Below are 249,112 nucleotides of genomic sequence, written 5' to 3' on the forward strand. Positions count from 1 at the left end.
CTTGCTTGTTTGTAGGTGACCAAATACTTATTTTCCACCATAATTTGCAAATAAATTCTTTCCAAATCAGCCAATGTGATTGGATTTTTTTTCTCATTTTGTCTCTCATAGTTGAGGTCTACCTATGATGCCAATTACAGGCCTCTCTCATCTTTTTAAGTGGGAGAACTTGCACAATTGGTGGCTGACTAAATACTTTTTTGCCCCACTGTAAATGTCAAAGAACTGTCAAAGAAATAGCGGAGCTCTCTGCAGGGACACTTTTTTCCGGACTGGAATACTTCTTCTTCACCCTCTTCTTCTTCTTCACCCTCTTCTTCTTCACCCTCTTCTTCTTCTTCACCCTCTTCTTCTTCTTCATCCTCTTCTTCCTCTTCTTCTTCATCCTCTTTTTTTCTTCCTCTTGCAGGTCACTGCTCATGCGCAGATTTTTTTATCGGTAAAAAGATCGTCCGATTTTCCCATAATTGCCGCGAAAATCGGCCGATCTTTTTCCAACTTTACCGATAAAAAAAATCTGCCAAAATACCGAAAAACAGCCCACCAACCATGACAGGGCATATAGCTCTTGCTGCGACATGTGTACAGCTCTGGCTACTACAGCTAATAGGGGTGCAGTTGGGAGCGGGCGGTAAAAGCAAGTCTTAACTATGGGGTTTTACCACCACCCCTTACTGTTCTAAGCCCCCTATAAGGCAACTTTCACACTGATGTGCTGTGGTTTACCTGCCAAGTGCATATGCAATCCTTCTGGGTTAGCTACGCTTTGCCATACACTTCTATTATATTTTGCAGGTGTGGGGCACTTTCTGAAAGACTATCAGTGCGTATGCACCAGTGACGGCACCAGCTGCTTCACATGTAAATATCTTCTAAACAGTGCACATTTAGGAGATATTTACGGTACCTACAGGTAGGCCTGTAGGTACAAAGCAAAAATGGGGGTTTACTCCCACTTTAAAGTGTTACTAAGCCCACAACAGTAAAATCAGTCTGTATATGCAGTAAAGTATGCTTGTTATACTCACCGGGGAACCTAAGGGGTTAATCCTCTGCATTGTGTATAAAGGCTGTCTGATCCTGCTTTCTCTGATCATCCCCTTATTTTACTGTCCCCAATCCATCTCCTGATAGATGCTCAGTTCGGTGTGTATTGCTAGAGAGTTTTTTTCGGAAGGGTGCATGCGATCGGCACAGGCCCAATCAGCACTGTCCAGAGGGTCAGGGGTCAAGCAGGTCAGTCAGAGGACAAAGAAAACTCCTAAAAAGGCTGTTTGATTCTGACTTCTCTGATCCTCCCCTTCTTCTACTGTCCCCAATCCATCTGCTGATAGACCAGAGCTTTGGGGACAGGCTGCACATGCTCAGTTTGGTGTGTATTGCTAGAGAGGTTTTCTTTTTGGGGAGGGTGCATGTAGTCGGTACAAGGCCCATCAACACAGTCCAGACAGAAGGTCAGGGGTCATGCAGCCTCATAGGACTGTCAGAGGAGAATAAAACTCCTCCTAAAAGCTTTAACCAGTGCTCAGCTGGACACTAATAGAAGTCGCAAGACTGCTTATGATTCTGCAGACCTCCATGCTAATCACCAGGCCCTTCAGTTCTCATGTGCAGGTGGACAAAGTCTGCCTAGCACTTAACATGTCAAAATGTACACAAGCATCTAGGCTAGATGGATTAGAGCAGTAAGTCTGCAGTAAGTCTGCCCATCAGGATTAAAGCCTAATGGCGAGGCTTAGGAGATGGCAAGGACAGGGTCAAGCTCTAGGAGGCAAAATTAGCACTGTCCAGAGGGTCAGGGGTTAAGCAGCCTCATAGGACAGTTAGAGTAGAATGAAAACTCCTAAAAAGGCTGTTTGATCCTGACTTCTCTGATTCTCCCCTTCTTCTACTTTCCCCAATCCATCTAATAGACCAGAGCTTTGGGGGAAGGCTGCACATGTTCAGTTTGGTGTGTATTGTTAGAGATTTTTTCTTTTTGGGGAGGTTGCATGTAGTCAGTACAAGGCCAATCAACACTGTCCAGACTGTCAGGGGTCATGCAGCCTCATAGGACTCTCAAAGGAGAGTCCTCCTCCTAGAAGCTTTAACCAGTGCTCAGCTGGACACTGATAGAAGTCACAAAACTGATCTAACTGCCGATGAGCAAAGGTATTTAGCAATTTACATTTACTAATATAACTGCATTTCCATGTTTTTTGTACTGTGGGAGACCAGATATAGTGAATGCAGGGTCCGGAGTTTAGTAACACTTTAAGACGGGTCCTTTACAGATCCCCCTTCCCATGCCCCTGGTCCCGTGTTCTTACCTCTAATGATCCTGAGCTGTCAGATCACCCACAAGTGGCTCCACTGGTCTGGGGATTTGAAATCCCTGCGGCTTTCTCTCTCCATCCAGCGCTGCAAGGATGGATCAGATGGATTCTGATTGGACTGCAATGATTGCACTTTTCTTTGCTCTTTTTCTGCACATTTGTCATGCCTTGAATGGGCTCCCTACACATGACAAGCCCTCCAAAGTGTTCCCACGCCTTTTCTTGGTAGTAGTGAGCCTTGCATGTCTTACACGCAACAAAACGCACGTCTGCTGGCTGCATTGGGGGTGTCATTAAGAAATAATGACACCACAATTGTAGAAACCGACATTTCTGCTCACATTCCCAGAATGTAAAGGTGTGATTGAGTCCCAACATGTTAACATGGTGCAATGCACAAGAACAACAAAGTGTGAATGGGCCCCTGAGGGCCAAAGTGACAGGTGCAGCTCTGCCTATAGAAAGTCATGGGCCAGCTGCAGGTGACCAGGAAAGTTTCTCCCGTTTCTGAGTTCCAATTGATACAATAATAGTCACCATAAAACTTCTGTGCAGACTTCCCCACACCGAGCAGACCCGGTGACACCATTCCCCAGCCCCACCTACCCGGGGTCACCCTTAGAGCTGAGTCCACTAATACTTCCCCTCCGGATCCGCCCCGATCCCTACCTTACTCTGTTATCAGATCCCGGTAACCACCGTGCACAGACACGACCGCACTCGGCCAGGCTTTGCTACATTCTCAGGCCCTGTTACCAAGGAGCCCCGTGTCATAGCAACCGGGAGAGACAGAGCTCATTAACATAACTAAATATTCATTGTCGGCCTGATGCATACCTGCTATAGAGGAAGGGGCGGACTCTGCTGCTTCTACCTGTGTGGGCGGAGCTAAACATTCCCACCCGGGACGGGGTTCTCATGGAGCTCGGCTTCCCCTAGAACTAAGAGAGCTTATATATAGAAATATAGAATGTTTCTGATAAAAACGACCCACGTGTCTATATGATGTTATAGGGCAGTGCACAGCCAGGCAGATCGATCATCACATGTACGAGTATACAGATGAACAAAATACAATCAAGCAGAACCGAGATCTTGGATCTTGGAGATGGAGGGTTGTCACCTGTTCTACCACAGACCTGGAGGGCTATCACCTCTTCTACCCTGAAACTGGGTGGTTGTCACCTTTTGTTGAAAGAAATTGGAACCTTTTGTTTCATGGAACTGGAGGGGTGTTATCTTTTCTACTATGGAATTGGGGGGGCTGTCACCTTTTGTTCCATAGAACTGGAAGCTTGTCACTTTTTGTTATATGGAACTGGAAGGTTATCACATTTTGTACATGGAACTGGAGGGTTGTCATCCTTGTACCATGAAGCTGGGGAGTTGTCACCGCTTGTAGCATGGAACTGGAAGGTTATCACATTTTTTACCATGAAACTGGAAGGTTGTCACCTTGTGTTCCATGGAGTTGGAGGGTTGTTACATTGTGTTCTATTGAACTGGAGTGTTTTAATCGTGTGTAATATGTAACTGGCAGGTTGTTACCTTCCAGTTCTACATGGAACTGGAAGGTCAATACATTGTGTTCCATTGAACTGGAGGGTTATCACCTTGTGTACCATGGAACTGGAAGGTTGTCACCTTTTGTACTATGAAACTGGAGGGTTGTCACCTTTTGTACCAAGGGGTTGGAGGATTGTCATCCTTGCACCATGGAACTGGGGAGTTGTCACCTTTTGTTCCATGGAATTGGAGGATTGTCATCTTTTATGCCATGGAACCGGAAGGTTGTCCCCTTGTGTACCACAGAACTAGAGGGTTGTCATCTTTGGGCTAGGTTGTCACATCGTGTTCCATGGAATTGGAGGATTGTCATCCTTGTACCATGGAATTGGGGGGGGGGGGGGCTCACCTTTTGTTGCATGAAACTGGAAGATTATCACATTTTGTACCTTGGTACTGGAAGGTTGTCACCTTTTTGTTCCATGGAATTGGAGGGTTGTTACATTGTGCTCCATTGAACTAGAGGGTTGTCACCTTGTGTACTATGAAACTGGAAGGTTGTCACCTTGTGTACCATGATACTGGAAGGTTGTTATCTTGTGTACAATGGAACTGGAGGGTTGTCATCTTTTGTGCCATGGAACTGGAGGGTTGTCACCTTTTGTACCATGGAACGGGAAGGTTGTCATCTTGTGTACAATGGAACTAGAAGGTTGTTATCTTGTGTGCAATGGAACGGGAAGGTTGTTATCATGTGTACAATGGAATTGGAGGGTTGTTGCATTGTGTTATATTGAACTGGAGGGTTGTCACCTTGTAAACCATGGAACTGGAAGGTTGTCACCTTGTGTACCTTGGAACTAGAAAGTTGTCACGTTGTGTGTACAATGGAACTGGAAGGTTGCCATTTGATTGAAAGGTTGTCACCTTTTGTTCCATAGAATTGGAGGGTAGTTATCTTGTGTACAATTGAACTGGAGCGTTGTCACCTTTTGTACCATGGAACTTTTAACATTTTGTACCATGGAATTAGAGGATTGTCATCCTTGTACCATGGAATTGGGGGTTGTCACTTTTTGTACCATGGAACTGACAGGTTGTCACATTTTGTACCATGGAACTGGAGGGTTGTCACCTTGTGTACCAAGGAACTGGAGGGTTGTCACCTTGTGTACCAAGGAACTGGAGGGTTGTCACCTTGTGTACCATGGAACTGGAAGGTTGTCATCTTGTGTATCATGGAACTGGAAGGTTGTCATCTTGTGTACCATGGAACTGTAGGGTTGTCACCTTTTGTGCCATGGAACTGGAAGGTTGTCACCTTTTTTACTTTGGAACTGGAGGGTTGTCACATGTTGTACCATGAAACTGGAAGGTTGTTATCTTGTGTACAATGGAACTGGAGTGTTGTAACCTTTTGTACCATGGAACTGGGGTTTTTCACGCTTTGTACCATGGATTGCAATCCTTGTACCATGGAACTGGGGAGTTGCCGCCTTTTGTACCATGGAACTGGAAGGTTGTCACCTTTTGTTCCATGGAATTGGAGGGTTGTCACCTTGTGTACCAAGGAACTGGAGAGTTGTCACCTTATGTGACATGGAATTGGAGGGTTGTCACCTTGTGTGCCATGGAACTGGAAGGTTGTCATCTTGTGTACCATGGAATTGGAGGGCTGTCACCTTGTGTACCATGGAACTGGAAGGTTGTTACCTTGTGTACCATGGAACTGGAGGGTTGTCACCTTTTGTACCATGGAACGAAAAGGTTGTTATCTTGTGTACAATGGAACTGGAAGGTTGTTATCTTGTGTGCAATGGAACAGGAAGGTTGTTATCTTGTGTGCAATGGAACAGGAAGGTTGTTATCTTGTGTACAATGGAACAGGAAGGTTGTTATCTTGTGTACAATGGAACAGGAAGGTTGTTATCTTGTGTACAATGGAACTGGAAGGTTGTTATCTTGTGTGCAATGGAACAGGAAGGTTGTTATCTTGTGTACAATGGAACAGGAAGGTTGTTATCTTGTGTACAATGGAACAGGAAGGTTGTTATCTTGTGTACAGTGGAACAGGAAGGTTGTTATCTTGTGAACAATGGAATTGGAGGGTTGTTACATTGTGCTATATTGAACTGGAGGGTTGTCACCTTGTATACCATGGAACTGGAAGGTTGTCACCTTGTGTACCTTGGAACTAGAAGGTTTTCACCTTGTGCATACAATGGAACTGGAAGGTTGTCACCTTTTGTACTATGGAACTGGAGGGTTGTCACATTTTGTACCATTTGATTGAAAGGTTGTATACCTTTTGTTCCATGGAATTGGAGGGTTGTTATCTTGTGTACAATTGAACTGGAGCGTTGTCACCTTTTGTACCATGGAACTGGGGTTTTTTAACATTTTGTACCATGGAATTGGAGAATTGTCATCCTTGTACCATGGAATTGGGGGTTGTCACTTTTTTTACCATGGAACTGGCAGGTTGTCACATTTTGTACCATGGAGCTGGAGGGTTGTCACCTTGTGTTCCATTGAACTGGAGGGTTGTCACCTTGTGTACCATGGAACTGGAAGGTTGTTACCTTGTGTACCATTTAACTGGAGGGTTGTCACCTTTTGTACCATGGAACTGGAAGGTTGTCATCTTGTGTACCATGGAACTGGAAGGTTGTCATCTTGTGTACAATGGAACTGGAGGGTTGTCACCTTGTGTACCAAGGAACTAGAGGGTTGTCACCTTGTGTGCCATGGAACTGGAGGGTTGTCACCTTGCGTACCATGGAACTGGAGGGTTGTCACCTTTTGAACCATGGAACTGGAGGGTTGTCACCTTGTGTACCATGGAACTGGAGGGTTTTCATCTTGTGTACAATGGAACTGGAGGGTTGTCACCTTGTGTACCATGGAACTGGAAGGTTGTCATCTTGTGTATCATGAAACTGGAAGGTTGTCATCTTGTGTACCTTGGAACTGTAGGGTTGTCACCTTTTGTGCCATAGAACTGGAGGGTTGTCACCTTTTTTACTTTGGAACTGGAGGGTTGTCACATTTTGTACCATGGAACTGAAATGTTGTCACATTTTGTTCCATGGAATTGGAGGGTTTTCACATTGTGTTCCATTGAACTGGAGGGTTATCGCCTTGTGTACCATGGAACTGGAAATTTGTCACTTTGTCTACCATGGAACTGGAAGGTTGTTGTAGAAGAGTGTTTTAACCTTTTGTACCATGGAACTGGGGTTTTTCACGCTTTGTACCATGGATTGTCATCCTTGTACCATGGAACTGGGGAGTTGTCACCTTTTGTACCATGGAACTGGAAGGTTGTCACCTTTTCTTCCATGGAATTGGAGGGTTGTCACCTTGTGTACCATGGAACTGGAAGGTTGTCATCTTGTGTACAATGGAACTGGAGGGTTGTCACCTTGTGTGCCATGGAATTGGAGGGTTGTCACCTTGTGTACCATGGAACTGGAAGGTTGTCATCTTGTGTACAATGGAACTGGAGGGTTGTCACCTTGTGTGCCATGGAATTGGAGGGTTGTCACCTTGTGTACCATGGAACTGGAAGGTTGTTACCTTGTGTACCATGGAACTGGAGGGTTGCCACCTTTTGTATCATGGAATTGGAAGTTTGCCGCTTTGTATACCATGGAACTGGAAGGTTGTAATTATTCTAATCGGTTTGGATGGAAAATTTGATCTTAGGAACGTAGATAGATTGATATGACCAATAAGTGCATGGCACATTGAACAATCTTTTTGATCTTCTGATCATATTTTCTCCCCAGACAGTAAAATGATTGACAAGACAATCATAAATAAAATTGTTCCATGTATGGCTACCATAAACTACAAACTAGATATTATATAATGCTGATTGGTCTGGGCTATTTGCAAATTCATCAATCTGGTTGTCTGCAGTGTGCCATAGAGCAGGGGTCTCCAAACTTTTCATTATGATGGTACATTGTATATTTCACAAATATTTGTAGGCTGAAAAAAATCCCCATCAATGTTCCACCTTACATCAGGGTCCCAATCAGAGCTCCCTTCCTTACAACAGGATCCCCATCAGAGTCCCCCCTTACATAAAAGTCCCCATCAGAGTCCTCCCTTACATCAAAGTCCCCATCAGAGTCCCCCCTTACATCAAAGTCCCCATCAGAGTCCCCTCTTACATCAGAGTCCCCCTTTACATCAGGATCCCTGTAAGAGCCTCCACTTACATCAAAGTCTCTATCAGAGTGCCCCTTACATCAGTGCCCCCATTAAAGTCCCACCTTACATCAGGGTCCTAATCAGAGTCACCCCTTACATCAAAGTCTACATTAGATTTCCTCCTTACATTAGGGTCTCTATCAAAGTCCCCCCTTACAAAGTCTCCATCTGAATCCCTCCTTACATCAGGGTCCCTATCAGTGTCCCCCTTAACATCAGTGGCCCTATGTATACCATAAGCAGCCTCTGCAGACATTAATCATCAATCTGTACACATTGAGGATATACCACTAACTCTAGCTGGGAGGGTTGGAGTAGGCCCTATAAGAGCCCCCCCTTACATCAAAGCCTCCATCAGAGTCCCTCTTATATCAGGGTCTCTATCAGAGTCCCTTCTTACATCAGGGTCCTCATCAAAGTCCCCCCTTACATCAGGGTCCTAATCACAGTTCCTCCTTACATTATGGTCCCCATCAGAGTCCCCCCTTTCATCAAAGTCGCCATTAGAGTCCTCCTTAGATCAAAGTCTCTATCAGGGTCTCTACCAGAGTCCCTCCTTACATTGAGTCCCCATGAAAGTCCACCTTAACATCAGTGGCCCTATGTATACCATAAGCAGCCTCTGCAAATCTTAAGCAGGCAATAATTATCAATCCCATTGGAGTACATCACTAACCCTAGCTGGGAGGGTTGGAGTAGGCCAGATGTGGCCATCAGGCCATATTTTGGAGACCCTTGCCTTGTCTAATTCTCTAGGAATATATACACAGGTGGCAAAAGGTCCTTTTTATGGGCCCCTGAGTTCTGCCTATGTGCTCTACTTGACACCATGTGCTCATACTTCTGGGTTCGCACATAGGAAAAAAAAGATAATTGATCCATTTTTTACAATTGTAAACGTGAATTGGTGTTATTGTAGCCAATAACAGCTCCACATTCCATGGAGAGGCCAAGCATGAAAATTACAATACGGTTACAGTTTTAAACTTGTTTTGATTCTTTCAATACTTTGTAGAGTATTCTATATATCATTGGCCACCTAAGAGAGAAAAAAACAAGATATCCTTAGCAGTCAAAAGGTTTAAAAAAATATATCACTTCTCTACTGCAATAATTCCTGTAAATTAGCTTGCATCAGCATCTATTTATATCCTTTAGATCTGTCACATTCTTATAAACTATGCTTATGCTATTGTGGGTGCATGTGACTGTTAATTGTATTATACTATAACCACTGTTCTCATCAGAGCTGTGCTATCTGAATCTGTTATACTGCCAAATGTTACATATTTTACAGTTTTCACAATCACCAGGAGAGTTTTCAACCCAGACTTGTTTCATGCAAAATAAAGATCAGCCTTTCTCAACCTTTTTTAACATCGAAGAACTCTTGAATGATTTTCCAGTCTCAAGGAACCTCTGCTGATAATGACTGTATTTACAGCTTACAGTACATTAGCATGATGGTTAGTAAGATGAATACTCCTTACATTTGTGGTCATTTGGAAGAATTCACACTTAAAAACAGCTAAAAAGATCATTGGTGTCATTGATTACTTATCTAAAAAAAAAAAACACATTGCTCATTGCTCAAATAACCCCTAGCAACCTTTAGAGAAACCCTAGTTGAGAAAGGCTTGTATAGATTAGGGGTGATCAAAATCTCTAAACAAAAGGGCCCGTTTAGTGTCCTTCAGACTTTAGGGAGGCCAGACTGTGGCCAGTAGGAGTAGAAAATGCTCCAATGTCAGTAAGACTAAAAATTGCCTTAAGGTTAGTGGTCAGTCGGAAAAAAAAATTTCGTAGTGCCTGTGGTCTGTAGGAGGAAAAAACAAGTGTAGCATAATTGGTATTATTGGGAGAAATGGTGCCATATCATTGGTGTCAGTGGGAGGATAGTGCCCCTATCATTGGTGTCAATGGGAGGTTATATCAGTGGGAGAAATTATGTCCCATTGTTGGTGTCACTGGGAGGAATAGTGGTCCATCACTGGGGCAGGTGATAAGAGTTATGCCCTACTGTTGGTGTCAGTGAAAGGAAATAGCACCTCATATCAGTGGGAGGAGTAGTGCCCCAAGGGCTCGATAAGGGCAAGAAAAGTGCCACATTTGGCCTGCAGGCCACAGTTTGAAGACCACTGGTATAGATGAACAGATTCATACAAACCAGGATTCGACCTGAACTGTGCCATTGTGCTGTATGTGGAAATCCACAAAATTCTGGTGTTTTCTATAAAGATGTACAAGGCAAGAAGAGGGTTAAAGTGGGTTATGACTGTTAAAATTTGTTGGATTCTTGAGATCCAGGAAATGGCATCTTTTCTTTGATTGGATATTTATGCCTTAAATTATTATTCTCATCCTCCAATCAAGGCAAATTTCCCATATAGTGATGAACATTTGTCACATCTTATCTCTATCAAAGGAAGAGCTGCCTTCAAAAAGACTCATCCAAACATTTCAGGTATTTATTTGTTATGAGCTGAGGAGGTATACTACGTCAATGAGTTCAATGGCTCCAGCATGGATGCTCACCTAGAAAATAGATCCCCTCCAAAAGGGAGTGACTCATCCCAAATTGAATATTCCAGAAGCATCAACCCAAAGATAAAGTGTCCAAAAAAACTTTTATAGCTTTGAGGCAACATCATTTAAAACAGCCAACAGATTTTGGGGGCCCCATGCATCCCTTTACCAAGGCTTACAAATATGAAAAGCTCACGTGGACTCAAGAACCCTCTTTAACAAAACAGCCTGTATTCAGATGTGTACAAGGATTTCATAATAAACAATCAGAGGTTTTGCCAGTGCTAATGGAGGTGTTACCATCATCATCTTCCAGTGGAGGCTAAGTATCCATTGCAGTGATGATAAATGTTACATCTTTACCTCTAACATAAGGGGAGCTGTGTCATTTCAGCTATTCCAAGACTTTGTAAGAGCAGTTCACTGCTCTGCCTATCCACGTTTTCATTAGACCAGTTGGGTGGGATGCCATCATCAGACACAGCCCCCATACAAAAGCCATTGTAGGAGTATAGCCATCACTATTCTGAGTGCAGTTGTGTCAAAAACATAGTCTATATGCCTGTGTTAAAGAGGATTTGCAAAATGAGCTCCAGAACTGGAATATTGAAGATTGCGATTTGTTGCAGGAACATCAGAGTTTGTTTGCCCTATAAACCGATGTTGTACATTGTAGCACAGATATTAGCTACAGATCTCCACCTGGTCTGACCAGGGGCAAATCTGCACAACAGGCTGACTCTACCTGATAAGCATCTGTACAGATGCTTACCAGGGGGAATCTGCACCAGGAGGAGCTACCTCCTCTCTCTGCTTAGCTGAACAGAGGGGAGGAGTGGGAGAAGGAAGCCACAGGTCTCCTTTAATGACTGGATGGGCACCAGGGCCGGAGCTAGCCTATCTGATCTGGGGGTGCAGTAAAAAAAAGTCAGGGGCATAATGTCAACACTGTGTGTGAGTCACTGACAGTCTGTCACACAGTCTCATGATCTAGGAAACACTAGTATGTATTAGATTGTCATTAGATTACGGTGATTAAACAAAACCTGTGCCCCTTTATATCAGATGTCCTATCAGAGACCCCCTTTACATCAGGAGTACTCAGAGTCCTTCTCTGCATCATGACTAATAATCAGAGTCCCCCTTTACATCAAGTGTACCCATCAGGGTGCCCTTGTACATCGGGTGTCACCATCAGAGTGCCCCCTTACATCAGGTGTTGCCATCGGAGTGTGCCCTTACATCAGTGTCCCTTAATAGAACCCCTCCTTGAATCAACTATCCTCATAAGAGTGAACCTTACATATGATCAATTATCCCTATAAAAGTGCCTCCTTACTTCAGGTGTCCCCATCATAGTGTCCCCCTACATCCCCTTACCCCATCAGAAAGCCCCCTTACATCAGTGTGTCCCCATCGGAGTGCCCCCTTACATCAGTGTGTCCCCATCGGAGTGCCTCCTTACATCAGCTGTCCCCATCGGAGTGCCCCCTTACATCAGGTGCCCCCTTACATGGACTGCTCCCATCAGAGTGCCCCCTTACATCAACCTTCTGCATCAAACTGGCTCATGGATCAGTGGATGCACTCTCAGAAATCTGGGGGGGCACAAGTAAAATCTGGGGGGGCACATCCCACCCCAGCTCCCCCCGAAATCCGTCCCTGATGGACACTTACCAGACAGCAGGCAGCTGCTCTGTACTGCTCTACTGCCTGCACTTCTCCCTGCCCAGTGATCACCGATTGAGGAGGAGAGAAGCAATAGTGAACTGCTATAGCTGCCTGTGTCAAGCTCAGAAAGCCCTGATAAATGTGTGGGAGGGTCTGATCAGAGCTCCCTCTCTCTTGGGGCATATTGCCTCAGGTAGGTGGCCTATGTTACTGAAGAGCTGTTGTTGTCAGACCTCAGCATGTGCATGGCTGAGGGCCTGGAGGAACCTGGACTTAAAGACATTTTCTGAAGCAAGCTACCTTAGGAATCTGGTTGGGAGCTGTTTCTGGACATTGTAAGCAGGACCTTTTGAGTGTTCCCGTGCTTTGAGGGTTAGACATTAGAGGTTGCTACAAGGACTGTAACTGCTCTTACAAAGTCTCGGAATAGCTGGTTGTGTCCTTTTTGCCTCCAGCAATACTTAAGGCTGTTACTGAAGGATTATCCTCATACACCTGTCTGTGATTTTGGAGTATCCTGCACCCTCATCCCTCTACCAGCTTGTGTTCATGTACTGCAATAAATATTCAACAAGACACCCCTAAACCGAGCCTGAGTTTCACTGCTATGCTCCTGGGCTGGCAGCCTTTGAATAGGTAAGGAATGCCTGAGTGATTTACAGCAGCCCCTCCAGGAGTGAGCGCTATAAAAGTATTAAAGTCAATGAATCAATATGACAGTCTCCATGTTCAGAAGGAGCCCAGCATAGCAGTTTCCATATTTCTTTAATACAGATTTCATTTAAGAACAAAATATGCATACGTTTTGGCACTATGGTTACGTTAATTACAGTACATTTGATCATGTGACAGGTTTGCTGTGAACTTTCAAGTTTATACTCTGTATTTCATCTCTGCACTCAAATAGAAAACATGGATTATTGTCTGAGGGGCAAATTGTAATCCTTTGTCTAGCAGAATCAAACCCATCAATTTAACAGTTTCAAATAACAGTTACATTCACAGCACATGCTGGGAATGTAACTGTCACATTAGCTTGTGTTCTCAACCAAACTGCCAAACCATCAAATGGATGGAGTCATAACTGATCACATGTGCAGCACCATGGCAAATGAAGATCAAACAGAGGCCAAGATATCAGCTTCCTTGTCTGAAAACGATAGGAGGGATTAGTTCTGCTGGCCATACATAGAACACATTTCAGCAGGCTCCTGATTAACTGACTGAAATTCAGTGTGTAGCCCTGCCAGCCTATTCACGCTTGATGTTCATCAACTGAAAAATCAAATGAACTGGCCAGTAAATTGACAGCCGAACAGCCGCTGCATCCAATCAGAGGCACTAGTAGGGCCAGCTGTCAAAACACAATAGCTGCAAATGGAGATTCCTCCATCTGTGCTGTGTAGCATGGCTGGAGGAATCTATTTTTTTTTTTTTTTCATTCAGCTTGCATATCCATTTATAACTACATGTCCACAATGATGCTAGGAGATTTCACTGCAAAGAAAACTACAGTCACCCTGTGCTGGCACCCTTTTATAGAAAGTGAAAAAATCCTGGCAGGATCAACAGATAATAACAGTAACCTTAAATTGGAACCATACTCACCTCCATTCCAGCAATGTAGTCTTGTTATTGGCCGCTGACATGTTTGGCTGTCTTCTTTCAGGATCTAACCTATGACCAGTTTGAATTGTCAGGCCAGGATAACTTCTCTCTCTCATGCATCCTGAAATTGTACATTGAGCTGTTGAGTCTACAGAACAAAATGTTAAGGGAACAAAGAACAAAAAAAAAAATTAAATATATATATATATATATATATATATATATATATATATATATATAATGATTGCAGATTTTTCTACCTCCATTTTCCAATCTTTGACCAGTTTGATTGGCCGGGCCAGGATGGCACCTCTCTTGTGCATCTCAATCATAATCTTGGCAGATGCTGAAATTGTATGCTGAGCTGCATTGTACACTGAGCTGTTGAGTCTACAGGACAGAAAGTTAAGGTATTACAGACTTAAAAGTAAAGTTTTTAAAAAAAAATTAGATAAATAAAATTATTGGAGATTTTCCAACTTGTAGCCCAATCTACCTACCTAATTCTTTATTTTTTATTCCAAGCCAAGCAGGCACTAGAGAGAGAATTTACAGCTCTGTACATGTAATAGTATAATAAAAACAGCAAATGAGTAACAATATGAAAGCCATCACCAAAAATGACTTTCATGCAGACTATGCACAATAATAGCTGAAAAGCTGCACTCACTGAAAATGCATTATAATTCCTCTTCAAGCAGTTTATAACTAGCAGAAATGTACTCCTTATGGATTGGAGGAATATTTACATTTGAGCTCTCTTCCTAGTGATTTAGCAGTGACTCAAATGACTTATGATGCTTACAGTGATGCATGTATTTATGTGACAAACAGGAATTTCCCTCAATGGTATTGCCCTTCCTGGATAATTTCATTTTCTATATACAATATTTTAAAGAAATTCTGTGTAAACAAACTAAAACACAATTTCTCTGAAACAGAAGAAGTTGTTAATTTAAGACCCAAAAACAAAAATGTAATTGCAGCTTACATGGATGTATTGGCTGAATTAGTTTTCCTTCTTCAAACTGTTTTTCCTTTATTTTTATTTATTGATCCTGTGAAGAACACACTTCTTGTCCCTGAGTGGCTACATTTATTTTTCCACTGTACCTATGAAGGGGACCAGAGTTGTCACCCTAGGACAAGACTACAAACACACCTTCCCTTCTTCATCCCCAACTGACTTAGAAGAACTGCCTCTTTTTTGGAACACAGTCCCCCTGTTCCTCTAGTCTCCTCATACATCCGTCCTTTGATCTGATGTATATACTGTATATCTACAAAAATATCTGTATGTTTTGTAAAAATCTACTATTATCTATAAAAAAGTGTTTACGGTGGTAAACCTTTCATCCAATTCTTGTTGCGTTTGTAAATGTCAAAAGTCAGTATAAAAGGAATAGTAAGAATAACAATAAAAAAAAATGATAAAAAAAGTACTTGTGGGTTTAACCAATGATTTTTTGTGTACATGTTGTATTAATTCTCCCTGTAATGGCGTGTGACAGAGGAGTGTTTTTTGCTGACATACTTTTTGCTACTAGGTGTCCCTGTTTCTTCCCCATCACAAAAAGTTGTGAGGTATGCGGGTTCTTGGTTTTAGATATCCTTTAATAGTAGCCACACAGTTATTGATTTTCTTATCCAATCACTCTGCGAATCAGTCAAAAGGTCCAATCCACAAACAGTAGAATACCCATAACTTCCCTTCAATTTAGACCCATTTTAAATTGGATTAAATCCAACTTAGTCTAACGATCAGATTGGAATATTATCGATTGTTTTCTGCAGCACTTTATGAATACAATCGTATTTCGATCAATCAGGTTATGAGATTACATGATGGATACACAGATACCATTGATAACTTGTGTTCATAAATTGTAGTTGTATCATAACCATCAATCAAAATCCACCTCCCCGTGTGTGACATATTGATTAAATGGGTTGTCAACTATAGATCGACTATTTCTATTTGAAGAGATTGATCAGTACAGAAATTGATAGTTTATCGAAGTGTGTATGGCCACCATAAGACACTTACAGGAGTGTCAGATGCCTCCCCCCACCCTGTGCTTTGTGGTTCCTCCCTCCAAACCCTGAGTCCAGCAGAGGTATGGGGTTGGAGGATTGAACCACAACACATGTTGGGGGACCACCAATACACTCAAAAGTTTTTATTGATGAAGAGACTGTGGAATTCTGCAGTGCTTGAACAGTCCTGAGCAATGGCAGAAAAGGAGGAGAGCTGAGTGTACAGGCATGAGTATACTACTTCAATTTCAAGGACCTGGTGCTTTTTTTTTAAGAAACCCGATAAGATCTCTTTAAAGGGAAACCATGAAAAAATAACCGTATTCAGGCAAGTTCATGAAGCACCGATGAAGTTTCAAAACTCGTAATACTGTAGATGCACAGTGCCAGCGTATTTCTGCTACTTGTCCTGTTTATCAGAGCACTAAAATAAAGCTGCTGGTATGAAACAAGGGGAAATACATATTTACAAATGAAATACATTTATTGGTCATTGATTATTCTTTATTTTAAAACACTGCAAAAAAAAAATGAATGTTAACCTATAAAGTGATGGCATACCAACCGTAAAACATCCCTGTGATCTGCACAGCCTGTGTAACAAGCGCTGCAACAAAGTAACTTTGTAACTATTTACAAAGTTACTCAGATTGATAGCTGTAGATAGCTGCTTCATGAAAAATGTAGGCAGGAGGCAATCTGGCTGGATCCTGGACATATAGGGAAAATGTAATGTTTTGGGGGTTTATTTTTACTTTTCTCAGTTTAGAACTGATAGTCAAAAAATAATTTATTCCCCATAGCTGAAAGCACATGAAAATAAACCCCAAAAGCAGACATTTATTATATTGCAGCTTACCAATTCTTAGATGTGATGACTGCATTCATTTTCTTTTTTAGGCTTCTTTTCATCTATTTTCATCTGGTGAACCAGCCAGTAAGTCTGTTGGTTTTCAAAAGAACGAGCTCTCTTTCAGATGTATCAATTACAAGGATGAGACAAACCATTTAACAATGACAGCGATGCTTGCACTGATCAGTTTTTATATATTCATGTAAAACCTTTATTGCAAAAATAAAAAAATGTTTGTTGTTACTGAATATAAAGTATTAGCTGGAGTTTGGCTTCAATTTAGTATATTTAAATCCGCTAGTTCATCTAACACTCCCCTCCCCCCAGACTGACAATGCTGTTGTCCAAAGTTGCTCCTTGCCTCCTTCATCCAAAGTGGGTGCAGTGCAGGTTGCCTGGTCCTCATCCTGGTGCCAAACTTCTTCCACAGCAGGGGTTAAAGGTTAGTGGTCTTCAGGCAGAGCTGCATTCAAGCTGGAATGAGGGGGGCCTCACCCCTCCTCCTCTCTTGTTCATTCAGAAATGCCTATGCATTGTTTACACTGCATGTAACATAATCTCTAAATAAAATAATCCTGTCATTCATTCGACTCTCCCCCATTCAGCACCAGGAGGAGTATGAAAAGTATGGGTTAGCCAACATACAGCATAGCAGTATTCAGTCCCAGATTCCCTTACTAAAACATTGATCTGAGCCATCCAATATAGAATGAACTACAGTTACTATAAATAAATTACTTTTTTTTTTAAATGTATGTACATATATCCGAACAATGAGCTTCTCTTATTTTCTTCCTTTCGATCTGTCAAATGATACCATTGAAAGCACTTTGATATATCTGTTTGATAAGGGCAAACAAATACCTGTTAATCATGTCAGAAATGTAGAACTGTCCTCTGTCCTCTGCACACTTCTTCTGTTATCTTCAACAACCTAATTAATCCTAGTTCTTAATTTGGGACTACAGAACAAATAGTTTTTATTTTGTGGAGAATAGGATAAGGGTAGGTTTAGCAAATGACAATTGGTCAGGGATGACACCAGTCAGTCTACAAGAATCTCAATCTATCTATCCATTCAGTCGTATCCAACCCTTGGCAACTGCACGGACCGCCACTTGTAAGCAACTTTTCCCATGAATTCTCTTAGCGAATATTTTACAGGGTAGGTTGCCAGGTCTCTCCCCAACCACTACCATGCAGGAGATCCCACATGGCCAGGGATGAAACTAGGACAATTTAGACAGAAGCCAATTAACCTACCAGCATGTCGTTGGAGTGTGGGATGAAACCAGAGCACCCAGAGGAAACCCATGCAAGCACAGGGAGAACATGCAAACTCCATGCAGGAGGTGCCATGGTTGGGAATTGAACACATGACCCATTTACTGCAAGGCAGACATGCTAACCACTAAGCCACTGTGCCACCCTGTCCACAAGAATACTGTGTGATAAAAGTCTACAACAGGAATTAGGATGTCACCACTAGCTCCACCCAATTTGCTGTGATTGACCAAAGTATTGCTCCTGACCTATGGTTAGGCGCATTGCTTTGGCCAATCACAGTGCACTGTCAGAGCGCAGTGCATTGTGGGGTGCAGCTCTGTTCGTGAGTTCGCTGAATGCGTGAATGGCCAATGTTTGAGTCGAACTTACTCGAGCATCAAGAACACCACTAGTGTCATATAGTATATAGTACCCCATACCCCATTGGACTGAAAATAAGTCACTTTTTTGAAAATATGTATCCTTATCTGGTGTGGTAGCTTAGTGTTTTAGTGCTTAGTGAATTGCTAATCAACACAAGTGTAACAAGCACCACAAATGATATTGAAAGAACATTCTGGCATGAAAAAAGTCTGCATTAATGCTAATTTTAATTGTTATTTATATGCTATTTCTTTAGTTCCTGTAGCTCTAATCAGAGGGGCATCTATTTATCTACAACATACATTGGTGTCTGAAATTTTTTTATACATGAATATTCTTTGGATATCTTTTGTGGTCCCTTTTACATACACGTCAGTGGGTTTTATTTGTGGTTCCACATCTTTCCATGGTAAAGTTTGCTTTGAGCGATTCTGTTGCTACCTGGAAAAAATATTGGAAAAAGGCTTTACTGTAAAAGAATACTTTTAATACATACTGTATCTGTTTGACTGTCCTTGCCTCTGTTTTCACCTTGTTTTTACCTGTTTTACCACTGCTAAAAAAATCATCCAAAGCATCTAACACACATTTGGGTGTGTTGGATGCCTGGTTTTTCCTTTCAATGTTGTTTCCAACTAGATTTCTCCTAGATTGTAAGCTCCAAGGAGCAGGGCCCTCCTATTCCTCTTGTATTGAACTGTATTGTTGCTGTATTGTCTCCCGTTATATTGTAAAGCGCTGAACAAACTGTTGGCGCTATATAAATCCTGTATATTAATAATAATAATAGTACAGTGCTTTGTGTCCCATGAATATGTCCAACCTGAAATCTTGATGTTTAACACTTCCCTTATTCATAGTTTTCCTGGTTTGGAAAAAGAAAAGGTACAACAGTACGCTTAAAGTTAAAGTGTGGGTATTTGTTTAGGCATAACGTTTGGACAGATTTGGGAAGGATTAGAATTCCTGTTAGGTTTATGTTCCCTCTAGATAGATACATCCTCTCAATTTGTCATCATGAGTGGTACTAATCCAACATTTTAGAGTTATCACCAGAATTTTCTTTCGAAAATAGCTACAGCCTAAGTAGAAAAGCTTTTCACCCTGTCTCCATGCTGGCAGGGCCCTTGCTCTTTGTGTGGAAGCAGTGGTCTCTCTGCAGAGGTCCAAAATGCCCCCTGTTGAGCCAGACCTATAGCCCTCCAATCAGCAGACAGCATCTAATTTGCTGATTGAATTGCATCTTTTGCAATAAAATGCCCCTACCTGCCTGCTTGCTGTCTTCTCCGGTGTTGTAAACTCAGCACTTCAGCTTATAGCTGGTCTCTGTGTGCCGGATGACTGGCTTCTGCGCATGCGCAGTAGTGATGTCATCCCATGCCAGCCAATGAAGATAACCAAAAAACAGCACCCAGAAGAAGATGCTGGATAACATTAAACTGAGCATTTATCCATGACTATTACTGAAAGTTGTTTTATTTAAATGTTGTAAATTATATTTCAAGATCCTTCCTATCTCCACACTGGATGCCTTGGTGTGGGTATTGTAATATGGAGACTGGTGCATCCACTGCTAGCTGTCAGCTGTGAACTTTGCTGGGTACAATGAAAGGGGGAACTCTGCTGGGCACTCCTGGATGTAAAGAGAAACTCTGCTGGGCACTCCTGGATGAAAGGGGGAACTCTGCTGGGCACTCCTGGATGTAAAGAGAAACTCTGCTGGGCACTCCTGGATGAAAGGGGGAACTCTGCTTGGCATTCCTGGATGTAAGGGGGCTCTGCTGTGCACCTCTGGATGTAAGGAAGCCCTCCTGGATCCAAGGAGGGACTCTGTCTGGCACTACTGGATGAGAGGGGAGAGAATCTGATGGTCATTCCTGTATATAAAGGGAGGACTCTGCTGGGCACTCCTGTATTTAATATGGACTCTGCTGAGCACTTCTGGACATAAAGGGAGGACTCTGGTGTGCACACCTGTATGTAAGGTGGACCCTGCAGGGCACTCTTGGATGTAAGGGGGAACTCTGCTGGCTACTCTACGATGAAAGGGGGACTCTGCTGGGCACTCCTAGATGTAAGTGGGAACGCTGCTGGCTACTCTTCGATGAAAGGGGGAACTCTGCTGGGCAATCCTGGATGTAAGGGGGAGCTCTACTGGCTACTCTTTGATGAAAGGGGGAACTCTGCTGGGCACTCCTGGATGTAAGGAGGAACGCTGCTGGCTACTCTTCGATGAAAGGGGGATCTCTGCTGGGCACTCCTGGATGTAAGGGGGGACGCTGCATGATACTCTTTGATGCAAAAGAAACTCTGTTGGGCACTCTTTGATACTTGGATGTAAGGGTAAACTCTGCTGGGCACACTTGGATTAAAAGGGGACTCTGCTTGGCACTCCTAAATGTAAGGGGGACTCTGCTTGACATTTCTGGATGTAAGGGGGGCTCTGATAGTCACTTCTGGATGTAAAGAGAGGACTCTAGTGGGCACTTCTGGATATGAAGGGGAGGAGGCTCAGTCTGACACTACTGGATGAGAGGGGAGAATCTGATGGTCATTCCTGTATGTAAAGGAAAGACTCTGCTGGGCACTCCTGTATGCAATATGGACTCTGCTGAGCACTTCTGGACATAAAGGGAGGACTCTGGTGGGCACACCTGTATGTAAGGTGGACCCTGTGGTGGACTCTTGGATGAAGGGGGGGACTCTGGTGGGCACTCCTGGATGTAAGGTGGACCCTGCAGGGCACTCTTGGATGAAGGGGGGGGGGGGACTCTGCTGGGCACTCCTGGATGTAAGGGGGAACTTTGCTGGGTACTCTTCAATGAAAGGGGGACTTTGCTGGGAACTCCTGAATGTAAAGAGAAAATCCACTGGGCACTCCTAGATGAAAGGGGAAACTCTGCTTGGCATTCCTGAATGTAAGGGGTCTCTGCTGGGCACTCCTGGATGCAAGGGGGACTCTGCTTGGCACTCCTGTATGTAGGGGGGGGGACTCTGCTTGGCACTCCTGGATCTAGGGGGGGGGCTTAGCATAGCACTCCTCCTCGATGTAAGGGGGGCTCTGCTGGGCACTCCTGAGTGTAAACAGGGACTCTGCTCACCATACCTGGATATAAAGAAGGACTGCTGGACGTAATGGGGAATGTATTCATTATGTAGAATGTTTTTGTCCTACTAATATTTGTAAACTATACGGTGTGGCCCTCATGCCTCCACACTACAATGATGGCTGCATAGCATTTTTTATGGCGGGAATTTCCTAATAGTGACAGCATTGGACCATACCCGCTCAACATGTGATGAAATGGCTGCTAACGTCCTCCATCCAGGGGCGAACTGACCATTCGAGCACTGCCTGAGGGCCCGGGGTCAGTAGGGGGCCCCAGAAATGCCCCAGGTACCTTTTTTATATGCTTGAGTGTGGGCAAGGACACAGGGGCCCCATGATCTCCTATTGCCCGGGGGCCCCATGAATTGTCAGTCCGCCCCTGCCTCCATCAGATGACTGTGACAAGGTGACAACACAGGAGCACAACTGGGAGACAAGAACAAGGGTTGTCACCCTCTTACAGGAAGTGCCTGTACAAGGTCCATCATGGCAGGAGCAGCAGAGAGAAACTTTTAGGAAAGCAGCAGATTACAGAATATCGAATATGACTTTTGAATGGACATGATCTTTAGATTTTAGTGATTAGGTTGATTGAAATCGTTGGACAAATGTGCTCCTCGCTCACCTACTGCTATGGATTAGTGTGCGGGGTGATGGATGGTGTCGGATGTTGTACAATCGATGAAGCGGCAACAGGATGCTGTGATTGCCTAGTCCTCGGATGGCGAGTTATCAGGCAGTCCTCCGGTCCTGCACCGTCCCATCGGCGTACACTGTCATCCCTCTTATTATTAAACACACTGCAGCTCCCCCCACGCTGCAGCACAGGCTGACTTGAAGAAGCCAATGAGGGGCGGCCTTTCCTTGGAGACCACGCCCCCTGCCCATTCGCCTCTCTCATGCACCTGATGACTGACGCCCACTGGTGGGCGTGGCGGGCAGCAGCTCTCTGGGCGTGGGCTGCACACATTGTTCCAGAGCAGAGAGCAGGCGATGCAGCAGCTGCATAGACAGCTACGCCCTGATCGCCCATTCATCTGAACGCTGCAGACCCCCATCGTATGGGATCACCCGGGGGGACTCCACATCGCACACATTTGGCTGGATCGGGCAGATCTCTCGCATCGTTTAAACTTTTCACTCATCCACTTGTCCGATCTTCAATGCCAAGGACTGAATGTGTCTATAGGGTGGGTGATCGCTTGCTGCTAGCCTCTGGTAAGTGTCTGCTGTCTGTGGGTGGTGAACTGTGGATGCCCCCCCCATCCTTATTTTAAAGCATTGATTCCACATTAGCAGTGATGGATGTGTGGGGGTTGCAGATGTTTCATGATGTCCTATGCAGCATCAGCACATGTCACATTGTTTACCATAATGGCACCATTGGCATTGTATGTATGGGATGGTTAGCCTGCATCCCCCAGACAGGAGATCTGCATGAATGAGCTCATCCAGTCCTGGTGTGACCCCAGGAGCTGTCTCCCATCATCACACTGTATTGGCTGCTTGTGATTGCATTGGGGGTCAGCCAACCCCCCTTCATATCTTCTACCTATACACTTCCCCTATACCAGGTGTGGGTGGGTGATGTCCTGAAGTCACCCAGCTGCCCCCCCCCATGACATGTCTCCTTTATGGGACCTGGGTGCTCATCCAATATCAGCATCTTATTCAAAGTAGTGACATCATACGCCAAATATACCGACCGCTTTTCTGTCCGGGTCTGATTTGTGACAAATGTGTTTATGTCAGGATCACACCCAAGGCAACAGAACAACATGAATGACAAAAATAAAAAAATCTTAGTTTGTAGTTGGGTGGTCCAGTGATCATCTATTTTAGCATCTTATTGAAAATGGTGACATCATACATAAAATATACCGATTGCTTTTCTGTACAGGTCTGATTTGTGACAAGTGTCTTTATATCGCGATCACACCCAAGGCAACGGCACAGTATGAATAGGAAAAATCGTTGTTTGTAGTTGGGTGGTCCAGTGTGTATAAAAAAATAAATAAATATAAATCATTTTTTATATATATCTAACTAGTTGACTGGCCTATATAAATGAAATTGTGTGTGTGTGTATATATATATATATGTATATATATATATATATATATATATATATATATATATATATATATATACACACACACTAGTACTGTAGTACCATAATGCTGTATATTTTTATGGTTCATCCCAGTTGGCTTTTTGTCATAGCTATTATATTATTATTATTATGTTATATAGTGCAAGCAGTTTAGGAAGTGTGTGTTTTTCTTTTTTTTTTTTTTTAAAGGGAGACAATACAGTTGCAAACAATTCAAGACTAGGGTTAGGAGGGCCCAGCACATGAGAGCTTACAATCTAAAGGATAGCACAATCCACCTGTCAATAACAGAGCATTTCTCCAGTATAGGAATGCTTGGGAATCTAGAATTGACAAGCATAAAACAGATGTTAATCCTAACTGAAATGATATTTAGTTTGTTAAAATGCCAGGTGTCATACACAACTGTATTTTTTTTTTTTTTTTAATTTTGAATCATGTTTTCATCCTTCATTGCATCTTGTTGCTGCTGACTCCGACAGCTTTCCTGTCTATAGGCATGCACTCCAGCTGTGACTGCATGTCATTACTCAGGCCAGGCTTCCTGATGGTGTCAGCAGTGGACTTTGCTGGGATAGGGCCTCGTTCACAAGAACGATGATGACCCGTATAGAGTGAATGGACCACCTTTTGCAGCATCCTAACTGCCAGATTCTGTGTGCAGACAGTTCATTGACACAGCAGCAGCTCCTTATGTGACAGGTATGCTGGTTCTGATGATCGGCTCAGTGGGCTGCCTGCACACAGCAGCTGGAAGTTGAGATGCTGCAGAAGACATCCTGATCACACTATATGGGCATCATTGCCCACGGGAACGAGACTTGATGAACAATATTATGGCCACTTGTAATCTCTAACCCAAGTGCATGTGATAGGGTAACAACACAGAGGAGTAATTTTGAAATTACATTAATATGTTCAAAAATTCTAACTTTCCTTCAACTAGTACATTAGGCACTGAACATCTTTTGCTACAACTTCTTTTATGGAGGGAGTACATAGATGATATTAAGTCACTTGTTCTGCACTTCTCCATTCAGAAAACATTTTGCATTCTTTTTACCAAATGTAAGGGATTCTGCGAATGGAGGAATTGCAGATGAATGTCATGGTCCACCCCCCATCCCCAAACCACAGAATTTTTACAGTGCAAATGTCCAAAAATAGTTTTTGGTTGGAGTTCAGCTTTAACCGCTTCCCCTCCGCCCTATAGCAGAACTACTGCTACAGGGCGGCAGGGGTGCTCAAAATCACGTGTCTATATACGCAATTTGCATTTCTGGGTAGGGAGCACACGTACCGCCCTACCTACGCCACCATTGGCGGCTATGCATGACAGTCACCAGGTCCAGGTCGGACATTCCCTGCCGGTATGCGGTGACTGCTGCTTAAAGATGATGGGAAAGACCTGTGTGTAAACAACACAGGTCTCTCTCCTGCCAGCAAGGACATGCTGTTTTGTATTTCTCTGCACAGCAGAGAAATACAAAACTGCATGTGTCCAAAGTAAAACAGCAACACAGCACACATAGCACATAGTAAAACACATGCAGTTAACCCTTTGATCACCCAAAAGTTAACCCCTTCCTGCCCAGTGTCATTAGTACAGTGTCAGTGATTTTTATTAGCACTGATCACTGTATTACTGTCACTGGGGATGTAAGTGTCAGTTAGTCAGCTCCCACCCAGTGTCAGAATGTCTGCTGCAGTCCTGCTATAAGTCGCTGATCGCTGCCATTACTGGTATAAAAAAATTAAAATTCCAGTATATATAAACCAATTAATTTACACATATTGGGATTTTTTTTTTTAGCAAAGACATGTAGCAGAATACATTTTGGCCCAAATGTATGATGAAATTTGATTTTTAATTTTTTTTATTGGTTATGTTTTATAGCAAAAAAATATATATATATATATTTTTTTTTCAGAATTGTCAGTCTTTTTTTGTTTATAGCGCAAAAAATAAAAACCGCAGAGGTGATCAAATACCACCAAAAGAAAGCTCTATTTGTGGGGAAAAAAGGGTCATACATTTCATTTATGTACATCATTGCATGCCCATGCAATTCGCAATTGTCAGTTAAAGAAACGCAGCACTATGTCGCAGAAAATGGCCTGGTCAGGAAGGGGGGTAAAGCCTCTGGAGGGCAAGTAGTTAAAGAAGAATATGAATATTTTTTGCATAGTTACATTGGTCCAGGTTGGACCAATGTAACTATGCATAGCCACATCAATACCAGACATTTTGACTCCCTTCATGCCCAGTCCAATTTTCAGCTCTCAGCACTGTCATACTTTGACAAGTATTCAGTCATGCAACACAAAAATAACAGAATGGAAGAAAAATTCTTAACATTTTACAAATAAAAAATCTTTCTTCATAAATTTATGCCAAACTGTATTCTGCTACTTTTTTGGTTTAAAAATAACCCAAATCAGTGTATATTATTTAGTCTGTAGGAATGTTTTATAGAATCCACAAACTATGGTGTATATTTATATTTGAAAATCGATCAGTCCTGAATGTATTGTCAGCCTACCTCATTTCTTGAGGCCAATAAATGCCAGGACAGTACAAATACTCTCCAAATGACCCCTTTTTGGAAAGTAGATAGTCCAAGGCATTCAGTAAGAGGCATGGCAAGCTGTTTGAAGTTGTAACTTTTTCACAATTTTTTGGAAACTGAAAACATTTAGTAAAATTTGTGTGTTTTTTGTTTTTACAATTTTTTTTAACATACTGTCACCAATGCAGTACTTTGAGTATTTTGAAGTTCTAATTTTTTGTCAGAAGTTTTGGGAAAATGAAGAACGTCATCCTATAACTGTTGTGGGAATCAGGGACTTCTTTTTTTATTAGATTTTGAAAAAACAATTTCACAATTTTCTACATGCTCTGGCCAAGGCAATACAGTGTTATCATAGTAATACTGTACTACTCTGGGGAGGTGATCAGGATTCTTTTTTTACACACTAGGATTGCTTCTAACAGTGATAATCACTGTTATAAGCAACCACTTGTGAATGAATCCATTTATTCAGTGTGTATTGTTGTGATTAGCTGTGATTGGCTTGCAGCTAATCACATGGGCTGCAAATGGCCCTGTCTGTAACATGTGATCACTCACAGTGAGTGGCCGTCATATTACAATAGTCCGGGTGGGAAGCAGATAAACCATACATGTGGAAGCTGTAGATCATTGTAGTAGACACTGCTACTCCACTGATCTGCACTAACATCTGGGCCCCTTACGAATGTCCTGCTGCATTGTGAACACAGGAGGTTGCTTGCTCTGTGCAGATGTTATTAATTTTTCCAATGAATGCAAAGCATTCTGTGATTGGATGAGGTCAAGAGGCGGGACAGTAACATGGAACTGAATTTTGAACTTGATCGTATGTAGCGCTCATTTGTTGATGGCAGTCACAAAGAATGTGATACGTATTATGTATAATAATTTGTAAAACTTAAAGCTGAAACAGCTAAATAAATAGATTAAATTCATATATTATGGGAATTGTTTTACCTGCCAAAGGATTTGAATTTCTGTCCATCCAGTCCTGACATATACCCAGGTCTGCTACACTGCACAATCCAGTAAAATGTTCAGGTCTTGAACCTCCCCAGCTTGTGAGCAGACAGTGAAAGGAGAAGCAGCATGCTGATTAGCTCATCTGCCTGACACTTTGCTGTCTTCCCCTATCAGTTTTCCCCTTGCTAGTGCGTGAACACTGCAGCATAGTTGATTGGCTGTTTGAACTATTTACCCATCACCCAGTCTGAGCTCTACTGTACAAGGGACTGAGGCTGATACCAAGTCAGACTCATACTAACCTGCTTGCAAATAATAAAACACACAGCTGTATTATTTTGTGTCTTTTATATCTGGTTGAAGCTTAGCTCATAGGAAGCCTTTATTAACAGCGATACAAAAGCATCCATTGCTGAATATGTTTAAAAAAGGCTGAAATACTTGCAGCACTGAAATTGACTTACTATGAAGAGCACAGAACCTTTTTTTAATTTATTTATTTATTCCTAAGAGCTCACCTCCCCTCTGGAGTAACAGTGATCTATCTCTAATAAAACCTACCACTGGACTACCCCTTATAATTTTAAATCTGTGAATACTTGGCATTCTCTTATTGTCTGATCGGGTAGGGCAGAGAGGCGGGACAGATGATGTCACGGTCTCCACCTCATCCAATCCAAGAATACTTTGTATTCTTTTTAAAAAAAAAAAAAGACGTTCTCTGAATGGAGAAGGTGCCAAGTGAGCAACTGCCTGTGCTCAGTAAACAGAAGACAAGTCGCTCGAACAGCATCTGGGAGAGACCAGTGCTGACTGTATGTAGCACAGGCTGCTACAGTGAATCTCTGCATCTAACGGAGCCCTATACTGTAGTAGGTACCAGTACTATAGTGAATACTGCTAACTTCTGAGTCAAAAAATTGCAATACCCAAATTCTTGCCGTGACACTGGATCATGGACATGTGAATCATGGCACTCGGTAATAGCCAGTGATCCTGTAATCGCTATGGCCAATCATAGCAATCGTGATTTCAAGGTAAACAAAACAGTCATGAATGGCTTCCATTCATGACTGCTTGCTTATTGTTATGAATCTGTGATTGGCCCACAGCCATCACTTGGTACCTGGCACCCTGTATCTTGTGATTAGCTGTAGCCAATCACAGCATGTAAACAAGCTGTCATGAATGGAAAGCTATTCATACCAGTTAACTATTGCTTATAACAGTGATCATCACTGTAACAAGCAATAACAGTGTAAAAAGGTCCGTGATTCACCTTTCCCGCCAGAGTAGTAAAGTGTCGCTATATTTAATTTTTTCAGTTTCCAAAAAATTGTGAAAAAATTACAACTTCAAACAGCTTGCCATGCCTCTTACTGAATACCTTGGAATGTCTACCTTCCAAAAAGGGGTAATTTGGGGGGTATTTGTACTGACCTGGCATTATAGGGCCTCAAGAAATTATATCGGCCGTCGCTATGTCAGGATTGATCAATTTTCAAATATACAGTATCTCACAGAAGTGAGTACACCCCTCACATTTTTGTAAATATTTCATTATATCTTTTTCATGTGACAACACTGAAGAAATGACACTTTGCTACAATGTAAAGTAGTGAGTGTACAGCTTGTATAACAGTGTAAATTTGCTGTCCCCTCAAATCAACTCAACACACAGCCATTAATGTCTAAACCACTGGCAACAAAAGTGAGTACACCCCTAAGTGAAAATGTCCAAATTGGGCCCAAAGTGTCAATATTTTTGTGGCCACCATTATTTTCCAGCACTGCCTTAACCCTCTTGGGCATGGAGTTCACCGGAGCTTCACAGGTTGCCACTGGAGTCCTCTTCCACTCCTCCATGACGACGTCACAGAGCTGGTGGATGTTTGGGCCCTTGCGCTCCTCCACCTTCTGTTTGAGGATGCCACACAGATGCTCAATAGGGTTTAGGTCTGGAGACATGCTTAGCCAGTCCATCACCTTTACCATCAGCTTCTTTACAAAGGCAGTGGTCGTCTTGGAGGTGTGTTTGGGGTCGTTATCATGTTGGAATACTGCCCTGCGGCCCAGCCTCCCAAGGGAGGGGATCATGCTCTACTTCAGTATGTCACAGTACATATTGGCATTCATGGTTCTCTCAATGAACTGTAGCTCCCCAGTGCCAGCAGCACTCATGCAGCCCCAGACCATGACACTCCCACCACCATGCTTGACTGTAGGCAAGACACACTTGTCTTTGTACTCCTCACATGGTTGCCGCCACACACGCTTGACACCATCTGAATCAAATCAATGTATCTTGGTCTCATCAGAACACAGGACATGGTTCCAGTAATCCATGTCCTTAGTCTGCTTGTCTTCAGCAAACTGTTTGCAGGCTTTCTTGTGCATCATCTTTAGAAGAGGCTTCCTTTTGGGATGACAGCCATGCAGACCAATTTGATGCAGAATGCGGCGTATGGTCTGAACACTGACAGGCTGACCCCCACCCCTTCAACCTCTGCAGCAATGCTGGCAGCCCTCATACTTCTATTTCCAAAAGACAACCTCTGGATATGATGTTCTTTGGTCGACCATGAAGAGGCCTGTTTTGAGTGGAACCTGTCCTGTTAAACCTCTGTAAGGTCCTGGCCACCATGCTGCAGCTCAGTTTCAGGGTCTTGGCAAACTTCTTATAGCCTAGGCCATCTTTATGTAGAGCAACAATTCTTTTTTTCAGATCCTCAGAGAGTTCTTTGCATGAGGTGCCATGTTGAACTTCCAGTGACCAGTATGAAAGAGTGAGTGTTTTACAGTGTAAAGGGAAACAGTACAGTTATAATACAATAAAATACAAGAGGGTTAAGGCCCTGCTCATAAGAGCTTACAATCTTATAGAGTGGGGCAAGTGGTAAAAAAAGGTTATAACTGTGAGGGATGAGCTGACTGAGTGATAAAAGTTCAGCTAGTTGGAGGCAGAATAGGCTTCCCTGAAGAGATGAGTTTTCAGGGAATGCTTAACCACTTGCCCTCCAGAGGATTTACCCCCATTCCTGACCAGGCCATTTTTAGCGATACTTTAACTGACAGTTTCGTGTTCATGCAACGCTGCACCCAAATGAAATGTATGTCTTTTGTTCCACAAATGGAGCTTTCTTTCTGTGGTATTTGATCTCCTCTGCCTTTTTTATTTTTTGTGCTATAAGAAAAAAAAAAGAGACCAATTTTGAAAACCCCCCCAATATTTTTGACTTTTGTTATAGAACATGTCCAGTAAAAAAAATTAAAAAATCAAATATCGTCATAAAATTTAGGCCAAAATGTATTCTGCGACATGTCTTTGCTAAAAAAAAATTCCAATACGTGTAAATTAATTGGTTTACGTGAAAGATATAGCATCTACAAATGGCAGTATATATACTGGAATTTATTTTTATTTTATAATAGTAATGGTGGCGATCAGCGACTTATAGCGGGACTGTGGCAGACATTCTGACACTGGGTGGGAACTGACTAACTGACACTGACATCCCCAGCGACACTAATACAGTGATCAGTGCTAATAAAAAGCACTGACACTGTACTAATGACACTGGGCAGGAAGGGATTAACATTTGGGGCGATCAAAGGGTTAACTGTGTGCTTTATTGTGTGCTGGGTTTTACTAGGGAGGCATGCTGTTTTGTATTGCTCTGCTATGCAGAGCAATACAAAGCAGCATGCTGGAGCTGACAGGGGAAAGATCTGTATTGTTTTCATACAGACCTCTCTCCAGTGATACTCAGTGATCGCTGGGTGCCGGTGGGGAATCTCCAGCCAGAACCCGGTGGTTGACATCTGTAGCCACCAATGGCGTCGCGGGTAGGGAGTGTGCATGCCCCCTACCCGGAAATACAAAGTCACGTGATTTTACGTGATTTTCTGCAGCTCTGCTGCCCTGTAGCAGTAGTTCTGCTATAGGGCGGTCGGGAAGTGGTTAAAGGCAGCCAGAGTAGGAGATAGCCAGACAGACTGAGGAAGAGAGTTCCAGAGAATGGGAGAGGATCTGGAGAAGTGATGGAATTGAGCATGGGAGGAGGAGATAATGAAGCTTGAGAGCAGGAGGTCTTCAGAAGAGCGGAGAAGACAGTCTTACTGTTATAGGATGACAGTGTGTGCGCACGAAATGCATTGGATGGAGCCTACGTGCTGATGTCACGCCCCCGGGTCCATGCTTCGGAACATCAGCCATCTTGGTGTCTGGCATATGTAATGATTTATTGTCTTCCATGTGGAATGCTTTTATGCATAATTATAAAAAAATACTACACTATATACACTGTTTTCCGGGCTCCGTGTGGTGAGCATTTCCTTATAGGATGTAACTAGATCAATAGATGTCAGAGAGTGGACAGCACAGATCTCTTGTTTGCTACCTAACAAGTAGCTCTCTGGTGAGTGCATAGTGGTGGTGGATTGCACACTAACTCCAGAGCACAGTGAGGAACCGAACACAATTTGCCTTGATTACTAGTATCACATTACTGATATACAGATTTATACTGGAATTACATTTTGTTTATTACCATATCGGTTGCACTGATTTATATGTATATCTATACCTTTTTTTGCCATGTTTTCATTTTATGTGTGTGTGTGTGTGTGTGTGTGTATTGAGATTTGTTGTCACTAGATCTGGTGCTAGCTGCTTCTACTTATATAGCGCTCGCCATTTGCATTTTGAGACAATTATTGAATGGACTTGGCTACAATCAGCCTGCCTATAGATGGATTGAATTTTGGCCGATCTCTGCTTAACCAACCAAGATTCAATCCATCTATGGCCAACTTAAATCCTTGGGGGCTGGAGTTAAACTGGTCATACACTGCTCAAATGTCATCAAATTTCTTGTTGAATCGACTTAAATTTGACCCACTCATCGCCCTATCTGCACTACCCAAATCAACAAGAATTGATCTAAAAATCACTAAAGCCAAGTGGAAAGCTATTGTCCTGATAGCATGCAGTCACTGTTCAGGTATTCAGACTGCTGTGTGTGCCTGAATATAATAGCCAGCAGCGGAGATTTCTCCAGCCTCACTATTTAGTGTGAATGGAGGAATCTATTGGTGGTTGTAAGGTAGAAGGCTAGCTTTGGGCGGGTTTCCTAATGGTGACAACAGTTGGCCACACCTGTGTACTATTAAAATAGCCATATGTAATCCCTACTGGAAGTCGAATGTGACAGAATAACAATGCAAGGGCACAACTGGGACAGCGTTGTCACCCTATAACAAGTGCCTACACAGGGAACATGGTAGGAACATGACATATAGCAGGATCACTAGGTGTTCTTTTATTGAAAGTTGTGCTGTTCAAAATATATAATAAATTACATCATCATGTTAAAGCTGATATAAGATTTTAGTTTTTGGATTTACATACAGCATACTTTATATTGCAAAATGGATGCATGTATGGCTAGCCTTAGGACTGAAGTAATGGTACTTAAACATACTGATGTATGAACATTAGATTGCTGGCAGAAAAGTCCTGCATTAAAAAAGAAAAGGATGGCTTTATAATAAATGTGCATATTGTTCTAGCTTTTCTTGGGTTATGGCATGTTTGTGCAACATCAATGTTGTTGTTTTTTTTTTCTTTTTGCAGTGAAAGTTTACATGCCTGTGTGTACAGGCCCAAAAAAAACAACAGGCTGCATTTAGATCTATAAAATATGTGGTGTTTAGAGATCTAAAAACCATTTAATGTATTAATTTTATTATCCATAAAATTAACACTGTAATTGCAGGGCTGTTTTAATTCAGGCTGCATTCACATCTGTTCCTTCCAGGAATACATGCAGAAGCGTATGTTTCTACAACACACAAACAATGCACATTACTCTTGTGGTGCCATTAATTGTTAATGGCATCCCAAATGCAGCCAAAAATTATTAAGGCTCAATACATGAAATAGTACAGGAGGTACTTTTGGTGCATTTGTTGCACGTAGCGCAGCCCATTCCAGTGTATAGGGCTACCCTATGCGTTGCATGTGAAAACACATGGGAAAACATGCATTTCACGTGATGCGCAGATGTCAATGGAGCTTTAACTAGCTCACTGGGCTGTAATTGTTTGTAGGGGTTGGTTTACAAAGAGTGAAATGTCTGATTCTGCTGTCATTCATGGATGGTCCACCATGCATTTGCCTTTGGTTCATTGATTTATAAATTCCTTTCCTGTGATATTCCCCATCCAGCTTTATAAATAGTGGTGAATGTTTGATTTTGTCTGGTGTTTACAAAGAGAACTTTCCGATAAGGAAACACATGAGTTTTCTTTCTGAATGCGCCTCTGATGAAAGGAGATGTTTTGCTCATTTGCACTGAATAAAGCTAAATAAAGATAACGTTGGAAAGCATATTCAGTAAGGAAAGCCTTATTCTATGCAGTTTTCTTTCCTGTAACCACAGGTTGCAAGAAAGAAAATCGCTCAATTGCCCCATCAACACAGTCAATATTGATGGGAGAATCCCTCCCACTGAGTGTTTATGTTCTCCTGGCAGGGAGCCCTCCCTGCCGGCAGAACACAGTGATTACTGCTAGTGGCTGTAGCCGCAGGCAGTAATCACATGCTAAAAATCCAACATGATGGTTGTACCCAAGCTGATCGATGGATTGACTTGGGTGCAGTCAGCCTGCCTATAGATGAATGAAATCTCGGCTGGTCCCTGCTGAACTGGCTGAGATTCTCTCCATCTATGGCCGTCTTAAGTACACTTTAGATTTATATTTGTCAAAACTATACTTTTATTTTACATGCACTGAGCCTTCATTAAGGCTGCATTCACACTTGAACATTTTGTAGCTTGAAGCTCCAAAAATGCTCAAACTTAAAAAATCTATTGTTTTTTATGGTGCCTGTTCATGCGATCATATATGAACAGGCACCATAGAGAACAATCGATTTTTTTAAAGTTTGAGATTTGTTGGAGCGTCGAGCTTCCAGCTACAAAACACTTAAGTGTGAATGCAGCCTAAGTGTTACGAGAAAGAAGAAAGACGCAGAGGCTGCCATTTCTTACTCCCTTTCTGAAAATGCTAATTGCCTAGCTGTCATGCTGACTCTCTTGTTTGAAGTGACCCTGTCACCCAGGGTCCTCTTTTTCTCCATAGCCCACCTGTAAAAGAATATATTTAACTTTCCAGCCACTGCTTCTCCGCTGCGCAGCTGCTGCAAGTTTTCGGCTGTCTAAGCTGAATACGTTGAATGCTGGCGTCTGCTGTAGACTTGTACGTTCTGTAGGAACAACTAGTGATGAGCTCAATCCGAATTCAGGTGTGAGAGCCGACCAGGAATCTGTCACTTGTAAGAGTCAATAATCTGTGGCCGGGGGCACACAGCTGCACATATACAAGGGAAGTGTATATGTGTGGCCATGGGGTGAGGTGACAATTGGTCTGTACTGGTGACAGCTTCCTGGCAGGCTTGCAAATGTGGGTTTGGATCCAAACATGCCTGAACTCATGTGTAGTGACTACGGGCTGGCAGGAGGAACCACAGTGGCTCATGGGGTAGTACAGAAGTACAGCATACAGTACATGCAATGACTACTGCCATACCATGTGATGTGGTGTGTCTTTAAAAGTAGTGCATGCACTGCTTTTTCTGCATTTTGGTGCGATTTGCAGCCCATTTTTGCTCGGGAATGCAGCATGTGATTGAGGTGTGAACCGACCCTTGTAAATGCTATTTTTAAAACACAAACAAACCAGTATATACTTACCTGCTCTGTGCAATTCCATTGCTCAAAGCATCCCTGAACCTCTTCTGTTCATGTTCACTGCTGACGCTCCTGGCTCCTCCTCTCCAGTGAGTGCCCCCATTGAAAGCAGCTTTCTATAGAGGCACTCGTGAGGGCTCGCTCTCAAGCCTTGCTGTCTGTGTCTATAGACACAGACAGCAGGACTTGGTCCCGCCCCCCACTCCCTTGTCACTGGCTTTGATTGACATTATTGGGAGCCAATTGCTCGTGCTGCCTCAGCAAAGCTTGTGAGATTGGGAGTGACGGGAGAGAAGAGCTGCAGACTGGCACAGTGCTGCACTGAATGAGGGCTCAGGGAAGTAAAAGGGGGGTTAGGGGAGATGCTGTTGCCTAAATATTTTTTAGCTTACTGCAAGGACTGAAAAAAGGTAAAAAATGTTTAGGCTTTATAACCACTTTAAACGGGATAAACAAAATGGAAACATTGATAATACCCATATGAAGAAATCTATCTGCCTTTATACTTAAAAAGATAAAATGGCATGACAAACCTTGGGAAACCATCTAATCAAGTTCTGTTGTGCATGCCGTGGTGAGTGGTTGGCATGGCCGGATTGCATCTAACTGTGGGACTGGCTTAAATTGAGATGATTAAACAGAAGCTGTGCTTAGTCGCTGTATTAAGTGCACACATACAGTATGTGTCCTTGTACCCACAAAATACTCAGAATTACTGTGTCAGAAGTGACAGTTTCACAGACACACATATACACACATACACAGACACAAAGGATCAATTTTAAAGCTTACATTCATTACATTTTTGAGCACAAGGGAAGATATTTACTTTGAATGAGAAGCGTCCCTTCTACTTAGTTGAAATCTTCAGTCCTCTGCCCCCTGCATACCCCTGCAGTGGTAATATTGTGCTTTGGTGATTAAAAGTCACTGGACCTGTCACAGGCTCTTGACAAGAGTGCAGACCTTGTACTGTCCTCCATTCATAAAATCTGTGCTATAGCTTTCAGCAATGAAAAGTACAGCACGAATGGAGGAGGTAGACCTTTCATGCATCTGTCCATTCTGCACTGACCAGTCTTATAAAAGCATTTACGTTGTCAGAAGTATTTCTAATATGGAATAGCAATACGTACCCTTTTTATATTGTGTGTTTTGTTTTTTTTTGGGGGGGGGTGTTTAAGATTTTTTTTTTTTTTTTACTATTTCTTGCTTTATTAACTCGGATTATTTTTGATGAAAAATGTTAATTGAACAGCTTAGATCACGAAGCCTACTTTTGACATTCCAACTACCGTAGATGAAGGTTACAAGAAACATAATTCCTTATATTTGTTGGCTATATATAATCTTGTAACCCTAGACATGACATTGTGGTAGGATTGTAAGGAGCACTGTGGCTGATTACAAATTCTGCCATATGATACTCAGCTGCTTGGATAAGATTGAGTCCTGAGCTTCTCTTCTTTTTACCTTTTTCCTTCATATAGAACCCAGCTTCAATACAAAGAGATTTATCATGTATTTTATTATTCGTGCAAATGAGCTCAGACCTAATGCCACATGTAGAAAAGTGTTTTAATTTAATCAGATATGAAAATTCTAAGCCCTACCTTCACTGAGCAGACCTCTTAGGCAACCACGAGGGCAGCACTTTGTCTTTTTTTTTTTTTGTGTTCTGATTGTTGGGACTTAGTGTATTACCACCCTTGGAGAGGATGTGAACTCTGGAAGCTGTTGCCTGTGGTCTCCCTACATCTGATCTTTTCTCCATGCTGACTTACCATATGTTGCTCTGGGTCTCCTGGTAGAGGCAAGACTTTACTTCCCAATGTCAAACCCTCCAGCAAGTAGAACAGTGAGCACCACAGTAGTGACATTCTGACTCCAAATCTCCTAAAACTAGCAGTCAGATGCAGCAGTGCCTTAGGTCTCACAGTGCAGATATGAAGTTGTGGGGCCATAGGTACAAGAGTGCCTAGGCACACTTGTATACCTGGAAGTGTACTTTTGTTTTTCAGGCAGAATTCAAAACAAAAGGTAGATTATTCAGCATAAGGCTAAGGCACAGTTAACATGTCTAGATCAGCGTTTTTCAACCACTGTGCCGCGGCACACTAGTGCAGCGTTTTTCAACCACTGTGCCGCGGCACACTAGTGTGCCGCGGCACACTAGTGTGCCGTGAGATATTGTCTGGTGTGCCGTGGGAAAAATTGCAATTTCATCCGTAACATGTGGCCTCGGCTCACAAATAGACCAATCATTAGAACAGCAATGGGCAAACTACGGCCCGGCGGACCTTTTAATCCGGCCCGCGGAGCGTGATACTGTCAGGATGATCTGTCCCCCTCTACATATCTGCGCATGTGCCGGAGATCGCCGATCGGCTGCTAATGCCTGAAACTGGCACATGCGCAGATACGTCGAGGGGGACAGATCCTCATAGGAGACAGATTTTCATGCTACACCGGAACGGCGAGAGGAACGCGCAGAGCAAAGGTAAGTGAATTGACACAGGGGGGGCTTGGGGACTTAATATGGGGGATGAATTAATATGGGGGATGAATTACTATGGGGGATGAATTACTATATGGGGGATGAATTACTATGGGGGATGAATTACTATGGGGGATGAATTACTATGGGGGATGAATTACTATGGGGGATGAATTACTATAGGGGGGGTGAATTACTATGGGGGATGAATTACTATATGGGGGATGAATTACTATGGGTGATGAATTACTATGGGGGATGAATTACTATATGGGGGATGAATTACTATATGGGGGATGAATTACTATATGGGGGCTGAATTACTATATGGGGGCTGAATTACTATATGGGGGCTGAATTACTATATGGGGGCTGAATTACTATATGGGGGCTGAATTACTATATGGGGGCTGAATTACTATATGGGGGCTGAATTACTATATGGGGGATGAATTACTATAGGGGGGATGAATTACTATAGGGGGGATGAATTACTATGGGGGATGAATTACTATGGGGGATGAATTACTATGGGGGATGAATTACTATATGGGGGATGAATTACTATGGGGGATGAATTACTATGGGGGATGAATTACTATATGGGGGATGAATTACTATATGGGGGATGAATTACTATATGGGGGATGAATTACTATATGGGGGATGAATTACTATGGGGGATGAATTACTATGGGGGATGAATTACTATGGGGGATTAATTACTATGCTTACTATGGGGGAATATTACTATACTTACTATGGATGACACATACACATCGTTCATCTACTCTTGGTCCGGCCCCCGGGTCCAATATATGAACCCATTGCGGCCCTCAAGTCAAAAAGTTTTTAATAAATTTTTTTAACATTTTCTAATGGTGGTGTGCCTCGTGATTTTTTTCATGAAAAAAGTGTGCCTTTGCACAAAAAAGGTTGAAAAACACTGGTCTAGATATTCCCTAGAACATAGCACATCTTCACTTTTTGAGTTCAGTTTCACTTTAAAGGCAAAAGTATATGTAAAAAAAGTCTGATCATTGGAGGAGAGCAGGCTGACTTGGGTAGCTAGAAAACTGGCCACGCTGTGCTCTCATGCCTAGTGTGGTTAGGTTTTAATAGGAAAGCAGAGGAACTGGCAGGAACACCAGGGGTGTCACACAAAGGAAGCAATGCAAAGAGAACAGGGTACTCTTTCATGTAATTACTTGGTATAGGAGGCACATATCAGAAGTACCCCGGTTTACGAATTTAATGCATTCTCCGGGACGTTTCGTATTACAAAAAAATCTGTAATAGTAATGCATTGAAAACCAATTAATCCGTTCTGGAGGTCAGAAAAAAAGTAAAAAAAAAGTCTTATATAAAGTGCACTTTAAAGGCACAGGGCTGGTGCTATAAACCTCCCAGGCGCAATGCATACTGGGGAAACTTGCTTCGTATTGCCAAAAAAATTTGTAAACCGAGGCATTATTTTTAATGGATTTTCATTCAGAAACTGAAAATTACGTTAACCGAGACATTCGTAAACTGGGGTACACCTGTAATGGCTTTACATATTCTTGAGGAAAATTTTTCAATTTTTGCCCCTACTTTCTTGAACAGAACTAGCCCACCTTTTGCTCTAAAGCTCCATACTTGCTAAAATTGCTCCATTGAAGTCCTCAGCAGTAGAATTGCATAGAGTTTTATAGGCCAGGAGATGTGCACGTTTGTCACCCACAAGAGAAGTATGACCAAAAAATCTTTGGCCATACTTGTTTTTCAAACTGTTCATAAATGTGAGATGACTATTGGTAGATGAATCGTTAAAGTCTCCTTCTTCAGGATAAGAATGAGTGGTGTACAAACATAGAACAATACAGACAACATACAGTTGCAAGAAAAAGTATGTGAACCCCTTGGGATTACGTGGAGTTTTGCATGAATTGGGCATAAAATGTGCTCTGAACGTCATCTAAGTCACAACAATAGAAGAACACAGTCTGCTGAACATAATACTACACAAACATTAGATGTTGCCATGGTTTAATTGCACATAACATGTAAACATTCACAGTGCAGGGAGGAAAAAGTATGTGAACCTTTGGACTTAACTGGTTGACCCTCCTTTGGCAGCAATAACCTCAACCAAACGTTTCCTGCAGTTGCAGATCAGACCTGCACAACGATCTGGAGTAATTTTGGACCACTCCTCTTCACAAAACTGTTTCAGTGTAGCAATATTCTTGGGATGTCTGGTGTGAATCGCTCTCTTAAGGTCATGCCACAGCATTTCAATCGGGTTGAGGTCAGGACTCTGACTGGGCCACTCCAGAAGGCGTATTCTGTGCTGTTGCAGCCATTGTTTTGTTGAATTACTTGTATGCTTTGGGTCATTGTCCTGTTGCATCACCCATCCTCTGCGGAGCTTCAGTTGGCGGACAGATGGCCGTACGTTTTCCTGCAAAATGTCTTGATAAACTCTGGAATTCATTTTCCCATCAATGACAACAATCCGTCCAGGCCCTGAGGCAGCAAAGCAGCCCCAAACCGTGATGCTCCCTCCGCCATGTTTTACAGTGGGGATGAGGTTTTGATGTTTGTGTGCTGTGCCTTTTTTTCTCCACACATAGTGTTGTGTGTTCTTCCCAAACAACTCAATCTTGGTTTCATCTGTCCACAGTATATTTTGCCAGTAGTGCTGTGGAACATCCAGGTGCTCTTTTGCAAACTTCAAACGTGCTGCAATATTCTTTTTGAACAGCAATGGCTTCCTCCGTGGTGTCCTCCCATGTTCTCCATTCTTGTTTATTGTTTTCCTTATTGTAGATGTGTCAACAAAAATGTTAGCATGTGCCAGAGATTTCTGTAGGTCTTTAGCTGACACTGTGGGATTCTTCTTTACCCCATGCAGCATTCTGCGCTGTGCTCTTGCAGTCATTTTTACAGGACGACCACGCCTGGGGAGAGTAGCAACAGTGCTAAACTTTCTCCATTTGTAGACAGTCTGTTTTACCGTGGACACATGAACATCAAGGCTTTTGGAGATGCTTTTGTAACCCTTTCCAGCTTCATGCAAGTCACCAATTCTTGATCGTAGGTCTTCTGAGAGCTCTTTTCTGCGAGGCATGGTTCACATCAGACAGTGCTTCTTGAAACCAGTAAACCCAAAACAGGTGTGTGTTTTTTAAGGGCAGGACAGCTGTCAGCAACACATCCAATATCATCACACTGATTGGAGTCAAGGTTGGCTCACTCCTGGCTCCAATTAGCTCTGGGAGAAGTCATTAAGCTAGGGCCTCACATACTTTTTCCTCCCTGCACTGTGTTTACATGTTATGTGCAATTAAACCATGGCAACATCTAATGATGTTTGTGTGGTAATATGTTCAGCAGACTGTGTTCTTCTATTGTTGTGACTTAGATGACGTTCAGAGCACATTTTATGCCCAATTCATGCAAAACTCCACGTAATCCCAAGGGGTTCACATACTTTTTCTTGCAACTGTAGTACAAACAGTAGAAGTCATCTCAATTTTTGTGCTTCTAGTGTGTCTTTTTTTTTTTTTGTTTTGTTTTTTTTTACTTTGATTATATTGGCAATAGGCCCCATTTTACTTCATAGGCAATTTTCTTAAAAAGCTGAACTTGATTTGGCCAGATGCTAGTATATTTTCAGAGGACCGTTCATATGTGCATCCATAGTACTAAAATTCAAAGTAGATTTGATGATTTGACGAATATTGTTCAACATTTACTTTGCTTTTAACATTCAGTTTTGGAATGGGCTTTACTAATTGAACACCACATACACTGTTGGAAATGTGTTCCATCCCAGTCCTTCAAAATTTCTTGTCAATGTGGCCAAAAAAAAATATCTATTTGACCCCACTAACTACTGGAAAATCAAATGACCATTTTTAAAACTACATTTCAAACAAAATGTTTCTAGAATAAGGTCAGCTTTAGGCTTTAAAGTGGTTGTAAAGGCTCAAGGTTTACTACCTTCATAGATTATATGCATGAAGGTAAAAAACCTTGTGTGTGCAGCAGCCCCCATAATACTTACCTGAGTCCCATCGTGGTCCAGCAATGTGTATGAGAGCCTTTGCTCTCCGGGGACTCTCCCTCCTCAGCTGAGCCAGCTATTGCTGTCAATCACAGCAAGTGATTCAATGAGGAAATAGGGGGGGGGCCGAACTGTGTGTGTGAATGGACACACAGAGCAGCGACTCGGTAGCGAGCCTGTGTGGGTACCCCCATAGCAAGCAGCTATGGGGCTAGAAAGAAAATACACTAAATCATTTTTTTTTCTTTTTTTTGCTGCAAGAATAAAAGGCAACAATTCTAAAGAAAAAAAAAATTGATAAATCACCCGAAAAATGAGAAGTACTGTATATCGACTGTGAAAGAGAAGAGCGCAGCTTGACATGGAAGGAGGTCTATGATATACATATGCTGGTTTTTGGTTTGGACTTCTCTGGTTGGAGGGTCAGAACTCTTTGGTAAGCTCATAATTATTCTTGGTGGTGGAGTCACCTCGGTGTCTCCTTGGAGCCATTGGTGTTGCAGCACTTAATGTACTTTATTCACGGTTTTGATTTGGTCTAAAAGGACTTTTCTTTGATGGTGGATTCACATCTGGACTCACATTTATTTGGACTTTGTTTGATTTTTTTTTTTTTTTTTCACTTAAGTTTTTATTCAATGATTGTTTTTTGATATGTATCACTTTATGTGTATTTGATTTAACATTTTGGCACATGTTCGCATACTAGCGCAACAGATATCTAATTTTTGAACTGTGAAGTTAAGTTATATCTAATATATCTTAACAATTTTCACTTTTCACATACATACTTAAAGCGGAGCTTCACCCAAAAGGGAAAGTTCTGCTTTAAGGACTCGTACCCCACTCTCCTTGAGGAATTGGCACCTTTTGATACCTGATTTTGACAGGTACCCGCTCCAACCGCCTAGTCAATTGGAAGTGGAAAGTGCAGCGCTACTTGGGGTGTCAGTAAAGAGAAACTGCACTGCATCTGAGCACCACAAACCAAAAATGCTATTTAATTGCTAATATTGAAAGCAAACTCACCAATCCATTCATGTCTGCATGCTGTATTTTGCTGAAAAATAATAATAATAAAAAAAAGCCCTCTGCCATTTCTGGCTGTGGCTATCTTGAGTAAGGGCAGGTGATTCATGTAGCACTTCTGGGATCCATCTGCCCTTAGCCTAGGCATTGGCTGAGCTGAGAACCCTCCCCTCCTGAAGACTCCTGGGATGTTTGACATCATTTGCCTAGGCACGGAAACCAGGAAGTAACTGAAGAAATGCAAACAAAAGAGTTTAAAACAAGTAAATAATATAAACTTTCCTATCCGTTTACTACAACTGTAATATCAGTCTGTATTTGCAGTAAAGCTTGCTGGTTGTACTCCCTGTGAAACCAAAGAGGTTAATCCTCCGCATTTTGAAAAAAGGATGTTTAATCCTGTCTTTTCTGAACCTCCCCTTCTTCCAGTGCCCCTCTATCTCTTGATAAGACAAATCGTGTGGAGTCACTCTGCACAGGCTCAGTTTGGTGTGTATTGCTAGAGAGGTTTATTTTTATTTTTTTCTTGGGAGAGTGCATGTGATCAGTACAGGGCCAATCAGCACTGTCCAGACAGAGGTCAAGGATACTGCATCCTCCTAGAGCAGAATGAAAACTCCTACAAGCTTAAACAAGTGCCCTGTTGGGCACTGATAGAAGTCACAAGACTGCTCTAACCACTGATGAGAAAAGGTATTTAGCAGTTTATATTTACTAAAATAATTGTACTTCCATGTTATGTGTACTGTGGGAGACCAGATATATTGAATGCAGGGTCCTGGGTTTAGTAACAGTTTAACCTCTTCCCGACCACCTTATAGCAGAACTTCTGTGGCAGGGCTGCACAAAATCACGTGTGTGTGTGTGTATATATGTATATATATGTGTGTGATTTTGTATTTACGGGTAGGGGGGCGCGTACTCCGCCCTACCCGTGACGCCATGGTGGTTACAGCTGTCGATCACTGGGCCCTGGCCGGAGATTCCCCGCCGGCACCCAGCGATCACCAAAGAACACTGACAGGGGACGAGAGGTCTGTGTGTAAACAACACAGATCTCTCCCCTGTCAGCACCAGCATACTGCTTTGTATTGCTCTGCATAGCAGAGCAATCAAAGCAGCATGCTTACACAGTAAAACAGCCCACAGCACACAGTTAACCCTTTGATCGCCCCACGTTAACCCATTCCTGCCTAGTGTCATTAGTACAGTGTCAGTGCTTTTTATCAGCACTGATAACTGTCGTAGTGTCACTGGGGATGTCAGTGACAGTCGGTTCCCACCCAGTGTTAGAAATCCTGCTATAAGTCATTGATTGCCTCCATTACTAGTATAAAAACTACCAGTATATATAGCGCAATTTGTAGATGGTATAACTTTCATGTAAACCAATTCATTTACATGTATTGGAATTTTTTTTCCTTCGCATCGACATGTAGCAGAATACATTTTGGCCTAAATTTATGATGAAATTTAGATTTTTTTTTTTTTTTTAAATTTCTTACTGGACATGTTTCATAGCAAAGACTCAAAAATAAAAAACACAGAGGTGATCAAATACCATGGAAAGAAAGCTCCTTTTGTGGGGGGGGGAACACATACATTTAATTTAGGTGCAGCGTTGCATGACCGCGCAGATGTCAGTTAAAGTAAAGCAGCACCATAATGCAAAAAGTGGCCTGGTCAGGAAAGGGGGGGGGGCTAAATCCTCTGGAGGGCAAGTGGTTAAGTAAACTGACACCTGCTGCAGATCGCAACTGCAGTGCATTTTGAATGTGGTGTGGGAAAGTGCATGAATTGTTCTGGTACGAGTTAACCTTTTATTATGCCGTAATGTGCTGGTATGCAAAACAGTTTAGCACATTATGGCAGACTTGCCTGTCAAACAAAGCCCTCCAGCGCTGCAGTGTCAGTATTCCAGCTGGTCCTAGGCTCTTCCTTTTTTGCCTGGTCTTCCTCCTGGGTGCAATCTGTTCAACAACCGCTTGAATGGCCGGGCCACGATGATGTCAGTCCCAAGCATGCACATGGGAGTCACCATCATGGCACAGGACGGTGCTGTTAATGTACACTGAGCTGTGCACGAGTGTATATTACCGCTGATGGGCAGGGAGAGGCATGTGTGACAGATGAGACCCCTAGGGTCTCTTCTGTTATAACAACCCTGCCTGTCAGTGATTTTTCAACAATTTGAGTTTAATTCCACTTTAAATACAACACTATCATGGAGCATATCACATATACAGCCTCAGATACAACTCTTTATGCCAAGTATCACCTATTTCCACTTACATTTTTATATTGCAGTATCCTAACACAATATGCTGTATTCAAAGTATCTAGTTATAGCAAATGGATAAACAAAAAGTAGTCTGCAGCAGTGTAGATTTTACTCAGACCACTGTCAGCAGTCCCTTTATGCAGGTAAAGATCTCTCATAAACTGGCTGTAGACACATGGATTATTTTGTTTTGCACTCAACAGTGCGTTTGGCGGACTCTCACATGCCAGTTATTGTATCCTGACAGCCAGTGCCCTAGTCTGGTTCAGAATAACAGAACAGTGACTGCATCTGATTGAAGGTGGTAGGGCCACCCATGGATCGAATTGCAGACAATTTAGCAGGATCTGTGTTTGGCCTGTTTTATCCATATATATACTGGATCCACCACTCTATCAGAGTCAGTGGTGGGGGGGGGGGTTGCAGTGATTGTAAGGGTAGAAGTCTTCTAATTCCTGGAGGTTGGATATCCATAGCATTCATTCTTTAGTTTGCGGTAATCCGATTACGGGAAGAGATGAATTCAGACTTCTTGGCATAGTGACTTTACACATGAGGCATTATACAGTATATCAAAGTGTCTTTTACAAGAACTGTCTACATAGGTCTCATGTACACAGGATGTTTGCCATCTCTCCTAGATGCCTTTCCTCCTGCAAGCATTGTGTTAGCAGAAAAAGCGCTTGATACTTGGAAATGTCTTTTAGGTGCGTCAAGTGCTTGGGTGTCAATTTCTTTGGCCAGAATTATTTTTTCTGGCTATTGAAATAAATGAATGCTCAATGCTCGATACTTCTAGCGTTAACACTCGTTTAGATGAGTTTTACATGTGTCAATTGTTTTTTCTGGTAAAACATTGCTGCTCCTGGATACACTGGCAGACGGGTTTTTTTCTGCCTCTAAACGCCTGTAAACCCCTAGGTGTGCATGGGCACAAAAGCTAAAATCCTGTGGAAGGGAAAAAAATGCTTGACTTCCCTAAGAACAGCATTAAAAACATCCAATGTGCACGAGGCCATATCCCACAGTGGCCAATGTTTTTTCATTTCCTGCCATCTTCTAGTGTCGGTTTAAATGTTATTGGTGACTGTGGAGCCACGTATACATTGACCGCTTGCCGACACACTGCAGTACATTTACTGCGACAGGTCAGCTCATACTGGCAAAACTACATACCTGTACATCGTGGCTTTTTTTGTGGGCCCACTTGTGCATGCTTCATTTGCTGCAGCACAAGCCAATCTACGGTCCCGACCAACGATTTATGGCTGGGACCAGTGGAGTTGGTAAACAACACAGGGCTCTCATCAGACAGCAGTGATGTGCTGTTTTTTTTTTTTTTTTACTCTCTGCAAAGCAAGGAGTAAAAACTGGCATATTGCTTAATAAAACTGCACACAGTACACACTAAACAATGTTAGGCACACATTCCACCCTTCAACCACTTGGCAACCACGCAATAGCCGGACACAGCTGATCACGTGATGTGATCACAGCGGCCTTTTACAACGTAAATGCAGTTGCTGGTTATCGGCTGCACTTTCGTAGCATGAGGAAAGTGCTGCCGATAACTGGCAATTGTCGGAGGACGGATCGGCACCGATCATCAGGTCACTAATGATCAGTTCCGGCCATCAGTGTCACCCATTAGTGCCCATCAGTGTCTAGTAGTGCCACCCCCCTGTGCCCAGCAATGGTGCCCATCAGTGCTGCCTATCAGTGCCCATCATTGTTTCATATCAATGCCGCCTATCAGTGCAGCCTCATCAACGCACATCAGTGAAGGAGAAAAATTACTTGTTTGAAAACTTTTATAATGGAAACAGCTTTTTTTCTTCAAATATTTTGCTTTTTTTTTGTTTATAGCGCAAAAAATAAAATGCCCAGCGGCGAGTAAATACCACCAAAAGAAAGCTCTATTTGTGTGAAAAAAAGTATAAATATTTCATATGGGTACAGTGTTGCATGACCGCACAATTGTCATTCAAAGTGTGACAGTGCTGAAAGCTGAAAATTGGCCTGGGCAGGAAGGGGGTGTAAGTGCCCAGTAGGCAAGTGGTTAATTGCCCTAGACGTTAACCCCTTCCCAGCCAGTGTAATTAATACAGTATTAGGGTTTATTATTGGCACTGACCACTGTATTACTGTATTAGTGTCACTGGAGAAATCAATGGCAGTTAGTCTCCCCCCCCCCAGCGTCCGTTAATGTCAGATTGCCCGCCGCAGTATTGCAACCCCACTATAAGTCTCTGATCACCACCATTACTATTAAAAATAAACAAATAAAAATTCCAGTATCTGTACCATAGTTTGCAGATGCTATAACTTTCACGCAAACCAATCAATATACACTTGTTGGGATTTTTTTTTTACCAAAGACATAACAGTAACCGAATACATTTTTGCCAAAATTTATGAAGAAATGTGATACTTTTTTTTTTTTTCTGGATACGTTTTATTGTAGAAAGTAGAAAATATTGGGTTTTTTCTTTCAAAATGTTGGGTCTTTCAAAATAACCCAGTGGTGATCAATTACCACCAAAATAAAGCTCTATTTGTGTGAAAAAAATGATATAAATTTAGTTTGCATTCAGCATTGCACGATCGCACAATTACCAGTTAAAGTAGCGCAGTGCCAAATGGCAAAAAAATGGCCTGGTCGCGAAGGGGGTAAAATCTTCCGGAACTCAAGTGGTTAAAGTAGAACTATAGGCAAAACATTTTTTGTTTTTCATTTTGGATAGAGTGAGGGAGGATTATAACCCCTGTAAGGTTTATTTTTGCCATTGGGAAGATTTCCCTTCATTTCCTTTCCTCTAGCCAAACAGGAATTGAAAGGAATTCCCCGAAAATTAGGAGAATCTCTTGAAGATTCTCCAAAGAGATTGTCCCCTTCTATTACTTTTCTGAGGACAACCCAACATTTGGGATTTTCTTTTGCTTTAAATGATAATAATAAAAATCTGACAGGCGTGCTAATCCATGTCCACTATATCCAAAACAAAAAAAAAAAAGTTGCTTTTAGTTCTACGTTGAGTTTTAAATAAATAATTGTCAGAGTTTCTGCCTGGGGAAATGTTGGGCAATTAGGTATTTCTTTATGATCCCTGTTTCATCTCCAACGACTTTTGACATCAAACGAAAGGAAACCAGCAGAGGAAGTTAAAGCCTCCCACTTGCCTGTCCTCGTGTTTACCAACTGACTAAATATAGAAGTTCTAAAATACCTTCAGGTGTAAAGACAGTTGTTCTATGTACTCCTTATCATTTGTCATTGTCACTTGTTACTTTAATCTCAGCAGAGACCTACTACATTGTGTATGTTTACATTGAAATGGTGAGTAGGGTTACATGTTGTTTCTATTGAATGAATGGCCTCATAGCCATATGGCACGCATAACTCAATTTTTTTTTTTAATCAAACATAGTGTATTGACTCACCACAAATCGTAGAGCAACAGGCTTGATTTACTAAAACTGGAGAGTGCAAAATCTGCTGCGGCTGTGCATGGAAACCAAACAGGTTCCAGGTTTTTTAGCTGAACAAGCTGAAATTAGAAGCTGATTGGCTCCCATGAAGAGCTGCACCAGATTTTATACTCTCCAGTTTTAGTAAATCAACCCCAATGTGTTGTAGTTTGTACCCGCTCAGGCTGGCCATACATTATACAATTTTCTTGAACCATTTTCCTTTTTAGATTTAGCAAAATCATATGATATGAGATCAAACCTAAACACTTCACAATCTGACTCGTCAAGGCAGAGATTCCCTGTATTAGATGGTGTTTGAAATTACTGTGTCACTACAGGATCACGGTTACATGAAAGCTGTAAAAGAAGCGTGGATATGCTTACCCTCCTAGCGGCCCATAGATTAAAAATCATATCCTATCTGTCCTATGAGGCTGCATGACCCCTGACCCTCTGTCTGGGCAGTGCTGATTGGCACTGAATGCAGAGTGCTTCGCAGAGCTCTGTACTGCCAGCAGATGGATTGGGGACAGTAGAAGATGGGGAGGATCAGAGTAGACAGGATCAAACAGCCTTTTTACACAGTGTGGATGATTAACCACTTTAGGTTCCACAGTGAGTATAAAAAGCTTTTTTTTTACTGCATATACAGCATGATTTTACTGTTGTAGGTTTAGTAGTGCTTTATGGACTTGCACTGTTCTACTCCTATGGAGAGTTTTGGAGATGAGTACTCCCTATCACATTTTGCCTGAATCGGTAAGTACATTAAAGCTGGCCATACACTTACAATTTAGACATTTTTAAGTGGATGATCCTGCCAGCTCAGGAAAAGTCAATTACTCAATCGACATTTGTTGAAGGAGCCGGCCTGAAAGGTTTCAGCCGAACAGTGTCTGCAACCAATCACAGGTGCTATTCAGGTATTCTGAAAGAATGGATGAAAGAAATCTATCATTGTATGACGTGCTTTAGCCTGTTTGCCCTCCATCAGGGATTGGCCGAATTTCGATCCATCCGTGGTCGTTCCTGTTACAGAGAAGTCGATCTAAATATTGACTTCTCTTGCATCAGCTTGTTGGCGATAGTCCCCACTGTCAGAATGCAATACCGGAACACCTTGCCTGTGTGGATGGGAAATGCATTCAGTATTTTTTTTTTTTTTGATCAGCCCATTTTGGTTGTGGTGCACCGAGTCTAAAAAGCTGTATGTCTGGTCTTGTGTGGTCCTATATCTTAAAAATAAATGGGCTGCCTTAATTCATCTCACATTAACATGATTATAAACCACCTTTTTGGGGGATCCCCTGCTGCTGCATCTGGCTCCTTGTCTTTGGCGAGTGCCCCCATAGTAGGCCGATTCCTATGTGGGTACTCATGCAGGCTCGATCTGGAGCCGTGCAGCCTGCATCTATAGACACAGCATTGCTTGGTTCCATGCCCCTCTTCCTCTTCACAGGATTCGACTGACCGCAGCAGAAGCCTGCTCTCCCTGCACCCGATGTCACAAGTTGAAAAACAAGGCCATGTGGGGCTTCACCCACCCGGCCGCATCATTCATTCAGAGTTCTGTGAATGGGAGAACTACAAGTATTGACAGCCTTTGCAGCTGTCGGCTTGTAGTTCTCTGTGAACTTCCAGGGCCCTTTTGAGTGCTTTTGGTAGTTCATTGATGCTTCCTGTCATTGTGTAACTGCCTGACTGTACGAGGTGGGAGCAGACAGCTTACACTGACAGTCTGCAGGAGCCTTGCATTGCTCCTGCGTACTGCTGATCATGGATGCAATGCTTTGCAGGCTCCTAGTAATAAATAAATGCACATTTTGTTTGACCTGCACAAATATGTTTTTTTATTTTTTTACAATTTTTTATTATTTAAAGATGAATTCCGGGTAATTAACCCCGCACTGCATGGGTTAATTGCTAATTTTTGTCTAGACTCTAGGGGCTCGGAAAACAGATATACTTGGCTAATCTGCCAAGTGCAAGAACGATCCCTGCCGCTCCTGCACAGCCCCACTGCATAGGAAAATAAGTTTTGACCTGCTTTAAGGTAAAAAAAAAAAACCTTAAAGTGGTTATGAAGGCTGAAGGTTTTTACCTTCGTGCATTCTATGCATAAAGGTAAAAAACCTTCTGTGTACAGCATTGCCCCCAGCCTCCTCAGTACTTACCTGAGCCTCATCGCGATCCAGCGATGTGAATGACAGCCTCGGCTGTCCTGGGTCTCTGCCTCCTCATTGGCTGAGACAGCAAGCGGGAGCCATTGGTTCCCACGCCTGTCAATCACAGCCAGTTAGCCAGTGAGGAGAGGGGGCGGGATCAAGCATCAGCTTCGTGTGTGAATGGACACAGAGCAGCGGGTGCCCCCATAGCAAGGGGAGGATCCAGGCTGCTCTGTGCAAAACCACTGCACATAGTAGGTAAGTATAGACATGTTTGTTGTTTTAAAGGGAAAAAAAAAGAACCTTTTAGAATCGCTTTGAGCCCTGGTTCACACTGATGCCGTATGTAATTTGCAGCGTTTTCTGTGCGAATTCCGCACCGCATCAGAATCGCACCCCATTCTTGAGAACCGCTGCAGGTGTATATGTTAAGTTAACCCTGAAAGTGGTCTGCAAAACGCAGTGCGATGTGCAGAATCGGATCGCATAGGTGTGAATACCCATGCGATCCGGTTCTAGTGCAGACCCAAAAAAGGGTCCTGCATGTTTTTAGTGGGGGTGTGGTGCAAATAGAGCCATACAAAATGTATGGCTCCGATCGCACCGCACACAAATCACGCGTGATTTGCACAGGAATGCGGTGCGGTTCCTGTACGAATCACATGCGATATACCGCATTGCGTATATGTGAACCTGGGCTAAGCCTTTAGAAACACTTTAATGTGCAATACAACGCACATTAAAGCAAAGCACACGGACGCATAAGTGGGAATCCAGCCTAATTATGGGAACTGGATCAGTGGTAAATATGTATAACGTGGTGTTCTTTTAAGGGAACTTGTCAGGACAGAAATAGGAGACGGTGTTAGGAATCTTTCTGAGGGATGTGAAATGATTCACTATGAACAGGCCAGTTCAGTAGATCATTCCCAGTGTCCGATTTAGCAATTTCTAATATGATGATTAGATTCTCTGCATCGATGATGGGAAGTTGCCCACAGCAATTCTCTACATTTCATTTCCTACATTTACAGGGCAGCTTAGAAGCGGATTGGTAAAATGGAACTGATTAGAAGGGTATCGGTGCTAATTTCTTTTTTCTAAGTTTCTATGTCCTTAGCACCACACAACATGCATGTATGATCTGCAATTGTTGTCCATTATTCCTACTTACTATCAAAGCTGCCCACCTCAGGAAACACAAGGAGTCTCCTGGGAATAGCAGGAGGGGCTGGGAGGAAGGAATGGACTTCCCTGCTGGACTTCCCATTACACACTCCAAAGATATTGATACACGTGTACGGCGTACATAGAATGACAGACATTCCTGGAAGGACATCCCACCAAACTGCATTGTCTTTGGGAGCAATGTAGGCCGTGTGCTGGTGAGGGAGACATCAGTTTTCGTATTCAGGAACGAACAATACATACGGCATATTTTCCATGAACTATTTTCAGTCAGTAAACAGTTGAATTTATTCTAGAATGTTATATATACAGGCAGTCCCTGGGTTACAAACAACAAGATAGGCTCTGTACGTTTTTACTAAAAGTGGATCTGCACTCCATTTGAGCACCCCTCCATGTCTCCTTGCTTTATTTTGCTGAGAAATCACTTTGAAAAACACTCTCTGGCATTTCTGCCTGAGGCCATCTTGAGTAAGGGCAGATGATTCATGTAGCATTTACTTCCTAGAATCCATATGCCCTTAGCTCAGGCCTTGGCTGAGCTGAGAACCCTCCCTCCCTTCCTGAAGACTCCTGGGATGTATGACATCATTTGCCTAGGCATGGGAACCAGGAAGTAACAGTAACAGAAAACATGCATTAAAAAAGTAAATATGATATATTTCTAAATTTTCTTTTTTTTTTCTAGTCTTGGATAAAGTGGAGATGGGTCAGAACACCTGTCAATGTTTATTGCTGTCTGTGCCCCTGTTTGTGAGATTCACCCTCTCTATTCATCTTGTTTACCATTATCATTGAAAAGTGAAAGTAAAATCCCAAATTTTGGGTTGTCCCCAGAAAAGTAATACAGGGGGAATCTTCTAATGGGGACACTAGTTCTGGTGATCTGGACATAAAGAATTGCCTTCATTTGTCAGGTATTTCCTCTCACTTCCTGTTTTGGCTATGGAACAGGAAGTGAGGGGGAAATTCTCCTCAATGTGACACAGATGCAAAAAATAAACTGACAAGGATTATAACCCTCCCTTACTCTATCCAAAATGAACAAAAACATTTTGCTTTAGTTCTACTTTAAGTTGGATTTGTTTGTAATTTGGAACAGGTACTTTTTTTTAAGTGGAACAAATATTCCTGATTTCTGCAATAATTTCACATAAAATGGATCTGATGTTCATTTAAGTCAGATGTTTTCAAAACGGTCCTCAAGCTTTACCAACAGTAATTTTGTAGATTCCTTTAAAAAGTGCTGGCACATCTAGCTACTTAGAGCCTAGGTTTTCCATAAGGAGGAACTTCACCCTGGAAAAAAAATTAGAAGTTGCCAGCTACAAATACTGTAACACCTGACTTTTAATAAACATGCACTTACGAGTCCAGGGATCCAGTGCTGTCCTCACCTGGGCCAGTTCTTTACCAGTCTTTGGGTCCCCGGCTTCGCCATCTTGGATGTGGGAGGCCAGTTGTGACTTTCCTGGTGCTTCACAGCCAGCTTCTCACCACGCATGCACGAGTAGCGCTGCACTTTCTCAAAGGATCCGCAGTCTTCTGGTACCTGTGACATGGCCCAGGAGGTTGTGTGGGGGGCAGAGGGGAGGAATGGTGAACGAATTTCCACTCTACTCACCTAGGCGATCTGAGCTAAAGTGGAGTGGATACCTGTCAGAAATGAGTACTCGCTCAAAGGAAAAATAGAGATGTCCAAAAGTTGTTCCTTTTTTAGGTACAGTTCCACTGTAAAGCTTAAAATGGAACTTCACTCTCTTAATCAGCGTTGGCTATTTTTAATCCTTATGCTGATTGCAATAATAAATAGATAGTAAAGTATATCATATTTAATTGTTTTAAACAGTTTTTTTTTTTTTTTTACCTTTTTCTTTACTTCCTAGTTTTAAGACCTAGGCAAATTATATCATACATCACAAGATCCTTCAGGAGGGGTTTTCTTAGCTAAGTACACCCTCCTGCCTGCATGCCTGAGGTAAGGGCAGATTGATTCCAGGAAGTAAATGCTACATGAATCATCTGCTCTTATTCAAGATGGCCATGGCCAGGAATGCTAGGAGTTTTTTTTTCTAAGTGACTTCTCAGCAAATAAAGCATAGAGACATGGATGGATGGGTGAATTTGCTTTGAATATAAAAAAAAATTAAATAGCACTTTTGGTTTGTAGTGTTCAGATGCAGTGTAGTTCCACTTTAGGTTTAGGGTAAGAAAAGAAAAATCTATTCTCTTCTATATTTCAGTTCTCTTCATAATAAGATTGGTTTTATAATAATGACTCAGTTTGTGAAATCTCATCTGATCCTGGGCACATAGAAAGCAATTGTTTTTGTAGTGCTGAAAAACACGTGAGCAAGCCCTTAAAGTGGTTGCAAAGAGGGATGCACCGATGTATTGGTGGCCGAAATATATCACCAAAAATAGTGTTATCTGCATTTTGTGGTGCTGATCTGTGCAGTCGCTACTCATAGACTTTCCTGTAATTATGCCCCCTAGTGACTTCAGTGCAAAACCACGTCTCAGACTTTCAAGCAAAAACGCCCCTTAGTCATTTGAATGCAAAATTGTGCCTCATAGACTTTCACGCAAAGTCGCGTCCCCATTGACTTCAATGCAAAAACGCCCCCTAGTGACTTTAATGCAAAATCCCCAGCCACATTGATTACATTAAAAATTGTAAAAACTGTTTATTTCGGCCCAGTGCATCCTGAATTTGCAGTTTCTGCACCAGAATTTTCATTTCGGTGCACCACTAGTTGTAAACCTCTAAATGACCAGAGCATACCCTTCTATAAAATATATATAAGCTGAAAATACCAACTTATATCCCGCACTTAAATAACGGTGAATAATAAAAACCTGAATTAATACAAAATATAATATAACAAAGCAGTCGTTTTGGATAATAATTAATATATAAATGTATGAGTAATTATGACCGTCCTCATAAACAGTTCTCAGTTATAATGACTGTGACGATCGCAGCATCAGACCCCAGCCCTTCTCACCAAACTCGTGACCGAAGGAATAGCCAATCTAAAACCGCGCTGTCACGTCTTAACAATGCCACGCCCAGCTGCACCCTGCACAAAGATTTTCCAGCTAATGGACCACAACCTGTGTGCCGACAGCCTGGGAGCTATTGTTACTGGGTCAGGCTAATTACGCAATTAACCCTTCACACTGCAACCACCTCCTTTTTGTACAGAGAAAGAGGAAACTCGGCAATATCAGCAATAACACTATGATGTTTGATAAATGTCAGTATACCACTGTCACCGCAGGCAGAGATATACCGAAGTTTAAAACACACACACATTAGCGCTTTTCAGAGGCAGGGATTCTTAGTTTATAATATATATATATATATAGATAGGGGAAAAAAAAAAAAAATATATATATATATACATAGAACAATAGCAAAGAGATAACAGAAAGGAATTTAGATAAAGTACTTGCCGTCAGCCTGGGTTAGGCAGATCAGGTTTCAGAGCAAAAGGGTCATCTCCCAAGTGGGTTCCGATGTTAAAAAGGGAGAATTCTTCAACTCAGCTTAGCTTAGCTTTTTCTAGGAACTCCACAGGGTGTCTCATTTGAATCGCCTCATTTGGGGAGGGGGTTCTGTAGACGGGGAGCTAAGGGTATGACCAAAGCCTTCACAAATTATACTATGGCCAATAACTTTTCCTAGGTACATATAACATTTTATCCATGAGTAGATTAACCACTTGCCCTCCTGAGGATTTACCCCCCTTAATGACCAGGCCTCTTTTTGCTACTCGGCGCTGTACTAATTCAACTGATAATTGCATGGTCATGCAATGCTGCACCCAAACTAAATTTACATCCTTTTTTTCACACAAATAGAGCTTTCTTTCGGTGGTATTTGATCACCTGTGCGCTTTTCATTTTTCACGCTGTAAACAAAAAAAGGCCAAAAATTTTGAAGAAAAACTATACTTTTTACTTTCAGCAATAAAAAATATATGGTAAACTCAAAGTTAGTTATAAATTTAGGCCAAAATATATTCTGCTACATGTTTTTGGTAAAAAAAAATCCAATAAGTGTATATTGATTTGTGTGAAAGTTATAACGTCTACAAACTATGGTATAGATACTGCAATTTACGAAATTTTTTTGCTATACAGCGCTGCGCTAGTTTAACGGACAATTGCGCGGTCATGCAATACGGTACATAAATGAAATTTACATCCTTTTTTTTCCCACAAATTGAGTTTTCTTTCAGTGGTATTTGATCGCCTGTGCGTTTTTTATTTTTTGCGCTATAAAAAAAAAAGGCTGACAATTTTCAGGAAAAAAAACAATATTTTGGACGTTTTTCTATAAAACATGTCCAGTAGAAAAAAATTTTAAAATCAAAGTTAGTCATAAATTTCTGCCAAAATGCATTCTGTGACATGTCTTTTCAAAGGAAAAAAACCCCAATATGTGTAAATTAATTGGTTTACGTGAAAGTTATAGCGTTTACAAATGGCGGGAAAGATACTGGGATTTTTTTTTTTTATACTAATAATGGCGGCGATCAGCGACTTATGGCGGGACTGCGGCGGACATTCTGACACTAGGGGGGAACTGACTTGGGGTCACTGACATCCCCAGTGACACCAATACAGTGATCAGTGCAAAAAAAAAAACCCACTGACACTGTACTAATGGCACTGGGGAGGATGGGGTTAACTTTATTATTCAGTGAAAGGGTTAACTGTGTGAGGGGAGTGTTTTTACTAGGGGGCGGGGACAGGGAAACATTGATCGGGAGAGAGAAACTCTTCTCTCCCGATCAGCCTGTCAGGAGCTGTCAGGGAACTGACAGAGAGCAGAGCTACTGCAGCCCTGCTGTCTGTCAGTGATTGCCACTAATCGCTGGGACACAGCCGGTAACGACTGGCTGTGACCCGGCGACTGACATCCGCGGCCGTGATTGGCGGGACAGGTAGGGCGGTGGCGCACCTTGCACGCGCCCCCTACCTCTTTTGAAAACACACGTTTTAAAACGTGCTTTTGCCCAGCCGTGCCGCCCTGCCAACGTATTTCTACAGTGGCTGGGCGGCATGTGGTTAATATGCAGAATCTTCTGCTGAACATATACATATGAAATATGAGATACCTGCTTGGATGGTTAAGGAGATATAATTTTCTGCTCTCCTGTATATGTCAGATAGGGAGTGTAATATACCAGGCGATTTGTAATAAAGTGAGCCATCCGAATATGTGCTCCATGTTTGTGTAATTATTTCCTATTTGGAGATATAAAATTATATGGAAAACTGGGTTTTAAAATGTAAGTCTGTTTTACGACTCAATGGAATGTCTTTTGAAGCTCAGTGAGGGCTCGGTTTATGGCTTTACGACATCCCAGATTGCGAAGCTAGCAGGCATCTAGGCATCAGCTCAGCTGGGGTTTTATAGCCATGGAGCTCTCCCACTGGGACCTGTTGCCGTTTGAACTCTGCATCAAACAGACCACACGTCACTCAACAGAGAGGGAGGGGGGATGAGGAAAACTGATTTGGGAGAGAGAGATACAAAACGGAGGGGTTTGGAGTAAAATGGATGACCGCGTCCATCTCTGTGTGCATGATTGCTACAATGACATATATCAAATAACCATAAATCATCAAGCACATGAATACATGTTTAGATGGAGAATGAAGAAGAGAGCAAGACTTCCACCATGGTGTATAAATGTGGATAAAGTTCAGTTCGCTTAATCCGTGGACTATTCCAATACACCATCATTATGATCCTGCAGTGACTAACATCCCATCAAAATGAACACTCACCAGATGCTGGTGAGTAACCAGCAGTAAAAAAATAATCCTCCTTAACCCCCCTGCTGTTATTCCCGAGTGTAGCTCGGGGTTAAGTTTCAGTACCAGAAGCGGTAACCCTGAGCTACACTCGGGATTACCCTGCAGCGTTGCTCAGGGATTCCCTCCAGCACTTACCTTGTCCTGCGCTCCCACGATGTCCCCCCTGCAGCGTCCCCGGCCATCTCCAGCCACTGCCGGCATTCCGTCTTTCGGGTTCCGTTCCCTGCGAGTGTCGGGATGTACGGGGGACGGAACCAGCAGGAAATTCAAACATTTTAAAAAGTGACATTCACTCAATACACTAAAATTTGATAGTATAACATTACTGTATCAAACCATTTCATTTTGTCCCTATAGCTTTGTCCTGCGCCCTGCCTGCATTTTTACTGTTCTTTCTGCCTGGAAACTGAGAAATGTCCATGGCGTCCAAAAAGAGTCCCTTTAGGCCAAAAGCGGTTTTAGACCAGCTAGACAACAGCGATAGTAAATTACAACCACTTGCAGAATTGAGTGATAATGATTCGTGGGGAAATTCGTCATCAGACACTGAAAACGATTCTGCGACTTTGCTCAGTGATGTGCGAACTTGGCGCTATATTTCAAATTTCAGTGTTTTTGGTTTGATTACATTATTGAATTAAATTTATTATTATTATATTATTTTTTATGATTTATTATATTTTAATTTATGATTTTGTGTTTCAAATTTTATCATACCCGGGATGTTTACTAGACTCTTGTTCGGACAGATTTCAGTGAGTTAGTTATTCCTAAGAATTAGAGGCCTACAATAAAAAAAAGCAACCTGCAAAAAAATGTACCGCTTTGAGCACAGAAATACTATACTAATAATATACGGTATATACTGAGTAATTATTGAAGGACCAGCAGTAGAATTTTCCTCCTCAATATCAGAAACCAAGATCACCATCCACCAGATAAAGCTACCTGTGTATTCATGTGCTTGATGATTTATGGTTATTTGATATATGTCATTATAACGGAGCGCTGTTTGAGGATGGTCATAATTCCTCATACATTTGCATATCCTTCTATAGTATGTACTTGCCTTAATCCAAAGCACCTATTGTGATTTCTGTCTCCTCTCTCTATCTGCATCAGTGACCTCTGACAGGTTATTCAGACACCACTGAATCTCAGGAGATGCAACCCCACTCCCTCTGGCAAACAGAAGGTGATTGACAGCCTGAGCTGTGCATGTTTCCCTATGAGACTGTGTAGGTGGGGGGTGGTCCTTTCCCTCCAATCAGGTCTCTGATTACACTCAGCTCGTCCTCTCTGTGCTCTGCAGTGTGTAACCTCAGATCCCTACCCCCTGTCTGCTGGAGCTGAGAAAAAAGCCTTTGATTTGTATGTTTTAGAAGGCTATAGATAAACAAGTACAACTTTATGTATTAGGATTTGTTTTGTGTATCATCTGAGCCTAGTCATGTTAGTGGGTATATGTAAGGGTTTATAACCATTTTAGGCCAGTTGCACCCTTATGACTCTGTACTCATTGCTGTATTACTGATCTTCACAAAGTAGTGTGCATTGTTCTATAGATGGCAATGCATCTCTATTCGGATCAGTAAAAATTGTGGCATTTTTTAGTCCCGTGTGTAAGAGACCTTAAAGTTTTATATGTGCTATCTTCAAGTTTTCTGAGCACATGTGGGATGCGATTCAGGGGATGTAAAAAGTCAGAAGCCTGTTCAAGAAATATTGTAGGAAACAATTTTGCTTTTCTTTGGTGGTCAGTATAATTGAAAAGTAGCTGAGAATATGAAGCAGACAGCACAGCATGCTGCCTCCAGTAGTGAATTTGATCCAAATCTTCACATGACCCAAAGGGCAGAGCTTCAGAGAACTGTCATCATTCAGTAGCATATCATAGTAGATCGGGCAGCACAGTGGTAAATGGTTAGCACTTCTGCCTGGCAGTACTAGGGTCATGGGTTCAAATCCCAACCATGGCACCACCTGCCTGGAGTTTGCATGTTCTCCCTGTGCCTGCGTGGGTTTCCTCTGGGTACTCCGGTTTCCTCCCACACTCCAAAGACATGCTGATAGGTTAATTGGCTCCTGTCTAAATTGGCCCTAGTATGTGTATGAATGTGAGTTAGGGACCTTAGATTGTACGCCCCTTGAGGGATAGGGACTGATGTGAATGTACAATATATATATGTGTAAAGTGCTACATAAATGGACGGCGCTATACAAGTACCTGAAATAAATAAATATCATCTAAATAGAGCCCTTAGGACCATGTGCACAGCAGTAGGACGAGATACGATGAGGGAGAGAGTAAGACATACACATACAGAGAGAGAGCCAGATTCAGGTAATGAGAAAGATACAAATAATTCAGGAGAGGCCATTACTAAGTCTGGCACCTTAATTTGCCTTCCTTTTTTTTCTGTATTCATTTATTTTGTGTACCCTTTGTCTGCCCTGTAAATGTGACCCTTGTGTGTTTAAATGCAAGCTGCAGCTACACATCCTATGGAACAATCCTATGGTCACAACCCTTTCCTCTGTGAGTTTATACTATAGAGTGATATGGGATGGCAGCATTGTGCCTGAAGTATAGGATTTTCCTGCTTCTGTTCTGAAACCATTCTAGTCCTGACTCAATCCATCCTCTGTCCCTGGAGACTTTCATAAAGCTGTGGTAGTCAAGTATTTGTTATTGATCTTTGAGACATGACACCAGATACCGGTATAGAAGACAGCGGCAGATTTATTTTCCTTTTGTTTTTTTTGTTTTTTAGGTTTATCCTCATTTGCACTATGCCTGTTAATATTGTACACTACAAGGAAGATCCACCTTATGACAAAACTGATATTGACCTTGAAATGTATAACCTTTCTTCAAGACTTCTTAGCCTTTGTAGGGTACATTGCATCCCATGAAAAAAAAAAAAAAAAGAATTTTCCTTTACCTTTGCCTCAGAGAAGATTTTTACATTGCTGTATGCAAAATGCATGCGAGGATGTATTGGCTTCACTATAGCAAAATCTAAACCTTTTAGGGTGTTATTAGGGTTTTAGGGTGTTATTCCACATATAGCCATGGCATGTCTGAGCAATAGATCATTAAAGTGGCAACTTTGTGTAAAAAATAAATAAATAGTCATATTCAAAAAATTTGTGGCAAAAAATAAAATGTTCCATGGACTCAACATGCCTCTCTGCAAAATCCTTGGGGTGTCTACTTTCCAAAAAGGGGTCATTTTGTGTGTGTGTGTGTGTGTGTGTGTGTGTATGGAGGGGGGGGGTGTTTGTACTGCCCTGGCATTTTAGCACCTTAACCCCTTGACGCCGACAGTACACAAATATGCGGCCCCACGGAACTGGGCTTTTTTCCGTGGAGCCGCATATTTGCGTACTTGTGTTCTTACCGGGATCGTGCCCGATCGCGTGCCCGCAGCGAGGAGAGTGGAGTGTCAATGACAGCTTCAGAACTCGGACTGATGATTGGCAGGCAGGAGAACCCACCCCCAGTCATGTGATCACTGTGACAGCCAATCACAGTGAGCACATGAATGGGAAGCCTGTCAAACAGCTTCCTAGTATGTTCTTACCGGGATCGCGCCCGATCGCGTGCCCGCAGCGAGGAGAGTGGAGTGTCAATGACAGCTTCAGAACTCGGACTGATGATTGGCAGGCAGGAGAACCCACCCCCAGTCATGTGATCACTGTGACAGCCAATCACAGTGAGCACATGAATGGGAAGCCTGTCAAACAGCTTCCTAGTATCTCTTTCTCTTCAGATCGTGAGGAAAAAGTGATACAGTGTGATGTTTCTCAGATCTTTCTCTGAGGAAAAAAAAAAGTAAAAGTAAAATATAATATAATCAGCCCACAGTAGTTCCTAGATTAGGCTCTGATCATTCCTGTTAGTGTAGTGACAGCTTCCCTCCAGTTCACCTGTCACCGTTGTCCCAGCGTTTGTGTTCCTATTGCAACTGGTCCCAGCGTTAACGTCAGCATCCCTGTTGGTCCTAGCGTTAGCGTCAGCATCCCTGTTGGTCCTAGCGTTAGCATCAGCATCCCTGTTGGTCCTAGCGTTAGCGTCAGCATCCCTGTTGGTCCTAGCGTTAGCGTCCCTGTTGGTCCTAGCGTTAGCATCAGCATCCCTGTTGGTCCTAGCGTTAGCGTCAGCATCCCTGTTGGTCTCAGCGTTAGCGTCCCTGTTGGTCTCAGCGTTAGCGTCCCTGTTGGTCTCAGCGTTAGCGTCCCTGTTGGTCTCAGCGTTAGCGTCCCTGTTGGTCTCAGCGTTAGCGTCCCTGTTGGTCCCAGCGTTAGCGATTCACTGGTTGATATCAGTGTTTTATATTAAAAAAAGAATAATTATATATACATACACTTTTAGATTTAGTGTGTGCCCATACTGTCCATTTCTGTATGTTAGTACAACTAAAAAAAATTGTGTTAATTAGTGCTTTGGCCAGTATCAGTGCTCCTGTGAATGCCGTTGATCGTGTCAGTGTTTTAAGAAAAAAGTTTTAGATTTCAGTATTTTACATACTTTTGCATAGTTTGGGGCCTATATTTTTTTTTTAAATGGCAAGAAGGCTGTATACTGCTGAAGAGGCATATGCCCTCCTATGCTCTGACAGTGAAGCTGAGTCAAGCTCAGAAGATGAGGATTTCATCTGTGACAGCAAAAGTGCCACTTCAGGCAGCTCCTCCAACTCTGAAAGTCCGAGTACTAGCAGGCAGCAAGAGGATGCACAGGGGAGCCCCACATCAGTTGCTGCACAACAGTACACCTCTCAGTGGATACCTGCGAGGTCTTTCACCCCTCAAATACCAACATTTACGGCCTCACCAGGCATAAATATCAATGTTGAAAATTTTGACCATGTGGATTTCTTCAAGGTATTCATAAGTGATGAGCTCCTAGAGCATATCATTGATCAAACTAATCTTTATGCCACCCAGTTTATGGCTCAACACCCGACATCTTCTCACAGGAAGAGATGGGTGCCAACACACCTTACAGAATTCAAAATCGTACTGGGTTTGTTACTCAACATGGGCATAGTCCGAAAGCCCACAATTCGGCAGTATTGGACCTCTAGCCCCATCCATGCCACACCATCTTTTCCTGCAGTTATTTCAAGAGACCGCTTTGAAGTATTGCTGCGATTTTTGCATTTTAATGATAATTTGCAGTGTCCCCCAAGCAGTGACGCCAGATATGACCGCCTGTTCAAATTGAGGCCCCTAATTTCTTTTCTTTCTGAAAAATTTTCAGCTGTTTATACCCCAGAAAAGAATATCTCCGTTGATGAATCCTTGCTGAATTTTAAAGGCCGACTGCATTTTAAGCAGTACATGCCATCAAAACGTGCCCGGTATGGCATAAAATTTTACAAATTGTACGAAAGCACAACAGGGTATACATTTGATTTTCTAATGTATGAAGGACGGGACAGACAACTCAACCCCCAGGGCTGCCCAAACAACCTTGGAGTCAATGGGAAACTTGTTTGGCAGCTGATCCAACCTCTGCTCCGCCAAGGCTACCATCTTTACGTTGACAACTACTACAACAGTGTGCCACTTTTTAGAGCTCTGCATGCTGCTGGCACAGGAGCATGTGGTACCATGCGGAAAAACCGCAAAGATTTTCCACAGCAGCTGGTGAAACAACATCTGCAGAGAGGCGCATCTCTCAGTTACCAACAGGAGGAAATGATGGCTGTCAAATTCTCAGACAGAAAAGATGTCTATATGCTGACAACAATCCACCCAGAGGGCACAGTGACTGTAACAGAACGGGGGTCAGCTACACTGAAGGAAAAGCCACTGTGTATTATGGCATACAACAAATACATGGGTGGAGTTGACCTCTCTGACCAGGTCTTGCAGCCCTACCTGGTGCTGAGGAAATCAAACGCCTGGTACAAAAAGGTTGCAATATACCTTATCCAGGTGGCTATGCACAATTCATTTGTCCTTTATTAAAAATCTGGTGGTACTGACACCTTCCTGCAGTACCAGGAAAAAATTATAGAACACCTGATGTTTCAAGAAGAACCCAGACAACCAATAGAATCAGAGGATGTTAAGAGACTAACAGAAAAACATTTTATGTGTCCTATCCCCTTCTCATTAACCAACAAATACCCTAGGAAGAAGTGTCGTGTGTGCAGCAAAAAAGGGAAAAGAAGTGATACTCGTTACCACTGTCCAAGATGCCCTTCCAAACCAGGCCTGTGCATCCACCCTTGTTTTGAAATTTACCACTCTATCCCGCATTATTGAAAACCAGAAATATCAAGAGGGAAGAGGTTAACTATTACCTTATTTCTTCCCTTCTATTAAAATAGCGCCAGTCATTTATGCAGTATTTTATGCATATTTTTAAGTTAGCCCTTAAAGGATAAATTCACCCTCACAAAAAAAAAAAAAAATGCACATTTTTTTGCAGGTAAAAAAATATGCATTAATTTTTTTTCGTTAGGAGCCTGTAAATCATGGCACCCATGGTCAGCAGATCGTGGGTGTAATGGCATGGTCCTACAGGCTTGTCTGTGTTGCTGTCTGCCGAACCTCTGATATGGGCAGTTAGTTACACAATGACAGGAAGCATCAATGAACTATCTAGAGATCTCAACAGTGCCCTGGTAGTCCATTGATGACTACAAGCCGACAGCCACAAAGGCTGCTGGTACTTGTAGTTTTCACATTCGATCACATTAGTTTGGGACAGCGAGTGGGGGATCGTCACCCCCCCACTCACTGTCACAGAAACGGGAGATCGGGGGGGTGTGGGGGCAGATGTAACATGTTACACCCATATTGAGGGTGTAACATGTAACATGTTAAAAAAGGTGAACTTATCCTTCAAAAATAATATCACGCTGCAGAGTGTCTGTAATATATATATTGAAGTGTTGCATTCAGAGAGGGCAATTAATCCAAATCGAATTATCAAACTATTGTTTTTGGATCCCACTATGGTTAAAAAAAACATATATTGCACACATATATAGTATCCCCATGCACGTCAGAAGTAGGAGAATTTATTTTGGGTTGATTTTTGCTGGTAGGTCATAGTAATGGCACAAAATATACAGCTAAATTAAAACACTTGTGAAAACAAATGTAATTTTATTTTTTTTCCCACCAAATCAAAAAGAATTACTTCAAAAACAGAGGGTCAAAACCCAGGCTGCACCCCTAGATAAATATCTTAGGGGGTCTGGATTGCAAAATGAATTGATTTGGGGGTAATTCTGTTATTTGGATATCACAAAATGTCTGCAATAAATGCATGGTGCCTGAAACCTAAACTTGAATTAAATGCCCTCTCAAAGGTAAAATGCACACTCTTGATTCTGAGCCCCACTACAGGTACACAAAATATATAATGCACACATATATAGTATCCCCATGCACGTCAGAAGTAGGAGAATTTATTTTGGGTTGATTTTTGTTGGTAGGTCATAGTAATGCCACAAAATATACAGCTAAATTAAAACATTTGTGAAAAAATTTTTTTTTTTTTTTTTTTTCCCACCAAATCAAAAAGATTTCCTTCAAAAAGAGAGGGTCAAACCCCAGGCTGCACCCCTATATAAATATCTTAGGGGGTCTTGATTGCAAAGTGGAGTGATTTGGGGGGTAATTCTGTTTTTTGGATACCATAAAGTGTCTGCAATAAATGCATGGTGCCTGAAAACTAAACTTGAATTAAATGCCCTCTCAAAGGTAAAATGCACACTATTGATTCTGAGCCCCACTACAGGTACAAAAAATATATAATGCACACATATATAGTATCCCCATGCACATAAAAAGTGGGAGAAATTATTTTGGGTTGATTTTTGGTGGTAGGTTATAGTAAAAGCACAAAATATACAGATAAATTGAAACATTTTTGGAAAAAATTTAGATTTTTGTTTTTCTCTACCAAATTAAAAATCATTCCTACAAAAACAGAGAGGCTAAAAACCCAAGATTTACCCCTAAAAAAATACGACAGGGGGTCATAATTTCAAGATGGAGTGATTTGAGGGGTAATTCCATTATTTGGATACAACAAATTGTCTGTAATGAATGCATGGTACCTGAAAAGTGAACTTGGATTAATTGCCCTCCTAAGGGCAAAATGTGCACTATGGTTTTTGGGCCCAATAATGAGTACAAACAACATATAACACACACATATTTGGCATATTTATTCACAGCAGGAATAGAAGAGTTATTTTGGGTTGTTTTTTGGTGGTGGGTCATAGTAGCAGCAAGAAATCTATAGTTAAAATGGAAAAACTGATTTGTTTTTTACCATTTTGAGCCAGTTTTCCTTTTATAATAAAACAAGATGTATAAATTATCCATTAATATTTACCACCAAAAGAAAGCCCAATGTGTCCTGAAGAAAACGAGGCATAATCCACTTGGATACACTAAGCCGTTGCAAAGATATGTACAGTTTAACTAACACATGTCAAAATTGCAAAACTGCATTCAGGCATTAAGGTTTGTTTTACCCTTAGGCATGAAGGGGTTAAGTAATGTAAAAGCTACATAAATTCCATTATCTATACCATAGTTTGTAGACGCTATAACTTTCACAGATACCAATTAATATACAGGTATTGAGATTTTTTTTTTTTTTACCAAAGACATGTAGCAGAGTACATGTTAGCCTAAATTTATGACTAAGTTAGAGTTTATTGGATATTTTTTTTTATAACCAAAAGTGAAAAATAATAAGTTTTTGTTTTTTCCGAATTTTCAGTATTTTTTTGTTTATAGCACAAAAAATAAAAGCCGCAGAGGTGATCAAATACCACCAAAAAAAAGCTCTATTTGTGGGGAAAAAGGGCATAAATTTCATTGGGTACAGCATTGCACAACCGCGCAATTACCAGCTGAAATAGAGCAATGCCGAAGAGCAAAAAATGGCCTGGTCAGGAAGAGGGGCTAAATCGTCTGGAGGGCAAGTGGTTAAGGAAGTGACACCCACTGGCATCCTAACAATGATGAGTCATCCCTGCTGTCAGCAGAATGTAAACAAAAGAGTTGGCATTGAAAAAAACCAGTGTGGGGGTACCCCCAATCCGTATCAGGCCCTTCAAGGGTCCCCGCAGTAACAAAAAAAAAATGAAAGCGTGGGGCCCCTCCTAAAATTTATGCCAAGCCATCTTCGCATGCAGCCTGGCAGGCCAGGAAAGGGGAGGAATGAGCTAGCCCTCCCTCCCCCTTCCTGAACCATACCAGTCCACAATATGGGGGGTACTTTGTTGATGAGGACAAGGGCCACTTCCCCACAACCCTGGCCTGGTGGTTGTAGGAGTGCTGAAGGTAGCTTCTCAGAATTTTTGCCCCCAGATCCTGCCCCCCCATGTGTTTGTCCTTTATAACAGAAAAAAATATTGAATGTCCTCCATACTCATTCACATGGGGGGGGGGGGAAATTGGGGGCCCCTGTACCTCTACCATCACTGGGACAGGGTTATGGGGAGGAGGCCCTTGTCCTCATCAACATGGGGACAAGGTACTTTGCCAGGGGGGAGGGCATGTGGTCTGGTATGGACCCTTTCCTGGCCTGCAGGGCTCCATGCACAACAATGTCCTTCTTCATCCAAAATAATCCATACACATCGACTGTAATTTATTCTTCATGAAATTGTTTGGTTTTTTTTTGCTGTGTTTTGCTGCCTCCTTGTAACCTCTTCCCTATGTTCCTGAACCGCACTTTTTTTTCCCCTCGTGCTTCCATTTTTTTGTAACAAGTAGTGCATGTTTGTTGCGGTCATGGGCACTGCTCTATGCACGCTACATACATCTTAGTGAAGAATCCCTAATCTATCTCAGGAGCTACCAAGACAAGGTGGCTATGTTTCTACATACAGTAGGACCATGGAGAATGAACATAGCCAACCTCTAACAGGATGTCAGATCACGATTGCAGGGATGTCAAATTGGGAGCCATAGCTTTGTCCCAGTGAGACAGCATTGATACACCTTGTGTGAATAAGGCCTAAGGCCCTCTTCACACCAGAATGCAGTATGGGAAGCCCATGTCCAGTGCATGTTTCCCACACAGCGTTCAAAACGCACTGTAAATGCGATTTGCAGCAGGTGTCAATGTTAACGACACCCCAAATACAGGCTGCAAATGACGTATGCTTGCCTGTCCCAGATAGCACGGTACAGAAATATCATGTGATCCGGTTGCAATTGCATTTTCAAAAGTAGTGCATGCACTACGTTGGGTGTGGTGCAGTGTGATTTGAACCCATTTAAAATGCATGGGCTCAAATCGTGCTGCACTGAACTGAAGGTGAATCGCACAGGACCATACAGTGCATTCCTGTGTGATTCCTAGTGTGAACTGGCCCTAAAATACCTAAAAAATACAGTTATACTTGGAAAGCAATTCTATCAAAAAGCATTATTGCTCCAGAATAAAATGTATCCTGGGTAAATAACCACTAATCTTGAAAGCGGAGTTCCAGCCGTTTTTGTGTTTATTGAAAATCAGCAGCTACAAAAACTGTAACTGCTGACTTCTAATAAACACACACTTACCTGTCCCAGAGTTTCAGCAATGCTCTCACCCATGCTGTCCCTTCTCTCCTCCACAGAGCCGGCATCTCAACTGTGGGCACCCGGCTGTGACAGCTTGCGGCTGCGCATGCGCGACTCCTGCTGCGTCTCCTAATTGGTCTGGCAGTCTTCTAGGACCTGTGAAAGTTCCCAGGAGATTGCAGGAGGGGGCCGAACTTCTGCCTCGCTTAGCCGTGGCAAAAGGTGCCAAATATGGCAGTGGAGGGGGGGGGGGGGGGGGAGAGGCAAACAAGCAAAGCTTCCACTTTCGAGTGGAACTCTGCTTTAAGTGATTACTGCCTTAGAAGAATTTTGTAGCGAAGGGAGTTTGAGGCCCTCAACCTTCATGTATTTTCCAGGTCAATGACCTTGGGGTTGATTTAGTAAAACTGGAGGGTGCATAATCTGATTCAGCTGTGCATGGTAGCCAATCAGCTTTTAGCTTCACTTTGTTCAATTAAAGGGTTACTAAAATCTGATTTTTTTTTTTTTTATTTAAATTGAAATAATAAACATGTTATACTCACCTGCTATATGCAATGGTATTGTACAGAGCATCCTTCTCCTTCTCAGGTTTCCCGCTGGCGATCTTGGCTCCTCCTCCTTTTCTTCATGTGTCCCCATACCAAATGGCTGGATGGGGGCACACAGTGTCCGCACGCTCCCAATCTGTATGTCTATGGAGCCGTGCTCCATAGACTCACACAGCGGGGCATGGCTAATGGCTCCTGCTGTGGCACGAGTGCTGTCTGAAAAGAAAGAGAGGGGAGAATAGATGCATCCATGCACAGCGCAAGGGAAGGGGGAGGACAAAAATAAATAAAAAAGGAATGCATTAAGGTAAAAAAAACATTTTTAGTTTTAATATCACTTTAAGCTTTGATATAAAAAAAAACTGGAAGCTGATTGATTCCTAATCAGATTTCTATGCAGAGCTGCACCAGATCTCGCACTCTCTAGTTTTAGTAAATCAACCCCTGTGTCTAAGTAATGCAGGCCATACATGGGTTGAATTCTGAATGAAATTTCCTTAGAAAATCTGAAATGTTGTGCATTTTGTAATTCGATGGTGCCACCATTGATTTTGAGATTCGACCAATGAAGCCTTTAATTTCACCTCATGTGGCTACAGAAAATAATTTTCTTTTCTTTCTAGGTCGCAGCTCATGCTAGTTTCTTAATCAATTAAATTTCTCACACAATTCTCCCATCACTGATTAGAAATTAGTTCGTTTTTCAAAAAATTTCCAACATGCCCGATCATTCAAATTCAATGGTTGCTTGAAAATTGGCCATAGCTGTGGCCCACTAATGGTACGAAATTCGAATGAAAATTCTTAGAAAAGATTTCGACCCATGTATGGCTGGCTTCAGGAAGATGTGAAGGCTCCAGAGCGTGTTCTGCTTTTTGGCAAAGAGCACTGAAATGTCTGCAGATGTATATGAAAGTAGTACTGTACTATAAAAATCACTTTATATATCATAGCCTTGGAACTTTGCTGTGTACAGATAGGAGGTGAGGTTTATGTTATTGGTCCTGCTGATTGCTGGTTTGTATCTCAATTAACAGTAACATTTTATTTTCTCAGGTCCAAGAACCCTCTGAGATTACTCTTCCTGCATCAGGTATTATACAATCTTTTCTATTGTGTACATTTTTTTAAATTGCAGTGCTGAGATACTGACTAGCTGTACTGTACGTGGATTTCCAATTTTTAGGAAAAATATCACTGTTGGTAGAGTCAATGTTAGAAAATGCAGGGTAGAGGACAAACAGTAGTGTTCTCTGTAAAGATCTTCAATCACTTGTTTTATGCTTAGGAAATGTGCTTTATAGTGAGTCCTAAGAGAAAAGAAATGCTGATATACAGGTTTGAGACACAGCAGCCATTTTGAAGTACAGTGAGTCCTCACTACGTCTGCAGCATCTAAGAGCTATGTAGTAGTGCTATCAAAAGTTGTAAATATGCATGTAATAGCCATAAAACATAAACTGTAAGGTCAACCATTTATAGACACCTGACCAGCACTCCTACGCTCAGACCCCTTTCACGCGGCCAGATTCCACCAGCAGATTGGCCTGCTCAGCGGGGAATCTGTCCTCTGATCCCCAGTGAACAGGCCAGTGACAGGTATGTATTCGCTCCGCTTATGCAGAGTGGACACAGACACAACCTGCTGTTCTCTAACCGCTTTACCGCCGCCCTATAGCAGATATACTGCTACAGGGCAGCACGGGTGTGCAAAATCACGTATATATACGTGATTTCACATTTCCGGGTAGGGGGCAAACAAGCTGCGCCGCTATTCACAGCCTCGGCTGTCAGTCACCGGGTCCCGGCTGGGGATTACTCGCCGGCACCCGGTGATCACCGAGCAATACCAACGGGGGAAGAAAACTGTATGAAAACAGTACAGTTCTCTCCCCTGTCAGCTCCAGAACACTGCTTTATATGGCTATGCAATGCTTACAGTGCTGCACAGACACTGCCCCATAGTAAAGCACACAATTAACCCTTTGATCGCCCCAGATGTTAACCCCTTCCTGCCCAGTGCCATTAGTACAGTGTCAGTGCTTTTATTGTCAGTTCTCCCCCCAGTGTCAGAATGACCGCCGCAGTCCAACAGTCCCACTATAAGTCAGTGATTGCCGCTATCACTAGTAAAAAAAAAAAAAAATTCCAATATATATATACTGTCATTTGTAAACACTATAACTTTCACGTAAACCAATTAATTTATAAGTATTGGGATTTTTTTTTTAGCAAAGACGTAGCAGAATACATTTTGCCCTAAATTTATGATGAAATTTGTTTTTTAAAACTTTTTTTATTGGAAATGTTTAATAGCAAAAAGTAAAAAATTATAGGTTTTTTTCCCTCAAAATTGTCGGTCTTTTTTTATTTATAGCGCAAAAAATAAAAAATGCAGAGGCAATCAAATACCACCGAAAGAAAGCTATATTTGTGGGGAAAAAAAGTGCAAATATTTAATTTGGACGCAGCGTTGCATGACTGCGCAATTGTCAGTTAAAGTAACGTAGCGCCATAACGCAAAAAATGGCCTGGTCAGGAAGATGGGTAAATCCTCTGGAGGAAAAGTGGTTAAAGGCAGTCCGATGTAAAGAGATCGTCTGTCTGTTTACATCCGACTGTCATCTGAACCGATCCGCTAGATGGATAGGGAACGAATCTCTCATCTGTCTGTTTTAATCAGATCAGATCGGATGCAGGCGGGTGCAAACAGACAAATGTTAGTTTACATCTACCACTTCATGGAGGGCAATGGCTGGTCCGATTGAGTCCACCTTAAAAAACGGACAGCTGGGCCCGATTGGTCCATCCATGTGGTAGGTGCCTTAAAGTGGTGTGCACCGTCAGTGACGGTGGGAGCTTGTGAACCCGGAAGGAAGACCATGTGATGATGGAAGCTTCTGCAGCGGTGACAACGCCCTGCTGGAGAGCTTTGTTTTATGGTAAGTCCTTCATAGTGTGCTTTTATCCGATGCATAGTAGCACATTATGACATTTACCTTGCAGGGGATTTTTTTATTTTTAGCTGCGGTTTACTACCGCTTTAAGAGCCAAAAATATGAAGAAATGCTTCCAAATTGAGTTGAGGTGTTTCCAGTAATGGGTATTGTTGATGCTACAGCATACAAGGACAATTTTCCCTTCCAACCTTGTGGCAACACAGTGGGGAAGGTCCTTTTCTGCTCCAGCATGATTGTGCCCAAAGCTGGGTCCATAAAGATCATTTTTGATGAGTTTAATGTGGAGGAACTTGAGAGTCCTGACCGCAACACAACTGAACACCTATGGAAGAAATTGAAACAATGTAGATTATGAAATCAGGTCATCTCATTAAGTATCGTTAAATAACTTTTTGGATAAATAGACACAGATTGCCACATACATGCTCCAAAATCTGAACAGGTCACAAAGGAACCCAAAAATAGCTATTGCTCACATTGCAGTTCTATAGTTCAAGTCCCTTCAGCTTCTTCAATGTATTTTGCTGGTTTAATAATAATAAAAAAAAATTAAAAAATGCCATTTTACCTCCAGAAAAGTTGAGTTTCTCCTGGCAGCAAAGGCTCCCCAATTTCAGAAGGTAACTTCAATGATGGCATTTGAGCTATTTTATCAATTGAGCCTGATGTTTATCAATCCCTGCCCTCCTATCGGTTGCAATTACGACTGCAAATAACTATAGGAAGTATTGCAGTTATAGCAGTTTCTATAGTATAATGACAGCAGTAATTGTAGGGGGTTAGAAATCAATGCACCAGGCTACTTTTTTATGATAGGCAGGCATACCTTCTGGCTCAGACGGGTCAGGGTGACAGTCCTAGAGTATACTGTCCAGAAAGAGGTCAGATCATATTTGTGGCTGTTCATTCACAGTTGTCCATCTCAAGTCTTTTTTGATTTTAGATTTACTACAGCATATAATGCTGCCACCTCCTCTTCACTCCCCCTCTCTGTTGGGGTCCCTCAAGGCTCTGTCCTCGGGCCCCTTCTCTTCTCCATCTAGACCTCCTCCCTTGGCCAATTGATACATTCTCACGGCTTCAACTACCATCTCTATGCCGATGACACGCAAATCTATCTCTCTACCCCTCACCTCACCCCTTCAGTCTCTGCCCGTATCACAAGCCTACTGAGCGACATATCTGATTGGATGTCACTCCACTTCCTTAAACTAAATATTTACAAAACTGAGCTCCTAGTTTCCCCCCCCCCCCGACTTCTCCATCAAGACCAACAACACCACCATCAATCCCTCCCCTAAAGTCAGAGAACTAGGTGTCATCCTAGACTCCAATATGTCCTTCCAGCCCCAGGTCCATTCGCTGACAAACTCATGTAGACTCCACCTGCGCAACATCTCCAAAATACGTCCGTTCCTAACCCCGGAAACTACTAAGCAACTCATTCACTCCCTCATTATATCACGACTCGACTACTGTAACTCCCTCCTCATCGGCTTACCTCACCGCAGGCTATCCCCGCTTCAGTCTATCTTGAATACTGTGGCCAGACTCATCCACCTTACTAACCGCTCCGTATCCGCCACCCCTCTCTGCCAATCCCTCCACTGGCTTCCGATTGCCCAACGGATAAAATTCAAAATACTAACTTTGACGTATAAAGCTGTCCATAACACTGCCCTAAACTACATCACCGATCTGGTATCCAAATACCACCCAAAACATACTCTCTGCTCCTCACAAGATCTCCTACTCTCTAGTTCCCTGGTCTCCTCCACCCGTCTCCAGGACTTCTCCAGGGCTTCCCCCATCCTCTGGAACTCCCTACCCCAATCCATCAGGCTATCACCTACTCTCCTCACCTTTAGGCTCACCCTGAAAACCTATCTCTTCAGGGAAGCCTACCCACAGCTATTTCCGCCTGTACCACTATCCCCTCGCTCCTAGATTGTAAACTCCAAGGAGCAGGGCCCTCGAACCCCTCGTGTATTGTATTGTTACTGTACTGTCTCGTGTACTGTCTCCCATTATAATGTACAGCACTGAGCAAACTGTTGGCGCTATATAAATCCTGTATAATAATTGTGTGTCTAACCGTAATTCCGCACAACAGGAAGTCAAACAGCAAAATGCCAATGTTTCCAGGAAATGCTGCAACAGTGTTATTTCTCCACTGTGCTTAAAGTGGACCCAGCATCAGAAATATTTTTCACGTTAAAGTGGTAATAAATCCAAAAATGGTATATGTTGCAGCTTACCAATAATTTGATGTGGTGGCTGCATTAGTTTTTTGCTTTTTTAGGCCTTTTTCCCCCCTCTGTTTTCACCTGCTAATCTAGCCAGTAACAAACCTCCTGTATTAGAGTGCCCCTGCTCTGGATGAAGGAGCAGAGGGGGCACATATGGACAGCAGCATTGTCAGTCTGGAGGGAGGGTAGTGTTTAAATGTATTAGCATATTTAAATATACTAACAATTTGAAGCCACACTCCAGCTTACACTTTATAAGCAGTTACAGCATTCAGTTTTGTTCCATTTGGGATAACAACCCTGTCAGTAGTTTGTCTCATAACTGTAACTGCTACATCTGCAAGAGACTCTGTTCTTTTGAAAAACAACAAACTTACTGTCCAGATCACCAAGTGAAAATAAAGAAAAGAAAGCCTAAAATAAGAATACTAATGCAGCCTTCACGTATAAGAATTGGTAAGCTGCAGTATAATAAATGTTTGTTCTGGGTTTAACCACTTACCTACTGGGCACTTTTACCCCCTTCCTGCCCAGGCCAATTTTCAGCTTTCAGTGCTGTCACACTTTGAATGACAATTGCGTGGTCATGCAACACTGTACCCATATGAAATTATAATTTTTTTCACACAAATAGCTTTCTTTTGGTGGTATTTAATCACCACTGAGTTTCTTATTTTTTGCACTATAAACGAAAAATACCAAAATTTGCAAAAAAAAAAAAAAGTTTTTCTTTGTAGCTGTTATAAAATTTTGAAAAAAGGTAAATTTTCTCATTCACTGATGTGCATTAATGAAGCTGCACTGATGGGCACTGATAGGCAGCAATGGTGGGCACTGACTGGAGACACAAATTGGCAGCACTGTTGGGCCCTGATGGGTGCTTTTGGGGTTGCACTGATAATCCGTGACCCGATTATCACTGTAGATGTCTGCTTTGGCAGTTGCCGGTTATCGGCATTACTTTCCTCACGCTGTAATAGCATGAAGATAGTACTGCTGATAACCAGCAAGTGTGATCACACGGTAAAAGACCACTGTGATAGGGCTTTTACCATGTCATGTGATCATCTGTGTCCAAAGGACAGAGCGATCAGAGAGCGCCAGATGCTCGCCGCTGGGGGTGCAGGGGGGGGGGGGGGGTGTTCTGGGAGGCCATCATATGACTCCCTCCCAAAACTGGATGACCGCGCTGTAGCCCACATTCAGCTATAGAGCGGTTAAGAAGTGGTTAATACTGCTTTTGTGTTTTTGTTTTATTTGTACAGGTAGCAAGAATCCAAAAAGCTGGTTCATGTCAAATGCCACTGGTGCAATTTCTGTGCAATTTACCTTTATAGTCTATGAGAGTTAAATTACACTGAAGTGGTAAAAAATAGAAATACATTAGGTGCAACGTCAGGTGCGATTTGTGCACCTCATATCGCACCTAAAGTTGCAGCAGTGTGAACCAGGGCTTAAACTACCTGCAAGCATCTTTATTGCTTTTCAAGTGTATGATAAACATGTTCAACAATTTTTGCATTACATAAATTAGAAAGCCTATCTACAGAAATATACCGTTACACATAAAAAAAAATTCCTAAGCTGCACAGCATCAAATTTCCCTGTATATGCACGCTAACGTAGCCGTATGTTTATTCTTCATTACTTCTCAGAGAGATCACAATTTTCCCTCAGATTTACACGTTTGGTGGGGATTGAAGCTCAGGTTTCACAGCTAATTGACACAGTAGTTGTTCAGTGGTTCATATCAGGTTCAGGACTGGATTATCTCAGGATCTTATCCTGTTCACACATATGCGGTTTAGAAACGGTTCCCATAGAAGTCAATAGCCTGTAATCTGCACCTGAACCTAAAGGCGCTGCTCAGAAATCAGACAGGACTCTTTTTTTTTTTTTTTCTTTCAAATCGCACTGAATGTGCACCACACATATGTGAACAGGCACCATAGGAAGCAATGTTTGATCACATGTCATGAGGATTGGATGTGGTTCAAACTTCATCCAATCTGCATATATGTGAACCAGCACTAAATGCTGATTCACACGTGCGGTGCGGATTGAAGCTCAGGTTTCACAGCTAATTGATATAGTAGTTATTTGGCTGTTCAGGTCAGGTTTATGTCAGTTTCAGGACAGGTTTAGATCAGATTCAAGTCAGGATTTTATCCTGTTCACAACTGATGACGTGTGGTTTAGAAACGTTTCCCATAGAAGTCAATAGCTTGTAATCCGCACCTGAACTGCACCGCACTGTTCAGAAATTGGACATGACTGTTTTTTTAATCCGCACTGAATCCACGTTGCTAGTGCACCAGACATATGTGAACAGGCACCATAGGAAGCAATGTTATTTCACATGTCATGCGGATTGGATGCAGTTCAAACCACATCTAATTCAAATGTATGTGAATTGGAACAAAAGTACATTTATGTTCTGTCTGAAGAACATTATGGTCTCTAGAAGGTCAGCACCATCTTTTTCACCTATCATACATGGTCAGCATCTACTCCCTGGGCAGAGATGATGGTGCAGAGAGAAAACATTCATGTAAATACTGGGGCCGGTGCAGTTTTGGATGCATTCAAAAGGTCTGACACAGATCAGCCCCTGTTGCAGCCTCTCACTTTGTGTTTTCCTAAACAGTTAGTGTTGCAGTCTGATCATCGGGGTGAGTACACTTAGGTAATGCTTTCTCCTGCTGGCAGTAGACTGATGGCATCGTCTCCGCTCAGGCAGAATCACTTGAGTGGAGTTCATGGACTGCTTTTTAATTATAGATGAAAGAGCTGTTTTTGAAAAATATACTGACTTTATTCATGCAGACTGATATTTATTCATGCAGTATACTTACTGACAGGTCCACTTTGATAAAAGAGATAAAGGGGCCAACTTGATGTAAATTATCTTCTTGGTGAAACACCGCAGGGAGCATACAGTAGTAGTGCTGACAACAGGACCTTATAAAAAAATGTTACATTGCTGAGTTTTGCTCATGTTGATTGATGTTTTAGTTACACACAGCTGTTTTGCATTTGAACACATTCACCTGCATTCAAATAGAGATTGAAGCGTTTAACAAGAAGACTGCAGTTCCCCCGCTTTGCCAGCAGCTTAAAGGATAAGTTCACCTTTTGTAACATGTTTCATGTTACACTTATATTTGGGGGGGGATCTTATAACATGTTACAATTGTACTGGCTCCCACACCCCCCCAGATCCCCCATTGTGACAGCTAGCGGGGGTCTCCTTCCAAACCCAGCCGTGTATTCATTCACAGTGTTCTGTTCTGGGAAGACTACAAGTCCTGACAGCCTTTGCAGCTGTCGGCTTGTAGTTCTCAATGAATTACCACAGCGCTGTTGAGCATTGTGGCAGCTCATTGATTCTTCCTGTCAGTGTAAAACTCTGTGCTCGGGCAGACAGATTATGCTGACAGTCTGCAGGAGACCTGCATGGCACCATCACTGGTGCAATGCTTTTCAGGCTCCTAAAACCAAAGATAGTAAATGATAATTTTTTTTACCTGCAAAAAAATGTGCATTTATTATTTTTTGTTAAACGGTGAACCTATCCTTTACAGTGATTCTAAAGGCTCAGTTTTTTTTTTCTTTTATTAAACATGGTTTACTTGCCTGCTCTGAACAGTGGTTTTACACAGAGTAGTCCTAAACCTCCTCTTCTGGGATCCCCGTTGGCGCTCCTGGCTCCGGCTGCCCCTATAGCTTGTTGCTTACTATGGGGTCACTCATGCAGGCTTGATCCCAAGCCAGGATGTGTGTATCTATTTACACAGCATGGCTCAACCCCACCCCTATCCCTCCTCACAGGATTTGATTGACAGCAGCAGGAGTCACTGCCTTAATTGCCAGTGAGGAGCGAGAGAAGCACTGCTGTTCTCAGGCACAGGGCTGGATCGAGACTGGGCTCAGATAATTATTTAGGTGGGGCTGATCACAGAAGGTTTTTAATCTTAAAGTGATTCTAAAGTGTTTTTTTTTTTCTTTTTTTTTTTTCTTTTAAGGAAAAATAACAAACATGTCTATACTTACCTGCTGTGTGCAGTGGTTTTGCACAGCACAGCACAGATCCTCCTCTTCTCAGGTCCCCTGTAGGCTCTCCTGGCCCCTCCCTCCTGTCGGATGCCCCCATAGCAAGCAGCTTGGTATGGAGGCACCCGCTGCTCCATGTGTCCATTTACACAAGGAGCCATGGCTTGGACCCACCCCCTCTCTCTTCTCATTGGCCTACTGGCTGTGATTGACAGCAGTGGGAGCCAGTGGCTCCAGCTTCTGTCTCAGCCAATGAGAAAACTGAGTCCCAGGATAGCCAAGATTCCAGTGCATATCGTTGGATCGAGAAGGGGCTCAGGTGAGTATTGGGAGGGCTGTTGCACACAGGAGGTTTTTTCATTAATGCATAGAATGCTTGAAGGAAAAAAACCTTGAGCCTTTAGAACCATATAGAGAGTAGATAACCTTCTGCCTTTTCAACCACTTTAGGGCTTTGTTCATACTTGAGCATTGTGGGAATGTGTGAAAATGTGCACTTTCTCACAATGCACAAAAACATGCAGCCCATAAGCATCTGCACAGCAGGACCAATAATTAATGGCACCCCCAAGCATCTTGCAAATCTGCATGCCAAAACACATGGCAACAAAGTACCGTGCGTTTTGTTGCAATGCATTTAAAAATGTTTAGGGACTTTTCTTTAGGGGCGCATTTCTTGCATATAGGGCAGCTCTTTGTAACTAATTGGTTTCCCCAAATGCTCAAAAATGCACACACGCTCTGTCGCACCTGCTTGGTGTGAACGGAGCCTAAAAGCACCACCATAGGACATTCTGCATTCAAAGGAATACCATACAAAGCAAGTCAAATGCAGCATCTAAATTGCCATGTGCACTGCTCCTTTAAAGTCAATCGGACTTTAGTGTTTAAGCACATATAAAAAGCAAAAAAAACCCATATACAAAATTCATGTCTCAAGAACAGTGCATAACTGTCTTCTGGGAGATTTTAACAGTGGAGGTAGCCTGTTCTGCATCTAGACTTGGGTAACAAAACTATTTCCATGCAGGTAGGGTGTTTTGTGGGGTGAACTGGTGCATGATCTTGCCAGGTACAGTATGTTCTATATGCATTTCAGGTCTTTATCCTCAGTTTTGACTTGAAGATACCTTTAATTGACCTACTGCTGAATCCTGTATTCCTGGTGTGGAGGAGGGAGGGAGTACAACCAGATTACTACTTCCTTGCGGAACCCAATTTAACTGGCATGTGAAAGTGTGCCTTTTACACTTTGGTGTGATATTGAGAATGTGGTTTAGCTGTCCTCACCTGTTGTCACAATCTTGACTTGTTGCCTTGAGTAGCTGTACATTCTCTTAATGGTTTTAACCACCAGCATCAATCAGGAGATTGCATAGCTTGTATTCCCTGGGCAAGCACTCCACAGCATAGAACATGTGTATGATGATTTATAGACCTGATTATTCTAATGGCTTTCTGCATCTTCATGGCAGTCAGTAAATTAATTAAAATAGAGGGCGAACAGTGTTTCTAGTTTCTGAATAGGATGGGCATCTGTGTTGTTCATTTCGCTGTTCTTGGACATGGAGGCAGCACCGTTTAGCAAACAAGTAAAGCACTTTTAACATGGTAACTTCTCTTCTGTTATACTTTGTTAAATTAGGGTGTGTGTGTAAGCATGTATAAGTGTGTATACAGTTAGGTCCATATATATTTGGGCACAGTCACAATTTTCATATTTTTAGTTCTGTATGCCACCAAAATAAATTAAAATGAAACAATCCTAATGAATTTGAAGTGCAGGCTTTCAGCTTTAATTCAAGGGGTTGAACATAAATATCAAGTTCAAATTTTGGGAACTCCAACCATTTTTATACACAGTCCCTCCATTTTCAGAGGCTCAAATGTAATTGGACAAATGAATAATAATCATAAATAAAATGTTCATTTTTAATATTTTGTTGAGAATCCTTTACTGGCAATGACTGCCTGAAGTCTGGAACACATGGGCATTACCAAAGACTGGGTTTCCTTCTTTTTGATGTTTTGCCAGGCTCTAACCGCAGCTGTCTTCAGTTGTTCTTTGTTTGTGGGTCTTTCTGCCTTTAGTTTTGCCTTTAGCAAGTGAAATGCATGCTTAATTGTTTTGAGATCAGGTGATTGACTCAGTCATTGCAGAATATTCCACTTCTTTTCCTTCAAAAACTTCTGGGTTGCTTTTGCAGTGTGTTTTGGATCATTGTCCATCTGTACTGTGAAGCGCCATCCAATCAACTTTGCTGCATTTGGCTGAATCTGGGCTGACAAAATATCTCTAAACACTGCAGAATTCATCCGGCTGCTTCTGTCTTCTGTCACATCATCAGTAAACACCAGTGACCCAGTGTCACTGGAAGCCATGCATGCCCATGCCATCACAATGCCTCCACCATGTTTTACAGATGACATTGTGTGCTTTGGATCATGAGCTGTTCCACACTTTTCTCCACACTTTTTTCTTCCTCTCATTCTGGTACAGATTAATCTTAGTTTTATCCGGTCAAAGAATGCTTTTCCAGAACTGGTCTGGCCTTTTTAGATGTTTTTTGGCAAAGTCGAATCTGCCTTCTCTATTCTTCAGGCTTATGAATGGTTTGCACCTTGTGATGAACCCTCTGTATTTTCTCTCGTAAAGTCTTCTCTTGATTATAGATTTTGATGATGATACGCGCACCTCCTGGAGAGTGTTCTTCACTTGTCTGGATGTTGTGAATGGGTTTTTCAGTATTGGAGGAAGCTGCTGAAGATTTTTCTTCCGTAGACTGCTGTACAATTGAAGAGGTAGCTTCATGTAACAGTCTTGCTAATGTTTAAAAACTCATTGCTGCCACCTGCAATGGCCTTGGCGTTGTTCAGATTAATTCAGCTCCATTTTGCTATGCACTTTTGGGTGCAAAGAGACCTGCAAAATCTTTAGATATTCCCTCTTCTTGACAAATAGAATGTGCAATCTATGAAGATTGGATCACCCCAGAAAAGATTTTCATTCCTCCAATATTCTTTGCTGAACTCTATCCAGTGGAAAAAACAGTTAAATCAAAAAGTGGTCTATTCTTGTAGTTCATCCTGCCATCTTAGCTTTAAACAAGCATCTCTTCTTTCAAAGATTCTGTAGATAGTACATGGTCGATATACAACAAAGCTTACATATCACCCTTACATATTCTTGAATTACTCTTAAAGGCTGTCTCTACACTTGCAGGCCCAGCCCTGCAACCAGCTCTCGCTGGACTTTCAATATGTCAAGCTGCAGCCAACTGGACCAGGACAATGAACATGTCACAAGACAAATTTCCAGAATGGACCTAATCTCCAATCGGAAACTTGTGGCTAAAGCCTGGGCAGCCAGAACCGCCCATTAAAGACGGTTTTTGCCTTTTCAAGGAAAACACCTGTTTGGAGAGGTACTTGACCAATTCATAAGAGATGGCACATCACATGAGGGAAGGTTTTACCTCCACAGCAGAAGATTTCACCCCCCCCCCAACCTTTTCCTCTGCACCTAGTTGCTGTATTCAGGCTTCAGTTTCCAAAATGAAGTTCAGCTCTTCGGCCCAACAAGTCTTCTCCAAAGCCCTCTTTGCAGCGAAGGGGCACTCTCACGCCTAAGAGTAGAGGGTCATCTGCTACAGTTTCCTTTCCTCTGGGTCACAGATGTCCCAGACTTATGGGTTCAATTGGTGGTTTCAAAGGGATAAAAAGTAGAGTTCAAAAACTGCCCAAGGATAGTCAGATTTGCACCTGGACCATCCGTTGGACCAGGGAACACTTGTGCCAGTACATACACAAAACAGGTTTAAGGATTTTTACTCAAACCTGGTTACAGTATGAAAGTCCAGCAGGGACATTCATCCAATTCTGAACTTAAAATCTCTTTAAAAAAGGTATGTTTACATTCCAAAATTTCTCATTAAATCCACAAGGTCAGTTATTGCCTCTCTTTCATACCAGGGGAATACCTAGCATTTGTAAACCATCCAAGATGCCTATCTGCATACCCTTTTTATTTTCCTCTTCAACACTGTCTGTGCTTTGCAGTAGCAGACAGTCATTTCCCATTTGTCACAATGTCTTTTGATCTATCCTCTGCTCCAAGAGTATTCACATAGGTCTTAGCACCTCTTCCTGCCCTTCTCAGAACTCGGCACATTCCGTTAACGGGACTTATCTCCCTTCACGTTGTCTGCAATCGTCCACAGGACAATCAAGATATTCCAGGCCTTCAGTTGAGTGATCAGTTTTTAAAAATCTGTTCTCCTGCCTTCTCTGCATCCGGAATACTTGGGTCTAGTCTGAACACATTCCAAGAAAAGGTTTGCCTTCCAGAGAAGAATATCCTCTCTCTCACAGCCCTTGACAATTGAAGGTCAAAGAGACCTACCACAAAAAAAGATTATCCCTGAGAGTTCTAGGCCTCATGGTAGCCTCGTTCAAGGCTGTACCATTTGCCCAGTTTCATTCAAGACCTCTCCAACAAAACATTTTGTTGAACGGGAACAAGCGTGCTGTTTCTCTCAACCTACTTATGCTCTTATCTAGCAAGGCATTACCTAGCTTGGTGAATCTCCTGCCCAGCCTTGACAATGGGGAAAACCTTGCTTACCTATCACTGAAAAGTGATAACAGATGCCTGTCTTTAAGGCTGGGAAAGAGTTTTTCAGGTGACCATATCCTCTGTACCATGAGGGTCTGGAACACTAAACATCCCCCCATTAACATCTTGGAGTTCAGAGCAATAAAGATTGCTTGGCAACACTAGACCCCTCTTCTGCAAGGAAACCCAATCAGAGTGCAGTCAGACTATGCCTCTGATGTGGCCTACTTTAACCACCAAGGGGGCATATGGAGTCTTACAGCTCTGAAGGAAGCAAGCCAGATATTCTAATGGACAATGATCTGGCAGACTATCTAAACTGGCTCCACTTGGTTAGGGGTAATGGGTCCTTCACCCAGACATAATCAAGCTATTCAGAAGCTGGGTCGCCAGATATAGACATCCTGGCCTTTAGATTCAAATACAAACTACCTCCACACAGGGCCAAGGATTTGTAGCGCTGGCCTCAGATGCTCTGCTCATCTCCTGGTATTGCTTCAGGCTAATCAATGCTTTCCCTCTAGTGCAGTGATTCTCAACCTTTCTAATGCCGCGACCCCTTAATACAGTTCCTCATGTTGTGGTGACCCCCAACCATAAAATTATTTTCGTTGCTACTTCAGAACTGTAATTTTGCAGTGGGAGGACTAGCGCCCCATCACTGATGTCAGTGGAAGGAATAGTGTCCCATCGTTGGTATCAGTGGGAGGAATAGTGTCCCATCGTTGGTATCAGTGGGATGAATAGTGCTCCATCGTTGGTGTCAGTGGGAGGAATAGCGCCCCATCGTTGGTGTCAGTGGGAGGAATAGTGTCCCATCGTTGGTATCAGTGGGAGGAATAGTGCCCCATCGTTGATGTCAGTGGGAGGAATAGTGCCCCATCGTTGGTGTCAGTGGGAGGAATAGTGCCCCATCGTTGGTGTCAGTGGGAGGAATAGTGCCCCATCGTTGGTGTCAGTGGGAGGAATAGTGCCCCATCATTGGTGTCAGTGGGAGGAATAGTGCCCCATCATTGGTGTCAGTGGGAGGAATAGTGTCCCACCAGTGGTGTCAGTGGGAGGAATAGTGCCCCATCGTTGGTGTCAGTGGGAGGAATAGTGCCCCATCGTTGGTGTCAGTGGGAGGAATAGTGCCCCATCGTTGGTGTCAGTGGAAGGAATAGTGCCCCATCGTTGGTGTCAGTGGAAGGAATAGTGCCCCATCATTGGTATCAGTGGGAGGAATAGTGCCCCATCGTTGGTGTCAGTGGGAGGAATAGTGCCCCATCATTGGTGTCAGTGGGGGGAGGAATAGTGCCTATCATTGGTGTCAGTGGGGGGAGGAATAGTGCCCCATCGTTGGTGTCAGTGGGGGGAGGAATAGTGCCCCATCGTTGGTGTCAGTGGGGGGAATAGTGCCCCATCGTTGGTGTCAGTGGGAGGAATAGTGCCCCATCGTTGGTGTCAGTGGGAGGAATAGTGCCCCATCGTTGGTGTCAGTGGGAGGAATAGTGCCCCATCGTTGGTGTCAGTGGGAGGAATAGTGCCCCATCGTTGGTGTCAGTGGGGGGAGGAATAGTGCCCCATCGTTGGTGTCAGTGGGGGGAGGAATAGTGCCCCATCGTTGGTGTCAGTGGGGGGAGGAATAGTGCCCCATCGTTGGTGTCAGTGGGAGGAATAGTGCCCCATCGTTGGTGTCAGTGGAAGGAATAGTGCCCCATCGTTGGTGTCAGTGGAAGGAATAGTGCCCCATCGTTGGTGTCAGTGGAAGGAGTAGTGCCCCATCGTTGGTGTCAGTGGGGGGAGGAATAGTGCCCCATCGTTGGTGTCAGTGGGGGGAGGAATAGTGCCCCATCGTTGGTGTCAGTGGGGGGAGGAATAGTGCCCCATCGTTGGTGTCAGTGGGGGGAGGAATAGTGCCCCATCGTTGGTGTCAGTGGGGGGAGGAATAGTGCTCCATCGTTGGTGTCAGTGGGGGGAGGAATAGTGCCCCATCGTTGGTATTAGTGACACAAATGATGGGGCACTATCCCTTCCACTGACACCAATGATACTTACCTTGCTGACCCCTGCTCCAGCCTGGGCTCGCTCTCTCCCTCTCCCATCTACAGCCTGCAGAAGCAAAATTTGCACTTACTTGTCAGCTGTCTTCCTTCTCTGGCCGCTCTCCTCTTCACTCGCTCCTGCAGCTCCCTCGATCTTCTTCGATCTGCGCGCTCTGCCGCTCGGCTCCTCCTCTCCAAGCTCCACCTCCTCGCCGGTGATTGGCCGCCTGTGTGCCTCTCCTGAGCTACAGTTCCGGTGGCCAATCAGCGGCGAGGAGGCGGTGACAGGGGCAGCATATCCCGCCCACACATCGCCGGAGACAGGAGCGGTGTCTCGGTTCCTAAGACCATCGGAAATATGTGTTTTCCGATGGTCTTAGGCGACCCCTGGGAAATGGTCGTTCGACCCCCAAAGGGGTCGCGACCCCCAGGTTGAGAACCGCTGCTCTAGTGCAAATTATACCTCCTATGCTCAATAAAGTTAGAGCAAGAGAGGAAGATGGTAATTCTAATTGCACCAAGCTATCCCAAAAGGTCCCGGTACATATACCTGACATACTCAGCCTTCTAGGAGAAGACCTCTGGCTTCTTCCAACAGGCCAGACCTGTTGTCTCTGGATTTCTCATTCCATCCAGCTGTGTGTATGTGTGTGTGTATATATATATATATATATATATATATATAAACACACACAGTTGGGTTTTAAATTTAAAAATTTTTTTTTTTTTGCTCCTGCAATACTTTTTTTTTTTTTTTTTTTTTGTGCCACTAAATATCCTAAATTCCTCTGAGCTGAAGTTGTCCTTGACCCGCTTCCCATCTGTGATTAGACAGTGAAAGGAGAAGCAGCACATTGATGAGCTAATGTCTCAGTCACTTTCTCTTCCTATCAGCATGCTTCTTGCCAGCACATGAATTGATTGTCTCCTTGTACTGCTTCATTCTCTTGCAATCCATCTCTACTGTACAGGGACTGCATCAGGCTGATAAAGTGGGGAAAATACTTATTTGATCCCCTGCATATTTTGTAAGTTTGCCTACTTACAAAGAATTGAATGCTCTATATTTTTTATCATATGTGTATTTTAAATGATAGAGACAGAATATCAACCACAAATTCAGAAAAAAAATGATACAAATGTTATTTTACTCGTTGAACTACAACTCAATTTGTAAGTATTTGATCCCCTACCAACCAACAATTATTCTGGCTCCCACAGACTGGCTATGTGCTCATGTGGTACAAAGATTAGTCCTGTCAATTTAAGAAGGTTCTCCTAATGACAACTTGTTATGTATGAAAAAGACATCTGTCCACAGAATCTTTTTCTTCCATTCAAACCTCATCATCAAGGGCAAGATGACCATAAAGCTGTCAAAGGACATCAGGGACAAGATTGTACACCTGCACAAGGCTGGAATGGGCTACAAGACCATCAGCAAGAAGCTTGGTGAGAAGGAGACAACTATTGCAGTGATTATTCGCAAATGGAAGAAATACAAAATAACCATTATTCTCCTTTGGTCTGGAGCTCCTTGCAAGATTTTGCCTCATGGGGTAAGGATGATCATGAGAAAAATGTGGGATCAGCGCAGAACCACACAGGAGCAACTTGTGAATGATCTCAAGGCAGCTGGGACAACCGTCGCCAAACAAACAAACCATTGATAACACAATTTTGAAGTCCTGCAGAGCCCGCAAGGTCCCTCTCCTCTAGAAGGCATATGTACAGGCCCATCTGAAGTGTGCCAATGAACATCTAAATGATTCATAGAAAGATTGGGAGAAAGTGCTGTGGTCAGATGAGACCAAAATTGAGCTCTTTGGCATTAACTCGACTCGCCATGTTTGGAGGAAGAAAAATGCTGACTGTGACCCTAAGAACACCATCCCTACACGGAGGTGGAAACATACTTTGGGGCTATTTCTCTGTTAATGGTACAGGCCGACTTTGCCACATTGAGAGCCAATGGACGGGCCGTGTATTGTAAAATCTTGGATGAGAACCTTCTTCCCTCAGCCAGATGACAATGACCTAAAACATACCGCCAAGGCAACAATGGAGTGGCTCGAGAAGAAGCACGGTAAGGTCATGGAGTGGCATAGCCAGTTTCCAGATTTTAATCCTATAGAAGATTTATAAAGGGAGCTGAAACCTCGAGTTTCCAAGTGATAGCCAAGAAACCTTAAGGATTTAGAGAAGATCTGTAAAGAAGAGTGGACCAAAATCCCTCCTGAGATGTGTCCAAACCTGGTAACCAACTACAAGAAACGACTTACCTCTGTGCCTGCCAGCAAGGATTTCTCCACTCAGTACTAAGTCATGTTTTGCTTGGGGATCAAATACTTATTTTACTCACTGAACTGCAACTCAATTTATAACATTTGTATCATGTGTAAAATGTATGGTAGCCAATCTGCTTCCAACTTCGGCTTGTTCAATTGAGCTTTGAAAATAAAACCTAAAAAGCTGATTGGTTTCTGTGCAGGACTGCACTAAATGTTGCACTCTCTCTAGTTTTTGTAAATTTCTCCCTATGTCTTTCCCTCTTTCTATAACAGAACTTTTACTGTGGCTTCCTTCAAAGAAGAGTGCTCTATGACTGAAGAAGGTGGACCTTTCATTCATTCCTCCATTCATAGAGCACTTTTCATTAATGAAAGCTACAATACAATTTTTATGAATGGAGAAGGGGCGCAGGAAGGGCAGGTATAGTAGAAACTCTGGACACGTGCCTGTGGCAAGTCCAGCTGATCATATTAACCCCTGCAACACTGGAAGATTACAGCTGCAGGGGTATGGGGGGGTGGGGGGTGGACTTGGGACCTCAGAGAACAGGCAGCAACACAAGGGGCACTTCACACTGAATGTAAGTACCTCATCACCTGTGTTGATTAAAAATAAAAAACTAAATTTAGGCTTTAATTTGTGCCTTCTAAATCTCCCCAGAGTTTGGCTTTGGATGACACACTTACTTTTTAATCGGACTTTGTGGTTTTATACATATTTTACTTTTATTTATGATGTTCAGCACTAAAAAATATTTAAAAAAAAATCTACACTCTGTGTTTCCTTTAACAATTGCCGGTAATGGTCTGTGAACAGATCCCCTGCAGGATAGGAGCATCCCAGGTTGGATGTTACTTTTGTGACATCTATGCCCATTCAGTGTTTTTCTGCATTTTGCAACTGGATTTTTGCAGACCCGTATTGGATCTATGGTTGGTTGGATGCAAACTGACTTGCATCCATTTACATCTTACAGTGTTTTAAACCAGAAAAATATTTTGGCTTAAGTATACTTTTAGCATATCTACTGGAGAGGACCCAATACTCAGAAGTAATAGTATACACATATGCAATTACCCATAGCAGCCAAACAACACTGAAAGAAAATCTCTGGTTGTCATGAGTTGCTGTCTTTTTGTTAGCAACCCCCAAATATTTGTCTCTACTGGCCAGGCTATGTTTTGTTACAAGGCTGGGCACTGGCACAATGAAGTCATGAGCACATCAGATGCATTTACTCTGACATTGCTAATGGAAGCATTTCCCCAAATCAATATGCTCTTTGGCAGTCCAGGCCATTTAATAGACCCAGGGCTGTTATTTTTAGCCATAGTAGTCTGAATTTTCCCTGCCTGCCCTAATTGAAAATCCTTCGATCGACAGGACGAAATCTGAGCACACAGACTGCTGACAGTGCTACAGTTTGAGGGCATATAATATACAATCGCTGTCAACTCCTGCTGACCTTGGGGAAGTCATGGAGTTACCCTCTTAGCACCAAAAAGCACTCATTAGTATTTCTTGTCTACAGCTTCAAATGGCATACTATACTACAGGTTTGCAAAGAGCAAAAATAGTTTTGCTTTACACTTTTATCACGTGGTGCTTTGCAAAAAATGCTTTACACAACGGATTAAACTGTATATGCAGTAATACGTTCTAATTGCAGACGTGTTATATGCAAAATTTGACATATGCCACAAACTGTTAGTGCAACAGAGTTTGGTAGAATACCTATTTATTCACAATAAAATACTTTTTTGTAGACCTGATTGATGATGCAGCTACACAAGAAACTGTTGCAGCATTTCTATAACCATTGGAACTTGTCATGTTTCACATGACTGTCATATTGACTGTCCTATGCCTTTAAGTGTTTCTATATTTTGTTTCTGCTCCTCCCTTTCCTCTTGGTTTAGTTAATGCTGTATAGATAGCCCTCCTCCTTTCCCAGAAATGCATTGCTGCTCTAGCCTCATGTCATGGAGCAGGAAATCTTATGATCTTTTGACCTATCGAATGTTCATTGTCGTAAGATTCTCTCAGTTTATGGAATAAACTTCACAAGATCTACAAGATGTTTTATCGATTGAGTCACTGACTGTGGTATCCAACTGAGGTTGAAGTTATCGCTATCTCATCACAACTGTAAGTTACAGAGATCACACTATCCATGCTTAGATTGGAGAGACAGAACAGAACTGTTCTAGCAATCTCACCTTTTTCCCCTGTCTAGTGATAATCCCCATTCCATGACCTCTATGTTAGTCAGTAGTTGAGAGGCTAAACTCCAAATTGCCAGTATTTGATCACCTGTGCACTTTTTATTTTTTGCGCTATAAACAAAAAAAGACTGAAAATTTTGAAGAAAAACCCCCTCAAAGTTATAAATTTAGGCCAAAATGTATTCTGCTACATGTTTTTGGTGAAAAAAAAAATTCCAGTATGTGTATATTGATTGCATTGTGTGAAAGTTATAGCATCTGCAAACTATGGTATAGATAATGGAATTTACACAGCTTTTACTTTCTGACTGCCCATTACATTTCTTGAGGTGCTAAAATACCAGGACAGTACAAACCCCCTCCAAATGACCCCTTTTCGGAAAGTAGACACCCTAAGCTATCTGCTGAGAGGCATATTGAGTCCATGGAAGATTTATTTTTTCCCCACAAGCTTTTGCAAAATGCCAAAAACATTTTTTTTTCTTTTTACACAAAGTTGTCAATTAAATGATATATTGCTCACACAAGCCATGGATATATGTGGAATTACACCCCAAAAACATTCTGCTACTTCTACTGAGTATGGGGATACCACATGTGTGAGACTTTTTGGGAGCCTAGCCACATACAGGAGCCTGAAATCCAATGACCACTTTGAAAGCCTGAAGGTGTGTAACTCCCTCATTTCACTTCCTCACTACCTATCACAGTTTCAGAGGCTCTGAAATGCCAGGATAGCACCAACCCCCCCCCCCCCCCAAATGACACCTTTTTGGAAAGTAGACACCCCAAGGAATTTAAAAAGAGGCATGGTGAGTTTTTTGCAGATCTAATTTTTTCTCAAAAGGTTTTGAAATATAAAAAAAGAAAAGAAAAATGTTTTTGTTTTGTTTCTTCATATGCCAAAAACTTGTGACAACAAACGAGACCTGCAAAATACTCACCATGCTTCTTATCAAATTCCTTGTCTACTTTCCAAAAAGGGGTCATTTGGGGGGGTTTGGTGCTATCCTAGCAATTCAGGGCCTCCAAAACTGTGACAGGTACTCAGGAAGTGTAGTGAGGAAATAAAGCCCTTTAAAACCCTAAAGGTGCTTATTGGATTTTGCGGTCCTGTACTTGGCTAGACTGCCAAAAAGGTAAAAAAAAACTTGTGGTAAAAAAATAAATTCTATTGACTCAACATGCCTCTCAGCAAATAGTTTGGGGTGTCTACTTTCCAAATAGGGGTCATTTTGTTCCCAGCATTAGAAGTTTATACCACACATCACTTGCTTTTCTAACCACCTGAAGACCAAGCCTTTTCTGACACTTTTTGTTCATATGAAAAAAATCTGGATTTTTTGCTAGGAAATGATTTTGAACCCCCAATAATTATATATTTTTTAAAGCAGACACCCTAGTGAATAAAATGGTGGGTGCTGCAATTCTTTGTCATTGTACTCGCGCAGCTATTTTTTCAAATGTATATTTAAAAAATTACACATTTTTTACTTTTAATGCATAAAAACACAATATATTGGCCAATTATTTGGTAACATATCAAAGGTGATGGTATGCGGAGTAAATACCAAACATGACATACTTTAAAACTGTGCATGCCCTGTGCAACGGTGACGAACTGCATACTTTTTTAATACTTTTAAAACCTTTACAAGCTACCATTCTAGATTTACAGAGGATGTCTAGTCCTAGAATTACTGCCCTTGATCTGGCATTCGCGGCAATACCTCACAGACAGGGTGCAACTACTGTTTACATACTGACACGGGGGTCAACACTCACGCGCGCGGGGGGCGAGGGTAAATATGTGCTCTGAACTGTGCCGTGCTGTACCCTATACTAAAATTCCACTAGTGTGTGGTAGTGACGGAAGCAGTCCTTGAGTTAGAAACCAGATTGTCCAGGACAGGAGGGACAAAATAAGCGGGTGTCACGCCTAATTCCATGTCTGCTACAGACCTGACATCTTTTTTTGGGTTGAGGTACCAGAAACGGCATTGGGAAAATGCCTCTCATGCAGTCTGATAACTGCATCTGGGTTGGGGTTTGGGCCACAGCACCCTCTGGACACAAAAGGGCCATGATGATCTCTTCCTGGAATTTTAGGAAGGATCCACTTCATCCAGTTGCTTTGTATAGCACAACAGCATTATATAGAGCCAACTGAAATAAATAAACAGGCACTTTTTTTGTACCAGCGTCTAGCTTTTCGGGAAACTAGGTCCAGCTTCATCATCTGGTCGTTGAAGTCCACCCCTTCCATGTTAAGGTTACAGTCGTGGAGGGGCTTCTCAACAGAGGAACTTCTCAATAATACCAGCTGCCATGGCAATTTGGATGGTCGTATCAGCGTGAATTGAAGACAGGATGAAAACATCCAGTTTGTACTTCCACTTCACTGCGAGCAATTCCTCATTTCTCAAGCAGGCTTTTTCCTCCTTTCTAAGATTGGTATTTACAAGCCGTTGGGGGAAGCCCTGGCGATTAGGTTGCACGGTGCCACATGTGCCAATTCCAAGATTGTAGAAATATCTAAATAGTGGCACGCTTGAATAAAAATTGTCCACGTATATTTGGTGCCCCATATGGAAAAAGGATGACAACAAGTCCCAAACTATCTTGCCACTGATCCCCATGTAGTCTGGGCATCTTGGGGACTCCACGTAACTATCTTTTCCCTCGTAAATCTGAAACTAATATGTATAGCCTATTGCCCTCTCACAGGTCTTATTCATCTTGACCCCATATCTGGCACGCTTGCTGGGGAGAAATTGTTTGAATGCAAGGCGGACAGAAAAATTAATGAGGGACTCATCAACGCAGATGTTTTTCTGGGGAGTATAAACATCTGCAAATTTTTGGTTAAGGTGATTTACGAGGGGCCTAATGTTGTGGAGCCGATCAAATTCAGGTTCACCCCGAGGACGACAGAGTGTGTTGTCATTGAAATGCATAAAACACATATTCTCATATCTATGCCTGGCCACGGCAGCAGAGAACACAGCTTATGATGAATCGGGTCTGTCGACAATACAACCGTAATTCATTTTTTTTAATAATGCCCATGTTGAGGGTTAGGCCCAAAAAAATTTTAAATTCGGAAACGGGTTTCCATGTGAATGGTCTCGCAAGGTTTGAATTTGGGTTGGCAGCAATAAACTGTTGTGCATATAGATTGCTTTGATCCACAATCAATGCATCTTCTGTGAAAAAACAGCTCCAAAAAAATCAAGGGGAGTATTTAAATTTGCTGTTTTCACCTTAATTCCATGTTGGGCAGTGAATTGGGGAAGTATGGGTGCTGCAGAATTTGTGGGCTACCAATCAGGATTTGCAAGCACATCCGGAAGGATACTAGGGGCTCTACGGGCCTGTGTGTGAATTCTTGGTGGTTGCGGGACACTACTTGTGCTTGCCACCGCACTAGCTTGTACTGCACTTATGGGGGTCGGCACGTCACCAAATGCTACTGCAGTGCTGGTATGTGAAAGACCAGGATATGCTAGACCAGTGGTTCTTAACCTGGGTTCGATCGAACCCCAGGGGTTCGGTGAGTCAGTCTCGCGGGTTCGGCGGAGGTGAAGACCCACACCCGACTCATATGATTCGTGCAGTAAATATTCATTATTATGTTTTTGTGTGAAAATCATGTTTTAATGGTTTTGTTCTTTGTTCTTAATGGTTTTGTTCATTTTGTGCACCTATGTATAAATATATACCTAAATATATACCTATGTTTTGAATTTGAAAAATCATATTTTATTTTTCCAATTAAGAAGGGTTCGGTGAATGCGCATATGAAACTGGTGGGGGTCAGTACCTCCAACAAGGTTAAGCACCACTGTGCTAGACCAATGGTGCTCGCCAGTTCACCAAAAGGTAGAGCGGCACTAGTACTGGTATTCTTCTGCTTATGACAGTCATCATGCGTTTGGAACATCTCCGCAACCGAGGAATGGGGTTGGGTACACCTGATCTTAGCAGGGACTTCTTCTCCATCGTCTGCTCTGTCAGGGTGCCGCTGCTGTCTACAGGTTTGTATTTTGAGGCTGATTGTGTCAGGGAGTCTTCCCCTTCGCTCTCACCTGACATGCTCAGAATCCTGTAGGCCTCTTCACTAGAGTACCTTTCGTTGGACATTTTAGCCACTAAATTTATAGGCACCTAGTGTGACTCACGGGCTAAAGAGCACCTGGCTGTCAGGGACTGCTTGAACCGCTACAAAAAAATTTACTGGCAAGTGCTAACAGAGATCAGGCCTGATTCTGCAAACACTATGGTTTTGTGTGCAATGTATCAAGTGACAGTGACCTACTGACACTGCACTTGCTGGGGGAGAAGTGTGGGGGGTTAAGCATAGGGGTTAAATGCAGGTGCCAGGGCTGATCCCGCTAAGGCTGCATTTTTGGGGACACTATATACTAATTTGAACGCTGGTTTAGTGCTGATGTGATCAAAGATTTTGATCCGTTCAGACACTATACTAGCAATGGAGTTTTATTGTGTATGTGAGCGTGTTCCTGACAATCAAGGGTTTAAATGTGATTACTGGTGTACTGACGGGCAATCTGACGCTAACGCTATCTGAAGTCGCCAGCGACACTAATACAGTGTTCAGCAAAAAATCTGTACACTGTACTAATGACACTGGTGACAGGGCAGTGAAGGGGTTAATGGGGGGGCAATCAAGGGGTTAAATGTGTCTTAAAGTGTTCTAAACTGTAAAAGTGTGTCCATAATGGAAACCATCCTTTTTCAACCACTTAAACCCCAAAATATACTTTTGACCCCACCATCCAAACGAATAGAACCCCAACTAAAACATCCATGTATTCTAGCCTCCCTACAAGCTTGGCGAGACCTATCCACTAAATTCAAAGATGTTAAACATAAACCTACCCCAACCAATATACTACACCTTCTCATTCCCTCATTAGACCTATCCCAATGGACTAAACAAGGAATAACCAACGTAACTGACTTCTATACCAATCAATCTGTATGCCCCTTCCAAACTCTCCAATCCAAATACAATATTCCTACTACTGAAAATTTCACATACCTAAGAATCGCTCATTGTCTACAAACAACTAGCCTACCCCACAACACTATGATACCAATTACAGCCTACCTCTTCTTCACCAAACCTCAATACCCAGGTAAGTGTATATCCACCTTCTATACATACCTCATAAACTTACAATTCACTCTACAAACAACTTCCCTAACCAATTGGGAAATAATTCTATTAGACCAAATAACTTTAAAATGTTAGGAAAATACCTTCAACATTACCTATAAAGCTACCCGATGCAGCTCCCACTGGGAGTCATATCTAAAAATACTCTACCAATGGTACCTGACCCTGGTCAAACTCTCCATCTACTACCCGAAACTATCTCCTACATGCTGGAGACAATGTGGTGAGCCAGGTTCAACACTAAATATTCTGTGGTCATGCAAGTCACTTTGATCCTTTTGGAATACTACTTTTCAATTAATATCCGAAATAAACAAAATTTCGATAGCCCCGAACCTCTCATTAGCACTCCTACACGTCGGAATCGAGAAACTCCCTCCTCACTCCCGAACAGTTATCACCCACATACTCTTTGCCGCCAAAATTAATATCACTAGATTATGGAACACAAACAATACCCCCTCAATCATTTCACTAATTACAGACCTTAACACGTAATGTCAAATGGAAAAATTATCCGCAATTAACACTTCTTCCTATCACAAAATCAATATCCAATGGACCCGATGGCTAAATCACCCAAAATGCACAACCCTGAAGACATTTCATGAGATGAAATCACACCCGATACCAAGACTGGTATCTCCTCAAATACCCAGTTACATCCCACCTCCCCTCAATTCTATCCTCCCCTACCTCTCTACCAAAAACCCCTTAACACCCCAAACTCATCTCCAAGGTTCATCAATTGCACACGAATACCTCTGATGATATTGCTAAACAAGACCAACACCTCATCCGTCCAATGGGCGGAACTACAACAAAAATAATCAACTATAATTTGTGTATTGCAATATTGTATGCATGAATGAACCATATCTCTTGTCCTTGTTTTTTCCCTGTTTATCTCTGAAAAACTTAATAAAAATATTGAAAGATAAACTGTAAAAGCGTGCTGTTTTACTGGCTGTGTTGATTCTTCTCTCTCTTGGACGGAATGTACCCAGAGAGTGAAGATTGTATCTTTTTCTGTACCTGTGTAACTGTAAACACAGGTACAGGAAGATCCCTGATTAGGACAGGGATTGATCATCCGACTTGGGCCGACCATCACTAGCCTGAATCGAATGATTGATCCCTCAGGGATCAACTCACGGCACCCGTGGGTCGGCGTGGGCGTGCGCCCCTCCTGGCCCTTGAAAACCAATGGGTGCGCAAATCACGTTTGTGTGTATGTATGTACGTACAGTGAAGGAAATAAGTATTTGATCCCCTGCTGATTTTGAATATTTGCCCACTCACAAAGACATGATCAGTCTAAAAATCGAATGGTGTATTGTAACACTGAGAGACAGAATAGCAACAAAAAAATTCTAAAGAAATGCATGTCTAACAAATTATACACTGATTTGCATGTTCATGAGGGGAATAAGTATTTGATTCCCTTCACAAAACATGACTTAGTACTTGGTGACAAATCCCTTGTTGGCAATCACAGAGGTCAGACATTTCCTGTAGTTGGCCACCAGGTTTGCACATATCTCAGGAGGGATTTTGGCCTACTCCTCTTGGAAGATCCTCTCCAAGTCATTAAGGTTTAGTGGCTGACGTTTGGCAACTCGAACTTTCAGCTCCCTCCACAGTTTCTCAGTCTGATTAAGGTCTGGAGACTGGCTAGGCCAGTCCAGGACCTTAATGTGCTTCTTCTTGAGCCACTCCTTTGTTGCCTTGGCCGTTTGTTTTGGGTCATTGTCATGCTGGAACACCCATCCACGACCCATTTTCAATGCCCTGGCTGAGGGAAGAAGGTTCTCACCGAAAATTTGATGGTACATTGCCCCGTTCATCGTCCCTTTTGATGCGGTACAGTTGTCCTGTACCCTTAGCAGAACCCCCCCCCAAAGCAGAATGTTTCCACCACCATGTTTGACAGTTGGGATAGTGTTCTTTGGGTCAAAGGCAACATTCTCCTCCTCCAAACACAGCGAGTTGAGTTGATGCCAAAGAGCTCGATTTTGATCTCATCTTACCACAACACTTTCAACCAGTCGTCCTCTGCATCATTCAGAGGTTCAGTGGCAAACTTCAGATGGGCCTGGACACGTGCTTTCTTGAGCAGAGGGACCTTGTGGGCACTGCAGGATTTCAATCCTTGACAGCGTAGCGTGTTACCAATTGTTTTCTTGGTGACTGTGGTCCCAGCTGCCTGGAGATCATTGACAAGATCCTCACGTGTAGTTCTGGGATGATTCCTCACTGTTCTCATGATCATTCAAATTCCACGAGGTGAGATCTTGCATGGTGCACCAGACCTAGGGAGACTAACAATTGTTTTGTATTTCTTCCATTTGCGAATGATTGCACCAACTGTTGTCACCTTCTCACCAAGCTGCTTGGCGATAGTTTGGTAGCCCAGTCCAGCCTTCTGTAGGTCTACAATCTTGTCCCTGACATCCTTGGACAGCTCTTTTGTCTTTGCCATGGTGGAGTTTGGAATCTGATTGTTTGCTCCTGTGGACAGGTGTCTTTTATACAGGTAACAAATTGAGATTAGCAGCACTCCCTTTAAGAGACTGCTTCTAATCTCAGCTTGTTACCTGTATGAAAGACACCTGGTAGCCAGAAATCCTGCTAAATAATAGGGGATTAAATACTTATTTCTCTCACGAACATGCAAATCAGTGCATCATTTGTTAAACATGAATTTCTTTTGAATTTTTTGTTGCTATTGTGTCTGTGTTACAATGCACTTACCTTTTGATTTTTAGACTGATCACAGATGCACATAACCCTTAGGAGAATGAATCATTTTTAAAAATGGAAACGTTTCCATCACATATAATTTTCTGAGGCCAAAATTGATCACTTTTTGTGCCTGAGCCTACCTTAAAGAAGAACTTCATAAAAACCAGCAACTCTTGGGACAATGAACACCTTGGTCAGGTCTATGTAGAGCAAAATGTATAGAGTACAGGGGGTCAGTAGTAAGTAAAATCAAAACAACCCAGTTAAGTATCAGTACAGCATCAGGATGAATCCACATGTTCACAGCAGATTTCCCCCAGAGTCTTCCATCTTACATCAGGATCAGAATCCCCCCACCCCCCCAACATCAGGGTCCTTAAATTCCCCCGTTATATCAGGGTCCCCAAGGTTCCTCAGTCTTACTTCAGGGTCCCCAGACCCCTCCTTACATCACTATCCCCAGACTTATCCCCCCCTTACATTTAAAGCCCAACTTGAGGCTCCGTTCAGAGCTCAGGGCCCGGAGATTTGCTGCCCTGCGCTCAGTCTTTCCTTAGTCTTTCTGGGTTGAGTGACAATGAATGTCATTCAAACTAGAAGTAATCTTATGGCCAACAAAAAATGTAGGAGTCGGCTCTGGAGTGAAGGTAGATTCAGCTCTGGGCTGAAGGTAGATATTTCAGGCAGAGCTCTGACATTTTAAAAGAAAAATAAATAGCCCAGAATTATGTTTTTAAGGGCAGTTGCATAGACCTGCACAGCAAAGTGACATGGTGCAATTGCTGTATGGGCTTGGACACTGTGCCCCTGCTGGGAGAACACCATGATTATTGCTAGCGGCTATAGCTGCTGGCAATAATCGCAGGCACAAATCTGACATGCTGCTTGTATCCAAGTTGTACAGCAATCGAATTAGGTACAATCAGCCTGCATATAGGCGGTTTGAATCTCGACTTAAAGTGGAGTTCCACTCATACGGAGCGGAGTTCCACTTACCTGTCCCTCGGTCCCATGGTGTGTCCCCCACAGCGCATTCCTGCCTTCCTGGATGCAGGCATCTTCAGTGTGGGCACCCGGCTGTAACTGCTTGCGTCTTCATAGCCGTGTACCCACTGCGCATGCGCGAGTAGCGCTGCGCTTCATGAATTGTCCTGTAGTCTTCTGGGACCTGTCACGTGTCCCAGAAGACTACGGGGAGGGAAGGAGGGAGGACACCTTCCGTTTCCGATTGCCTAGGCAGTCTGACCGCAATTGGGAGCCTGTACCTGTTAAATTCGGGTACCCCCCCCCCCAAAGGTGCCAATCCTTAATGGGGAGCAGGGGAGCAGTCCTTAAAGCGGAACTTCCCCTTTTGGGTGGAGCTCCGCTTTAAGCATATTACATTTGGATGGGATTAAGATCTGGATAGCTGGAAGCAGGCACAAAATTGGAGACCCCTTGCATTATGAGTTTTATTCCTTCAAATATGATTGCCTTTCCTTTCTGCCTACATTTAGTTTTACTTATGCCTGGAGTCCACTAAGGAGTGTACTCGTTTATTTTTCCCAGAGAATTTCCCACCATCTTACTGTAACATTTTTTCTTCATTCACAAGACAGATGCAGAATACAAAGAGAAGATTGTCTGTTTCTTTTCCTCTACAATACACCAGGAATGTAAAACTTGTACGAGCAAAATGGGATAGCCATAGGGAATTCAGGATCTGCTTCTTCATCTTCAGTGTGAACTCCCATTAACTCTTGCGATGCTAACTTCCAGGAAAATCATATTCACAGTACATTCTGTGTGGGATAATAATTCATGTCGAAGTAAACACGACCCTGTGAGGATAGAAAAAAAGATAACATTCTGAATTTAATGTTAAAGCTACAGGCTCAGAATGTGACATCCTGATCCTGGCTTCACTGTCTTGTGAGTCACTGATCTGGGCAGATATGCAAGATGAGTGTAATTGTTTCAGATGTTACTGGCTGCATGTTTGGTCAGGGTGGTGACTTAGTAGGTAGTGAAGTAAAGATGAGGCTGACAGTGCTGCAGCCTGTACCTTTAAAGAAAAAAAAGTGCATTGGCAGCTTGCAGTTTAGATTTCCATCCTTGTAAGTTCAAAGAAGAGTTTTTTTCTTTTTTATAGGCCAATTGATGGCTCATGTTTAATCCTGAAAAAGTAACAAGTTCATTTTATGGCATGAATTAGAGTACTGCAGTAACGGAAACTTCAGCTTGGGCAATGTAGAGACATGGTCAGGACTATGCTTGCCCTCCTCTCCAAAATCTCAAGATATGCTGTCAGTCCTGCCCCGTTGTCTTTTGCAAAACTAAAAAATCCCTCCTACCTCCTCATCTCTACAACACAGAGATTGGCTCTGAGGAAGAGGAAACTGTCCCTGGAACAGCTTCAGACATCTGAGGGTCTTCTTGAGGTTTTGGAGTTGACCTGGTCGTGTGACATTATGATGCTTTTGATACATCATTGTGAGTATATCTTGGTGTTTCTATTAACGTTTTATACTCAGGTATTGCACTAGGCTGTTGCGGCCTTTCTTCCATTGCTTTTGCAGTTTACATTTGGGTTCCCCCCAACTTTTAAAGGACAGCAAGGCCTGTGTTGGAGATGGGTCCCTAAAGACCTGTACTGTTCATATCATCCCACAACTCTTGAGCTTAGGGGACTTTCTCTATTTTCACTTACTATTCTGTAGTCCAAGATCACAACTGGGAGGGATGATTAGACAGCTTGAAACGACACCGAATATATACAGAGGATACAGGACAGCTGTAAATTTCTGACATGATCAACAGATATTTTGGTGGGGGGGTTCCCCTTATCAAACAGACATTTTCAATGGTGTAATTAACAGACCAAACCGGAGCAAGTAAGGGGTGTTTATTGTTAAACTTTACATAAACTTTGAAACCCAACTCCAGTCAACTAGAAAATTATCCTTTGCAGTGAGACTGTTAAGGGTTAATTGCTTATTTAGTTCGAAGGGTGCAATAAAATAAGATTTACTTACAGGCGGCAGCTTCAGGTGCCCATAGTTGAAATGTTTGCTACCAGACTTTGCTGAGGAAAATTTTTCTGCATAATTGGCAAATAAGGAATCCATTTAAGTGTAAAAGAATATCCCAAGTAGGTAAAGTGCTGCTTAACAATACCAAGGATGATTTCATTGAAACTTTTATGGTAGCAGACCAAAATGAACAAGCTGAAGTTGGAAGCTGATTGCTTCCTATGCACAGCTGACACAGATTCTGTGTGCACCAGTTTTAGTAATCCTCCCTTAGGTGTCCTGAGCTGCTTAGACTACCTGAACAGTGTCTGCATCTGATTGGATGAAGTTGCTCTTGTGGACAATTTTTTACCTGGCTTCTTTGATTTTTCACTTGAGGGATGACAAGCTGGAAGTGGCAGAAAGGGTTACCCACTGAGCAAACTTGCCCTATGTATGGCCAGCTTAGGAGGCCTTAAAACTTGTTGCTACATCCAATTTGTATATAAAAAATAGAAGATCATAGTAAACCTGGTTTTAGAAGAATCTCTAAAACTTGATTAAAGACAAACATACAGTTCAATATAAAGGTAACAGCCCAGCTGGAAATAATGCATACAGCTGCATAAGCTGATATCAGGCCTCTCAATAAGAAAATACCCACTTCTTCTGCAGGTATAGGGGGCAAGGATGAGCCTACTTTACCAGAAAAACTGCAGGCAAGGCTGATCAGCGTTTTTGCAGGGGCAGGTATGGCCAAAACAAATATCAGTGGTTGACAACTTAGGTGGTATAAGAGGCTTCAAATGTGGCCTCTTAACATTGCCAATGGGGCTCTTGTAATAATCCATATATATGATGCTACTGAAGGCTGTTAGAGACAGCAGATGTGTTTACAGGTGTTGAGAGACTGTAGACATGCTACAGGAGTGACTAAAGACCAACATGTTACATGAGATTTCTGTCAGCAAGTCGTGCAGAAGTCACACACACCAAGCCTCCATACTGCAAATCTTATCAGGTGCTGGTCTAAGGAGCCCATCCTTGATCCATGAACACTGACCGGACACTGATGACTTGGTTCAGTCAATTTTTATTCAGCATAAAGAAACGATGACTACGCCCATAAGGGTGAAGCATTTCAGAGATGGGCAGTCTCCTGGCAGGGGTAAACTGTGTTGCTTTTATTGCTGAGTAGAAATTGACTGAACAAAGTGATGTTATGAGTGTGTGGCTTCTTCTTTTCTGTAGCTAGAGATTACTGTCATTAATGCCCCTTTACAGATCAGTGTTAATACTCCTGACAGCTGGGGTCTAAGGGCCACACATCAAGTACCAAAGAGCTGCATGCTGAGTTGACTTAATATGCTCTGAATCAGGGGTCTCAAAACTTTATAAACAAAGGGCCAGTTTACTGTCCTTTAGGAGAGCCAGGCTGTAGCCAGTAGGAGTAGAACAGGTCTTGACATCAATGGGAAACACTTGGACACCATTGGTGTCGGTGGAAGGATTTATGCCCCATCTTTGGCGTCAGTGGGCCCCATTGTTGGTATCATCGGGAGAAATTGTGTCCTGTCATTGGGAGGAACTGTTCCCCTTCATTGGTGTCATTGGGAGAAATTGTGTCCCATTGTTGTTGGGAGGAATTGTGCCCTTTCATTGGTGTCAGTGAGGGAAACTATGCCCCATTGTTTATATCAGTGTATGAAATAGTGCCCCAAGGGCTGGATAAAAGCAAACAAAGGGCTGCATCTGACTCCCAGGCTGCAGTTTGGAGACCACTACTCCAAAGCCTGGTACACACAGGCAGTTTTTTAACTAACTAGGCGGTGTAAGTACAGCAACTCCCCCAAACCTCCCCCTGCTGAGCTATTGTGTTCTGACAAGGGAACTGCACCTGATCTCAACCCAATTGAGCATGCATTTCACTTGCTGAAGGCAAAACTAAAGGCAGAAAGACCCACAAACAAAGGACAGCTGCAGTTAGAGCCTGGCAAAGCATCAGAAAAGAGAAAACCCAGTATTTGGTAATGTCCATGGGTTCCAGACTAAAGGCAGTCATTGCCAGTAAAGGATTCTCAACAAAATATTAAAAATGAGCATTTTATTTATGATTATATTAATTTGTCCAATTACATTTGAGCCCCTGAAAATGGAGGGACTGTGTATAAAAATGGTTGGAGTTCCTAAAATTTGTACTTGATATTTATGTTCAACCCTTTGAACTATAGCTGAAAGTCTGCACTTCAAATTCATTTGGATGTCTATCGTTTTAATTTATTCTGGTAGCATACAGAGCCAAAAGTATGACAATTGTGTCTTTGGCCAAATATATATGGACCTACCTATATGTATATGCTAATCGTTTAACACCTAAAAATTCATAGTGCCATTATTCACATAGTTTTACACACCGGTAACACTGTAGCCATGTCATTTTAATCTCCAAATCTCATTGGACTGTGCACAAAATACCTTTTTTTTTTCTTCCAGTAAGGATCTTTATCCTTGGCTTTGTGCATTGTGCTTATAGCGTGCGAAGATTGAGCTCTACTAGTGTTTTGCGCTTGTTTATGAGGTTCTCAGGACCTGTCAAATAGTGGTACAAAGCACGTTGATAGCTGAGAGTAGGAAGAATCTACTTGCATGATGTATAGCTAGAATCTCCAAGTGACAGGTCCGTTGTCAGAAAGTAGCAGTATTTCAGGATATTCATTTCCTCAGTCATAACTTACCCAGGATCATTGTAGCAGTTTTCTCACATTTATTGCATCGGAGGGTGGTCCATCTTACCAGCATGTGCTATGTTGCAGACATATCTACTAAAAAGGAAACCTGGTCCAGCTTCCTCCTTTGAGAGTATGAAGAAACAACCTTTTACTTGGGGTTGAACACAGGTCTTCAGAGACTGCAATTCTGAAACACATAGACCTACATGACAGCTTGTTGGGAGTAGGAAAATGGCTTGGTGTGTTTCTTTGAGTATGACAGACCAGGTTATTTTATGCCACCTAGTTGCTTTACCCCAGATTTGATTCAGTAGCGGTTTTTGTTTTCATAAATAAGATAAGATTCCGATTCCAATACTGGAGTCGGGGTCAAAGCAGTTTGTTTGGTTAATTGCAGCATTGAAAGATCATGGGAGAGCCACCATGTTATGTAAAATCTTTTATGCAGCAGCTCACATTATTGCAAACATGCTCTCCTCCCTGTTACCGTGCTCAGTTCTAGCAAGCCATCGCTAGGCCCAAGTAGTCTCTCATGTCCTAGGAAGTGATGTAGCAGCCAACACCAGGTATTTAGGTGCTGGCTGCTATGCCAGAGGTATCGGGTTCAGGTGGAGCCCTTTGTAAAGGTACTGTCATTTTGCCTGTTGATGGTATCCCCTTAAAATTGTCTATGAAGCCCTAATGCTTCCTATAATTAGACCAACAATAGCACTATGATGTGTGTTTAACTATAAAAAGTATTTGTTTTCATTATTTATTTCATTTATTGCAGTGTTTGTAAAAGTGAATCTAAAGCCTGAACTAAAGGCACCGTTCCATCGGAGGCTCTACAACATATCCACAAATTATGCAGGGCACTCTTTTATGTTGTGAAAATTTACCTCAGCCTCTCTGTTCTTCACACTGCTGCGATAAAATTGCACCCCTGTCCTACTCTGACTTGGCCACATCTGTCTACAACACCTTGTTATCATCCTCCCTGGACACACTTGCTTCTCTCTCTACATGCAGAACAAGGCCTCCCCTGCTACAGCCCTGGTAAACAGTTGACACCAGAAGTAAGCGAGCATGGCGTAAAATGAAATCCCTGCAAGACTTCACCCTCTACAAATCTGACGACCTCAAATACAACTCCGGTCTCCATGCAGCTAAACAAACCTACTATAACACTCTTATCCAATCCTCATCAACTCTTTTCTACCCTTAATTCCTTACTTAATCCCCCACTGACTCCACCCACCAACTTATTTATTGCCCAGGAAATTGCCAGCTATTTCAAGAACAAGATCTTTGCTCTTTGTTTTTTGCTTTGCTTTTTGTTTTTTGTTTCCCTTACCTCCTCTGCAGTCTGGGTCCATGGGGTTTGGTTTGTTTGCTCTTGGTGTCTTGGTTGTGGGTATGGGACAAAGACTATGAATACAGGTGGACAGGGTTGGCTGGCAGTGTATTGCTTCGTGAATGGGGTGTTGTGACTTTGCAAGTTTGCTGACTGATGTGTGGGTGAATATGTTATGGTGTGTGTGTGTGTGTGTGTATATACAGTATGTGCATGTGTGATTGTGTGTGCATGTGCAGGGATGTGTGTGTGTGGTAATGCATATTTTATGTGTTATATATGTGGTTGTGGTGTGTGCAGATGTGTCGGCATGGATGGTGGTGTGCGTGTTGTGGATATGCGAGTTGTCATAGGTGGGGCAGTGTATGTGCATGGTTTTTGGTGGGTGATTGGTTGTGAGCTTGTATGTGATGATGTATGTGTGAGCACACATGTATGGGTGGTTTGGACATGTACAGTATTATGTGGTTATGGAGCATTTGAGGTACTGCTGGGTTGGATATTAGGATCCTGATGTATTGTGGGGGGGACTCTGGGAACCCTGATTTAATGTGGGGGGACTCTGGGGAGCTTGATTTAATGCTGGGGGCACTGCGGGGGGGGCTTTGAGGACCCTAATGTAATGTTGGGGGGACTTTGAGGACCCTAATGTAATGCGGGGGGCCTTTGGGGACCCTAATGTAATTTGGGGGGGGGGGTTGAGGACCCTAATGTAATGCGGGGGACTTTGAGGACCCTGATGTAATGCAGGGGGAATTTTTGGAACCCTGACGTAAGGGGGAGAAACTGGGGACTCTGGTGATGGAGTGTTTAGGGGAATGCTGGGGAGCCTGACATAATTAGGAGGGACTCTGGTGACCCTGATTTAATGTGGGGGACCGCTGGGGGCCCTGATTTAATGGGGGAACTCTTAGAAACCTAAAGTAAATGAGAGAAACTCTAGGGACCCTAATGTAAAGGGAGGGACTCTGGTGACCCTGATTTAATGTGGGGGAACGCTGGGGGCCCTGAATTATTGGGGGAACTCTTAGAAACCTAAAGTACAGGAGAGAAACTCTAGGGACCCTAATGTAAAGGGAGGGACTCTGGGACCCCTGATTTAATGTGGGGGAACTCTGGGGATCCTGATTTAATGAGGGGGCTTTGGGGACCCAGATGTAAATGGGGGGCAGGGGACTTTGGTAACTTAAGTGTAAGTGTTTTACTCTGGTGACTCCGATGTAAATGTGTGCAGCCTCTGGGAACTCAGATTTAATAGGGTGCTCTTGGGACCCTAATGTAATGGGAGAGAACTCTTGGGACCCTGAAATAAGGGGGAGGGGGAACTCTGGGGATCCTGATGTAAGGGGGAGGACTCTAGAAACCCTGATATAGGGCGGGGGGCTTTGATATAAGGGTGGACTTTGGGAACCCTGATGTGTTTAGTCAATGGTTACTAAAAGTAGTAGTGAAGGTGCAGGAATTGGGGTGATCGGAGAGCCGAAGGTGCAGGACTTGCGCTAATCTGAGGTGTGAAGGTACAGGAATTGCGCTGATCTGAGGTGTGAAGGTGCAGGAATTGGGCTGATCTGAGCTCTGGAGGTTTGTGAACTGAGGCGACCTGGGAATCTGATGACACAGGAACTGGGGGCTGATCTTGAATCTAAAGGTGCATGCATTGGGGCTTATTTGATAACTGAAAATGCAGAAATTGGGGTGATCTGAGGTATGAAGGTGCAGGAATTAGGGCTGATCTGAGGTAAGAAGGTACAGGAACTGGGGTGAATTGAGGTGTGAAGGTGCAGGAATTGGGGTGATCAGAGTTATGTAGATGCAGCAGTTGGGGTGATCTGAGAGGTGAAGGTGCAGGAATTGAGATGTGAAGGTGCAGGAATTGAGGCGTGAAGGTGCAGGAACTGGGGTGATCTGAGATGTGAAGGTGCACAAATTGGGGTGATCTGAGGTGTGAAGTTGCAGGAATTGGGCTGATCTGATCTCTGGAGGTGCGTGAACTGAGGCAATCTTGGGGTCTGATGGTACAGGAATTGGGGCTGATCTTGTGTCTAAAGGTGCATGCATTGGGGCTTTTTTGATATGCGAACGTCCAGGAGGTGCAGGGATTGGGGTGATCTGAGGTGTGAAGGTGTGTGAACTGAGGCGATCTGAGGTCTGATGGTGCAGGAATTGTGGCTGGTTTTGTGTCTAATGGTGCAGGAATTGGGGCTGGTCTTTAGTCCAATGGTGCAGGAATTGGGGCTGATCTTGTGTCTAAAGTTGCATGCATTGGGGCTTATTTCATATCTGAAAGTGCAGAAATTGGGGTGATCTGAGGTATGAAGTTGCAAGAATTGGGGCTGATCTTGTGTCTAAAGTTGTATGCATTGGGGCTTAGTTGATATCTGAAAGTGCAGAAATTGGGGCTGATCTGAGGTATGAAGGTGCAGGACTTGGAGCTGATCTGAGGTGTGAAGGTGCAGGAACTGGGGTGATCTGAGTTTTGAAGGTGCACAATTTGGGGTGATCTGAGGTGTGAAGGTGCAGGAATTGGGCTGATCTGATCTCTAGAGGTGCGTGAACTGAGGTTTGATGGCAGAGGAATCGGGCTGATCTTGTGTTTAAAATGGCATGCATTGGGTCTTATTGGGGTGATCTGAGGTGTGAAGGTGTAGGAATTAAGGTGATCTGAGGTGTGTAGGTACAATATTGGGGTGGTCTGAGTGGTGAGCTGAGGTATGAATGTGCAGGAACTGGGGCTGATCTGAGGTGTGGAGGTGCGTGAACTGAGGCGGTCTGGGGTCTGATGGCGCAGGATTTGGGGCTTATCTTCTGTCTAAAGGTGCATGCATTGAGGCTTATTTGATATCTGAACATGCAGAAATTGGGGTGATCTGAGGGGTGATGGTGTAGGAATTTAGGCTCTGTGGTGTGAAGGTGTAGGAATTGGTGTGACCTGAGGTAGTAAGCTGTAGGAATTGGGGCTGATCTGAGTTGTGAAGGTGCAAGAACTGGGTCTGATCTGAGGGTGAAGGTACAGAAATTGAGGTGTGAAGGTGCAGGAATTGGGGTGATCTGAGGTGTGAAGGTGCAGGAACTGGGGTGATTTGAGGTGTGTAGGTGCAATAGTTGGAGTGGTCTGAGGGTGAGGATGCAGGAATTGAGGCTGATCTGAGGTATGAAGGTGCAGGAACTGGGGCTGATCTGAGGTGTGGAGGTGCGTGAACTGAGGCAATCTGTCTGATGGTGCAGGAATTGGGTCTGATCTTGTGTCTAAAGGTGCATGCATTGGGGCTTATTTGATACCTGAGTGTGCAGAAATTGGGTTGAGCTGAGGGGTGAAGGTATTGGGACTGATTTGAGGTGTGAAGGTGTAGTAATTTAGGCTGATCTGAGGTGTGAAAGTGTAGGAATTGGGATGACCTGAGGTAGTAAGCTTCAGGAATTAGGGCTGATCTGAGTTGTGAAGGTGCAGGAATTGGGGTGATCTGAGGTATGAAGGTGCAGGAATTTAGGTGATTTGAGGTGTGTAGGTGCAATAGTTGGAGTGGTCTGAGGGTGAGGATGCAGGAATTGATGCTGATCTGAGGTATGAATGTAGAGAAACTGGGGCTGATCTGAGGTGTGGAGGTACATGAACTGAGGCGATCTGTCCAATGGTGTAGGAATTGGGTCTGATCTTGTGTCTAAAGGTGCATGCATTGGGGCTTATTTGATACCTGAGTGTGCAGAAATTGGGTTGAGCTGAGGGGTGAACGTATTGGGACTGATTTGAGGTGTGAAGGTGTAGTAATTTAGGCTGATCTGAGGTGTGAAAGTGTAGGAATTGGGATGACCTGAGGTAGTAAGCTTCAGGAATTAGGGCTGATCTGAGTTGTGAAGGTGCAGGAATTGGGGTGATCTGAGGTATGAAGGTGCAGGAATTTAGGTGATTTGAGGTGTGTAGGTGCAATAGTTGGAGTGGTCTGAGGGTGAGGATGCAGGAATTGATGCTGATCTGAGGTATGAATGTAGAGAAACTGGGGCTGATCTGAGGTGTGGAGGTACATGAACTGAGGCGATCTGTCCAATGGTGTAGGAATTGGGGCTGATCTTCTGTCTAAAGGTGCATGCATTGGGGCTTATTTGATATCTGAACGTGCAGAAATTGGGTTGAGCTGAGGGGTGACGGTATTGGGACTGATTTGAGGTGTGACGGTATTGGGACTGATTTGAGGTGTGAAGGTATAGGAATTTAGGCTGATCTGAGGTGTGAAGGTGTAGGAATCGGGGTGACCTGAGGTAAGAAGGTGCAGAAACTGGAGCTGATCTAAGAGGTAATGGTGCAAGAAAAGGGGTGGTCTGAGGGATGAAGGTGCAGGAACTGGGGCTGATCTAAGGTCTAAAGGTGCATGTATTGGGGTTTATTGGAGATCTGAAGATGCAGTAATTAGGACTGATGTGAAGATGCAAGAATTGGGGTGATTGGGCTGGCATATTAATTTCAACCTTGCCACACTTGCTTCTCAATACCGGTCTTTTGAAACAAGTGCAATCTTAATTTCAAATAATGTTTCCTTTTTGTGATTGAGAGCGTGAAATTGACTTTTTTTTTTTTTTTTTTTATAATTGGCACTCTCAATTTTCTTTAAAAAATTTCTCAGCACACTGTGCTCAAAAGGTTGCCTACCCCTGCTCTAGTCTGTGTTCTTTTTTTTCTCAACTAATAAAATGCACAATTATTACAGTATGATAATTGTGCATCTTTGTGCAGTTTCCTGTTGTGTCTTTCTATCAAATTTAATCTCCTATATACAATAACCCAACACTTATGTGAGTTGCAACAGTTGACTACCAAAGTTTCTCTCCTGCACAGTTGAAGTTTGGCTGCAATCTCTAGCATTTGTATGTCCAGGGTTTATCAGTAGTCCATGTTGTAGATAAAAATTATATGGATTAACTGAAACATTTGCTGCTTAGGGAGCTTGGCCATATAGATTATATTTACATATACAAAGGGGTGCAAGTGATACCTTTTTCAAATTGGTCCACCACTAAAAAGTGGGTAATTTGAGTAAGGTCCTCTTCACTTTTATAGTCAGTGCAGTGTGGTATTTCCATAGGTGGTTTCCTTCCAGCCTTTATCTTTAAAGGAGCACAACATTTCTCTTTATGATTAGGGATTAATATAAAATTTAAACAGTTCCTTTGTTCACTAAACATAAGTTAAAGCAGAAATCCGGGGAAAACGTTTTTAGGCCTGTGCAGTGGGCCTATGCTGGTACTGCACAGGTCAAATGCTTGTTTTGTTCTAGATGAGACACTGAAGACATACTCAACTGACCCACCAATCCTCCCCGCACAAGACCAGTCCTTTCGGCTTTTCCAGCAGTCTTGTAAATGAGCTGTCAGCACACTCAATGCATTCGCCAGAGACAGGAATAGTCTACCGCTAGTCTGTGGGGGAGCACGGTTTTCCGTAGGATCGGCAGGTCAGGTGAGTATTAGCTTAGACCTCGCCCCTAGAAAAAAAAGAGCAGCCAATCCATGCAGTGGAGGCACAGCCCCACTGCATGATAAAAAAATATCTAAGTGGAGTTCTGCTTTAAATAATATCAAATTTATAATACATTTATATTATAGACTGAATGTTACAACAGAAGTACAGGGAAAATGATGAACTCAGGATCTTAATTTTATGTCCCATACACAGTATATGTCCTACCAGTGGGCAATACAGAAGCACCTGATTGGCTGGCAGCATGATCCTTCCATCTCTGAAACCTGGCATGTAAATATAGTTTAGTTAAATATTGTTTTATAATTTTGTTTCTGTTTTCTGTTTAACAGAGGTCCTAGACGATGACAGAGTACAAGCTGGTGGTGGTGGGTGCAGGAGGCGTTGGTAAAAGTGCCTTGACTATACAGCTTATACAGAACCATTTTGTGGACGAATATGATCCAACCATAGAGGTAAGAGTGTCTACTATTAAAGGGGAGTTCCAGTCAGTTTTGTGTTTTATTAAAAACTGCTGCTGCTGACTTTTAACAAACATATACTTACCTGTCTCAGGGTCCAGTGATGTGCTCACCCATGACGTCCCTTCTCTCTTTCTTCTCCCTCCAGCGCCGGCATCACAACTGTGGGCAGCAGGCTGTGACAGCTTGCGGCTTCACAGCCGGGTGCTTGCTGCGCGATTTGCGCTGCTCTTCCTGATTGGCCCGTCAGTCTTCTGGGACCTGCAGGAGGAAGGAGGGGGGCGAACTTCCAGCTCACTTCACTGTGCCGGAAGTGGGAGCGGGTACCTGTCAAAATCAGATACCCACTCTTCCCCCCCCCCCCCCCCCCCCAAAGGTGCCAAATATGGCAGTGGAGGAGGCAAACAAGGGAGCATCCACTTTTGAGTGGAACTCCGCTTTAAGTCATTCAACCATCAGTTATACTTTAACCATTTAACGCCCGGCCAATAGCCGTATGGCGTCCTGAAAAAATGTACTACCTTTCCGGGAGGCCGCCATATGGCGTCCTCCCACACATGCGCAGTTTGCGCGCTTGCAGAGCCGTGCAGCGGCGCGATCTGTCACCGGCTGTGTACCTCGGACACGGCCGATGACAGATCTGAGTACCTACCCCCGTTGCCGGTGCCATGTGACCTGCTGTGACCAATCACAGCAGGTCACATGACAGTTGTATACAATGGATGGCTTCATTCATGCCACCCATTGTATACTAGTGTCTAGCTGTGAATGGTCACAGCTATTCACATGCACATGTCATGTGATTAGCTGTGGCCAAATCACAGCTAAGCACAAAAAAAAAAAAAACCCTGAATGAATCTGTCATTCAGGTAAATGCTTGCTTATAGCAAAGTAATTCTTTGCTATAAGCAAATTGCGTAAAAAGAAAAAAAAAATACTGATCACTTCCCCAAAGTAGTATAATGTTACTATGGTAACATTGTACTACTTTGGACATAGTGAAATATGAAAAAAAAAAAATCTTAAAAAAAAGAAAAAAAATGTAATAAAAAATGTAAAATAAAAAAATATATATTTTTTTTTTTTTCACACTGTCACCAGTCAGTGTCCCTGATTACCGCCATGCCAGTTATATGATGACGCTGTACTGCACTGGTGACAGTATGTAAAAAAAAATAGTGAAAATAATTTTTTTTATTTTTTCATTTTCGGAAAAATTATGACAAAAAAAATACAACTTCAAAAAACTCGCCATGCCTCTTATGAAGTACTTTGGACTGTCTACTTTGCAAAAAGGGGTCATTTGGGGGATATCTGTACTGTTCTGACATTCTTGGATCTCAAGAAATTAGATTGGCTGTCAGTACTTCAGGATTGATCAATTTTCAGATATATCCCATAGTTTGTGAACTCTATAACCTTCCTACAAACTAAAAAATACATCCTAATTTGGGTTATTTTCACCAAAGACATGTAGCAGAATACATCTCGGCCTAAATTTATGAAGAACAATTATTTATTTGCAAACTTTTATAACAGAAACAAAGAAAAACGTGTTTTTTTTTTTCCAAAATTTTCGGTCTTTTTTTGTTAATTTAGCAAAAAATAAAAACCCCAGCGGTGATTAAATACCACCAAAAGAAAGCTCTAGTTGTGTGAAGAAAATGATAAAATTTTAGTTTGGGTACAATGTTGTATGACCGCGCAATTGTCATTCAAAGTGTGAGAGCGCTGAAACCTGAAAAATGGCCTGGGCAGGAAGGGGGAAAATTGCCCGGTTTTGAATTGGTTAAAATATAACCTGCTCATTAAATGTATGCCATTGTAAATGGTAACAGTGGCCTTGCTTCATTCTCAAATGGCAATGGGCAATAACACAGTGGGATTGATTTACTAAAGGCAAATAGACTGTGCACTTTGTAAGTGCAGGTGCGCTCATATAACTTTGTAAATGTAATGTGGTAAAGCTTCACTTTGTAAAGAATACCCAATCAGGGACAAAGATGAAAAGAAAACAAAAAACATTTTTCTTGCACATGATTGGATGATCAGCAGAACTTTACCACATTTACTAAGCTCTGGGGAAAACAAGTGCAACTGCATTTGCAAAGTGCACAATCTGTTTGCCATTAGTAAATCCACCCCGGTGTTACCATTTTTTTTGTCTTTCTAAACTGGTGCAGGATGCTTCTACTCTTGCCAGAAACATGTTATGAGTTATGGTGCATATTGCTATACAAGGACTTGAAAAAGTTAGTTATTTATTGTGAAAAAAATTAATTACAGCTAGTCATTAAAATGGAACTATAACGATTTTGGGGAATTTATCCAAAATAGACCACACACTGATTATATCATTCGGCGGCTGTCTGTACAAATCAATGTGCAGTGCCACTGCTGTTCACATGTAACTACTAATCTGAGTGGTTACATGGAAATAGAGCTTCCGACTGACCCTGCATGCAGACAGTGTGAATTTGGCCACACACCAACTGGCTCCAGCTAATCGGCCAGTTTGCAGATGACCATAGCACAGAGTTTTTAGCTGCTTCTAAGAGCAGCAAACTGCCCGCCACTAGCTGCCTATGTGACTGTAGCCATAGGCAAACCTGTTGGGTGATTTTCAAACTGAGAAACCTCTGGTCCTGGTGAACAGTAAGGTGGTTTGAAAGCAGGCATTTTCAACTTCAGGCATTTTCTTTTATCTGCTTTCTAATAAGTTATAATAACATCTAAACATTGCCGGTAGGCTCCTCTGTCCTAATAAATTTCTCACACGTCATACTGTAAAAATGCACTGGCAGAAAAAGGATGTTTCCGTCTTTGAATGGGATTTCACTTACCTATTCCTAGAATTGCTAGTGACTGCTAATTGAACAATGTGTTTGTTGAATAAAGGTTTTATGATGAGGCAGGAAGGGGATGATAGAGAAAACAGACTTACATTTGTAGCATACCAAATGAACCCTGTACAGAGTGGAACTACCTTGTATGTTTAACTTTCCTAGTCATTAGGGATTCACAAAGATGCTCAAGGTCTATGGGGTAGCAAGCTTAAGGTAAACTGTAACATATGTGGCTTTGTTAGCATAGACAGGGCTTAACTGACGAATGATTGATAGTTTTATGGTAATCTACGCATCAGTTGCATAGAGATACCGCACTAAACTCATAGTTCAAAGCCTACTTAAACCCCAAGCCAAAAATGTTATATTGCAGCTTACCAGTCCTTCGATGTAGTGAATTTATTTTGTTTTGGTTTTTTTAGGCTAAAAAATATAAAAATATTTTCCACAAGTGCAAAAAAATACCTGTCCATTTTGCCCGAAATGCAATGTGCTTGTGACTGCATGTGAGCCTAAATGAAAGAACCCTATTTTTACTGTGCAAACTACTAGTCCCATCAGCCCTATAAAACGGAGATGAACAAAAGCAGATCTATTTAATATCAAGCCTGCATGACAACCATGGCTGTCCCCATAAAGTGGTGAAACAAGCAGACATTGAGGCCTAGCTCACACCTATGCAGTTTGCTTTTGATCCGTTTCTGCAGTGCTTTTTGCGGTGTGTTTTTGCACACACGTTTTTTTCACACTTTTTTTAAATAAAAGTTTTGATTTTTATATTCCTTTTTTCTTTGGCGAATTTGTTGTTGCCCAGATTAAAAAACCGCAAAATGCGTCAAAGCTTCAAAAACACATTACATGCTTTTTCTGCAGTGTCTCCATTGACCCCAAAACACACTGTTTTGTGTTTTAAAAAAAAGTCCCTGACCCTTTCCAAAAACACAGAGGCTGAAAAAATCATAGATGTGAATGTGTCCAGAGAAAACCATGTTAAATGGACTGTAGTGCATTTCTGGAAACAGCATAAAAAATGCTGAGGTGTGAACCAGGCCTAAGGGCTAGTTCACACATCCCTTTAGTTTGGAGTTTCATATGTCCATTTACACACGTTTTGTAACACGTTCCAGTGTGTTTTCTTTTTTACTTAAAAAAAAAAATAAAAATATGTGTGTATGTGTGCATTCCAGTGTGTTTACATGGATTATGGTGCCGAAACATGCTTGGTACTTTGTTTTTTGTTTTTTTTTTGTTTTAAAAGCAGGATACATTTAAAAAATGCTGAAAGCATCTGATGTAAACAAGCCCAAAGGGACAGGAAGTATGTTATTCACAGGATTACCACATGAAAATAAAGGAAAAAAAGCATTAAGAAGAAAACTAATGCAGCCACCACAGCTAAGGAGTAGTAAGCTGCAATATATTTATGCTTTAAGGTGAAACATAAATTTTTGTTTCGTGGGAGAGCAACCGCCATCCATCCAGATGCTCATTAATGTAGAACTACACCCTGTTCCAAATTATTATGCAAATTCTATTTAAGTGTCACAAAGAATAAATATTTTGTTTTTTCAGTTTAACTCATGGATGGCATTGTGTGTCAGGGCTCTTTTGATCACTGTGTTCCACATTATTAAGCAGAGCACCATTTTAAAGCAATATGCGGAAGAAAAAGGATCTCTCTGCTGCCGAAAAGAGTGAAATAGTTCAATGCCTTGGATGAGGTATGAAAACATTAGATATTCAGAGCACAGACGGGTTCGTGCAGATAAAGGCACATTGAAGAAGATTTCTGCCAGATCCATGCATCGGATCAAGAGAGCAGCTGCTAAAATACCATTACATAGCAGCAAACAGATATTTGAAGCTGCTGGTGCCTCTGAAGTCCCATGGACAGCAAGGTGTAGAGTCCTCCAGAGTCTTGCAACTGTACATAAACCTTCTATTCGGCCACCAATAACCAATGCTCACAAACAGAAACGGCTGCATTGGGCAGAAAAATACATGAAGACTAATTTTCAAACAGTCCTGTTCACTGATGAGTGCTGTGCAACCCTGGATGGTCAGATGGATGGAGTAGTGGATGGTTGGTGGATGACCACCCTGTTCCAACAAGACTGTGATGTCAGCGGTGGAGTCATGTTTTGGGCCGGAATCATGGGAACAGAGCTGGTCGGCCCCTTTAGGGTTCCCGAAGGTGTAAAGATGACCTCTGCAAAGTATGTGGAGTTTATGACTGACCACTTTCTTCCCTGGTACAGAAGGAAGAACTATGCTTTCCATAATAAAATCATCTTCATGCATGACAATGCACCATCTCATGCTGCAAAGAATACCTCTGCATCAATGTCTGCTATGGGTATAAAAAGAGAGAAAGTCATGGTGTGGCCTCCATCCTCCCCTGACCTCAATCCTATTGAGAACCTTTGGAGCATCCTCAAGCAAAAGATCTATGAGGGTGGGAGGCAGTTTACATCCAAACAGCAGCTCTGGGAGGCTATTCTGACATCTTGCAAACAAATTCCAGCAGAAACTGTCCAAAAACTCACAAGTTCAATGGGTGCAAGACTTGAGAAGCTGCTATCAAATAAGTGGTCCTATGTTACAATGTAACATGACCTGTTAAAATGTTTAAAAAGTTAAAATGTTGTTAAAAGTTTGATTGAAATAGCTTTTGATTTGAGTAAATATGCTGCAAACACAACAAATGACAATTTTCAGTTCTTTACAACCTATAAAGTGTTTTGAAACTTACTGTGTGTAATAATTTGGAACAGTGCATTGTAAGTGTTTTATGTTTAAAAAAAAAAAATACTGTTATCATTAGGAGGTTTGTTCAATAAAATTTGAATTGTACTCTTAATAGTTGATAACATGAGAATTATGCTGACTGTTATTTACATCAATCATTTAGGTAAATGAGAAAAATATAATTTGCATAATAATTTGGAACAGGGTGTAAAGGTAAAAATGTTTATTTTAGAGATAGTAAGGGAGGGTTATAACCCCTCAAAGTTTGCCCTCTGTGTCCTATTGGGGTGATTAACCTCCCTGGCGGTATTCCCAAGTGTAGCTCGGGGTAAAGTTTCAGCACCACAAGCGGTAACCCCGAGCTACACTCGGGAGTACCCTGCAGCATTGCTCCAGGATCTCTTCTTCACATACCTTGTTCTTCGCTCCCGCGATGTCCCTCCTGCAGTGTCCTCGCCAATGTCCTCTGGCCGATGCCGGCATCTGTCTTCTGGGTTCTGTTCCCTGCGACGTCGGGACGTATGGAGACGGAACGGCGGGAAATTAAAAAAATGTGAAAAAGTGACATTCACTAAATACACTAAAATCACATAGTAAAACATTGCTGTATCAAACCATTTCACATACATTTTGTCCCTAGTGCTTTGTCCTGTGCCCTGCCTGCATTTTTACTGTTCTTTCTGCCTGGAAACTGAGAAATGTCCATGGAGTCCAAAAAGCGTCCCTTTATGTCAAAAGCAGTTTTAGACCAGCTAGAGAAAAGTGATAGTGAATTAGAACTACTTACAGAATTGAGTGATAATGATTAGTGGGGAAATTCGTCATCAGACACTGAAAACGATTCTGCGACTTTGTTCAGTGATGTGCGAACTTGGCGCTCTATTTCAAATTTCAGTGTTTTTGGTTTGATTATATTATTGAATTCAATTTAATATTCTTATATTATTCTTTATGATTATTTATTAAATTATAATTTATGATTTCGTGTTTCAAATTTTAACATACCCGGGATGTTTACTAGACTCTTGTTCGGACAGGTTTCAATGAGTTATTCCTAAAAATTACAGGCCTACAATAAAAAAAAATACATATTTCCATGCAAAAAAATGTACCGCTTTTGAGCACAGAAATACTGACATAATCACACCGATAGGGAGGTTAACCTTCACTTCCTGCCCCATAGCCAAAACAGCAGTTGAGAGGAAATCCCTGCAAATGATGGGAATCCCTTGGGGGCCCGCAGGTCACCAGAACTAGTGTCCCCATTGGAAGATTTCCCTTCAATTACTGTTCTGGGAGAACCCAAAATTTAGGATATTCTTTTATTTTCACTTTCAATGATAATGGTAAACAGGACACATAGGGTGAATCTCCCTAATTAGTTACATAGTTAGTCTGGCTGAAAAAGACACAATTCCATCTAGTTCAACCATAAAAGGGAAGGAAAAAAAATTATAATCCTATACCCAGAGTTGATCCAGAGGAAGGCGAAAAAGCCCCAGCAAAGCACGATCCAATTTGCACCTGCAGGGGAAAAAAATCCCCTAAGAGGCAATCTGATATTCCCTGGATCAACTTTACCTATAAATGTTAGTATCCAGTTATATTCTGTGTATCCAAGAAAGAATCCAATCCGCTGGCCAGAACCAACTCTTGAGGGAGTCTATTCCACATTTTCACAGCTCTTACTGTGAAGAAACTTTTCCGTATTTGGAGATTTAAATTCTTTTTTCCTACAGACGTAGAAAGTTCCCCTCTGTGATGACTTTAAAGTGGCTGTAAAGGATGAAGGTTTTTTACCTTCATGCATTCTATGTATGAAGGTAAAAAACGTCCTGTGTGCAGCAGTTTCCCCAGCCCTCTTCATACTTAACTGAGCCTCATCGCGATCCAGCGTGTGAATGACTGTCTCGGCTGTTTTGGGTCTCTGCCTCCTCATTGGCTGAGACAGCAAGCAGGAGCAATTGACTTCCACTGCTGTCAATCACAGCCAGTCGGTCAATTAGGAGAAAAAGGGGGCTGAGCCAAGCCGCGGCTCAGTGTGTGCATGGACATGTACCAATTAAACGTTTTAAAATAACATAAATTGCGCCAAATTCAAAAAGATCGTAGAAAGGAAAATTAAATGTGTTGCCCACAGTAAGCAATCACATACTAAATATCCTTTTAGTTTTTCCTTCTTCCAGTTTTTATGAATGTGGCCCAGTACAGAATATACATTGCATGAGGATACAATAAAGATTACTTACCAAAGCTATAATGACATGTCCAGTTTCTTTTTTCTTGGCAAGCTTATCAAAAACTTCAAGTGGTGTCAAATGGTAAACTGATAGGAGTGTTAATCCATTCAGCCTGGCCTGATGAGATTAAAGAAAAAAAATACATTATGGAAACTAAAATAGTACGAGACGTCTTCAAAATGTTTCTGCACTTTGTTTCTTACTAAACAGAGCTACAAAAAGTGTGGAGACTTTTTGAAGAATACTTGTAATAGTCAACTTCATTTGAACATGGCCCAGTACTGAAAATACAATGCATGAGGACATACAGTTGCAAGAAAAAGTATGTGAACCCCTTGGGATTACGTGGAGTTTTGCATGAATTGGGCATAAAATGTGCTCTGAACGTCATCTAAGTCACAACGATAGAAGAACACAGTCTGCTAAACATAATACTACACAAACATTAGATGTTGCCATGGTTTAATTGCACATAACATGTAAACATTCACAGTGCAGGGAGGAAAAAGTATGTGAACCTTTGGACTTAATAACTGGTTGACCCTCCTTTGGCAGCAATAACCTCAACCAAACGTTTCCTGTAGTTGGAGATCAGACCTGCACAACGATCTGGAGTAATTTTGGACCACTCCTCTTCACAAAACTGTTTCAGTGTAGCAATATTCTTGGGATGTCTGGCGTGAATCGCTCTCTTAAGGTCATGCCACAGCATTTCAATCGGGTTGAGGTCAGGACTCTGACTGGGCCACTCCACAAGGCGTATTCTGTGCTGTTGCAACCATTGTTTTGTTGAATTACTTGTATGCTTTGGGTTATTGTCCTGTGGCATCACCCATCCTCTGCGGAGCTTCAGTTGGCGGACAGATGGTCGTACGTTTTCCTGAAAAATGTCTTAATAAACTCTGGAATTCATTTTGCCATCAATGACAACAATCCGTCCAGGCCCTGAGGCAGCAAAGCAGCCCCAAACCATGATGCTCCCTCCGCCATGTTTTACAGTGGGGATGAGGTTTTGATGTTGGTGTGCTGTGCCTTTTTTTCTCCACACAGTGTTGTGTGTTCTTCCCAAACAACTCAATCTTGGTTTCATCTGTCCACAGTATATTTTGCCAGTAGTGCTGTGGAACATCCAGGCGCTCTTTTGCAAACTTCAAACGTGCTGCAATATTCTTTTTGGACAGCAATGGCTTCCTCCGTGGTGTCCTCCCATGTACTCCATTCTTGTTTAATGTTTTCCTTATTGTAGATGTGTCAACAAAAATGTTAGCATGTGCCAGAGATTTCTGTAGGTCTTTAGCTGACACTCTGGGATGATTCTTTACCTCATGCAGCATTCTGCGCTGTGCTCTTGCAGTCATTTTTACAAGACGACCACGCCTAGGGAGAGTAGCAACAGTGCTAAACTTTCTCCATTTGTAGACAGTCTGTCTTACCGTGGACACATGAACATCAAGACTTTTGGAGATACTTCTGTAACCCTTTCCAGTTTCATGCAAGTCAACAATTCTTGATCGTAGGTCTTCTGAGAGCTCTTTTCTGCGAGGCATGGTTCACATCAGACAGTGCTTCTTGAAACTAGAACACCCAAAACAGGTGTGTGTTCTTTAAGGGAAGGACAGATGTCAGCAACACATCCAATATCATCACACTGATTGGAGTCAAGGTTGGCTCACTCCTGGCTCCAATTTGCTCTGGGAGAAGTCATTAAGCTAGGGCCTCACATACTTTTTCCTTCCTGCACTGTGAATGTGTACATGTTATGTGCAATTAAACCATGGCAACATCTAATGTTTGTGTAGTATGATGTTCAGCAGACTGTGTTCTTCTATTGTTGTGACTTAGATGACGTTCAGAGCACATTTTATGCCCAATTCATGCAAAACCCAAGGGGTTCACATACTTTTTCTTGCAACTGTAAAGCCTACTTACCAAAGCTATAATGACATGTCCACTTTCTTTTTTCTTGGCGAGCTCATCAAAAACGTCCAGTGGTGTCACTGGTTCTAAATGGTAAACTGATAGGAGGGCTAATCCATTCAGCCTGGCCTTATAAGATAAAAAAAAATACATTATGGTAATTAAAATAGTACAAGACGTCTTCAAAAAGTTTCAGCACTTTTTCTTACTAAATAGAGCTACAAAAAGTGCGGAAACTTTTTGAAGAACCCTTGTAATAGTCAACTTCATTTGAACATGCCCCAGTACAGAAAATACAATGCATGAGGACATAAAGAGTACTTACCAAAGCTATAACGACATGTCCAGTTTTTTTTTTTTTTCCTTCTTAGCAAGCTCATCCAAAACTTTCAGTGGTGTCACTGGCTCCAAACGGTGAACTGATAGGAGTGCTGATCCATTAAGTTTGTTCTGATAAGAAAAAAAACACACATTATAGAAACTAAAGTAGTAATATTCAACTTCTAATAATGTATTTTTTTACTTACCTGTCCTTTTTTGTATTCCTCAAGTATGTTTTGATCCTTTTCAGAACTGAAGAATGGTCTCTCAGGTATGGAAATTGACACAGGAAGTGTTGCCAGAATTTGCAGAAGAGTAGCAGTGTTTGGATATACAGTATGTCTTTGTCACATGTGCTGAGTCCACTCATAGCACATGATGGCCTTGGGTTTAGTTTACTACATTTCCTTCTCCATAACTGCAGTTCAGCTATAACATCTTCAACACTACCCTCCATATTGCTCATATAAAATGTAACTAAGGTCCTGAAGCCCTCCAGGTCTTCCTCTTTCATAAGGACATCACTGGTTTCAGCTGGAAACAGGGCTGAAAATCCAGATAGCACTTTCCTATGCTCACAAAATTTACAGTTCAGCTCTGTTATAAAACTGTTATAAAAATGGAATATATATACTGCCAGTCAGAAATACTTTTCAGGACAATTGGTCATTTAGTTTGGTCTGTTGCTTTGGGTTGCTTCCACTCTTGGAAGAGAGATTGTAATGTTCAGCTTCTGACAAACATCTGTTGCTGTTTGAAAGGTTCCTGTAGGAACAATTGAGTACTGTCTGTGATACTTTTTTTATTTGCACTAACATGCAATATTGAGGACAAGCTTTCGGGGAATGTCCCCTTCTTCATGTCTAAGCAGTACTCAACTGAAGAAGGGGACATTCCCCGAAAGCTTGTCCTCAAAATTGTATGTTGGTGCAAATAAAGTACTCAATTGTTCCTGTCGCAAATGCACTAATACGGCTAAAATCACCTCAAACAAAAGGTTCCTGTAGAATCAGCTCTGAGCTTCCAGTTCTTGTATTGTGTCTTCAGCTATTTTGATTGCTTCTTTTAAGCACAGAGTTGGCTTTTGAAGGACTTAATGTTCGATCAAGTCCAAAAACCTTTGCGGTCACAACACTGGAAATGAATATGTTTCATCTGGGACCCAAAGATTCTTTAGAATGTCAAATCTTGTTGCATTACTTATGTTGCTCTTTTTTTTTTTTTACAAAATTATAGATGTCATTCTTCAATGGGGTTGGTGAACATACAGCAACACTGCTTGGTGCATTATATTCCTCCATTATTGCTGAATCAGGGGGCTCATTGATTGTAAAAGAACTAGAGCTATTTTGCTGTAAAGATAATCCTTCTGTACTTCTGTCTTCATTTTTATCCAGTGAGTCCTGTCCAGTAACTTTCTGGTAAAAAAAAAAAGGAACTAATAGGAGTTTGCTTTGATCTTTTTACTGCTGCCTTCATTGTGGTTTCCTAGAAGAACATAGCAAAAAAAGGTCTACTTTTATTTGCAAACAGTTTGCATGCAGAAAATGGTATACAGGTAACTAGCGAGGTGAGCAATCATGAAAATATGCAGGCAATAAATGTACAGGATGACAATAAGTGACCAGTCAAATGTATTTTCACGGAAATCCTACTCTATTTCAGAAGAAACCTGTCCACAGATACAGTTGTGTTCAAAATAATAGCAGTGTGTTGAAAAAAGTGAATAAAGCTCAAAATCGTTCTAATAGCTTTTATTTCCATACACACAAATGCATTGGGAACACTACACTTTCTATTACAAATCAAAACATGAAGAAAAATATATCAAATTTGTGTTGTTCCTCTAAAAAAAGTGAAAAAATATTCTTCTTTACAAACTCAAACATTCACTATATAAACTGAGAAATGTTTGAAGATTTTGCTTTCCTTTGAATCACTTAATTAATATTTAGTTGTATAAGCACTGTTTCTGAGAACTGCTGTACATCTGTGTTGCATGGAGTCAACCAACTTCTGGCACCTGTGAACAGGTATTCCAGCCCAGGATGATTGGACTACATTCCACAGTTCTTCTCTATTTCTTGGTTTTGCCTCAGAAACTGCATTTTTGATGTCACCCCACAAGTTTTCTATTGGATTAAGATCCGCTGATTGGTCTGGCCATTCCATAACATCAATCTTGTTGGTCTGGAACCAAGATGTTGCATGTTTACTGGTGTGTTTGGGGTCGTTACCTTGTTGGAACACCCATTTCAAGGGCATTTCCTCTTCAGCATAAGGCAGCATGACCTCTTCAAGTATTCTGATGTATTCAAACTGATTCATGATCCCTGGTATGCAATAAATAGGCCCAACACCGTAGTATGAGAAACATCCCCATATCATGATGCTTGCGCAGCCATGCTTTACTGTCTTCACAGTGTACTGTGGCTTGAATTCAGTGTTTGGGGTTCGTCTGACAAACTGTCTCCGGCCACTAGACCCAAAAAGAACAATCTTACTTTCATCAGTCCACAAAATGTTGCTCCATTTCTCTTTAGGCCAGTCAGTGTGCTCCTTGGCAAATTGTAATCTCTTCAGCACATGTCTTTTTTTCAACAGGGGGACTTTGCGGGGGCTTCTTGCAGATATCTTGGCTTCACATAGGTGTCTTCTAATTGAAACAGTACTCACAGGTAACTTTAGACCTTCTTTAATCTTCCTGGAGCTGATTGTTGGCTGAGTCCTTGCCATTTTGGCTATTCTTCTATCCATTCGAATGGTAGTTTTTCGCTTTCTTCCACGTCTTTCAGGTTTTGGTTGCCATTTTAAAGCATTTGCGATCATTTTAGCTGAGCAGCCTATCATTTTCTGCACTTCTTTATATGTTTTCCCCTCTCCAATCAACTTTTTAATCAAGGTACGCTGTTCTTCTGAACAATGTCTGGAACAACCCATTTTCCTCAGAATTTCAGAGAGAAATGCACTGTAACCAGCATGTACAACATTTGCTGCCTTCCTTCCTTAAATAAGGGCAATAATTGGCACCTGTTTTTCAAAGAATGAATGACCTCACTAATAGAACGCCACACTGCTATTATTTTGAACATACCCCTTTCAATTAGTGATTCAATTACACAGAATCAGCAGCATGCATGTCATGACTGTTGGGTCTGTTGGATTTCTATTACTCTACTACACCTTCTAGTAAATTATTTGCCATGTCTACCAAAAAGACTGGCTATTGTCCAATCTTCATGTCTAAACTGAGCAGATGCAGAAAACACCATCTTGGGGCAGGAAAAAAAGGAATTTTATGGGGTTTTTTTTTAATAGATTAAAAAAAACTACAAATAACAAGGACCATCCATTCCTCTAAGGAAAGCAAGATACCAACAAAACCGTGTTGTATGGATTAAGGTATAATATAGAAATACTATAGTACAGACCTGGTCCTCTATAGACTGATGGTTAGCAGATAATTCCACAGGAGCAAGAATTCAACATGATTACTGGTCACAAAAAAAAAAATAAAACACTGCATGGACACCTTGCAGCTCAGCTAGTGACTGGTGCGGCACACAACGAGAATGCAGATGCAAAGCTCTGAAAAGACGAAGGAGCAGGAGGGTGTGAAATAATGTCCCCACTTACAAAGTAACACTAGAAGTAAGCCTACTAAATGTGTGTGATAATTTGTAAGAATTTTATTTTAGAAAAAAAGAAGCTGTGAGCCCATCACCTACCACAGACCTGGTCCTCTAAACATCGATGGTGAGCAGATAATTCCACAGGAGCAAAAATTCAGCAGGATTACTGGTCACAGAAAAAAAAAAAAAAATAAACTTTCTTAGTATACAGTTTACAGGTTAAAAAAGTGCATTGCCTGCTATAGGATGATGCCCTTAGCACCGGCTCAGTAAGGATGGCTATTAGTCACAATGTGCAAACTGAACAGATATAAAGTGAGTGTGCTGCAGCCTACCTACCACAAGATGGTGCACTTTGCACATGCTCAGTAAGATCGGCTTGGCTATTATGGTGTAAAGGCCACCAATTGTGTCAAGTGGCACACTGACTTTTTTTTTTTTAAACTTCAGAGAGAGAGAAAAAAAGGAATGCATTGCCAACCACAGGATGGTGCACTAATTGCGAATATTACTGGGCAGGTGCATAGGTCACCATCTTGTGAAAGGCAACACATTCACTGATTTTATGTTAAACCGGCATCCAGGACAGGAGAAGTGGGACTGTGCAGAGTCCATACATACAGAATAAGGATATATACTGAGAATGACACCCGGCATCCAGGACAGGAGAAGTGGGACTGAGCAGAGTCCATACATTCAGAATAATGACAGATACCACGAATTACAGCACACAGGACTTTACCCAGCCCACAAACCACTACTTTCATAAAATTAGGTAGTGTTAACACATGCAGAAATCCAGGACATTTCTTCCCCCCCTGCTTACATTGGTGCTGTGCCCACACTGCATGGGTTAACTGCTTGATTTTTCCAGGGGTGAACGCAGATCATTTGATCCTCCAGAAATGGCACTTTGCCATGTTCGGCAGTGGACTGATCCTGCCATCCTCACTCCCAGAACCGGTCTATAGGTGTAATGATATCAGGAATGGTCCACTGCACAAGACCACTAGAATGCAGGAGTGGCAGGGACTGGTCTTGTGCTGGGCCTGGGAGGATTGGAGGAATAGGTAAGTATATCCCTGCTCTGCAATCCCCTAGATAAAAACAAGCAGTTAACCTGTGTAGTGTGGGCATATCCTCAGTGCATGGGTAATAAAAACAAAACAAAACAATGTTATTTCACATCTGAGGGGGTGCGGGAAGGAGTGTAATCGCACATCTGAGGGGGTGTGGGAATGTGTGTAATCGCACATCTGGGGGGGTGCGGGAATGTGTGTAATCGCACATCTGGGGGGGGGGGGTGCGGGAATGTGTGTAATCGCACATCTGAGGGGGTGCAGGAAGGTGTGTAATCGTACATCTGAGGGGGTGCAGGAAGGTGTGTAATCGCACATCTGAGGGGGTGCGGGAAGGTGTGTAATCGCACACCTTCCTGCACCTGCAAAGAAAAACACGCTGCTACTTAGTGGGGATGCATGGAGGTAACTTTAGCCTATGGTCACATTAGAATGTAACAGTGTGACAATGGAACACTCAGCCCAGCCTTTCATCGAGGCTCTGTTCACAACTAGCAAATTAGGAATCACTGTGATTCTGTCCACAATATCAAATCACACTGCAATGCTGGCAAAACGCTGCACACGTGACATGCTCCATTCATTTTTAGTGGCACCACAAATTCTGTGTGGTTTTGGAGTGTTTGTTGTGCAATAAATTGCTTAACAATCACAACAAAACCACACTACATTTTGGTGCCACTAAAAATGAATGGAACGCAAACACATCATGTGTGCTGCATTTTGCCAGCATTGCAGTGTGATTTGGAATCACAGGCAGAATCACAGAGATTCCACCCACAATCTCAAATCGCTAGATGTGAACTGGCCCAGGACCTAACGCAACAGCACTGGAAGACTCAGCCCAGCCTCAGTCACTATCATTAGGACCCTGTTCAAGATGCTTTCCGGGAGGGGGGGGGGGGGGGGTTTGCCTTGTACTGTTATTCTGTTCTTATACTATCTCAACAACTGTACAACTTGTTTCTGAATATCCAACTCCTCAGCCTTTTGTAGATCTTCTCTCCTGCTGAGGGACACAAACATACAAAAAGGCACCTTCACTGCCCCCTCATTTTTACTACTCAAACCTATATTCTGACAGCCTAGCTTGTTCTTTGTGCTCTCTCTTTCATTCTCTCTCTCTCTCTCTCTCATTCTCTCTCCCCACACATCATTTAGCCCTGGTTCACACCAGTGCGACTTGTCTTGCTATTTGACAGTTCCAAATCGCATGACAAGTTGCACCCTTTGGTACTTATGGAACTGTTCAAATTCGTGTGACTTTGGGGTGCAAGTGAAGTAGCACGATTTCAAAGCTGCATGTTGTTTGAACCAGGCTTTAGTTTGAACGAACTGCTGCTGGAGACTTTATATGAATATCTCTACTACTTATTGACAACATAATAATCATTTGTTATCTTATTCAACTTATTTATAGTATAGCTGTCATACGAGAGGAGATGTTTTACATCTTTTTCCTCCTCCTGTGTGCTCTGCCTTTAAGTCTTTACATGTTCCCCAAGCTGTAATACCTGTTTTGAAGTTATATGTTCATTTTATTTGTAACGTCCCGCTTTTGATACTCCATATACCATGGTAAACGTGAATAAAATATTACGGAATGATAGTAACGTAATACCTAAAGATCACCACAAGATGTCACTCTGTACTTTGAATAGACTTGTAGGGCCTAAAGTGGATTAGTGCCGGGTGATATCAGTACAATTTCAGGTGAGATTTGTGAATTGAAATCACACCTGAAATGCCATCCAAGGAATGTGAATGTCAGTGCCTTAACATGTGCAATTTTCCCGCAGTGCAATTTCTAAAGTAGTTCTTGCATTACTTTTCTTGCAATTTTCCACATACATAGAATATAATGGAAATTTCACTGAAAATTGCAGGAAATCCTTGAAAATCTTCACCAGTAGCAATAAAGTCTTCAGACGTTGTGCTGAAATTGCACACAAATGGGGCAATTTTAAATCGCAGCAGTGTGACCGGTGATTTAAAGCTTTAAAGTGTTACCCACACCAGTAAAATCAGTCTGTATATGCAGTAAATTATGCCTGTGTAAAAAAGGATGTTTGATACTATCTTTTCTAATCCTCCCCTTCTACTGTCTCCAATCCATCTGCTGATAGAACAGAGCCTTGGGGGCAAGCTGCACATGCTCAGTTTAGTGTGTGTTGCTACAGAGGTTTTTCTTTGGGGGGGGGTGCATGCATGTGACCAGCACAGGGCCTATCGGCACTGTCCAGACGAAGGTTCAGGTGTTATCTGGCCTCATAGGACAGTCAGAGCAGAATGAAAACTCCTACAAGCTTTAACCAGTGCTTAGCTGGACACTGATAGAAGTCACTAGACTGCTATATACTGCTGATGAGAAAAGGTATTTAGCAGTTTATATTTACTAAAATTGCATTTCCATGTACTGTGTACTGTAGGAGACCGGATACAGTGGATACAAGGTCATGGGTTTAGCAACATGTTAAGGTGATATTAAAGGTAAGTTCTCTTTTTTTTTTTTTTTTTTAAATAAATAGCAAACATGTTCTACATATTTGCTTTTTGCAGTAGGTTTGCACGGAACAGCCCCAATACTCTTTTCGGGTCCCCCGCCGGTACTTCTGGCCCCTCCCTCTTGCCAAGTGCCCTCAGAGCAAGTGGCTTGCTATGGGGGGCACCCAAGCAGGCTCACTCCCATGTTGCTGTTCTGCATTTCCATTCATTGACTCCTGCTGCTGTCAATCAAATCTATAGATGCAGGCAGTATCAATCTATATACACAGGTAGTATGGCTTGGGATTGAGCCTGCATGAGTGCCCCCATAGGAAATGGCTTCCTATAGATGCACTCGCAGAAGAGGTGGAGCCAGAAGCCACGATGGAGGACCCCAGAAGAGAAGGATTGGGACTGCTGTGTGCATAATCATTGCACAGAGCATGTGAGTATAACATGTATATTTAAAAAAACAAAAAACAAAACAGCCTGCCTGTACATCCAACATGTCGGGTTTCTCCAAAACAATCAGTGCAGCCTGCTATAGCCAGCAAAACTGCTCATTTCTGCTGGCTGGGAGGTCTCCCCACTGATAGAACACAATAGTGCTGCGGGAATGATTCTCCTATTCACCTTGAATATGTGGATGGGGGAATCTGCACTTTTTTTTTTTTTTTTTGTTCTACCCACTGATTGAACGGAAAAAAAATGTGTAATGTATAGGCTGCCATAGGATACTGAGCATATATTATATCTGTTTTATTTTATCACTATTATTTTATTGTGCCAGCTATGGTAAATAGTTCTGTGCCCAATATTATAACCTTGAAAACCTTTGCAATCATTTGTGTATTCCTCAATTTGGTAAATCCAGTAAAAGATTATAATACTGCTATACCCAAAGATCACCATTAGGTGTCACTCTGTGACTTGAATAAAAGTCTTGGTAAAAACAACAAATGTTTATTATTGATTATTTTTAGAACCAAAAATAAATTTAAACAGAACTTTATTTTTTAAGGGACTAATTGGACAGAGAGTAGCTACCTTAAATGTTGTGTAAACAGAGAAAAAACAGTCTTGTGAATCATAGATGTCCTCAGAAATTGGCATGCTTGCTAGTTTAGGAACAATGTATTTTAAAGCAGACCTAAACTGTTATCTGCACTCTCCTTCCCCGACACTAAAGTATGTGTAAATCCAACCAGTGAAATCTCATATACAGTCCATTTTAACATGTTCCTGAAATTTACTAGGTGTTTTTAATCTGATTAAACTTTAATTTTTTAAACTTTTTTTTTTTGTTCTCACATGGGGATGAGCTCACTATATGAAAGCATAGGGAGAGATAAGGGGGCTGTGAGACCCCTGATGTCAGCCTTCACTCTTCTGAAGCTAATAAAGCAGAGAATAACAGCTCTGAACCCAGAAGTGATCAGAGCTGGTTGCTACTGGGTTCATTAATCACAGGAGGGGGTTCCCTCTGCTCTCCATCCTGATACTTGCCATGATGGCCCTGGGCACCCAGGAGGGACAGGTAAAGCCTGGTGCACATGGGGGATGGAAGGCAGGGTAGGGTCAGGTCTAGACCCCAATCACTTCCACAAGAAAGCCTTGCAAAATTGTAAACAAACTGCAGCAGTCCGAAATCTAATGGCATGTCACTTCTACTGCCTTTGTAATCCTTATGTTGGTGGCAGTGAAATTGTTAAAAGCTACTAATGAGTATTTTAATTGTGACCCGGATTATTGCATGTATCTTTTGTCCATACTATTGTGTTTACATTGCAAAGACTACCTGAACCTGTGTCCATTTCAAAAGCTTAGTAAGGATAGCCCCAGGGGCACCACCCTTTGCAAAGACCAAACCTACCATCTTAGAGGCACGGTCATTGACTGTCTACAGGTTCTAGCCTTATTCTGTGAATACGCTCCTTGTGTGATTATCTGTTTTTCATTTCATATGTTTTGATTTCCTATTTGAAAAAAACTAATTTTTACATTTAGTTTTCTTTAAATCATTTTTGGAGGATTGTAGTATGTTCTTATTTTGGTTTCAACTTTGCCTTTGTGTTCTGTATTCACCCTTTCCTCATTTTTCGTTCCTTTTTTCTTTCATTTTAATCTTTTTTCATTTCAGTATTTTTCACTCATTGATGTGTTTTTGTTTTTTTACTGTAAGCTTTCTTACCCTTTGGTTACTGGGCCATACAAAAATAGGGAATGAATGTCCCATTTGCCAGCTGGCAGTGTATCATTCTGCTGTGGTGGCTTGGTCACGCAATTTCCGTTTATTGGAATGTACAGACATATGTATTGCATGTTAGTTCTAGTTCCGGAATACACACACATTCCTTGGCACATATTGCACATACATCTTGAGTAAGGGGTATGTCCACACAACCCTCACAACATCTTTGCATAAGCATACTTTTTGTTATAGGCATATGAATATTAAAACACATGGGCATGAGACTTGGAAAAACTTACAGGTGTATTGATTCTTTTGATAATTAATGGGTGTATAAATTTGAGATGGTTTACAGTACACATTCACCTTCACCTTGACAAAGTGAAACTCCATGTCTCTGAATCGTGGAAATATGTCTGGTGTTTTGTATTTGAACATTGACAATTGAGGTTTTATTCAAGAAATGTTGGCTATTTGTCTACAGGTCTGACTAGCAGCCTTAATCATAGCTAAGATTAAGGCTGCCAGTTTGCTGAAATGCGTTAGAATGTGATGTTTTATGATTCTGCCTGATTTGTGTTAAAGCATTGGAATAAGATGTGCCACATGCTGGTTTTTATGCTCTCGTGGTTGGATATCAGGAGGGACAGATGTAAGGGCAGGCTGGTTGTACAGAAGTCGATCTACTAATCGATTTCTGTACAACCACCATGTTGGTTTTTTCCTGATCGATAAGTGCCACCGGCTACTCTGATGGCAGGAAAGACTCCACGCTGTGAAAATACAAAAGCTCAGCAGGGAGGATTTGGGTTTTTTTTTTGTTTAGACTGCTGGGGCTACCCTAAAGATGCAGACTTTGGTGATGACATAATTCTTACCTTGTCTTTATACAATCAATTTTGAAATGCAAAATTGTTGTATTATAACCTAATAACCTTTCTTTCTCATTCTTGTTGTAGGATTCCTACAGAAAACAGGTTGTTATAGATGGGGAGACTTGCCTTCTGGACATCCTGGACACAGCTGGTCAGGAGGAGTACAGTGCGATGCGGGACCAGTACATGAGGACAGGAGAGGGCTTTTTATGTGTATTTGCCATCAACAATACCAAATCTTTTGAGGATATACATCAGTACAGGTGTGTGTCTCAGTGACCTTTCAGCTCTTTTAAAGTGCATGCCTGGTAAAAAGAAAAATATAATTAAAGTATGTGCTACATCTCTGCACATTTAAACCTGAACATTAAGCAGATATAAAAGACATCAATGAATGCAGCTCTGTATCCATTAATACACTATTAAATTTATTTTTAAACGCAAGTACCTAAATTCAAATTTGTATCATCCTTTTACAGTCCCTGTACATTAGGGCTCATGCTAAGATGCAAAGGGGGCAGGGGAAGCAACACAATAATTCTGTTGTGCAGCAGTGCAAGGGACATGCTGACAGTAGGAGAGAGCAGAGTAACAGATATGAGCAAATCAGTCTACTGCTTATCTTTTCACTGTCTAGTCACAGGCTGGGGAAAGGAAAAGACCATTTAGGTGTTACTGAGAAATCTTACATCTACAACCCTTTCAGATTGGGCTGTGTTGTGGCAGAGCCATGTAAACCTCAGGACTTGAAATTATCCACATTTTGTCATGTTAAAATCAACAAAATGTAAATGTATTTTATTGGGATTTTATGGGATAGGCCAACACAAAGTGGCAAATAATTGTGAAGTGAAAGGAAAATGATAAATGGTTTTCAACATTTTTTTATAAATATGTGAAAAGTGTGTCAGCATTTGTATTCAGCCCCCCGAGTCAATACTTTGTAAAACCACCTTTCTCTGCAATTCCAGCTGCAAGTCTTTTTGGGGATGTCTCTACCACCTTTGCACATCTAGAGAGTGAAATGTTTGTCCATTCTTTGCAAAATAGCTCAAGCTCTGTCAGATTGGATGGAGACAGTCTGTGAACAGCAATTTTCAAGTCTTGCCACAGATTCTCAATTGGATTCAGGTCTGGACTTTGACTGGGCCATTCTAACACATGAATATGCTTTGTTGTAAACCATTCCATTGTAGCTCTGGCTGTATGTTTAGGGTCGTTGTCCTGCTGGAAAGTGAACCTCCGCCCCAGTCTCAAGTCTTTTGCAGACTTTTAACAGGTTTTCTTCCAAAGATTGCCCTGTATGTGGCTCCATCCATCTTCCCATCAACTCTGAACAGCTTCCCTGTCCCTGCTGAAGAAAAGCATCCCCACAACATGATCCTGCCACAACCATGTTTCACGGTGGGGACGTGGTGTTCAGGGTGATGTGTAGTGTTAGTTTTCCACCACACACAGCGTTTTGCTTTTAGGCCAAAAAGTTAAATTTTGGTCTCATCTCCCCAGAGCACTTTCTTCCACATGTTTTCTGTGTCCCCCACATGGCTTTTCGCAAACTGCAAATGGGAAATCTTATGGCTTTCTTCCAACAATTGCTTTCTTCTTGCCACTCTTCCATAAACGCCACATTTGTGCAGTGCACGACTAAAAGTTATCCTGTGGACAGATTCTCCCACCTGAGCTGTGGATCTTCTGCAGCTCCTCCAGAGTTACCATCGGCCTCTTGGCTGCTTCTCTGATTAATGCTCTCATTGCCTGGCCTGTCAGTTTAGGTGGACGGCCATGTCTTGGTAGGTTTGCAGTTGCGCCATACTCTTTCCATTTTTGGATGATGAATTGAACAATGCTCTGTGAGATGTTCAAAGCTTGGGATATGTTTTTATAACCTAACCCTGCTTTAAACTTATCCACAACTTTATCCCTGACCTGTCTGGTGTGTTCCTTGGCCTTCATGATGCTGTTTGTTCACTAATGATCTCTAACAAACCTGCGGGCTTCACAGAACAGCTGTATTTATATTGAGAAATTACACACACATGGACTCTATTTACTAATTAGGTGACTTCTGAAGGCAATTGGTTCCACTAGATTTTAGTTAGGGGTATCAGAGTAAAGGTGGCTGAATACAAATCCAAGTCACACTTTTCAGATATTTATTTGTAACAAAATTTAGAAATACATTTATCATTTTCCTTCCACTTTACAATTATGTGCTACTTTATGTTGATCCACATAAAATCCCAATAAAGTACATTTATGCTTTTGGTTGTAACAAAATGTGGAAAATTTCAAGGGTTATGAATACTTTTGCAAGGCACTGTAGTAATAAAATACTATGGCAGATATATATTTTACTTTTTTATTTTCTGCTGTTTATCTAATTCTTGCAGTAAAGCCAGGGAAACTAACCAAGTTGAATAAAAATACTACATATACAAACTATTTAAAGTTATAGTAAAGCAATACAATATATATTATATACAATACTATACTACTGTATAGTGCTACAAATGTGCATACATACACACAAGTACATGCTACAGTATCCATTCTTTCTAGCAAATGCAATAGTCTGTATGCAATAGGGATACAATAGCTTCTAACTACAGCTGGTCCACAATTATCTTCGTAAACATGACTTTTAGCATTTAACCGATCACAGGGAAACTGGTTCTAAAAAGAGATGTTCAAGAATTAAGAAAAAAAACCTACATGTTCACCTAGGTGGATGCGGCATTGTTCCAATGCGCTGCATCTTTCTCCTGCTGCCTCTAAGATAGAGAACCGAGCAGTTAAAGACCGCTGATTTGCTCAGTTCTCTGTCTTCAGTAAGTAGAGAGGTGGTGACTGTCTGTCAGCGGCTCTCTGCTCTGCCACCCCCCGACGTGCTCAAAGGCTGAGCCAGCTACACCTCAGGCATCTGGGTGGGTCCCAACTTTAAAGTTAGGATCTTGCCAGAGCCTGGACCAGCTGAGTGATGTCCGCGGACAGTGGGCTTTAGCTGTGTATGGGTCACATGAGTGCAGAACTGACCCACAGGAGTAGAGCCAAAAGAGCATTGACCCTGCTTCTCCTTTCATCTTGGCAGTCACACTCTCTCTCTTGTAGTACAGCTTTAGTGTTGTCCCATAGTGAGAACCTCTTTTCATCTTTAGTTCAGACCTATTTATCTTCGAAAGTTTGTAGGTATTCCCACCTGGGTGCGGTCTTTTCTACTCAGATCCTACATCGGTTCCTATGAGGGACTCATTTCTGTCCGTAGAATTCAGATGGCAGCACATTACCATAAAGGCCATAAGTCATATATGTCAAAAGGTCAAACTTCACTTATTATTATTATTATTTTTATTCTTATCTGCTACAAACCTTGGCAGATAGTGAAAATGCACTACTACATGTAATATTTTCATGTCCCCATTGTTTTAAAGGACACCACAAATGATCGTATGTAAAAACTTGCTTGATCTAGCAATAGTGACCTAGATGAAGTAGCAACAAACGTAGAGGTACTTCTCTGTACTTGCAGTATTTCTAAAAGGCGAAAACATGGAAATGTACATGCAGTACAGAGATATAGTGGGTTTTTGTTTTGTTTTGTAAGTAGATGCCCTCCCTCCTTACCCAGCCACGGTGTGGGGTGTGTTCTCCCTGGGGTGGCCGGTCCTACGGGACCCTCCTCTCTCCGAGCCTCTGGTATTTCATCCTGTCCCCTCTGGCTGAGCTTTCTTCCCTCCTAGGAATGCTCTTATCAAACCCTGGGCGGCCAGGAGGCACATATGACCATGCGACTTCGGGGTGGTTGCTCACAGTGCCCATTAGGTGGACAACGCCCCAGCTTCAGCTGGGAGGTGTTCTGTCATGGAGATGGTACCCCCTCCATCTTTGGTAGATACTTGCACTCCCCCTACACCTCTATACCCTCTAGGTCGATTTGGCATGGTGCTGAGTACCTTTTTACCCTGGTCTCCCCATGTTCGGTGTGCTTTTGGGTGTTCCCCTGTATGCAGGGTGTAGCTCAGGGGACACCGTGCAGGATGTGTGAGTGTGTGCCGCACTGTGGTTGTTACTTGGCTGTGGACTTGAACACTGGTAGTCCTGTCACTGCCTGTGGGTCTATGCAGTTGGATTGTCCAAAAATTTAGACCGTAGCTTGCGACCTGCTGCAGTTGGCTGTTGTGCCCGCCATCTTACTTAGTGCATTTTGCCCTTTTCTGTTGTCACTTCCACTCACACTCTGTTCAAGCCTGGGGGGGGGGGGGTTGTTGCAACCCTTGCCCTTAATCTGACCAGGCGGGGCTTTGGATGGGTGGGCACATTATGACATCATGACTGGTGAGACACTTTCCTTACCAGCCTCTGGTTTTCCAGGGTACCTTGCATGCACCTTGTGACTGTCGAGAGCTTCCCCCTTTGGGTAAGAGTCATCTCCTGATCTTGGGGTTCCTGTATTGGATCTGCTGTGTGGTGAGTCTCTATGGGTTGCAGGTGCCTCGCTGGTCTCCCTTACGGGATTTGACGAATTATGGACAGGTTACCTGCTGTCTACTTCAACTGCTTTTTGGGATTGCTACAGGAGCTGGCTCCTCGTGAGATGCCTCCCTCATGTCAGGGATGGTGACCCTAGGTGGCCTGTCCTTTTTAGTGGTCTGGCTTCTTCCAGGGGACATCTGCCCTGGGGTTTCAGGGGCAGGCTACCCACTTTCACCCAATGGTAGTTGCAGGGCCCTCCAGTCCCTCCCTTCTCAGACGTGCTGTTGGCAGTCCTTGTGTTTTCTTCTTTGTTCTCGAGTGGAAGTAGCATTGGATGCAAAGGCAAGTGGGTAATGTCCCCCACTCAGTCCTTCCTCATTGGGAAAATTTGAGACAGAGTCTCCCTCTCTGCTGCTGTGAGTCTTGCTTACCTGTGCTCCTAGGGGGCTGTGACCCACAAATCCTCCAAAAGAAGTGAGGAGGTCTTCCCTGCTGCTGTCACGGGTAGGAACAGATGCAGTGGCTACATGCCACATCTCTGGGCAGAATATCCCAAATGATTGAGGTTCCTGTGGAGCTGCAGTGACCTTTGGGGGGTCCTTTTAGTGTTTTTTTTGTGGTGCGTTCCTTCCTTGCCTTTGGGAGAGTACCTTCATCCGGTCATGGATCCTCCCATCTCTAGTCTGACCAGGCCACCTTAAGTCCCAGGGATAATCTCAAACCCTGTACAGGTACGTGCAGCCAGCATTGGCAAGATTGCCTTTCCAGGGCGTGTGGCCTTTTGGTGCTCCCATGGGCATCTTCCTATTCCTTCAAGGAGGAAAAGTGCCCATCCCTCAATCTTGGATGGGCAAGCAGCTGCAACACTAACTGGATCCTTTCCTCTCTGTGCCTTTGCAGCTATTCCTTTTTGTTCCCCGGCCCCTTGGAAGGCCGAAGCAGGTTACTGACCTCTCTGTTTTCATGAGCCTGCAGTCGTGGCTCCATAACATAAAGGTTTGGCTCCACCTCTTTTCTCCATAGGGGGGCCGTCTTCTTGCTTTGTGGAACCGTGAATTACCAGCTTCCATCTGACGGGTTCACAGCCTGCTATCATTGGGCTATGAGAGCCTCTTCCTATCCACTGATTTTTCTGCCATTCACCCCTCTCGCCATGTTTACGAGATCTTACAGAGCGGTGCTGGATCTGCTTCTCTGGGAGGCGATGCTTTTGGTTTTGGGCTCATAGCATGTCAGGGGATTTTACTCCAGCACGTTTTCAGTTCAACAGCAAACTGGAGTCCAACCAGTATTGGCTCTCTAGGTACTGAATTGCTTTGTGCAGGTTCGGAAGTTCAAGAAACCAACGTTGCGTATTATGCGTTAGGTACGCATGTTGCCAATTTGTGGTGCTCCTTTTTTTGGATTGGCCTCCGCTCCTTGGGTATTCACCAAGGTGTTAGCCCTGGTCTTTGCATTTCTGAGATGACGGGGGATTGCTGTGCTTGGTTATCTGGACAACTTGCCCTGCGAGCAGTGTCTCACTCCGGACTGATGGACAATGTGGAAAACACAATGCGCTTCCTGCAGGGCTTCGGATGGGCCTGAACCTCAAGCAGTCGGCCTTGATCCCAACCAGCCAACTGGAGTCTATGCCTGTTTTTGGCTTGGAGCAGGCCAAAGCATTTCTCCCGATGCACAACTCTGGAAGCTTCAAACTGCAGTCCAACAGTTCTACACCTGCACGCAGTCCACCCTGTGGTCTTGCATACAAACTCTGGGTCTGATGGTGTCCACCTTCATGGTGGTCCTATCTGCATTGGTTCATACAAGGTTTCTGCTGCAGGTAATCTTGTCACTTTGTGACTGATTGCTCAGCTCCCTGGGTAACCAGATTTGTTTGGCCTAGTCGACGAGGACCTCCCTCCTCTGGTGGCTTTGGTCTCCTTTTCTAGCGGCTGGGGAGTATCTTTTCCCTCATGCTGAACAGTGGTCGCAGTGGATACCAGCTGCTCCAGCTGAGGAGGAGTCCATGGGCTTAAGTTCAGCTCAAGTTTGCTGGTCTCTGGAGGAAGCTTGACTGCTCATCAGTGTCCTGGTGCTGGAAACAGTCAGGATATCTCTGGAGCACTGGACAGATCGCCCTCCGGGGCTCCCAACCAAGATTCTATTGCACAGTGGCCTACTGTAGGAAAATCACCAAGAGGGCATGGTGACTGAGGTTGGCGCTGGAGGTACCTCACATTCTACGGTGGGCAGAATAGTTTGTTCCAGCTCTATCCATCAGGCATATCCCCATCATTGAAAACTGGCAGGCGGCCAGGTTTTGAGGGACAGGGGGTTATCTAGTTCTCTCTAGTTCAATCATATTGAAGGTGCAGATGTTTATCATTGCACCTGGCAGGCATATATCATTTGGTGCGAGGCTCTGTGGGCTCACCCTCATTTTTTCTCAGTGGCTCGGGTGTTGGCCTTTCTTCATGACCAACCCCTAACAGTGCATATCATTGGGGTCATGCCTCTTCCCTTGCTTACACTGTAAGTTTCCTTCCTGGTCACCATTACTTTCATGTGGCAGGGGTCGGAGCTGGTGGCCTTGCCTTGTAAGTAACCCTATCTCATTGAGCAAGAGGATAAGACTGTTCTTCGCCCCTTCCTTCCAAGGGGGGTGTCAGCTTTTAACCTAAGGACTTTTTTCCTTCCTTCTTTGTGCCCTCAGCCTTCGTATCCTAAGAAAGTTGTGTTGCATCCTTGGATGTGTCCAGGTGGTTTCGGTGTCTGGGGTGTACTTTCATGACCGCCGCTTTTTGGAGATCCGAATCCTTTTTTTTTTTTTTTTTTTTTTTTGGGATGGTCCAAGGAAAGGCCTGGTGGTCTCTTCTGCCGCCCTTTCCTGTTGGATTTAGCAGACGTTTGTACAGGTGTATGCCATTTAGGGGCGGACGCCTCCTTTCCCAGTTACAGCACATTCCACTGGGGTGATTGGTGCTTTCTGGGCATTCCAGCATTAGGCATCTGTCGCAGGTTGGCAAGACGGCGACCTGCTCGACTGGGTACACATTTCCTAACTTCTACACAGTTGATGTGTTGCCATGTTTGGATGCTAGTTTTGGAAACACGTTTTGTAGGCCACTCTTCATGGTTCCCATGGGGCCCTCTGGGGTTGTTCTGGGTGTTACCATGCTATCTGGTCGTTCCTGGTGTTTGGTTTGCCCAATCCTCATTGTTGCACCGCTTTGGGACATTCCTGTTAGGCAAAAATAAGAAGAGAAGCTGTGTATGTCAATGAATGTAAGAGAAAATGGGATTTTTGTTACTCACTGTAAAATCTCTTTCTCTGAGTTCATTGACTGACACAGCACCCACCACTCTATTAGAGAAGCAGAGAGGGGGTTTTATCCAGAGAGGACTGTGTAGAGAAGGGGCCAGGTTTTTCTTTCAGCCTAGTGTCCTACTTATGTAGTTGGCACTATAAAACCCTATTAGTCAAAAATAAGAAGAGAAGCTGTGTCTATTAATGAACTCGGAGAAAGGGATTTTATGGTAAGTAAAAAAAAATCTTGTTCTTTATGAGAATTTGTTTTCTGGTGTGATTAAAGTCCCATTCTAACCAAACTTGTCTAAATCATGTTGGTACTGTTCACATATGGGATATTACCATCCATATATGTTTGTATACAGATACAACAAAATACTTTTAATGGTATACGTATATACGTAACAGACCATAAAGGTTTGCATGGTCTTTTTAAATTATTCAGTTAAAAAAGTATGTGTCTTTGCATTATTTTACAAAGGGAGCAAATAAAACGGGTGAAAGATTCAGATGATGTTCCCATGGTGTTGGTGGGAAACAAGTGCGACCTTCCAGCCCGAACTGTAGAAACACGGCAAGCTCAGGACTTGGCCAGAAGCTATGGCATTCCCTACATTGAAACCTCTGCTAAAACTAGACAGGTATGTGTTAATTTGATAGTGTTTAATTTTTACTTGATGTAAATTTAGAGTGGAATTCCAGTCTATATGAGGTTTAAAGAACACAAATGGCAAATGTTGTTAGACTGATTCTCTCTAAAACATGTGAAGACAAGACAGAGGACAATGGTCTTGTGAAGTACATTTCAGCATTGTTGCTGAATTTTAAAAAAACAACAGCTTGCAAACAGTGAATTGAAAGCTTGTCAACCATGTCGATAATTCCATTGTCCTGGAAATAATAAAGACAACACAACTTTAATTAAATCCAACACCTACTGCAGTATTAGGCAAAGGCAAATATGTTTTAAGAGTCCCTCCCTCTTCATGTGAGGCCAATATATTCTGTTTTTTTATCTTTATCATCAGCCCTGCTGATGCAGCGACTTAACTGATTTGAGTTTCTGATCTGTAATAAGATTGACATGCGTGCCAAAGTGAACCTACAACTCATGATCTGCAAAGTATTATGTTTAGAGAGCTAGGAAACTAGCATTTTTCCTAAAATTCCCAGGTTTTGGCCACCCCCAGTCTGCTTATTTGCACTGTTCCGACTCCCACACATTTATCTTTTGTTTATCTTGGTCATAATAAATTAAAATGGGAAGTAGAAAAACCACTGTACGTATCTTCTTTTGAAAATAAAATGTCAGCTGCATGGTGTGAATATCTTACTTCTGTTTTTTTGTTTTCTGCTGGGGCTGGCATATATTTCTACTGTTTCCACTCTTTTTTTTTTTTTTATCTCGGCCATAATACATGAAAATACGAAGTGGGTACAAAACCACTATACATTCTACAAAGCCCAATATTCACCATTTAGGACCCATTCATACCATTGCATTGTGGTAATGTGTAGCAACGCATGTTGTTATGGGTGTTGGAGCGTTGCAGTGATATGCATTTTAACTGGCACCCAGCGGCCGTCTGCAATGTAGTGATCTGAGACAAAAAAAAACACCTACATTTTTCCTTCCCTGTAGCACAGAGCCAAGTTAGTAGGTAGATGCCTCTCTGGCAGGACAGACAGAAAACGATGGATAGCTTTAAATATTTTCTTTGCAAAAATAAACTGTGTAAATTGGTAAACTGGTAAACTTGTCTAGCATTGTGATCTGCTTAATGTATGTTATCTAAGGCCCCTTTCACATGGGTGGACTCTGCCAGCTCAGCGGAGGATCTTTCCGCTGATCTTCGCTGAGCAGGCGGATGATCGGTCTGTGTTCGCTCCACTTATGCAGAGCGGACACGGACTCAGCCCACTGTCCTCCTATGGGCGGTCTGATGTAAACAGACCGCCTGTGATCAGATTTGATCTGCTGGATGGATGGGCAGCGGATCCCCATCTGTCTGTTATTAGCAGATCAGATGGAGGCGGGTATAAATGGACACGTCCATTTACATCCACTGCTTCATAGAGGGCAATGGATAGTCCGATAGGGTCTGCCTGAAAAACAGACAGATGGACCTGATCGGTCTTCCCGTATGAAATGTGCCTTATCAGTGCGGGTTTATAGAACAAAAGTTTTGTGTTTATAGTGTTTAAAGCCAAAGATGAATCTGCTTATATTTTGTCATCCCTGATTTTTCATGACAAGAGTGTCATGGTTTATTGGCATGTAAAATAGCACATTGGAGGGGCACTGCTTGATCGAGAAGTGGATTGTTTTTTGTGTTTCTGTTTTCTCAAGGGGCGTTTCATGGTATATAGACAACATAAAAGATCACCTTGGAAGAAGTGCACTGTTATATTGAGAAGCGGATTGTTTCATGCCACCCTGTTCCCCAGAATTTGCAAATCCGTAGCAGATATTGTCAAATTTAAATCTCATGTTTATGGAAGACAGACACCGGTGATAAACTTGAAAAGTCACAGTCCAACTTAAGATATATTTGAGGAACAACAGACAATGAGGAGGAATGCAGAAGTATCATAAACCTTCACTAGTCCAGGTCTTCAAAAAGTCCTTATGAGGCCCTTTTGTTAATGGTATGCAAGTCTGTCGTCTTAGCCCAAGACTGAACTTTCATACATACCAGCTTTAATTCATATTCCAAACTGCGTATGGTTACACTAATGTTTATGGAGATACTGATCAGTTAAGTGCCAAACTATATGACAAGGTTCAGAAGGCTAATAAGACACATTAGACCTTCTAGGAGAAACATACCTCAGAATTCTAACAAATCCTAATTTTATTCTGGTAAATATGCTGGTTTTCAACTTGTTAAAGTTTGTTATGTGGAAATATAGATTTACCCAGGATAGTGGCATTTAAGGGTGTGTCAACTGAGCATAATAAAATAATAAAATACTCTTCAGCACACTTACAACACACCGCTAAGACCTTTTGATTGGATGGGCATTGACACTGCAACACCCTCTCCAGGTTCAGCAAAAAGCTATAGCATTTACTATTGAAAGTAACAAGGAAGACCAGTCATTTTTCAAAGATGCTAGTGACTCTGCTATATCAGAGTAGGCTCATTCTGCAAATGATCTGAACTCTGCAATGAACCAGAGACTAGGCAGATTTCATTTAAAGGAGAAGTATAGTCAAAAGTATTTTGGATATACTTCTCCTGTAGGGCGCAGGAGTACAGTTTCTAATGCACTCCTGTGACCAGTTTTGAGCCAACAGTTGGCCAAAGTCCGCTGTCAGCTGATGTCACGCAGCCGGTCCAGGCTCTGAAAAGATCTAGACCATATGGTCGGGATCCACTCAGAAGCCTGGACTAGCACCTGGCTCAGCCTTTTAGATGCGCTGCTGGGAGGCTGAGCCGCTCCCTCCCCTCCCTAGCCTGGCGTTCCAGTGAGTACTGGAGGGGCAGAGCAGAGAGCTGGTGACTGACAGCACAGCTCTTTGCTCAGAAGAGGGGGGAAAAGAAGTGATTGGTGTTTAATTGCTCAGTTCTCAATGCAGAGCAGGAGGTAGACAGAAGCAGTATCGGATCAATACTGCATCCACCTAGGTAAGTATATGTTTCTTTTATTTTTTTGAAGCACATACTTTAAGTATTTTCCCACTTTTAAAACCCCTTGATTTTACTGTTTTTTTTGTCTGTTGTGTAATCTTTGTCTTGTAGATTTTTCCTGCACCAATTTTCTTTTCATTAAAATATTTAAAAATTAAGATGAAACTTGCAATAAAAAAAATGTAAAACATTTCCCCATTTAGAATGGCAGTATTGTAAACCATTATATCCCTGTCTGGACATTGCAGTGGACATTGCAGATGGACATTATTTAAAGTTTCAGAATTAGCAGCGTATGCTGTGGACGGTGTTTTTTTTTCTAATAAAATCTGTCCTACCAGGTGTTAACATCAGTACTCAGTCCCGGTTTCTCTTTGACTAGTGACATAGTGTTTGTAACTGTGCAATATTGGCCACCATCTTCCACCCAAAACATAGGCTGATAAGCCAGCCATACATGGATCGAAATTTGGCCAGTTCAGCAGCGTCAGGCTGAGATATGATCTACGCATGGGTGGGCTGATTGTACCCAAGTTGTTTCATCGATCGACTTGGGTGTGCCAGATGTAGGGATTTTTTTTTAATGTGATTACTGCTAGCGGCTATAGCTCCTAGCAATAATTGTCTTCTGCTAGCCCATAAAGCTCCCTGTGCCCCCACTCGCCAATCGAATACAGTAGTGCTGCAAGAGGCATTGTCCCATCAACACTGAATGTGTTGATTGGGAATTTTAGCAATTTTTTTTTTCCCTTCCACACATGTGAAGGAGAAAAAAACCAAGTCATCTACGGCTTGCAATAGTTTTCTGTCACACCTGTTGCTTGAGATACCTCGAAGACACAGCTAAAGAAACTTGATTAGCCCCTGGATCATTAGGATTCCTTCATACTAGACTCATTGAACCCCCTTAGTCCAATAGGAATGGGAGCAAATGGAACAACTGAGAATCCCGCTCCAGGCTGAACTCCAGGTTCATCTTGGGTTGATAGCTATTACCTTGTTCATGAACAAGGTCTTAAACTAACCTCTCCATCACAGACACACAATATGTAGCCTGTCTGACTAAATAATTCTATGTCACCATGTCTGATCTAATCCAAAGGCTATCACCACTCTTGCTTCCCTGGTGTTCTTCACTTTCCGTGGCAATGTCACTCTCCATCCCCTGGTCTTGCCTGGAAGGCATGTCCATTTGTGATTCACCTTATGAGTGGGGTCAGGACTATCATTTATGGCTGTCTGGCACGTCTTCCTTGGAACCTGCCCCTCCCTTCTATTTATTCACTATTAACCCGATACATCCCAACTCCTCCACATAACCTCTTCTTTTGAACTACTGCAGTGTATACAGTCCTCCACTCACTCCAACGGGAATACCTTAGACCTTGTCTTCTCTCACCACTGTACCCCCTATAACCTCTCAAACACCCAGTTTCCCCTCTCTGATCACAATCTCATCAACTTCACAGTTTCCTCGTCCTCTAACACCTACCCCACTAAACAGCAGACAATTACCAGCAGAAACCTCCGGAAACCCGCTTCCCTTCCACTCCGCCACTCACCAGCTGTACGACAGCATCAACCCCCTGTCCTGCCCTGACCTGGCCACTGCTGTCTACAACAACTCTCTCTCTCATCCGCTCTATACTCGCTTGCTCCCCTAACAACACGAAGCATCAGGCCCCGACCTCCACAACCTTGGCAGACTGACCGCACCCAAAATCTCAAATGACACAGTCGTGCGCTGGAACGATTATGGCGTAAAACCAAATCCCACCAAACGTTCACCTGGTATAAATCTGCCTTCCTAACATACACTTCCTCCCTTCACGCTGCCAAACAAGCTTACTTTGTCACCCTCATCAATACCTTCTCTTCGCGTCCTCGTTGGCTCTTCTCTACCTTTAACTCTCTACTTTCTCCACCCCCACTGCCACCCAGCTCCTCACTCACTGCCCACGAGATTGCACACCACTTCCAAAACAAGATTGACACAAACAAAATCGACACAAAAGAAGATGTTACACTGAGTAAATAGATACCAAACTTGACATACTTTAAAATTGCGCATGCCCCTGCAATGGCAACAAAGTACATACATTTTTATTATTGATAGGTGATGCTTTAAAAGCCTTTACAGGTCACCAATTTATATTTACACAGGAGGTCTAGTGCTAGAATTACTGCCCTCAATCTGATGTTTGCAGCGATACCTCACATGCATGGTGCAACCGCTGTTTACATACTGGCACGGGGTCAACGCTTGCGCACGCAGGGGGGTAAGAGTGTTTTTTTTTTTGTTTGTTTGGGGTTTTTTTCGTTATTTTTATTTTTACACTGTCCCTTTTTCATTTTTTTTTTTTTTTGGATCAGTTTTAATGCTATTACATGGAATGAAAATATCCCCTATAATTTCAATGGGCATTGTCATAGATTCTTTTTTGAGAATTCTGGGGTCTATCAGACTCTAGATATCTCCTCTGCCCTTATGTTATCTTATCTCACCAAGATCGGTGTGATCAGATGCTTTCCCAATTTACAAATGTCGCTGTTTATATCCTGCAAAACTGAAGTAATGAATTGCTCGTAGCTTCTGATTTCTTAGACTGTAGAGATGATTGGAGCCATTGTGGTCTCTGACCAGCTCTGTAGTCAGCCAGCGGAACTGTTGGCTGCGTTCTCGGATTCCCCTGTGGGACGAGAGAGCCCAAGAAAGCTGTGGAAGGCAGCAGGAATGTCCCTTCCCGCTGCTTTTTAAACAATTCAGCAGCTAATTGGCCACTAGGATTGCATTTTTTTTTTTTTAATCAGATCTTTTTTTATTAATTGAAGTATGGATCCATGTACAAATATAATCAGATAACTACAATCTCCAACGGAGTGTAGCCTTTGTATCAACAAGTTACATCGTTATAATATAAAAGGGGTACAAAGTCATGTATACCAAAGATATAACCATAGATTCCAGACCACAACATTTTCCAGATCCTTTTTTTTGAAAAAGAGAAATAAGAAACCCCCAAGATTTCAAAATAGGTTGGGAAAAAAACAGAGGGAAATTTAAATAAAACGAGTTATAAAATCAAAATAGTTTTTAACAATTTGACAATTTAAACAAAAACTAGAACCAAAAACCAGCCTTCTTCGATCTGAACTCCGAGAGTCAAACCTCCTCAGCTCATCCACGTGCAATCTAGAGTCTAATCTAGCTTTTTGCCAATAGTTGGGCCATTTTCCTGCGACTTATTGTCTCTCAACCCCTGCCTTATTGTATCCATTTGGTTGTCTTTACATCCTTAATCATTCATGTGTTCCTTGTACACGGTGGGCTGTGGGACATTCTCTGCGGGGATAGTGTACCTATGATCTTTTAAACTGCAAGATGTTTTTTCATGACTTATTGTCATAATAAAGTACAAATGATTTTACTAATGTGTTTGGAATTTCTGTGCCTTTAAAGTCCATTTGCAACCTTTTCCCTGTTTCTTTTCCTTCAATTTTTGAGCACTCTAAGGATAGCTATATAGATATGTGGAGTAAACCGTTCCTCATCCAACATTCCCAATAGACAAAGCTTAGGATCTAATGGTACATTGAGATTCCAGATCTTATTGATCATTGTTATAATATGGGACCAATATCTTACCAATTTGGGACATTTCCATAGCATATGGATAAGCGTGCCGTTATGAATTTCATATCTAGGACAAAGGGGAGAGTCCCTCCTATTCCAAGCGTAGAGCCGCTGAGGAGTGAGATAAGTGCGATGGATAATAAAGAGCTGGGGACAAGGAGATTTTAATTACGTTTTCTAATATGGTGGACCACTCCTCGTCAGAAATAGTATCTAAATCAGTTGACCATTTTGTTCTACACTACTTAGAAACTTTGAGCATAATGGATTGGTAAAGCGAAGATATTTGACCCTTTCTTGTGGTTGAAGCTATAGTTTAAGTTTTACCTGCTCAGTAAATGAGAGGCTTTAGATTGTGCAGCAATGGCATGTCTAAGCTGTAGGTACTGGAAAAAGAATTGCTTAGGCAAATCATATTCAAGCTGCAAAGTACGGAAATCTTTCAGTAATTGACCATCATATAATTGTGGTATATATCTAACTCCCATCATCATCCACCCAGCAAAGCCCTGCAGCTTCTGCAACTCACAATAATTAACATTATGAAAAATACGAGTGAATGAAGTATAACCCAAATAATGGAAGAGACATTTCGCTTTGGACCATACCCTATCAATCAACACCAAGGTGGGATACTGTGACATATTTCTAAACTCACCCGCCTTCAAACATTCCACCAGATTATCATTGGACAAAACACCCATTAAGAGCGGCTTAACAGTGTCTGCATGGTTACCGCCCTGCCAAGCAGTAAGATGTTGAAGTTGTGCAGCTATATAATAGTAAAATGGATTAGGTACCGCCAATCCCCCAGCCTCTTTAGATTCCTGTAATGTTTCCAGTTTTATACGAGGAGAGTGTTTTTTCCAAATCAAAGATTGGAACATGGTATCAAACTGTTTGAAAACATACATAGGGATCCAGTTTGGTGCATTATGCAAAACGTATGATAACTGAGAGGCCCACATCATTTTTATGAGGTTACACCTACCAACCACCGAAAGCGGCAGTTTGTTCAAACTAACCATTTTCTGTCTGAACTTAAGGAGAGGGCAGAGATTAAGCTGGACATATTTAGACAGGGTAGGATGGATATGAATTCCCAAATAACGGAAGGAGTCTGTCACCTGGATTTGGGACGCAACCTGTGGTATAAGGGCAGGAATCGGGTCTAAGGGTAACAGGGTAGATTTATCCCAATTAATCTTGAAACTAGAAAAGGATCCAAAGGTATCAATAAGGGACATCAATCTCGTAAGGGAGTGTGACATATTGCCCAAGAATAGTAGAGCATCTTAAAGTGTATAAAGCTTTTTCTTCTTTGACCTCGCCTCGTTTAACCACTTGCCTACAGGGCACTTATACCCCCCTTCCTGCCCAGGCCAATTTTCAGCTTTCAGCGCTATCACACTTTGAATGAAAATTGCGTGGTCATGCAACACTATACTCATATGAAATTTTTATCATTTTTTGAGACAGAGCTTTCTTTTGGTGGTACCTCTGGGTTTTTTTTTTTGCTAAACAAACCATATGCCACTGAAAATTTTTACTTAGTTTTTGCTATAAAATTTTGTAAATAAGTGATTTTTTTTCCTTCACTGGTGTGCGCTAATGAGGCTGCAGTGATGGGCACTGATAGGTGGCACTGATGGGCACTGATGAGGAGGCACTGGTAGGTGGCACTGATGGGCAATGACAGACATCACTGATGGGCACTGAAAGGCAGCACTCATATATGGCACTGATAGGTGGCACTGACTGCTCTGATAGGCGGCACTGACGGGCACTGATAGGCGGCACTGATAGGTGGCACTAACTGGCACTGATAGGTGACACTGAAAGGCATCTCAGATGGGCATTGATATGTGGCATTAATGTGGCACTGATGGGCAATGACCGCTGGCACTGATGGACACTGACAGGTGGCACTTCTTGGGCTACACAGATCATTAGGGCACACTGATCATCAGTGCCCTGATGATCAGTGCACATGTCCTCTCTGAGGGATGCTGATTACCGGCTCTCCCCTCCTCACGAGCTGTCAGCGTGACAGCTCGTGAGGAGAGAAATGCCGATAACCGGCATTTCCCTATTTACATGTGATCAGCTGTTATTGGACACAGCTGATCAAATGACCGAGCCGACATCTTCGGCTCTTTCCATTGATCGGTGATCCACTGTGTCCGAGGGACACAGCGCACCACCGATCACCACACTGTGCGTTCCCGGAGCCGTGCATGCGCGGTTAGAATGGGACGACGTCATATGACGTCCTCCCAGAACGAGAGAACCACCTTGCGCCCGTCATTTCCTTATATGACAGGCAGGAGGCAGTTAAACCCCTCTATAGTTTGGTCCTCCCTAATAGCCGCTGCCAATGGCTATTGCCAATGCAAAGAGCAAGGGTGATAATTGGCATCCCTGTCTCGTATCTCTGTGTAGTGTAAATGAGGAGGATAAAGCATTATTTACTCGTATTCTAGCAGTGGGAGCACTATAAAGCAGTTGAAGCCAAGAGATAAACTAATTCCCCAGATTAATTTAACAAGAACCTGCCATAAATAATGCCATTCCACACTATCAAAAGCTTTTGCGGCATCAAGTGAGAGAATGGCTCTATTACCAATATTGTCCGTCGGTAGTTGCAAATTAAGGTACAACCTGCGGAGATTAATGGACGTCGATCTATTGGGGATAAATCCTGACTGATCCGGGTGTATGAGTTTAGCAATTACTTTAGAAAGCCGTGTTGCGAGTACCTTTTGTAATAATCTTCAAGTCAGTAGGCAACAGGGAAATAGGGTGGTATGATTCGGCCTGAGTAGGATCCTTCCCCGGCTTTAATAGAACTACGATGATCACCTCATTCATGGAAACTGGGAGAGTGTCCAGTGCCACAGCGGTCCCTACCAGAATTCTGTTCTTCCAGGCCACCTTGATGCAATGAAAATCACTGGAATGTTCTCCTCCTCTATCTTGTAGAGCAGTCAAGGAAGGATCTTCATTGAAGGGAACTCATGAGCACAAGGAATCAGCAGACTACTCACTGCAAAGGCTAGAGGATCCCTGATCTTGGGTACAATTTTTTTTCAGCTTGTTACGGAACCTGGAGGCCAGAATGTCAACATCTCATTTTCCCTAGCTTTGACCGAGATTTTAAAAGATACCTGGGTGCCCTATCGACCTACTTCCAGGATCCGAAATTCCCTGTCTTTCCCCTATCTGAACGAGAATTAGGGGTATTAAAGGAATATGAGGAGAGACTTCAAAAAGGATTCATTCGCCCCTCTACATCCCCTGCAGGGGCGGGAATATTCTTTGCAGAAAAGGAGGATCAATCCCTGCGGCCTTGTGTGGGTTATCGTGAACTAAATAAGATTACAGTAAAGAATCGTTACCCACTTCTCTTGGTTCCTGAACTTTTTCAGAGACTTAAATCTACAGTCATCTTTACAAAACTAGACTTAAGGGGAGCCTATAACTTGGTCCATATCGGGAGGGGGACAAATGCAAGACTGCTTTTCGTTCCTGATTTGGCCACTTTGAGTATTTGGTCATGCCTTTCGGATTGTGCAACGCACCAGCTACCTTCCAACACTTCATCAATGATATTTTCAGAGACTACCTTGACATCTTTGTCATAGTTTATCTAGATGACATCTTGATATTTTCCACATCCTTGGAAATTCATCAAGGACATGTTAAAAATGTCTTAGGACGACTTCGTCAGCACGGACTGTACGCCATGGCCGAAAAATGCAATTTCGAGTATCAAAGCATTCCATTTCTCGCTTGGGCTAATCATTTCCACAGCTGGAATTAAGATGGAACCGCAGAAAGTCTCAGCAATCCTGGACTTGCCAGTGCCCTCAGATAAAAAGGGTGTCCAGTGGTTTGCTTCGCCAACTTCTACCGTAAATTCATTAAGAACTTCTCGGCCCTCATCTCCCCAATCACTCACCAAACAAGGGGTCCGTTTCCACTGAACTTCTGAAGCACAGTCTGCCTTAAAAACCCTGAAGGAGCTATTCACAGCTGCTCCTATTCTGAGCTACCCGGACTCTACTCTACCTTATATCCTAGAGGTAGATGCATCAGAAAATTAAGTTAGGGCAGTTCTTTCCCAACGACAAGTACTCAAGGAATTGATGTATCCAGTGGCGTTCTTTTCATGGAAACTCTCTTCGGCTGAAAAGAATTATGACGTAGGGGACTGGGAGCTTCTGGCAATTAAAATAGCCCTGGAGGAATGGAGATACCTGCTAGAAGGAGCCACACATACGATTTTAATATATACGGATCACAAGAACCATGAATATTTAAGGACTGCTAGATGCCTCAAGCCACGTCAGGCCCGATGGCCATTGTTTTTTTTTCTTCAAGATACACCTTTCACATAACCTATAGGCCCAGGTCCAGGAACACCAAACCCGATGCACTATCACGCATGTTCAAGGATCCAAAAGACACCCCAATATCAGACACCATTTTGCCAGCAGGGAACTTTCTGATGCGGACCCTTGTCCTTGGATAATGTCATGACCACCCTTTGGTGGGCCACTTCGGGGTCTCCAAGACGGCAAAATTAGCACAACGCACATTCTGGTGGTCAGATATGGGAAAAGACTGTAATGCATGCCCCATCTGTACCCGAAATAAGAGTACCCAAAATAAAGCCTGGGGATTGCTCAGACCTCTGCCTGTACCTGACAGACCATGGAAGATGATCTCTAGGGCTTTTGTAGTGGAACTTCAACCTTCAGAAGGTTGCACCGCCATCTTTGTGGTAGTAGACCGGTTATCAATGATGGCCCACTTTTTTGCCCCTGAGAAATACACCCTCTGCTTTTGAAACTGCTCGGGTCTTTATTAAAGAAATTGTCAGGCTCCATGAAATTCCTGCAAACATTGTTTCAGACCGAAGGGTGCAGTTTACATCAAGATTCTGGAGGGCACTATGTGAAACCCTGAAAATCTTTTTCTTTGGCATATCACCCACAAACCAACGGAAAGAACGAATTAATCAGACCCTGGAGCAGTACATCCGGTGTTGCACATCATTTGTCCAAGATGATTGGGTATCGCTCCTGCCACTGGCGGAGTTCGCATACAATAACTCCAGCCATTCAGCCACCAAGCAGTCCCTGTTCTTTGCTAACTATGGGTTTCACCCTACCTTTTTACCTGACCTTGTGCCTGAGACTTCTGTTCCTGCTACTCAAGACACCTTGATGGATGGACAGAGAAGCCAGAGGGCAGACCACAAGACCTGTTTGCTGTGACTATGCGTTTTGCACAGATACATGCTTTAGCAAAAGTGACCACATTCACACATTTGGGCTATGCCACCCACTTGTTCCTTCGTTTACATTGGACATATGACTGTGAACAATGATTTTAATTCCTTTCAAACCTCCCTCCTCTCCGACCCGATCAGCATTCTGCCCACCCTAGCATGCCACCTGCACTCCTCCTCCTCGTTCTCCTCCATCCTCAAACTTGCCTCCCTCTACCCCCCTACTCCCCCAAAACAGCTCTACATTGCACCCTCACTTCTTCCTCCCCCCCCTTCAGCTCTCACCACCTCCTCCTGATACTCCACTCCCCCGCCGACCCACATGCCACCACCAACAGACCCACGTGCTCCTGCACCTCCCGTTCCCATGCCACCTTCCTCACCCTCCTCCTTCTCCTAACCGCCGGTGACATCTCCCCAAACCCTGGCCCCCCATCTCCCCACTACCCCTCCCAGCACCCCCCTACTCACACCAAGCACCGCAACCCCCTCAATCTCATATCTGTCCCCCTCCTCCCCACATCCACCCCTCCCCTCCCCTCTCGGTTGCACTCCTGAATGCCCGTTCGGTTTGCAACAAGCTCATCGCCATCCACGACCTCTTTGTCTCCCACTCCCTCAACCTCCTAGTGGTCACCGAAACCTGGATCCAAGCCACTGACTCCACCTCCCCTGCTGCCCTCTCCTATGGAGGCCTCGTCTGGACCCATTCACCCAGACCGAGCGGGCGCAGAGGGGTCGGTATGCTCCTACCACTGCTGAACACCTTCCAGGTCCTCCCTAACCCCCCTCCCTATCCTTCTCCTCCTTCGAGGCCCACTGCATCCGGCTCTTCTCTCCCACCCCCCTAAGGATTGCGGTAATCTATCGGCCTCCTGGTTCCGCATCCCCCTTCCTAGACGACTTCGCCGCCTGGCTTCCCTTCTTCCTCTCCTCCGAGCTACCGACCATCATCCTAGGCGACTTCAATATCCCGATCAACACCAACAGCCCGGCTACTTCCCAACTCCTCCTTCGCGCTCACACACTACACTCAGTCCTCCACCCACTCCAATGGAAAAACCCTGGACCTCGTTTTCTCCCACCTCTGCGCCTCCCACCACTTCACTAACACCCCCTTCCCCCTCTCTGACCACCACCTCCTCACATTCTCCATCTCCCCCCCCCCCCCCCCGAAGCGTCTAACCATCTCCCGCAACCTCCGCAATCTGAACCTGACCCATCTCCACCCGGCAGCTGACCGTCTGTATGACAGTATCCTCCCTCTGTCATGCCCTGACCTGGCCACTACTGCATACAACAACTCACTGTCAGCTGCTCTTGACTCCCTGGTACCCCTAACCACATGTAGCATTAGACCCCAACCGCTTCAACCCTGGCAAAACGACCACACGAAATGCCTCAAACAACGCAGTCGCGCGCTGGAGCGCTTATGGCGCAAAACCAGATTCCCTCGCGCGTTCTCCCTCTATAAAGCTGCCTACCTCGCCTACACCACCTCCCTCCACGCCGCCAAGCAAGCCTATTCCATAACCCTTATCAACACCCTCTCCTCCTGTCCTCGCCGGCTCTTCTCCTCCTTCAAATCCCTGCTCTCTCCCCCCCCCACCTCCACCCAGCACCTCACTCACCGCCCACGAGATTGCCAATCTGTAAGGACATTGTCAACTCACAATCCACCTCTCCAACCAGCCTCCCGCCCTCCTTTAACCCCTCAACCCTCCCCTCCCCCGACCTCATAGCCACACTACCCCCCACTATACCAAAATGCCCCGCACACCATCACCTCCCCAACATTCCGCTCCTTCAGCCCAACTACCCCTGAGGAGGTCTCTAAGGTCTTCACTGAAGCCCGTCTCACCACCTGCCCCCTGGACCCTATCTCCTCACAGTCACCCCCCTTCCTCCATCATTCGCTCTCTCACCCACATCTTCAATCTCTCCCTCTCCACCGGCACCTTCCCCTCCCCTCTAAAGCACGCACACATCACCCCCATACTCAACCCTCCCTTGACCCCACTAACCTTAACAACCTTAGACCCATCTCCCTGCTGCCTTTCACTTCCAAGCTCCTTGAGCGCCTGGCCTACAGTTGCCAAAGCGCCCACCTCACTGATAACAACCTCCTTGACCCCTACAGTCTGGCTTCCATCCCCTGCACTTGACCGAAACCTCCCTACTTAAAATCGCCAAAGCCAATGGCCACTATTCTATCCTCTTGCTTATCAACCTCTCCGCGGCCTTCGACACTGTTGACCACCCTCTCCTCCTTGCCAAACTGCACTCCCTTGGCATCAGGGACGCTGCTCTCTCCTGGTTCTCCTCCTACCTTTCCCAACGCTCCTTCAGCGTCACCTACAACACCGCCACCTCCCCCTCCCTCCCCCTCTCTGTCGGGGTCCCCCAAGGCTCTGTCCTTAGGCCCCTCCTCTTCTCTATCCATACCTCCTCCATTGGCAAACTTATTCACTCCCATGGCTTCAATTACCACCTCTATGCCGGCGACACCCAAATTTACCTCTCCACCCCCCACCTCACCCCCTCACTCTCTGCCCGCATCGCCCACCTCCTAAACGACATATCAGACTGGATGTCGCTCCATTTCCTCAAACTTAACCTATCCAAAACCGAGCTCCTGGTCTCCCCCCCCCCCCCCCCCCCCCGTGCCCCCCCCATCCTCTCCATCACTACTAACAACGCCACCATCTCTCCCACCCCACACGCCAAAGTCCTGGGTGTCACCCTGGACTCCCCCCTCTCCTTCCTACCCCACATCCAACTGCTATCTAAATCTCGCAGGCTCCACCTCTGCAACATCTCCAAGATACGCAAATTCCTCACCCCAGACACCACCAAACAACTCGTACACTCCCTCATCATCTCCCGCCTGGACTATAACAATTCCCTTCTCACTGGCCTACCCAAACGAACGCTATCCCCACTCCAGTCGATCCTAAACTCAGCGGCTAGACTCATCCACCTCACCAACCGCTCCACATCTGCCTCCCCCCTCTGCCAATCCCTTCATTGGCTTCCGATTGCCCAACGCATCAAATTCAAACTGCTAACTCTGACCTACAAAGCCATTCACAACGCCGCCCCCCCAAACTACATAACCGACTTGATACCCAAATACTACCCTACCCATGCCCTCCGCTCCTCACAGGACCTCCTGCTCTCTAGCTCCCTGGTCTCCTCCTCCCACGCCCGATTGCAGGACTTCTCTAGGACTTCCCCCATCCTCTGGAACTCCCTACCCCAATCCATCAGCCTGTCACCTACCCTCTTAACCTTCAGGCGCACCCTGAAAACACTCCTCTTCAGGGAAGCTTACCCCAACCTCACCTAACACCTGACCTCACCTAACAACTAACCTCCTCCACTCCTCCCACCACTCCATCCCCCACAGCCATTTCCTCCTGTACCACCTTCCCCTCCCTCCTAGATTGTAAGCACGAAAGAGCAGGGCCCTCGAACCCCTCATGTATTGTATTGTTACTGTCTTGTCTCATGTTCTGTCCCCCTTGCTACTGTACAGCGCTGAGCATACCCTTTGGCGCTATATAAATACTGTATAATAATAATAAAATCCTTCCTTTTTACTCTGGATAACATCCTTGCTAATTTTTAATACTGTACTGGTCACTATTAATTTGGCTCTATACCAATAGCGCTCAGTATCGGCTACTATTTTGCACTGTAGCCCGAATTCTCTTCTCAGGTCCCCCGCAGGCTCTCCTGGCTCCTCCTTTCTGTCAGGTGCCCTCATAGCAAGCAGCCTGTTATGGAGGCACCCGCTGCTTCATGTTTCCATTCACACTGGAGCTGTGGCTTTGGCCCGCCCCTTCTCTCCTCATTGGTTGACTGGCTGTGATTGACAGGAGCAGGAGCCAATGGCTCCCGCTTGCTGTCTCAGCCAATGAGGAGGCAGAGACCCAGGGCAGCTGAGGCTGACATGCACATCGCTGGATTTCAATGGGGATCAGGTAAGTATTGGGGGGGCTGGGGACACTTATACACAGGGTTTTACCATCATACATAGAATGCATGAAGGTAAAAAACCTTGTGCCTTTACGACCGCTTTATCCCTGCAACGAAGGAAGGGGCATTTATTTTATTTTCCTGTTGAGACTTTTCTACCACTTTAATGTTTATAAATGTGAAGTTATTCAATTGGGGGCTAAAAACATGGAGAAGAACAGCTTGGGAAGTCAATGAAGATGAATCTGAGAGAGAAAAAGAGAGAGATCTATATCATTAATAAAACCTCATCTGGAATATACAGTTTAGTTTTGTGTACCAGTTCACAAAAAGGATAATTGGAAAACTGGAGAAAGTGTCCATTGTAGGCTTGTGGGACTACTTGGGCAAGTTCGGCATCTGAGTCCATGCATAGTAGTGTGGAGGTGGATAAGGATGCTATGGGTAGGCAATGTTTCTTGCAGTATGGAGATAGAAACCAAATTTTCTCAGCCTTCCAGTCAATCTGTGGGTTTTAAGCATGTAGCCATGGTAGGCCCAAGATAACAGGGAACAAGGGTGAGGCAATTGCTCCTAGGCATTGTAGTTTCTGATGATGGGTAGCTATAGTAGTCAGAAGTGGTGGGGTCTCTTTATTTACAAGTCCAGATTTGATGCAAGACCCGTCAGCTAGAAATATGTTAAGTTCTTGTTCCTTTAGCTGCAGAGGGATGTGTTGCTGGGCTGGAAAGGATAGGTCAATGAAGCAGCTACAAGACCCGGAGTAAATAGTTGTGGTCACCGACACGACTCTTCCAGAAAGCTGGAAGGAAATAGGGACAGCCATATGAGTTGAGCTGGTGGGTAATGGTGAATGATTAGCTGAAGAGAGGGAGAAGCACTTACGCAACTTGGCTGGGCAGGAACGCACATAATGGCCAGTTTCTCCACAGTACAGGCAGAGATTGTTTACTCGGCGGCGTTGATGTTCCTCAGGGGTTAATGATGGGCGAATCAGACCGAGCTGCATGGATTCAGGTGCGTCTGATGTCTCTGGATCAGAATTTCTAAGTGGTGGACTGGGCTGGACCGGAATTTTGGGTAGCATCCATGTAGGCCTTGGAACTTGAGTGGACCTCTCTAACCTGCGTTCACTCAGGTGACGGTCAATCTGAATGGACAGTGTGATAAGATCCTCCAGAAAGTTCAGTATGCCAACCAGGGGCGAAGGTCCTCTTGCAGGCTCAGACATGGCTGTATGGTACTGTCACGTACTTGGATAGTGAGCCTGACATGAAGAGGCAGGCCTGCCGTACAACTACGGCTCAAGGACCGATGATGGTGAGACCCTGGCCACAGGGGCAGGGTGGGGTATGAGTGCTTGTGATCAGTCCAGTAATAGCTGGTAAGCAGATGAGCTGCGGGCCGGAAGCAGGGAGCAGGATTCTTATGCAGCCGTGCTGGATGGATGGATACCTGAGAGCAACGTATTGAGGATGCAGGGTCAGACGAGCCGGGTTCGGTATTGGTTAGGTAGATCAGGCTTAAAGCGGCAGTAGGAAGAGTAGTCGGGTCACAGGCCAGGTCAGCAGTGGAAGATCAGTCATACAGGAGCGGAGACAGAATGGTAAATCCAAGGCAAGCCAGAGGTCAGGGCAGGTAGCAGTCAAGTGGAGGTCAGGAAGAAGCTGGTTCCGTATCAGAAGACAATCGGAGGAATCAGGGAACACAAGCAGGGATAAGACCATACAGCAATGGGACATCTACTGCAGCCAGTTTAAATAGCCCTTTTGTCGCCAGCATTAGTGACAGGCATGCGCCCGTATGCGCAATTGTGCAATATGTTGAAAAGTAAGGGTCCCAACTCCGAGCCTTGGAGTATACCACTAATAATCTTCATGAATTATAGCATGAATTATTAATCACTACTCTCTGAATATGGTTTTAGCCATTTTTGTATCCATTTACAAACTTAGTTTTCTAAGCCTGTAGATTTTAATTTACACATTAACTATTTGTGGATAAATGTGTCAAACACTTTGGCAAAATCCAAGTATACTATGTCCACAGCCACTTCTTTAAATTTCTGTTCACAAGAAAAGAATAAGTTTGTTTGCAGCTTCGATCTTTTGTTGATCCATGCTGACTATTGCTTAATATATTATTTTCTAGCAAAACTCTTCTATATGGTATTTTAATAAACTCTTTAAGTGGAGCTCCACCCAAAAGGGGAAGTCCTACTCCCCATTAAGGATTACTGCGTTTGGGGAGCGGAGGTACCCAAATTTTCCAAGTACTTGCTCTCACTTCCTCTACAATCGCCTAGACGATTGGAAGCGGAGGTTGAAATCCACGTTCTAAAGGATAGGCTTATGTTGCCAGATGTGAAGACAGAAATCTGAGAACCAGGGAATACCTTTATTTTGGCCTGTTTTCTGCTCTATCCATTTTATTCTGGAAACCTCTTGCCTCGCAATCATCCAGTTAGACCTCCTGTGGCACCTTAGTATGTAAGCCTGGTGCTCTCTGTACTTCAAAAACCTTTGAACCAATTAGACCTTGTCTACACTTGCTTCAAAATGTGCAATTTGACATGATTTTTCTTAAGCAGTCTGAATGCCAATCAAAGCACCTCACCAAATAAAATGGTTGCCTTACAGTTCTGTTCACACTTGTGTTTGCTTTACTTCAAGAAGTAAACCCTATGCTAGATTCTGTATATTGAAAACTGTGCTTGACAATTGTAAATTATTTTGTTCCATTGAACGAACCAGTTTGCACTTGCAATGTACACTTACTATAAAAAAAAAAATAAACTATTGGAAAAGAAAATGATACCATATGTCACTTTTTTGGTGCTTAAAAGCATCTCCAAAACCATTTATAGACATCTATCACAATGCTCGCTAACAGCATTTGAGGGGCATTTATTCAGAGTTGACTTCGCCTTGTTTTGGAGGTATAAGATTATCCCAGGATGCACTGGGAAATCAACAAGTGAACCAGAAATCGGCAGTCACTTCTGGGGAGCCAGAGCAGGAAAAACTAGCAGATGTCACACTTGGGGAGCAGCATGAGAGTAATTTTGCAGGAGGTGAGGGAGAGGACTAAGTAGCGGAGAATCAGCAGGGCTGGGAGACCAGAACGAGAGAAACTAGCAGATGTCACACGTTGTGCGCAGCATGAGGGGAATATAGCAGGAGGTGAGCGAGGCCCGGAGGGAGGAGGATCCGTAAACCCGTGGATCAGCATAGCTGGGGGTTACTACTGAGTGGAGGATCAGAAGAGCGGGGGGTAATATGAGCCAGGGATCTGCTGAATGAGAGTACTAATGAGATGGGGATCTGCTGAATGGGGATACTAATGAGCTGGGGTATTACTGAGCTGGGGGTACTACTGAGCCAGAGTTCTACTGAGCCATTTTAAAACAAATAGAAAACTAACACTCACAGGGCTATTGCCAAGCTTCAATAAAGCTCTAAAAAAGCATCACAGAAGCATAGAAAATGCATGGTGAAGCAGTAGTTAAAATCAAAGCAAGTGTAAATTAACCCTTCCAGAGATACAACTTGAAAACCTCACTTACAAGGTTGCCTTCCTGGTAGCCATTACATCTGTCAGACGTGTCTCTGAGTTGGCAGTTATTTCATGTAAATAAGGACACAAGGACAAGGCGGTTTTTAGTCCAAAACTTTTCTTTCTACTCTAGGTGGTTTCTTTACACCTTTTACCTTTTGGTATCAGAGCCCATTCCATCAGGGCTGTTGGTATCTCATGGGCTTTACATCATCTGCTTTCCACATTTGCAAGGCTGCCATCTGTTTTGCTGTTCCCATGTTTTCAAAGTTCTGCCAGGTATATTTTTAGGCCTCGGCTGGTGCAAGCTTAGACTGCAAGGTTCTTCAAACTGTTATCTGAGGTGTTTTTTTTTTTTTTGTTTTTTTGGTCTGGTTCTTTAACCCTTGGTTTCTTGGGGGGCTTTTGGCAGTTTTGTTGTTGCCCATCCCTCAATTTATTGCTTGGGTATGTCTCATGAATTATGAATAAAAGTCCTGTATTGTAGGATTAAAATAATAGGAATTTTGATACACCTGTATATTCCTTATCTTGGAGTACAGTACAGGACATGGGTCCCTCCCCCCTGTGTCTTGATCAGTCCTTATCACTGGCTAAAAAACTGGAGTCTCATGAAGGAGGGGTTACCGTATTTTTCTCTCCATAAGACGCGCCTAGGTTTTAGAGGCGGAAAACAAGAAAAAAAATATTCTGAACCAATGGACTGCAGACACAGTACAGGAAATGACCAGAGACTGGGGACAGTATAGGGGATGACCAGAGACTGTGGACAGTATAGGGAATAACCAAGAGACTGTGGACATAATACAGGAGATGACCAGAGACTGCGGACAATAGAGGAGATGACCAGAGACTGTGGACAGTAGAGGAGATGACCAGAGACTGCGGACAGTGCAGGGGATGACCGGAGAGACTGCGGACAGTGCAGGGGATGACCGGAGAGACTGCGGACAGTGCAGGGGATGACCGGAGAGACTGCGGACAGTGCAGGGGATGACCGGAGAGACTGCGGACAGTGCAGGGGATGACCGGAGAGACTGCGGACAGTGCAGGGGATGACCGGAGAGACTGCGGACAGTGCAGGGGATGACCGGAGAGACTGCGGACAGTGCAGGGGATGACCGGAGAGACTGCGGACCTTTGGGAAGGGACGTACCCGCTCCCACTTTCGCGGAGTTGTCCTCCCTTTAGTGTGGGCACCCGGCTGACAGCCATGTGCCCACTGCGCATGCACGAGAAGCGCTGCACATTGTGATTGGTTCGTCGTATTCTGGGACCTGTCATGTGTCCCAGAAGACGCCGTACTATTCACAAAGTGCAGCGCTTCTCGCGCATATGCACTGGGCACCCGGCTGTCACAGCCGAGAGTCCACACTAACGATGCCGACGCAGGAAGCCTTCTCAGTGCTGAACCGAGGAACAGGTAAAGTCCTGCTGCAGAGAAGAGACGAGCGGCCGGTCCGGTATTCTGATGTGGCGAGGTGGGAATACCGGACCGGCCGCTCCATATTCGCTCCATAAGATGCACTGACATTTTCTCCCTTTTTGTGGGGGGGGGGAAGTGCGTCTTCTGGAGCGAAAAATACGGTATATGGTAAGATCTGAGGGCAGCACTAGTTTTTTTGCCAATGTCCAATCATCTGAAGGTAGCTGCAAATAACACGTGGTCTAAGAATACAAATTGTGTGTACTGTGCTCAAAAATGAGGAATGCTTAGATAAGTAAAAATTCCTTATTTCTCCTCTAACACGAGATCGTTCCTATGTGTGTTCCCCAGATATGGACTTCTGACTTTACCACCAAGAATGAACAGGAGTTTTTGTTATGACAAGAGGTCATTTGGATCCAACTTGAACAAACTTCTGGTTTCTAGGGCTGTATACTCTGCTTCCTTGAAGTGGAGGCCATTCTTTTTCCCCAACTGGACATGAAGGTGCAGTCCATGCACAAAATTGCATTACAGATCCAATCTTGCCGCTGGAAGTCATCAGAAGAAGGCCCTTTGATACCCTGGCTAAACTCAAGGAGAAGGCCTTTCTTGCATTGTTCCTCATTATTGATTTACCCAGGCAAATGTTCTTTGCTGCTCTGATAGGTTTCCTGACTGTTTCTCCTCGGACTGTGATGCATTGTTTGATGGTTTTTAACTTCCCGACAGTATAAGACTCCCTGTGTTCCTTATTGGATGGTAAAGAAAATTGGATTTTTGCTCACTGTAAAATAGCTTTTTTTTTTGGCATCCATTGAGGGACAAAAGGTCCCATGCCTATATGTTTGTGATCCTGCTTTTAGTAATCTTTATTAAAAACTTAGACCTGCCGGTAGTAGGAGGGGTTATCCTGGGCTGGCCCCAGATGGTTTTTTTTTTTTGCAGTGTTTAATCCTGTAGGCAGCAAAAATAGTTTTCTACTTCCTGTATCCCTCAATGGACAAAGATTTTACAATGAGTACAAAACCTTATTTTTAAGACTGGTTTCCTGCCTGTTTGCTTTGTAGCCTTCAGTATTTTCCCACTGACAAAAAAGTATGCATATTCAGGAGTTCTGGCTGAGGTTTTTTTTGCAACAGAGAAACGTTTTATTTCCTTCAGGGAGTGGAAGATGCTTTTTGCACATTAGTGAGGGAGATACGACAGCTGCTTATTGAGTGATAATTGCAATTTTCTGCAAACTTGAGCTATTTTCTATAGCTTATATTGAAATCAGGACTCTGTAAAGCTAGGGCTGCCTGTAAGTCTTTTGAGGAGACCGATTAAGTCGTAAGTGGTTGTAAAAGCTCAGGATTTTAACTTTCATATATTTTGTGCATGAAGGTAAAAAAACCTCCTGTGCACAGTAGCCTCCCTAATACTTACCTGAGCCCCAACGTGATCCAGCAATGTTCACGAGAGCCTCAGCTCTCTGAGGACTCTCCCTCCTCATTGACTGAGACAGCAGCAGGAGTCTTTTTTTCTTTTAAGAAATTGCCTTTAATATCACTTTATAAATCTTAAGGTGAAAGGGTGGAACTTCATTATATTGAATTTGAATTCACACCAGCTTTGGGAAGTTGTCTGATAAAATCATTCTTAGCAGGTCAGGAATATAAATAAGTATTTGGCACTGCTATTATGTCCCTTTTGGATTTACACAAACTGTCTTCTAATCGAGTGGGTGAGATCTCCCACTTTAGTTAAAGTGCCTCTGCAGAATACCAAAGCACCTGATAACACGACTACATTCTTCATAGAATCAATGTTTATCCATAAAAAGCAGTTAAAGTGCCACTGATAAAGAAAATAGGATTTTTGTACTCTCCCTAAAATATATATATTTTTTTGCATTTAGTAATGCTTGTTAAACTTAGGCCTGCCGGTAGTAGGATCGGTTATCCTAGGCTGACTTTTTTTTTTTGCAGTACACAGTCCTCCTGTAGGTAGAATAACCCAATAGTATTCTACTTTCTGGATCCCTCAATGGTCGCCAAGAAAAGGATTTTATGAGTGTAAAACCCTATTTTTAAGACTGGTTTCCTGGCTGTTTGCTACATAGCTTTCATAATTTTTCCAGTGAAAAATATTTGTTCTTGAAAGATGAACGTTGCTTTATTTCCTTCAGGGAGTAGAAGATGCTTTCTACACATTAGTGAGGGAGATACGACAGCACAAGTTGCGGAAGCTGAATCCTCCTGATGAAAGTGAGAAGGGGTGTCTGAATTGCAAGTGTGTTGTATCCTGACCATGGTAAGTAGAGTTACAACTTCTACTAGTTCACATTTTCCAGAAATAATTATATGTAGTCTTAAAGAGTAGTCACATGTTTTTCCCAGTTGTATAAAGAGTCTGAAGCTGTTATGACTATCTTTTTAACACATCAATATTTTCTTCCATTCATACCTATGGGCACCTGCTGAATTTTAAAATACACCCAAAGATCAGCATTTATTCCCATGAAGCAAAAAGTATCATTTATTTTTGGTGAGTACAGATTGTTAGCCCTGAATATTGTACTAAGAGAAAATACAAAACCACTACCCATGCCCTTTAAATATACACATTTTAGGTTAGTCACTAGGAGAAGTTCACAGCAGTGGGGAGAGTCCTAGTGACCACTGTCATCAGAGCAAGGAAATCCAACATTTGGAGTTGCCTTTACCTGGCTCCCTACTGCCATAAAAGGAAATGATGGACGGGTGGTGGTTCTCTCATTTTGGGAGGATGTCATATGCCGTCCTCCCACTCTAACCGCACGTGCGCGCCCCCGGGGGTGCACAGCGCGGCGATCGGTGGTGCGCTGTGTCCCTGGGACACAGCGGCTCACCGATCAGTGGAAAGAGCCGATGACATCGGCTTTATCATGCGATCAGCTCTGTCCAATCACAGCTGAACGCATGTAAATAAGGGAATGCCAGTTATCGGCATTCCTCTCCTCACGAGCTGTCACGCTGACAGCTCGTGAGGAGCGGAGAGCTGGTAATCGGTATTCCTCAGAGGGGATGTGTACACTGGTCATCAGGGCACTGATGATCAGTGTCCTGATGATCAATGTAACCCCAATCAGTGCCACCTGTCAGTGTCCATCAATGCTACCTGCCAGTGCCCATCAGTGCCAATATATCAGTGTCTACCAGTGCATATCAATGCCACATATCAGTGCCCATCTGAGCTGCCTTTCAGTGCCAACTATCACTGCTAGTCAGTGCCGCCTACCAGTGCCATATATGAGTTCTGCCTTTCAGCGCCCATCAGTGATGCCTGTCAACTCCCATCAGTGCGACCTACCAGTGCCGCCTCATCAGTGCCCATCAGTGCAGCCTCATTAGTGCACATCAGTGAAAGAGAAAAATTACTTATTTACAACATTTTATAACAGAAACTAAGAAAGAAAACTTTTTTCCCAAAATTTTCAGTTGTTTTTGATTTGTTTATCAAAAAAATAAAAAACCCAGAGGTGATTAACCACTTGAGCTCCAGAGGATTTACCCCCCTTAATGACCAGGCCTCTTTTTGCTACTCGGCGCTGCACTAATTCAACTGATAATTGCGCGGTCATGCAATGCTGCACCCAAACAAAATTTACGTCCTTTTTTTCACACAAATAGAGCTTTCTTTCGGTGGTATTTGATCATCTGTGCGCTTTTTATTTTTCACGCTATAAACAAAAAAAGGCCAACAATTTTGAAGAAAAACAATATTTTTTACTTTCAGCTATAAAAAATATATAGTAAACTCAAAGTTGGTTATAAATTTAGGCCAAAATGTATTCTGCTACATGTTTTTGGTAAAAAAAATCCCAATGAGTGTATATTGATTGCTTTGTGTGGAAGTTATAGCGTCTACAAACTATGGTATAAATACTGCAATTTGCGCCATTTTTCTGCTATACAGCGCTGCGCTAGTTTAACGGACAATTGCGCTGTCATGCAATACGGTACATAAATTAAATTTACATCCTTTTTTCCCCACAAATTGAACTTTCTTTTGGTGGTATTTGATTGCCTGTGCGGTTTTTATTTTTTGCGCTATAAAAAAAAAAGGCTGACAATTTTGAGGGAAAAAAAATTATATTTTGGACTTTTTGCTATAAAACATGTCCAGTAAAAAAAAATGCAAAAATCAAATTTAGTCATAAATTTCTGCCAAAATGCATTCTGCGACATGTCTTTGCTAACAAAAAAAAAACCAATACGTGTAAATTAATTGGTTTACGTGAAAGTTATAGCATTTACAAATGGCGGGAAAGATACTGGGATTTTTAGGTTTTTTTTTTTATACTAATAATGGCGGCGATCAGCGAATTATGGCGGAGATCAGTGACTTATGGCAGCGACCAGCGACTTATGGTGGGACTGCGGGACTACGGCGGACATTCTGACATTAGGGGGTACTGACTTGGGGTCACTGACATCCCCAAAAACACTAATACAGTGATCAGTGCAAAAAAAAAAAAACACTGACACTGTACTAATGGCACTGGGACACCGCTGATCGAGAGAGAGAGAAACTCTTCTTTCTCGATCAGCTCTTCCTCGTGCTGTCAGGGAAGTGACAGACAGCACAGCTACTTCAGCTGTGCTCTCTGTCACTGTTGATCGCCGGGCAACAGCCAGTAAGGACCGGCTGTGACCCGGTGACTGACATCCGCGGCGGTGATTGGGACAGATAGGGCGGCGGCGCGCCCCCTATCTGTTTACAAAACACGCGTTTTAAAACGTGGTCTTTGCCTGCTAGTGCCGCCCTGCCGCCGTATTTCTACAGTGGCAGGGCGGCAAGTGGTTAAATACCACCAAAAGAAAGCTCTATCTGTCTCAAAAAAAAAAAAAAATTCCTAATGGGTACAGTGTTGCATGACCGTGCAATTGTCATTCAAAGTGCGACAGCGCTGAAAGCTAAAAATTGGCCTGGACAGGAAGGGGGTGAAAGTGCCTGGTTAAACTGGAATTTGGGGGTGGATGGGTAGGAGAAGGGGAGATAGTCTTCCAGTGGGGGTATTTTTGTGATGACAACTGTTTGAGGATTACCTCTTCCTGTTGTGTTTACTGAACAGGAAGTTAAGGGACTAGTGATAAAGTAAAGGTAAATCATTCTGATGAGACAAAGATGGCAAAAGAAAAAGTGATGTGTGTTAACCATTCCATACTCTTTCCAAACCAACAAAAGGCTTTTGCTTTTACAAAAGCAAATTACAAAATAACAGCCAATTAAGAAGAGCATTACTTTCAGTGGGTTGATTTATATTGTGAGGAACAGTGAATAAAAACTAAAGTGGTGTGCTGCAAAGCAAAAATCTGGTGGCAGACTAATTACAGACTAAATACAGTCTATATTAGTTGAAGCAAGGTTTTTAGAAACATGCATTGGTAAAATTATTTAAATACTGCAAATGTCACTTTATTGCAATCTGGGATCCTCTTTTCCACAGCCACTGTCACATTTTAAAATCTTCCCACACAGTCACGTTATTCATTCACAGCCAACTGTGAATTAATAAACTAGAAGTGTTGTCTGCCACCGTGGCAAAGAGCTTGTAGTTCTCAATGGACTTCGAGCACGCTGATGAGCGCCCTTGTAGTCCACAGACACTTCCTCCAGCTTTCAAACAGCCTGTACAGAAATATGGGCAGGAAAGCTGGAGGATGTGTCTGCAGGAACCTGATATTGCATCTGTGATTCACTGATCACAGGTGAAATTCTCTGCAGGCTTCTGTAGGAAAAAAGAATGAATGCACATTTTTTTTCTGCAAAAATATGTGCATTTATAATTTTTTCCGGAAAGGTAAATGTATTCTTAAAAGTGATACAAATAGCAATACCAAAGTGACTTATAAAATAGTGCTCATCATCCAGTGAAGGAATCCGTGGTACTACAAGGTACAGCAATGCCAATGTTAGATGTTCAAAATGGTGCTCATAATCCAGTGTGGGAATCCACCACCTCTTATGGATATCTCACACTAGCATTGCTGTGCCTTTTTAGTACCACAGATTTCTTCACTGGATGATGAGCACTATTTTATTAGTCACTTTGGTATTGCTGTGATTTTTAGTACCATGGACATTTTTTCATACTCTGACATCTGAATGGTTATATGTGTAATACATTAATACTTTGTCACATGGTTTATTGTAATCAGGTGTTCACATTTTTCACCATAACACTGTATGACATAGTTAGTCTGACTGAAAAAAGACAAAGTCCATCAAGTTCAACTAAAAAATAAAATAAAAAAGTTATAATCCTATACCCACAGTTGATCCAGAGGAAGGCAAAAAAAAAAACCCAGCAAAGCATGGGCCAGTTTGCTCCTGCAGGGAAAACAATTCCTTCCTGATCCCTGAGAGGCAATCGGATATTCCCTGGATCAACTTTACCTATAAATGTTAGTATCCAGTGTTATTCTGTGTATCTAGGAAAGAATCCAGGCCTTTTTAGAAGCAATCCACGGAGCTGGCCATAACCAACTCTTGAGGGAGTCTATTCCACATCTTCACAGCTCTCACTGTGAAGAGACCTTTCCATGTTTGGAGATTAAATTTCTTTTCCTCCAGATGTAAAGAGTGCCCCCTTGTCCTCTGTGATGACCTCAGGGTGAATAGCTCTCCACCGAGTTCACTATATGAACCACTGATGTAATTATACATGTTGATCATATCCTCCCTTAATCTCCTCTTCTCAAGAGAGAATAAATTAATTTCCTCTAAGCTTTCCTCATAGCTGATCTCCTCCATGCCTCATATCAGTTTGGTTGCCCTTCTCTGTACTTTCTCCAGTTCCCCAATGTTCTTTTTGTGAATTGGTTCCCAAAACTGAACTGCATATTCCAGATGAGGTGTTACTAATCATTTGTACAAGGGTAAAATCTCTCTCTCTCTCGCTCTCGCTCTCTCTCTCGTTTTTTTAGAAACCGCAGCTTGGCATTGCATGCCATTATTAAGCTTGTGATCTACCAGAACCCCCAGATCCTTCTCCACCATTGACGATGACGATACTTAATGTTTTAGTGCTGCACTTCTAGTTGTATCAGTTCTTGCGGGTTTTGTTGCCTTTGCCCTTTTGTGCTAGCAGGTCTTAATACTCAGCTCTCATCACATATTCTGTATGTGTTCTTAAAAGTACCAATAGAAGGACTTAGGAAGGCATACGGTCAAGCATGACTTTTTTAAACAAAAGAAAAGTGGAGATTTGGATTTAGAATCTGCTGACCTATATCTTGGGTTCTACCAATTTAATTTAAAGTGATTGCAAAGGTTGCTTTAATACTTAGCTGCTCTGCGCAATAATTTTGCATGGAGCATCCCCAATCCTCCTCTTCTGGTGTCCCCTGTCTGGGCTCCTGGTTCCTCCTGCCTTCTTACTGTTGGGGCACTCATGTGGTCTGTTGACACACACAGTGTGGCCTGGCCCTGCCCCCCAAAGCATCCCACCCTGCCCAACACCCCCCCCCCCTCCCACGCTTCTCCATCACTGACCTTAATAATTGACAGCAGCAAGAGCCAATGTGTCCCGCAGCTCTCACAGGGTCCAGTGAGGAGAGAGAGAGCGAGAGCGTGTGGGCAGCGCCGTATCAAGATCAGGCTGAGGTAAGTATTTGGGGGGGGAGGGGTTGCTCCACATAAAGAGTTGTTTTTTTTTTATCTTTAGACTTTATAACCATTTTAATATGCAGTTGTTGATGTATCAATGTACAGTATATGCTGTGTTTGTTTACTTTAACGGGTGGTTTTGAGAATTCTACATCATCCATAGGTAAGCAGAGGTGTGGTCCCTATACCTTTTAGATGTGTCAAGAAAATAATATAACTCTATTGGGTTTTACCTTGGACGCAAGTTCTAAATGAAACCCCAGTTTACTGAACCCAGCATTTGTGTAATAATTTGTATGCTTTTCATAAAAAATACACTGTTAATATTGTATGTATATTTCTTTTCAGGATGACAGGTCAAGGTTTGACCTGAGAGTGTTCCTTTTGTTCCTCCAGCCATGTGCTAAAAAACCCAGGTGGATAAGCATTAGAAGAGACTAGAAGACACTACAACTTTTGTGGAGAAACGGCTCTACAGATGTGAACATGATTAACCTGCGAATTGTATTCTAAATATCCAGTATTATATTGTCCTCTGGATATCCGAGTGTACACCATGGGTAGTATTATGCCAGTGAAGGGGTTAATGGCATGACAGTTGTTGGCCGCTCAGTGGTTCTAGTGCTCTTTGCATGTCATAGATGAGCTAAATGTTTATGTCCCATAGATTTTTTTTTTTTCACTTTGCATAACAAATTTCAATCTTTGCTTAGGTGTTAGATATCGAAAAAATGTACGCAAAATGAGATTTTCCAGAGCTGAGCTTGTCTTGTCACCTTGTTGGTGCATAGTTTAGAACACTGGTTTGACATCTTTTGACATCTTCCAGTGTTGACATTCAGCCAGTCACATTTCAGCAGACCCATTATCATATTGTTATGTGATCAATGTTCTGCCTGTTTACAAGCCTGCTGGGCAGGTTGTGTCTAGTAAAAGACAGTGCAGGTAGGTCAAATGTTATAAAAAAAAAATTGTGGTTAAGAAATTTAAACATACACTTTAATTTTTTTTTCTTTAATTTAAGCGTGCATTTTTCTTTAACTCGTCTAAACAAGTTATACATAACCCAGCCTTTCTCAACTTTTTCAACACCGAGGAACCCTTGAAATAACTTTCCAGTCTCAGGGAACCCCTGCTAAAAATGACTATACACTAACTCATGATGGTCAGCAGGAAGAACGATTCTTACACTTGTGGTCATTGGGAAAAAGTACGCCCTTATAGATGGCAAAAAAGATCAATAGTGTCAGTGGAAACTTATCTGAGAGGCAGACATTGCCCATTGCTCAAGGAACCCCTAGCAGCCTCTGGAGGAACCCTAGTTTGGAAACCCTGAGTTAACCTAACGCTAGAATATATCATCCAGAGATGTTAATTATATACAAAGTGCAAATGTAACCTGTGATAATATGCAAGATGTTTATCGGTGTCCCCTATGGTGGAAAGTTGTCAAAGGGAAGTTTACTTTTTGGCCAGGGACCATATAGCTGCTCATAGAGATTACCCCCATCTTTGCAGAGAAAGTGTATTATACTAACACATATTTTGCCTATAGCCCTTATTGCTAAATGATCACCTTTTGAAGAGAGGAGGAGACACAATTTGCATTGTGTAAAATTAAGAATGATTATTAGTTCAAATTAAAGCTGAACTCAAGAAGGATACACAATTTATTCCAGGCATGTATTACAAAATGCATGAAACATATTTTTTCTAAAAGAGGAACTGAGCACTGGAAGCTGTGTCCAAAAAAACATGCAGAGGTCAAAAAGCTAGTCACCAATATTGCCTGTGGATCCATAAGTGGAACATCACTGGCCTGAATCTGCTGACTGATTGGTGCTGCACCAAATCACAGCAACGCCGGGTTTGTGCGTGCGCCCCCTGCTCACATACACAACAGGAGCGCGGATCACATTTATATACATGATTTTATGCAGGGAATCCGCCCTGTAGCAGTAAACCTGCTATAGGGAGGAGCTTAAGTGGTTTAACCTTTCTAGAGGTTACCTTTTATTTACTTTTTGAGTTCAGTTACACATTAAAACTAGTGTGTCTTGATATCCACCTCCTGTAATCCTCTGCACTTTAGTATGCAGACTGGGAGATAAAATGCAGTAGTGTAGTGCAGCCTCCTGAAGTTTCTTAATGTGTCCTAGAAAATGCAGTAAGTCGAGCAAATCGAGGCTTTACTGCATTCCATAAGGGAGATCAAAAAATGATCAGTGCACCTTATTTGGCTGGGGTGGGTACTGGACCAAGCTGTACTGCTTAACTGCAGTTATGTCTTCAGAGAAGTCCTAGATATATCTGTGGTATCTTGTGGAAGTACCTGGATCACAAAACTGATTGAATAGAGTTACAAATGCATCAGAAGGTAAAACAGTCCACATAAAAATAATGTAAAGTGTATCTAAACCTAAAATGTAAATGTTTAAAAACCAAAAAATAAATATATCACAGATTACCAATCTTTAAATGTCCTGGCTACATTGGTTTTTCTTTAGGCATTTTCCCTTTTATTGTAATCTGGGGATCCTGCCAGGTAAGTCTGTTCAACTTCTTTAACAGACCAAGCTGTCCAGCAGAAGTGGAAGTTAGAGGGCTAAGACAAAATTGTAACACTGACAGGGTTGCTTATAATAGTCATGTTTTTCTCATTTAGTTAAAACCTTTATCCCAAAAGGAAAAACAACTCGATTTCTGTAACTGCATAAAAAAGGTTAGATGGAGTTAGGCTCCATCTAACACCGCCTTCTCCATTGGCTGACAATGCTGCAGTTCAAGGGTGGCTACATTGCTCCTCTATAATACAGTGGTGTGGATAATCCGGATAACCAGGTGAAAAGAAAAAAGAAAAAAAAAATGAATGCAGCCACTATAATGAAATATTTGTAAGCTGCTATATATTACATTTTTGGTTTTGAGTTTAGATACACAATGATTGTGTGCTTAGCCACTTGTCTGGAATTCTCTAAATTATTTGTCCTAATTCCTGATTACGTTATGTTAGATTTGTTTACCTTTTCCCTCCAATTGTCCTTGGGCATGAAAGGGCTCAGCTGCTCAATAAATAGGGTGTTTTAGATATTAAACAAATTTGTCAATACGTATTTATGGTCAACGTTGACAGTACTTGGGCATTTAATGCCTAAGCCAAACCTCTGTAGTCTGCAGGAAACAATGGAAGTAGCAAAACACTTATCTGACATATAAAGCAGATCTTGGTGGCCAAGGGAGTCTGTTTTGTTTTATACTCACTATAAGATTAAGTGAAGGTTAGGTTAATGTTTGCAGTTAAGTATTAACAAGACTTAATGATTTCCAGATTTGCAACAATCATGCCACTAGTGGTGAAGTGGAAATTGGATTGATGATTTACAAGCTTCCTCATTTATAATTATCTACCTCTTGTAATGGGCATTTTAATATAAAGCATCAAAACGGGTTAAATCTACCCTGAGAGCATTAACTTTGATCTGTGATATGTTACTTCATTCACAGTCTACAGATATACAAGAAGTGTGTGTTAAATGAATGCACATTTTGTATATAAAATAATTGTTTACTTTATTAGAAGCTCTTTTGTCTACAGAGAACACAACGCAACCTAATATAATTATATGGTAGGCTACATGACCACGATGAGCATGATCAGCAAATGTTCGAAGCAAACATGATTGTCCCTGTAGGCAGACGTAGACCTTGGTTCCCTAACATTGACTACTTCCAGACAATTAGATCATGTGTATTTTCTGAAAAGCAGAACTATTTGTTTCACCATAGTGAAAAGTTTAGAAACACATAATTTCCACTAAAGAAAAAAATAAATAAAAGCTTATCAAAATGATAAAGGCAAAAAAGTGTCTGTTGGTAGCTTGACCCTCAGTAGTTAAAAGTGACATTAAAGGCAGGCTTTAAAAAAAATAAGTAAATAAAAAAATAAACATGTCATACTTACCTGCTCTGTGCAGTGGTTTTGCACAAAGCCTCTTCTCAGGTCCCCCGCATGAACTCCTGGCCCCTCCCTCCTGCTGAGTGTCCCCAGATCAAGCTGCTTACTATGGGGGCACCCAAGCAGGCTCTCTCCTGAGCCACTGCTCTCCGTATTAATTTACACACACACACGGCTCAGCCCCCCCTCATTGGCTCACTGGCTCTGATTGAAAGCAGCAGGAACCAATGGCTCCTGTTGTTGTTTCAGCCAATGAGTAGGGAGAGCCCCCAGAGAGCTGAAGCTCTTGTGCGCATTGCTGGATCATAATGGGGCTAAGGTAAGTATTTGGGAGGGCAGGGGGGCTGCTGCACACAGTTTTTTACCTTCATGCATAGAATGCATGAAGGTTAAAAATAAACTCTGGAGGCTTTACAACCACTTTAAACCCTGAATAATATGACATTGTACTTTGTTTAGGGTAGTCATTGGTTAAGCTTTTGAAAGCTGCAAAAAGATGGTTATCCGTTAAGATCACTTCCCATCATTGCTGTGCAGGTGAGAGGACAGGATTTATGAAACACATAATGAAGCATAATGGTTTGGCAAGACGATAGGCTGGGGATAGAGAGTTGATTGGATAATTGTTGGGCTGTTGTGGGACACTGTAGAAGGTTCTATTATTCTCAGTAGTGCATGTTGGAGGGGGAAGATCAGGACTGCGATTGCTAAAGATTCAGTAGTTTGAAAGCTTTGTGTAATTTTGCCCTCCACTGACTTTTGATTCTTAATAGGGAACGTGGATGTTCGTTAGGTAAAAAAGAGGATCTTTCAGTAGTCTGGTTAATTATACATATCATGCTTGTGGTAATCATGTCTTTTGAAACCAACCACAAGATTATCTAGCCCAGTGACCTCTTTAAAGTGAAAATCGTACAGTAAGTTGTCTGAGTCCAGACATGCAACAGGATATGGAAAAAGACTGTGGTTATGCTGTCAAAGGTGATCAGAAACTGTGAGCATGGTATAGCAAGAGTTCCAGCTTGGGGACATAGCCTGAAGAAACATTACATGAGATCACTGCTGTCACAGCTGCTTTACAAATGAGTAGCTTCATATTTGTGCTGTCTACAGACCCCTTAAAATTGCTTGTGCTGCAGTTGATAGAGAAAGGGATGGGTAGCACAGGAGTAGGATATTGTGCTGTCAGCAGGGGACTCCAGGGCTGAACATTAAGTGCCCGGTCATACCGGTGTGATTTGTGAATTGAAATTGCATCTAGTGAATGTCAGTGTCTTAACGGTTACGATTTGCTGCAGCACAATTTCTAAAGTAGTTCTTGCATTAGTTTTTCTGTAGTTTTGTTGCAATTTCATATACATAGAATATAATGGAAATTGCACTGCAAAATTGCAAAAAATTGTTGAAAATCTTCACAGGTAGCAATAAAGTCTTCAGAAATCGCACTGAAATTACACACAAATTGCGTGATTTTAAGTCGCAGTGGTGTTACCGGTGACTAAATGGCAAGGTGCATACATGTGGTCTCTGGTTTGTAGGTTGGGTACCATAGTCAGTTGTCCAGTATTTTTGGTAGTATCTTATGCGGTCTCTCTGTAATGCTTGCGTTTACAGATGCTTGATGCACTTGTGTAGAATCTCTATTTTGGACTTTGTGTCAGTGGTTTTTGCTCAGTGTAAAATAAATAATGGAATTCCTGAAATAACAGGGACTTCGGTGGTTTCAGCAGGTATGGTAGCTTGTATTGTTGTTGTGGTAGGATGTGTGTTCTTGTCTCATTGGGCCACACCAATATTACTACCAAAGTCACAATTTTTTAAAGCGTTTAGGTAAAACACTATTTTTGGAAAGTGGTAATAGACCAACACTCTCAAGGAACACAAGGAGGACATGCCCCATATTGCGGAAATTGAACCCAGGGCTGCAACACTAAAAAGCTTTGAAGTCTCTTAGTTTCTGTGCCGTCTCCTTTCCTGTTGAAAACTACATTTAAAAAACATTGACCCTGTATCACTTCCTATATGCCTATCTTGCTCAATTATTCTATTTAAAAGGGGTTGTAAAAAAAAGAAAAAAATCTTTTACTACTCCTGTTTCAGTTACATTACCAAAATTTACAAGAAGTCCCTGAATTTTATTAAAAATCACTGGCTGATTAAGATCTCAATCATTTATTCTTTTGAAAACTTGGAAAATGGAAAAAAAAATAGTCTGGGATTGAAGTACACATTCAAGTGTGTTTTTTTTTTTTTATTTTTTTATTTTTAGTTAATTGCCATTTTTTTTTCCTTAATGGTTGTGTTTTAATGGTTTTAGTTCAGTGTTTAACTCCAGCAGTGTTCCTTAACACGCAGAAAGTTTTTTTTTTTTTTTTTTCCCTTCAACTTAGCGGCCATTGGCTGCCAGCGCTGCTCTGATGTGTGCCCCTTCGAGAGAAGCCAGTAGAGGAACTGTGCACATGGGCAGATTGTTGTCCGGTTCCTGCCAAACCGACCATTTTCAGATGATTTTTGACCTGTGGGTACTCAGCTTAAGAAAGGTTTTGCAGTATTTTTCTAATCATTTTCATTGTTTTTTTAAGGACATGTTTTTATTTGGTACAGTTTTGGTAAATACCCTGTGAACAATACCCTGGATAAAATGTTTCAAAAAATTAATTTTTTCTTATTTAAAACATGTATTTTGTAATAGTTTTTAAGCGATTTTTTTTAATAGATTTTTTTTATGATAGTGCACTGTGAGAGTGGCAGGCTCCAGTTATCAGTGTGCCTTTCTCTACAAGGTACAATGCCTTGAAAAAGTATTCATACCTCTTGAAATTTTCCACATTTTGTCATGTTACAACCAAAAACTTAAATGCCTAAACACTTTAGATTGCTTTGTATCCTTTTCCAGCCTTATGCAGATCAGCCACTCCTGATCCTATGTCTTCAGAGAGCTCCTTTATGAAAGGCATGTTAACATCAGCTGATGTTTCTTATGAACAGTAATCTGAAAATGTTTGAGTGTCTTTTATCAATCAAAGTTGCTCTAAACCACACCTTCAAACGCATTTCATTAACTGGACTCCTGGTGTGCAAACTGTGGACTCCAGTTAGCATTCGTTGAAGTAATTAATCTATGGCAGGAGTATTGAATGAAAAGTCAAGGAGGTCCTGTCACTAAAATTTTCTTCTGGCCAAGGTCCGAATATCGTATGCCCCCTTAAATCAGGTGTCGCTATCAGAGTACAACTTTACATCAGTTGTCCCCATCAGAGTACCCCTTTACATCAGGTATCCTTGTGATATTGCCACCTTACATTAGGTATTCCCATTAGAATGCCCCCTTACACTCAAGTACCCCTTCATATAATATTCTTCATCAGAGTGCCTCATTCAATCACATGTGCCCATCAGAGTACCCCTTGCCACAGTATGTGCCCTTTTGTGCCCCCTTAACATAAAATGTGCTCATCAGAGTGACTCTTAATATAATATAAGCTGCATGCTGATGTGCACATTTTATGTTAAGGGGCACTCTGATGAGCACATTTATATTAAGGGGCACTCTGATGAGCACATTTATATTAAGGGGCACTCTGATGGGCACAATCTATGTTGTGCCCCTTAACATTCAATGTGCCCATCAGAGTGCCCCTGTAAGACTATACCCTACCTTGAGGGCAGACAGGAGCTGTGCCGGGATCCTTGCTGAAGAATGCTTTTGTACAGGCAGGGAGCGGGAGCTTGACAAGGCCGTCTTTATTATTGACTGGACCCTGGATAGCTGTTTTTTGCCCCCCCCCCCCCCCCCCACATTAGAATTTTGCTCTCCACCTGCTCTGAGACATACATTAAATAGCAGCCAGGCTCAAGATCAGTTTACTACAGCAGGTCAGGTGGAGATTGCGATTTCTTGCCAGATGTTACAGCATATGAATACCACTCACTAATCGGTTGGTAGAGGTTACAGCACACATTATGGCTCACTAGTTGCTAGGCGTTCCAGCACATTTCTGCTTGCCAGAGGTTACTGCACATCTTTTCACTCACTGATTGGTTGCTGTTCATCATTACCACTTATTGGTTGCTAGAGTTTAACGTGGCACTTTCTCTATGGAGCGGCCCCTGGACTGGACATTGCAGTCTCTCTATGAAGGGGCCCCTGGGCTGGAGGTTGTGATCTTTCTATGGAGGGGCCCCTGGACTGGAGGTAGCAGTCTCCCTATGGAGGGGCCCCTGGACTGGAGGTGGCAGTCTGTCTTATGGAGGGGCCCCTGGACTAGAGGTTTCAATCTCTCAATGGAGGGGGCCCTGGACTGGAGGTAGCAGTCTCCCTATTTAGGGGCCCCTGGACTGGAGGTAGAAGTCTCCCTTTTGAGGGGCCCCTGGACTGGCAGTTGCAATTTCCCTATGAAGGGATTCCTGGCTTGGAGCTGACAATCTCTCTATGGAGGGGCCTCTAGAAGGGAGGAGGCAATCTTTCTATGGAGGCTCACCACTTTGAGAGACCACGACCTTCAGTCCAGGGACCTCTCTATAGAGAGACTGATAACTCCAGTCCAGGAGCCCCTGTTTTTATAGGGTGACATTAGAATGGAAGCCACTGGGATAGTAAATCAACAGTGAAGTGACATTAGTGCAGGAACACCTCATTGTGGGGGTTAAAGTCCCACCCGTGTGTGCTCTGCATGTGATCTCACCTGAGCTACACTTAGCGCAGTCCAGCTCGCCCCTCCTCCACAGCAGGCAGAAGTCAATCAGACCTGCCAGTGCAGTACAGGGCGGCATGGATGCTTTCTGTGTGGAGAAAGGAACGGACCTGTCAGTGTGGCCAGAGGGGGGGGAGCGGCAGCCCCAAACTCCCAGCAGGTGCCAGTCAGACCTGTCAGTGCAGCACAAGACGACCCTGGAGCTGGAGAGACAGTGAAAGGGGTGGGGTGCACATGTGATGTCACGTTGCCGTGATGACCACCCTGCTCAGCGGCGGATCTGTCATGGCGGTCTGGCGGCAGCGCTGCTGGGGCCGTTCGCGGACCACAGTCTGCCATTTAGTGACCGCTCATCTATGGGTTCACTTCATCTATGGGTTTCCTTCAGCACTGTGAATATTTACTGGGTGTGTTCAATAAAGAAATTAGAAATTAGAGTTGTTTATGCGTTATCAGTTTAAGCACATTGTGTGTGCAAATTACTGCAGAAAGCCAGTTAATCCCAAGGGGTGCACATACTTTCTTGCAAATGTATATTTGGACAATATATTCCTGCCCCGATGTTCAACTTTATGATAACATGGAAAGTGTGCAAGATACCGGTCAGCCCTGAATTTCTGGCATTACTAACAGATATTTGTTTGCAAAAAGGATGTAACAACATGCTTTCAATGCTCTATTGGTCAGACAAAAGGAAGCAAATAAGAGAAGTCCCTTATTAGGGAGGAAGCAAATAAGAGAAGTCCCTTATTAGGGATTACATATGTTTTAATTTGAAAAACTTGTCAGAATAGAGGGATGGGTGCGGCCATTGCAGCCTTTGAAGGTGCAGGATTCAGGGCCATCCTTCTTATCCCTTACATACATATGCTTGTTTTGGATCAAAGACTTACTAAGTAGTAAAGCAAGAATAGGGCTGCCTGCCTTGGAACTTGTACTGGCAAAACAACTCTAATATTTCTACCCTTCTACCATATCCTACAAGTTCCTTTTTATCTGTTTATCTGGGAAAAATACAGGGGGGTTTCTGTACAAAATGATTTGTATATTACAGATATTTGTGTCAAACTTCAGTTATTTTATTAGGACATATAACATTTAGCTCATCCAGATCCAGTAATTCCAGATCTGTGAAATACTTTGATATATTATGAGAGCAGGTGCTTTTCTATGTTTGCCTAAGTAAAATGTCACAAGACTAGGGATGCTGGTGTGGAGCTGCTCAGAATCCATTGTGTGCTTAGTGTCGTCTACTGAACAAGAATCTAACATTAACCCTCAAAAAACCACTTGGTTCTGGCAGACACATATTCCTGATCTATTATGTTCCAACATAAGACATTGAAACCTGGTCTGTAAATTGTATCATACATGACTTCCAAATTCTTTTTGAATTGCTATAAAAAGAAAAAATAGCTAAACCTGTGTTTTTATTTATTGTACATACTATGCTGCAAATTTACATTAAAGTTCTGATAATTCAATAGTTGTGTTTTGATTGCTCATAATCTAACATATGGCATACAAAGATGAATATTCTAATGTGTAAAATATAATGTTAGAGGTTGAAAGCATGAAACTAAACTACACCAGGCTACATGATTCTCAAACATGGGGGTAGATTTCCCTGATAATTCTCAGCAGCGGCTAAGAACACCTTAATGATAGGACGAGCCAGACATTAGCAGTGTGCCACCAGTGGTCACTCTTCCTCAAACACCATGCATGCATAGTGTGCTCTATCAGCTGCACTTGTGCTGGAGATGTTGGACTGCGTTGGTGATTTTTTTGCATAATGCCTATTAAAAATGAACTTACACTTAAAGCTTTGTGTTACCATTAAAAAAAAAAATTGCAATTTTAGCTAATTTCTGTAACAATGTTTCCGGCTTCTCTCTATAAAACATCTACATATGACAACTATTGTTCACTTTATGGGCAGTGTCACTAATTTAAAAAAAACTTTTAGATGGTCATCTTAGTGAACACAATATACAGGGATATGGAAAGTGGTAGAGGCATACAGTGCCTTGAAAATGTATTTATACCCCTTGAAATTTTCCACACTTTGACATGTTACAACAAAAATGTAAATTTAGTTTATTGGAATTTTAAGTGACAGACCAACACAAAGTGGCACATAATTGTGACGTGGAAGGAAAATGATAAATGGTTTTCAAATTTAAAAAAAAAGTGTGGCATGCATTTGTATTTAGCCCCCTTTACTCTGATAACTCTACCTAAACTCTAGTAGAACCAATTGCCTTCAGAAGTCACCTAATTAGTAAATGGAGTCCACCTGTGTGTCATTTAATCTCAGTATAAATACAGCTGTTCTGTGAAGCCCTCAGAGGTTTGTTAGAGAACATTAGTGAACAAAGAGCATCATGAAGGCCAAGGAACACACCAGACAGGTCAGGGATAAAGTTGTGGAGAAGTTCAAAACAGGGTTAGGTTATAAAAAAAAAAATCTCAAGCTTTGAACATCTCACAGAGCATTGTCCAATCCATCATCCGAAAATGGAAAGAGTATGGCACAACTTCAAACCTACTAAGACATGGCCATCCACCTAAAATAACAGGCCGGCAAGGAAAGCATTCATCAGAGAAGCAGCCGAGAGGCCCATGGTAACTCTGGAAGAGCTGCAGAGATCCACAGCTCAGGTGGGAGAATCTGTCCACAGGACAACCATTAATTGTGCACTCCATAAATCTGGCCTTTATGGAAGAGTGGCAAGAAGAAAGCCATTGTTAAAAGAAAGCCATAAGAAATCCCATTTGCAGTTTGCAAGAAGCCATGTGGGAGACACCGCAAACGTGGAAGAAAGTGCTCTGGTCAGATGAGACCAGAACTGAACTTTTTGGCTTAAAAGCAAAATGCTGTTAGTGGTGGAAAACTATCACTGCACATCACCCTGAACACAACGCCCCCCACTGTGAAACATGGTGGCAGCATCATATTGTGGGGATGCTTTTCTTCATCAGGGACAGGAAAGCTGGTCAGACTTGATGGGAAGATGGATGGAGCCAAATACAGGGCAATCTTAGAAGAAAACCTTTTAGTCTGCAAAAGACTTGAGATTGGGGTGGAGGTTCACCTTCCAGCAGGACAATGACCCTAAACATACAGCCAGAGCTACAATGAAAAGGCTTGGTTTAAAACATATTCATATATTGGAATGGCCCACTCAAAGTCCAGACCTAAATCCAATTGAGAATATGTGGCAAGACTTGAAATTGCTGTTCACAGACTCTCTCCATCCAATCTGACAGAGCTTGTGCTGTTCTGCATAGAAGAATGGTCAAAAATGTCACTCTCTATATGTGCAAAGCTGGTAGAGACATCCACAAAAAGACTTGCAGCTGTAATTGCAGCAAAAGGTGCTTCTACAAAATATTGACGCAGGGGGCTGAATACAAATGCATGACACACTTTTCAGATGTTTGTAAAAAAAATCTGAAAACCATTTATAATTTTCCTTCCACTTCACAATTATGTGGCACTTTGTGTTTGGTCTATCACATAAAATCTGAATAAAATACATTTATGTTTTTGGTTGTAACATGACAATGTGGAAAATGTCAAGGGGTATGAATACTTTTTCAAGGCACTGTATACTTTAATGCAGTGGAAAGAGGGAGGACTGCTGGAATGGTTTTTAAAAGGAGAGAGCATAACATCCCTGGAGCAGTGCTGAAGAGCTGTAAGTAGGGATGGAGGTCTATGTGAGCCAGGATAGATTGATGTAGTTTTTAATGATCACTCCTTGGAATTATCAGGCTAGTAAAGAATTGTGCAAAATGGAAAAACATTTTGAGATTGCACTATATCTTGAAGAAAGATGGTGCTGCCAGCAAAAGGTCAGGACAGACAATTTGGTGTGATTAAGGACCCCAGGTGGCTTTCTGTTTGATCCACTGATAAATGTAAAGATGGCCATAGATAGATCACTTTTTTTTATTATTAGCCAGTGGGCTGATTAAAAACAAAACAAAACACTGATTTCCACAAAATCGACACAGTTGAGGTGGATGCAGAAATCCTCCCCACTGCACTATTGTATTATGACAACGGGACTCATTTTCAGAATACACTGATTAGCGCTGCAGACACTGATCGAGTAAACGTTTACCAATAGTATCATTCGAGAGCAGTCGATTATTAGATCAACTTCTCACTAATGGGATTGGCCTTGGATAGATTAAAATTCAGCTGAACCAGTCAAATTTTGATCTATGGCCGGCTTAAATCTCAGCACAAGACTTCAGAGGGCACACGGTTTAATCAGCATGGAGCATGGCACTAATTTCATCTTGATCTGTGTGTGGAGGAGTGAATCTGAAGAAGGACATATTGTCATGCTAGCTGGACCTGGAAGTGGGTATAGCTGGCAGTTAAATAGACTCCAGGACAGGGCTCACCCCCCCCCCCCCCCCCCAACAGTGGATCATTTAGAAGCTACAACACTCCCCATACAGACTTTGCAGTATCTGTAATTATTTTACATAAAAATGAGTTGCTGATACCTAAAAAGGAGACAAGCAGGACTTTTTATTACATTGGTTTTAAAGATCAGCATTGTAGCTACCTATAAAATCTTTGAAAAAGACCAGGGACACAACAAATACACAGACTAGAAAGGGATCTTTCCTTATCAGGCATACATATTCTTTTTATTTGCTTTTAAGATATGTTTTATTATGTTTAAATAAAATGTTGTTTTAACTTTATCCAGATGACTTGGCCAATGATATCTTGCATACATATACACTCAACGGCCATTTTATTAGGTACACATTGCTAGTACCAGGCTGGAACCCTTTTTTGCCTTCAGGACTGCTTTAATTCTTCGTGGGATAGATTCAAAAAGGTGTTGAAAATATTCCTTAGAGATTTTGGTACATATTGACATGATAGCATCATGCAGTTGCTGCAGAATTGTTGGCTGCACATCCATGATGCGAGCCTCCCGTTCCATTACATCCCAAAGGTGCTCCAGTGGATTGAGATGTGGTGACTATGGAGGCCATTGGAGTACAGTAAACTCATTGTCATGTTCAAGATTCCAATTTGAGATGATTTGAGCTTTGTGACATGGTGCATTATCCTGCTGGAAGCAGCCATCAGAAGATGGGGACACTGTAGCCAGAAAGGGATGGACATAGTCAGCAACAATACTCAGGCTGTGACATTTAAACGAAGCTCAATTGGTACTAAGGGTCCCAAAGTGTACCAAGAAAATATCTCACACGAACGCCAGCCTGAACTGTTGATACAAGTTAGGATGGATCCATGAATTCATGTTCTTTATGCCAAATTCTGACCCTACCATCTAAATGTTGCAGCTGAAATCAAGACATCAGACGTTTTTCCAATCTTCTATTGTCCAATTTTGGTGAGCCTGTGTGAATTGTGGCCTCCGTTTCCTGTTCTAAGCTGACAGGAGTGGCAACCGGTTTGGTCTTCTGCTGCTGTAGCCCTGCTTTAAGGTTCAACATGTACATTCAGAGCTGGTATTCTGTATACTTTGGTTGCAATGAGTGGTTATTTGAGTTACTGTTGTCTTTTTCATCTCAAACCAATCTGTCCATTCTCCTCTGACATCAGCAAGGCATTTTTGCTCACATAACTGCCGCTCACTGGATATTTTCTCTTTTATGGACCATTCCCTGTAAACCCTAGAGATGGTTGTGCATGCAAGTCCCAGTAGATCAGCAGTTTTTGAAATACTCAGACCAGCCCTTCTGGCACCAACAACCATGCCAGGTTCCAAGACACTTAAATCCCATTTCTTTCCCATTTCGATGCTCTTTTGAACTTCAGCAAGTTGTCTTCACCACATCTAGATGCCTAAATGCATTGAGTTGCTGCCATGTGATTGGCTGATTAGCAATTTGTATTACCAAGCAATTGAACAGGTGTACCTAATAAAGAGGCTGGTGAGTGTATATTACTGTTTGGGTTAAAATCCACCATACTGCAGTGCTCCCTGTGAAGATCACACTAGCCGACTCCAAAGTCACGCAATTTTCAGTGCAGCTTTGAAGTCTGACTTTGATACAGCTTTTACATTCTCTGGCACTGAAGCTGTATCAAAGTTGTGCAGGAACCTTTTCTGAAATCGCATCAACTTCAGTAGTGTCAATCGGAACGGCTCTCATAGAGATATATGGCATTTTATATGGCCAGCGGCTTTGGGTCTCACAAGTCAGATCCTAAGTGGCAGGAATGTGAACCGAGACGAAAACAGGTGTGGATGCTAGATGATCTTAGAGTACATGGAAAAGCAGGCCAGCGGTATTTACCAGATAGACATAGCATGGGCAGTTCACCACTATAGGCAAGCTCACTTGCTTGAGGATTGCAGAGGACAGAACAGAACCAGTTGTGAGAATTGAAATTGGGAGAGCTTATCTAAATAATTTTAAAGCAAATAAAAATCTTTTATGGCTGCTAACCCTATCACACTGTGGCAATAAAAAAACTACATATTTTATGATCTAACTATAAAATACTCTAAATGACAAATCAGCCCTGATTTTACTCCAAAATTGTAAAAGGAAACAAAGTAGGAGTTCGCTCAAGGCTTACACCAACGGACATATTCAAACTAAAATGGAAATATTTTATTTATACTCTAAAATACATACAGTTCGGTCCATATATATTTGGACACAGGCACAATTTTAGTTTTTTTCATATATTCACCAAAACAAAATCGAGCTATAGTTATATAATGGTTATGGGCTGAAAGTGCACACTCTCAGGTTTAGGAATTATTGCTCTTAAGAGTAGCCATCCCCCTTTTTTCAAAAAGTAATTGGACAATCAACATGGTGGTAGGTGGGACTACAACAAAATGGCGACTGCCAATCAATATCGATTGGCTACAGCATTTAGGGGGTATATATGCATACTTAGTGGGGAGCTTTAGTTCTGTTCCTGATGAATTCCTACGGCGAAACACGTAGGGTTGGGCTTGACAGTGCCACTTTTGTCTCTTGAGAGGGAATACAGAGGCTTGCAGTGTCCTTGGATTTTAAAGTGCCATACACATGTGAATGTTTAAGTGTTTTTTATTCAATAAAAGCAATATTACGCTCTGGAAGCTCTTCTTTGATGTTTTTCACGGTGGTTGAGGAGTATTGTGGATGATCTGGAGTGTTTTCACAAATGGAGTCCGCAACCAGTGAATAGAGGCATCAAGAATATACAGACAGCTGATCAGTGTAGAGGCATGCCGAGGCACCAAATGCGCAGTTTGACCTACCTATGAAGGTGGTCAACATCTTGGGGTGAGTGGGGCTCTGGAGGGGGAGCACTAAGTGGAACACAACTTTTACGGATAAGAAGATTGATTACCGAATCACTTTGTTTCACATGTGTGGATGGAGGAAGTGTTTCACATTGGGACTTTAAATATTTGGATGTAGTGGTGCACTGGGACTCTAATACTTATAACAGATGCACTGGACTTATGTTTATTATCATTATGTTTAGATTGACATTGGTTCAGTTTGGGAGTATTGTTATTCATGTTTGTACCATTTGCACATTATCTCACTAAAATGAACACAGGTTTAAAGCATTGGTTTAAGCACGGAATATAGGAATGTTATAATTTCCTGCTGTCATAGGGACAAACGGAGGGGTACACTTTATGACAACCAATTTTTTATTTTTATGTTCATATGTCATACAGAGGTCACATTTATTTAATTGTGGGCCACTATCACGAACGGATTGTGGCACTTTTTTAATTCACTAGTGGTAGTACAGAATTTATTTATATTTCTATTTACACATTTGTTTGCATTTACACTTGTGGTATTGCTAGCAGCAGCCAGTATATCTACTCATTAAATATAGTCCACTGCACAGGCTCCATTTTATACAATTGGACAATGGAATCAAAAGCTGTTTCATGGCCAGGTGTGTGCTACTCCTTTGTTATTTCTTCATCAATTAAATCAGGTAAAAGGTTGGGAGTTGGTTCTAAGTGTGGTATTTGCATTTAGAATCTATTGCTGTGAATCCACATCATGCATTCAAAGGAGCTGTCCATGCAAGTGAAACAGGCCATTGTAGGGCTTCAATAATGAACCAAATCCATCAGAGAGATAGCAGCAACATTAGGAGTGGCCAAAGCAACAGTTTGGTACATTTTGAGGAAAGAAAAACCTCACTGGTGAGCTCAGCAACATAAAAAGGCATACACATCCACGGAAGACAACAGTGGTGGATGATCGCAAGATCCTCTCTATGGTAAAGAAAAACCCATTCACAACATCCAGACAAATGAAGGACACTCTCCAGGAGGTGGCAGTATCATTGTCAAAATCTACAATCAAGAGAAGACTTCACGAGAGCAAATACAGAGTGTTCATCATAAGGTGCAAACCATTCATAAGCTTGAATAGAAAAACCAGATTGGACTTTGCCAAAAAACATCTAACAAAGCCAGACTAGTTCTGGAAAAGCATTCTTTTGACGGATGAAACTAAGATTAATCTGTACCAGAATGTCGGGAAGAAAAAAATGTGGAGAAGGCTTGGAACAGCTCATGATCCAAAGCATACAACGTCATCTGTAAAACATGGTGGAGGCAGTTTGATGGCATGGACATGCATGGCTTCCAGTGGCATTGAGTCATTGGTGTTCATTGATGATGTGACAGAAGACAGAAGCAGCCAGATAAATTCTGCAGTGTTTAGAGATATACTGTCAGCCCAGCTTCAGCCAAATGCAGCAAAGTTGATTGGACGGTGCATTGCAGTACAAATGGACAATGATCCAAAACAAACTACAAAAGCAACTCGGGAGCTTTTGAAGGAAAAGAAGTGGAATCTTCTGCAATGGCCGAGTCAGTCACCTGATCTCAACCCAATTGAGAATGCATTTCACTTGCTGAAGGTAAAACTAAAGACCCACAAACAAAGAACAACTGAAGACAGCTGCAGTTAGGGCCTGACAAAGCATCAGAAAGGAGGAAACCCAGTCTTTGGCAATGTCTATGGGTCCCAGACTTCAGGCAGTCATTGCCAGTAAAGGATTTTCAACAAAATATTAAAAATGAACATTTTATTTAAGATAAATAAAGATTCCTAAAATTTGTACTTGATATTTATGTTCAACCCCTTGAATTAAAGCTGAAAGTCTGCACTTCAAATTCATTTGAATTGTTTCATTTTAATTTATTCTGGTGGCATATAGAGCCAAAAGTGTGAAAATTGTGCCTGTGTCCAAATATACGTATATGGACCTAACTGTATACACATCCACTGCTTTTTTTTTCCCTCAGAGAAAAGGTGCAGGAACTCATCCCCACCCCCATAAGTCACACCTGTTCCTACCCCTAAAACTGCCCCTAAGACCACCTCTTGTCTCCACTCTTACACATCTCCTAACACCACCCCTTTATAGACCAGGGAAACAAGTATATTTTGGAGGGGACTATAAAAGTAATTTGTATGGAGTTTGATAAGAAAAATCAATGTAGTAAAATGTACAAAAACATTAGAAATGTCCAGCACTTAACAAAGTAAGCTCAGACGCACTCCTAGCCCACATCTAGCAAGAGACAGTCCCAATTTCCCACAGGAGACAGTACCATATCCACCAAGTGACAGCTGCACTATCCAGAAAGAGACAGCCCCATATCTAGCATGAGACATCCCCAATATTCAGAAAGAGCCATCCTCAATATCCAGTATGAGACAGCCCCCATATCCAGTAAGAGACAGCCCCAATATCCAGCAAAGAGAGTCCCCATATCCAACAAGAGGCACCCGCGATATCCAGCAAGAGAGCCCCATATGTACCAAGAGATATTCTCAATATTCAGCAAGAGATAGTCCCAATACCCAGCAAGAGAGAGCCCCATATCCAGCAAGTGACAGCCCCCATATCCAGCAAGAGTCAGTCCCCATATTCAGCAAGAGACAGCTCCAATTTCAAGCAGAAGACAGCCCCCATATCCAGAAAGAGACATCCCCAATTTCTAGGAAGAGACATCCCAAATATCCATCAGGAGACAGCCCTAATATCCAGAAAGAGACCAGCTCAATACCCAGCGAGAGACAGCCCCATATCTAGCAACAGACTTGCAAGATATCCTGCAAGAGACAGCCCCCATATTCAGAAAGAGACATCCCCAATATCTAGCAAGAGACATCCCACATATCCAGCAAGTGACAGCCCCAATATCCAGCAAGAGACAGTCCACATATTCAGCAAGAGACAGCCACAATATCCAAAAAGAGACATCCCCAATATCTAGCAAGAGACAGCCCAATATGCAGTAAGAGACATCCACAATATCTAGAAAGAGCCCCAATATCCAGCAAGAGACAATCTTATATCTAGCGAGAGACATCCCCAATATCCAGAAAGAGACAGCCACAATATCCAGTAAAAGACATCCCCAATATCCAGCAAGAGACAGCCCCAATATCCAGCAAGAGACAGTTCCCATATCCAGCAAGAGACAGTACCCATATCCTGTAAGAGGTATCCCCAATATCCAATAAGAGACATCCCCAATATCCAGTAAGAGACATCCCCAATATCTAGCAAGTGACAGCCCCAATATCCAGTAAGAGACAGTTCCCATATCCATCAAGAAAAAGTCCCCATATTCAGCAGGAGATAGCCTCAATATCCAGTAAGAGACAGCCCCAATATCTAGCAAGAGACAGCCCAATATCCAATAAGAGACATCCCCAATATCTAGAAAGAGCCTCAATATCCAGAAAGAAATGATTTTATATCTAGCGACAGACATCCCCAATATCCAGAAAGAGACAGCCAAATATCCAGTAAGATACATGCTCAATATCCAGCAAGAGACAGCCCCCATATCCAGAAAGACAGTCCCATATCTAGCGAGAGACATCCTCAATATCTAGAAAGAGACAGCCCCCATATCCTGTAAGAGGTATCCCCAATATCCAGAAAGAGACAGTTCCCAATATCCAGTAAGAGACAGCCCCAATATCCAGAAAGTGACATCCCCTAATATCCAGAAAGAGACAGTCCCATAGCTATCGTGAGACATCCTCAATATCCAGTAAGAGACATCCCCAATATCCAGAAAGAGACAGCCTCAATATCCAGAAAGAGATATCCCCAATATCTAGCAAGTGACAGCACCAATATCCAGTAAGAGACAGTTCTCATATCCAGCAAGATAAAGTCCCCATATTCAGCAGGAGACAGCCCCAATGTCTAGCAAGAGACAGCCCAATATCCAATAAGAGACAGCTCCCATATCCTGTAAGAGGTATCCCCAATATCCAGAAAGACAGTCCCATATCTAGCGAGAGACATCCTCAATATCCAGCAAGAGACAGCCCCCATATCCTGTAAGAGGTATCCCCAATATCCAGCAAGAGACAGCCCCACTATCCAAAAAGAGATAGTCCCATAGCTAGCGAGAGACATCCTCAATATCCAGTAAGAGACATCCCCAACATCAAGGAAGACACAGCCTCAATATCCAGAAAGAGCCTCAATATCCAGCAAAAGACAGCCCCAATATCCAGCAAGAGATATGCCCATATCCAGCAAAAGAGCCCCATATGTACCAAGAGACATACCCATAATTCAGCAAGAGACAGCCCCAATACCTAGCAAGAGACAGCCCCATATCCAGCAAGTGACAGCCCCAATATCCAGCAAGACAGGGGCGGACTGACAACTCACGGGGCCCCCGGGCAAAAGGGAATCAGGGGGCCCCTGTGTCCTTGCCCAAACTCAAAAAATCCTAAGAAAAAGGTACCAGGGGAATCTCATGGGGCCCCCGGGTAGTGCCCGAGTTTCCAAATGGTCAGTCCACCCCTGCAGCAAGAGACAGTCCCCATATTCAGCAAGAAACAGCCCCAATACCCAGCAAGAGACAGTCCCCATATTCAGCAAGTAACAGCCCCAATACCCAGCAAAAGACAGCCCCATATCCAGCAAGTGACAGCCCCAATATCCAGTAAGAGACAATCCCCATATTCAGCAAGAGACAGCCCTAATTTCAAGAAAAATAAAGCCCCCATATCCAGCAAGGGACATCCCCAATATCTAGAAAGAGACTGCCCCATATTCAGTAAGTGACATCCCAAATATCCAGCAGGAGACAGCCCTAATATCCAGAAAGAGACAACCCAATATCTAGCAACGGACTTGCAAGATATCCTGCAAACGACAGCCCTATATCTAGCAAGAGAGAGCCCCCATATCTAGCAAGACATATCCCCAATATCCAGAAAAAGACATCCTCAGTATCCAGTAAGAGACATCCCCAATATCCAGCAAGAGATATCCCAAATATCCAGCAAGTGACAGCCCCAATATCCAGTAAGAGACAGTTCTCATATCCAGCAAGAGACAGTCCCCATATTTAGCAAGAGACAGCCTCAATATCCAGCAAGAGGCAGCCACAATATCCAGCAAGAGACAGCCCCAATATCCAGTAGGAGACATCCCCAATATCTAGCAAGAGACAGCCCAATATCCAGTAGGAGACATCCCCAATATCCAGAAAGAGACAGCCTCAATATCCAACAAGAGACAATCCCATATCTGAAGAGAGAGATCCCCAATATCCAGCAAGAGACAGCCCCATATCTAGAGAGAGACATCCCTAATATCCAGAAAGAGACAGCCCAATATCCAGTAAGAGACAGCCCCAATATCCAGCAAGAGACATCCTGAATATCCAGCAAGAGACAACCCAAATATCCAGTGAGACATCCCAAATATCAAACAAGAGACAACCCAACTATAGGAGCTGTATCGGCTTCTGTGGCTGCCCGCTCACTCTGGGGACCGGCTGCAGTATTAAAAACAAAAAAGTTCTCACTGATGGAGGTGTCGTTTCAGCAGAAAAAAAGACCTGTACACATTATATTACCAAAACCCCTAAAAATAAGAGAACTAAAACCTCATCACAAAACCTGAATTGATCTAACATTGTAAACAAAAAGTTGATTATTCCAGATATATATTTTAAATTGATACTTAATTATAATCAATCATATGTATATTCAAAAATAAGCATTTTCATTCTGTTATAAAGATGTAGTTATAATAATGAGCAATACAAAAAAAGCTCAAATATACAGAATTAAAGAAGAATTATGAACATGGCATTTTTTTTACATAAGGACCAATGTACAGTAAATGTACTTGTGGGATCCCTCTAGAATAGTGGTCTCCAACCTGTGACCCGGTGGCCAGATGTGGCCCTTTACTAACCTCATTAGACCCTTGGGGCACCACTCCTCCCACTGATACAAGACACTATTCCTCCCATTGGCACCAACCATGGGGCATATTTCCTGCAAGTGACACCAACAGTGGGACACTATTTCTAACACTGATATCAACAATGCAGAACTATTCTTCCCATTGACACCAGTAATGGGGCACTATTCTTCCCATTGACACCAGTGATGGGGTACTATTGTTCCCATTGACACCAGTGATGGGGCGCTATTCTTCCCATTGACACCAGTGATGGGGCACTATTCTTCCCATTGACACCAGTGATGGGGCACTATTCTTCCCATTGACACCAGTGATGGGGCACTATTCTTCCCATTGACACTAGTAATGGGGAACTATTCTTCCCATTGACACCAGTGATGGGGTACTGTTCTTCTCAGTGATGGGGCACTATTCTTCCCCCCTAATACTGAAGATGGGGCATTGTTTACTCTCACTGATGGCAGGACAATTTATACTCCTACTGGCCACAGTCCAGCTCGCCTAAAGTCTAAGGGACAGTAAATAGGCCCCTTGTTTAACCTGTTCCCACAGCACTAGCAGAATGATGGTTGAGCAGGACTCTCATCGATGCGGGTGGGCGTCATATGACGTCCTTCCTTGATTGGGACACGCAGTGGCGAGATCTGTCACCAGCTGTGTACCTCGAACACAGCTGATGAGAAATCCATGGACTGGCCCATTGTCAGTACCATGTGACCTGCTTATGACCAATCACAGTAGGTCACATAACAATTGTAAACAATGGATGGCTTCCTTTCATGCCATCCATTGTACACAATTGTGTCACTACCTGTGATTGGTTACAGTGATCACATGTACAGACTGGGCCAATCACAGCCCATCTGTGTCATGTGATTAGCCATGGCCAGTCATAGCTAATCACAACAAAAAAACCTGAATGAATCAATTTCATTCAGTTAAATGCTTGCTTGTAGCAAAGAAATTCTTTGCTATAAGCAATCATAATGTGTAAAAAAAAAAGAAAAAAATACTGATCACTTCCCCAAAGTAGCACAATGTCACTATGGTAACATTATACTACTCTGATCACAGTGTATTATGAAAAAAAAATCATAAAAAAAAGAACAAAATGTAATAAAAAAGAATAACTTTTCAGAATTTATCATTTTTTTAGACATATCCCATAGTTTGTGAACCCTATAACTTTCCTACAGACTAAATAATAAATACCGATTTGAGTTATTTTCACCAAAGAAATATAGCAGAATATATCTTGGCCTAATATTATGAAGAACAATTATTAATTAGCAAAATTTTATAACAGAAATTAAGAAAAACGTGTTTTTTTTTTTTTCAAAGTTTTCGGTCTTTTTTTCATTAACCACTTGCCCTCCAGAGGATTTACCCCTCTTACTGACCAGGCCATTTTTTGTGTTATGGCGCTGCGTTACTTTAACTGACAATTGTGCGGTCATGCAAATGTGCACCCAAATGAAATTTACATCCTTTTTTTTCCACGAATAGAGCTTTCTTTTGGTGGTATTTGATCGCCTGTGTGTTTTTTACTTTTTTGCGCTATAAAATAAAAAGACCGACAATTTTGTGGAAATTTTTGTTATAAAACAAGTCCAGTAAAAAAATTAAAAAGTCAAATTTTGTCATAAATTTAGGCCAAATTGTATTCTAAACAAAAATCCAAATATGTGTAAATTAATTGGTTTATGTGAACGTTATAGAGTCTACAAATGGTGGTATATATACTGGGATTTTTATTTTTTATTTTTACTAGTAATAGCGGTGATCAGCCACTTATAGCAGGACTGTGGCAGGCATTCTGACACTGGGGGGAGCTGACTTGGTGTCACTGACATCCCCAGTGACACCAATACAGTGATCAGTGCTAATAAAAAGCACTGACACTGTACTAATGGCACTGGGTAGGAAGTGGTTAACATGTGGTGCGGTCAAATGGTTAACTGTGTGCTGTTTTACACAGTGTACTGTGTGTGTGCTTCACTGTATGCACACTGCTTTGTATGGCTCTGCTATGCACAGCCATGCGAAGTAGTGTGTAGGAGCTCACAGGGGACAGAGAGATCTGTATTGTTTACAAACAGTTCCCCCCGTCGGAGATGCTCGGCAATCACTAGGCGGGACACAGTGATTGACAACCGAGGCCTGCTAATGGCGGGGTGGGTAGGGCAAGCACGCACAACATGCACACCCCCTACCCAGAACTGCAGAATCACATATATATATATATGTATGTGATTTTGCGCACCCGTGCCGCCCTGAAGCAGTACTTCTGCTATAGGGTGGACGGTAAGCGGTTAATTTAGCAAAAAATAAAATCCCCAGTGGTGATTAAATACAACCAAAAGAAAGCTCTAGTTATGTGAACAAAATGATAAAAACCTAGTTTGGGCATATCGTTGCATGACCGCGCAATTGTCATTCAAATTGTGAGAGTGCTGAAAACTGGCCTGGGCAGGAAGGGGGCAAAAGTGCCCTGTATTGAAGTGGGTAAAAAGTTTGGAGACACCTGCTGTAGAAGCTGGAAATCACTGTAGTAGATGCTGCTGTTCCAGCGATCACCACTAGCTTCTGTGTCTTGTGCCAAGCAGCTACCCTGCTGCATTCTGAACACAGGAGGTCAGCTGCTGGATATGGGCACCATTCAGTGTGCATTCTTGGGGAAAATACAAAACATTTTCTGAATGGCACCTGTGCCTTGCGGCTCATCTCCTATGTTAGCAATGCATCAGGACTGCCACTTGGCACTGGACCCAGAAGCTAGAAGAGATCACTACTGTAGTGTGCTACAGTGATTTCCAGCTTCTAGAGGGATCCCACGGGTATGGTATATAGTAACATTGATCCAAGCTGGACCAAAGTATATACAGTATGTATAAACATCCATACCCTGAATTCTTCATTAAAAGTCAGCTTCTCACAGGCTTCAATATATCCTCTCTTGGAATGCTGAAAACCAAGAATAGGTATAATATGATCCACAGATGCTATTTTCGAGGAAAGTGTTATGTGCATTGATACACATTGAGAACTAGTGTGTTTTAGCAGGAGGGGACCTGTTTTCTGTTCCCGATTAAGCATTATAAACACTTATCAGTCTCCCACTCCTACATACCCGTATCTATATTCCTCCAGTTATTCCTGCAATTTTCTGGAAAGCAAAAAAAAAGTTTAAACTGAGATTTGAATACAGTTGTAAGAACTGAAAGGGATTTTTGTTACATATAATATGAATTTTGCATGCCTGATTTCCATTCATACAGACTATGTACTATGTCTAAAAATAGAGTTTGAATAACTAAATGCCATGTGACCATGTAATATCCACAGTAAACAATGCAGACAGAAGAAAAAAGGAAGTTATTAATTTTTCTGAATTGGCATTGGCAGTGGTGAAAAACAACAATGGACCTCCACACCAGGGTACATTGTTTTTTTTATTTATACCATTTATACCATGCAGTAGTTATATTAACCACTTGACCTCCGGAAGATTTACCCTCCTTCATGACCAGGCCATTTATTGCTTTTTGGCACTGTGTTACTTTAACTGACAATTGCGCAGACATGCAACGCTGTACACAAACAAAATTTACATAATTTTTTTATAGAGCTTTCTTTTGGTGGTATTTGATCACCACCAAAGATCAAAAAACAAACTATATTTTTTACTTTCTGCTGTAAAACATATCCAGTAAAAATATAAAAAAATCGAATTTCTTCATAAATTTAGGCCAATATGTATTCTGCAACATATTTTTGGTAGAAAAAAATCCCAATAATATTGGTTGGTTTATGCGAGCGTTATAGCATCTACAAATGATGGTATAAAATATATACTGTCATTTTTATTTTTTTTACTAGTAATAGCGGCAATCAGCGATTTATAGTGGGACTGTGATATTGCAGCGGACAATCTGACACTTTTGACATATTGTGAGAACCAATGACACTAATATAGCGATCAGTGCTAATAATATGCACTGTCACTGTACTGACACTGGCTGGGAAGGGCTTAACCATCTAGGGCAAATGTGTGGTTTTTTTCATGTACTAAGTGCTGCTTTGCAGGGAAACAAAGTCCAGCACATCCCCAATGTCAGGACAGAGCTCTGCCTTGTTTACATAGGCACTGTTCTGTTCTGTCTTTTCTATTTGCCAATCAGTGGGTGCTGGCGCTCATCCATTGGCTGGCACCCGCTGATTAGCTTGTGCTGTGTCTAATCACAGCACAACTGGGTCGCCAGCGGTGCACACGCATCCCCCTACCCGGGATTGATGGATCATGTACTAGGTACATGATCCGATGCAGAAGATCCACTCTGCAGCTGTATAACTATGTTGTTCAGTCAGCAAGCGGTTAAAAGAAAAGAAAAGGACTGAAAGAGAGAGCCCTGAGCATCATAAAAGCTGAGACCAATAATGAGGTCTGGATACCAGGAAAGGTATGAACCTAGGAATAGAGATGCAATACAAAACTAGACTATGGATCAAGATTTCAGTCTGGACCACAAACCTGAAACTAAAGTCTGGGGCCTGCAGCCCTGGAAAGTTAACCAAGGCACTCTCAAGGGCTGTGAAACATTGTTCACAGTCTAATGTTTAGAGGACCTCGATTGGCAGCTTTTAAGGTCTGTAAAGGATTTAGCCTGTCCCACAGTCCCTAGGACTGCTTCTTGGTCTCTGGGGTGGACCACAATATGAGAGCATCCATGTTTCTGGTAACCAGCCAGAGCTATGCCTCCCTTACTAGTTGCCCTAGATAGTGTACCTTCATCATGCCGACTTTCTACTAGTTGGTTTTAATTGTTAGGAAAACTGTTGTGACCTGTGATGCTTTTGCTAAGTGTTCTTCCCAGGAAGTACTAAACACTGCAATGTCATGGTTCTGTGTTACAGTCATTCTACCAGAACGTACATAACCCTTTGGAAAGTGGGTGAGGCATTCCTTGTTCCAAACAGCACCCACTTTGGTCAAACAGATCAAAGTGGATGACTAAGGCAGATCTCTTCCAAGCCTCAGTGGTCAGAGGAATCTGCTGGTATCTCTGGCTTAGCTCAATGATTTTTAGAAAGCAGGCACCAGTTAGCTTATACAGCAATTCATCAACCCTTGGAAATTGGGTAGGCAAAAAAAAGTGATTACATTCAGTTTCTGATAGTCTCCATAAAACCTGGTGGTTTGGTTCCATTTGAGTACTAGCACTACTACAGGTAATGCCTATGCTTTGCACCTTCTGTATTTCTCCTAGTGTCAGCATTTCCACAGTCTCCTTTTTTGTCCTTCAGAACCCATAAGGAGGCTCTATAAGCTGACTGCCTAATAGGTTTGTGGCTCCCTGTGTCTATGAAGTGGATGGCCAAGTTGGTTAGGCCAGGGCATGTGGTGAAGGTACCCTGGCAGGACTACAGCATTTCAGACAGCCTGCTGCTCCACAGTCAGTTGGGTATCTTCACCTCACCAGGGGAGCCTGGGTCCTTGGTAGCAGCCAGAAGAGCAATCATGGGCTGTACCTTGCCCTCCAGTAACAGACAACATACTGGGAGAATGCAGGCTGATCTGTCATAATGAGCCTTCATCATGTTTACATCATACCCTTTTGATGTGTTGGCAGGTGCAGTTAGTTTGCCTGCCCCTAGATGGCTCTGTTCCTAGTGTAGTTTGGTAAAGGGAAGGCTCTCTGGGTGTTGGGTCCCTTTTTAGCAATGTTCCTCCTCAGTGATGTTATGCATGTAGTCAGTACCCATAAAATGCCAGATTTGGGAGGGGCTAGGGGTGGAAGGGGCATGGGAGCCAAACACTCTGGAGCTGCTAAAAGGTAGTCTCCTGTTGAGCTGATCAAAAAGGGCCCTTTGTATTTCTCAAGCCCCAGCCAACGTAGTACAGAACTCAGTAGGAACAGCTGTTGTTGCCTTGTCTCCCCTGACCTTCTTCTGCAAGTCCTGTACTGGGGTGCATAACGTATTGGAGGCCATGTCAGAGTCCTCTGATGTGAGTAATGGTGAATGAGTGTGCTGTCTGGGAACGTGCCCAAGTGGGCAGAGCTATGGAAGGGGCAGTGGAAGGAACTGGTATAGTAATGAGGGCACCTTGATCCTACTTGGTGAAAGAAGCTGAATGCTGTGGACTTAATATACATGGGGGAAGAAGTACCAACTCTGTGGTACTCCCAACATAAGGAGGTGCAAAGGGAGACTGGCTTATAAATTATGTGCTTGATAACTACAGAATGTTTTCTCCTGTGTATAATATTCAACGTCGAAGAGTTTGGATAGTATGTGATGTCAGGTGTCACATAAATCTTTGTATCATTACAGTAAAGTGCAGAAAATGCATTATGTGCATGGACATTACGTTGTTCACAAATATTAAGGCCTCAGGCTGTGGATGTCGAGAACAGGCCTATGGCCATGAGTATGACAAAACATGGCAGAGGGTTCCATCAACAACAGGAAGGTGGTTGTCCTATCCAAGAAAAAGGAGGGCAGGAACTTGTACAGTTTGGCGCCAAAATCTGCCCAATCCTAGTCCCTATTACAGACTCTTTCCCCAGTCGTCACAGGATACCACTTAGTTAACATGATTAATTCTCCTATGTACAGTGTTCAGTTTCTCCCATGCTGCCTTCAGCTTAATATGCCATATGGGGATCAGTACTCACATCTTCTGGCCCACTTCATACGCCTTTTCCCATGCAGTCTAGTCCTACCACAGCTACTGGGTGGACTGGGCCTGGGTAAAGTTTTCCTGCACCAAGCCTATCAGAGTGTCCATTTTCTCCAAGACCTTCGGGACATGCTCTATCACTAAGACCCCTGCACCAACATTCTGCCCTTCCTAGGCCTTTCGTATGAGATTGAAGGGTCTGCAGTCGATGTGTGGGGCACCCCACGATAAACAAACAGCAGGTAGATTAGATACAATTCCCAGTCTGTTTAAAAGTGCCATTAAACAATTTACAAAGCTCATTGATCTGGGGCTTTGCATCACCCTTCACTGGGTATATGTAAAGGTTCACCTTCTGTGTTCACAATGCAGCAGGGCAGCTGCTTGGCATGGGACCCTGAAGCTGGCGGAGATCTCTGGAGTAGCAGTTTCTACTAGAGTGATTTCCATCTTCTAGAGGGATCCTACAGGTATGGTTTATGTGTAGTTACATTGGTCCAAGCTAAATTAATGTAACTACAGTATGTAAAAATGCCTTACCTGGAATTCTTTAACATGGACAGGATCATTTTAAAAAGTTTTTGAAAGTTTCCCTTTTCCCTGAAGAAGAGAGTAGATCTTAAAACCTTGCCCAAACAAAAGAACCTGTTGGTACAATTTAAAAAAAAGGTATTATATTCAGCACTCAACTCTTTGGCGAGTTCAAATGATAGCAGTCTAAACATAATGGCTAACTTTAGTGAAATTCGTAGCAAGCTTTCCAAATGAGCTATCTTTTTTTGTGCTGCATGCTTGGTAAATAGTACATAATATTGTGCAAACATGAGAACATGGAAAACACAAACTAGAGAGGCGAGTTCAGTGTTCTGATCTATTTGTATGCACAACAATTAGAGAAGGATTACAAACTGATTATTAGAATGTGCATCTGTCTCCTGTGATATACAGACTCCAGCTCCCTGGTTTCAGGTGACCCAGGTGTCAACAGAGTTTTTAATCAGTAAATAAGGACTCACCCACAATGCAGAGCTACTATAGGCCTTGTGGCGAAAAATGGATGTATCTCTGAATATACTTGTCAACTGTAGGTGTGTATATTTATAGCAAACCTTTGCTGACAAAAATCTGGAGGCTGCCATTGTTGATCACATTTTGAAAATTCAAAAAGACAAATCCAAGAGTTGATGGTACTTTAAGACTTATTGAGAAGGGATGGAAGAAACATCATAATGCAACTTTGGTAAGGCCTTTGGCTCAAATCAAGGCTCCCCTTGATGGGTATCTAGAATATGACTCAAAGCATAAAAACACAAGGAGCACCAAACCAAGTGGTTAAAGAGTCAAAGTTTCTTTAATGATGCGTAATACAATAACGTAAAAAAACCAATGTGTTTTGGAAGCTAAAAACACTTCTGTTTCATCAGGACTACAAAATACATGGGAAGCCATATAGCTGTGTAGTGGAATAACGTCCTTACAGGATGTCTTCAAGATACAGGACAACATCAATGCACTGTTTAATTGGGCAACTATGTGGCAAATGAGGTTTAATGTTGATAAATGTAAGGTTGTGCACTTGGGGGCTAAGAATATGCATGCATCATACATACTAGAGGGGGTACAACTGGGGGAATCAATGGTGCAGAAGGATCTGGGAGTTCTGGTAGATCACAAGCTTAATAATGGCATGCAATGCCAAGCTGCGGTTTCTTAAGCAAGCAAAATCCTCTCTTGTATTAAAAGAGGTATAGACTCCAGAGAGAGAGATATCATATTACCCCTGTACACATCATTAGTAAGACCTCATCTGGAATATGCAGGTCAGTTTTGGGCACCAATTCACCAAAAGAACATTGGAGAACTGGAGAAAGTACATAGAAGGTAAACCAAACTGATAAGAGGCATGGAGGAGCTCAGCTATGAGGAAAGATTAGAGGAACTGAATTTATTATTATCTCTTGAGAAGAGGAGATTAAGGGGGGATATGATCAACATGTATAAATACAGTACATCAGTGGTTCATATAGTGAACTCGGTGTAGATCCCCAGGTCTGCGTGATTACTGGGAACATATTGCTGGGTCAGCTTCTCCTGCTATGATTTGGGATGCCTTTAAGGTGCATAGTAGGGGGCTATATATTTCTGTCGTTTCTGCTATCAAGTCATAAAATTCAGCTGTGGGCTCCTTCCCTAATGGCAAGGCCCCGGGCCTGATGGCCTCCAGATGGATTTTTACATTGGAGGCCCTTCAATCTCTAGTGTTCAGGGGATCAAAATCACCCCATAGTCTCACACCATCTATGCGTACCACGCTTGCTTAGACTGGAATCTTTTCCCCCTAACAAATTGTCCCCGCATACTCCACTGTGGTTGAATCCCTCTCTTTCCCATTTTGCTATAATCCCGGACCCCCAACTTTGGGCTAAATACAAAATAAAAACCTTGGAGCACATCACAGGTCGTGGTGAACTGTTTCCCTTCTCATCTCTCCAAGCTAAATTCAATCTGCCCCCGCATTATTACTTCAGATACCTCCAGGTTTCCTATGCCTTCAGAGGCCAGTTTTCCAGTCAACCAATCTCTCTTTCCTACTCTGAGCTGAAATCTATCCTTCGTGCATCGCACTTGAAAAAAAACCATGTCAGAACTCTACAAATATCTTCTTGTGGCGGCCAGCCCTGAATTGGCATCCTTACGTCTGAAATGGAGGATAAACATTCCTAGTATGGAAAATGATGACTGTAAACAACGCAGACAGAAGAAAAAAGGAAGTTACTAATTTTTCTGAATTGGCATTGGCAGCGGTGAAAAACAACAATGGACCTCCACACTAGGGTACATTGTTTTTTTTATTTATACCATTTATACCATACAGTAGTTATATTAACCACTTGACCTCTGGAAGATTTACCCTCCTTCATGGCCAGGCCATATATATTGCTCTTTGGCGCTGCGTTACTTTAACTGACAATTGACATGCAACGGTGTACACAAACAAAATTTACATAATTTTTTTATAGAGCTTTCTTTTGGTGGTATTTGATCACCACCAAAGATCGAAAAACAAACTATATTTTTTACTTTCTGCTGTAAAACATATCCAGTAAAAATATAAAAAAAATCTAATTTGATACATGATCTCCACCTAATGCAATTTGTAATTGATGTATATATTGCCCTTGGCCAAGGGTTGTTTTATGCCTGCCATAGCAACCTTTAAAATGCAACTGAGTTGTAGTGTTGATCAAGAGATGTATGTATACAGGTGAAACTAAAAAAATTAGAATATCGTGCAAAAGTTCATTTATTTCAGTAATGCAACATAAAAGGTGAAACTAATATATGAGATAGACTCATTACATGCAAAGCAAGATAGTTCAAGCTGTGATTTGTCATAATTGTGATGATGAAAGCCTCAAAAGGTAATTGCAAAAGAAGTTGGATGTTCCCAAAATGCTGTATCAAAGCACAATAATAGAAAGTTATGTGGAAGGGAAAAGTGTGTAAAAAAAAGGTGCACAAGCAGCAGGGATGACCGCAGCCTGGAGAGGAAAAGGACATACAAAAGTGTTGGGGACTTTCACAAAGAGTGGACTGAGGTTGGACTCAGTGCATCAAGAGCCACCACACACAGAAGGATCCTGGACATGGACTTCAAATGTCGTATTCCTCTTGCCAAGCCGCTCCTGAACAACAAACAACGTCAGAAGCGTCTTACCTGGGCTAAAGAAAAACAGACCTGGTCTGTTGCTCAGTGGTCCAAAGTACTCTTTTCTGATGAGAGCAACTTTTGCATCTCATTTGGAAGCCAAGGACCCAGATTATGGAGGAAGAATGGAGAGGCACACACTGCAAGATGCTTGAAGTCCAGTGTGAAGTTTCCACAGTCTGTGTTGATTTGGGGAGCCATGTCATCTGCTGGTGTTGGTCCACTGTGCTTCATTAAGTCCAGGGTCAATGCAGCCGTCTACCAGGAGATTTTGGAGCACTTCATGCTTCCTTCCGCAGACGAGCTTTATGGGGATGCTGACTTCATTTTCCAGCAGGACTTGGCATCTGCCCACACTGCCAAAAGCACCAAAACCTGGTTCAATGACCGTGGGATTACTGTGCTTGATTGGCCAGCAAACTTGCCTGACCTGAACCCCATAGAGAATCTATGGGTCATTGCCAAGAGAAAGATGAGAGACATGAGACCGAACAATGCAGAAGAGCTGAAGGCCGCTATTGAAGCATCCTGGTCTTCCATAACACCTCAGCAGTGCCACAGGCTGATAGCTTCCATGCCACGCCGCATTGAGGCAGTAATTGCTGCAAAAGGGGCCCAAACCAAGTACTGAGTACATATGCATGCTTATACTTTTCAGAGGTCCGATATTGTTCTATGTACAATGCTTGTTTTATTAATTGCATGGAATATTCTAATTTTTTGAGATTGTGGATTTGGGGTTTTCATGAGCTGTAAGCCATAATTAGAGATGAGCGAATTATTCAAAAATTCGATTCGGCTGATTCGCCGAATTTGAGGAAGAAATTCGATTCGATGTGAATTTATTCGCTACGAATTTAACTTATAAAAAGGGTTTCTAGGCTTCAGAGAGCCTTTAAATTAGTGCAGAACACTGTACCTTTAATTTAAATGCCCTTGGAGATGAGGAAGGAGAAGGAGAAGGAGAAGGATGAGAAGAAGGAGAAGGATGAGAAGAAGGAGAAGGATGAGAAGAAGGAGAAGGATGAGAAGAAGGAGAAGGATGAGAAGAAGGAGAAGGAGAAGGAGAAGGATGAGAAGAAGGAGAAGGATGAGAAGAAGGAGAAGGATGAGAAGAAGGAGAAGGAGAAGGATGAGAAGAAGGAGAAGGATGAGAAGAAGGAGAAGGATGAGAAGAAGGAGAAGGATGAGAAGAAGGAGAAGGATGAGAAGAAGGAGAAGGAGAAGGATGAGAAGAAGGAGAAGGATGAGAAGAAGGAGAAGGATGAGAAGAAGAAGAAGGATGAGAAGAAGAAGAAGGATGAGAAGAAGGAGAATTCCAAGCCGGCAAAAAGTGTATCTGCAGAGCTCCGCTATTTCTTAGCGGAGCTCTGCAGATACACTTAGCGGAGCTCTGCAGATACACTTTTTGCCGGCTTGGAATTCCTCTTATTTTCATCCTACTTCTTCTTCTTCTTCATCCTCATCCTCATCCTCTTCTTCTTCTTCTGAGGATGAGGATGAAGAAGAAGAAGAAGAAGAAGTAGGATGAAAATAAGAAGAATTCCAAACCGGCAAAAAGTGTATCTGCAGAGCTCCGCTAAGTGTATCTGCAGAGCTCCTCTATTTCTGACAGTTCTCTGACATTCACATTTACAGCGGTTGAAACATTGTATCTATTTGTTTCCATAAATGGAAACAAATAGATACAATGTTTCAACCGCTGAGCTCTGCAGATACACTTAGCGGAGCTCTGCAGATACACTTAGCGGAGCTCTGCAGATACACTTTTTGCCGGCTTGGAATTCTTCTTATTTTCATCCTACTTCTTCTTCTTCTTCATCCTCATCCTCATCCTCAGAAGAAGAAGAAGAGGATGAGGATGAGGATGAAGAGGAAGAAGAAGAAGAAGTAGGATGAAAATAAGAAGAATTCCAAGCCGGCAAAAAGTGTATCTGCAGAGCTCCTCTATTCTGCAGATACACTTAGAGGAGCTCTGCAGATACACTTTTTGCCGGCTTGAAATTCTTCTTATTTTCATCCTACTTCTTCTTCTTCTTCTTCTTCTTCATCCTCATCCTCATCCTCAGAAGAAGAAGAAGAGGATGAGGATGAGGATGAAGAAGAAGAAGAAGAAGTAGGATGAAAATAAGAATTCCAAGCCGGCAAAAAGTGTATCTGCAGAGCTACGCTAAGTGTATCTGCAGAGCTCCGCTATTTCTGACAGTTCTCTGACATTCACTCCATACAGCGGTTGAAACATTGTATCTATTTGTTTCCATAAATGGAAACAAATAGATACAATGTTTCAACCGCTGTATGGAGTGAATGTCAGAGAACTGTCAGAAATAGCGGAGCTCCGCTATTTCCTACAGTTCTCTGACATTCACTCCATACAGCGGTTGAAACATTGTATCTATTTGTTTCCATTTATGGAAACAAATAGATACAATGTTTCAACCGCTGTATGGAGTGAATGTCAGAGAACTGTCAGAAATAGGCTATTTCTGACAGTTCTCTGACATTCACTCCATACAGCGGTTGAGGAGTGAATGTCAGAGAACTGTCAGAAATAGCCTATTTCTGACAGTTCTCTGACATTCACTCCATACAGCGGTTGAAACATTGTATCTATTTGTTTCCATAAATGGAAACAAATAGATACAATGTTTCAACCGCTGTATGGAGTGAATGTCAGAGAACTGTCAGAAATAGCGGAGCTCTGCAGATACACTTAGAGGAGCTCTGCAGATACACTTTTTGCCGGCTTGGAATTATTCTTATTTTCATCCTACTTCTTCTTCTTCTTCTTCTTCTTCATCCTCATCCTCTTCTTCTTCTGAGGATGAGGATGAGGATGAAGAAGAAGAAGAAGAAGAAGAAGTAGGATGAAAATAAGATTAATTCCAAGCCGGCAAAAAGTGTATCTGCAGAGCTCCTCTAAGTGTATCTGCAGAATAGAGGAGCTCTGCAGATACACTTTTTGCCGGCTTGGAATTATTCTTATTTTCATCCTACTTCTTCTTCTTCTTCTTCTTCATCCTCATCCTCATCCTCTTCTTCTCCTTCTGAGGATGAGGATGAGGATGAAGAAGAAGAAGAAGAAGAAGTAGGATGAAAATAAGAAGAATTCCAAACCGGCAAAAAGTGTATCTGCAGAGCTCCGCTAAGTGTATCTGCAGAGCTCCTCTATTTCTGACAGTTCTCTGACATTCACATTTACAGCGGTTGAAACATTGTATCTATTTGTTTCCATAAATGGAAACAAATAGATACAATGTTTCAACCGCTGAGCTCTGCAGATACACTTAGCGGAGCTCTGCAGATACACTTTTTGCCGGCTTGGAATTCTTCTTATTTTCATCCTACTTCTTCTTCTTCTTCTTCATCCTCATCCTCAGAAGAAGAAGAAGAGGATGAGGATGAGGATGAAGAGGAAGAAGAAGAAGAAGAAGTAGGATGAAAATAAGAAGAATTCCAAGCCGGCAAAAAGTGTATCTGCAGAGCTCCGCTAAGTGTATCTGCAGAGCTCCTCTATTTCTGACAGTTCTCTGACATTCACATTTACAGCGGTTGAAACATTGTATCTATTTGTTTCCATAAATGGAAACAAATAGATACAATGTTTCAACCGCTGAGCTCTGCAGATACACTTAGCGGAGCTCTGCAGATACACTTAGCGGAGCTCTGCAGATACACTTTTTGCCGGCTTGGAATTCTTCTTATTTTCATCCTACTTCTTCTTCTTCTTCTTCTTCTTCATCCTCATCCTCATCTTCAGAAGAAGAAGAAGAGGATGAGGATGAAGAGGAAGAAGAAGAAGTAGGATGAAAATAAGAAGAATTCCAAGCCGGCAAAAAGTGTATCTGCAGAGCTCCTCTATTCTGCAGATACACTTAGAGGAGCTCTGCAGATAAACTTTTTGCCGGCTTGGAATTCTTCTTATTTTCATCCTACTTCTTCTTCTTCTTCTTCATCCTCATCCTCAGAAGAAGAAGAAGAGGATGAGGATGAGGATGAAGAGGAAGAAGAAGAAGAAGAAGAAGTAGGATGAAAATAAGAAGAATTCCAAGCCGGCAAAAAGTGTATCTGCAGAGCTCCTCTATTCTGTAGATACACTTAGAGGAGCTCTGCAGATACACTTTTTGCCGGCTTGGAATTCTTCTTATTTTCATCCTACTTCTTCTTCTTCTTCATCCTCATCCTCAGAAGAAGAAGAAGAGGATGAGGATGAAGAAGAAGTAGGATGAAAATAAGAAGAATTCCAAGCCGGCAAAAAGTGTATCTGCAGAGCTCCTCTATTCTGCAGATACACTTAGAGGAGCTCTGCAGATACACTTTTTGCCGGCTTGGAATTCTTCTTATTTTCATCCTACTTCTTCTTCTTCTTCTTCTTCATCCTCATCCTCAGAAGAAGAAGAAGAGGATGAGGATGAAGAAGAAGTAGGATGAAAATAAGAAGAATTCCAAGCCGGCAAAAAGTGTATCTGCAGAGCTCCTCTATTCTGCAGATACACTTAGAGGAGCTCTGCAGATACACTTTTTGCCGGCTTGGAATTCTTCTTATTTTCATCCTACTTCTTCTTCTTCTTCATCCTCATCCTCAGAAGAAGAAGAAGAGGATGAGGATGAAGAAGAAGAAGAAGAAGTAGGATGAAAATAAGAAGAATTCCAGGCCGGCAAAAAGTGTATCTGCAGAGCTCCTCTATTTCTGACAGTTCTATGTCAGAGAACTGTCAGAAATAGAGGAGCTCTGCAGATACACTTTTTGCCGGCTTGGAATTCTTCTTATTTTCATCCTACTTCTTCTTCTTCTTCTTCATCCTCATCCTCTTCTTCTTCTTCCGAGGATGAGGATGAGGATGAAGAAGAAGAAGTAGGATGAAAATAAGAAGAATTCCAAACCGGCAAAAAGTGTATCTGCAGAGCTCCGCTAAGTGTATCTGCAGAGCTCCTCTATTTCTGACAGTTCTCTGACATTCACATTTACAGCGGTTGAAAGATTGTATCTATTTGTTTCCATAAATGGAAACAAATAGATACAATGTTTCAACCGCTGAGCTCTGCAGATACACTTAGCGGAGCTCTGCAGATACACTTAGCGGAGCTCTGCAGATACACTTTTTGCCGGCTTGGAATTCTTCTTATTTTCATCCTACTTCTTCTTCTTCTTCTTCTTCATCCTCATCCTCAGAAGAAGAAGAAGAGGATGAGGATGAAGAAGAAGAAGAAGAAGAAGTAGGATGAAAATAAGAAGAATTCCAGGCCGGCAAAAAGTGTATCTGCAGAGCTCCTCTATTTCTGACAGTTCTATGTCAGAGAACTGTCAGAAATAGAGGAGCTCTGCAGATACACTTTTTGCCGGCTTGGAATTCTTCTTATTTTCATCCTACTTCTTCTTCTTCTTCTTCATCCTCATCCTCATCCTCTTCTTCTTCTTCCGAGGATGAGGATGAGGATGAAGAAGAAGAAGTAGGATGAAAATAAGAAGAATTCCAAACCGGCAAAAAGTGTATCTGCAGAGCTCTGCTAAGTGTATCTGCAGAGCTCCTCTATTTCTGACAGTTCTCTGACATTCACATTTACAGCGGTTGAAACATTGTATCTATTTGTTTCCATAAATGGAAACAAATAGATACAATGTTTCAACCGCTGAGCTCTGCAGATACACTTAGCGGAGCTCTGCAGATACACTTAGCGGAGCTCTGCAGATACACTTTTTGCCGGCTTGGAATTCTTCTTATTTTCATCCTACTTCTTCTTCTTCTTCTTCTTCTTCTTCATCCTCATCCTCAGAAGAAGAAGAAGAATGAAAAGAAGAAGAAGAAGAAGAATGAAAAGAAGAATGAAAAGAAGAAGAAGAATGAAAAGAAGAATGAAAAGAAGAATGAGAAGAATGAAAAGATTCTTCTTCTTCTTCTTTTCATTCTTCTTTTCATTCTTCTTCTTCTTTTCATTCTTCTTCTACTTCTTTTCATTCTTCTTTTCATTCTTTTCATTCTTCTCATTCTTCTTCTCATTCTTCTTTTCATTCTTCTTTTCATTCTTCTTTTCATTCTTCTTCTTCTTTTCATTCTTCTTTTCATTCTTCTCATTCTTCTTTTCATTCTTCTTTTCATTCTCCTTATCATTCTTCTTTTCATTCTTCTTCTTTTCATTCTTCTTTTCATTCATTCTTCTTCTTCTTTTCATTCTTCTTCTTCTTTTCATTCTTCTTTTCATTCTTCTCATTCTTCTTTTCATTCTTCTCATTCTTCTTCTCATTCTTCTTTTCATTCTTCTTCTCATTCTTCTTTTCATTCTTCTTCTTCTTTTCATTCTTCTTTTCATTCTTCTCATTCTTCTTTTCATTCTTCTTCTCATTCTTCTTTTCATTCTTCTTCTTCTTTTCATTGTTCTTTTCATTCTTCTTCTCATTCTTCTTTTCACGAAGAAGAAAAGAAGAATGAGAAGAATGAAAAGAAGAATGAAAAGAAGAAGAAGAAGAATGAAAAGAAGAATGAGAAGAAGAATGAAAAGAAGAATGAAAAGAAGAATGAGAAGAATGAAAAGAAGAATGAGAAGAATGAAAAGAAGAATGAAAAGAAGAAGAATGAAAAGAAGAAGAAGAATGAAAAGAAGAATGAAAAGAAGAAGAAGAAGAATGAAAAGAAGAAGAAGAATGAAAAGAAGAAGAAGAAGAATGAAAAGAAGAATGAAAAGAAGAAGAAGAATGAAAAGAAGAAGAAGAAGAATGAAAAGAAGAATGAAAAGAAGAATGAGAAGAATGAAAAGATTCTTCTTCTTCTTCTTTTCATTCTTCTTTTCATTCTTCTTCTTCTTTTCATTCTTCTTCTTCTTCTTTTCATTCTTCTTCTTTTCATTCTTCTTTTCATTCTTCTTCTTCTTCTTTTCATTCTTCTTCTTTTCATTCTTCTTTTCATTCTTCTCATTCTTCTTTTCATTCTTCTCATTCTTCTTCTCATTCTTCTTTTCCTTCTTCTTCTCATTCTTCTTTTCATTCTTCTTCTTCTTTTCATTCTTCTTTTCATTCTTCTCATTCTTCTTTTCATTCTTCTTTTCATTCTTCTTCTCATTCTTCTTTTCATGAAGAAGAAAAGAAGAATGAGAAGAATGAAAAGAAGAATAAAAAGAAGAAGAATGAAAAGAAGAATGAGAAGAAGAATGAAAAGAAGAATGAAAAGAAAAATGAAAAGAAAAATGAAAAGAAGAAGAATGAAAAGAAGAAGAAGAATGAAAAGAAGAATGAAAAGAAGAAGAAGAAGAATGAAAAGAAGAAGAAGAAGAATGAAAAGAAGAATGAAAAGAAGAAGAAGAATGAAAAGAAGAAGAAGAAGAAGAATGAAAAGAAGAATGAGAAGAATGAAAAGAAGAAGAAGAAGAATGAAAAGAAGAATGAAAAGAAGAAGAAGAATGAAAAGAAGAAGAAGAAGAATGAAAAGAAGAATGAAAAGAAGAAGAAGAATGAAAAGAAGAAGAAGAATGAAAAGAAGAATGAAAAGATTCTTCTTCTTTTTCTTTTCATTCTTCTTTTCATTCTTCTTCTTCTTTTCATTCTTCTTATTTTCATTCTTCTTTTCATTCTTCTCATTCTTCTTTTCATTCTTCTTATTCTTCTTCTCATTCTTCTTTTCATTCTTCTTCTCATTCTTCTTTTCATTCTTCTTCTTCTTTTCATTCTTCTCATTCTTCTTCTCATTCTTCTTTTCATGAAGAAGAAAAGAAGAATGAGAAGAATGAAAAGAAGAATGAGAAGAAGAATAAAAAGAAGAATGAAAAGAAGAATGAGAAGAATGAAAAGAAGAATGAAAAGAAGAAGTATTCCAGTACAGCAAAAAGTGTATCTGCAGAGAGCTCCGCTATTTCTGACAGTTCTCTGACAGTTCCTTCACATTTACAGCGGTTGAAACATTGTATCTGTTTCCGAATAAAAACATCTGTATCCTAAATGGAAACAAATAGATACAATGTTTCAACCGCTGTACATGTGAAGGAACTGTCAGAGAACTGTCAGAAATAGCGGAGCTCTCTGCAGGGACACTTTTGCCGGCTGATCGGGAAAAATCCGATTCGCGAACCCGAAGTATGCTAATATTCGGATTCGACGCGAATCGAATTTTTCCTGAAATTCGAAACGAATTCCACTTCGCCTGGTTCGATTCGCTCATCTCTAGCCATAATCATCACAATTATGACAAATCACGGCTTGAACTATCTTGCTTTGCATGTAATGAGTCTATCTCATATATTAGTTTCACCTTTTAAGTTGCATTACTGAAATAAATGAACTTTTGCACAATATTCTAATTTTTCGAATTTCACCTGTATATAATCTGTCCTGAACCTTGTTTTTTGTACTTGTATTTTGTACTTTTATACAAAACTTCAATAAAAAAGATTTGAAAAGAAAAAAAAATCTAATTTCTTTACAAATTTAGGCCAATATGTATTCTGCAACATATTGGTTGGTTTATGCGAGCATTATAGCATCTACAAACGATGGTATACAGTATATACTGTAATTTTTATTTTTTTTGTACTAGTAATAGTGGCGATCAGCGACTTATAGTGGGACTATGATATTGCAGCGGACAATCTGACACTGACACTTTTGACATATTGTGGGAACGAATGACACGAATACAGTAATCAGTGCTAATAATATGCACTGTCTCTGTACTAATGACTCTGGCTGGGAAGGGCTTAAACATCTAGGGCAATCAAAGGGGTAAATGTGTGTTTTTTTTGCGTACTAAGTGCTGATTTTCAGGGAAACAAAGTCCAGCACATCCCCGATGACAGGACAGAGCTCTGCCTTGTTTACATAGGCAGTGTGATGTTCTGTCTTTTCTATTTGCCAATCAGTGGGTGCTGGTGCTCATCCATTGGCTGGCACCCGCTGATCAGCTTGTGCTGTGTTCAATCACAGCACAGCTGGGTCGCCGGCGGCGCACACGTATCCCCCTACCTGGGAGTGCTGAATCACATACTAGGTACATGATCCGATGCAGAAGAGCCACTCCGCAGCTGTATAACTAGGTTATTCAGTCCGCAAGCAGTTAAACTGAAAAAATGGAGTGAAAGAGAGAGCCCTGAGCTTCATAAAAGCTGAGACCAATAATGAGGTCTGGATACCAGGTAAGGTATGAACCTAGGAATAGAGATGCAATACAAAACTAGACTATGGATCAAGATTTCAGTCTGGACCACAAACCTGAAACTAAAGTCTGGGGCCTGCAGCCCTGGAAAGTTAACCAAGGCACTCTCAGGGGCTGTGAAAGATTGTTCACAGTCTAATTTTCAGAGGACCTCGATTGGCAGCTTTTAAGGTCTGTAAAGGATTTAGCCTGTCCCACAGTCCCTAGGACTGCTTTTTGGTCTCTGGGGTGGACCACAATATGACAGCATTCATGTTTCTGGTAACCAGCCAGAACCATGCCTCCCTTTACTAGTTGCCCTAGATAGTGTACCTTCATCATGCCGACTTACTACTAGTTGGTTTTAATTGTTAGGAAAACTGTTGTGACCTGTGATGGTTTTGCTAAGTGTTCTTTCCAGGAAGTACTAAACACTGCAATGTCATGGTTCTGTGTTACAGTCATTCTACCAGAACGTTCATAACCCTTTAGAAAGTGGGTGAGGCATTCCTTGTTCCAAACAGCACCCACTTTGGTCAAACAGATCAAAGTGGATGACTAAGGCAGATCTCTTCCAAGCCTCAGTGGTCAGAGGAATCTGCTGGTATCTCTGGCTTAGCTCAATGATTGTTAGAAAGCAGGCACCAGTTAGCTTATACAGCAATTCATCAACCCTTGGAAATTGGGTAGGCAAAAAAAGTGATTGCATTTAGTTTCTGATAGTCTGCATAAAACCTGGTGGTCTGGTTCCATTTGAGTACTAGCACTACTACAGGTAATGTCTATGCTTTGCACCTTCTGTATTTCTCCTAGTGTCATCATTTCCACAGTCTCCTTTTTTGTCCTTCAGAACCCCTAAGGAGGCTCTATAAGCTGACTGCCTAATAGGTTTGTGGCTCCCTGTGTCTATGAAGTGGATGGCCAAGTTGGTTAGGCCAGGGCATGTGGTGAAGGTACCCTGGCAGGACTACAGCACTTCAGACAGCCTGCTGCTCCACAGTCAGTTAGCTATCTTCACCTCACCTGGAGAGTCTGTGTCCTTGGTAGCAGCCAGAAGAGCAATCAAGTGCTGTACCTTGTACAGTAGGAACTTGTACAGTTTGGCGCCAAAATCTGCCCAATCCTAGTCCCTATTACAGACTCTTTCGCCAGTCGTCACAGGATACCACTTAGTTAACATGATTAATTCTCTTATGTACAGTGTTCAGTCTCTCCCATGCTGCCTTCAGCTTAATATGCCATATGGGGATCAGTACTCACATCTTCTGGCCCACTTCATACACCATGCAGTCTAATCCTACCACAGCTACTGGGTGGACTGGGCCTGGGTAAAGTTTTCCTGCACCAAGCTTATCAGAGTGTCCATTTTCTCCAAGACCTTCGGGACATGCTCTATCACTAAGACCCCTGCACCAACATTCTGCCCTTCCTAGGCCTTTCATATGAGATTGAAGGGTCTGCAGTCGATGTGTGGGGCACCCCACGATAAACAAACAGCAAGTAGATTAGATACAATTCCCAGTCTGTTTAAAAGTGCCATTAAACAATTTACAAAGCTCATTGGTCTGGGGCTTTGTATCACCCAAGGCCAGTTACTTCACTGGGTATATGTAAGGGTTCACCTTCTGTGTTCACAATGCAGCAGGGCAGCTGCTTGGCATGGAACCCTGAAGCTGGCGGAGATCTCTGGAGTAGCAGTTTCTACTAGAGTGATTTCCAGCTTCTAGAGGAATCCTACAGGTATGGTATATGTGTAGTTACATTGGTCCAAGCTGAAACAATGTAACTACAGTATGTAAAAATTCCTTACCTGGAATTCTTTAACATGGACAGAATCATTTTAAAAAGTTTTTGAAAGTTTCACTTTCCCTGAAGAAGAGAGTAGATCTTAAAACCTTGTCCAAACAAAAGAACCTGTTGGTACAGTTTAAAAAAAGGTATTATATTCAGTACTCAACTCTTTGGTGAGTTCAAATGATAGAAGTCTAAACATAATGGCTAACTATAGTGAAATTCGTAGCAAGCTTTCCAAGTGAGCTATCTTTTTTGTGCTGCATGCTTGGTAAATAGTACATAATATTGTGCAAATATGAGAACATGGAAAACACAAACTAGACAGGCGAGTTCAGTGTTCTGTTCTATTTGTATGCACAACAATTAGAGAAGGATTACAAACTGATTATTAGAATGAGCATCTGTCTCCTGTGATATACAGACTCCAGCTCCCTGGTTTCAGGTGACCCAGGTGTCAACAGAGTTTTTATCAGATGGATGTATCTCTAAATATACTTGTCAACTGTAGGTGTGTATATTCATAGCAAACCTTTGCTGACAAAAATATGGAGGCTGCCATTGTTGATCACATTCCAAAAGTTGACGGTACTTTAAGACTTATTGAGAAGGGATGGAAGAAACATCATAATGCAACTTTGGTAAGGCCTTTGGCTCAAATCAAGGCTCCCCTTAATGGGTATCTAGAATATAACTCAAAGCATAAAAACACAAGGAGCACCAAACCAAGTGGTTAAAGAGTCAAAGTTTCTTTAATGATGCGTAATACAACCGCGTAAAAAAGCCAATGTGTTTTGGAAGCTAAAAACACTTCTGCTTCATCAGGACTACAAAATACATGAGAAGCCATATATCAAACAATTTATATTGAACTTTTCTCACCAGCCATATGCATATATGTGGCCACTCAGAGGGTGGAATATAGTGCTGAGTGGCCACCTATGTGCATCGATGGGGAACAGCTTTTCTGTGCTGAGAACATGCTCGCTGTGCTCTCCTAGCACAGTAACTAAGATATCACAGTGACAACAGTGACAACAGTGGCAACAGGGCAGTTCCTGATGCATACTTGCGATCAGGAGCTTCCAATCATGTGACCGTTGTGACAGCAAATTACAGTGGTCACAAGTTCTGAAAGAATGCCTTCTCCTTCTGGCATTTAGATCCTCTTTAAAGGGCCAGGGGTGGCGGGAAAGCGTTCTCTTACAATAATTTGTATAAAAACACTATGAAATTTTTACTGCCCATAAACTCATAAAAACAATTGATTCCTGATGAATTATATGATTATATAGTGGGGACACACAAATTACATGATAGGATCAATATCATACTCATTAAAGAAGATTACTGGGTTTGGCATGTTTTACAACTTGGATTGATGTAACCATACCTATAGGATTCCTCCTAGAAGCTGGAAATCACTGTAGTAAACAGAGCTACTACAGTGATCTCCACCAACTTCCAGGTCCCATGCCAAGTGGTTACTCTAAAGCAGGGGTGGGCAACTGTGGCCCTCCAGCTGTTGTAGAACTACAAGTCCCATGATGCATTGCAAAACTGACATTTACAAGCATGACTCCGAAAGGCAGAGGCATGATGGGTCTTGTAGTTCACCAACAGCTGGAGGGCCACAGTTGCCCACCCCTGCTTTAAAGCATTGTGAACACAGAAGGTCAGCAGCATTTTCTCAATGAGGACAAAGCATTCTCTGATGAAGTGGAAAGGCAGGGCAGGGATGTCATGCCCTCCACCTCATCCAATTAGAGAACACTTCCCATTCATTGATGCAATGCAAAGCGATCTCTGACTGACAGCCATGCCGACATGGTGACCTTCTGTGTTCACAATGCAGCAGGGCAGCTGGTGGAGATCTCTGGAGTAGCAGAGTGAGTAGCTGGAGTGATTTCCAACTTCTAAAGGGATCCTATAGGTATGGTATATGTGGTTACATTGGTCCAAGCTGAAACAATGTAACTACAATATGTAAAAAATGCCTTACCTGGAATTCTTTAACATGGACAGGATCATTTTAACAATTAAATAACATAGAACAGAGTTTTAATAAAATTGAATTGAAAATAGAATAAACATAAACTGAGAATAAAGGGAACAACAGATATACTGTATGCTAACAAGAGCCTATAACTATGCACTTATGTGTTGGGGAATTCAGTAGTAATATAAATGACGATATTTATATGCAGCTGTTATAATATTAATAACTATAAATAAAATATGAGTAAAATAGACTTTCTCAGAAAACAGCACTTATCTAAATTCACTAATACATGAGCTCATTTGTATAATAAAAACAAAGAAGCACAAATAACAGAAAAAATGGGAACAGTTCTTCCACCAAAGTGCAATATAGTGTGTATCACAAAAGACCAGTCCATATTAATAGTTCATCCAAGAATTATCTCTGTAGTTAAAAAGAATCCCTCCAACACCTCTGTGCCTTAGGTGGCTGACACACCATCAAAGTGAACACTCACCAAATGGTGATGAATAACAGACAATATCGAATCTCCTCCTCTTAGATTCATCAATCACCGTCAATCAGGTAAATGTCACAAATTCGATGCATAGGTGGGCAACAAAATAAATTATATACAGTTGCAAGAAAAAGTATGTGAACCCCTTGGGATTACGTGGAGTTTTGCATGAATTGGGCATAAAATGTGCTCTGAATGTCATCTACAGTTGTGACCAAAATTATTCAACCCCCAATGCTGTAAAGGGGTTTAGGGACTATAGTGTACATTTGGAATTGTATTCAGAATCAAATCCTACAAGGACGTTGTAACTACCTAAATGCAACTAAAATGACATCAATTGTTTATGTAATACAGTAGTAAATGGTTCTTATGTGGTTTCTTCATTGCCACAATTATTCAACCCCTTAAAGACTACCACTCTGAAGAACAGAGGTTCATACAGGTGCTTTCCATCAGGTATTGAAAACACCTGTGGATGTCACCGAGCAGCAATCAAGCATAATAAGCACCAATTAGGCAGCTTTAAAATGACTGTGATACTCAGCTCCTTCTAGACATTTACTGGTGTGGTTACAAACATGGTGAAGGCAAGAGAATGGTCCAGGAAGACAAGAGAAGAGGTGATTTCTCTTCACAGGAAGGGCAATGGCTATAAGAAGATTGCAAAGATGTTAAACATACCAAGAGACACCTTAGGAAGCATCATTCGCAAATTCAAGGCAAAGGGCACTGTTGAAACGCTACCTGGTCGTGGCAGAAAGAAGATGCTGACTTCGACTGCTGTGCGCTACCTGAAGCGTAGAGTGGAGAGAAGTCCCCGTGTGACTGCTGAGGAACTGAGAAAAGATTTGTCAGATGTGGGTACAGAAGTTTCAGCCCAGACAATAAGACGCACACTGCGTAATGAAGGCCTCCGTGCCAGAACTCCCAGGCGTACCCCCTTGCTGTCTCCAAAGAATAAGAAGAGTCGACTGCAGTATGCCAAAAGCCATGTGGACAAACCACAAAAGTTGTGGGATAGTGTTCTGTGGACTGATGAAACAAAATTAGAACTGTTTGGGCCCATGGATCAACGCTATGTTTGGAGGAGGAAGAACAAGGCCTATGATGAAAAGAACACCTTGCCTACTGTGAAGCATGGTGGAGGGTCAATCATGCTTTGGGGCTGTTTTGCTTCTGCAGGTACAGGGAAGCTTCAGCGTGTGCAAGGTACCATGAATTCTCTTCAGTACCAGGAGATATTGGATGGAAACGTGATGCAGTCCGTCACACACCTGAGGCTTGGGAGACGTTGGACCTTTCAACAGGACAATGATCCCAAGCATACCTCCAAGTCCACTAGAGCATGGTTGCAGAGGAAAGGCTGGAACATTTTGGAGTGGCCATCGCAGTCACCAGACTTAAATCCGATTGAGAACCTCTGGTGGGACTTAAAGAAAGCAGTTGCAGTGCGCAAGCCTAAGAATGTGACTGAACTGGAGGCCTTTGCCCATGAAGAATGGGCGAAGATACCCGTAGATCGCTGCAAGACACTTGTGTCAAGCTATGCTTCACGTTTAAAAGCTGTTATAACTGTAAAAGGATGCTGTACTAAGTACTAAGATTGAATGTCACTTGGGGGTTGAATAAAACTGATAATGCTGTGAGCACAGAAAAGACATTTGTGGTTATTTCATTATAACTGTTATGTTATATTTGTCTGACCTACAAGTGCCTCTTTAATGTAAATGTAAGCAAGATGACTGAATGATCAAAAGCAATGTCAAACTGGCCAAAACACTCAATTTCAGTGGGGGTTGAATAATTTTGGTCACAACTGTAGGTCACAACAATAGAAGAACACAGTCTGCTGAACATAATACTACACAAACATTAGATGTTGCCATGGTTTAATTGCACATAACATGTAAACATTCACAGTGCAGGGAGGAAAAAGTATGTGAATCTTTGGACTTAATAACTGGTTGACCCTCCTTTGGCAGCAATAACCTCAACCAAACGTTTCCTGTAGTTGCAGATCAGACCTGCACAACGATCTGGAGTAATTTTGGACCACTCCTCTTCACAAAACTGTTTCAGTGTAGCAATATTCTTGGGATGTCTGGTGTGAATTGCTCTCTTAAGGTCATGCCACAGCATTTCAATTGGGTTGAGGTCAGGACTCTGACTGGGCCACTCCAGAAGGCGTATTCGGTGCTGTTGCAGCCATTGTTTTGTTGAATTACTTGTATGCTTTGGGTGATTGTCCTGTTGCATCACCCATCCTCTGCGGAGCTTCAGTTGGCGGGCAGATGGTCATACGTTTTCCTGCAAAATGTCATGATAAACTCTGGAATTCATTTTCCCATCAATGACATCAATCCATCCAGGCCCTGAGGCAGCAAAGCAGCCCCAAACCATGATGCTCCCTCCGCCATGTTTTACAGTGGGGATGAGGTTTTGATGTTGGTGTGCTGTGCCTTTTTTTTCTCCACACATAGTGTTGTGTGTTCTTCCCAAACAACTCAATCTTGGTTTCATCTGTCCACAGTATATTTTGCCAATAGTGCTGTGGAACATCCAGGTGCTCTTTTGCAAAGTTCAAATGTGCTGCAATATTCTTTTTGGACAGCAATGGCTTCCTCCGTGGTGTCCTCCCATGTACTCCATTCTTGTTTAATGTTTTCCTTATTGTAGATGTGTCAACAAAAATGTTAGCATGTGCCAGAGATTTCTGTAGGTCTTTAGCTGACACTCTGGGATTCTTCTTTACCTCATGCAGCATTCTGCACTGTGCTCTTGCAGTCATTTTTACAGGACGACCGCGCCTAGGGAGAGTAGCAACAGTGCTAAACTTTCTCCATTTGTAGACAGTCTGTCTTACCGTGGACACATGAACATCAAGGCTTTTGGAGATACTTTTGTAACCCTTTCCAGCTTCATGCAAGTCAACAATTCTTGATCGTAGGTCTTCTGAGAGCTCTTTTCTGCGAGGCATGGTTCACATCAGACAGTGCTTCTTGAAACCAGTAAACCCAAAACAGGTGTGTGTTTTTTAAGGGCAGGACAGCTGTCAGCAACACATCCAATATCATCACACTAATTGGAGTCAAAGTTGGCTCACTCCTGGCTCCAATTAGCTCTGGGAGAAGTCATTAAGCTAGGGCCTCACATATTTTTCCTCCCTGCACTGTGAATGTTTACATATTATGTGCAATTAAACCATGGCAACATCTAATGTTTGTGTAGTATTATGTTCAGCATCTCTCTCCTTCCACTCTAAGATAAAAACAAAAACAAAAAAAAGAGACCCGAAGAGTGTTCGTATTTCAAAGGGGCATAAAAAAAGAGAAGCCCTTCTTCATCTATTCACCTTCATCTAAACTCTTCCCATTTATTCCATTTTGCATAATATGTCTCCAACCTATCTTCTTGTATATAATATAATTTCTCCATTCTACCAATCTGGTCCACTCTATCTATCCAGTCCTCCTCTTTTGGAGCTTCTACTTTACGCCAAAACGTTGGTATCAGACTTTTAGCTGCATTTACAAAGTACAATATATCTGTTTCTTTATATTTGTTTACTGATAATTCTGTATTATGTAGAAGGCAGATTCCAGAGTCCAAGCTAATATCTATTTCTGTAATCGTTCTAATTTGATGTACTACGTTTCTCCAGAATACTTGTATTTTTGGACATTTCCACCATATGTGATACATTGTGCCAATCTCTCCACATCCCCACCAACAAAGAGGTGATTTCTCCCCACACATCTTATGTTCTATACTCGGTGTAATATACCCTCTCATCAAACATTTATAATTCATTTCCACCTCGCGTGTACTTACATTCTCATGAACCAATCTAAATATTTTTTTCTGTTTAACCTCCTCTATCTCCACCTCCAAATCTCTTTCCCATTTTTCTATAAACCTTAATTTTCTTTCCCCTATGTCTAACTCCGTGAGAATTTTATATATTTTGGCCATGGCATGTTTCCCATCTCCCCGTGATTCCAACAACCTCTCAAACAAATTCCAATCTTTTCTAGATCTCAAAGGCTTAGGCAAATTCCCAACAAAACATTTTAATTGATTGTACCTCCAACTATTTATCTTAGTGAAAATCTTTCCCTCATCCTTTTCCAAATCCTTAAGTGATCTCATTTCTACCCCCTTCATTATATCTCTCAACTGGGCCTCCTCCTTCTTGATCCATTTTCCTGAGATTTCCTCCCTACCTGGCGGGAAAAGCCCTGAATTTCTCAATGGCATAAAAAATGAGTTAAAGTCCCACTTCATCTGCTTGTGCATTTTATCCCACACTCTTAACACATTTAAAGTATATGCACTCGTGCTCCCTTTTAAACCTCTATACTGTGTTGGCACCCATATACTACTACTTAAATTATTACCACTAAGTGAATTCTCTATTGTGACCCAACTTTTCCCTTTTAAATTATGTGTCCAATCAAATATTCTAGCCAAAATTACCGCTTTATAATATCTTTTAAAATCTGGCATTCCCAGTCCACCTTTTTCTTTATTTCTACTTATCACTTCATACGATACTCTAGGTTTTTTATTTCTCCAAATATATTGTGTTATCATCTTTTTAGTCATCTTAAAATATACCTCTGGAAGCTTAATAGGGACCATTTGGAATCTATATAGGATTTTGGGGACAATTACCATTTTTATCAGATTTATACGTCTTATCCAGGACTGATTTCCTCCTCCTGATCTCTTTATTCCTCTCTAATTTCATTAGCATTACTATATAATTTGCTTTATAAAGATTTTTATATGTTGAAGTGAGTTTTACCCCCAAGTATTTTAATTCTCTTTCTTTCCACACAAAGGGAAATTCCCCTTGTATCGCCCTTTTTTCCTCATTTGGAAGATGTACATTTAATATCTCTGTTTTAGCCAGGTTGATTTTTAAATTTGACAGCTCTCCATATTCCTTCAGTGCCCTCATTAAATTAGGAAGCGTTATCCTAGGATTTCTGACATAAAACAATAAATCATCCGCAAAAGCGAGAACCTTATGTTCTATATTTCCTACACATATTCCCTTTATGTCTGGATTTCTTCTTATTGTTGAAAACAGTGATTCCAAGGACAAAACATACAATAATGGGGACAGCGGGCAACCCTGTCTTGTTCCATTTGTCATCCCAAATGACTCCGACATCTCCCCATTTACCATAACCACTGCGGAGGGTCAACTTTCCTATCCATGCTCTCATTCTAGCTCCCACTCCCAGGACCTCCAATATATCCATCATAAATCCCCAGTTAACTCTATCAAATGCCTTCTCTGCATCCACCGAAAGAACCACCACTGGAGTTCCTTCCTTTCTAGTTTTCTGAATAAGCAGCAAGGATCTCAACCCATTGTCTCTGCCCTCTCTCCCTTGAACAAAACCCACCTGATCTTCATATATCCATTCGGGCATTAAGTCTTTCAACCTATTTGCTAAGATCTTTGCATATATCTTCGTATCTGTATTCAATAATGATATTGGTCTATAGCTTGAACACTGAGCAGGATCTTTACCTTCCTTATGAATAAGGACCACCTGAGCCTGTAGGGATTCTTGCCTCATATCCATCTCTCCCCCCAAGGCGTTGAAATAAGACTTCAATTTAGGTATTAGCAATTCGCTATATTTTTTATAATATCTAACAGTGTATCCATCTGGCCCTGGGCTTTTACCCGTCGAGGAGCTTTTTAATGCTATCTTTATTTCTTCATATGTAATTTCAGAGTCTAGGGATTTCAGATGATCTTCATTTAATTTCGGTAGACCTGCATTTTTTAAATATATCCTTTTTTCACTAGTTTCTGTTCCATCCTTATTTATAATGTCTTGGGGGGCAATATTATAAAGTTTACTGTAATAATCCTTAAACACCTTTGCAATCTCTCTAGTTGAGTGAACTAGTTCTCCCTTGGAGTTTTTTATTTTATCTATATAGTTCCTATTCTTCTTTTTCCTCAGAGCTCTCATCAAAAACTTTCCTGGTCTATCACCCCATCTATATCTTTCACATAACACTTTATTAAAAACTCTTCTCTTCTCCTCTTCCATCATATTCTCTAATTCTTCTTTCTTTTTTTTTACTTTCTGCATTATCTCTTTTGTTATATTCTTTTTATGCAACTGTTCAAGCTCATCTAATTCTTTTAGGAGCCCACTAATTTTCTCTCTCCTTTCTCTTTTCTTTCTTGCCCCAATTGTGATAAGGATTCCTCTTATGTATACCTTATGGGCCTCCCACACTGTAGCCTCCGACACATCTCCAGTTTCATTTTCCTCAAAATATCTCCTTATCTCCTCTCGAATCTTCCGCTCGGTCTCCTGATCCACTAGAAGTGCCTAATTCAACCTCCATACCGACCCTCCTGAAGGCCTCCTTCCCCATCCTACTTTCATTACAACAGGGGCATGACCTGAGAGTGACATTACTTCTATTGTTACTTTAACCAAAGACCCTAATAATCGATGGTCTATCAATACATAGTCCAACCTAGAATACATCTTATGTACCTTTGAAAAGAAGGAATAATCTCTATCTTTCATGTGCATGATTCTCCAACTGTCCACCAGTTGATACTCCCTTATCACTTTCCTCAGTAATCTTAGGGATTTACTCCCCTCCCTTTGTGCATGAGAAGTTGTATCCATTTGTGGGTCCATACATAGATTAAAGTCTCCAGCAACTATCAGATATCCCTTTCTAAAATCCATCAAACATTTTAAAACTCTTTTCAAGAATAGCTCCGGCTTCTTATTTGGGCAGTAGATGTTAGCGACTCTGCATTCGATATCTTGTAGTTTACCTTTCAGGAATAAAAACCTCCCATCTGGATCAGTCTTTCTATCCTCCAATTCAAACCTGATATTCTTTGCAAATCCTATAGCTACCCCTTTTGCTCTCTTAATTGGGGAATCTGCATAATACCATAATGGATAATATCTGGAATTCAACTCAACGTTTGACTTCAATTCAAAATGCGTTTCCTGCAGGAAAACCACTGAGGCTGTTCTATGTTGTAATTCCTTAAATAATTTAAACCTTTTCCCTGAACAATTCAGCCCTTTTACATTATAAGTAATAAACCGTAAATCTTCCATTTTCTTTACCTCTTTTCCTTTCTCTCTACCTTCTCCTCCCTCCTTCTCTCTCTACCCTTATCACTCTTTATTTTTTGCAGGCAATCCACCCTAATACCCTCCCCCCTCCCCTCCCTCAACCCTTCCCTCTCCATTCCACCCTCCCTCTCCCTCCCACCCCTCCCATCCCTTAGGCTTGCATTTTGCCAACAGATCCTTTGAGGGTCCAACCCTCCATAGATCTACCACCTTGGGGTTGAACTCCACCCATGGATGGTGCCCCCACCCCTTCTTCCCACCACCTCAGATATCCCAAGTCTATCTATTCAATTTATTATGGTCTCGGCAGCTCTTAAGGCCTGGAAGAAAGGAAGTAAGAAAAAAAAATCCCATCAACATGCCCCCTCCCTCTATTCCCTATCACCCCCTCTAACAAAAGAAAAAAAAAAGAGAAAAGAGGAAATTAGGAGAAGGAAAAGAAAAGAAGGATGGAAGAGAAGAGAGGGAGAGGGGGGCAGCAGAAAAGAAAAAAAAAGAAGGGAGGAAATTAAAAGGAGGAAAAGAAGGAAGGAAGAGAAGAGAGGGAGAGGGGAAGAGGAGAGAAAAAAAACAAAAAACAAATCCCATCACCAAGCCCCCTCCCTCTATTCCCTATCTCCCCCCTCTAACCAACTGCCAATCTCCTTTCCCTCTAGTTCCAAAATCTCCTTCTTCAACCTCCCAACCAGGAACCTCTATCAATTGTAAATCAAGTTTATCACAGAAGTCTAAGTCCTCAGGGAATCTCAAATACGCTGTAACTCCGTTCTTCCATCCAATTAAACACTCCGGAATACCCCATCTATAGTGCACATTCTGCTTTTTCATCTGCTCTAACAGGGGTTTCAGAGATCTCCTCCATAATGTCTCTGGTGTTAAGTCTGCAAAAATCTGTATATTCATTTCTCCATATTTAATAATTGGTCTTCCCTAGATCTTTCTCCATATCTCTTCTTTATCTCTCCCCTTCTGGAATTGGACAATTATATCCCTTAGTTTCTCTTTTCCACTTCCTTGTTGAATCTTTCCTATCCTGAAAACACCTTCCAGGTTAACCAATTCTATTTTTGATCTGTCCATTATGGAGTTCAAAATTTTACAGACAAGGCCTCTTGTTTCTTCTCCCTTTGCGGACTCTGGAACTCCTCTTACCCTAAGATTATTTCTTCTAACCCTGTTTTCTTGTACCTCCATTTTGTAATGCAGTTTTTTTTGGTCTTTCCTGATATCTATTGTCCTTTTCTCTAAGTCAGCGATATATTGGGCATGATTTTTAACTCTTTCCTCCGTCTCCTCCACTCTTAATAACATCTTCCCCAAATCACTCCGTATATTTGCCATTTCTTGCTTTATTGTTTTTTCCAAATTCTTGAACATGTCTGCCATCTCTTTCTTGTTTGGTACTTGTAGTTCACTTTCAATTTCCCTCGTCTCCAAATTTTCTATAGCATGCTGACTACTACATTTCTTTCCCAGGGAGAGTCTAGGGCTACCATCTATACTCATTTCCAGTTCACTTTTTTCACCAACACCTTGAGACCTTTCTAGAGTCACGTTTCCTTGAGACGTATATTTTTTTACCGTACCGGTTTGAGACCCCTTAGCCCCACTATTTTTAACATTTTTATTCTTCATCTCTTCTATGCGTCTTGTTTTCTTTAATAAAGGGACCACTAGGAATAGAAAAAATAAACGCCAGGGACCCAAAATATTTTCCGAGCTTATTATTGTCCACTTTTCCACTTAGCTCTCCTTCCAGACTGCCTTAATTCCTCCTTATCTCATTCAGACCCCTCAGGGAATCCCCCTTTTACAAATCCTCTTTCCCCCTTTACACAGCAAACAGTCACTTTTACATATTAATGGCCAGCCCAGGCTGCTCACACTCACCAATCGCTTGCTCTTCTTCTGATGAGACAGCCACAGATTCCTCAGCTATCCAGTTTCATTGCTCTTTTCAGGGGGGGATTCCTCTGGGTCTCTTCAGTCTGTGGATAGGTCACTTCCAATCAGGGGGGGCATACTGTTGAGAGGTTTGGCATATTCAAAGCCATGTATTGGGGGGGGGGGCGATCCGGCGTCTTCCTCTCTCCTCTAAACGCCGGCCGGCTTTTCCCCTACCCAGTGCTTCTCTGCGGCTGGCACATGATCGAGCCACGCCTCCTCATCTCCAGGGCAACCCTTCACTCAGCCCACATCTCTCCAACGGGTCTCCGGCTTGTCTGCGTCCCGTTACAACGCCGCGGTCCGCACACTACTCACCGCCCCCGAGGCATCCGTCTCCACTCCAGGACCCACGCGCTCAGGTAGGTCCCCCTGCCCCTGAGCGCTCACAGCACAGGACTCCAAGGTGGTGGGGAAGCATGGAGAGCACCCATCCCGTGCTCTTCTACTCCGCCATAGATAGGCTCCTCCCTTGACCAAATCCTCTCTTGTATTAAAAGAGGTATAGACCTCCAGAGAGAGAGATTTCATTTTACTCTTGTACAAATCATTAGTAATACCTCATCTGGAATATGCAGGTTAGTTTTGGGCACCAATTCACCAAAAGAACATCAGAGAACTGGAGAAAGTACATAGAAGGTAAACCAAACTGGTAAGAGGCATGGAGATCAGCTATGAGGAAAGATTAGAGGAACTGAATTTATTATTATCTCTTGAGAAGAAGAGATTAAGGGGGGATATGATCAACATGTATAAATACATCAGTGGTTCATATAGTGAACTTGGTGTAGAGCTATTCACCCTGAGGTCATCACAGAGAACAAGGGGGCACTCTTTATGTCTGGAGGAAAATAAATGTAACCTCCAAACACGGAAAGGTTTCTTCACAGTGGGAGCTGTGAAAATATGGACTAGACTCCCTCAAGAGTTGGTTCTGGACAGCTCAGTGGATTGCTTTAAAAAAGGCCTGAATTCTTTCCTAGATACACAGAATATAACTGGATACTCACATTTATAGGTAAGGTTGATCCAGGGAATATCCGACTGCCTCTCAGGGGATCCCTGCAGGAGCAAATTGGTTCATGCTTTGCTGGGTTTTTTTTGCCTTCCTTTGGATCAACTGTGGGTATAGGATTATAACTTTTTTTTTTTTTTAATGGTTGAACTGGATGGACTTTTGTCTTTTTTCAGCCAGACTAACTACGTAACTATATAAGTCCCCTGTAATTACTCTGTTCACCTGCTACTGACATTTGCTTGAAGCTGTCTCTGAACTCTTTTTTTGCCATTTGAAACATCTACCTGCAAAGAGATTCCTGTCCTGGCCCTTCTTCTGGCATCCTGTCAATCCGCTTCAATGGTCTCGGAGTGGAAGCCTCTTGCATATCTACATACCCTCAGCTTCCCCAAGACGGACTGTCAGATGGACGTATGGACTCCGTCACTTGTTTTCCAGTTTAGGGTACAGGCCCTGCACCGGTTGTTTTTTGTGAATTTCCTTTTTTATGGTGCATGGGCAGGGTTTTATTTTTGTTTTTTTGAGGTTAAGTGGTTTGTTTGTGTTTTAGTTATATTTCAATGCCTTTCTATTTGCTTAGACTTATATATGCAATGGCTTAGTCTGATTTTGCTGCTCATGGGAACCTTTTTGCTCCCTCTCCTGGTTTTAGGGTGGCTATGGCCGCCGTGCCTCTGACATCATGGCATCTATACATAAAGATTGTTTTTCCATCTTCTCCTAGAATGTCAGGGGCCTAAATTCTAAGTATAAATGCTCACTCCTATTTCAATACCTTAAATTGCATAATCCACATATAGCTCTACTGCAAGAGACTCATCTTCTGGGCAGCAAAATCCTGGCTCTGAAGAGGCCGTGGGTGCAGAGGGTATTCCACGCCACCTACTCCACCTATTCTCGTGGGGTAACCATCTTGATAAGCAAATCAGTCCCGTGTCTGGTTGAGGAGGTTGCTATTGACCCTAATGGGAGGTATGTCATGCTGGTAGTATCACTATGGAACCAAAAATATATTATTGTTAATACTTACCTGCCAGCATCCAGTCATATGGGCCCTCTCTATCTGTTGCTGGAGAAGCTGGCCCCGTATTGCCCTGCCAAACTTTTATTCATGGGAGATTTTAATGCCACCCTCTCACAATCCTTAGATAGGCCTGTTCCCCCAGCGTCCTTTAATTTAGATTTGGCCATCTGGGCACAGGCTGCTAACCTACCTATGGCGCTGGCTTCATCCCCATGATAGGGTTTATTCTTGTTTTTCCTCATCTCACAAGACTGCCTCACGTATTGATCTAGCGTTTGCTAACCCTGTTCTTCTTGGTGATATACAGGAGGCTATCTACCTTCCAGCGGGTCTATCAGATCACAGTCCCCTTAGGTTGCTAATTTGCGCTCGCTGGCCATGTAATACTTCTCTCAGGAGGCTTTATCCCAAGTGGATCCATCATGCCGTCTCTGAGGAACACATCCCACCATGATTACTGGGAACATAATGCTGGGTCAGCTTCTCCTGCTATGATTTGGGATGCCTTTAAGGTGCATAGTAGGGGGCTATATATTTCTGTCGTTTCTGCTATCAAGTCATAAAATTCAGCTGTGGGCTACTTCCCTAATGGCAAGGCCCTGGGCCTAATGGCCTCCGGATGGATTTTTACATTAGAGGCCCTTCAATCTCTAGTGTTCAGGGGATCAAAATCACCCCATAGTCTCACACCATCTATGCGTACCACTCTTCAGGCCTGGGGGGCTGAGCTTAGACTGGAATCTTTTCCCCCTAACAAATTGTCCCCGCATACTCCACTGTGGTTGAATCCCTCTCTTTCCCATTTTGCTACAATCCTGGACCCCCAACTTTGGGCTAAATACAAAATAAAACTTTGGAGCACATCACAGGTCGTGGTGAACTGCTTCCCTTCTCATTTTTTTCCAAGCTAAATTCAATCTTCCCCCCGCATTATTACTTCAGATACCTCCAGGTTTCCTATACCTTCAGAGGCCAGTTTTCCAGTCAACCAATCTCTCTTTCTGACTCTGAGCTGAAATCTATCCTTCGTGTATCGCACTTGAAAAAAAACCATGTCAGAAATCTACAAATATCTTCTTGTGGTGGCCAGCCCTGAATTGGCATCCTTACGTCTGAAATGGAGGATAAACATCCCTAGTCTGAAAAATGATGACTGGTCCAAGATTTGGGATTATCCCTTCTCTCCCCTAGTTTCTGCCAGAGATAAATTGATCCAATTTCTACACAAATCCTTCCCTCTCTCCAGGATGTTGGCGATGTTCACACCAAGATGGGGAGTCCTTTCATATTTTTTGGACTTGTCCTGCTATTGTGTCATTTGTCCTGCAGGCAGTTTTACAGATAATTGGAGAAGTAGTACATATTACAGTTCAATTTGACCCAAAGTATTGTTTGTTGGGGCTGGTGGAATCTCTGGCTCCCGCTGTGGCCAAGAGCACCCTATTAAATACCCTGTTATTTTATGCTCGCAAAACAATTACTTTAAGCTGGAAACAACCATCTTCCCCTGCCATAACCTACTGGAATCGATTAGTAAAATCTAATTTTCCCCACTAACTACTTATTCTAATATAGGATGCCCTCGCAAATTTTACAAAGTTTGGTCTTGCTGGCTTGATTCTACCTCCATGGTGCATGGTGAGGGGAATAGAGCTACGGGAAGTTACTAATGTGCTTTTTTTCCCTGACTTGAAATGGGTTCCCTCTTGTTTTCTATGGTCTTGTTATTCACTTGTAATTTGTTAGGCCTTGCATGTCCTGTAATGTCCCCCCCTCCTCTGGGGTTGTTTTAAACTTTTAGTTAGTTATGTGTTAGACCTGTTGAGCCTATGGTCCTGTCCCTGCAAGGGCAGCTTTTCTTTGTATTTTCTGTTGTTTGTCTTTATCAGCAAAATCAATAAAAAAGATAAAAAAAAAAAAAATCACCATGTAGCTGTATCCCGCCCCCCCCCCCAAATACTTACTTGATCCAGTGCTGTGCCAGTCTGTAGCAGTGCTCTCCCCACTCTCACAGGCTTTGCTGAGGTAATGGGCGCTATTGACTTCTGCCACTGTCAATCACATCCTGTGAGGTAGAAGCATAAGGTGTGACCAAGCTGTGTTGTGTGTGTCTATAGATGGACACAGCCTTGCTCAGGAGTGAGCCCGCAGGTGCGCCACCATAGGAAGTGACTTCCTATAGTTGCACGTTGAGAACAGGAGGAGACAAAAGCGCTAACATGGACCCCAGAAAAGGAGGTTTGGGGCCACTCTGTGCAATAACATTACACAGAGCAGGTAAATGTTACTTTAGGAAGACAAAAACCTTTACAACCGCTTTAATGTTATACTCATTAATATATTCATAAAACCATCTATTATTGGCAGCAAAGCTATTTAAAGCAGAGTTCCACCTGAAAAAAAGACAAAAAAAGTCAGCAGTTGCAAAAACTATAGCTGCTGACTTTTAAAATACAGACACTTACCTGTCCCTCGTTCGTGTGGCGTCCTTACCACTGGTTTCACCGGCCGTCTTCTCTCCTCGGCGCCGGCATCTTCAGGGTGGGCACCCAGCTGTGACAGCTTGTGGCTTCGCAGCCAGGTGCCCACTGCACATGTGCGAGAAGTGCTGCGGTTTGTGAAAGACCCCATAGTCTTCTGGGACCTGTCACGTGTTCCAGAAGACTAGGGAGGGGGGGAGGGGACAACTTTCGCTTTCAATTGCCTAGGCAATCACAGCAGGAGTGGGAGTAGGTACCTGTCAAATTCAGGTACCCGCTCCCCAAAGGTGCCAATCCTTAATGGGGAGCGGGGGACAAAGGCTTAAAGCGGAACTTCCCCTTTTGGGTGGAGCTCCACTTTAATTTTGAAATTAACAGGTAATAATTTATTCTATGAAATGATAATATGATGTGTGTCTATTCAATTCTATGCACACCAGTGCAGTGGGTCCCAGTGCGGTCAACAAAAGTAGAACATGCTGCATTTTTCTGCGTTTACACATTTGGAACGAGGCAAAACATATAAAGAAAACACACTGAATTTCTGCGATTTCCTTTGATTTCTGTTGGTTGTTAGAAGCTGGCACTTGCCGATGTCCTAACCACCAGTGACTGACTCCTGCTGTCAGTAGCATGGATGCGTCAAAAATTGTTAAAGAGCTGGTACTCGCCGGCTTCCTAATAATGGTGAGCCATCCCTGCCATTAACAGGGGATTTCCTGCTGACAGCAGAATGGAAAAAAAAAGTGTCAGCATTAAAAAACAGTCTGGGGTGCTTGCGTCAGCAGCACATATACTAGAATTGGAACGATACTGAGTAGATTAGCATGGCCCCTGTGCAAGGATGACATGCAAGTTCGTGAAGCGTTAAACAAAACAAAAAAACAGTGTGGGGGTCCCCCAATCCATACCAGGCTCTTGGGGTTTGGTATGGATTTTAATAGATACTCCATGCCATAAAAACACAAAAATGCGTGGGGTCCCCCCAAAATCCATACCAGACCCTTATCCAAGCATGCAGCTTAGCAGGCCAGAAAAGCGGGAGCTAGTGAGCACTCCTCCGAACCTCACCAGGCCACATGTCCTCAACATAGGGGGTAGGTAGATGAGAACAAGAGACTCTTCAACAAACCCTGGCCTGATGGATGTGAAGGTGCTGCAAGGTAACTTATCAGGATCTGGAAGCCCCCTTTAACAAGGGGGCCCCCAGATCCCAGCCCCCCTACTACACAGTGCCCCTACTCATTCCCCCAAAAATGTCAAAAGTAAATAAAAATGTAAATTGGTTGTAAAGGCTCAAGGTATTAATAGAAGCATAAAGGTAAAAATCCTTCTGTGTCCAGCAGTCCCCCCAGCCCACCCTACGTAACCTATACTTACTTGAGCCCCATTGCAATCCAGAAATCTGCACGAGAGCCTCAGCCGTCCAGGGACTTTCCTTCATTGGCTGAGACAGCAACGGGAGCCCTTGGCCAGTGACCCAATGAGGAGAGGGGGGTGAGGCTGAGCCATGGCTTTGTGTGTGAATGGACAAGCAGAGCAGCAGCTCAAGAGTGAGCCTGCCTGGGTGCCCCTATAGCAACCTTCTTGCTCTGGGGGTACTCGTACAATCTAAGGTCCCTAACTCACATTTATATATTACGGCTAATTTAGAGAGGAGCCAGTTAACATACCAGCATGTCTTTGGAGTGTGGTAGGAAACTAGAGTACATGGAGGAAACCCACACAGGCACAGCGAGAACATGCAAACTCCAGGTAGATAGTGGTGTGGTTGGCATTTGAACCAATGATCCTAGTGCTGCTAGGTGGAAGTGCTAACCACTTAGCCACTGTGATGATGCTTTTACTATCTACTCTTTCCATCCAGTTTGTGTATGTCAAATACTGTATGTTTTTGCATGGTAGAAAATATTTCACTACTAGAGATGAGCGAAGAAATGAAAAATTCGATTCGACTGATTCGGCGAATTCGTGGACAATATTCGATTCGAGTCGAATAAATTCGCTGTGAATTTAACTTAAAAAAGGGTGTTTCTAGGCTTCAGAGAGACTTAATATTAGTGCAGAACACTGTACCTTTAATTTAAATGCCCTTGGAGTCTGCTGGGGAAGAGAAATAATACTGTCTGTCAGTATGACATGCAGATGAGTGCCGTCGATCTTAGAATCACTGCACACTTCACTCCTTTGGCCAGTCACGGGGCCAAAACCAGTGTTTGGAGCCACAGTGTGGCGGTGGAGGCAGCAGCAATGGGAGGCCATACAGCAACCTATGACAAAATGGAAACCAGCAGGAGCGTGAGGAGACCTGAAAGTGGCACATGGCAGAGTGGGAGCAATGGGAGGCGGTACAGGGACCCAGGTCACACTGTGGGCCCAGCAGCAGCGTGACCAGGCGGTACGGGGGCCCATGGCCGATATGGGGCTTGGTGGCACCTATGGAAGGCCTGTAATCTGCCAGCAACCTATGACAAAATGGACAACCGCAGGAGTGTGAGGAGATTTCAAAGTGGCACATGGCAGAGTGGAAGCAATGGGAGGCCGTACAGGGACCCAGGTCACACTGTGGGCTCAGCAGCAGCGTGACCAGGAGGTACGGGGGCCCATGGTCGATATGGGGCCTGGCGGCACCTATGGAAGGCCGCTAATCTGCCAGCAACCTATGACAAAATGGACAACCGCAGGAGTGTGAGGAGATTTCAAAGAGGTACATGGCAGAGTGGAAGCAATGGGAGGCCGTACAGGGACCCAGGTCACACTGTGGGACCAGCATCAGCGTGAACAGGCGGTACGGGGGCCCATGGCCGATTTGACCTCATTCATCCCATAGTCCTGCCGACTCACGAATAGCGTGGCCTCCTCAAAGGGCCTGAGCAAGCGCAGGTGTCACACATGAGCTGACAATGGCTGACATCTAAGTTACACAGGGAGTACCTTTATCCGCTTTTAACATCAGGAAATCTGTGATGGCCTTTAGCTGTTCGTAAAGGCGGTCTAACATATGTAGGGTTGAATTACACCTTGTTGCAACGTCACAGCATGAGGAGTCGGTACGGGGGCCCATGGCAGATTACATGTCTGGCAGCAGCAATGGGAGGCCCGTAATCTGCCAGCACCCTATGTCAAAAAATTTAACACACCAGCAGTGTGAAGAGACCTGAAAGTGGCACATGGCAGCAGAGTGTGGCGATGGAGACAGCAGCAATGGGAGGCCGTACAGGGACCCATGAGAGACTCTGGACTTGGCAGCAGCATGAGGAGGCAGTATATAGGGGCCCATGGCAGATTAGGGGCCTGGCAGCAGCTATGTGAGGCCCGTAATCTGCCTGCACCCTATGTCAAAAAATTAAACACACCAGCAGTGTGAAGAGACCTGAAAGTGGCACATGGCAGCAGAGTGTGGCGATGGAGACAGCAGCAATGGGAGGCCGTACAGGGACCCATGAGAGACTCTGGACTTGGCAGCAGCATGAGGAGGTGGTATATAGGGGCCCATGGCAGATTAGGGGCCTGGCAGCAGCTATGTGAGGCCCGTAATCTGCCTGCACCCTATGTCAAAAAATTAAACACACCAGCAGTGTGAAGAGACCTGAAAGTGGCACATGGCAGCAGAGTGTGGCGATGGAGACAGCAGCAATGGGAGGCCGTACAGGGACCCATGAGAGACTCTGGACTTGGCAGCAGCATGAGGAGGCGGTATATAGGGGCCCATGGCAGATTAGGGGCCTGGCAGCAGCTATGTGAGGCCCGTAATCTGCCTGCACCCTATGTCAAAAAATTAAACACACCAGCAGTGTGAAGAGACCTGAAAGTGGCACATGGCAGCAGAGTGTGGCGATGGAGACAGCAGCAATGGGAGGCCGTACAGGGACCCATGAGAGACTCTGGACTTGGCAGCAGCATGAGGAGGCGGTATATAGGGGCCCATGGCAGATTAGGGGCCTGGCAGCAGCTATGTGAGGCCCGTAATCTGCCTGCACCCTATGTCAAAAAATTAAACACACCAGCAGTGTGAAGAGACCTGAAAGTGGCACATGGCAGAGTGTGGCGATGGAGACAGCAGCAATGGGAGGCCGTACAGGGACCCATGACAGACTCTAGACTTGGCAGCAGCATGAGGAGGCGGTTTATAGGGGCCCATGGCAGATTAGGGGCCTGGCAGCAGCTATGTGAGGCCCGTAATCTGCCTGCACCCTATGTCAAAAAATTTAACACACCAGCAGTGTGAAGAGACCTGAAAGTGGCACATGGCAGCAGAGTGTGGCGATGGAGACAGCAGCAATGGGAGGCCGTACAGGGACCCATGAGAGACTCTGGACTTGGCAGCAGCATGAGGAGGCGGTATATAGGGGCCCATGGCAGATTAGGGGCCTGGCAGCAGCTATGTGAGGCCCGTTATCTTGCAGCACCCTATGTCAAAAAATTAAACACACCAGCAGTGTGAAGAGACCTGAAAGTGGCACATGGCAGCAGAGTGTGGCGATGGAGACAGCAGCAATGGGAGGCCGTACAGGGACCCATGAGAGACTCTAGACTTGGCAGCAGCATGAGGAGGCGGTTTATAGGGGCCCATGGCAGATTAGGGGCCTGGCAGCAGCTATGTGAGGCCCGTAATCTGCCTGCACCCTATGTCAAAAAATTTAACACACCAGCAGTGTGAAGAGACCTGAAAGTGGCACATGGCAGCAGAGTGTGGCGATGGAGACAGCAGCAATGGGAGGCCGTACAGGGACCCATGAGAGACTCTGGACTTGGCAGCAGCATGAGGAGGCGGTATATAGGGGCCCATGGCAGATTAGGGGCCTGGCAGCAGCTATGTGAGGCCCGTAATCTGCCTGCACCCTATGTCAAAAAATTAAACACACCAGCAGTGTGAAGAGACCTGAAAGTGGCACATGGCAGCAGAGTGTGGCGATGGAGACAGCAACAATGGGAGGCCGTACAGGGACCCATGAGAGACTCTGGACTTGGCAGCAGCATGAGGAGGCGGTATATAGGGGCCCATGGCAGATTAGGGGCCTGGCAGCAGCTATGTGAGGCCCGTAATCTGCCTGCACCCTATGTCAAAAAATTAAACACACCAGCAGTGTGAAGAGACCTGAAAGTGGCACATGGCAGAGTGTGGCGATGGAGACAGCAGCAATGGGAGGCCGTACAGGGACCCATGACAGACTCTAGACTTGGCAGCAGCATGAGGAGGCGGTTTATAGGGGCCCATGGCAGATTAGGGGCCTGGCAGCAGCTATGTGAGGCCCGTAATCTGCCTGCACCCTATGTCAAAAAATTTAACACACCAGCAGTGTGAAGAGACCTGAAAGTGGCACATGGCAGCAGAGTGTGGCGATGGAGACAGCAGCAATGGGAGGCCGTACAGGGACCCATGAGAGACTCTGGACTTGGCAGCAGCATGAGGAGGCGGTATATAGGGGCCCATGGCAGATTAGGGGCCTGGCAGCAGCTATGTGAGGCCCGTAATCTGCCTGCACCCTATGTCAAAAAATTAAACACACCAGCAGTGTGAAGAGACCTGAAAGTGGCACATGGCAGCAGAGTGTGGCGATGGAGACAGCAACAATGGGAGGCCGTACAGGGACCCATGAGAGACTCTGGACTTGGCAGCAGCATGAGGAGGCGGTATATAGGGGCCCATGGCAGATTAGGGGCCTGGCAGCAGCTATGTGAGGCCCGTAATCTGCCTGCACCCTATGTCAAAAAATTAAACACACCAGCAGTGTGAAGAGACCTGAAAGTGGCACATGGCAGCAGAGTGTGGCGATGGAGACAGCAGCAATGGGAGGCCGTACAGGGACCCATGAGAGACTCTGGACTTGGCAGCAGCATGAGGAGGCGGTATATAGGGGCCCATGGCAGATTAGGGGCCTGGCAGCAGCTATGTGAGGCCCGTAATCTGCCTGCACCCTATGTCAAAAAATTAAACACACCAGCAGTGTGAAGAGACCTGAAAGTGGCACATGGCAGCAGAGTGTGGCGATGGAGACAGCAGCAATGGGAGGCCGTACAGGGACCCATGAGAGACTCTAGACTTGGCAGCAGCATGAGGAGGCGGTATATAGGGGCCCATGGCAGATTAGGGGCCTGGCAGCAGCTATGTGAGGCCCGTAATCTGCCTGCACCCTATGTCAAAAAATTAAACACACCAGCAGTGTGAAGAGACCTGAAAGTGGCACATGGCAGCAGAGTGTGGCGATGGAGACAGCAGCAATGGGAGGCCGTACAGGGACCCATGAGAGACTCTAGACTTGGCAGCAGCATGAGGAGGCGGTATATAGGGGCCCATGGCAGATTAGGGGCCTGGCAGCAGCTATGTGAGGCCCGTAATCTGCCTGCACCCTATGTCAAAAAATTAAACACACCAGCAGTGTGAAGAGACCTGAAAGTGGCACATGGCAGCAGAGTGTGGCGATGGAGACAGCAGCAATGGGAGGCCGTACAGGGACCCATGAGAGACTCTGGACTTGGCAGCAGCATGAGGAGGCGGTATATAGGGGCCCATGGCAGATTAGGGGCCTGGCAGCAGCTATGTGAGGCCCGTAATCTGCCTGCACCCTATGTCAAAAAATTAAACACACCAGCAGTGTGAAGAGACCTGAAAGTGGCACATGGCAGAGTGTGGCGATGGAGACAGCAGCAATGGGAGGCCGTACAGGGACCCATGACAGACTCTAGACTTGGCAGCAGCATGAGGAGGCGGTTTATAGGGGCCCATGGCAGATTAGGGGCCTGGCAGCAGCTATGTGAGGCCCGTAATCTGCCTGCACCCTATGTCAAAAAATTTAACACACCAGCAGTGTGAAGAGACCTGAAAGTGGCACATGGCAGCAGAGTGTGGCGATGGAGACAGCAGCAATGGGAGGCCGTACAGGGACCCATGAGAGACTCTAGACTTGGCAGCAGCATGAGGAGGCGGTTTATAGGGGCCCATGGCAGATTAGGGGCCTGGCAGCAGCTATGTGAGGCCCGTAATCTGCCTGCACCCTATGTCAAAAAATTTAACACACCAGCAGTGTGAAGAGACCTGAAAGTGGCACATGGCAGCAGAGTGTGGCGATGGAGACAGCAGCAATGGGAGGCCGTACAGGGACCCATGAGAGACTCTGGACTTGGCAGCAGCATGAGGAGGCGGTATATAGGGGCCCATGGCAGATTAGGGGCCTGGCAGCAGCTATGTGAGGCCCGTAATCTGCCTGCACCCTATGTCAAAAAATTTAACACACCAGCAGTGTGAAGAGACCTGAAAGTGGCACATGGCAGCAGAGTGTGGCGATGGAGACAGCAGCAATGGGAGGCCGTACAGGGACCCATGAGAGACTCTGGACTTGGCAGCAGCATGAGGAGGCGGTATATAGGGGCCCATGGCAGATTAGGGGCCTGGCAGCAGCTATGTGAGGCCCGTAATCTGCCTGCACCCTATGTCAAAAAATTAAACACACCAGCAGTGTGAAGAGACCTGAAAGTGGCACATGGCAGCAGAGTGTGGCGATGGAGACAGCAACAATGGGAGGCCGTACAGGGACCCATGAGAGACTCTGGACTTGGCAGCAGCATGAGGAGGCGGTATATAGGGGCCCATGGCAGATTAGGGGCCTGGCAGCAGCTATGTGAGGCCCGTAATCTGCCTGCACCCTATGTCAAAAAATTAAACACACCAGCAGTGTGAAGAGACCTGAAAGTGGCACATGGCAGAGTGTGGCGATGGAGACAGCAGCAATGGGAGGCCGTACAGGGACCCATGACAGACTCTAGACTTGGCAGCAGCATGAGGAGGCGGTTTATAGGGGCCCATGGCAGATTAGGGGCCTGGCAGCAGCTATGTGAGGCCCGTAATCTGCCTGCACCCTATGTCAAAAAATTTAACACACCAGCAGTGTGAAGAGACCTGAAAGTGGCACATGGCAGCAGAGTGTGGCGATGGAGACAGCAGCAATGGGAGGCCGTACAGGGACCCATGAGAGACTCTGGACTTGGCAGCAGCATGAGGAGGCGGTATATAGGGGCCCATGGCAGATTAGGGGCCTGGCAGCAGCTATGTGAGGCCCGTAATCTGCCTGCACCCTATGTCAAAAAATTAAACACACCAGCAGTGTGAAGAGACCTGAAAGTGGCACATGGCAGCAGAGTGTGGCGATGGAGACAGCAACAATGGGAGGCCGTACAGGGACCCATGAGAGACTCTGGACTTGGCAGCAGCATGAGGAGGCGGTATATAGGGGCCCATGGCAGATTAGGGGCCTGGCAGCAGCTATGTGAGGCCCGTAATCTGCCTGCACCCTATGTCAAAAAATTAAACACACCAGCAGTGTGAAGAGACCTGAAAGTGGCACATGGCAGCAGAGTGTGGCGATGGAGACAGCAGCAATGGGAGGCCGTACAGGGACCCATGAGAGACTCTGGACTTGGCAGCAGCATGAGGAGGCGGTATATAGGGGCCCATGGCAGATTAGGGGCCTGGCAGCAGCTATGTGAGGCCCGTAATCTGCCTGCACCCTATGTCAAAAAATTAAACACACCAGCAGTGTGAAGAGACCTGAAAGTGGCACATGGCAGCAGAGTGTGGCGATGGAGACAGCAGCAATGGGAGGCCGTACAGGGACCCATGAGAGACTCTAGACTTGGCAGCAGCATGAGGAGGCGGTATATAGGGGCCCATGGCAGATTAGGGGCCTGGCAGCAGCTATGTGAGGCCCGTAATCTGCCTGCACCCTATGTCAAAAAATTAAACACACCAGCAGTGTGAAGAGACCTGAAAGTGGCACATGGCAGCAGAGTGTGGCGATGGAGACAGCAGCAATGGGAGGCCGTACAGGGACCCATGAGAGACTCTAGACTTGGCAGCAGCATGAGGAGGCGGTATATAGGGGCCCATGGCAGATTAGGGGCCTGGCAGCAGCTATGTGAGGCCCGTAATCTGCCTGCACCCTATGTCAAAAAATTAAACACACCAGCAGTGTGAAGAGACCTGAAAGTGGCACATGGCAGCAGAGTGTGGCGATGGAGACAGCAGCAATGGGAGGCCGTACAGGGACCCATGAGAGACTCTGGACTTGGCAGCAGCATGAGGAGGCGGTATATAGGGGCCCATGGCAGATTAGGGGCCTGGCAGCAGCTATGTGAGGCCCGTAATCTGCCTGCACCCTATGTCAAAAAATTAAACACACCAGCAGTGTGAAGAGACCTGAAAGTGGCACATGGCAGAGTGTGGCGATGGAGACAGCAGCAATGGGAGGCCGTACAGGGACCCATGACAGACTCTAGACTTGGCAGCAGCATGAGGAGGCGGTTTATAGGGGCCCATGGCAGATTAGGGGCCTGGCAGCAGCTATGTGAGGCCCGTAATCTGCCTGCACCCTATGTCAAAAAATTTAACACACCAGCAGTGTGAAGAGACCTGAAAGTGGCACATGGCAGCAGAGTGTGGCGATGGAGACAGCAGCAATGGGAGGCCGTACAGGGACCCATGAGAGACTCTAGACTTGGCAGCAGCATGAGGAGGCGGTTTATAGGGGCCCATGGCAGATTAGGGGCCTGGCAGCAGCTATGTGAGGCCCGTAATCTGCCTGCACCCTATGTCAAAAAATTTAACACACCAGCAGTGTGAAGAGACCTGAAAGTGGCACATGGCAGCAGAGTGTGGCGATGGAGACAGCAGCAATGGGAGGCCGTACAGGGACCCATGAGAGACTCTGGACTTGGCAGCAGCATGAGGAGGCGGTATATAGGGGCCCATGGCAGATTAGGGGCCTGGCAGCAGCTATGTGAGGCCCGTAATCTGCCTGCACCCTATGTCAAAAAATTAAACACACCAGCAGTGTGAAGAGACCTGAAAGTGGCACATGGCAGCAGAGTGTGGCGATGGAGACAGCAACAATGGGAGGCCGTAAAGGGACCCATGAGAGACTCTGGACTTGGCAGCAGCATGAGGAGGCGGTATATAGGGGCCCATGGCAGATTAGGGGCCTGGCAGCAGCTATGTGAGGCCCGTAATCTGCCTGCACCCTATGTCAAAAAATTAAACACACCAGCAGTGTGAAGAGACCTGAAAGTGGCACATGGCAGAGTGTGGCGATGGAGACAGCAGCAATGGGAGGCCGTACAGGGACCCATGACAGACTCTAGACTTGGCAGCAGCATGAGGAGGCGGTTTATAGGGGCCCATGGCAGATTAGGGGCCTGGCAGCAGCTATGTGAGGCCCGTAATCTGCCTGCACCCTATGTCAAAAAATTTAACACACCAGCAGTGTGAAGAGACCTGAAAGTGGCACATGGCAGCAGAGTGTGGCGATGGAGACAGCAGCAATGGGAGGCCGTACAGGGACCCATGAGAGACTCTAGACTTGGCAGCAGCATGAGGAGGCGGTTTATAGGGGCCCATGGCAGATTAGGGGCCTGGCAGCAGCTATGTGAGGCCCGTAATCTGCCTGCACCCTATGTCAAAAAATTTAACACACCAGCAGTGTGAAGAGACCTGAAAGTGGCACATGGCAGCAGAGTGTGGCGATGGAGACAGCAGCAATGGGAGGCCGTACAGGGACCCATGAGAGACTCTGGACTTGGCAGCAGCATGAGGAGGCGGTATATAGGGGCCCATGGCAGATTAGGGGCCTGGCAGCAGCTATGTGAGGCCCGTAATCTGCCTGCACCCTATGTCAAAAAATTTAACACACCAGCAGTGTGAAGAGACCTGAAAGTGGCACATGGCAGCAGAGTGTGGCGATGGAGACAGCAGCAATGGGAGGCCGTACAGGGACCCATGAGAGACTCTGGACTTGGCAGCAGCATGAGGAGGCGGTATATAGGGGCCCATGGCAGATTAGGGGCCTGGCAGCAGCTATGTGAGGCCCGTAATCTGCCTGCACCCTATGTCAAAAAATTAAACACACCAGCAGTGTGAAGAGACCTGAAAGTGGCACATGGCAGCAGAGTGTGGCGATGGAGACAGCAACAATGGGAGGCCGTACAGGGACCCATGAGAGACTCTGGACTTGGCAGCAGCATGAGGAGGCGGTATATAGGGGCCCATGGCAGATTAGGGGCCTGGCAGCAGCTATGTGAGGCCCGTAATCTGCCTGCACCCTATGTCAAAAAATTAAACACACCAGCAGTGTGAAGAGACCTGAAAGTGGCACATGGCAGAGTGTGGCGATGGAGACAGCAGCAATGGGAGGCCGTACAGGGACCCATGACAGACTCTAGACTTGGCAGCAGCATGAGGAGGCGGTTTATAGGGGCCCATGGCAGATTAGGGGCCTGGCAGCAGCTATGTGAGGCCCGTAATCTGCCTGCACCCTATGTCAAAAAATTTAACACACCAGCAGTGTGAAGAGACCTGAAAGTGGCACATGGCAGCAGAGTGTGGCGATGGAGACAGCAGCAATGGGAGGCCGTACAGGGACCCATGAGAGACTCTGGACTTGGCAGCAGCATGAGGAGGTGGTATATAGGGGCCCATGGCAGATTAGGGGCCTGGCAGCAGCTATGTGAGGCCCGTAATCTGCCTGCACCCTATGTCAAAAAATTAAACACACCAGCAGTGTGAAGAGACCTGAAAGTGGCACATGGCAGCAGAGTGTGGCGATGGAGACAGCAACAATGGGAGGCCGTACAGGGACCCATGAGAGACTCTGGACTTGGCAGCAGCATGAGGAGGCGGTATATAGGGGCCCATGGCAGATTAGGGGCCTGGCAGCAGCTATGTGAGGCCCGTAATCTGCCTGCACCCTATGTCAAAAAATTAAACACACCAGCAGTGTGAAGAGACCTGAAAGTGGCACATGGCAGCAGAGTGTGGCGATGGAGACAGCAGCAATGGGAGGCCGTACAGGGACCCATGAGAGACTCTGGACTTGGCAGCAGCATGAGGAGGCGGTATATAGGGGCCCATGGCAGATTAGGGGCCTGGCAGCAGCTATGTGAGGCCCGTAATCTGCCTGCACCCTATGTCAAAAAATTAAACACACCAGCAGTGTGAAGAGACCTGAAAGTGGCACATGGCAGCAGAGTGTGGCGATGGAGACAGCAGCAATGGGAGGCCGTACAGGGACCCATGAGAGACTCTAGACTTGGCAGCAGCATGAGGAGGCGGTATATAGGGGCCCATGGCAGATTAGGGGCCTGGCAGCAGCTATGTGAGGCCCGTAATCTGCCTGCACCCTATGTCAAAAAATTAAACACACCAGCAGTGTGAAGAGACCTGAAAGTGGCACATGGCAGCAGAGTGTGGCGATGGAGACAGCAGCAATGGGAGGCCGTACAGGGACCCATGAGAGACTCTAGACTTGGCAGCAGCATGAGGAGGCGGTATATAGGGGCCCATGGCAGATTAGGGGCCTGGCAGCAGCTATGTGAGGCCCGTAATCTGCCTGCACCCTATGTCAAAAAATTAAACACACCAGCAGTGTGAAGAGACCTGAAAGTGGCACATGGCAGCAGAGTGTGGCGATGGAGACAGCAGCAATGGGAGGCCGTACAGGGACCCATGAGAGACTCTGGACTTGGCAGCAGCATGAGGAGGCGGTATATAGGGGCCCATGGCAGATTAGGGGCCTGGCAGCAGCTATGTGAGGCCCGTAATCTGCCTGCACCCTATGTCAAAAAATTAAACACACCAGCAGTGTGAAGAGACCTGAAAGTGGCACATGGCAGAGTGTGGCGATGGAGACAGCAGCAATGGGAGGCCGTACAGGGACCCATGACAGACTCTAGACTTGGCAGCAGCATGAGGAGGCGGTTTATAGGGGCCCATGGCAGATTAGGGGCCTGGCAGCAGCTATGTGAGGCCCGTAATCTGCCTGCACCCTATGTCAAAAAATTTAACACACCAGCAGTGTGAAGAGACCTGAAAGTGGCACATGGCAGCAGAGTGTGGCGATGGAGACAGCAGCAATGGGAGGCCGTACAGGGACCCATGAGAGACTCTAGACTTGGCAGCAGCATGAGGAGGCGGTTTATAGGGGCCCATGGCAGATTAGGGGCCTGGCAGCAGCTATGTGAGGCCCGTAATCTGCCTGCACCCTATGTCAAAAAATTTAACACACCAGCAGTGTGAAGAGACCTGAAAGTGGCACATGGCAGCAGAGTGTGGCGATGGAGACAGCAGCAATGGGAGGCCGTACAGGGACCCATGAGAGACTCTGGACTTGGCAGCAGCATGAGGAGGCGGTATATAGGGGCCCATGGCAGATTAGGGGCCTGGCAGCAGCTATGTGAGGCCCGTAATCTGCCTGCACCCTATGTCAAAAAATTAAACACACCAGCAGTGTGAAGAGACCTGAAAGTGGCACATGGCAGCAGAGTGTGGCGATGGAGACAGCAACAATGGGAGGCCGTAAAGGGACCCATGAGAGACTCTGGACTTGGCAGCAGCATGAGGAGGCGGTATATAGGGGCCCATGGCAGATTAGGGGCCTGGCAGCAGCTATGTGAGGCCCGTAATCTGCCTGCACCCTATGTCAAAAAATTAAACACACCAGCAGTGTGAAGAGACCTGAAAGTGGCACATGGCAGAGTGTGGCGATGGAGACAGCAGCAATGGGAGGCCGTACAGGGACCCATGACAGACTCTAGACTTGGCAGCAGCATGAGGAGGCGGTTTATAGGGGCCCATGGCAGATTAGGGGCCTGGCAGCAGCTATGTGAGGCCCGTAATCTGCCTGCACCCTATGTCAAAAAATTTAACACACCAGCAGTGTGAAGAGACCTGAAAGTGGCACATGGCAGCAGAGTGTGGCGATGGAGACAGCAGCAATGGGAGGCCGTACAGGGACCCATGAGAGACTCTGGACTTGGCAGCAGCATGAGGAGGCGGTATATAGGGGCCCATGGCAGATTAGGGGCCTGGCAGCAGCTATGTGAGGCCCGTTATCTTGCAGCACCCTATGTCAAAAAATTAAACACACCAGCAGTGTGAAGAGACCTGAAAGTGGCACATGGCAGCAGAGTGTGGCGATGGAGACAGCAGCAATGGGAGGCCGTACAGGGACCCATGAGAGACTCTAGACTTGGCAGCAGCATGAGGAGGCGGTTTATAGGGGCCCATGGCAGATTAGGGGCCTGGCAGCAGCTATGTGAGGCCCGTAATCTGCCTGCACCCTATGTCAAAAAATTTAACACACCAGCAGTGTGAAGAGACCTGAAAGTGGCACATGGCAGCAGAGTGTGGCGATGGAGACAGCAGCAATGGGAGGCCGTACAGGGACCCATGAGAGACTCTGGACTTGGCAGCAGCATGAGGAGGCGGTATATAGGGGCCCATGGCAGATTAGGGGCCTGGCAGCAGCTATGTGAGGCCCGTAATCTGCCTGCACCCTATGTCAAAAAATTAAACACACCAGCAGTGTGAAGAGACCTGAAAGTGGCACATGGCAGCAGAGTGTGGCGATGGAGACAGCAACAATGGGAGGCCGTACAGGGACCCATGAGAGACTCTGGACTTGGCAGCAGCATGAGGAGGCGGTATATAGGGGCCCATGGCAGATTAGGGGCCTGGCAGCAGCTATGTGAGGCCCGTAATCTGCCTGCACCCTATGTCAAAAAATTAAACACACCAGCAGTGTGAAGAGACCTGAAAGTGGCACATGGCAGAGTGTGGCGATGGAGACAGCAGCAATGGGAGGCCGTACAGGGACCCATGAGAGACTCTAGACTTGGCAGCAGCATGAGGAGGCGGTTTATAGGGGCCCATGGCAGATTAGGGGCCTGGCAGCAGCTATGTGAGGCCCGTAATCTGCCTGCACCCTATGTCAAAAAATTTAACACACCAGCAGTGTGAAGAGACCTGAAAGTGGCACATGGCAGCAGAGTGTGGCGATGGAGACAGCAGCAATGGGAGGCCGTACAGGGACCCATGAGAGACTCTGGACTTGGCAGCAGCATGAGGAGGCGGTATATAGGGGCCCATGGCAGATTAGGGGCCTGGCAGCAGCTATGTGAGGCCCGTTATCTTGCAGCACCCTATGTCAAAAAATTAAACACACCAGCAGTGTGAAGAGACCTGAAAGTGGCACATGGCAGCAGAGTGTGGCGATGGAGACAGCAGCAATGGGAGGCCGTACAGGGACCCATGAGAGACTCTAGACTTGGCAGCAGCATGAGGAGGCGGTTTATAGGGGCCCATGGCAGATTAGGGGCCTGGCAGCAGCTATGTGAGGCCCGTAATCTGCCTGCACCCTATGTCAAAAAATTTAACACACCAGCAGTGTGAAGAGACCTGAAAGTGGCACATGGCAGCAGAGTGTGGCGATGGAGACAGCAGCAATGGGAGGCCGTACAGGGACCCATGAGAGACTCTGGACTTGGCAGCAGCATGAGGAGGCGGTATATAGGGGCCCATGGCAGATTAGGGGCCTGGCAGCAGCTATGTGAGGCCCGTAATCTGCCTGCACCCTATGTCAAAAAATTAAACACACCAGCAGTGTGAAGAGACCTGAAAGTGGCACATGGCAGCAGAGTGTGGCGATGGAGACAGCAACAATGGGAGGCCGTACAGGGACCCATGAGAGACTCTGGACTTGGCAGCAGCATGAGGAGGCGGTATATAGGGGCCCATGGCAGATTAGGGGCCTGGCAGCAGCTATGTGAGGCCCGTAATCTGCCTGCACCCTATGTCAAAAAATTAAACACACCAGCAGTGTGAAGAGACCTGAAAGTGGCACATGGCAGCAGAGTGTGGCGATGGAGACAGCAGCAATGGGAGGCCGTACAGGGACCCATGAGAGACTCTGGACTTGGCAGCAGCATGAGGAGGCGGTATATAGGGGCCCATGGCAGATTAGGGGCCTGGCAGCAGCTATGTGAGGCCCGTAATCTGCCTGCACCCTATGTCAAAAAATTAAACACACCAGCAGTGTGAAGAGACCTGAAAGTGGCACATGGCAGCAGAGTGTGGCGATGGAGACAGCAGCAATGGGAGGCCGTACAGGGACCCATGAGAGACTCTAGACTTGGCAGCAGCATGAGGAGGCGGTATATAGGGGCCCATGGCAGATTAGGGGCCTGGCAGCAGCTATGTGAGGCCCGTAATCTGCCTGCACCCTATGTCAAAAAATTAAACACACCAGCAGTGTGAAGAGACCTGAAAGTGGCACATGGCAGCAGAGTGTGGCGATGGAGACAGCAGCAATGGGAGGCTGTACAGGGACCCATGAGAGACTCTAGACTTGGCAGCAGCATGAGGAGGCGGTTTATAGGGGCCCATGGCAGATTAGGGGCCTGGCAGCAGCTATGTGAGGCCCGTAATCTGCCTGCACCCTATGTCAAAAAATTTAACACACCAGCAGTGTGAAGAGACCTGAAAGTGGCACATGGCAGCAGAGTGTGGCGATGGAGACAGCAGCAATGGGAGGCCGTACAGGGACCCATGAGAGACTCTGGACTTGGCAGCAGCATGAGGAGGCGGTATATAGGGGCCCATGGCAGATTAGGGGCCTGGCAGCAGCTATGTGAGGCCCGTAATCTGCCTGCACCCTATGTCAAAAAATTAAACACACCAGCAGTGTGAAGAGACCTGAAAGTGGCACATGGCAGCAGAGTGTGGCGATGGAGACAGCAGCAATGGGAGGCCGTACAGGGACCCATGAGAGACTCTGGACCTAGCAGCAGCATGAGGAGGCGGTATATAGGGGCCTATGGCAGATTAGGGGCCTGGCAGCAGCTATAGGAGGCCCGTAATCTGCCAGCACCCTATGTCAAAAAATTAAACACACCAGCAGTGTGAGGAGACCTGAAAGTGGCACATGTTTGAGGCATGATTCATGGCGGATTTAGTCAGTTGTGTCAGGAACTGGTGGTTTGAAATCCAGACTAATCCACGCCTGATTCATTTTCACAAACGTGAGTCTCTCCACACTTTGGGTGGACAGTCGTGTCCTCCGCGGAGTTACAATACCTCCTGCCGCACTAAACACGCGCTCCGATGCCACGCTACTGGCCGGGCATGACAGCCTTTCAAGGGCAAATTCAGCTAGTTGGGGCCAAAGGTCAAGTTTCGTTGCCCAGTAGTCAAGGGGATTGTCTACCTCGGTTGGCAGGGTGCTGTCCAAGTAGGCCCAAGCCTGTTGTTTGAGCTCCTGCTCCAGGTCCACCTGATGCTGCTGCTGCTGCTGCGGCTGGTTAGTAGTTTCCTCACTGCGCTGGTGAAGAAAGCTACTCATCATCGACTGCAGACTGAGGCAGCCGCTGCTGGTGGAGCTGCCACTGCTCCTACCACCCCACCCCTCCCCTGCTGCCATGCCAGCGGAACGCGAGCGCACAGGGCCCACAGTGTCTGAGGATGGACGTTGGCGCACAAAGGCAGAGACCAACTGACTACATAGGTGGTTTTTATAGTACGTAATTTTGGCCTCCCTCTCAGCAGGTGTGAAAAAGGCCACCATTTTGGACCGGTAGCGAGGGTCCAACAAGGTGGACAGCCAAAAGTCATCCCTCTGTCTGATGGTTATTATTCGGCTGTCGCTACGCAAGCAACCGAGCATGCTATGGGCCATTTGTGCCAAGGAATGCGAGGGACTCCCTGCCTCCATCTCCACAGCATACTGCCACGGTGCGTCTGGGTCCTCTGTCTCCTCCTCCTCCTCCTCTACCAGATGCTCCTGCTCCTCCACTCCTGTCCGCTGAGTGGAAAAACCACCCATTTCACTCAATAATTCCTGAGCACAAATGTCCTCCTCTACCTCCTCCTCTTCTTCCTGTCCTGCCCCCACAGGGGTCATGTGGCGTTGAGATCTGTGCGCCACGTCTACCGCACCCTGACCAGCCATTGTTAACAGCATTTGTTCCAGGACGTGCAACAGAGGAATGACGTCGTTCATCCCATAGTCCTGCCGACTCACGAATAGCGTGGCCTCCTCAAAGGGCCTGAGCAAGCGGCAGGTGTCACGCATGAGCTGCCAATGGCTGACATCTAAGTTACACAGGGGAGTACCTTTATCCGCTTGTAACATCAGGAAATCGGTGATGGCCTTTCGCTGCTCGTAAAGGCGGTCTAACATGTGTAGGGTTGAATTCCACCTTGTTGCAACGTCGCAGATCAGGCGATGCTGTGGAATTCCGTTCTGCCGCTGCAGCTCAATGAGGGTGTTCTTTGCGGTGTAGGAATGGCTGAAATGCATGCACAGTTTACGTGACATTTTAAGGATGTCTTGCAGTGGGATGGTGGATTTTAGGAACCGCTTGACAACCAGATTGAACACGTGAGCCATGCATGGCGCATGGCACAACCTTCCTTGACGCAGAGCAGACACCATGTTCTTTCCGTTGTCAGTCAACATGGTTCCGATTTTTAGTTTGCGCGGAGACAGCCATCTGTCGATTTCTCTGTTCATTACACTCAGCAGTTCCTCCCCTGTGTGACTACGTTCGCCAAGGCATACCAGGTGCAGCACAGCGTGACACCGTTGCGCCCTGCACATGTGATATGCCGGTCGGGTAATGGGACTTGGCACGGGGGTGGCGGCTGAGGACACGGCGGAAAAAGAGGTGGTAGAGGCGGACATGCTTGCTGGACCAAGGACGTGCAAACGTGGAGGCAAAAGCGTCGTGACCTGTCCAAGTTGCTGGTGCGGCTGTGCCGGCACCACGTTCACCCAGTGGGCCGTAAATGACATGTACTGTCCCTGACCGTAGTTACAGCTCCACACGTCGGCGCTGCCGTGCACTTTGGCAGAGACCGACATGCTCAAAGACTGGCCCACCATCTCTTCTACATGTGAATGCAGGGCTGGCACTGCCTTTTGGGCAAAGAAATGACGGCTTGGCACTCTCCACCGCGGCGCGGCACAAGACATCATTTCTCGGAAAGGTGCTGAGTCCACCAGTTGGAAAGGGAGGGACTGCAGCACCAGCAACTTGGACAGGAGGACGTTCAGCTTTTGCACCGTCGGGTGCGTGCTCGCAAACTGTTGTCTCTTGGATACGGATTCCAAGAAAGACTGTTGACGGAATCCGAGAAGAGGAGTAGCAGGAGAAGGAGCATCTGAACGAGCGGAAGATGCCAACGAGCGACAACTCCCCTCAGCAGAGGTGTTGGAGCCTTGACTGGCTGATAGAGGGCGATTGACGACGTCGGGTGACGGAGCAAGTAACGGAGCGGGTGATGGAGCGGGGGCTGGGGCAGGCAGAACCGCCGTATGTTTATCACGGTTTTCCCAGGCCACCGAATGGTGACGCTGCATATGCTGACGCAACGCTGTAGTCCCAACATGGGCCCCCTGGCCACGCTTGCATTTCTGGCCACATAGTCGACATACGGCTACGTTTACTTCCTCGGGCGGCTTGAGGAAAAATTGCCACACCACCGAGTAGGAAACTTTGCCCCCGCTACTCTTCACTGGCTGACTGCTACTTCCTCCGTGCGCACCGGCACCACTACTGGCCGTGGTGGTAGGCTGCAGTGGAGCTGGTGCTCTACTCCGTGGACGTTTGGCTCCACTGACACTGATGCGACCCTGCTGCTGTCTCCTGGGCAACCCACCGACTGTTTTGCTCGCTGCCAAGCTGCCACCCTCTTCTCCTGATGATGCGGAAGAAATTGCCTGATGACGACGAGGCTGCCAAGTGCGATCAACCTCCTCATCATCAAGTAGGGTCTCCGCCTCACTACTAGCCCCCTCGGCTGCGTCTGGGTCAGGAGACAGACCTGTCTCTAGACCGGCTACCGAGCCACTCTCCTCGCCAGTACTTGTTCGCTTGGCTGCTGAAAAGGCCGATGTCTCCCCCCGTTCCTGACCGCCCTCTGTTAGCTCTTCCTCACTGTACAGTGGGGCTGAGCCCACAGCATGCGATACTTCGCTTGGTGAGGGAACAGCAAAGGACAGGGGCAGGTAGAGGACACGTGATTTCAGTGGGCTTGCTCCCGGGCCATGCCAACTAACGGTTGTGTCTGACGTACCCACCGACCGTTGGCTGTAGGTGTCAGAGGTGACCTGGGAAGAGGAAGACGACCGAGCCAACCAATCAATGACGGCAGGGTTGTCGGTGGAGACACGACCGCTGGATGACACCGGGAGCACTGGCCTCTGGCTGCGAATACTGCTGCCTCGACCCCTTCCTCTGCTGCCACGTCTGCTCGCTCCTAAAACATTGCCTCCTCTGCCACTCCTCTGCATGTTGTCTGACATACTATTTAATTCAACGATTAGGTGTCCCTGAGTAACAATTCTCTGGCACTCAGTAACAATTCTGTCTGTCCCTGAGTATGAATTCTGTGGCCCTGAGTAACAATTCTGTGTCTGTGCGAGTAACAATTCTGTGTCTGTGCGAGTAACAATTCTGTGTCTGTGCAAGTAACAATTTTGTGTCTGTGCGAGTAACAATTCTCTGGCACTCAGTAACAATTCTGTCTGTCCCTGAGTAACAATTCTCTGGCACTCAGTAACAATTCTGTCTGTCCCTGAGTAACAATTCTCTGGCACTCAGTAACAATTCTGTCTGTCCCTGAGTATGAATTCTGTGGCCCTGAGTAACAATTCTGTGTCTGTGCGAGTAACAATTCTGTGTCTGTGCAAGTAACAATTTTGTGTCTGTGCGAGTAACAATTCTCTGGCACTCAGTAACAATTCTGTCTGTCCCTGAGTAACAATTCTCTGGCACTCAGTAACAATTCTGTCTGTCCCTAAGTAACAATTCTCTGGCACTCAGTAACAATTCTGTCTGTCCCTGAGTATGAATTCTGTGGCCCTGAGTAACAATTCTGTGTCTGTGCGAGTAACAATTCTGTGTCTGTGCAAGTAACAATTTTGTGTCTGTGCGAGTAACAATTCTCTGGCACTCAGTAACAATTCTGTCTGTCCCTGAGTAACAATTCTCTGGCACTCAGTAACAATTCTGTCTGTCCCTGAGTAACAATTCTCTGGCACTCAGTAACAATTCTGTCTGTCCCTGAGTATGAATTCTGTGGCCCTGAGTAACAATTCTGTGTCTGTGCGAGTAACAATTCTGTGTCTGTGCAAGTAACAATTTTGTGTCTGTGCGAGTAACAATTCTCTGGCACTCAGTAACAATTCTGTCTGTCCCTGAGTAACAATTCTCTGGCACTCAGTAACAATTCTGTCTGTCCCTGAGTAACAATTCTCTGGCACTCAGTAACAATTCTGTCTGTCCCTGAGTAACAATTCTCTGGCACTCAGTAACAATTCTGTGTCTGTGCGAGTAACAATTCTGTGTCTGTGCAAGTAACAATTTTGTGTCTGTGCGAGTAACAATTCTCTGGCACTCAGTAACAATTCTGTCTGTCCCTGAGTAACAATTCTCTGGCACTCAGTAACAATTCTGTCTGTCCCTGAGTAACAATTCTCTGGCACTCAGTAACAATTCTGTCTGTCCCTGAGTATGAATTCTGTGGCCCTGAGTAATAATTCTGTGTCTGTGCGAGTAACAATTCTGTGTCTGTGCAAGTAACAATTTTGTGTCTGTGCGAGTAACAATTCTCTGGCACTCAGTAACAATTCTGTCTGTCCCTGAGTAACAATTCTCTGGCACTCAGTAACAATTCTGTCTGTCCCTGAGTAACAATTCTCTGGCACTCAGTAACAATTCTGTCTGTCCCTGAGTATGAATTCTGTGGCCCTGAGTAACAATTCTGTGTCTGTGCGAGTAACAATTCTGTGTCTGTGCAAGTAACAATTTTGTGTCTGTGCGAGTAACAATTCTCTGGCACTCAGTAACAATTCTGTCTGTCCCTGAGTAACAATTCTCTGGCACTCAGTAACAATTCTGTCTGTCCCTGAGTAACAATTCTCTGGCACTCAGTAACAATTCTGTCTGTCCCTGAGTAACAATTCTCTGGCACTCAGTAACAATTCTGTCTGTCCCTGAGTATGAATTCTGTGGCCCTGAGTAACAATTCTGTCTGTGCGAGTAACAATTCTGTGTCTGTGCAATAACAATTTTGTGTCTGTGCGAGTAACAATTCTCTGGCACTCAGTAACAATTCTGTCTGTCCCTGAGTAACAATTCTCTGGCACTCAGTAACAATTCTGTCTGTCCCTGAGTAACAATTCTCTGGCACTCAGTAACAATTCTGTCTGTCCCTGAGTAACAATTCTCTGGCACTCAGTAACAATTCTGTCTGTCCCTGAGTAACAATTCTGTCTGTCCCTGAGAATGAATTCTGTGGCCCTGAGTAAGAATTCTCTGGCACTCAGTAACAATTCTGTCTGTCCCTGAGTAACAATTCTCTGGCACTCAGTAACAATTCTGTCTGTCCCTGAGTAACAATTCTCTGGCACTCAGTAACAATTCTGTCTGTCCCTGAGTAACAATTCTCTGGCACTCAGTAACAATTCTGTCTGTCCCTGAGTATGAATTCTGTGGCCCTGAGTAACAATTCTGTCTGTGCGAGTAACAATTCTGTGTCTGTGCAATAACAATTTTGTGTCTGTGCGAGTAACAATTCTCTGGCACTCAGTAACAATTCTGTCTGTCCCTGAGTAACAATTCTCTGGCACTCAGTAACAATTCTGTCTGTCCCTGAGTAACAATTCTCTGGCACTCAGTAACAATTCTGTCTGTCCCTGAGTAACAATTCTCTGGCACTCAGTAACAATTCTGTCTGTCCCTGAGTAACAATTCTGTCTGTCCCTGAGAATGAATTCTGTGGCCCTGAGTAAGAATTCTCTGGCACTCAGTAACAATTCTGTCTGTCCCTGA

At 43.3% G+C, this 249,112-nt stretch overlaps 2 protein-coding genes, 1 long non-coding RNA gene and 1 other non-coding gene across 5 annotated transcripts in view; 2 read left to right on the forward strand and 2 right to left on the reverse strand.

Annotated features, from left to right (window-relative positions):
• The window catches only part of LRRC56 (leucine rich repeat containing 56), a 94,469-nt gene extending 91,378 nt beyond the window's left edge, over positions 1-3,091 (reverse strand). The window contains exon 1 of the mRNA XM_089653595.1: positions 2,985-3,091. The gene's annotated coding sequence lies outside the window, so the exon portion shown is untranslated. The remainder of the gene's footprint in view (positions 1-2,984) is intronic.
• A 5,832-nt stretch (positions 3,092-8,923) lies between these two features.
• LOC149445666 (uncharacterized) lies at positions 8,924-14,229 on the reverse strand. The gene is made up of 3 exons (XR_016306361.1): positions 14,108-14,229; positions 13,848-13,995; positions 8,924-9,081 (listed from the first exon to the last, which is right to left on the reverse strand). It is a non-coding gene; the product is annotated as an uncharacterized LOC149445666 (long non-coding RNA).
• An 8,208-nt stretch (positions 14,230-22,437) lies between these two features.
• Positions 22,438-177,269, forward strand: HRAS (HRas proto-oncogene, GTPase). Of its 2 annotated transcripts, XM_089653596.1 has the most exons (7): positions 22,438-22,714; positions 69,581-69,617; positions 109,748-109,870; positions 130,294-130,472; positions 138,456-138,615; positions 161,672-161,796; positions 167,485-177,269. In XM_089653596.1, exons 3-6 carry the CDS (start codon positions 109,760-109,762, stop codon positions 161,789-161,791), a joined length of 570 nt encoding a protein of 189 aa, XP_089509722.1. In that variant the 5' UTR covers positions 22,438-22,714; positions 69,581-69,617; positions 109,748-109,759; the 3' UTR covers positions 161,792-161,796; positions 167,485-177,269. The 2 variants fall into 2 exon arrangements, with proteins under 2 accessions (XP_089509722.1, XP_089509723.1); XM_089653597.1 differs by lacking the exon at positions 69,581-69,617.
• Positions 177,270-227,225: 49,956 nt separating this feature from the next.
• Positions 227,226-227,332, forward strand: LOC149445668 (U6 spliceosomal RNA). Its single transcript, XR_016306378.1, has one exon. It is a non-coding gene; the product is annotated as a U6 spliceosomal RNA (small nuclear RNA).
• The last annotated feature ends 21,780 nt before the right edge of the window (positions 227,333-249,112 follow it).

The sequence above is a fragment of the Staurois parvus genome, unplaced genomic scaffold, assembly GCF_062004578.1.
Source record: "Staurois parvus isolate SC_StPar_1 unplaced genomic scaffold, SC_StPar_1.0 ptg000715l, whole genome shotgun sequence".
NCBI classification, from domain to species: domain Eukaryota; kingdom Metazoa; phylum Chordata; class Amphibia; order Anura; family Ranidae; genus Staurois; species Staurois parvus.

Bases quoted from the DNA above. Each gene is read 5' to 3' on its own strand.
- HRAS (XM_089653596.1), top strand. From the start codon at position 109,760: ATGACAGAGTACAAGCTGGTGGTGGTGGGTGCAGGAGGCGTTGGTAAA. The intron at 109,871-130,293 runs GTAAGAGTGTCT...TTCTTGTTGTAG, and splicing joins AATATGATCCAACCATAGAG to GATTCCTACAGAAAACAGGT. The intron at 138,616-161,671 runs GTATGTGTTAAT...TATTTCCTTCAG, and splicing joins CCTCTGCTAAAACTAGACAG to GGAGTAGAAGATGCTTTCTA.